The following is a 222,154-nucleotide window of genomic DNA, read 5'->3' on the forward strand; positions in this document are numbered from 1 at the left end:
CGAAGGGCGGGTTTTCGAAGCAACAAAAGTGAGTGCAAAGCAAATGGATATTGCGACTAATTGAATGTGGAAAGTCATAAAACAAATTTGTACACTTGTTACCCCTTTAAATAAACAATAACTCGTATTCGGTGGTAGATGGTAACTGGAGTTAAGGAAGCTCAGCTGTGCTCCTTATAATTCGATTTCCGCAAAGCATCCGCTTTATTAAAAGCTAGCAAAAATAAACAAAAATGTTAACAGACTTTGTTAGTGCTGGAAAAAAACCTCACTCCGCTCCAGTTGCTCCCCTCTGTTTAAAGGGACTTGCAAATGGGTAACCATAAAAAATCAGGACATGCCCAAACTAAACAAATAGAATTACGTTTGCGCCATAAGGACACACTTACGGGTTATCCTGCGTTTGACTCGGCGCACGCGTCCTGCCGGCAATCCAGTAATGAACCCCCACGGATGGCAGCTGCCAAAAAAACGGCATTTCAAAGGGCGGCGGGAGATCCTGTCCTGCTTCGCTGACTGGGTTAACCCATCCTCCTGGTCTGCAGTCGGCGGTCTTGTTAAGTCGTCGTTTATCCACAGCAAAGCCCCTCGAAGTGAGTCCAAAACAAACAATGCGGAGTCAACCCTCGGATTCTTTTCAAATTTATTAACCAACTGATGGGTTCGAGGTGCGCGGCGAATAAACTTTCATGAGCTCATGTCTTGAGTTATGATTTGTGTTTGCATCCAATATTTATTTCGCTGAAAACCGAGAATATCCCCCTGGGAAGTGTTTATTTTTCTCGGGCTTTTTATCAAATTAAAAATTCCGTTATACAAAAAAAAAAGATATATGTTGTGCTGCCATAAGCGAAAGTCAGCAAAACGCTGGCCGGCCAACAATAAACATTAACCCGGATTAATTGCGATAATAAACTATCATTTTCACCCAAAACACGAAGCCACCGACAAAAGAATCAGCAACCGGAACTGAACTTGGTAGATCTGTTGGAGCCCCAAAAAAAAAAAAAAGAAAGTTCGTGTTTGTTTATGGAATGAGTGATATAATCGTGGAAACTCAGTATGACAGCACTTCAACTTTAAACCATTTAACTTTAAACCCATTTACCTAACTTGCAGCTCAATTTTTTCATATTCTTCGTATTATAGAATGTATCTGAAGCAGCGAAAGATTGATTAGTGTATCCATGGAATTTTCGAACTGTGAAGATTGCAATCTTGGGTCTTAAGCTACTCCTCTGCTGACTGAATTTTGTGGCCTCATATACCATCTTATGTATCTTATGTCGATTTTCACAGAGTGAGTTATGTAAACAAACTCCGCTGCGAGGTGACTGAAATCGTCTTGGTTTTCGTTCGGAGATCTGGGTGTTAAAACTTTTGCGAAATGCTGTCACAAGAAATCCACATGTCACACGGCAGCACTCCATTCCACTCCCCCCATCATCTGGTTACATTCGAGCGCGCTTGCTGAGCTCAGCATGAATTACAAAAGATAAATACATATGTAGTAGACAAACAAATACCCTCTCCTTAGCATACGAACTCTGTTTTATTGAAGCAAATATCCGTCCGATCGATATGAAACTTGGTATGTGGGGAGTGAAAACACAAAGAAGTTGTCTGTATTAAAGACTTGGCTATTAGAAGTGTGCTATACACAATATACCCTTTTAAAAAATTCAAGTGGGTATGAAATCTAGAAAAATGGAAGCTTATTTGGACGAAATCGAAAGACTTTTGCGTGACTGCGACACACGCACCCACGAGCATAAACTTTTAAACACGCGATTGCAAAGAAGTTTCGCGGGAATTTTTTTTGTATTTCAATTTATACATAGCTGTAGTTATACTTCTATTTCTACCGTTAAAAGTGCCTTATCATCTACAGAAATTACTGACAATTTAGGTTTTACCATTTTACATCATTTTAAGCAATGACGAAGGAACTTGATCTTCCACACCAACTGAACTAACATAAAATAAATTAAATTACATTTATATTATAACTCTGCCTACGCAATGAAATTCCGAGTGATGTTTTTGCATTTAACACGCAATTCCTTCCTTCCTTGCATTTCCCAATTGCATTGTTCAGATACGTATAAAACTGCATGTTCAGATACTTTTGCATCTACATATATGTATCTTTATGCATTTGGGGTCGCGGTCGCGTGTCGCCTTGTGAGTTGTGCCACTTAAGTACACATACATGCATACTTGCTTTTTGTTTTGTTTTCGTTTTTATTGCATTATGACATTTATTTATGACCATTCTCCCACCCACTCGCTTTTTGCGGCCCAGAAGGAGTGCACGTGCAGACCAAAAGTGAGGACATGATACGGGGATAGTTGAGTTTGTGGGTGTTAATGGCCTGCAAATGCTTCATACATACATATGTATATGTGGATATCACTATCATTCCATCAGCGCCCTTACCACACTTTTTTCGCCCAGTGTGTTTGCTTCGTGTTCCGTGCTGTTCACTTCCGTTTCCCGTTCCCCCGAATTTTTCCGGCTCAAACCACAGAGCTTTCCGGGCAAATGTCACGTTTGTTTGCCTGCCAACGGGAGCGGGTTATGTGCTCCATCATCTGCGACTCCATCGTGATCGAGGTCTACCATGGTGTTGCATTCAGAAAAAATATTACCCAAATTGGTCAACTGAAATGTACTTTTGGGAATTATTGTTTACTATTTAGTTAGAAAGGTCAACGGGGAGGAAAAACTTAAATGTCAAGCGCCTAAAAGTGACAATAAATCTAAATCAATAAATATAAGTTTTTTTATGTTTTCTTAATTCCGTATCATAAGATGCTTATATATTATAAACTATTAATGAAAAGAAGAAAAATTCTATGCGCAGTTGAACATGAAAATCTTATGCTTAGGTGATTTTAATCAAGAATAACACAACAAAATGAAAATTAAAATACTTAAGTATCTTAATATTTAAATGTTATACATTTTTGCTTATTACAAGTAAGTTTTAACACTTTTTCTCAAAGTGAGTGCTTTGGAGTTGCCAACGAGCCAGGTGTGATTCATAATTTGCGGGTGTGATAAATTGCATGTTACAAATCAAAAGGAGAAAATGGAAATGGAATGCGTCAGACTCTGATTCTCGTTATCCTCCGTAAAAAAGTTTTTCCCCCCTCATTTCCATTGTTTTATGGAGAACGTGAAAATTGCGTAATGCAATTAAAATGCTTGTAAGCAAAACTGAGCGCTGCCCTTGACACAGTCGACTGGCGATCAGCCATTCACAATAAAACTGGACGGTGGGTGGGTGGAATCGGAATCGAGGGGGGTGTTTCGGTACTTGGCAAAATGATGAGAGAAGCTCGTAATTGCCGCTCAACTGCAAAACAATTTCAATTCATTCAGACCCAGCTCACAAACCTAATTAGTGATCACGACCAGCCGCAGTAAAAAAATAAAAATAAAAAATGAAGACGCGACGAGAGATGCAAAGTGCGAATTATGAACGAAAATTATGCCATCAATTATAATTCAGTGTCAATGGAAGAAAATTGCCAGAGAGTGTCTCATATAATTTGTCGGAAAATAGGCGTTATAAAAACGGAAGTGGAATGCAATAACTAGAACTATATTCTAACTATCTATTAGAACCAAAGCTTAGTACCAAAGAGCAACTTGTATATATATCTTTTCTCTTGGTCATTAAACTTAAAATCTTATAGATACATTGATACATAGATACATAGATTATAGATATATTTATAGATATAGATAGATGTAATTATAGATACATTTATACTATATATCTGGCTTAGCTTCAAGTTCAAATCAATGGCTTAGATAAAACGAAGTATAAAAGACATAGAAAACATCTATCTTGTGAAATATCCTAGTGATTCTTAACTTTGAGAATATATATCCCAGAATATATCTTCCTGGTTCCGCACATTCCTTAGAGCATATCGTTCGCTGACATCTCAGCCTGGAGCTTTTTATGAGTCCATTAAGCCTTCGAGATCCAGATTGTGACAGGCAGGAGACTGGCACTTTAAGGCCAAGTTATTTTTATTGAAGCGCATATATGAACACCACATGAAATTATAGTCAAGTTTAAAGTATGCAAACCTGAGACGAGAAAAACAAAGATAGACAGAAACTGCAAGCTTGGAAATATTTTTTTTTTCATAAACAAGGTGCAAGATAAAAAATCAGCAGTCTTGGCAGTCAGTTAGCCAGTTAGTCAGCAGTTGGCCTGGCTCGCATGTGGCAGCAGCTTTCTTAACTTGTGTAAACTTGAAAACTGGTAAGCGAGCGCTGGAAAACTGGTTTTCAGACGCGCACTCGCCAAATGCCCGAAATGAAATGGAAAAAGAAGTAAGGGGGAAATGTAAAAGAAAAGAAAGAAAAGGAAAAGAGGGGCCATAAGCATAAACGTTGGCAATCAAATGCGGCCCGGGCACTCGGACAAAGGAGGTCAAAGTTGAACTGGAAATTACTTGGCCACAAGCGACCAAACAATCCGGGCTAAGCTACACAAATAGACGACATGCTGGACCAGCTGGTGCCGGCTAATCCCATCGAGACACTCATAAATAGCCCGACTTGACACTAATCAGACTCCGGAGTCCGGACTTTTGTTTTGCTTGTTTACCCGTCGAGCACTTATGTGTGATCACTGATCACCATACCCCATACCCCGATGTCGAAGTGGAGGATCACCCAGTCGCAGTTCCCAGTTCCCGTCGAGATATATAAATAGCTATCCGCAGGCGGCGCTAAATGCAAACTCCAGCACGTCGCATCTCCACCAGATATGGATGCAAAAACATTTGGTTTATTTATGGATTGGCCGCACACTCCGCTTTATGATTTGGCCAGACTTGGATACACTTGGATACTCCCATCGTCATCAAAGCAGCGATCTTGTTAATGCGGGGGAATTCGGCCAGTGAAGCTCATTATAGATATATATTGTTAATCATATTCATTTAAATAATCCAAATCTAATAATGATCTGGATTAGTTAACATAGTATAAGACCATCACCCCAAATTCCATTCCAAGAATCATTATGAGTTCACTTACTACTTGTTTGTTGGCAATGAAAGTTGTAGCTAATTTATGTGGCATGAGGGGAATGAGGCGGTCTCTTCTCCATTTTCGTACTAATGTCACTGGCCGGAAAATGTCAATGGGCCGTTGTCTGTCATCATTCAAATGGCCATGAACATTGAGCCAATTCAAATTGCCCAAAATAGACATACCAACCAAAGGCACGAAGCGCATTTGGGGCGTGATAACTTGGGTCGTTCGGGTATTTCGGTAGCTCCACGTTTCCGAAACGAAACTTAATTGGATTCAAGGGAATCCGGAGGCGAGCCTGGCCATCACCGTCCACTAAATTAGCGCCAAAGTAGGCATTAACATTTTATGACGACGAAGTAAACAAAACTGGCGGATGCACTCGTGGAGTCTGGTACGGGAGTGAAAGCACTTGGCCCGATGCCACCCCTCCTATTCCATCGAATCTCCCCTCCCCTGAAGCTCCGATTCCTGGTGTCGTTTAATGGGCAACTGCATCCGAAGGCGGAAAGCGCCGCCGGAAGATTTATGACCGAATGTAAATCTCCAAACGTGTGCAACTTTGTTGGGGGAGGAGCAGCCGATGGTTCCCAGGAAGCAGGCATATATATATTTTTTTGGGCAACTTTTATTATTGAATTTTCTCGGCTTTCGTTGTTGCACAAATAAATAGTGGCTGTAAACAGAGACTCCCCTCGCAAGGCCATAAATTATTTGAACTCTTCTAATTAAAACGAATCCTCGCCTGAGCCCAAAAGACTCGGATTATGAGTGGGCTCTGGTTACTTGTAAACATAAATAATTCCCCCTTCTAATTGATGGGCATATTGGCTGGGCAAGGGGCTCTAATAAAATTTTGATTTGAATTGGCTTTGAATTGGATTTGAATTGTATTCCCGGCAAATCTTTCGGCTGCCAAACAATAAGCCGCCATCTTTGGGTCTGTTAATAGACTTCGGTTCCCCGAATGCAAACTCCTACTCCCCAGAATGCTGATGCAGAGCAACTGCCTCGGATCGGGCAGCAGCTGTCAATCATAGGAGTGCCGCGACGGAGGGAGCAGTTTTAATTGAATTTAGAAAATATACGGAATGACAGCTCAATGACGATCCGACTGGCTTAGCTAGACGGTTCCGAACAACCCGTTTTTGAAGTGTGAAGATCTCGCTTCCAAAAAATCTCTTAAGATTGGTGATGTTTGATTGAGGAGCCCGCATGAAACTGAATCGAAGGATCGGAACCCTTGTAAAACATTTTAACAGCTTTTGGTGTTTTCCCATTTTTTGTTTGACACTTTGAGGAGAAAAGTTTGCCGAATAATGTTTTTCAATATCCAGATAGCGCAACAATTTTGTATCTGCAACATTCCATTACCTGAGGGCCTACATTCTGTGGCCAGTGGAAGTGCAGCTGCTACACGTGATTGGGGTGGGAAATCGGGAAAGCGAGGGGTGATTCGAGTGCAACAAATAAATAATACATGGAAATAAAAATCTGCACGGCAACAAATGAGAGCCAGCCGAAGTAAACATAATGCACGAGGGGAATTGCAAAATGTGGACAAGCAGCTGTGCCAACTAGGAATCGGCAAAACTGTCAAATAAGCAATGGCGAGTGGTGTTATTGTTGTTAATTATGCGCCACAAAAGCAACATGAACAATCGAGAACAACTGGGTAACTGATACGCTATTGCATACCCTCGAAAATGTAAGGCAGCTCGTTCATATATCTTTTTAAATTCTAAAGTTATAGTAAGGTAATAAAACTAGTTTAAATGGGTACCTATATCATTATTTTTAGGGGTTTTCGTATTTTCTTTTATATAATATAATTTTATGTAATATACCCCTCGCTGCCATTAGTGCAGGGTATGAAAAGTGGAGGACTGGCGAAGCCAAGCCGCCGGCAAAGTCCAGACGGAAATCGGAGTAAGAAAACGAGGTCGCGCCTGCGTCGAGTGACTTTGGAGGAGGGACAAAAACGGAACTTTGGGCTTAACTCGACTATACTTCACTTCACTTAACTTTACTTTTCTTTTTTTTTTTTGCTTTTGGCCAGGCACGTGATCGCCCCAGTGGCAGCTAATTGCTCTGTCTCAATTTTCAACTCTCGGCCCGAATTGCATTTGGGCTTGGTCGTCGTGACTCATTTGCGAAATGAAACGGACCTGGCATATGCTGCATGTCCACCTCGTTTGACCCTTGTGCAGTTCCACTGTGCCGACGGCTGCAGAGGATCAGGGGTTCAAGGGTTCAGAAGAGGTCCGAGGTTCGCTTACGGTCAGAGTCGGAGTCCAAGCGTTTGAGCACTCCGTTCGCTGCACTATGACGGCGGATATTTAAAAAAGCTTAGATATATTCATTAAATTTAACTACATTTTTATACCAGTTGGGAAGTAACAAATGACTAAGTTCGACTCATCGCACCTGATATCCAGTCTTTATGAGTATGAGTCAATTTATTGTGCTAATTTCTGTGTTTCCAAGTAATCATTGTGCTGTCACAAAGCATGCTTGCTAGCAAGAATTGCAATTTAGATTAATTTTGAAATTGCTGCAACTATTTGCTAAAAGCTGGCCTAAACTGAAAGAGTGTTAAAGACTTCGGCTTGAGGGTAAGTTCTCCCTCTAATATTTGAATTTAACCGTCAAGTCTTTATCGTTTTGGTGCTTTTATGTTTTCTAGCTGGCCTCGCGTTCTATTGTCGCTTTGTTCGGTTCGATGGTGTTTATGTGCCCAGTACTTGGAGTCGCAGTTTGCTAGCGATGGAGGTTGGGCCGAAGTTGAACGAACCGTGGACAACGAGCGGTTGCCGTGGGTGCAGTGCCTCCGATGTGGACACCATGCTGTAGGTACCTATGCAGCTCTGGATGTTGCCACTCTTATCGTCGCTCTGTGTGTTCAGATAAAAAAAGAGCTGCAGATAAGATATGATTTGGTTTCATAAGTGGGATGTGACACTCTCTGACCTGGAAAAGTTAAATATTATTTTAGTTTTATTTTTAGAAATGATGTCATTGCGTAGAGAGCAAAATGGGCGATAACTCTCGGCTATCGATAACAAAAATCAGTGGGCTACAGATAAATATGGATCATTCGCTGGTCGTGTGAATGTGGACAATGAAACCCACTTGTTCGGTGGGAAGAATCCACGTCCAAATAAACTCTGGCCTTATACGCAGAGCCAACTCTCAACTTTGGTCGAGACATCTTCATTTGCATTTCATTTAAATTTTTTCTCCGCTTTGCTCTCAGGCAACATAATGGACTAATTTCTTAATTATTCACGGGAAGTTTCGACAGGCAACGCGGAGCGATAATCATGCGATGGTAGAAAAGAAGAAAAGTTGGCCAAGCAATTTTTGCAAGCTTCTGTTTTGTGTTGTGTAATTTACTCGAAAATGATTCAGCAAAACGCTTTCATCGCGAAATAGATCAAATTACCCAAATGGCGTTAACAATTAACGATGTTCAAGGGGCAAAAATAAGAAATTCGAGCGAAATGCAGCCGTACAATATGGTCTAAACAGATACAAAAAATGGCAGTATCAGTTATTTTGAATTTCGTAGTACTTTCAGAAGAGAAAATAAGAACGATATGGATAGGATTTTTATATACATTTTTAAAAATATGAAGATCATCATATTTTTCTATCTGTGTGCCAAAACTTGGTTCTAATACCCCTTTTCAGTTAGAAGTTCGCCCAAAGTGCGATTCCATGGCAACATGGCAACAGCACAGGTGTATCTACAGCTAAACAGCAAAGCGGATGACACCTGTTCCCCTGTCTGAACTCCTGGGTCTCCCCAGGTTGATTCAACGAGTTGTTTATCGCGATAATGACAGAGCTGCTCGCAGTAACCCCGCGTTGACTTTGGCCCGAAAAGTGTATTGTAAAAATATAATTTGTTAGCGAGTTGCAAGTGCATTCGACTGTGTAAAACGGAGTCGCGTGAGGATGAGGCTACCAGGGTTCGCTTCGCTCTGATGGGTTTCCCCATTCTCTATGCCCGGGGCCTGGGAAAGTGGAGGAAGTCGCGTAATTGACCTTTTTCGGCTACATTTTTCCATGCCACAAAAATAGTTTCTTTTCGGTTTTTCCTATATGCCTGTCAATGCCGCTGTGCCACACCCACCAAGTGCACGTAGAGTACAGTTTAACAGCAATATTATGGTAATTTCCCACCGGTGGGCATACATACCTACTCGATTTGCATAACAAAAAGTTGGTTAAACAAGTAGCCAGCGAGTATCTAATAAAATGTGATATTATTCAGCATGTGGCCCCTGACCAAATATGATACATTCCCAGCTAATCACAACCATATGGGGGCACCTTACGTACTTGTAGTGTAAACAATTGGAAAATCTATTTAGTTTTTCTCACCGAGGCATACGCTTCATTTCTGTTCGTTTTATGGGAGATTTTGCAAGGCAGCTCGGGGAAATCGAATCGACCGGCATTTTTGTTTACCTCAGCATATTTAGAACGCTCATTATGCCTAAATAATTACTCAACAACTCAAAAGATACATAGATACATATAGAAATTTGTATAAATATGCCTTAATCTTTGCATCTTAAAAACAATTACCAAATAAATACCTTATAACCCTTTTTGAAATCAGCTTATTTTTACCCATTTCGAAAGTAATAGTTAGGCAATGTCTACTGTAGAACTTTTACGCTTGAATTTCGAGTGTTTCTGTTTTCCGTCAAATTCCTCCACATCCATTTGTTTTGTTTGAATTTCGCGCTTCATTTGTTTTAACAAAACGCACTCCCATGAACAACGATCTCTCTATTTTGTTTGCTTCGAATTTGAAGCGTTGTTTGGGCATCAGTTCGCTGTTTCCGGTTCAATGGCAATGGTTCGATCCCTGACAAAGTGATCTGCGGTCACAGAGGTTTCTAATTTGCCTAAAAGCCGTTTGAGGTAATTGAAATTAGTCCAACAATGCGTCTGCGTCACGAAAGCCATGAAATGCGTGCAGAGGGAAGCGGAGTGGGGCAGTCCATTGGTCACTGGCCACCGGAAATGCAGTGTCAGCGATTCCAAGTTTGGCGGCCATCGCTTTGAAGCCGCCGCTCGGCAACTTTGGATGGTTTTTTGTGACGGCACGTTCTCCTCCAAATTACCAGTGGCTATCATCACACCAACGGCGGACTTCAAAAGCACGAACAGCTACCGTCGAGCATATTTTCCATAGACAATTGCACTTTCAGGTAATCCCAGAACGGCCAAATGACCTCGTTCTGAGCATTAGTGCTGCGTAGAATGCAATTTACGCAGAAATGCCCAGCAGCGCAAAAAAAAGAGGTGCGAATGCTAAGCGGTCTATTGGCATAATGAAAAGCGGTAACAATGCAGCAGCAGCACCTTGAAGTTTTCCCAACTGCAGCAAAGCACAGCATTTTGGCCAGGTGCACTCTAAGAATCTTTGCTCTTTGGAAACTAAGCTAATAAATATGTATCTATAAGTTTGCAATTTTATTTAGTATCATGGTTCTGAGTTCTGTTCTGTATAGGTTCTTACCAATTTAGCATGTCAACTTTGTAGGCTTTTCACCGCACCCATACGCACTGCACCCGTTGCCTAAGTTGCGTTAAATCCAATTAATAATATTCAGCCTTTCTGTTCAACGTCATCATGTTGCCAAGTTGCAACAGCAACATCAGCTGAAACAATTGAGGGGCTTACGAAAGCGAGCTGTGAGGGCAATTTGTGCAGTTGGGTAGCTTAAGGTTTGGAATGATGTACCTCAGATACATAGATACATGGCGATGCACATCCAAGGTGAATGGGGGAATCGACAGCACGCATGTGCCCATGTATGTACGTACGTATGTATGTATGTGCATGTGCCCCATGCATTTAGCCCTGTTGCACTTAAAATTCCCCACTGACCGACTAATTTGTCAAATGCCCTGCTCTCGTCGAATCCCATGGGTGTTTACGAGCGTTACCATTACCCGGCAATGACAAAGATTCCGGCTTTCATCTTACGGAGCTGCTAAGCCATCCATCCATATGCCACTGCCTCTTTTGTTCGCTTGTGTTTGCCTCGAAGTGGTTTTTTATGATCTGCATTAGGACAGGCACTTTGGTGATAATTCTCACGCTGTGTGGTCCGAGTTTTGGACAATTGAAATATCCGCTCGCCGGAGCTGAAAAATGAAAAAGTTATGGGCCGCAATATTTAGCTCCAACGATTTCTTTATTAAGCCGCATTGCTGGCGATCCCATTTCCCTATCGCGTTACCCAAATTGCCCCACAAATGGTGGGGGTGGTTTTCCACCAAAGTGCATCGCTAGCTGCACTTCCTACGGGCTGCACTTTTGGGCCTGCACCCGTCGTCACCTTTTTGCCCGTAAAACGAAACTTTTGTGTCAATGCCTTCTTCGCCGTTGCTTTTTCGGTCGATTTATTGGTAAAGTCGACTGCCTGCTGCCGTTTTTGTAGTTTTTTCTCTTTTTTATTTGGCTTTAAGTTGGCTTGGCCTGACCCGTCGCCGCCGACAGCAGCTTGTTGCTCCATTTCCACGCTGCTAGTCGAATTGTACATTTAAGGCAGTACTACAAAGCTAAAAGGTAGAAAAAATGGCAAGAAAAATGCATTTCTCCTTTTTACAAAATAGTTTTTACAACCCTCTTATATTAGAAGCAACTTTGTCAGTCAATATTCAATAACTGCTGTTACATTCTTACAATTTCGTTGCGTAAGATACTTGTGTATCTATAAGACACGTTTTTGCTTTCATACATCAAAATCATTCTCCAAACATCCGAGTTTTGCTGAATATTAGAAGTAAAGATACATTTCTCATTCACAAGTCTCAAAACTAAGTCGTATATTTACCATGAAATCTTTTTGCAGATTTAAGCTGCATCCGATTTCGTTTGTCTGCGCTGAACGTGTTTTTTTTTGCTGATCATCGGCGACATTTCTGCATAAGTGAGCAAAATTCTTTGTGAATAAGTATCTTAGAGATTTGAGGAAGCTCAAGAGCCGGGTGCGCCATATATCAAACGATTGTCGGGAACAAACAAAAGATATCCACTATCTGGCGCACACAGCAATCTGGTGCAATCTGCAAACAAGAATAGATAGCTTGCCACAACCCGCTCGTCGCTGGAATGTCGAAGTGAACCAACTGAATGCATTCCCGTTGGGTAGACCCCATATTTCATGTGCTGCTCAAGGGGCTTATCAATTTGGGATCGGAAACCGAGCAATCCGAACTCGAGCATGCAGTTGTCATTGGACAATTCACCTTTGTTGTCACTGCACTGGGGGTTGTTCCTGTCGCCTCTGTCCCCTCTTCGATCGGAGTTCCATTTGGAGACCCAGTTTGTGGTATTCCTGCTCTGGATTTTGGCGGAGGAGAGGGCTGTTTCCCCGCCCCCGCCAACGTGCAGTTGTATTAGGGTCATATTTCACTTGTAGGGTTTCCAGCGAAGTTTCATTTTAATTTTATTGTGTTCGCCGTGTTCCCCCATTCGAGTTTTGCCCTTTGTTTTGTTTGGTAGTTTTTGCTTTACTTTTCCGGCAGTACATTATTCCAACCACCACCGCCAAACCCAAAATGCCACCCTCCTCCTGTGGTAAAATATGTATTTCAGTCACAACTCTTCTTAAGTCCAGTAGCATTTTGTGTTTCTGGTGATTTGGTGTATTTCGTTGTGTTTTGGTAGTTAAATGCAATATGTTTCACCCCGAGATCCGCCTTTGTTTTCACCAAATATTATGTCACTCCAAATGACTGTGTGTACTATGAAGAATATGTTCGATTTGGTGGGCTGGCAGCTAAAATCCAATCGATTAGATTGGAAGCAATTGATAGTTGGCCTTGGTTATGAGGTTGATGAAAGTATAGGGTGTGTATCACTGCACTAAGATCTTTGCGAATTTAAATTAAGTTTATTAAATGGGTTTATCCTTGAACAAACATATTCTGCTGAATTTCGCTGATATATCAGTTTAAAGTTGTTTTGCTCACTTCAGTTGGTTTCTTTTTATTGTTTAGACTGTTGTTTGGCCAGCATTTGTGCCGGTCTCAATTTCAGCGAAAACGTGGCGAAACTAGTTTAAGACCATATTTTCTGCTTTGATTGCAATATTTTTCCAAAGTGTTTCAGCTTTCAACCATTGGGGGTAATGGAGACAAGGCACCTGCATTTGTATGTACATATATGTAGAAAGAACCAGACATGCAAAAAGAATCGCTAGAGTGCGAATTTGCACACCTTGTTTGTTATTTTTTCAGCATTCCGCGAGAGTCGCTTTTCGGTGGTTATGTCTTCCTCTAATCCCGGCCCTGTTATTTCTGCCACGAGTGTTGCCGATCCCTGCTGATCGCCACAAATCAGGCTGCAAGTACGTGCCGGGCATCGATGATCGCAAAGTATCGTCTGCAAACGGGCACGTCCCGTCCGATGATGGTCAGCATTTTATCGTCTTCTTTTCGAAAATTTCCCTTTATGAGCGGCCAGTCTCATTGCTATGCATTCCAATACTGAGAGTGGAGCGAAGGAATCGCTGGCCAACTAATAAGCGTTTTAGCACAGAAGCCACGTACCACCGACTTCATAGAGTTATTAGTGCCGTACAAGGCGTCATGGTGATAAGATGGCCAAGGGGAAACCGCTTGCGGTCGCCATATATCATGTAGGTGCATAAGTGCATATTCCGCCCAGATCCATTTTCCCATGGGTTTCCATGCTGCTCCTCCTGCTCATTGGAGGAGAACCGCCAGGGAAACAGCTTCAACTGGCGATGGTCAAATAGCTAAACCACCGGGGTCACGGAAAAATAATTGCCAGCGGATGAGGGAGGAATTCATTTGCAAATAATTACAGATCATCTGGTAACCATTCCAATTCGCAAACAGAAAGTGTCAGAATGGAAATGTGAAGAAGTTGCATATGCTATAGTTATCTTGGGCTTAAAGAAATTGCATTTTCATTAAGGAATTAATTGGATAATAACAGGCCCTAGGGAAACGTTGGAGTCTTTTTTCAAACCCTATAAGTATGGAGTTGGACATGTTTGTCATAACAAACTAAGAGACCATGTGAAAAGTGAAACACGATCCCACTCAGGATAAAGGACTAAGAACTTCTTGCACTTACTTTCAAGTGTGAAATGACGAGTATCTTTTCTTAAAAATGAATATATGGTTTGCCAAATGGTACATGTATATATATATACTAACATACATTCACTTCCAGAGAGTAATGAACTGGGCATAATACCAGTGTTTATAGCGATGCCCCCATCAATAATTCAAATCAATGTAGACCGTCTGTCTGGGCAGTCTGGTAATTGAAACTGTGATGAATAGTCAGCTAGTGTTAATAGGCATCTTGGCAGTCTTGCATTCGACTGTTCATCCGTGGACATTCGCTCGTCGCAACTCCACCTCGCCTCCACTCCGTCTCCGTTCCACCATAATTAATCAACGCGAGACCTTGGCAGCAGCATCTACCCCATCAACAGGTAGTAAAACGCCAAGACGTGCCCCATCAATACGTATCCAACTGTAGCTGTGGAAGTATCTGTATCTTTTTCTGTCTCTGCTTCTGCAGAACGACGAGGGAGTTGTTCGATTCGTGCGTGACAGAAAGAGTTGTGCTGAGTTGAGTAGATTTCGAGTTGAGTGGTTTGAATATGATAATCTCTAGGCAGAGCGATCCATGATCTGCTAAGAAAATAAATACTTGACTTTATAGATGTTAAAGATATAAGATATTCCCATAAATCCTACATTGTAATAGGTTTTTGCCAACAGCAACAAAATAAAAGCCTTTGGGTCAGTGGATATTTCTGTACCTGAAGAACAGTCTTAAGTTCGAGTTGGGTTGCAAAGAAGTTTGAAGACTGGGGAATGGAACTTGAACTCAAAGAGAGACTTCGCGACCCGGGCAGCCAAAGAGAAGCCCTGGGAGAGACTTGAATCCAACAGATACACACCTCGATCGGAGCCGTTTCAGAAATACTGGTTTTTCCTCAAGCCGCGTTCGTAACGAAGATTTGCTTTCATTTTTCCGTTAAAATCTGCCCAGGTATGGGTGAGTATCTATGTATCTTTGTGCGGCGGCGTTGGCGTCAAGGTGAGTTATCTCAGTACCTGTATCCGAACGCGGGAATATTTGTATCTGCGTGTGCGTGTGGTGAGGTGAGCCCAGGTAGTCAAGTCTTTGCTCTCTCATCTTGCCTTGGCTTGGGTTCTTCCGACCACCTCACCTTCCCGGGATTTCGTTGATGCCCTCTCCCCGCTATGTTAATCCACTGGCCAAACATCCCAGGGGCCATACCATAACCCATACCATGCCATGACAAAGAAGGCAGGCCCATACACACCTGAGGAGTGCGTTGGCAGCTGCAGCTGCGCAGGTAGCCAGAAGAGGTTATTTGATTACTCAACCATTTTACTTGCCGATTTTCGCCTGTTCTCAGCGCTTCCTCTGGATCTTCGGTCTTCGTCCCAGAGCCACATGTTGCCGGTGAAACCTCACGTCGGCATGTCCGGCACAAATTTTTGCTGCTCATTTCTTTTTTTCAGCTGGAACTTAAGACGAAAATTGAAAAGACATCTGTCGTCGTCAGATCGATTTTTTTGTCAGTTGGGCATTTCCGCAATGGGAACAATTTGATACCACGAAATGTTTGGTTTTTGTTTCACCAAAGTGCTTCATGGTTGAGGTTGCATTTAATTGATTCAAAATTTGAGTATTTGATGGACCCTCGACATCTATACATGTCGATGCCTTCGCATCTCTTAAAGCGAAAAGCACTTCAAGTTTCTTTGGCTTTCAAAATGTTGATATGTTTGAAGAGTCAATTGAAATTGAATATTCCTGGAATACAAAAAACAGTTTTGTGCTCAAAAAACAAGCACAAGCAGCAGAAGTTGATTTATTTTGGTTGCACCTCGGATAAGATCAACCAGCTAGACATACACACCATTAATCTCCAGCTTGAAAGGACATCCAGACAGCAGCTGCAACACATTCATCTGGCCCAAAGTCGTATCTAACAGATACCCTCGGCTGCCTTGACATATCAGCCATGCAAATCTTAATGAAGTTCTCTGCCGCAGCGATCCAATTGCAGCTGTGGGGGAATCCAAATGCACCTGCTGCAACGAATACACATTTTCTTTACCATTCGCCGGCCATTTACGAATTGAACCGCTCCAATTTTGTTCATTGACTTGTGCCGCAATCGATTTTGTTGAAACCGAACGAATCCAACGGCAAGCGTAACCTACTTTCCGCTGATAAGATAATGACGCTTTTCCTCCGCTTACATTTTACAGTAGCGCTCGCCGACGCCTCTCAGTCAATGACTTACCATTTATGTATACATAGGTGCCTATATACCCACAGTACATATGTATGTGACTTAGTCTGGCGATGAGCAAACATAGCTAACTCGAGCACTTGTGTACATTTTCATTACTTCTAATAAAATCCAGGGAACGGGGCTTGCTGGCTTTGAGATACGTCTGGTTCTATGTGGCACCTCCTCCAATCGAACAAAGCGCATTCCAGATCACTGGACGCACTTCCTCAAACGGTTATCTCGATCGTTAAATGATCAACACAGAAATGTATTCGATTTTATTATATTTTTTATTTTAACACAATTGTTGTGTGTTTGTGTGGCTCTTTCGTTTGTTGTAAATTATACAATTAATTAATATGCACTATATATAAATAAAGTATCTCAACTTTTCTATGATTGGTTCGCCTTGGCATGTAAAAAATGTCCCCTTACGGCTTAATTGAGTCTTAGTGTCTACGGGAAAAGACTTACAAAAATACATATCGCATTGATTTATTGAACATTTTCACTTACACATATGTCTCTATATTTATATTTATATATATTATATCCGCTCTAATATAACATGGATATAGATGCACGCGTGTTTCGTTCGCAATTACAGGAAGAGTTTGCGTCTCCCTCGATTCGATAAGTTTAAATTAGGTTAAACTAGTTTATACATGTACTAGAAGACAACCCTAAGAACTTATACAAATATTGATAGGGTTTGCAGCTCTATATAAATTAAGATCGAAGAGTTAGATTAGAAATACCGACTTGTCTTATCAAATGTAGTGCCCCTTTGATTTTGTGTTAATTTCTTTTAGGTCGGAAGTTTTAACGAACGCTAATTGAAGATCTGTCTTGTTGGGGCCCTAATGCGATGTGATTGCTCATACTATGTTTTGTAGTGCATTTTCAACTAACATATGTAGGTTATAAAATAAGCTAATAACTAGTGTTGGTATTATGAAGTCTTATGCAACGAAAAATGCATACTGATTTCGGGATTCGCTTCTAGGAATATTTCGTTTTCTGGACATTTTAATTTATATTTCGATTTTATTTCTACCCCATTTGTGTTCCCCTAAATGTGTGGAATCGAAGCATTAACAGTTCTGCACAAATTAGCGTTTTGTTCGCAGTTGCTTGGCTACATTAGTGTTGGCTTTAGTTTAAATAGTTCGTTTACGTAAGATCAAGATCACTTTTTGCATTTACACAACAAACAACAAAAACGTCTTCCCCAGGGCCCTTGCAATATTCCTCCATAAAAATATATATTTATATATATAATATATAGTTTACCCATATGTATGGGTATATATCTCTGAAACGACTTTGGAGCCGGCTAGGCCGGCGCCTTGTCCCGACACTATCAACATCCGTACAACTCTTAGTATATAAAAAGTCTTTTCAATTTCTACGTCATCATACCGCGGCTGGCGAAGATTCCTAGATGCGCCAGCCCTGGTCGTCGTCCACGTTGGAGTCTGTGTCTGAGGGCTCCTCGCCGTACATGTCGGCCAGTTTGCGGAAGCGCGGTCCAAAGTTGGACAGGTAGTCGAAGTTGAGATCGCCGTCGTCGGTGCAGGACGCCAGACTGGAGAGGCTGCCATCGGAGTTGCCGTCACCCTCGTACGCGTAGTGCCGCACATCGTCCACGGTTGTGGCGCCCACATCCCGGTCGCAGTTCTCCTTCTTGTCGCCCAGGAAGTCGGCGATATCGGGTATATCGTTGGGGTCGCGCATGTTCCCCTGTAACGCATGAGGATCTTTGTACAGCTTCTCCTCGTAGAAGGGCTGGGTGCGCAGGACATTCAGATCATAGTCCGTGTCCCGCTCGCCGCCACCCTCGTCCTCGTAGTTGATGATCGTTTCGCGAATGTCGTCGATGTCCTTTTCGTGCCAGCCGTTCTTCTGCTTCTTCTGCACCACCACTGCCAACAGGATGATCAGCAGTAGCGCGAGGCATACAATGATCGCGATGATGAAGTTTCTATCAATTCCAAAACTGAACGCCACGGCCACGGACTGCTGGCAACCGCTGTCGATGTTCCGGAACACGGAGGGCATTCCCAAGTTGTAAGTCTGTTCGTTAATCGTCAGATTGCGAATGCAACCGAAGAAACCCTTCTGGTTGGGAACATGTGTCCAGTTGAGCTGTCGTCCAAGTTGCTCCAGATCCACCGGAGTGCCGCCCAACTGCAGCGGTGCGTTCACATTGAGGAACTCATTGGGGCCAATTGGGGCGCCCAGTGTCTGGCAGGTGGACAGCCGGCAATTGTCCACAGTCATCTCAATGCTGGTACGCTGCAGAATAATGTCCAGTTGGTAGCTGCGGTCGGCCACCATCTTGATGTGCTGATGGCGTATGCGAATGGCGCCTGATCCGTAGTCCACAGTCAGCACCGGGTAGCCATTGTCCAATTCCAGAGCAAGGAAATCAGAAATGGCCAGCAGCGGATTGAAGTTAAGTGGTCCCAGGTACATGATCAGGCCCTGGTCGATCTGGGGCGTGATCTCTAAGCTAATCTTGGTGTTGTTGCAAGCGGCAATGGGCTCGTAGAAGGCATACCCAGAACCATAGAATGCCACGGAGACGAGTTCGCAGTGGGGACCGGTGAATCCGTCTATGCAGTCGCACACGTCGTTCTCTCCGTACCGCGGAGATCCTCCGTTTAGACAGCGCCTCATTAAAGGAGCCTCGCATACGCATTGCGCTTGAACGAAGGCATTCACGCCCACGAACGATGTTGTATTCGAGTAGATCATGTATGGCACCGAGCTCTTGTGCAGCTCATTGGTGCACGATTCCTCGCACTTGAACTTCTCGATCAGACACTCGTCGATGTTCACCATAAGCATCTGCAGGTCTAGTTCGTTCTCCAAGCGCTGTTGGTTCTGGGCCACTATTCCATTTAGTTTCTCCGGAGCGTAGTAGGGTGAGCCGTGGGCAGAAAAGCGCACATCGAGCGTATGATTCTCGTTTTGGAGCACAGTGAACACGTCCACGTTGGATACCGACGTATTGAAAAGCTTGGACAGCGAGAGCTGCAGGCGATCCTTCAGGGAAAGGGCATCCGGTGACTGGAAGTCGCGCGGCACACTGATAAACTCCTCCTTGGTTACGTTGATGAATCGGATGCTGCCGCTCTTGTCCACTGCCTCCTCGGGGAGCTCCCGGACCACCACGGTGACATAAGCATCTACGGAGTGACGGGGCACGAACATGGAGTCCTCGGTCACTACGAACGACAGGTCGTACTCTCCCTCGGCGGTGTGAACCAGCATGGTGATCATACCCGTGCTGGGATTAAGCCTGAACTGATCGTGCGGAAGGTCCTTCCATTCAAAGTACTTGTCATCCAAGTCCCAGTCATCGAGATCATCTACGAACACGCGACCAATATCGGTTTCCGGCGCTTCTCCCTTGTAATTATAAATGAAGATGCGCGACGATCCTTCGCTCATGGCATTGTCGTTGACATCGCCGATCACCAGGTGCAGGATGCTCACGGCACTCTGTCGCGGAACGCCAGAATCACTGATGCGGATGGGGATGAAGTACTCCTTTTGAGCCTCCCGATCAAACTGGACGTTGGCGTGCAAATAGTCTCCATCCATGCTGAACTTGGTCTTGATGTCCGGTGTGGCTTCGCTGTCGATGCCGAAGGTGAAGTTACCTGCCCCCGGAGTGTCGTCGTAGTCGTTGGCCTGCAGTTGCACAACATGGCCCGGATTGCGGTTCTCTTGCCAGTAGACAGGCATTTCGTTGATCAGGAACGGAGCGTTGTCGTTGATGTCCTTCAACGTGACAGTGACCTCTTTCACTGTGCTGACCGTGGTTCCTACTCCATCCTCATCATTGGCCTTGATCAAAACCTGCCAGTTCTTGTGACCGTTGGGCGGATCGCGGTCCAGCGTCTTGACCAAACGCAGGCAGCCACTGTTGTCAATGGTCCATCGGTTTCCATCGTTCTGGTGAATAGAATATACGATATGCTGATCAGCGTTGCGATCCTTGATGTCCGGATCGTAGGCTTCGACAGTGAGGATGCAATCGTCATATGTGGTCTCCTCCAGAATGGTGACGCTGTAATCCTGCTTGAACACCGGTGGGTTGTCGTTTACGTCTTCAATTTTGATAACCACCGTGGTGTAGTCGTCGTAGATTCCATCGAAGGCCCGCACCTTCAGCTCGTACTCTGTGATCGTTTCGTAGTCCAACTTCTGGTTGACCGTGATTTTGCCGGTCTTGAGGCCAATCTTGAAGGCATCGCCCACGTTACCGCTCTCAATGCTGTACAGGATCTGGGATGCGTTATCCTCGTCCTCCGCCTTTACCTCAATTACCTCGGTATTCGTATTGGCATCCTCAAGCAGTCTTTCTGCCAGATATTTGTCCTGCTGGAAGTGCGGCTTGTGGTCGTTCTTGTCTCCAATGGAGATGCGGAACACTTGGTGGCCACGGTTCGGCTCGCCGTTATCAAACAGACTCGATGGCGAATTGTCGCTGGCAATAACCTTTACGTTGTAGAAATCGCGTTCCTCGCGATCGAATGTCGTCAGTGCGGTAATGTTACCGGTATTGGGGTCGATTGTGAAGTACTCCCGATTGTCGGCCAGCTCGAATGACACAATATTATTGGCCGAGGTGCCGTCCATGTCGAAGGCACGCACCTGCATAACAGGCGTGCCGGGTGGTTCGTTCTCCAGGATAGTTCCCGATTTGACCTCAGTGTAGTAGGGGATGTTATCGTTGACATCCTCCACCTGAATCTTGATCTGATGTTCTGTGCCCAGTTCGTGTGTATTGCGCACAATCATGGTGAGGGTGTAGTCCGTGATGGCCTCGTAGTCCAGAGTCTTGCCAAGGCTAATAGTCACCTCGTTGCCGATCTGATTGAACACGAATGTGTTCTTGCTGTTTGTCTGCTCCGTGCGGCCGGTGTTCAGTTCGAAGATTACCTCCGGCTTGTCCGGCATATTGGAAACGGCTCGTAACGTGGCGATCGGATGTGTAAAGTTCTTGAGATTCTCCTTCAGGTAAATGGGCGTATCGATCGGATTCACGAATGATGGCGGCTTAATTGAGGACTCCACCACCCGGATGCGCACTTCGATTTGCGCATCCTGCGGCGGATCCGGAACTACGTTATATGCCCGCACGATTATCGCATACGATTGGCCGGGTCGCTTGTCAATCGGTCGTTTCAGGTAGATAATACCCGACTCCTTGTCAATCTTGAAGTACTGAAAGTCGCGCTCCCGCAGAATCTCGTACTCGACCAAACTGTTGTTGCCATCGTCGAAGTCACTGGCGCTGATAGTCATCACCACCGCGTCGGGCTGCAAGTAGAAGGTAGAGATAAAGCCACGGATATTTGGGGGTTTCTGGTTTCCTTCCGTCCACACAACTTTCCTGCAAGTTTGCCCAAACCAGGAGCAAGCACATGACCCCGCTCTAGTTTCCTCAACCTCCTTTTTCTCAATGCTACCTGGGCGAAGACCTAATTCGAACTGAAACCTTTTCGCAGAAAAGCTTCTCTGCTGACAAAGCTTTGCTAAAAATAACTGCGTTTGTTGTGGATATGAAGAGGAAATCGAGGAAAATAACAAATATACGATAACTATCTGCTGTACTATCCCTTAACTACAAAGTAAAAAGGCTTTCCGAGATTGATTACAATTAAGAGATTCTCCTGGAGATCCTCAAAATATCAGAATTTGTTTTTCTAATCTAGTAAGCCCTAATAAAATTATAATAATCTAACTAATAGTAGTAATTACCTAAAATGGATCTCTATTGCGGTACTAAGATATTGTTTTGGTAAAACTAATGCACGCCATTACAAGTACTTAGCTAAATTTAGTTTTCCACCACTGTTTTGTGGTACGACAAGTTTTTCTGGTCGCAAAAATGGAAATGGCGTAAAAGAAAAGGCGTTGGAAAGGGTTTCAAGGTTTTCTGTATCGAACCGGGCGAGCAATGAACCCAAAACCCGTCTCCAAGTGGTCGCCCTCCTACGCCAAGCGAAAACTAGTTCCGCCCAAGAAGATGTGCGCGCCCATGAACTAGCCAAGTGTTTAATTAACACCGTAGGACGTGGGACAGTGGGAGCCTCAGTCTATTGGAATGACCAGGTGGGCGGAGGGAAAATCTTATGATGCCAGTGATCCATAAATTCCAGTAGTCAAAAAACATGATAATCTGAGTATTTCTGAGTAATCAATCTAATAAACCAATATAAGAAGCTGTGCTACAGAAACTTATCTCCCTCAGCTAACAAAGAATTTCTTTGCATCTTGCTTAACAAGATAACTTTATTTTAATGTGTTTTTGGGTAAAAGAAATTTCTACTACACCACAGCGAAAAGAGAAACTATATAGCGAGCTTAGGTGACATTTGAGTTAGGTACATGACATCAGAAGGGGGGCAAGACAGAAAGAATGACATCACTCTAGTACCAATTCACCAACTTGGCCAAACCGCAGTAATCCGGGGTCCGCGAGTTTGGCCAGAGGTGGTGGATAGAGTGGGCCAACTTGAACTCAACTCAGTGGGCAAGGAAACTCACCTGGGCATTTTCCGACATGGATTCGTCGTAGCGCGCCTTGTTGAAGGCGGGTGCATTGTCGTTGATGTCCTCGATGGTAACGTTGAAGGTGCAGACGTCGTCCAGTGGGGGCAGACCATTATCCGTGGCCTGGACGGTGACGAAGACGAACTTCTCGTGGATCGGCTCGTCACGATCGAATGTGTGGGTGGTGAAGATTACTCCCGTGCTGGGATTGATAAAGAACTTGGGTCGCTCGAACGGCGACTGGACGATGCTGTATCGAATGACCTGGTCGGGATCAGGGTCGACGGCCTCTACGGTGAGCACGTAGGTGTTTTCGGGCTGCTCCTCCTTGACCTTAGGAGCGTATCCGGCGCAGTTTTTGAAGGCGGGCTTACGATTGTCGCCGGAAAAGTTTTTGTCCGGCGGCGAGTGAAGTGCGAGGGCGGGTGACAGAAGGCTGATGGCCACGAGGACGCCCAGGAGGAGTCTCGCGGGGATTAGTCGCCTGCCAAGGTCGCGGCATTTTCGCTTGTGCTGCTGGTGCGTCTGTTGCTGGGCGGGATTTAGGTGGCCGGCCTGCGGGGTCGCCGACATATTGATGCAGTGGTGGCTTCTGGACATTCGCTGGACACTGGTGGACATACTCTCTAGCGGCGATCCGCCATCGCAGACTCTCTTTTTTCAACCGCAACACTTTTGAGCACTTCTTCGTGAATCACCCAGTATTATTTCACTCACACACCTTTTACTTTTGTTTGTGTTGCCCACTTCTATTCTATTCTTTTCTATTCTATTCTATTTGCACTCTTCTTCTTGTCTTGTTTCTCTCAGTGTACCGTTTGTTTGGACTGCATTTTCATGGCAACCGCTCAATAATTATCAATCGAATCGAACTCGTACAGTGCGCGCCCAGATTGTAAACTGACTTATTCCGATTTCGGTGCAGCTGCTCTGGCTGATATTTCGTTCACTTTTATCTTTCACTCGTCCGCTTGGGCACTCTCTTTCTCCGTTTCTGTTGCCTCCTCTCTTTCGCTCCGCAAACAGGTAAGACCAGGTAAAAAAGTGGTTACACGCACACCGCCAAGCGCGCGCATTTGTGTGCGTGTGGTTCGGTTCGTTGCGTTGGTATGTGTGTTACCAACAACTTTTGGTAAAAAGGCACTTTTCGATGGTATTTCGATGTGAACTTGTACACTCTGGCGAATTATTTTAAATAAAAAGATCGCAAAACGAATTTTTCTTCACTTCGATCGCTTTTATTGTCGGCTTGCAACGAAGCTGCGGAGCCACACCGATTTTGAAACTGCGATCGACGCGCGACACAACCGCTCAATTCAAAAGCAAAAACACAATGCAACAAAAACAACGGGCGGCATTGGAGATGTGAGACACCTTCGATTCCTCAGTCATCGATAAATAACGGTTAATATTCTCGATGTTTTCGTCTTATCGATACTATACCCTGTATACACTTCTCGATAAATATTTTGATGGGAATCAATTTAAAATGGAAGCAGGAAGTTAAAAAGGGACCAGCTTAGCCTATCAAATTTAATTATTAACAACTATTCTTCACAAATTTCGGCTAATTTTAAATAGCCTGATCACAAATTTTCTTGAATATAACTGAAAAACATTTAATAACCAAGATTAGCTACCAACATAACATAATTTGTTTAAAAAAAAGGTCTGATTGAGTTTGGTTTTGAACAGCCTATGTTATTTATTGGTCTCGAAATGCCATTTCTATAATTTATTACAATCTACATCGTTAAAAATTCTTAAACATGCAATTCAAGTAACGCGCCAAAAGTTTTGCCATTCACCCGTCGGATTATGGAGCAGTGTAGACCGACCATAAATACGGTGAATCGCATACGGTACAGGTACACAAATATTTCCCATCCCTAGCAAAGAGTGAGAAAAAAAGTGAATCGAATCGTCATCGTCTTGGCCCATTAATTGCGGAGAAAAAAGATTGCAGCGCCGAAAAAACGGTCAAGGAAGAGTTCCAGCGACACCGCAACGTACAACCACTCCACAAGAAGATCCCGTCGAGAGGTAGAACCCTAGGAACCGGAGGGGAAACCAGACCAAACCAAACAACCGCCCAGCCCCGATTTCGTGAATCACCAGTGGAACTATGGAGCAGACCCCGATCACCGATGCGGAGAAGGTGCGCATCGTATCGGACTTCATCCTACATGCGCCTCCCGGCGAGTTCAACGAAGTATTCAACGATGTGCGGGAGCTCCTCAAGAATGACACTCTGCTAAAGGATGGGGCTAGCCACGCCTTCGCCCAATACAACAAGGACCAGCTGACTCCGGTTCGCATCGAGGGCACCGATCATAACGCCATCATATCGGAACACAACGATCTGGGTGAGTTGAGTTCCATCAATGCCCTTAAGTGGACAAAGCCTACCATATGAGTCACCTACACACATTGTTTGGCTTTCGGTCGATATCTTGAGCCCCCACTGATAAGCAATTGCATTCCAGGAAACGGTCGCTTCTACGACCCGCGCACAAAGCAAGCCTTCAAATACGACCACCTCCGGAAAGAGGCTTCCGACTACCAGGACGTGGAGGCAGATGCCACTGCGGAGCCCTGGAGGGCGGCCCTCGACCTGGAGACGCTCGCCTACACTGCCAGTCATTATAGACACGGGGTAAGTTGAATGAATGAATGAGAAACGCTCTTTTGCTTACAATAACCTGGACATTTATCTTTACAGGTCAGCTCTGTGTTTGGGAAGGCGCAGGGCAACCAGATCACCCTGACCATTTGCATCGAAGACCATCAGTTCCAGCCGAAGAACTACTGGAATGGCCGATGGCGCTCCCAGTGGCACGTCACCTTCCAGGCGGGCAGCGGAACCGCCGAGCTGAAGGGTGTGCTCAAGGTGCAGGTGCACTACTACGAGGACGGCAACGTGCAGCTGGTGTCCTCGAAGGAGTGCCGCGAAAGCGTGGTGGTCAGCAACGAGCAGCAGGTGGCCAAGGAGGTGATCCGTCTGATCGAGGACGCCGAGAACGAGTACCAGCTGGCCATTTCGGAGAACTATCAGACGATGTCGGACACGACATTCAAGGCAATGCGTCGCCAGTTGCCCATCACCAGGACCAAGATCGACTGGAGCAAAATCGTCTCGTACAGCATTGGCAAGGAACTGAAGACGCAATAAGACCAGGAGGTGCAAGCGGAAGAGGAGCGGACACAGTCGACAAAGCGGCCCAACAGTCTTCCACTTGCCATGGCCAAGCGAGCATAGGAACCGATCACCAGCATTAACACCACAGCATCCGAAACGAAGTAGCAGGAATACGAGATACGAGGGCGGGCAGGTGCAGGTGCCTGCGGAAAAAGGAAATGTCTGTAATTGGCTATATACATACGAACATATACCTACTTATATATATATACGGCCTGTATTTATACTGTGTTATACAACGACGAAAGTGCGTATACATAACTACATATATCGAGTACGATCGGAAACGATTTGATTGCAAGGATTTGGATGACTTTAGCCTGACGGTGAACGATGCACTGCCGCCTCGTCTGCGTCACGATCGCCACCAATTGTCGCCTTTATCGTTTAAGAAGAGCATTAAACGCGGATTTTATCATGTCCTCTGACCTATGTATTATTCTAATTTTAAACGAATCAAGCTCGAGATCTGCGCTCTCGATGAGCCAGTCAATTCTTCGTTTCTCTGAAGATCAACCAGCCGACTCTCGACTATTTTAAGTGGTATCATTAGGAGCACTCATTCAAGTTTTCCGCTTTCCCGATTGTTCACCAACCAACCACCACCTAGTATGAGCATGAATATTAACTATGCTAATCCACTGATCATTTTTGCCAGCTCTCCATTGACAAACAATAACTAAAGACTTTGATTTTATAAAAACAATAAATTTGTAATTAAAATAACATAACTATAAAACATTTAAGATTGCTTGAATTAGTCAAATTTAAAGAGAATAAACTAATTGAATCGGACATTCGGATTGTCGTCACTTTGAATGTGTTTCTGGTTGCTGATCGGATTCGGATAGAATAACATTGGAGTCAACTTGCTTGGCAGGTAGTTTGGTTATACTCTCGGGCAGATCGAAGGTTAGTTCCTCGGATTTTTTGAGCAAAAATCGTTTCTCTGGGTTGAGTTTTGTTTCCAGTTCCAGTCGGTCGATCAGCCAGCCTCTATCCGGCTGATTGGACGCCCAAAAGTATAAAGTTCCTGCAAATAGAAGGTTGGTAAACGCCAAAGATCTGCTTTTAAAATCGATGGGTCTACCTTTATCCTTGCTGCCCCGCACAGCCACCTCACAACGCGCCTCCTCCGCATTGCAATTGTTGTTGGCGTTGGACAGATCAATGCCTGAGTCCTTGATGGGTTCGCCCAGGAGACCAACTGCTCCTCGATGGCTCCGCAGTGCCTTCAAGGCCAGCTTATAGTACTCTGCGGATTTCACCCGATCCTCCATCTTCCATTTCATGTACATCACAGCAGATATGGAGGCCACCGCACCGTAGACACACATGTTGCCCAGGGTTCGGTTTGATGGAAATGTCAGTCCAACCATCTTTCTTTTTTATTTACAATCTAGCTGCTGTTACTTGTGTAACATACGTTATAGCCGGCGTCGAATTAGAGATGACAGTTGGTCGATGTTATTATGTGAAAAGTCCAAAGTCCACCTCTAAATGTATTTCTATGCAAATTATTGACAGAAAATATAACAACATCATCTATTATAATGTGGTTTTAATGACAATAAAGTCATATCATAAAAAGGCTCATTAAAAGCGGCCTTTTAATTTAAAAACAATTTCGATAGGTTTTTGTTTTGAAAAATCAGCTGACTGGTCGTATACTTACTAACCAGGGCTGCAATGCCACATTTCCAGTTAGATTATACAACAAAACGGACAGTTTTGTAAATATCTATCTGTAATTTATCATTTGTTTTTCAATAAAAGTTACGAAAACGGATTAAATAAAGCACATAGCAGACATGACCAGCCTAACCGCAGTTTTCCAGATGGCAAGGCAGCGATTGATAGCCCCAGCGATAGGAAACTGGGCACGTTTTTATGCCGCCAAACCGGTGGCGGCAGGTGAGCCTCCACGTCCAGGTTAAATAGTTAACAACTAATGGTAAATGCATTCCACAGCGGGCAAGAAGAAAAAGCTTGGCAAGCTGGGGCCCATCATGGAGAAGAAAGTCATACCCGTGGAGACGGATGCCAACAAGCTGGTGAACTATGTGTGCGGCAGTAACTACCTGAAAACAGGAGAAGATGTCAAGGTTAGTTTCACTTTTCAATTCCTTTTGTATACTCTTCTGTATGAGTGTCCTTGCTGAATAGATAAAACCGGATGCGGAGTACCCCGACTGGCTGTGGACGCTGAATACGGAACGCATCATTCCGCTGGATGAACTGGAACCCGACTCCAAGCAGTACTGGCGCCGCCTGCGGAAACTGGCCTTGCGGCGCAACAATCAGCTGTCCAAGCTAAAGAAGTTCTAGAACCCATAGCCCTAGGCGTTATCGTTGATTTTGGAGACACAGCCGACCCTCACAGCGGCCCATGTTGTTTGCGATGCTCTCCTGAGCAACAAGTGTGCAAACACCATGTTATTTTGCTAAAAGCGAACTGCAAATACATTTATTACACCGTCTTATCATAAAATTGAGGCGCTATAAAAGTCATGGAGTTGCGAGGAGTGTTCATTTAGTGGTGGTCAAGCAATGTGGAGCGGATCTGGTTTAGTTAAGCTGCTCCTCGGGGTAATCCTGATGGCAGCATCATCTTCTGCACAAGGCAACTTATCAAGTATGTAACAGTATAACAGATGGCCATTTCTCCCGGACTATCAGTGAAATCACATTGCAGAGAACGTTGTCTGCTACCAGGGCACTTGGTCCGTTTATCGACCTGGTCTGGGCAAGTTCGGTGTGGAGGATATTGATCCCTTTTTGTGCACTCACCTTATCTACGCCTTCCTGGGCATCGAGGAGACGGGCCAGCTTCGGGTGATCGACGCCTATCTGGATCTTGAGGAGAATAGTGGACGCGGAAATATCAAGAGTTTTAATGCCCTCAAGCTAAAGAATCCCGTGTTGAAGACGCTCGTGGCCGTGGGTGGTTGGAACGAGGGCTCCAAGCGATTCTCATTGGTGGCCCGTGATCCCTCGAAGCGTGAAAAGTTCGTGGATGATGTGGTCAGGTTTCTGCAGCGCCATGGTTTCGATGGCCTAGATCTGGATTGGGAGTATCCTGGCCAGCGTCACAGTCTGGATAACGAAGATCGCTCGAACTATGTTACCTTTTTGAAGGAGTTGAAGGAGGGGTAAGATATAAAGGAGTTGTATGTGCTGCCCATTTTCTGACCCTTAACGCCTTCTCAGCTTGGAACCCTTTGGTTTCCTACTCAGCGCTGCCGTGGGCTCTGCACAATTCTCCGCCGAAATATCGTACGACATTCCGGCTGTTGTTCCGTATCTGGACCTCATTAATGTGATGGCCTACGATCTTCACGGACCGTGGGACCAGGTGGTGGGCATCAATGCTCCACTGTACGCTGCTGAAAGGGATGCTAGTGACTCTACCGGACGGCAACAGCAGCTGAATGTGGACGCCGTGGTTAAGTATTGGCTGAAAGCAGGTGCTCCGGCTGAAAAACTGATTCTAGGAGTTCCTTTCTACGGGCGCTCGTTCACGTTAGCGACCGCCGATGGCAATCAGCCAGGAGCGCCTCATATCGGCAAGGGAATTGCCGGAAACTACTCCCGCGAGCCGGGGGTCCTGGGTTACAACGAACTCTGTGAGATGATGGAGCAGGAGGAGTGGACACAGAAATGGGAGGCCACACAGCAGGTGCCTTACGCCTACAGACAACGCCAGTGGGTGGGCTACGAGGACCCACGTAGCTTGGCCCTCAAGGCGCAGTATGTGATGGACAACTACCTGGGTGGCATAATGATCTGGTCGCTGGAATCGGATGACTTCCGCGGTACCTGTGGTCAGCAGCCCTATCCCCTGCTGCACGAAATCAACCGTGTGCTCTTCGGCGGCAATACACCATCTGGTCTGACCACCGAATCGAACAAGGAAACGTCCAGTGAAGGATTCAATTGTCCAGCTGACACGCCTGCAGGATATGTTCGTGATCCGGAAAACTGCTCCAAGTTCTACTACTGCAGTGGCGGCAAGACCCACAACTTTGATTGTCCCAGTGGACTTAACTTTGACCTTAGCACCAACAGTTGTAACTACTCAGGATCAGTAAAGTGTTAGATTTTATTTGGCCAGACAAAAGTCACGGGGTTTGTCTATTTTTATGGACCTACTCCACGATCTTTAGGTTTAGTGGCATGTTGTCGGAGTTGTAAACGGGCATTCCCGGTCTCCAAATGACAAAGTTCTCATCACACTTGACCTCAGCGGCTGGGCGGCACATGACCTGGCTCTCGTCGAAGTACTGACCCTCGAGGCACTCGTAATAGATCCTCTCTCCATCGCGGCACTCATGGTACAATCGGCAATCCCAACCATCGCGGCTAAAGCCATCATGTGGGCACAGTCCGGAGGCTTCTGTGGTCGGCTTCTCGGTTGTGAGGGCGTTCTTGTCGCCCAGGGCGGAGAAGATCACACGGAGCAATCCATGCTGCTCGCCACACCTGCCCCGGAAATCGTCTACGTCAATGGTCCAGGCCATGGCACCACCCAGCTTGTGCTTCTGCAACAGATGCATCTTGGCCCAGATGCTCCGCGGGTTCTCGTAGCTTACCCACTGATCACCCCTTATGGCATAGGGCACCTTGGCCAGCTGGTCAAACTTCCTGCTCCATTTGGACTGCTGCACGCACCACTCGTTGTAGGTCATGAAGCCGGGACGGTGGGATAGCTTAGTCGGTCTGCCGGCTCCTTTGCAGGCGGATCCCACTGTCGATTGATTTCTATCCATGGTGAAGGAGCGCACGAATAGCGGAATGCCCAAGATAAGCTTCTCTGGCGCTCCTCCATTTCGTTTCCAATGCATAATGGAATCGGTCACGCTGTCTTCGTATCCCACAAGAGGAGCATTGTAAGTCAAGCGCAGGCGGTACGGATCCTGTTCGTCGTGCAGCATCAGGTGGATAAAGTCCGAGTTCTTTACTATATCGGGGATATTGTAGCTTTCCAGGATGCGCTTGTTTGTTCGTCCCAGCACAGCCACCATTAAAATTAGCTGGTTCTTTCGAAAGCTATCGCAAAAGGGGAAGCACTTAGTAGATGTCTTAGTGAACCCCTGGAAGGACTTACATTAATCCCAGCTCCTCCAGCAGAATCACAAAGTTCTGACGATCCTCTGGGTGACCGCCCAGCAGTGTGGGATAGCGCCAATCGATCTGGACGCCATCGAATCCCCACTTGAACATGAACTCCAACATAGAGCTATAGAAATTGTCCCGCTTCTTCGGAGAGGCCACCATGCGGGAAAACGCGCTGGAATCCTCCTCCCAACCACCGATGGTAAACATTACCTTCCTAATGCTATCCCACTTCATGGTCTTAACGCTGCTCAGCTTGTCTATTAAATAGGAGTTATTGATATGAAATCACGTATTTATTTAAATAAAATGCTTACCCTTCTCCAGTAGCAGAATCTTGTCAGTGATCCTCAGTTCACCACTATCCTCATCCACACCTACTCCAGAACCAAGGACCAAGTGGGTGCACAGTCTGGAGTCCAAGTGCCACTCAAAGAATTGACTGCGTCCTTTGTAGTAGTAGGAGCCCAAATCATATTGACAAAACACATTATCTGCAGATATTTTTGTAAAATATTCGAAGTAATAGTTTTAGAATCTACTTACACTCTTTTGCTATACAACCGCATATGAGAAATATCATTATGATAAAGACATAATGAAAAGAAATCATGGCGTAAGTTAACCTAACGCTTTAAACTGAAAATTTATATAATTTTTTTCTAATTGTAGATTAATTAATATGGTCAAGTAAGTTAAAATAATGTTTAAATTTGTTTTCGGACCAGTAAAAGTGTTTTGAGTTGCGTGTTTTTTCACACGGAGTGTTATTTATAAAACATATATCTAGACTAAAAACGCATAGCTAACTGAATATTTATAATCCTGTCGTATACTTAATGAACTTTCGCTTTAAAAAGATAATAAATATATGGCGTTCTTTTAGTTCCTTTGTCATGGCCATAAGTGCACATTGTGATAAACAAAACACGTTAACTCGCCTGTGTTTTCATTAATATGGTTTCTTGTTACCAATGCTTTATCATTATTTCAATATTGAATTTGAATCATATGCACTTGCTTCACGGCGTGTATTTCATGATTTTCCCCGAGTGACTAACTTCTTTAATGTAAATGTTAGTATTTCAGGAATCTAAATCTAATCGCCATACTGGTAGCCATAAATATGCATTAATAATATACAATTCGCTGTGAGGACCACTTGAAAAATAAATGATTTCTTGTTTAATTGCCATGTTTGTTTATTTTCATATGCTATTCATTTAATCGACATTTTATGGCCAGTCGCAATTGTTGGTACTGGTATTGAAGCACAGCCCTGCTCCGCATTGGAAGTCGAAACGGACGCCACCGATGCACTGGTAGAACTTATTGCAGTTGCCTTCCACAACAAAGAAACCATCTAGGCCACACCCGTTGCCACCGCTTCCACCACCGGGAGTGGAAGCCGTAGTGGGTGCCGGAGTGGGAGCAGAAGTTGGAGAGGGAGTAACACTTCCTCCTCCGCCGCCTCCACCTCCTCCATTCACTTCCCTGCCCAGAGCACGGTTCATGGTCTTCAGCAGGGGATAGGACTCGCCGCACAGACCACGGAAATCATCCGTCTCAATGGACCACATCATAGCACCACCCAGATTGCGGGACTCGACCAGCTGCATCTTCAGCTGGATGCTTTCGGGATTGTCATAGCCGATCCACTGATCACCCTGGAAGGCATATGGAGCACCGTTCTCCTGATCGAACACGGTTTGCCAGTTGTTCAGGCAGATCTCGTGGTAGCCCAGGAATCCGTTCTCCCGCGTGTAGACGCCAGCAGATCCGGGACCAATGCACGCAGCTCCGGGCCAGTTCTGTGAGCTATCGGACATCTGGTAGCTGTGTCCGTAGAAGCCAATGCCCAGAATAAGCTTCTCAGCGGGCGCACCTAGGTAGGCATGATTCATTAGTTTAATAACTAGATTCCGAGAGTGGTTAACTCACCATGAGAAAGCCAATAGTCAATGGATTCGGCGACCTCGGGCAGAGGAGCGTTCAATCCCAGATAGCCATCCAGAGCCATGTGGAAGTCGTAAGTCATGACGTTAATGAAAGTCAAGTGCTGCGAAATGGCCGGAATGTCGTATGAGATGCTGGCTGATTTCTCGGAGGCACCGACAGCAATACCCAGCTCCAAACCATATTGATCGTAGCTGTCGAGGATTAATACATGTCATTAAGTTGCAAGAAATTATGGAATCCACCTACGTCTCCTTAATCTCGCGCAGCAGAGTAACGAAGTTCTCGCGATCCGCTTCACTGCCTCCGCGCTGTCCAGGGTACTCCCAATCCAAATCCAAGCCATCAAAGCCGTACTGCTGAATGAAAGCCAGGGAAGTGAAGACGAAGGTGGCACGCTTGGCAGGATCGGCGGCCATGGCCGAGTATTTGGTGGAACCTTCATTCCAGCCGCCAACCACCGCCAAAAACTTGAGGTTCGGGTTGCGCTGCTTCAGAGCAATCGTCTGGCTTATAAAGCCTGTGTGGAAATACCACTTCATTAACCTTTCCTCCCTTCAAAGACATAGCTTACCCAGTCCATCGTCCATGTCCAGCCAGGTGTCCAGGGACTTGAATTCGCCGGCATCGCTGATTCCGAAGAAGGTGTAGCTGATGTGGGTGCACAGGGAGGGATCGATATCCGAGGGTGTGAACTTTCCATCTCAATTTCAATTTATTGCCTCAATTTTAAGTGCATCTTGAGATTTGCAAAATGCCAATCGTTTCGTACCACACTCGAAGAAACATTTTATCATCGTCCTGGAATGTGACTCAAACTGTTGCTAGCTACTCATTCAGGCACTTCGTGTAGAGTAAATTAAATAAATACACTTGTATTCAACAAAAAAAGCATGATTTATACATTTAACTAGAAATTTAGAACTACTGACATCACAGGAAAATATAACGAACTGTGTAGAATACAATATTTGAGAACTTTTACATCCATATGATGCTAAATGAAACATATTGTTGTAAAGTTGTATATATCAGGCCAAATCATAACTAAATAAGATATAATCTACGACTAAACATAAATAATTAGCTTACACATGTAATCAATAAATACATTTTTTATTCTCATTCCAGGGGATAAAGATTTCTAGGGATTCTGGAACAGAATACTAAATCCCGAGAAATGATTTTCATTATTTTGAATTTTTTCGAGATCATTTATAGTTTTTCATAGATATGTCTAATACCAGTTTTAAAGGTTTCCAAACAGATAGATCTCTATTTCCTTAAGACTTCTTGTGAAATAACTCTTAAAACATATCCCAAAGTCACAAAAAGCAGTGTGTTTTTTTTTTTAAATTTTCAAAAATGTATTCTTAACAATTGGATTTCCCTTTTACCAACGCAGCTTCCTGTTGATGGTCTTGAGCAGAGGATAGGTCTCACCGCACAGACCGCGGTAGTCGTCCGTCTCCAGGGACCAGATCATGGCACCGGCCAGACCCTTGGACAGAGCAAAGTCCATCTTGTACTGGACACTGAGCACGTTGTCGAAGCTCACCCACTGGTCGCCGGAGTAGGCGTAGGGAGCAGCATTGCCGTAGTCGAAGATGGTGTGCCAATTGTTCTGGCAGATCTCGTTGTAGCCCAAGTAGCCGGTAGAGCCGGTGTAGGATCCAGCGGCGCCCTCACCGCGGCACGGTGCACCCGGCCAGTTCTGGGAGGAGTCCGACAGCTGGAAGGAGCGTCCGTAAGTGCCCACGCCGAGCACCAGCTTGTTGGCCGGAGCACCCTGGCTCAGCCAGAAGTTGATGGCGTTCTCCACGGCCCACTGGGGGGCATTGAAACCGGTCTGGCCATCGGAGGCCATGGCAAAGTCGTAGGTCATCACGTTGATGAAGTCGACCTGCTGAGCAATGTTGGCGATCTCGTAGGATGCACTGGCCAATGACTCACCGGCGCCCACGGCAATACCCAACTCATAGCCATAGGGAGCGAACCTACAGGACATAAATCACATAAATCTAAAGTACGTTTTAGGAGTGACTCCTCCTCTACTCACGCTTCCTTAATCTCGCGCAGCAGAGTCACAAAGTTGGCACGATCGTTCCAGTTGCCACCACGCTGGTTGGGGTACTCCCAGTCCAGATCGAGACCATCAAAGCCATGGTTGCGCAGCAGGTTCAGGGCGGAGTTGATGAAGTTCTGGCGCTTGTACCAATCGCCGGACATCGAGGAGTACTTGGTGGAGCCCTCGTTCCAGCCGCCGACCACGGCCAGGACCTTCAGGTTGGAGTTCTGGTTCTTCAGGCTGATCGCCTGGTTGATGAAGCCCAGATCGTAATCCAGCCAGGTGTCCAGGGATTGGATCTCACCATTGTCGTTGATTCCGAAAAAGGAGTAACTCAGATGGGTGCACAGACCGGCATCGATGTTGGACACATCGAACTTGCCGTTGCCGCTGCGGTAGTTGGCCCAGGTGCCCCAGTAGCAGTTGACGATGCCTGGATTTTGCCAGGAATACAGATCGATTAACATTTAGGCCAACATCATATTCACCCAGATAATACTTACGTTCAGCACCGATAACCTGGCTAAGGCAGAGGACTGCGAGTAGTGCCAATAACTTTCCCATTGCACGAAATGCTCATTGGTTCTTGTTCCATCGAGGTATTTATACCCTTCCGCACCGATCTTATCAATACCCTTATCTTTAGCAGGTGTGTCGGTTACTCCACTCCACTTGTCGGACAAATTTATTGGGTCTTCGTCTCGTGCTTTGAATTTTAATATTTATACTAGCGACCGGTATCTGTATCTCAAGTACAGATTCATTTTTTGTTTACTATCCCTTAAGTTGTAAATTCTCTCAAGAGGTGCTTCAACATTTACAATTTTGGTAATATTTGGGAAACTTAGGTCATAGAGGTATATTAGGTTTTAATAGAAACATGAATACTTTGTTCTTTAATATTTTTGATCAGATTTTAAGTTGATAAGTATCTTAAGCTTGTGTCCAAACTTTATTTCAAATCAACGAGACCAAAAGTAAAAACTATTATTTTTTTTTGAAGCTGCCAATTGGCAAAAGGGTATTTATGGGTCTGTAAATATGATACTTTTATTATTTTAAAGACATTTCAAAACCAGGTGTTCAAAGAAACATAAAAAGGTTAGTTACTGACCTAAAAACTTCGCATGCTGGTTACTTTAATATAGTTGATAGACCAAACCGACTAAGTTATACCCTTAATTGAAATTTAAATAGGCCAATAAAACAAATAGCTATATAGCAATACGTTCCTTGTACCGCCAACATTTCAACTGACTTTGTTTGTTTAACTATTTTTAGTCGTATGAGTGGTTTATGGGTTCACTGATATTGAGATAAGGAATAGATTTTCATTGAGTGGGAGTAAATTATTTTGAATGGGCTGCTTAAACTAATCTATAGATTTCAGCCATTGCACTCGTCTTAAGATAGTACCACGAGTGATTTCCTTAAAAATAAAGAATGTTTGATACTAATCTCATTGAGTACAAATGGATTAAAAGGTGATTAATGAATGCGATAAAATTGTTAGATTCACTAAAACCAAAATGCAACTAATATTAACAACACTATCTACTACAACTTTTTTGAAAAAATTAAAGCGTCTATTTAGCTTATTTAAGATTTATTTCCAAGCTTAACAAATGCAAATAAGTGCCTATTTCAGATATGTTATTTTCTTAAACATATTTAATGTTTATTAACCAATTTCGGTGAACAATGTAATAAACTTTTCGACATAATATAGAGATTCTCCAACTTTTGAGTAGAAATGCACATATAAATAAAATAAAATTTCTGCGACCAGTTTAACTGTAAAGCGCTCAGATTAACTGATTTAAAACGTGTGGTTTCAGTGCGTTGGACATTCGATCCGTGGCTTAGTTGGCCACATAGATCTCGAACTCCTTGTAGGCCAGCTCCTCGCCGCCGTACGGAATGTAGCAGCATCCGTGGGAGGGCTGCACCTTGCCCACAGTGATGGTTCCGTCGTGGGTGGCACGGCCGATGAAGAGCGGCTCGCCCTCGGCGGTCTCTCCGGCGGGCAGGGCGTTGGGCGGGATGTTTCCAACATCCACGGGCACCCACTGGCCGCCGCCGGCGCACAGCACCTCGTATTCAGCGTGGCCGTGCTCACCGCCTCCCCAGGCCACGTAGGTCACTCCGTGGGAGGGATGCAGCTTGCCGGGAATAAGGTCACCCTCATGGCGGGCACGGGCGATGTACAACTGCTCGCTGCTGTCGAATCCTCCCTCGAGGGCGTTTGGTGGCACCTCGCCGTTGGCGGCGGGCACCCAGCATCCTGGTCCGCTTCCAGTGGGAGCGGCGAAGCCCATGACGGGAGCCGATGGAGAGGACTCTGCGGAGAAAAACAGGAATTTGTCAGAAATTCATGAAATTAGGAGCACATCCTATACATATATAATAGACCAATAGATATTTATAGCAAAGATATAGTCTTGGAGAGCAATTAAGTGTTATTGATCAGAAGTACCCATTAGTACCAACTCTACGAGTAGCGGGTACAGTATTACTCGGTATTCAAACTAAAGCATCTGAATTTGCAACAATAGACAATAGATTCCATTGATCAGCTGTAGGACAATAGCTCACTACGATGGGTAAACTAATCAGAGAGGGTAAACACCTGTGCTAGCCGTTTAATAGAAAGGCGTGGAACCGAGTGCAAACTCACCATCAATCAGCCAGGTGCCGCTGGCACCCCATCCCGTGCAGATGCCGACGAAGTTGACCGGAAACAGGCTACCAGCATCGTAGGAAAGGAAGGCGGCGGCGTCTCCTTCGCGGCCGACAGTGATAACGTTGTCGTACCAGCGCACCCAGAAGCCACGGAACTCTCCGGCATCCAGGATGCCCGGAGTGGGCACCTCAGCGACCTCGGGCTTTTGGCGGTCCTTGCGGATCACCGACTTGGTGTTCTCCCATCCTCCCAGGAAGATCTCGAAAATGGGGCCGTTCTCCTCGGGCGCGGGTGTGAGGGCCAAATGAGCATCCTTGGGAGAACGCACCTTGAAGGTAAACACTCCTCCACTGGCGGGGAAGAACTGGTACTCCAACTTATCGGGTGTATTGATTTCTGCAAAAGAGATGGCATATTAGTACAAATTCTCAGAGGCAACTGTACCACTCGGCTACGTTTTTCTGAGGCAACTGTACCCACTACTACTTTGAGAGGTGGGAAGGTTTTGAGGTTTGAATTAACAACCTCAAACATGAGAATGTTGTCATAAAAAATACTTGAACTGGAAAGAATTCGTAGCTATTTTTATGTTTGTTAGGTTTCCACGAAGATATACATATATCAGCATGTTTAGCGTCTGTTTTTGTTTTCTCCTGCTTATTAACGCCATTCGCATGATGTCATTTAGATCGCCATCGGTTCTTCGCAACAAATTGTTCTAGCTAATTCCACTCAAGCTTAATTTCGAGTTCTGAGCTCCGAGCTCTGAGCCGGCTTCACTGCCACTCGAGCGACAAACATTTGCCCAGATATATGCGAGGTTGTGCTATTCGCTTTGAATAGATTACACGAATTGTTTCTCAAGCAGCATTATTTCGCATGACATCATTTTAGGTGCATCTTTCGTCTGACCCCCCGAGGGTCACCCTTGCTGAATTCCTATTGATTATTGGCGGAGTTCAAGGCGAAGACCGGTGACTCATCGCAGATGGTGAACATTTTCGGACACCTTGGGTCGAGAATCAATTCGATGGGTCATAAATTAGGCTAAATAAAGGCAGTCCGAAATGTATAGCATATTGCCGTTAATTGAATCTGGACGATCACAAGGTGAAAGTTGCTTGTATTTTCCACTGGTAAAAAAACAGCATAGATAAAGAATGGGATGTTTCGATTCTAGGAATTGGACGACACAATTTTATTTTGGTCGTGGGCCAAAACTTCGGACGCACATTTCCCTATCTTTAAATTCACCCAATTATCCATTCCATTATCCAACTGCTCAGGGCACTCCACCCACACCAACACCCTCTGGGAAACTCACCGATTGGCATGATTGCTGTTTCAATCAACGATGTTCGCTTACTGAGATTCTGATTCAAACTGCCCCAATGGAGCCCAAATGCCGGCGAGGTAAGCACCGCTAAAAAACCGAGACGGTGAGAGAGTAAAAGCTCCAAGAGCTTTGGCGCTCTCACTTGCAAAGTGGGAGATCGTTGGCCATATAGAAAGTATTTGAACTGTACCATTTCGATAGGTAACTTATTCACATAGCGGTATACTGCACACGCTAAGGCGCTTATCTTTAATTATTTTAAAAACAATTATATTTCTTAAATGTAAATATTTTTGGGAACAAATATAAACTTAATTAGAGGCTGTTAATTTCTAGCTAGTTACAATTATTTTGTACATGGGCACAGTATTACATAATTGTAATTCCTTTTTTAACTTTTTGTTTCTTGGTTCGCCTCGTGGTAAGAGCATTTAAGTTTCGTTATAACTGAAATAGTTTTGTCACCTAGTTTTGCTTAAGAGGTCTATGACTCAGGTTGCCCAAAAGCTGCTGCTTAGTCATCAGAACCATAAGCAAGCTTTTATTGCTAAAATGTTTTTTCTATGGGCATGATAATTTTCGTATCGCTGTGCGAATAAATATTTACTATTTACTATTTACTACTGTATATATACAATTAGTATGCAGGGCACTTAATGATGTGGCCTATTCCAAAAAAGGGAAGGGCCTAGTAAAATCTATTAAATAATGAGCTATAAATTTGTTAAAAGTATTGCTTGATTGGAAAATAATGAATTTTTTGACAACGAAAGATGTGTAAGGTTTACTTGATGTTTCATGTATCTATAAAAATTGATTAACTTTAATTTCAGTTAGGGTACATTCTATTCGATCAACTTGTGATTCGCCTTCGTTTGCCGTTAGTGTCGTCACTTATTTTGTGCCGTCATGTGCCGGTTTTATATTGTGCGGTCACATGGGTATCCAAACCAGGGCATCAAAAGCTACTGCCAATGATTTCACCGCAAGGGTCCAAAATGGTTGGTGCTGACATAATGTGCTAAGGTTATCCATTTGATCATCATTTATTTATTGCGCTGCCGAAATAGATTTAAAAAATGTGCAGTGCAGCATATGGTAGCATACTTTTGGGGTCACCCTCTAATTGAGTGCCAAATGGTAAGACCAATTTTTTTGGCACCACACTTCTTTATCCGTCCTGTGACGGAAGCGGGATTATCTTTCTTTACGTCACCAATGCTTATTTTTTGGCCTCTCAATGTCAGTCGGTTTTCTTTCGTCTCGCCGGTTGGTCGCACTTTTTTTTACATTTATATCGAAACAACGTGCATGCGCAGAAAATCCCCACGAAGTAATATTATCTAAAATAAACAAATTGTTATTTGTGTTCCCAGCTGCCGGTGGCCGTGCCAAATTGTCTTGTGATAAGAGTAGATCAATTGCTCACGCCGTGCAACTTGGTGTATTTATATCGGAGACAGCTGAACACACACAGCCAAAAATATATAAACATACATACATACATACTTTGCACGACGACAGACGAGTAAACAAACAATGCACTTCTTATGAAAGGACGCCATTTGTTATCAACATTGGCGTAGTACTAGATCATTTTACAAAGAGGGAGTGAGGTAACACTCGGGTTGTTCGGATCAGTTAAGTGAAAGCAAGAAGAATGGGTGGGTTATTAAAGATTTAAAGGATCTAGAGAAAACATTTTTGTAGCCTTCGTTTGTAATGAGTCAGACGTCTGAAGTTCAACCTTAAAAATGTGATGTACAAAAAGTAGCGCATGACGTGAAAATATTTCATCATTTATATCTAATCTTTCAGATAACTTTTCAGCAGAATGCACTTTTCCCATTGACGAGCCCCCAAATATATACATATTCTGCTCAGATAAGCTGGCGAAACAAGTTAAATCTGTTTACACTTTCCCATTTAGTTTTATTGCTCAGTTTGCATAACACAGTGACCTCTGGAATGCTGGACCATTCAATTAAGAGATATTTTCATTGGTGAAATACATTAACTCGATTCAATTAACATTTCCGCTGGCGGCTTTTGCGACATTTCCAGAGGCAAGTGTAAATCTGGTTGAGTTCACTCAATTGAATCCAATTGGGTCTTAGTACCAGCCCCCCGGATTTTCTCGAAAGTGTCAACAGCCAATTGAGACTTAAGTGGCCTAGGGCAATCAACTTCGCAGTAGCCCGTGTCGAAAAGGACTCATTCTAAGCAGTTTTATGGTGTTATATAATATTTAAAATTTTCAAAGTGGGTTATTTCATTCCTAGACAGACGCCTAACTGTTTATTATGGGTTAAGTATAAAGATCTCATCGTAAACGAAAGGAAAAGTGCATAAATGCGAGCAGAGATAACGTCAGATTGACTTATCGCGTATACGCCCCGTTGAGCCACGTGAAAAATGTCTAGTTCTTATGAAATCTTTCAAGAGGCCCAAAACAAATCAGCTGAAAACATAAAAATAAACCAATATAAACATGCCTATGTGTGTGTGCCTGACGAGCCCCCATACTTATGTACTTTGCTCCCGCGCTAGTGTGCGTGTTAAACTTTTGTTTGTCTGCGAAATGTTATAAACTGTTTTTCATGTTACTCTCTTGATCTAAAAACAGGCAAAGGGATAAGATATAAACGTAATTGAGTGTTTTTTCCGTTTAATCCGACTTCGGAACCCTTTGATATTTAAATTTAACTTGTGATTAATGCAACTGCCGCTCGATCGACAATGGAGTTGTTCTTCTTTCGATAAGTAATGCTTATCTTTTGTCTGGCTCTTGCTGTTTATATGCAGGTGAACGTGTGTGTGTTCACGAGTGGTTGCCCAAAGGTCACCGACGAAGGTCGTTGGTATTTCGAGATGAAAACGTGCTGTTGTTTGGGCGAAACTTGGCAGTCTCTGTGAGTAGAGTCTGTAGACTGGCATAATTTTCGGAACCGGTTTGTCTGGCAGAAAAAGGGAGGCAGAAAGTTGTACCACTCACATATCCGATAATTGGCAAGGGCACCTTGGAATTGACACAAAAAATATGAGAAAAACATATCCATTAAACGAATCTATGCTAGGTTCCTAAACATTTTGTTTTGCTCTGCCGCCGTTTTTACTGTCAACACGTCACATTTCGAATGCAACTGCAAATTGCATTAGGTGAAAGAAAGAGAGGGGTGTGTTAAATAGGGGGCGGCGGGTGTAGATGTCGTGGACAAAGTTCGCAAAACGAGGAAGTGTGCGTGAGCGCAAAGAGCAAGAGAGAGACGAGAAGGATAGAGAAAATGTACCGGTTGACGCACGTAGCACTCACACACACTCTAAAAACGATCTCCCCCAAAAACTAATGCCACTGTGTGCGTGTCTTTTATCACAAGAAGAGAAACACGCGGTTCGCTCTCAAAAAGCACGTTCGCCACAAGCTCTCACTGTACACTGACAAAAATGATGGAATGTTCACGATGTAAATTTCAAATTGGAATTGGAATTTTGCTAAAAAACAGAATACAATACAATATTTGAATGGTCATTTTATGAAAGAGCAAATCAATTTTCTTGGAGTGATTACGCTCAAGCGACAAATTTGAAACAAATCATCTATAATTGATCTTGAAATTTCTAACTTAAAAACTAAGTACTTTTGTAGTATATCATTAAAGAGACGACTCATCTGTCTTGGCAAATTCTATCAAAATATGTTTCGTTTATCAAAATTAAATTTGTAAGAAGGTGAATCAACTGCGTTTGGGAAATTGATTAAAGTATGTTTCACTTGTTTTGAAACCATAGCATTTTTTGTATAAAAGCACTCTCAAAAATATTTGACATAAATCATTCGTTCTTTTATCTGAAATTTTCGGTCTGAATGTTTCTGCGTCTTATTAAAGGATTTGATTTGGAGGACCTTGATGCGCCCCTTATCCTGCCAGTGTATATCTCGCGATAAAAGTGTATCCGGTCGCTCTTTGCGCTGCTGTTATCCAAGTTTCTTATGTGAGCGCGAAATTCGCTGAGCGAAAACTATTTAACAACCGTAAGTTGCACGGTCGTGATTAGTCTCGTGGCGCTACTCGAAGGCAAAAGAAGCAACCAGGTGTGACGGTGGATCGAAATTCCAAGTGATAAATGAAAACAACGCAAATTGACGTGATAAACAAGTGGCAAGAATAAACAAAACATTTTGGTCAAATTGAAATCTCCGCTTCGCATCCGCAACCTTGCGAGAATCTCAAGATATTTTGCGACATCACGAAACAACAGTCTTTGTCGCAATATGGCCGCTCCAGCGAATGCAACGAGCAATCACAAAATGAACGGAAATAGGTGAGTTTGCCTAAATACAAATATGCACATAGTTCTGATCGATTGTGTTGCATAATTCTGCAAATTGTGCACCATGCACTTGCCAACTTCAGACATCTGTTGTCTAGCTACCCGCTTTCACTTTTCTGCCCGCCGCAAATCTGGCAAATGTCTCGCAAAAGTGCCAAAAGCCCCGTATATATGCACATATAGCCGCATATAGTGAATAGTTTTATTTTAGACCAACGCTATTTTGCCATTCGGTGCCAATGCCACTCGGTTTTTTTTTCTTTTCTCTTCTCTCGCACGCTTACGTTTGCAAATCTGCCGGCGAGCCAAAATATCATTTGTTTTTTATCGTCAGTGTTCTTTTGCAATTAGCATTAGCACTTTTATTTTTGAGTTTTCCTGCAAAAGATCACATAGAAATATGTTCTGTCGTTTATCATATTTCGCTAGATAAGAGTCCGCCCATTAAATTGATCGAAAATGATTCATCTTTGCCAATATTAAAGTACTCCTTTCAAAATGTTGTTTATAAATTACACACAGCATATTTTATCTCAACGAAATATATCGTTTGGAATTTAAGTTTCAAAAAAATACGCTTATCACAAGTGAATAAAATCGCTTACTCTTGCCTTAACTTTGACACGACTATAAAACAATAAAAATACAAAATAGTTGTTTTAATGATAAAATTTTATACCTAATATTCAAGACTTTAAATTAATGGTTTTTGCATAAATAAAATGTGGGCGTATATAGGGTGTAATTCAATTTAAGCTGTTTAATCTAATATATCTCAATGTGTGGAAAATTTTCCATAAGTATATACATATAATATAAGGGTATACGAACTCCGTCATTAGCACCTTCGTTAATTTTGCTTTTGTTTTGCTTTTCCTCTGTGTTCACAAGTGTCACCGTTCGATAAGAGCGTAAATGTTATCCCATCGTTACTATCAAGTTTCCACAATCCAAACTATTCGCAAAACTCGGAAATATGCAGAAAAACACTAAATAGGGGTAATATTGAATATGTTTCGTGTCACAATTGAAATAGCCATAGGTGCAGAGCAATTACAAGCAAAATACATTAATAAGTAGACCCAGTTAGTTGTTAAGCACGTGTCGCCACATAGTCACATACGACCTTGTTTCGGAGCACCTTTGGAATTTCAGTGCGGAGAACTGCAACAGGTGAATACACTTGGAGAAACGCGACTAAAGTACAAGTTGTGCGATCTCAAGGACACCACACATAACCGTCGCGACGGTAAAAGAATACACAATACCCAATACCGTTACAATGTGTTATCAGCTACCCACGCTGGCTTATCAATCATAACAACGAGCCCCTCCTTCGATTGCCGTTATCGCATATTCAAATTCGTAGCTTACTTTTGGGGGAGTCACAAAATGTAGTCTACTTTTAAGTTCGCGTTGCTCAACACAGAACTTTTCGTGTAAATATCGTATACGTGATTTTTAATGTAGAATGTGTGTATAGTTGGCAAATATTACTAACGGCAATTCAAATATAGAGAATCTAAATTCATATGAATGTTATGAAAGTTATTCCTTTGCTGTTCTTAGATCTCAATATGTTATAAGGTTTTGCTAGTTAATAATGTAATGTATAATAATTTATTAACTATTAAATATCACAACCCATAATCATATTTGTTGTTTTGAAAAATAAATTCCAGTTAAATGGGAAAAAACTAAGACCTGATTTTCTTGCACTCAATAGCAATTAGTTCAGACTCAGTGTGATGGCTTGTCTATTATAGAGACTCCTATAAATAATAATCAGTTCTAGAAATTATTATAATTTATGTTCGTAAAAAACCACAACGATATGGATTATTTAAATGTAAAAGCCATTAATATTAACAGCTTGCGTTCTCCTGACCAGACATAAGCGAAGCAAATCTAACTGACATTTGTTACCGTTTGTAGTTTGTCACGAACTCGGTTAGATTCACTTCTCTGTTTGGAGCTGATTTGCGATTGGTCATTACTTGGCGGTGTGTCCATGTCGTATACGTAATGTGAAACGGATTAGCTCGTTAAGATCAGATTGGAGCCAGCTGTTGAGCAATAACGACAGTCACGTTTATAGCTCTCTAGCCCAGCTAGATCGCAAATTAATCCATTATCAGTCTCTTTCTTATCAGTCCAGACAACAACAGACAGACTCGCATCAATTGTGACAGATCCTCCCCCTGTGGAACGATTTCATTATTTCTGAACTTAGTATACACTCAGCTTGTCATGCATATCATCAAGTGTCTGTCCAGATTTTCCCACTTCCAGGCGCTCCATTGGGCTTCGCAGAAACTAAATCAGTATGCGATTAGGAGGAGGTGCATCAGTCACCAAAGGCTCAGGTGAGGCGAGATAGTCTGACATTGATAAAGGGCCCGTCCTGCTATGGCACGTTCGATTTAACCAGATAGAGTGATAAGCGGCGAGCCTTCTGAATCACCTTATGCTGTCTCATCCACACTGAAGCTACTCACACTCCACAAAAGTCAGACTTTTCAGGAAAAATTTAGATTTTACAGGCATTACTCTCATTCATTTGCATTGATTTCAAATAATACGTCATGACGTATTATTACGTCATAATACGTCGTTTTGAATAAGTCGACTCATTTGACCGGAAATGGGATATACTTTCAATATTCATGCGTTCTTTTCAAGTGGTAACCGACGCCAAATTCTAATTACGAGAACATATCTTCTTTCAAACTCATACGATGTATGTAAATAAATAAATTAGTAATGACTACTCGAAATTACAAATTCATTCATTATAAATGATTTAATTTACAATTCCTTAAATTTGAATAAATTTTCTAGGCAAAACTACTTTCAGATAATAGTATTATAATAGTATAGTATTTATTTATTTATTATTAGCTCCAAATTTCCAAATCAAAAGTGATTTATAATCGATTTTGGCAACGATCATAAGTTAGTGGTGGGTCTTAAATACCACGTCAATTCATTTCATGGTGATTCTATCTTATCGCCCTATTCGAGGCTTTAGAAAATCAGGCTAAAGTATTTACGGTTTCCTTGTCACGCCGAAATGATCAAAATTTTCCACATTGAGCAAATTGCATAATTCTTCTTACTGCCTAATAATTTTCTCAATCAATCAATGAAAGTGTGACAGAGTTTACGCATCAATAAATCTTATTTATCTGCGTTCTCAACTAAAAAGGCAAACAGAAAACGCGATTTTAGCCAATTTTCAGCTGTGCTTCAGCTTCTTTCCCCTAAAGGGAACACTTGGTAACTCTGTTCCGGACGGATCTTTGCGAAAATCTTATTTAAATTTAAATCTCCGGCACTTGTGGATCGTGGCAGTCGGATCGTTGCCTTCAAACGATCAACATCGCAGGGGTTTTATGGCGATAAAGCAGCGCTTTTGATTAGGAACGAGAGTGTATATAGTCCGCGTTCATATATATGATACATATAGTAATCTGGTGCACAAAACAATACAGATAGTGAGCGAGTTATAAAAACTCGTAGTAAGCTCAGCAATTTGCCAATAATAAAAGTGTGTGAAGTGCGAAGACAAACTGCAAATTAATTTGAAACTGAAAAAATACCTTTAAAAGTAATTGTAATTTGGTTTGTAACTCTCGGCTGAAAATAATACAATACACGAAAACCGCGAGTTGAATAAACAAAAGCAATTAAATTATAATTTTCAATACAAATTGCTGTGGTCGCTGTCGTTTTCCCTCATATCTGATTTAAATGGACTTGCGGACAGAAATCCCACACCGAATAGAATATAAACTGCTGTCTAGTGTCACCGCTTCAAGTCTCGTTTTTGCACTGCCAAAACCACTTTTTTTATTCCAAAATGAATTGCAGCTTATTTGAACTGTGAATTTCATTAGGAATCGAGTGAATAACTGAAATTAGCTGATCCAGCCAGACTGGAAGATGTACTTTCTGCTGCTAAACCTGTTTAATCTTATCAATATCAATATCAAATTCATTCTAAGTAGAATAATATATGTGCACTTCAAAGCTGCTGACTCCAGCAAAGCAATCAGTTTTTTTTATCAGTATCCCTGAACTTGTCCAAAAACAAGTTAACTGCACTTAACTATATAGAGTTGAAATGATTCTTAAAACTGAAGAGCCTTGAACGCCGCTGTATTTCAAGTGAAATTCCATCAGAAGATTACTTCAAGATCTATTTTCAATATCAATGCAATAAACAATGCCCATGATAACGAATATTTAAGTTATCATCGAGATTAAGTTCAATGCTTCCCATTCGATAAACCTTTATTGCCCACTCAAGATTGAAGATTTAGGCTCCCGTGGTTTATAATGTTACTAGGTCAAATTTCCCCCCTTATTTGATTAAGATTAAATCGCAGTACTTGTGCCACTCAATATGAATTCTTCTATTGAAAATCATTCTATTTAATTTGATTAAGTTAATAACTAAGCGTGAGCGGAATACGCATGAACACTTTTTTGCAAACCTTTTTACGATTCAATAACCTTTCGAAGGCCTTTCGATCGGCATTTGAACGGCTAATCAAAGCAAAACGCACAGTATCTAAAACAAGTTAATTCAACCTGATGCAAGTTAATTCTTAATGACATTACCTGTTTCTTCGTTTTCCTCGCGGATTTCAACGCGTCATTCTGAACCCATCAGGTATTTGTTAGAATTTTCGACTAAGCCAGCAAACCGTGCTTTATAATGTCTAGTTGAGTGATTAACTTAATCGGCAATTATTCGAACGCGTTGAATGTCCCACAAAGCGATTAAAATCGTCCTTGAATGATTTTGGCAAACTTTTGTTTTTCAAGCCCAGTTCAAAGATCTGAACTGACTTTTGGCCATTGTATTTAAACAAAAATTTATCACTTATCACTGCTATCAATGACGGCAATGAAGTTTTATAATACAGAAATATACAAACAAATTATAAAGTCACTGGCAAACATAATAGCCCAGCTAAATGGTGAGAGTGCGAAATAAGCATTCATGAAGTTAATTATTTCGTTCACGCACTTTAAATTGTTGTTTAAGCAATAGTTCGGGCTGCATTTTTATGATTTATATGGAATTTAAGACGGAATTGTGTGATTTCGAGTAATGCGGAATCGGAAGTCCCCGTGGGGGGGAATTCAAAATTCAAAAAACTTGTTGATACATTAATGTTTTCAAATGCCCGACACGTAGGGCCAGCTGTAGCGCCTGCTATTTGTCATCCATGGTTTTCTGAAATGTTTCCATAAATCCATAAAGCCATAAATCAAATATTGGTTGAGTACGCCGAGCGGAACAAGAAAGTAAATACTAAAACTCAATGGAGTTACAAGTTGGGATCATAGACTTATAATGTATGCTGTCTGGAAGTATGATCCCAACTTGTAAATGCCGAATATGAGTTCGCTAATGGAATCATAAATGCTAACCACTTGTGACGTATTAGATCAATGATTTAGTCGCACCGCTAGTTGCTGTCGTCACAGAAAGATTTAAACAATGGACTTCTCTCTTTCGGTTTCTCATTCCCGTGCGGCTCAATTTAAATTGCACAATTGTTTCGCCTATTTGAGTTCCCTTTGTTTTCCGAGCCCCATAGGGTTATATCATCGCACTGCGATAATCCATCATACACTTAATGTTCCACAAAATACATTTGTACATTTCGTGTGCAATATGGTGGTGGCCTTAGCCGTTCGAGTTTGAGTTCTACTGGCAACCGATAATGGCTCTCCAAGCTGCGCTTAAGTTTTCCAATTCCATCACATAATCCCCTTTTTGCGCCTCAAATTTCCATGTATGATGTATATGTATATATCCATACATTCGTTAATCTCTCGAAAGCAATCCTTATTCAGCGAATCAGTTCAATTAAGACTCGTTATGTCCACAGTGTGGCATTCGTGCAAAACGGCGCAATTCCGGTCCAGAATTTGGGGCCAGACGACACACGTGTCACTAACACACAACCCACTCTAATTTTAGACTTGAAAATGTATCAGCTTGATTAGTTTGGATATAAATAAAACGTCACACGAATGTCACCATTCTTCGGTGACCTCAAATCAGGTACAACGCGATTAAACCGCACTGCAATGCAAATCGGCCAGATATACTCATTAAATTTCTGGATAACTGGTTAGTTTCCAATTCCAAGAAAAGTTTCCACACTTGCAATCGTAAGTGGAGCATTACCTATTAGCATTTAAACTAGGCCTAAAATCCCCAAAAATGCGTGTTATCAGTAAGTACAGTGGGACCTTGCTTAGGCAAATTTCCATATGGCAACTATAGATGATCAAAAGTTGCGGGTGCCGCTTTAAATAGGTGTTATAGTTATGAATATGAATACTCGAAGGTCCTAAACCATGAATATTCAAACATCAGTTAACGATATGCAAATGATGTGTGTGCCAAAAAGCCAGTCGAATGCCCCTTGCCACCGGGCAACTCTATGAGTGTAATTACCAAGGCACTTAGAACCGATACCGATACCAATATGCCGATTGAGCAGGTAATGAATGGCTGACTTATAAATATATATGTATATGTATTCACGAGACTTGGAGCAGGTGAACCCGACAATTACGTTTGGGGCCACTTTGACGTTTTTAAAAATAGACCGAACGCGCCCCCAAACCGCAACCGTCGATCGATCGAGCGACCCGAGCAAGCAACCCCACTCAACCCCAAACCCCACCCATCGCCAGAGCGGCGGATCCGATGACTTGGATCCGATCCAAGAAATCATCGCCTTGTCCCCCGCCCGAAGATCGCTCGTTTGCCGATCGCTGGTCGTCGTAGTCGCACTCTCCGTCGCATTCGTAGATTAAATTAGTTTTATAAAAATGGAATCGAGCGGAACAGTTAGAAGTATTCTTGCGCTGACTGGCGCTGGTCGTGCTTGTGTTGTTCAGTTTGAGTTCTGGGATCGCGAGCCTATCCTGTGCGCCAAAGGACAAACATAGCAACGTATTTCGTATTTCCATTCACGCAGATTGCAAGTTCGTCGTTTCATTAGCCGCGTGAATTGTCCAGTGAAAGGATGTTCAAGCTACCGACCACCAGCCTGCTCCTCGTGAGCTGCAGTTGCCTGGTGGCCTTGTCCCAGGCCAAGACCTACAGCCTGCCCGATCTCACCACCGACTATAACAATGCCATTCCCGTCGAGGAGGAGGAGGCACAGGATCCATTCGCCAGCTGGTAAGTTCACCGCAAGACTTCCGGACTCTGGTGGCCACCGATCGTCGCATCGTCGAGGCAGTGAGGCAGCACCAGGTTTTCAGCTTGAGTGCTTTCCTTTCACACGGCGCCATAAACGTGACGTGTTGGTTGTTCGTCGTGCATTAGCTTTAGTCGTATCTGATCGGCAGATACGATTCATCGATGCTTTGGACAGGTGTTCAGCTAAGCAGCACCACCTGGATACGGATACTCGTGCTGGAGCGGTTTTATATCCATTTAACTCGAGAATTATTTGCACTAATTAGTGCCGTCGTTGTGTGTGTGTGTTTACTGTATGGGAATGGGAATAAGCCGCTTTTATGCTCTGGCTTACGTAAGCCTCATCCGGGATTTTTTCGGCACAGGCTGGGCAAACAAAATTTAAATTCACTTATAATGAAATTAATTTTCAAAAGACATGAACGTGCTATAGATTCATACTTCCTGTTGGCCTTTAGTTTTTATATATAATTTTTCTATTTTCCAGTAAAATCTACTGCGAGGGCAATCTGCTGCACACCATCCAAACGGCAGTGCCCAAACTATTTGCGGATTCGAAGACCTTTGTGGACATGAAGCTGAACTATTCGCCCGACAAGACCCTCGAGGACTTTAATGCCATGATGGAGACCAAGAATCAGACGCCAAGCAGTGAGGATCTCAAGCAGTTTGTCGATGTGAGTACAAAGGGATAGCCAAAGGGCAGCCAATATCGGGCAGAAACTTAACAGTGGCCAACAATTTGCAGAAGTACTTCAGTGCACCGGGCACCGAGCTTGAGAAGTGGACGCCCACCGACTGGAAGGAGAATCCCAGCTTCCTCGACTTGATCTCCGACCCAGATCTTAAGCAATGGGGCGTCGAGCTGAATAGCATTTGGAGGGACTTGGGACGCAAAATGAAGGACGACGTGTCAAAGAATCCCGAATACTACTCGATCATTCCCGTGCCAAATCCAGTGATCGTGCCCGGCGGTCGTTTCATTGAGTTCTACTACTGGGACTCCTACTGGATCATCCGCGGACTCCTCTACAGCCAGATGTTTGACACCGCGCGCGGCATGATTGAGAACTTCTTTTCCATTGTCAATCGGTTCGGGTTTATTCCAAACGGCGGTCGAGTTTACTACCATGGTCGCTCCCAGCCGCCACTTCTAACCGGTATGGTCAAGTCGTACGTGGACTTCACCAACAATGACAAGTTCGCCATTGATGCCCTGGACACGCTGGAGCACGAGTTCGAGTTCTTTGTGAACAACCACAATGTCACGGTGAAGAATCACAGCCTGTGTGTATACCGCGATTCGTCGTCCGGGCCGCGACCAGAGTCCTACCGTGAGGATGTGGAGACTGGCGAGGAATTCCCCACGGATGAGGCCAAGGAACTGCATTACAGTGAACTCAAGGCAGGCGCCGAATCGGGCATGGACTTCAGCTCACGCTGGTTCATCTCCCCGAGTGGAACCAATGAAGGCAACCGGAGCGCTCTGAGCACCACCTCAATTGTGCCCGTCGACCTGAATGCCTATCTCTACTGGAACGCCAAGTTGATTGCCGAGTTCCATTCCAAAGCGGGCAACACCAAGAAAGTCACCGAGTACGAGACCAAGGCCGAGAAACTTCGTCTGGTAAGCGACAAAGTGGTAGAAATGGTCTTAGATGAAGATACTTATTGGACTTCATCACATTACAGGGTATCCAAGAAGTTTTGTGGAACGAGGAGGCCGGTGTCTGGTTGGACTACGATATGATTAACCAGAAGCCGCGCGATTACTACACGCCCACCAATCTATCTCCACTGTGGGTGAAGGCCTTCAACATTTCGGAGTCCGAGAAGATATCGGCTTCGGTTATGGCCTACATTGAGAGGAACAAGCTGGACAGCTTCCCTGGCGGAGTTCCCAACACGTTGAGCTACTCCGGAGAACAGTGGGATGCCCCCAATGCGTGGGCACCGATGCAGTACATTCTGGTTGAGGGCCTGAATAACCTGAACACTCCCGAGGCCAAGAATATGTCACTGAAGTGGGCCACCAAGTGGGTGAAGACAAACTTTGCGGCGTTTAGCAAGGACAGACACATGTACGAGAAGGTAAGTTTGGAGTTTACCTATTTGAATAAGATCAGAATAATAATGATTGAGTGAATCCCAACAGTACAAAGCCGATGAGTTCGGAGTTGGAGGCGGCGGTGGGGAGTACGAGGTACAGACTGGATTCGGTTGGTCCAACGGTGTGATCATCGAGTGGCTGAGCAAGCACGGGCGCGACATTTCCATTGGATCCGGTTGTGGCTGCCTAGCAGGTGAAAAGCGGCAGTAGAAAGAATCTGTAGCCAGGCCAAAACGCAATCCATCAGACATCATTGTCAGCATCATCACAGGCTCGAAGCCAAAGCTTATTCGAAAAATTGTATTTAGATATTTGTACATTATTAAGCCGCCATCCAGAAGCGCTCATCAACTGCTCATCCTTAGACTAAGAAAATGCTGTCTCTCTCGCTCTGCGCAACATCTAAATCTTTAAAAGCCGCTGTCTATAACCAATATCTGTACCGTGAACCATCGACATCTCGAGCCAAGCACCACGAACTACAGCACCACAGTTACAGCACCGCCAGGAATCAAGATCTGAAGTCCGCCATCCGTCGAGCATCTGTGTACTGTCTGTTGTCCATGTAGTAAACCACGTCCAGTCCACGTTTGCACACTCGTGTGACTTGTCCAAAATCAAGAAATAAGAACGCAAAGAACGCTATCTATCAAGTTGAGGATTCACGAGTAAGTGTCCAATTGGGTCATTCTATGTGGTTAATTTGTGTTTGTGAATGTCAAGGCAATGTTTAGAGTAACCACCACCAAGCACCAGATCCAGAGCACACTACCTATAACACCTAGAACAGACTGACTCATGGTATTTGTACATTTATAGACTAAATGGCGGCTGTAGAAAGCTAACCACATATTCAATCCTGGCTTGACTTGCATGCATATATACGAGCTTCAAGGAAACTGCTCAAATGCCTAACTAACCCTTCTAAAGATGTACATAAAATATGAAATTTGGGGCAGCAGTTTCCTACGCCTTTGATTAACCCACTGCCATATATTCTTACTAATCTGTGTATTCTGCTCTTCCAATCCAGGTAATCGTATGATGGGCATCGTGGGCGTGGCAGCTGTGACTATAGTTGCTCTGATAGCAGGTCGTGTTCTATGGTGAGGTAAGCGAGATCGGATTGAAAACTAGCTATCTCCGGCGACAGGCTAATTGGCGAATCACTTTTCTATCTCTTCCGCAGACAGAGTGCCAAAACAAGCCGTAATTGCTTCCCAAGTAGTGTGATTCCCCCATCCGTGTTTGTGCGTGTGTTGTGAAGCCTGTAGTTGCTAACGTTTTTCGTTGAGTGCGGAGATTGCAGTATTAGTTTATCATTATTTGGTAGTTGAAGTGAGAGTTGTATATACTGAATTTATATGGGCATGCCCGACATTGTTATTACGTTTTAATTTCTAGCAAATACCTATACCAATCCTAGCTCCTCGCAACCAAATGAAGACACAAATACAATTGTTAACAATAATTTACAAAATCTTCTTAGCATTTTTAAATAAACAAGAACACAAACTTTATGTTGCTTGGCTCGCCTTTGAATTGAACAACTCCAATTCATTAGTTTGATATCAACTCTATTGCAGGCAAAGTTGGTTCAAGTAGAGATGTGCGGCGACAAACAACAAAAATTATTTGTTTTTAATTTGTATATTTGCTTTGAGTTAAATTCAGTTACGAAAACTTACCTACGACAAAAGCTAACATAGACAACTCATCGCTTACGTTATGTATAGGGCCAAATAATGGAACAGCAAAATCGGAAACAGACATTGGCAATTGGAAAGTGGAAATGACACGCGCGACGCAGTGCGGCATTGGAAAGGTTTGACCTCGGATCGTAATCGTAGAATCGGAGCACAGAAACAGAGCAATAGAGTTCAAGGAGATACCAACTAATCGTAATCGTACTTCACACATAATACACAATCACTTGGGCTTGGAGCCCAAACGCCTAGTTGGACTGCTGCTGCTGCTGCTGCCCTTGCTGCTGCTGCGGCGGCTGTCCCTGACTGAAGTAGGGTGCGGTGTTTGGCGTGAGCAGCGTGTGACAGATATCACAGACTCGGGCCACTCGCTTCCGTGGTCCAGATGGCACCGTTTTCGTTAGACACTTATCGCAGTAGATGTGGCCGCAGTGCCGGCAATGGATCTTGCGCACCATGACCGTGAAGTAGGAATTGCACGTGGGACAGTTGTTCACATCGTCGTCGTCCTGCCAGCGCACCTCCGTGTCGGCATGCCGCAGCTCCTCCAACGACATCTGTGGCACAACACAATGTAATTAATTAAGTGAATAAACCATATATTTTTATATCGCACTCACCTGAAGCGTTTGAGATAGTTTGACAAAGTCCTTTTGTACAGTCTCCATGGTGGACAGTTCCTCCTGTAGCGTTTTTATCTTCGTCTTGTAGTCCGCATTTGTTTTGGCGTACTTTTCCTGTAATGTGATCCGGTTAGCGAGGAATCAAGTGTGACAACAAAATATGATAGCTTACATTGGCCTCTTGCAGCTCAATGATCTCCACGCGACACTCGGAGAGCTGCTTGTTCAGCTCAGCCTCTTTGCGCTCCAGTTGGGTTTTGGTAGTCTCGTACGCTTGTACCGTGACCAAGTGTTCCGTCACCCGATCCCTGGAAATTCGTTTAAAACGTGAGCCAAAGTGAACACCACCATCGACGAGAGGTTGTAACTTACTGCAGTGACTTAATATCTAGTTGCATTTTGCGCTTGTAGGCCCGCCGTTCGTTGTTGCTCTCCTCCAGCTGGGCCCGCAAGATCTGAATCTCATCTTCAGTGCTGGTGCACTTCTGTCGCTCGTATTCGCTGCTGACGCGTGCTTGGATCAGCTCGCTTTGCTGTCGCAGTATCAGCTCCTGGAGCTCGACGACCGTGTTGGGCAGATTGATATATTGGTTGTCGATCTCCTCGGACGTTGCCAAATAGCGACCGGACAGAAAGTCGTTGTCCGCCTGCAACGTCTCCAGTTGCTTGTTGACCCGCTCTCGGTCGTCGGAGACGCGCTGAATCTGCTTCATGACCTCGTCCTTGGTCTCGAGAAACTTCTGCTGCATGTCCAGCAGTCGCTGCTCGTTGGTTTTGGCCTGGTCACGCAGGCTTTGTACTTCGCTTTTGTGGGCCTCCCGCTTTTCTTGCCACTGGTCCTCCAGATCCTTACGCAATGCCGCCTCCTTAACCAGAGTCTCCCGGGACTCCACCAGCTGCTTTTGCAGCAGATCCACCTGTTTCTGCTGTTTGTTTATATGGGCACCCAGCTCTTCGGTCTTCTTTTCTGCCAAGCTGCACGACTCGCAGGCGCTCTCGGCGACATCCATGGACGTGGACTTGTGCAGGGCCGATTCATCGGACGCCGACTTAGCCTGCAATTGCTCGTCCTGTTCGCGCAGCTTTACTTTCAGTGCCTTCATTTCCTCCTGAAGCTGCTCGACGATTGAGTGCATCATCTCCGCCTCCTCAGGGGCCTGTAAATAGGTTCAGTTAATTTGATTATTGAAAGATTGGGGTCCCAGAAACATACGTATTGCTTGTTATTGCCCTTGCTCGATGCCCGGGTGTCCTCGTCCTGCTGAAAGCTGCTGTTCAGGGAGTCGGTGCCCAGTTTACGCACAGAACCTAGTGTCTTCTTGACCTGATTAAGCACCTGCGGCGCTATTCCACCGGATGACTCGGCCTGTGGTTGTTGAGCCATCGTCTGCTGATGAATCTGCTGGTACTTGCCCATCTCCAGCCTGAGTCGTTCCACCTCGCCTTTGTAGTGCGCTGACTCCTCGATGGTGTCCTGCACCAGCTGCTGCAGCGAGGAGATCTCCTCCTGCGCCTTGAGGTCCCTCAGCTGCAGCTCGTTTTGCGACTTAAGGTCCGCTACCATTAGGTGTGTCTTCAGCTCGTCCAGCTCCGCCTGCAGCTGCCGTCGCTCCTGCTGGCTCTGGCTGACCTCCGCTTCCTTCTGGATGTACAGCTCCCGCATCTTCGCCCGCTGCGTGTTGAACTCGTTCTGCATTTTGCGCATCTCATTCTGCAGGTGACTGAGTTTGTGCTGGCTGGTCGCGTCATCCTCACCTGACGTTGGAGTTATGAGTTAGTTATCGGCTGTTCACGCTTCCTGTGCTGCTGCCTTACCATTGGCCAGGTCCGAGGGTTCCCTGGCCTCCGACCGGGTCTCGTTTTCTTCCATTTTCTATATTGTGTGATGGTCAATTTATTAGTTTATATGTACATATGTAAGCGCACCAATTAGAACATATACATTTAAGCGATTTCCAACACTACTATGGGTGTTACCATATTTGACTTATACCGATAGTTAATACTTAAGTATTGCTTGAAAAGAGGTTTATTTTTAAATCGAATTTTATAGTTCTAAAGAAAGTTACTTACAGATGTTGGTAAAATAGTTATAATTTTCTTTCGCTAATTTACCAACGTAGTCTAGATCTATGTCCTTTTAATATGTCCTTGAATCCTTTCAAATAACTTCTTTGAATTGTCCTTTTAAGTCTAAATACCTAGAATTTTTGTTATCATCGGCCACCATGAACTATAAATAGAAAAAGAAATCAAATGGTTAAAGAATATAAATAAACAATACAATATTATTTAAATTTGTATAATGTGTATAAATATAATAATTGCATTTTAATCGTTCTTAATTATTTAATATCTTCTAAAGCATTTCCCAGAAAGTGCTTCAACATTTGTGTGTAAGCAAAATGACAACGGCAGAAAAGATTAGACACAATTCTATGAAAAGGTAAATGACTGCCAAAAATTAATGACTAACACCGTCTATTCCTTTAATTTTATGCAAATTATTAAGCGCCAGAAAGCGAGAAAACGCTAAGACCCAACAAATTATGAGAGGACAATGCCTACAATGCCTTCAATAATGCCTACAAAGCTAATGAGAAAACATATTTAAATATAACAATATAGTAAACTATTTGAGATAACAAAACTACGCGTTAACCAGAACAAAACTCGATTTCAGAATTTAGGCATCGACTGAGGAAGCCGAAAACATGAGTAATTATAAAATTATCATGGTGGTACACTACCAAAAATTGGAAAACATTTTAGTCGACAGGTAAAAAATAGTTGATACGCCGTAACTTATGTTAGCTACAAACATTCGTTAACTTCTTTATGGCCAATAATATTATTTTAATCATAGCATTAAGTGCATAGACCATTTTTTTCGTCAGTGTACGCTGAGATCCGTTGGGTCTTCTAGGTATTGGACTTGTTGGAAGGCTTGTGAGCTCATGACTTTCGATGTCGTCATAGTCGGCAGCCGGAGATTCGTGGCCGATACAAATACTTCAGCATTATGCCCAGCGACAACAGCAGCGATGTTGGCCAAAATATTTGGCGTCTGTTCAGTTCGCATTGGATTTAGGAACGAGGCGGTCGGAAGCGGGAAAAAAAGTACGCGAAGAAATAAATACGCGGCGCCTTGGAATCGCGACGGCATTTCTACTTATAAACTTAAAAATAATACAAATATATAAGTACTACCGCCAAGATATATGTATGTGAACGGAACTTGAATAATGACCACAAAGTGCCCAATGTTTTGAGTTCCTGTGAATATCAATTACAGATAAAAATTGCAAAGCGAATCCCTATAGATACCTGGATACACCAAACAACCGACCATGTCGCAAACCCAGAGCATAACACCCATTCCCAGCACTCCGCCGCCCTCACGGCGGGCCAATCGACCGCCCAGGATCAATATCCACAACCTGACCAGCGGATCGGCCATGAGCCAGGCATCGATGCCACCCAGTGCCCAGCCACCCTACACGGCGCAAACGAACTTCACGGGCAATGGAACACAGGGACCCTACTGGCCACCAATGGCCAATCCCTTCGGATACGGCAACTTCATGACCAAGGGCTACGAGGGCTTCCTGGATATCACAAAGTCGGGCCTGAGCTTCGGCGAGAAGATGACCTTTGGCATGTACAAGTGGTCGCGCCGGTGGTTCACCCACATCTTCCTCATCCTCATCCTGGCACTATACAACATCGGCGGTGCCGTTGTATTCCGCACAATCGAAGGTGAGATCCATGACCCAGAACATCCAGCTTCTATGGATTAATTTGCTTATCACTTGTCTGAAGATAAAGTGCTTCCATTAGCTAGAGACAATTTCATTAGGTTACAGCCGAAAAAGTTAAGATATCCAAGATATCCTGAATGAAGAAGTGCACTGATTGAGTTTGTTTGCTTATCAAGCTCTTCAGAAAATTGTTTGGAAAATAGTAAACAGTTCAGTTGCCAGCCATTCAAATAAATACACCTGCGCTGTATTGTAATCGTAAAAACATCCCCATCAATTTGGCAGACGACTGATTTCGGTATCCGAGTTCATAGAACACTCGAAAAAACAAGCACTTATTTCAGTATTTAAATTGAATTTTATTGAGTTTAAAAAACAAAGTTAAGCAGCTGGGTCTTTTGAACTATGTCTTCAATTTGATTTGAAGTAAAGATGTTTTATATATCTTGGCTTAAATTTTTTCGATATCATTTGTAATATTTAAGCTACAACTTTGTTTTAAGTGTAGGCACACAGATACACCTATTTTTTGAATGAATCACATCTGCGAGGGGAACAATCTGTCGTGTAAACAACCAAGACGTCCAGTTGCAGATGATTAACGGGCGGATGGAGGATGGAGGAGTCACGGATCAGGGGCTGCTCCATGGGCAAGGTGCTCAAATGGAAAACTTCTGAATCCAAAGCACCAAATTCCTTTTATTCAAGTTCCAATTCTTTCCTTTCAGTTCGTCATGCAAATCAGGAAAAGCTGGTGGTGCAGGATCAGCAAAGGAGTTTCTTCAACGAAATGCGTCAGGTTTCCGGCGATTTGAGCGGGGTAAGACCTAATAGGGATATATAGTCATGCCAAGATAATTAATCATTTTGTGTTAATCAATCATTTTCAGTTGAGCAAACTTGAATTCGAGGGTCAGGTGCTGCGCATCATGAACTCGTATCCCACGGTGGTGCAATCACTGTTGCGATCCGGAATGGTCGACAATACGGATCCGTGGTCCTTCTGGGATGCCATGGTCTACTCCGCCACGATTTACACGACCATAGGTGAGTAGAGCTAGAAGATTCCAAATTTCGGTGGCATCCAAGTGTATTGCCAGTGCAAAGACTCCCACGCAGATAAGATATATTATATATATGTACACATATCAGTTCTTAGGACGCAAGATGGTCTATTTATGTATGTTGTGTTTTCTTCATTATTAAGCCAACGAAATTTTTGTGACACAAAAGATGGAAATAGTTTTAGATATTTTTGCGTTCGTCGGCATTTGTGAGATAAAAAATTCGTGTCTCTTCGCGTGCAGACAGTTATGAGATTTCTCAAGAGGATTCCAAATTCCTTAGAATTCCTGTCACTTTTCGCAATTGAGACTTGTAAACTCACAAAAGAATTTCCCCGAATTATCACTCTACACATTCTCGATTAAATTGGGTTTTCATTTCACATTTAATTGCAAAAGACTTTTCACGACCATAAACATGCCAAGAAAATGGAAATCATTTCGACCGAACAAATCGTTTGAGGTGCATCATTTAATCATAATTTAAGTGATTGTTATTTTTTAAGAATTTATGTTTCACATTCGTGATGCGGTTAGTTAATTGCTTGATAGCCCTCTTTTTATTCTATTGTCTAGCTTTTTGGATTTGTTCTAAAATTAATGTTTGGCACGCCGACTTGTTAAGACAAATGGAAATATGGCGAGCGTATTTCAGGCAAATAAATTCTGGCCATTCGTCGCCACTTTTGAAAAGTTTTTCCCAGCGGCCAAAAAGTGCGAAATTCGAATAAATCCGCAAGTGTGGAAAACTTTGCACCCACATCAACGCAAAAGCAATTAACACAAATTGCCAAATTATTGCCACAATGCGACGACACAATTTGCTGCCTTGTAAACAGGATGGCGAATTGTGCTGAGTGCTCAGTGCATTCAGTATAATCAACTTGTCAAAATTGGCACAGATATGTATAAACAAAACGTAGGACCTCAATGGGTTTTTTTTTTATGATCTAGCACTTAATTTGAAAGCGAGAGTCTGCGGTGACTCACCTGAGTATTTAAATTTAAGCTCACTATATTTAGTGCGCAGCTAATTTGAGCACAAGATGACACAAAAATATTACACAATTCACCATAAAATACTTACTTGAGTGACTTGTAGGATATACAGATAATGTATCTTGTTAATTACTGGTTTCTATTGATTTATCAGATCGATAAACCGGAAAACACTTCATGATCCCCATGCGAAATCATAAAACTGTTGCTGCCGCGATTAAAATAACGCTTACTAAAATCATTCTATGGCCTACAATTTTATAAAATGGTGCATGCCCAAATGGAAAACAAATCACGAAGGCAATTCGGAAATGTTGAATGAAATTGCCGGGAATAAACAAATACGAAAAATCGCAGCGAATACGATCCGTCATCAACGTTTCAGGGGTGTGGGGATCACAAAGGGGCTACGGAAAGTATCTTATGAAAATTATACAAAACATTCAATTTATTCGTATTTTGAGAGTGCAGAAATGCTCTAAGCCCATAATGACGTCAGTGGGGCATAAAGATAAAATATGAGAAGCCAAAATGAAATTATTTTCGATTTTTGGCACATATAATTACACAAAAGTTTCTTCGTTTCGAGTAGAGAACAGCTGCAAACTTAACAAATTATATGCATGAATCGAACGGCGATTGGAAAGCGGAAGGAAACCCCCATACCAAACAGTATTGGGCATTTTAAACAAACCTCGAAGAATTCATAAAATTTCAAGGGAATTCGGATGAGCGCGATTCTCTCATAAAGTGGATACATTATTGATACCCAAATCCAAGACGATCAACCATTTCATAGCTTCTACTCTGCTCTATAAATCAATAATTTGGTCTTATCAAAAGTATTATTTTCACACAAAACCATTTTTCGTGATAAACCACTATCTTCTTAATAAGTGAGCAAATGTTTGACATCCTATTGTTAATTAACTGACTTAACAAATGATAAAATATCACTTAAACTCCAATTAATTTTTTCTACGCCAAAAATAACTCCTACAAATCAGTACCAGATGTTATGCCCTGCTATATGTTTTCAGTTAAACATGATGTAAATTTGTAGGAAATTTATTTTAGTATCATTTATGGTACAATATTCGATTGGTTGGTCAGCGAACAATACCCAAATGATAAGGTTTTGCTTAAGAACTATTTGGACATGTACAACAATTGAATTGTACACTTCTTTAAATGTTTTGATTAGGATCTGATACTGAAAACTACCACCGACCCCGACCACCGCCGCCGCCTCCTCGTCCTCTGTTGAAACCGCCGCCGCCGCCGCCGCCACCTCCTCCTCGACCAGCTCCTCCTCGGAATCCGCCTCCGCCTCGTCCGCCGCCACCACCGCGACCACCTGTTGATAAACGCATGTTAGGACTTTGGGTCGTACTCATGAAATTCACTGTCTTACCTCCTCCGCGGCCACCACCTCGGCCTCCAAATCCACCGCCACCGCCGCCTCCGCCTCGGTTATTTGTGAAGGCTTTCTTGGCGCCTTTTGGTTGTGGGGGTTTCGGCAGGAACCTGGCGATGGGTAACAGTTTTCCAGGGTCGATATACAGTTTCTGATTTGGTTTGAAGCTGTTGGCGTAGACGTTGTCCGACAGCTTGATGGACACGCTGTAGTCCCGAACTGTTCCAAAGATCTCGTCAATTTTGCCTACTTGCTCCTTGTTTTCAAGGAAAATGGGCGCGTTGAAGTAGGGAACATCCTGAATATCAACTTTGCACACAAGGTCGTTTTGGCAGGAGTAAACGAAGTCGCCCAAGGGGATGACTCTCTCCGGTGGACCTACAATTAAGAAAATAAGATATATTATTAAAGTGGAAATGGAAATGAATATTTGGCAATTTGCCTGAACATAGAAAGCATTTAAGACAGCGTATACCTAGAGGAGACTTCCAAAAGTGTTTTTGGCAAATATATTTATATATATAGCCAATGATTATAGCCTACAACGGCTTGGCTATTCAACATTTAAGTGAACAACGTGGTTTTTGTAGTTCAATTCGTACAGGCTGTATTAACTGACGAAGTTAGCCTTAGTTCACAGGCTAGATTAGTTCAGTTAGCTAGTCATATGGATATTTGGTGAATTCCATTCACTTACCAGAGTCGAAGGCTCCACGGCCGCCACCACGTCCACCGCCTCCACGGCCGAATCCGCCACCACCTCCGCGTCCGCCGCCACCACCGCGTCCGCCGCCACCTCCTCCAAATCCTCGTCCGCCGCCGCCTCCTCCGAAGCCTCTTCCGCCGCCGCCACCGCCGCCACGAGGTTTACCAAATCCCATTTTCAAATATTATTAAAATTGAACGCGAAAACACGTGCGCGTTCCGATCAACCAAAATATTTAGAGACGGGCGAAATTCAAATTTCGTTATCGACCTATCGATAGCCATGGCCATGTGATTCAGTATATACTTTTCGATAGTATACGGTCACACCAGGCCTAATGGGCGCACTTTTTGAAAGTTTTTTTTTCAATAAAATTATTTAAACTATTTTGAACAATCGAATTTTAAATAATCATTTTTTCTTAATTTTGTAAATGTTAATTTCGTATGATATCTTTTTAAAAACAAAGTTATTTTATATGCTGAAGAATAATATTAGTGAAGATATATATTTTAACATCGTTTAACTAACAGAAATTCATGGAGCTCTTTTAATAAGCAATTAATATTTACTAAGAGAACATAAAACAATTAGTAAGAGAGAATCATCAAAAACACATCGGATGCATTATACATATATATATATGTATATATAGATGTCCACAGCCGAACAGCTGTTGAGACATCTACCAAAAATATAGACAACCAAAGTGAAAATGAAAATTTGAATTTTCTCCAACTGCTGAGAGCAGTTGGATGCCAGCCGTGGTCGAGGAAGCGAGAAATAGAAGCTAAATCTATTGGATCGTGTCGCGACGTCGCAAGAAGCAGATACATAAATTTCTATATGCAAATAGATAATATAGCGAAAAAATTTAGAAAATTCTCGGACAAGTGCAGACTTTTAAAGTTTCAGAAAGTGCAGAATACATACATATAATACGAAATTGCAATCGAAAGTGATATAATTACCCGAGGCATATTTTCATATGTGGAATATGAACGCCTCGTTGGGCAGTTAAAAATAGATTAATAGATGGCTAAATGATGAGCACGAGCACAAAGATAGATCGCGAAAGTAGCACACGACTGCGGCTGGACAAGATGGAGCAGCCGATGGACGCCAGGCAGCAGCAGCGCCATCGGAGGCGACTGGGTCGAAGCCACCGGGAGCCGACGCCCGTCACTGGAGATGCCCTGCCCCAGGACGATGCCAGTCCGGATGCCCTGCCGGATCCGTCACCTCAGATGGTGCGCATGCAGATCAGGCCACCCGGCTCCATGTCCGCCCACGAGAGCAAGATCCTGCGAAAGCGGGACAAGTCCTTTGCCAGCTCCTCGGCGCGCAGTCAATCGCAGCCACGGGAGGCGGAAAAGCTGAGTAGTCCGGATGCCAATCATCTGATCAAGCATCGCAGCCTCTCCTCGCCGCGGCACAAGGAGGAGTCCAGCGAGAGTGAGCTGACCACCGGCAGCAGCAGTCAGCAGCAGAGGCCCATTCCCAATCTTGGCCAGACACAGGATACGCTAAGCAGACTGGAGCAGAATCTGCAGCGCTTCGAGGACGAACGACGGCGTTTCGAGGCCGAGAAGCGGCTCTTTGAGCGCGAGAAGCGGGAGCACAAGATGCGTCATCGGCAACAGTTGGACAACGAGGAGCGCAAGCGCCTCCTGCAGAGCTACCGCAAGCTCAGCGATCGCATCCAACTGCCGCAGGACGAGGAGGAACGGCGCCGCCTCATCCACAGCCTGCGTCTGCAGCGACACGAGGCGCCCAAGACTCGGGGTCGCAATCGAAGTAGCGGCTACGATGAGTCCTCCACCCAGTTCAGCTCCTCCGATGCCGATGCGGCGGAGGAGACTCACCCGCGGCCCCGAGCACCTAAGATTCCCCAGGGCTTTGTGGCAGCCCCAATCCGCGGTGCACCTCCACCGCCGCCATCGGCGTCGCCAGCTCCAAAACCACCGGAAAGGCTCTCCGTGAGTCGCAACAACTCCCTGTCGCCCGTGAGACCCCAGCGACGATCCAAGACTCCGGAGCAACGGGAGGAGATCCTCCGGAAGCACGAGTACCTGGAGGTGGGCGAGTCCAGAGACGAGGTTATAAAGTCCCGCATCTCGGAGGCGGAACAACAGTCGGAGCTGATGCAAAAGTACATGGAGGCAGCTGAGCGGGCGGCAAAAGCGGAGGCCGCCCTGGCGGAGCAAATCCTGACGGCGGAGGGAGTGCGTCGCAGCCACAGCTTGAGATTAGCCGATAAGGAAGAGAAGCCTCAAAAGCGCAGCTCCAGTTTGGAGCGTCCGCTTAGACCCAAGAGATCGGGTAGTTTGGAAAGGAAGGAACAGGTAGCTCAAGACCTCCTTGAAGGTACTACTCCAAATGAACCTGACACGGAACCGAAATCCCTCGGGGATCCAGCCATGTTGCCAGAGGAACCCATCTTAGAAGCAAAACCCAAAGTTACCTTATGGCAGCGGCTGAAAAATCTGTTTAGGCGAAATAAGAAGATCCAGGCAAAGGGTGAAGATGTCACAGATCTGTCCACAGAATTGCATCCGGAGAAGTTGGCATCGAGGGGTCTACTCTTCAGCCTCAGCCTAGAAGCACGGCATGAATGGAGACGCCTCAAGCTGGACTATCCCCAAAAGGTGGAGGAACTGCGTCAGCTGCGCAACAGGTGCATTGCCTATCTCATCTGCATGGCTATGCTCTTAGGATTCGGAGGACTCCTGTTCCGGTACACGGAAGGAGCCGCGGAGAATATATACAAGTGCGAGGTGCGCAAGGTGAAGCGGGATTTCATAGACAGACTGTGGGACGTCAGCCACAACATGAGGTAGTACCAATGGTGCCAAGCGGTAGCCCAGTTCAGTGAGTGATTCATTTGTATCTTTGCCAGAGAGGAGGACTGGAAGTCTCTTGCCCGCCAGAAGCTGCGCAGCTTCGAGGATGAACTGAATAATTTAGCCGAGCTGGGACTACGCCGCTATCCAGGTCAAAAGTCCTGGAACTTTGTCAATTGCTTCATCTTCTGTTGGACCGTAATCACAACCATAGGTAATGGGTTACAATGGGCCCATAACCATACAAAACTCCTAAATCCTTTGTTCTTATGTTAAGATATAGTGAGATAGAGGCATATTTCAATGTTAGGTAGTTCCTTAGTTAGTTAGTCATACTTAACTTATTAACCCCCTTGCCTTCTTCTCTTCCTTTCCAGGTTACGGCCACATCACTCCAAAGACGGGCATGGGTCGCTCCCTGACCATCGTCTACGCCATCATCGGCATCCCCATGTTCCTGATCGTGCTGGCTGATCTGGGCAAGCTATTCACGCGTTGCGTGAAATTCCTGTGGGTATATGTGCGACGGATGTACTATACGCGCTCCTGCCGCCGGATACGGAAGCAGCAGCAGATCCGGAGCGCCATGACAGGCTTCAACACCATGTACGACATGGCCATCCGCAGGCAGAGCATGTTCTTCGGCAACTCTGGCCCAGATAACGACGAGGAGTCGCAGGCGGATGCCGAGGCCGCAAGATCGGTGGGCACCTCGCACCCGGAGACACCCACATCGCCGTATCCAGAGACCTTCGAGGTGGACGACGAGTTCAATTTGCCAGTGTCGGTGGCCTCGCTGCTGCTCATTACGTACATCCTTCTAGGATCCTTCGGCTTTCTAATGATGGAGCCCAGCTGGACTCCACTGGACGCCTTCTACTACGTGTTCATCTCGATGTCTACGATTGGCTTCGGCGACCTGGTGCCCAGTAATCCCTTCTACGTGATGGTCAGCATGATCTACCTGATGTTCGGCCTGGCCCTGACCTCCATGTTCATCAATGTGGTGCAGATCAAGCTGAGCGATCACTTCAAAATGGCCAGCGCCAAGGTGGGCGCCACCATTGGCATGAACATGGCCAGCGAGCTTGGGGATGAAGGCGGCTCCCAGGTGAAGACTCCCTCCGAGCTGGCCTCGGTGCACGGTTCGCGACTGGACAGGATCGAGGAGGATGGCCAGGAGGCGAATGGCAACGGCCACTCACCGGTGCCACCGCTCACCTCGATCCTGCGCGCACCGCGTCCTGTATCGCCAGCGTCCAATGGCGTGGATGCTAATGGAGTTGGAGCCGATGCTGTTGGAGCTGGAGATGTTACTCCGCCACCTCTGCTGCCCAGGCGTCAGGTTGCCGTGGATCCCCAGCCGCCGGCGGAGGGGGAGAACAAGAAGAAGAAAAAGCACAGGTTTTTCTAGAATCCCTGGGATCTTCCGCCTCCAAGATGCCCAAAAAAACAAACAAAAAAACACCGACAAAGTTAACGTGTAAGAAAACTCAAAAATGACAAGACAATTTCAATCGAATTTACCGGAACGCTCTTCTGCGCAAAACTCTATATATTCATTTATTTGTTATTTAATTTTACTCACCATCATCGTAGCATAAGTCTAATGTTAATGAAATAAAGCGCGCGAGTTGACAACGCAAATGATTGTTTTAAATTTGGGAATCCTTAGCTTAAGGATATTTTGAATTATACAAATCATAAAGTGACATGATTTTTCAACACTCCATTATCCTGTCGTCATGTTATCCGCGTGGATTGTTGCTCAATCCGGAATGAAATTGCCAGATGCGTATGCCTTGTAAGGGAATGCATCCCAAAATCCCAGTCACAAGGAGTCGGGGGGCTCGTATCCAAATGCAGTCGCAGTCGGCAGCTGCACATCTGTCGGTCACAGGACGCAGGAAGAGGAAGCAGCCACAGGAGGCGTCGTGCGGAGAGCGAGAGAGAGAGTGAAAGACCCATTCCCATTGAGAGCGAGTTGTGGTTCTCTGCCTCTCTTTCGCTGACACACGACAGGATGGCATGCTTCGTGCTCTTGCTTCGGCTGGCATTCGTGTGCATGTTCCGTTTCCATGCCGTTCCGCTCCTTCGCCTGAATTGACGGCTTCTGATGGACGCCAGTTGTTGTTTTGGCAGCGTGCGGTTCGGTCGACGGGTTACATCGCCTTCTCTCCTCTACCAAAATAAAGAGGCGCCAAATTCACTCAATTGGTCAATATCACACACGCGACTCAACGGACACAACATAGATTGTATAATATTATAAATATATGCATATTCAGGCGGAACTCGCTCAGTGGCTAAAACAAACATTCAGTGCCCGCGATCCGGAGAATTCCGATCGATCGCGTCGGTAGGAAAAAAATTGAGCGAGAACAGGAAGAGCCGGCTGTCGGCTTCAGTCTTCAAATCCTCACCCTCGAGAACACCCCTTGATTTTTTGTTGTCGCGTGTGCTGCCGTACTACACTACCACAAACTACAAAATATATAACATACCATACCATATACCATACAAACTGACGCCAGGTGTGCTAAATTCATAGTTTCTTCTTCAGATATTTTGGTGCCCCATCGGTTTTTGTTTTGCTGCATTCATTCGCATTCGAAAAGTCGCTTTTCAACGCAAATCACAAAACAGCTGTCACTCCCGAATATTTGCCAAATGCCTCTTCATCGGATCATCTGAATCGCGTAGTGAAGTGAAAATCGGAATACAGTTGAGATTACTTTCTGAAATCTACAGCCACAGTTCCAAAAATGTCCGCAATCAACAGTCGTAATCAGAAAATGGAACAGCAGGTAAACCCAACACTTCAATTTCGCAGCTTCATCTTTTCTAGATTTTAGCAAATCATACATATAATCTTTGATAATGTAATCTCTAATGTACCTTTCAATATTCCTTTCGGTTTTTGAAAATTGTTTAAAAGTATCATTCATATCCATTGTGTTTGATAATCTTCATAAAGTGGATAAATTAAACCAACGATCCTATATCCTAGATCCTTGTGTACACTTTAATAGCTGCTTGTATTAAACTTTTGCTTTAAGAACTTTTTTTCATTTGACCATGAATAAAGGCAAGTTAGCACTGGCCTTTTAACTCTTCCAGCCCAACGGTTTGTGAATGTGGTCTAGAAACAAGAAAATCCTCTCCTTTCTTGGAAAATTCGGGCAGCCCGGAGCAATCAGCACCAGCCGAAAGGGGCCATCAGCAGGCATTACACGGAATTGTTCACTTTTTGGCCTCAAAGCTGACCGCTCTAAATGTGCCACCCCTTAAAGGCAAAAAAAAAAAAAAGAAGGAAAATGGAAACAGCCAAGTGGCTTAACGCCTTCTCCAAGTGGTTTTGTTGTGCCCGTTTGCTCGTGGCCAGGTGTTCGTCTGTTGTCCTGGCAACGGCGTCCAAATAAATCGAAACGAAGCTCCTGCTCCTGGTGGTGCAGTTGCTGCAGTCCGATTCGATTGTCATTGGCCCTAATTATGTTGGGTGGCACGGAGGAACTGCCAAACAAACCCAAAAGCCACCCTCCTCCACCCACTGCATCATAAATCGAATCACTTCGATGTGGTTGGGTTGGCCTGCCAAGTGTGGGAGGTCCTGGGTCCTTCGAGTTGCTTCCATTTCGTGCTTATAAAACATTGAGCAGCTATTGACAGCTTCTTCGAATGGAAGGACATTATGAAAACATTATGCCAAGTCATTTCAGCTACAAATGAAATAGCTTGCAAGAAATCGAAAATAAGTGGAAGCATTTCATTTTGATTGAATTTGAATTTGAATTATAAATTCACATTGAATCATCTCACAAATTCCCATGAATTAGCACATTTCGTGCTTGCCATTTTAAAGCAGCTTGCTTGAATAATGTTTGCTTTATCACTTTCATTTTCAAATGCGAGTATAAATATGATAAATAGATCATTTTCTTTGAACGTGTTAGCATAGAACTTTAATGCTTCGTGTTGGGTCATTTTCTCGAGCTTAAGCCAACACAAAGTTATTTCCGCCATAAAAAAGAGAATGTGGCACAAAAAAAGGAGCCAATTTACACTTGGCATAAATCAACAGGAAGATATATGGCAGTCAACTCATAAAGTGGTCGCTAAATATACACAAAGGATTAATAAAGTCTTCGGCCTGGACGCCCGCTGACCCACAATGTGGTATCCTTTCTTTGCTTGGTGTCCTGCGTCACTATGGGCAACTACACAGACAGGATACCATGGTATCCCTATAGGAACACAGACAGACAGACAGCCAACTAGAAATATACACAATACCAGTGTTTGGCATTGTTTTCGTGTTGCCATCACCCATGGAATACCATTAAGCGAGGCCACAAAATCGATTCCCGCCTGGTGACGAGTCCTTCAGCTCGGCGAGGAACTGAGCCGCAGGATAATGGCCAATAAGCCACACAATTGTTCACTACTTCCACATATGAATATAATATTTGCCTTCCGCAAATCGCTCAAGCTTTTGCTCACGCAAGCCGTAAAAAGAAACATTTCGGCCAAAAAAAGGATGTGACGCACCGCCTTTTTCTAATAAGTTTATTGCGTAGATTAGGGTGAACCTCTAAAGCTTTAGAAGTGATTATTACAAGGAGAACAATATGATTTGACTAGAGCATAACTAAAGCAGGAAAGAGACCCTATTTGCTGTACTTCAAACTAAAACACACATTTAGGTATACATGTTACGCTGATGTTTTTAGCATTTATAAAAAAGATCCACCCTAATATGTATATTAGCCTAGCTACACTTAGCTTTACGGCTTTTGCCCTTTGTTTCGAGCCTGTAATTTGCGTTCTGTTGCTTCAAGTCCGAGGTTCTTGACCCAACAAGAGGAAAAGCCGGCTAAAACGAAATCGAATTTACCAAACTTTTCGTCTGGCAGCCAAAGTCGAGGTTTAATATTTAATAAGAATACGGATACCTTATTAAATGTGCATTTGGAGCTGTCATTATGAACTGATTGATTGATTCGCTAAGAGCTATATTATTTGACTTGTGTCTCAAATTACCACAACTATTTGATTAAGAATTTTTTGGAAATTTTCCATAGCTGACCACGGGTAATTAAGATAAAGGCAAGCCCAATTTAACTCACTTCCATCAAGGTCAAAATTATATGAAAAGCGGAAAAGCTCCTGTACATGAGACCTAAAAAACTAAAAGAAAATTCAAAGATGAAAAAACCATCCATTGAAGCCAAGGAAAAAGGAGAACCACTCAGGTTATCCAAAGAGCGATTCATTTTCAATTAAAGCCAACAAATTTTGACACATATACTAATAGCTGGCAATAAATTGCAGGATGAAAGCGTTCATAGCTCCGTGCTGGCATTTCTTTTCAACAGCTCGTATTTCGGTTTATGTTCCTGCCATTTTCATTTGGCTAAAACTGTAGTTGGCAGTTGCCAGTTGCCGGCTTAGTGGACAAGCTGCAAACTCCAATTTCGTTTCCCATTTGGGACTTTAAACTTTTCGTTGCCAAAAGGAAGGACATCAGTCAAATGCTGGAAAATATTACGCAGAGAAATTTGGGGGTAGATTTTTGCATTCACCCACAGAAACATTAGGTTACACCAAAAATCCTTTTAGCCATAAGAATTCATGGCTCATAAAAAAGTGTAATCAAATTTCATTTTAGTGTAAAAGTGTCAGATAAGGAGAGCCAGATACTGTGACATTAAATTAGCAGCTTGGGAATGCTTCGTCGTCCTTGCAGGACCTCATTTCAATTGCAGATTCCATTAGCTGCAATTTGCTGTTGCATCGCACCCGGAGCAACTGCATCCGTAGGCGGCAAACTTGATTCAATTTATCAAACAGAAAGTTTCGGCATCACAGTTGCCCATATGCAGGATTCGAGGAGCAGCAGAGCATCCTGCCTGATGCAAATTAATTACATTCCCGGGAAAACGGAAAACGGAAAACTTTCGGCACACGGCTTTTGCCACCTAAGTGCAGCGGTTTTTGCCGATTTCCCAGGAAAAACAAATTTATTTCATGCCGTATATGAAATATATCTGTTTTAATTGGCAAACTTGTGGCGGCAACAGACACGTACTATTTAAGCAAATATTTTGCAAATATCTAGCCGCAATCAGTAAACTGGCAATGGCAGATATATTGAATAAATAAAACTACAAGCGAGGGAAATAATTGTAATAAATTGAAGTCACTGACAAACATTTAAAGCTGAGTTAAGTCAAACGTAGCATGTTTTATTAAATCAAATTACTTGCTTTAATAGCCAACTACTTTAACTGCAATTTAATTTATACATGGCTATTTTTGCTGTGTATCGAAAAATGACCAATTAAATTTAAATGACTTTAATCGCCTTTTGCCCAGTGGTTGTGTATTTGCGGTCCGCTGTCACACGTGTGGTTTGCTGCGGTTTGCTGCGGCTTGCAGCGGAAACTGCAGCTGACAGTTTGCAGAGCTCACGTCACTGATTAAGTGGTCGGGTGGTCTGTGGTTTCTTCTTTACCTCGTCAAAAATCCGAAACCTTCAACTCCCATCAGGAGGCCATTAGTACTTATACCGGGATTAGTTTTTATCCCGAAAGGATGTGTGCTACTAATTCTGTGCTCAACGCTCGCCAAATTGTTTATGTTGCTGCCTGATTTAATATTAATGCAAATTCTGTTTGCCAACAGATTATTTGCACTTGTCTTTTTCAATTGTAAACTAATTAGGCCGTTTATCTGGTCGGCTAATTAAAATGCATAAAGGTGTGGAAATAATGCGGCCTTAAACGAAATTTCCATTGGCCATGCATTTCAATGGGAAAATTATGAAAAGCGCCACAGCGATTGGTAAAATCCAGCAATGGCATTTTGCGAAATGAAAACGGCACTTGAAATTAATGCCAACTGAAGTTGACGTTAATACAAATGGCTTATTTAATATCATTCACTGGGCGAGCGGAAATGGTTGACTTTACTTTGCTTTATTACGAAATCTTGCCTTTCCAACTTGCAATGTCCTTGCTGGAGTGTCCTTTACATTCAGGTGGGTGCGGGGAGGTAGGAATGCTGGCCTTTCCATTCCTTTCCACTCACTCAACTGAGATTTTTCTTTGCCGCTTTTCTTCGCGTCGCACAAAACGAAAATGTCGGAATGGACCTTAATAGTCAGATTATTCCATGTTGCCATCTTGCACAAGTCGCCAGATTTATGACACTTGCTTTTTGCCAGTTTTTGCCACTTTTTGCCAGAGATTTGAGCATTTTCAACTGCTGCAAGCCCAATTGAGTCAGCCACTTCAATTTGAATTTAAATCAGATATTTAAAGCAATGGAAAATTCAATTTCCCTGGTACTTTTGCCGTTTGCTCATGTTGTGATGACTTTTGTAATATTTATGGCAATTTCGAATTTTCACATCGCCCGCTTGGCAAATATTGTTTTGCAGCTGTCATCAGCAAAAAATACCAGTATTTGTTCAATTTGAAATGCGTTTATTTTGCAAATTAATTTGCTGGCTTGAGGGGCTGTAACTGTTTGAGCTGCCCTCGTTGTGTTGAGTGTCCTCAGACTCAATTCGACTAACAAGTGGACAGCCAACGGAGTTGTAAGCTAATTAAATGTTCATCATACGCCCCGTTGGCCGGCGGCAAAATTAAACACCGGCACTCAGAGCTCCACGGCTGTCCCTCATTAGAAATTTAATTAAAAGCAGCGCGGAAAAATCATATAAAAATTCTGTTTTCATTTGGGTAATGAATTTCCACTTTCCGTGTAGTTTCCAGCTTAGTTGGCCAAATGCAATAAATTAAATCCGTTTATGAAACTGTTTATTGATTTAAAAATAAACAGCGTTTATGTAGATTGCTTTCGCGCGAGCAAAAAAAGGTACTAACAATTTCATTTGCAATTAACAAATAATTTAATTGCATGTATTTAAATGTTATTCAAATGATTTCACACTTGTTTACAATTAGAAAAGAAAATTTCCACTGAAAGTTTGCATATCAAACTAAATGAAGACATAGAATTCCAGTTTATTATTCTGCGACATCGGAATCCCCAATAAACGTTTAGTTCTTAAATCGAGACATTTTGTGCTAGAATCGTGGGTGGTAGCTATAAAGTCGAGGAACCCATGAAACATTTATTGCTCTCGACTTTTGGGCGCTAGTAGCGAGCATTTGAAACTAAAATGCCGGACGGCTGGCGTTTTCCCTTCGGGCCATTTCGAGCCTTGTAAACGGCAGTAAACCCCACATAAAAGTGGAAAATCATCGAACCACTGCGTATCCGGGACTTTTCCGTCCGTTTGAATCTCCTGTGGCTTACTGTCTTTTTTCCAATCGCTGGCCATGATTGCTTATCCGACACATTTGGCTTAAAGCTCCGCTTAATTACAATTTCAGCGCCATTTTTTAGCGCCAGCTCTCCGGAGATTTTTGCCTTCCGATTTCGTGGCAAAAAGCAAAAGCTGTCGACATCCGTAATGGGTCTCCCCTGAGTTGTTGCTGCAAAACTCTGTATTTATTTTATAATAATTTCAGACAAAAGGAAATAAACAATCGTGTAATTGTGAAGTGTTGCCTTTCCGGTCAGTAACTTTGGATTGCCCCACGAAGTGTGCAACAATTAACTCGCCCAAAGTGCTACATCTTTGCCCCGCTGGGCAGAATTCTGTGGCAAATGCCCGGCTGTTTTGCGGCATGCTTCCCTCATTTTGATTTTGATTGTTTGCCGGGCCTAACCGCGTGGGCGCCACCACATCAGCACCACCAACACCCCACCTATTGGCTGCTAATTGAGGTTAACCTTAAAGCGGCTGAAAGCGAGAACTTTGCGTCGCCTTGACCAACTCTACGCCAAATTGCCACAAACTGTGGAGTGTTTCCCGTGGAACAATTAGTGGTAATGCGGTTAAATGAATTGGTGTACTGAATTAGGTTCAATTTGTTCATTGGTAAGCCTAATCACAGTCCAAAGTATCTGGTTAGGATTCATTCATCCATACATTCATATTCATTTTCATAAAGTTATTTATTCAAGTCGATGAGAAATCAATTCCTTGAAAGCAATTATCCCATGACTCAAGTCTGTCATAAAATAGGAATGAATGTATGAAGGTTTTCCCGGAAAAGTGGAGAACTGTGGTCAAGGCTCGTCCTCAACTTTCACCTTAATTACACGAACCGCGAGTGGAAGGCCAAAACTCAAACAAAGGCACTATCATTGAAATTGGAACGCGGTCGGTCGGTCTGTCAAGTCGGAAAAATCGAAGCTACCCCATACGTGATTGGTGTGTGTGCGTGTGTGGGTTAGGAAGTTACTTAGTTAGTCCCACAGAAGGAACCCAAACCAATGGGCACTCGTCCTGCTGCCTTTTCCAGTTGGCAGCGACAAGGCAACGTCCTCGTCACTCACTCGCCCATTCATTCATCCATTCGCTCGCTGGGCCATTGAGGCATGTCAGCGTTCAGGTTGGATTAGCTCGATTATAGGTGCGTTCCTCATGTTGGGTGACCACCCACACCCATCCACCCACCTCCATTACTCCCAGTGGCTTAGTTCTTTGACGAGCTTTGGCGCTTTGATTGCATGGATGTGCCCTTTTGCTTTCACCGGGGAAAGCAATCGTTTGATTGCGAAAGTATTGAGTTTGTACTTGAAAAAATCTTATTTAACTAACACTTTAAATTGATTCAATTCGTTATTATATTTGATTATTCATTCCCAACTATTTTTTAAATCAAAGTCACGTATTGCTGCTTTCTTTTTATTGATTTTGCGTTGCTGCAACTTCTGTCACTTTTCTCTGAATTGATTCACGCGTAATCCCCTTTAGCCCCCTTTCAACTGCTCCACTGGCTGGGCTTGTTTTTTATCGATTGAGTGGAGGGGGGGTGTGCATTTGCTCCCTTTTTGCGCCGCTTTTTATTTGTTTGTTTTGACACTGAACCACAAACGCAACGGGAGCCGTTGGCAACAGAACGCCCCATGTCATGTTGCAACGTACCACGTGTCGTATGCGCGATTGCATTTCAATCAATCCCACTTTGCCCTTTGTTTTTGCCTCAGAAAAGAGGTCTAATCTCTTTTTTATGCACTTGCCGCTGACAACAACTCACGTATTTCTGCCTATGACAGGTGCACACAAAAGAAGCAGCAGATTTCCAATGAACATTAATGATTGCCAGTGACATATGACAACTCTATTGTGTTATTGACCCAGCTATTAATCAGCTTCAAGGTGACCTGATTGGTTCTGATAAGACATAATAAATGGATAAAGCAATTTGTAAGACAGCAAAGCTGGAGAATTAATTGGGGTGTATATAATTAAAGTGCGGCATTTGATATACGCAAATAGAAAGAATCCCTTAATGACATTTGCATATTTTAATCGAATTGCGACATTCCTCAGAAGATGGAATTACATTGAACGCGAGGGTCTGCAGCTCATCGCTCATCCATCAAGGACGATGTGGAACTATTCAAAAATGAGATATTGATTGCACACACAAAAAGCGGATTGTGGCGCATTGTTATCGCCCCCTCGTCACTCATATCATCATCATATCGCGTCTTTATAAGGTGGAAAAAATGCTCCAAAGAAATTGCATATCGAATTTCGCTTTGAAGGCAAACGGAAGGCATTCGGCTGCACACAAATGACATGAAAGTCGAGGAAAAGCCGTGCAACTTGGCATTGCAGCAGCAATAGTTGCATGTTGCAGCAGCAACTTTTTCGACCCGTTTTTATTGATAAAACTTTGTCGGAGTGACGTTCAGTGTGCCAAGGCAACGCAATCCTTGTGTGAGTTTGTTATCCTGCGTCCATATGCTTACATACCAACTATAGGGAAGCTAAACTGTTCGTGCGTGCGGACAACTAATTCTGAGCAACGTTCATCCTTGAGCCCATCAATCACATTTTATTTAAAATCGTTGTTTATTTATGACCTTTGCTGCATGATTTATGCGCCAGTTGAGTTGCTGCAGCATGTCATGAAGATAACTGAAGGTATATTTAAGTTATTCACTTTAAATTGCCGCCTAATAAGTTGAAATGCAACTAATTAGCAATCTGTCTGTAGCCTGATGCAATTAAAATAATTACTGTCTGCTTAAAAGTGTCCCCTCACTTGATGAATGCCATAGCCACTTTCAAGGATGCGCAATCAGGACTCTGGCTTGCAGATGAAAGGGAAACTTTTCATACTCAAGGCAGCGGGCGCCGCTAAGTAGGCTACAATTTTGCGCTCGTGTTTCGCCCGCCGAAAAGGAAAAGCGGAAATGCACCAGCTGAATGTGCTCATTCCTTGATTTTGCCATGTTTACTCAAATGCAGAGATTCAACTCTTATCAAATAACAATTAACCAAAGCCAGTTAAATCTCTACGGCCAGTTGCTGTGCCGACAGCCCAATGACTTATCATAATTGCAAGTGAATTAGCAAATCCCTCCGGCGGGCCATGTGGTCGAGTCCATTCTCACTCCCCCTGCCCATGAATATTCAATGCGACGACAGACCTTATTCATTGCCATTCAATGTGTTCAATATGTGCTGAAAGTGGCGCAGAATCCTCCGCCTCATCTCCTCCTGCCGCGGGCAGCAGCAACTTCCTCCATCCCTTGTGGCTCGTTGATGGCCCCATCCGTCCGCTTCCGCCGGACTTGGTAAGTTTCCCCCCGCATTCGCATTCGGATTGCCATTTTCCAGTTACCGCAATCAGAGGCGCACAGAGAGCATTTATATTTAAAGTTGCCAATTGGCTAGAAAATGCCAAAGAAGATTTTCAACAGGACCCCCATTACCTTGGTTTGCTGTCCACAAAAAAGGCGAATTTCTTTGGCTAAATTACAAAAGGAAGCGATATATATAAATTCAGAGCAAAGCCGATTAAGTTGGGAAGGTTGGTCAACAGTTTTTTGGTTGCCTTGCGACAATATTTTTCATTGGTATGGGTTATTCCCTAATGTTCTAAAATGCAAGCTTACTCCTTTTTTCAAAAAGATATAACAGAAGAAGAGAACTATTGGCATACTTAAATTGCCAACGAGATTTATATGTTTATAATATTCCGCCCCTTTTGGCCACAGTTATGAACACCACATCTGAGGAATGCTTATTCCCCACATCGTATTTATCTTGAGCTCCTCCACCGCAAAGTCTCCTGCCATTTGTCACACACTTTTCGCAGCAACTTTGTTTATATTCCGCACAGTTTTGTCACCTTCAGGAACTCAGCTCCTAAATCCAAAGGATCTTAGCCAGGACCTCGCACCGCACACAAAAACTTTAGCCCGAAAAACAAGTTCCAAAAAAAAAGACACAGATATTTCGTATGCAACAGGAATATCTTAAGCCCAGATTTTGCAGTCATTTTTGTGAAAGCAAATTTATCTAGCCAAGGAGGCAAAACAGAGGAAAAGTAATATCTCGTAAGTAGCAAATAAATATGTGCGAAGGATGTCAGGAGCAAAAAAGGAAGAGAGATTCATGTGTGGCCAGAGGATTACCATATTGAACCAGGCAAATACAAACGGCAAGCGAAGAACGACTGCGCCAATATACCACGAACTTAACTGGGGAATCGAGCAGGATGTGCTCGTCCTGCGTATGTATTATTCCCCACAGGACATGTACAGATGCAAGGCACGTCTATGTGTGCATGTGGGCCATTCATTTAATGTGCACACATTACGATAGTCCTTAAAACACCTCACTTTTTGGGTTGCGTTTAACTTTAAACTTTAAACTCTCGCCATTCAGCCATTTGAAATACGTGGAAGGCCGTTAAAGGTGGTTGGTTGGTTGGTTGAGCGATGAAACAAAGGACCTGGCAAAAATTTCGGCTGAATGCCTTCGAGATTTTCTGCACTTTTTAAAGGTTCTTTCAGCTGCTTTGGTTGGTGGTCAACATTTTTGCACGGACAATGGCTTGCGACACACTATCATTAATTAAAATTTCTACTTTTTGCAACTTAAGCTCATTTCAATTCAGCTTCAAACTTGGCGCACTGCGTCGAATAGAGCGGAAAAAACTATTGAATCGCTGAAAAGTTGCCATGGGATATATATTTTTGAGCAATAAAAACATTTTTCTAGCCAGTTGCAACTGTGTACAATGGCTGAACCAAAACTTTTGCAATTTATGCATTTTTATGCAGGCATCACTTGAGTACACACATTCGGTGTGGAAATATGATTTTAGATATTTTATTTCTATCCCTAGAGAAAATTGAAATTCATTTTTTATTCCTGCTCGTTAGCTGAATGTTCAACGTCGTAACTTTAAATATTGGAAAAAATTAAGGGGGGAAAAGTGGGAAGTGGGGGGAAAAGTGGGTTCGTTGGGAGTTAACAACGCGTGTCGTAATTGGAAAATGCGTTTTTTAGTAAATTGGTAATTTTCAGGGAAATTTTACTTGCTTTCTGCTTTAAAATGGTTATGGTTTTGTTGTTTTATTCAAGACTTGTGGCCTCTTTAAGTGAATTATTCGTAGTATTCATTATCAATGCCATGTGGGTCAGTAAAGGTAAAGACCAGGTTCATTAATATTTGGCTTGCCAGCACCTTTGGCTTGCTACTTTTGCCGCATTCCTCCCTCAAACGTTGTGGAAACAGCCTTTGGGAATCTACAAATGCACTGAGAACAATTAAGGGATCTTCTTAAAAAGTTAATTCTAGAGTATAGTGAATATATAGCTCACATTGATATATTTTACATATAAATACTTAAGAGCATCTTGTTGTCTATCAACATCTTAATGTGATAAATAGGCATTTTCTAGTGTACACCATTCGTATTCATATTCCCGTGGCAACAATAGCCATGCAACCAATTCACTCTTCGCCACCTGCCAACTCATTGTGTTTGCCCCGTGCCAACAATTCTCGTCGAGGAGTCCGCCGGGGAATGTGCTACACACATGTAGCACATGTAGATCCTGGGAATCGGGAGCCAGTGGGACAGCGACGGAGGAGGCTCCTGGCGGGCGAGCACATGCCACAGTGGCAACTGATTTGACCCTTCTACGGGGAGAGCGGCCTGTCGGCTGTTTGCTCAATGTCCCGATGCAGGTGCAGGAGCGTGAACAGGAGCTGCCCACGGGGACAGCAGAGGCGGAGGCGGAGGATGAGGCATCTGGCATGGTACCTTGGCACTAACGAGTGAAGTCACGGTCTTTCCGCCTGCCAGCCTGCTCCTGGCCATGGGCACATACAGGCCGACAGTACGACACCCACAAATATGTAGGACAAAGGATGAGAGGCGCCGCGGGATGTGTTACTTTGACTTCACGGCACAGTGACTTGGACACCGTTTACCCTGGGCGGAAGACTTAACAAATGTATGAATTTACAGACTTAGTAGAGTAAAGTTCATAAAGTGAATGGTTTAAAAGAACACAGATTAAACAGTTCATATGACTTAAAAGTGACCATTGATTATAGCTAATAGCTAGCTTAAGTAAGGTTATATATCACATCCTATATATTATATATTGTAATATTTATAATATTTGTTGGATGTGTATATCTTATAGATGTGGTATACAACTGTGGCAGCGATTGTTTTCTATTCCTTTTCACTTGTTCACTCACTTGCCCCACGTCACATTTCATTGCATACTACTAGGCGCCCACCCACACACACACAGGACACACACACATGCAGCAGTCAATGTCGTTTGGTGTTTGTTTTTGGCTTTTGTTGATATTCTTGTTATTGTTCGGAATTTCCCAACAAAAGTGGCAGGCAAGGGGGGATTGGACTAAAAATGTAACTAATTTGCGCCCGAGGAGCTCATGCGTCTCGAATGGTCCTTGGGTGGATTGTCGAGACTTAATAACTTTGTCAGCGGGCATGTAGCCAAGGAATTTACACTTGTCAGTTCCCCAAAGACGGAAATCAAAGTGCTTGCCAACAACATCCAGCCAAAGAGGAGCTGAAATATACGCCTTGGGGGCCAAAAGGACGAAGGCAAGCCAGGCCGCAGCAATTTTCTTGTTTCCATTTGTTGCTTTTCCTGTGGCTTTCCAGCATGCAGATGCAAAGGATACAGCTCGTAAGCCCTCGGATGCCAATTGGTTACGTGCAAACAACCAAGAGATAGGAGCTTGGTTTGATTTTAAGCCAAGAAAACTACATTCAATCCTATCCAAATAGAATGTAATTGAAAGAAGTTTCTTACAAAAATAGTGAATATAGATAGATATAGTTTTTCTCTGAGTGTATAGCTATCCCCAAAAACCCCTTTGCAAATTGAACCAAGAATTTTTCCCTGCTCTCCTTTCAAATCCGATGACTCAATGGAATTAATTTGCTTTTCATCCCAGCCGGATATTGAGTTCACCTGACCTTAAACGCATGGCTTCAAAGCTAAATTGCAAAAGTAAAAAGAGTAGAGGAAAAAGGACTCATTAAATTTGTATTACAACCTTCTATTGAGCAGCGTGTTCAGCGATGTGTTAACCTATTTGCGAAGCCACACACAAAGTGAAACATTCATGAGTGTGCCACATGAATGTCGAATACCGATCCAAAGTTGAACAGTTTGCCGAACTTTTACCGGCGGAAGTTGGCCATCGCATAATTTTAGATGCAATTTTATTAGCAGCCACAACTTTGTTTCAATTTCATCGTATGTTGCCATAGATATATGCTGGTCAAATTTATTTATTAAACTTCACACACTGCATTTTAAAGTTTCCGTTGGGTAACCGCAAAGTCTGACTCTTAGTTTGACTTTTTGGAATCAACTTTTATGGCCAAATCCATAAACCAATGTCCGCTGGAGCTCTTTATCCCAGTTTTGGCAACACATTTAAGTAAAGACACCCCGAGCCACCTCCACAACCACATCCAAGTCATCCACTTTCGGCTGGTGTCTCCTTTGTGAGGGAACAATGCGAACATGATTCGCCCGGCATGCTGGTCATCGCTTATGGCTTAATGAAGCGAGGACGTAAATGAATGTCAATATGGCCAAAACCAACAAGGGCAGCTGGAGCAACAAATAACCGGATGTGAGCTGAAGGACATGGAGCAGGCTGGAGGAACTGATGTTCATGCCCCTCGTAATAGTTGCCACGCAGCTTTGACACCATGCCTTACACTTCGGGGGTAATGGCCGGATCGTGGACATTGCCAGTCTATATCTATTCCCTGTGGGGCCAGCGTGAAAATTGATGAACATTTTTCCTGCCCATCGGTAATTCGATTTGGTGTGCGTGCGTGCATTTAGTTGGGCGATAGAGTCGTCTAGTGGAGCAACCCTTGCTAAAATCTATTAGATCCTATTAAAGTTTTTGATATATTAGAGCGATTTACATAAGCATTCTACACTGGAAATGAAAACTTTGGAAAGAAACTTCTATAAATGAACTTAGTATTACAAATGAGTGATTACTTGGAGATAGATAAAGTTAGTAAAATAAACAAGATGCTTATAAATAAACATTGATTTTAAGTTTTCATTTTGTATAGGTTGTTCTGCAGCCCAAGTTCCAAGTTTTCGTTTGTATTTTTGTTGGCTGTCGGCTTTTTGGCATGCGGAAGCTGACTTGAGCCGCTGTAATACGTGCATATAATCCTTTATGCCAAAACACATCAGCAGCGAGTCCTTGCCAACTTGAGAGCTGTATAATGCGGATGAGATGGGCGGGGCGAAGGATTAAGGGGCTGATTTGCTTGTTCTGGTATTTGCAAACAACAAACAAACAACAGAAAAAAGCCACAATGTTCGTTCGGCTTGCTGACGCTCTCAATTTCCTTTCGCTGCGCACGGGGCGTATGAGTAATCATTTTATTACGCGACCCCCAAAAGTATGCTACACACCGAATATCAGCTGCCAACACAGATGTTGACCTTTTGTAATGCATAAGTGTGTGTTGTTGTAAGTGTGTGTGTGTGTGTGTGGGTGCTCTTTGTGCTCGTGTCGATTTGTGGCGAATATTAATCAAAGAAAATAATTAATATTAAATTTTAGTTAGTTCATGCATCTTCAAGATAGCTATGTAAATGTATTTAGCCAAGTTTAAATCTAATGCCTAGCCTTATTCATTGACTGTCTTATTAGCCAGAAGCGAAACTTTATGCATTCGCCGTTTTATAGTTCTTATTTATGTCAAATCGTTAACGAACCCCTGCAACTTGTGCTTGTGTTCTACGCTGCTCCACTTCGCGTTTCCAAGTTTTATGCCCCACCAGCCCACCGGATTCGCCCAAGGCGACGTCACTCGCTTTTTTACCAGCTCCCCATGGTTTTCCGTATTCTGTTTAGTACGTGCTCACGGCTTCAGTTCTGTTTTTTTCCTGCCAGCCAACTGATTTCAAATTTTCACACAATCGCGTTTTTTTTCGCATAAAAAAAGAGTAAACATGTCACGGAGGATAGTTAGCTTTGAGGTTGGAACTTGGTGCATTCCGAATATTGTTATTATTTTTCAGCTGAAATGGAAAATAGAAATCAAAACAATGCAATACTCTTAATTGAGCGCAGCGGATGAATTACACGGACGTTGACAAACTTTCACCATGTGAATTGCACGACTGGGGGTCAGCCACCACATAAGGGGAGATCAGTAGTTTAGTTTCTGGTCTGTGGTCTCTATATGTATGTAGCTATTCCACTACATGCCATGCCACCCCATCCAGCAAACCCATTTCCAATCCCACCCACTGAAGGTGAAGCTTTTGCGCAACACTCGAAATCAAATTCATTTAAACTGGCACCGCTGATGATGATGACGTGGACGCCACCCCAAAGCTTTCGCATCTAAGTCCGTAGCTGTATCTGTGAATGAATCCGTATCTGTATCCGCATATGTATATGTATCTGTATCGGCAAGTGCACGAGTTTTAGGCACACGTGCATGAACAGAACGGGTTTGACCGCCGGCCCGACGAGACGGATTTCCCTATCGCGCCGTGACTTCGATAGCACGGAACCTTATCATCTCGGCTACTCGAAGATGTGGCCACTGCCATAAATCTCGTCACAGTGATTCCAGTGCCAGGAGAGCTGGTGGTCAGACGCCTAAGCACCAGAAACCAGAACACAGTTCCACTTCGTGCGCCGTCGAGGGCAGACATGTCGGTGTCCTGGTCGAAGACTTTCGCGGCATTCACCGTCGCCTGGCTCAGTGCCCTGTGCCTGCTGCCCGTGGAGACGTTCTGCGACACCTCCTACTACGAGAAGTACTACGCCGCGCGACGCTATGTGCCCCTCAAGAGGAATGCTCCGCTGGTCTTCAACTTCACCCTAACGCTGCCGGATACGGATCAACTGGCGTCCTTCGAGCGGCCTGCCCTGGTGGGCAACCTGCCAGTGCTGGGCGCCTGGCAAGCGGGACGTGCCGTGCTCCTCAACCGCACTGCAATCCTCAATGTTTGGAGCGCCTCCGTGGAGATACCGCAGAACAGCAGCGTGGAGTATCGCTACTTTGCCGCCGCCGTTGGCCAGAGTGGAGCCGTACAGATTCGCCGCTGGGAGTCGCACGTCCACGCCAGGACCTTTAATACCACCAAGTTCAGTGGCAATCGCAGCGATGAGTTCGGACTCATTGGCAATGAGCGTCAGTTGTCGCGCGGCTGGCTTCAGGACTCGGGCAACATCCTGCAGCTGAAGCTGTTCCGCGACGCTCTGAGCTTGGAGGAGCAACCGGAGGTGGGACAGGAGAAGCTGCGCTTGCGTTTGCAGCCAGTGGATCCAAAGATCCTAGCTCCCATCCTCAGTTCGGCACGCGCCAATGTGGAGTACGTGCGAATGGCGTACGGCGACAGTACGTTGCGAGTGCAGCCGGAGTACGGAGTGCCCTACGCCACCGGTGACATCCTCATGTTCCATGTGAATCTAGAACAGCTGGATCGAGTGGCCTACCTGGTGGAAGTCTATGCCGAACAGCCGGAGGAGGACCTGGTCCGTCTCCTAGGTTACTCGCACCTGCTGCACACCTCGTTCTCCGGCACTGAAGGCGAAGTGTCTATTGACCTCATCTCGCCGCTCTGGCAGCGCGTGGTGGGTCAACTGCGAATTGAGTACCTGCACATCCGGCCCATGGAGAAGGATGGCTTCGATCTGCGCACCAGCTTCGCCAACTACTGGCGCTCCAACTGGACAGCCCTGGAGATTGGCCATCGGGGATTGGGAAAATCTCTTACGGTCACCACGAATGCGGCTCCGCTTATCGAGAACACGGTGGCCACCATGCTGGCCTCCTCTGAATTGGGCGCTGATCTTGTGGAGTTCGATGTGCAGCTGACCAGTGACCTGGTGCCCATCATCCACCATGATTTTTCCATTCGCGTCTGTATTGACTCCAAGACCCCAACGAGCAAGGATGACCTGACCGAGGTGCTGCTGAAGGACATATCCTATGAGCAGCTCAAGGATCTGAAGACCTACCAGATAGTGGGCAACAAGATTGTCGAGTATCCGGCTCATAACAATGTGGAGCCGCCGGAGCAGCGACTTTTCCCCACCTTGCAGGACTTCTTTGAGCGAGTGAACCTGTCCACCGGATTTGATATAGAGATCAAGTGGCCACAGCAAAGGGCCGATGGACAGTTTGAGAGCGAACAGACGCTGGACAAGAACCTGTTCGTGGATCGCATCCTGGCTGTGGTGCGAAGATATGGCTGCGGTCGACTCAATGTGATCAAGAGCTTCGACGCGGACTTGTGCTCCCTGCTGCGCTTCAAGCAGCACATGTACCCGGTGCTCTTCCTCTCCAGCAGCAAGGAGAACGTCTTCACCGATCCCCGCACCAGCACCGTGGAGCAGAGCGTCAACTTTGCCCAGGCCTTCGATCTGGGTGGCGTGTCACCGAACGCCGTGTTTGTCAAAGCGGATCCGGGTGTGGTGCAACGGGCGAAGGCACAGGTGCCCATTGTCCTGCTCTGGGGCTCGGACCTCAAGGATCGGGAGTCCATCGACTGGTTCCTGCAGCAGGGACCCACTGGAGTCATCTACGATCGACTCGACCTCTGGCTGGGCGCCAACAGGACGAGTGCGTTCGAGGCGGAGCAGGATCTACCCGGCTTCTTCCAGCTGCAGTGCGTTCCGGCGACCAAGGAGCGCGAGGTGAACTCCACCATCGAAAGCATACTGAGTAACGTTAACTTCCTGTAGTCCCCGAAATTTGTATTCCAAGAGATATATACACCATGCAATAAACTAACTAAAAAGGATATCTATAGAAAGTTTACATTTAATATGGATTTATTTAATATGGATTGTTTTCTGGCTATAGAAATTGGAAAATACTATATTTTATTTTTGATAACTCTTTTAATCATAGACAAGCTTATGAGCATATACAAAATGCATATGTCGATTGGGTTTTTTTGGCAAGCCAGCTCACATTTCTTTATTAAATATTAAAAACATGATTTAAATATAAATGATTCTGGGTATTACATCCTTTTCTTCGTCCTGAGAAGCAGAAAAAAAATGAAAAGCTTGATTTATATGCGCAATTTCATCGCAACTTTTGACAGATACGGATTTTGTTTTCCCTGCTGATAAACATGAACGTGAACTTGAAATTTAAATCTTTAATGAAATCATTGCCATCAACATCAACCGCTGTCCCACATGTCGTTTCGCTTCCACCTCCATTTGCATTCGGATTCCCACACTCCCACACCCACCCGGATTCCACGCAGTGGGATGGATAGTACATACTGCGGTGGTGCTGATGGAACTGCTTGATGCTCTCTGTTTTTGTTACCCCTTCGGGATGCTGGGCCAATTACCTGCTGAGCGATTTGCATTTTTCCGTTGGGGATTAGGGGTATCCATGCATATGCAAATATTGTGGCATTTACTGCGGTTATTTATCCGCTGCGTGGGTGTAAATTCAGTTCCAGCAATTTGTTGCAACTTGAAACTGGGCCGCCTAATTGGGTTTACGGAAAATCAAAACTAATTGCCACCATGCCACCAAACATTCCACTGGCTCCTATCAGCCAGTGCACTTGAAATCGCAATTATTTGATTTATTATCTTATTACCCTAGGTGGTTCGTAATCTTAGTAATCCGTGAGCGACTTGCGATTAGAGCTTGAAGTAAACAATATTTGCTTGCAGCGCCAGCTGATGGAGGCCTACATCCGGCAGAAGAGAGCCTCGCCGGGAATGGTCCAGGCCAGCGATTTGCAGATCAACCGACCCATGTCCGGAATGCGCAGCAACAGCCGGGAGCTGCACGCCTACGACGGACCGATGCAGTTCATCAGCTCGCCCCAAAATCCGGACCAGATACTCACCAACGGCAGTCCCGGGGGCATCAATTCGGTTGCCATGAACACGAGTCGCAACCACTCCAACAACATGCGCAGCCTGAGCACCATCAACCAGGAGGGTAAGTGGCCGTACACTCGAAGAAAAGGTAGTTACTGTGCTTAAAATGAGTATAGGATGAAACTTAGCAGTAGTGATCTCTAATAACCATAGAACTATTTTGCTTTTCAGCTGATCTCATAGAGGAGATCTCATCGCACGAGTTGGAGGACGAGGAGAGCAGTCCGGTGACGGTGATTGAGCAGCAACAGCAGTCAGCCTCGCACAGCGCCAACTCGACGCAATCGCAGAAACCACGTGCCCGCCAGCATTCCTTCAGCGACAATCTGGACGAGGATGACTATACCAATCGCAATGTGGCTGGTGCTGCTCCAGTGCGTCCCGCCGGCATGGCCTCATCGCCGTACAAGGACGCAACGCTGGACGGCAGCAGCAACGGAACGGGGAACGGAACTGGCGGCGAGTCAGAGGGAGATGTCATCGGCAATATCGACCAGTTCGTGATGCAACCAGCGCCACAGGGAGTGCTCTACAAGTGCCGCATCACGCGGGACAGGAAGGGCATGGACCGCGGCCTGTTTCCCATCTACTACTTGCATCTGGAACGTGACTACGGCAAGAAGATATTTCTGCTGGGAGGTGGGTTATTGATAGTGATCCTCTAAAGAGCTGTATTCAAATTTGATGCCCTTATCAGGTCGCAAGCGCAAGAAGAGCAAGACATCCAACTACATTGTCAGCTGCGATCCCACGGATTTGTCCCGCAATGCGGATGGCTTCTGTGGCAAACTGCGCTCCAACGTCTTTGGCACATCCTTCACGGTCTTTGACAACGGCAACAAGGAGAGCACAGAGAGTCCTCGACTCGACTTGGCCGTTATCATTTATGTAGGTATTCAAGACACCATGAAAGGATAACCATCTCAATATCCAACTTATTCACAGGACACCAACATCTTGGGATTCAAGGGTCCACGCAACATGACTGTTATACTGCCCGGCATGACTGAGGACGATCAGCGTGTCAAGATCAGTTCTGCGGATCCCAAGCAGCAGGGCATCCTCGATCTGTGGAAAATGAAGGTAGGAAGCATAGGACATTCCAAAAATAACTCGTACTAATTTTCGAATATTTACTAGAACATGGATAACATCGTGGAGCTGCACAATAAGACGCCAGTGTGGAACGACGAAACCCAATCATATGTGCTCAACTTTCATGGGCGCGTCACCCAGGCGTCGGTGAAGAACTTTCAGTTGGTCCACGACTCCGATCCGGAGTACATAGTGATGCAGTTCGGCCGCACCTCGGAGGACGTCTTCACCATGGACTATCGCTATCCCCTGTGCGCCATGCAGGCCTTCGCCATTGCCCTCAGCAGTTTCGATGGCAAAATAGCCTGCGAGTGAGCTGGCTGGGATCCTCGGGTTGGCCCGTTGCCTTATGTACAGCTGATTATCTGGAGTGCGGATCAAGTCGCTCCGGGCGGATCATTGTTGAAAATATTATCGGAAATCTAGTCACTCGAAGTCGGGTTTTGGTAGAACATCGTTTGAAATGAGTAATGTGGTAGCTACTCGTATCGTATCATTATATATTCAGAATGTGCTCACCGATTTTATAAGAAATTATTTAGGACAGGTCCTACAAGTTTGTAAATCTTAATGTGCCCCACTAGCGATAAGTTCCACTTGTAAGCGAATCGGAGTCAAGGTCATTTAAAGTAATATCAGTTTTATAATCAGCATATAGCAACAATCAACAAACAAGGACTAATGTAAACTATTTAAAATGCCACTACTATAGTCGGTAAGAGAGCACTACTAACTTGTACTAAGCTCTAAATAAATACAAACAGCTATTGATCAAAAAATGAAACTTCTTTGAAAATTCGTTTCTTGTTTTATACGTATCATTTATTTTAATACACGTTCTAACGTTATTTAAATAAATGCAAGACCGCCAGGCCTTCATACATAAATTACGTAATCTATTTACAAAAAGAATATCAGATCTCACAATGCGAATGGCATGGTACATTAATCCATACACACAAAAATTGTATAAATATCTTCAAAACGAGTATATGATCAAAGAATAACGTTAATAACTAATAAGTACAACGGAATTGTGTGGAATGGACCACATCTTCACTTTGTGTTATTTTTATCAGACTCCGTATGTCTCACAGAATGTGGGAACCTTGCGTTCCACCAACTCAAATCTTGTCTTTTTACATGCTCATAACTGCTATTTGATTTACGCTAGCTTTTGCTACGATCTTTTACGCGACTTATGCGATGGTCGATCCTGGGGCAGTTTAAACTCAAGGGGATCGTAATCCTCATACGCGAGCTTTCGCTCTGGCGCCGACTCAGGTAACTTGTTGATTTTCTGCAGTCGTGCAAGAACAATCTGCAAATGCCTACCGATATAGTCCTCGGCGGGTGCCAAGCGTTGGGCGTACTGCAGGCATGCAGCTGCCTTGGCCAGCCGCTTACGTTCCACGAACACCACGCAGAGGTTGTGCAAGCCCTGAGTGTTGTGGGGATCGTAGTGAAGTATGCTGCGGTAGCACTTCTCCGCCTCGTCCAGATCCTTCATGTGATTAATGTAGATGTCGCCCAGCAGGATCAGGCCTTTAACATGCGACGGATGATGTCGAATCAGTTGATTCAGAAATGGCACCGCATCCAGGGGCCGTTTTGTATCGGCCAACAGCAGAGCCAGATTAAAAAGTGCACTACGAAAGTCTGCCTTTAGGTGTATGGCTCTCTTGAAAAACTGCTCAGCCTCGTCAAAGCTAGACTCGTCCATGGCCAGCATACCGAGGTTGAAGTACACCTTCTCGTTCTGATCATCGTTCTCCAAAACTTTGTACAGCCGAGAACGGGACACCCGGCGGGCCTCCTCGCCGCCCAGTTCCTGGAGCAGAATAGCCGAATTCAACAATGCCTGTTCGTGCTCCGGATACAGTTCGATTGCCTTGTTAAAGTACACCTGCGCCTGCTGGCTCTTGCCCTGTTCTAGGAAAACTACTCCCAGATTGTAGTAGATGTCTGCATTCTCGTTATCATAGAGTAGTGCCTGCTCGTAGACCTCCTGTGCCTGAGCTGTGCGATTTAACTTCATAAGAATGTCGCCACGGTTGATGTATGCCTGCAAAATAGAGCTTTGTAAATATAAGTAGAACTAGAGAAGTACAACTATAAGCCCTACCTGAACATAGTCACTCCTCATGCTAATAGCCTGGCGATAGAGATGATCAGCCTCCTCCAGACGCGTTTGATTTTTAGCTATGAGATTCGCCAGGTTGATGAACACATTCAGGTGATTGGGTGCTATGCGCGCATGATAGCTGACTCCCGGCTTAGCTTGTGGGAACAGAGCCTTAGCCTGAACATAGGCTTGTTCCGCCTCCGCATACCGCTTGAGATTATTGAACGTGCGACCCACATTGATGTGGGCTCCGATGTCATCGGTCTGAATGCGCACGGCCTGCTGGAAGTAGAGCAATGCCTCTTCGAACTTTCCTTCGTTCTCCAAAGCGTGTCCCACGTTGTTGTACAGCTTGGCGTTGCGCTGATTTACATGCACGCCAGACATGAACAGGGAGTATTCTGTATGCCAATCTAAATTGCGTTGATGCGTTTTCAGCGCGTGCGTGAGGAGCAGGATAGCGAGAGAAGCTTGTGTAAATCGTTGCCAGCTTAGGCTTCCACGGCGCTGAAGCTGCTCAAAGCCATAGGCCACCAGTAAGCAGTACCCCATGGATGGCATGTACAAAATGCGTTCTGCCACCACAAATCCCACGGGGAAGAACAGATTAGAGGCTGGTAGAAAGGGCAGCACCATCCAGCCCAGACACATTATAAGAGTCCGCGACAGGCCCAGATTGCGGGTGAAGCAGGCCTTGGCGACCATAGCCCCCAATGCCAGGAAGGTTAGCAAGGTGGTTATGTTGCGGGAATCCGTGAATCCTTGCAGCAACGGAACAGTGCCTGAAATGGAGTTTAGTTAATTATTACTGAGCTTCTTTTATACTTTATGGATATTACTCACCCATTGTCCAGTCGCAGCAGAGCAGCGATGGGCATAACAGCAGCCAGCAGTTCAGGTAAATGAGGTAGCCGTAGGTAAGTTGTCTCTCAGGACTATCCGCTGCAGAGGCTGGATTATCAAACCGCGTAAAGATGGGTAACTGTGAACCCATCACATATACACGACCCACGAGGAGGGCCAACGTGATGCCAACCAGGAAGCTCAAACGTTTCCACAGCGTCGACGATGACCAGCGTCGAATTCCCGAAGGATTCGCCAGCTTTGGCGACTGCTGCTCGGCCCGTTCCTCAAACAGGCGCAGCACAAAATGGCACAGATGCAGTGGCCGTAGTTGATGGACCACGAACAACTCATAGACAACGCAGATGCCGGCAATGGTGATGCCTTGCTCCTTGCACAGCATGGAGGCCAACAGGCAACTGCCAAAGCAGCCAAAAAGCGTCAGCCAATTGGTGCGTCGCGGACAACCCGAGTCGCCGACGGACTTCGCGTAGCTAAGAAAGGCGGCCAGGAAGCAAATGGAAGAGAGCAATTCAGCACGCCCGACGACGCCAGTAACGGCCTCCGTGTGAACTGGATGCACGGCAAAGAGCAGCGAGGCCACGAAAGCGCATGTGTTGAGCTGGGAGACGGATGACGAGGATGAGGCCGAGATGGCATTACTGCCCGACGCGGCACACTGACGCAGCAGCAACCGGCAGACCCGACGCCACAAGAGGCAGACCGACAAGTGCAGCAGCAGGTTGACGAGGTGGTATCCAAACGGCTCAAGTGCATGCAGCAAGTAGTTGAAGCGGAACGTCAGCACGGTGAGCGGGCGATAAGACTTGTGGGACTGCTCCTTGCGCATCGGTGTCCCCCAGAAGTCGTTCAGGAAGACATTGATCAGCGGTGTGTGCGGCCTCAGATCCTTGTTGTCCCTAATTGCGCTGATGTCATCGAAGACCAGCCCGCACTGAGTACTGTTGTAATAGCAGACGATGCAGGCTACGCATATACACAGGAACTCGAGCAGGTTGCGCTGCGGCGAGCTTGTGGCACGTTCCCGCTCCCGTTCCCTCGGCAAAGTGGAGGGTGCATACTGATGGATTCCGGGGTTGGGGTTCGTTGACATGTTGATTTCGCGTTACTTCGTGAAAGGCTTCATGTATCCACAATTGTTCGTTCAGGCGGCGAAATGTTGCATGTAGGGCTTTACCCAGCCACGGTCGGCAGGTCCCTAGATGGCCTGGAAAAAAATGAGAAATTGGGAACACCATTAGTTTAAGTTAACTGTAAGCTAATTGAGTATACAAGCCCCTAAATGCAGGCAACATATTTATATTTTTTGAAAGGGGATTCCCCTAACAACAAACTTGTACAGTAATGTATATGTAAGCCCTTGCATCTTTTCTGGATACACACCCAAATCCTCTTACTTTCCGTAGTCCTTCCTCCGCAACTTACCGATTTTCACCCTAGACTAATTCCTTTTTAAGACAAACTTTCTACCGCTTTTTATGAGCACTTGAAGTTATACAAAGAAGCAAAAACTGATTGCGGAAAAAATCAATTAATACGCAACAAAGTAACTCCTTCCCGGTTACTGTCCTGGTTACCGACTGCACACACAAAAGCCCGAAGTTAACAAAGTTGTAACCCGGGCGGACCGACAGAGCTCCGGATCCGGACTTTGGGTACGCACAAGTACAAGTATGCGGACGGAGAGCGCTTCAGAGAGGCGAAGAGCGCGTAAGAGATTTGTTTGCATAAACTGTTGTAAATGTTGCGGGACCTGGAGCATTACTAGGCGGGGCACATCGGTGGGCAGATGGGCGGATGCCACAATGTTGCACTCAATGCCATCGATTTTCCGGGTGTTCAGTCAAAACAAACCACCACAAGCGAAGTAATCTCTCGTAAAGAGCGAAAAAAGGGGCACAGCTCTAGCGGGAGCTGGAGAGGATTGCATCTCAGCTGAGCGCAACTTTGTTGCACGACCGACATTTCCCGAAGGACGACCGGGCGGGCACGTGCTCCGTTTACCCTTATTCCATTTTCCCGCCAAGAGCGGCACATGCGCGCTCCCGCATCCTTGCACTTTCACTTGCCAGGACGTGCGCTCTCCGTGCTCATGGCTCTCCCGTTTGCCGAGCGCAAATTAATGGCCGTGTGTGTTTTTGTAAAATTACTTTGACCGAGATACGGGGCACTGGAGAAGGATAAGGACGATGGCTATGGGCGCTGGAGCCGGAGAGCCAGCCGCATGTCCTCTCCCATTTTAGTGACATGGACATGGACGCCATTACAACGGCGATGGCCTCGCACACGCACACAATCACACGGCCGCAAACAAACCCGATTTGCCAACTTTGTTTCAATTCGCCAATAATTACAATGTTGCCCTGCTAGTTTCGAGCACCATTTAGCAGAAGGTTTCTCACACACCGCCCTGTCGTTCACATACTTGTTGAGGTAGTTCCATGGCATCCAAAACTGAATTACATTTTAATAAAAATCAGTGCCAAATGCGCGACTTGTACGTGGATTATTGTTGTGTTATCGATACGCCGATAGGCTACCTGCTCTTCCTCTTCCTAGTGAGCCATTCGCAGCGAACACTTATCGATACGCGGCGTTAGATATTTCGTGTGTCTTCCCATCTCTAACGCGTTGTAGTAAAGAAAAAAAAGTGAGAAAGCTAAATTTGATATTTCTCTGATAGTTTTGTAAAGTTACGCTTTAAACTAGAAGCAATCATGTCCACGGAGGACTTTTACCTACGCTACTACGTCGGACACAAGGGCAAGTTCGGGCACGAGTTCTTGGAGTTCGAGTTCCGGCCGGATGGCAAGCTGCGGTACGCCAACAACTCCAACTACAAGAACGACACCATGATCCGCAAGGAGGCCTTCGTCCACCAGTCCGTGATGGAGGAGCTGAAGCGGATCATCATCGACTCGGAGATCATGCAGGAGGACGATCTGCCCTGGCCGCCACCAGATCGCGTGGGTCGACAGGTGGGTTTGCCGCACTTAGCAGCTAGAGCTCAACTAAACAACCATGTGTCTTTTTTAGGAACTGGAGATCGTCATCGGTGACGAGCACATCTCGTTCACCACCTCGAAAACGGGATCATTGGTGGACGTGAACCGATCAAAAGATCCCGAGGGCCTGCGATGCTTCTACTACCTGGTGCAGGATCTCAAGTGCCTGGTCTTCTCACTCATCGGCCTGCATTTCAAGATCAAGCCCATATAAGCCTTCGCCTACACCTCATGCATAGCCTATTTATCGGACACATCGTATTTTATAATGGAACTTCTTGTAATACTTGTAATTGTAGCTATACCGTTGTACTTTTTGGTACAGTTTGCAGAGAATAAAAAAGGAGTTTGCCGTGAATAAAAAAGGATTGGAAAATACATTCTTTTCAAAGTCTGGTGTACAGTCTAGACTGTGCTTTAGAACCAAATAGCAGATCTACGATGTAGTAGCTGACAACAAGTTTAACAATAATACCCAAAACAATAGTAAACCATTTAATTTTTGATGTTATAATGTGTAGGTATATTTGAATAATATAATTTAATATCTATTGTTTTTGAATAATATACATACTCGAGATAAAAATTTAAAGTCCTTTACATTTGTACAATTCGTATATGTCTAAAACAGCTTAATCTAAGTGATTAATATCTCACAAACTGGCAAATTGTCTTTACGTTTAAGTACAAGCAGTAACTTAGCCTAAGATAATAATCGGTATCTTAAGAAACTGGAAAAAATACGCACTCACAAACGGTTTTGAGACTTGCAAAGGTTTTGGCTTACATATGCTACTAAATTCAGTCTTTGGGGTGAGTACTTTGCTAGCGAAAGTACAAACTAAGGGCCTGCAGGCGATGCAACACTATAGAAAGCTCTTATAGAGCCGAATGCGTAGGTCTCAGAGTCATAACTGTGGCTGCTGGTGCAGAGCCAAAGTGGCTGAGATATTGTTACTGGGTCGCTCCAAATAGGTGCCATGTCCTGGCATGGGCATTGACATTGGCATCTCCAGATGCTGGTGGTGATGATTCAGCTGCGCCTGCTGTAAATGCTGCGGAAGTTGCTGCTGGTGGGAGAGTTGTGCCTTCAGGAGACTGGGAGATGCCTGCAGCGGAGTGTTGCTGGACACACCGACGCTACTGCCGCCAGGACTGGGACCACCCTCCTTCAGCGGAACGCCGATAGTCAGGCGCACATGAAGACCAGACTCCTTGATGAGATTCACTACATCGCCGTGCGACATGCCAGCTATCTCGATGCGGTTTACTGCCACAATGCGATCGCCCACTTTGAGCTCCCCACAACGATCCGCCGGACTGCCAGGTATAAGTTTCCCTTAAAACGTTGATATGTTAGATAAATTGAAACAAAGTCCAAAGTTAGTGGCATACCTATTGTCGAGCCGTAATAGTGGTTCGATGATGAAATGATTACAAATCCGAAGCCCTCGTTTTCATGCCGGCTGACAATCACATCATAGGGATAACGACGCAGTTGTGTGCTGACTGGCGCCTGCTGCAAAAGCGGAGTTCGACGCCGGCGAAGGATCATGGTAACCTGCCCGCGTAGCGCCGATTCTCCCACCAAAGAAACCACTTTGTGGTGCGACGAATTAAGCTGAATTAAACACGTGAATTAGCCATAATTTAACTAATGTGTGCATAGGTTAACGTACCACGTTGATGCCGTCAATGCTCAGGATTTCATCACCCGTATTAATGCGCTGATCCTGATCAGCGGCGCCACCAGGCACTATGTGGCCCACAGTAACCTGAGAGCCCTCCTCGGTGCCGCCGACTATGCGAAAGCCGAAACCCAAAGCCTGGCGCTCCAGTGTAACCTCAGTCAACTCGCACTGGTCCGCGTCCTCGGAGACGTCCAGCAAGGCTCCGTTTCGCCAGCTTGGCGAATGCTGCATCTGCTGCTGCTGCTGCGGAGGATCCAGGTTGGCAAAGCCCACACGCCTACGATCGCTGAGTAGTTCGTTGACGCGTCGTTGGATTCGTTCGTTTTGAAGATGCGCCGTCTGCAGCGGCGAGTACTGACCAGTGGTTCCCGACATGGCAGCCTGCTGAGCCTGGACAAAGTATCCAGGGCGGTAGCGCTGCGCCTGGCAGTCGTAGCAATAGCAAGATTCGTGATGAGCCAGCGGTAGGGGAAGGGGCTGCATACTGGGCGGCATGCCGTAAATGCCACCATTAGGATCTCCCTGAAGCGTCACTTCCGCCAGACGCTCGGTCAGACGGCTAATCTTGGGATATGGATCCATATAGGGAATATCGTCCAGCTCCTGCAAACTGCTGTTCGACTTTCCTTGGGTCTGCAGCTGAAGCGGTTTCCTCTCCGCGGCAGCTGCACCGTCACCCTCGTCGTCCACCTCGTTGTTCGGCGATTGAATTTGAACCCGTGACCGTCGCGTGTCCACTAGTGGTGTCTTTGGGCGCATGGGTAGCACCTCCTTCACCTGGGTGCTGTAGAGGTCTGCCGTGGGCGTCTTGCTGCGGAACAGGCCGCTGCCCACAAAGTTCTTTCGCAGCTTGGCCACATTACCCACCTGGTTAAGTTGGGCGAGCGTGTTGTTGGCCGGCGGATCCGGTGGCGTTCGCTGAATCTTCACGGCAGTGGGCGTTGTCTGGCTGCACTCTTTGAGAAGCTCTACCACGTAGAAGTGCGGCTTGTTGCGCACGTTCAAGCCATTGATTTCCAACAGAACGTCACCCTCCATCAGCTGGGTGCAGCAGTTGCGATCGAGAATCTTCTTTACAATCTGACCACAGGCGGAATCGGCAATGGTGAAGCCGAAACCCATTGAACCCTTCATGATCGAAAAGGTATAAATCTCGGGTTTCTTCATTAGAATGAAACCACTGCCGGAACCGCTGGCTTTCTTCGCTCCGTCGCCGGACAAATCCAAGAAGTTGTAATTGCCGTCCATGTTGAGGCGTCGCTGCTTGTCCGACTCCCGTCCGTCCACCGCCATGGTGGTCACCACCTCGGTGTTGGGATCATTCGGGTCAAAGGGCAGCGGATATCCACGACACACTTCAAGGGCTGCCCTCTCGCCAGGCAGAATCGACTGAAAGATATTGACCATGTCGTGGTGCGTGTAGCCCAACACACATGTCTCATTCACATAGACCAGAACATCTCCCGTCTGCAGCTGGCCATCCAGCCAAGCAGGTCCGTTTGGCACCACTGTCTTGATCTGCAGAAACTCTTCCACATCCCCACCAGCGCTCCCGTCACTTCCCACAATCGTAAAACCCAGACCGCGGGATGACTTCAGCAGGGTAGTGTTGATACGCTGGCCCTGCAGCTCGGCGGGATTCCGGGTGAACTTGTACGGCAGCTTCATTGGACTTTCATCCTCCTCCTGATCGTGCGCTTCTGCCGCCTCTGGGGGCATTGTTTCTGACAGCGCAGTGGGTGTCTTGGAGCGCTGTTCCTGATGCTGTTGTTGCTGTTGCATCTGCTGTTGGCTCTGCTCGGCCGCCCGTCGCTTGGCCTCCAGCACTGGGTTCTCGTACTGCGTCCGCCGATTTACATGGTCAATAAAGTACATTCCATACATGGAGTCCTCGATCTTCTCCCATCCGTAGGGAAGCTCGTCCTCGCAGCAATCCTCCAGGGACTTTTTCTGGTACTTGGAGAGCCGCGGATCCAGCCAGTGAGAGGTGCCAGTGTTGTGACTGTACGGTACAGTATAAGGTCAATATATATCTTTCTAGATTCTTAGGATGTATTATACTCACTCGATGAAGTAGAGCTCGCCGCGTTCAGTGTATGCTGTTTCCCATTTGGGCGGAAGTGGTCCCAATCCATCGCCCGGATCATCGTGGCTCTCGTGGTTCTGGTGCTGGACATCTCCAACTCCGCACTCGCTGCCAAGGCTGCTGTCCCCCGTCTCCCCGTTGTAGTAGGTGTTCTGCAGCAGGTTCTCTGTGGAATATATGTAACATATTACTGGATTATTCAGTTAATCAGTACACAAACCAATCACCAAACCCAAATCGTTCAATGAACCCCTCCTTTTACAGGTGGCATTTTGAGCTGGTGAAGTTGATGCTCAGCCAGCCGAAAATAGTTGGTGTGGTCTTTTGAAATTGAAGCACATAGACAATGAACCCCAATCCCTAGTCCGCATCCCCCAGCCCATCGTCCAGCCCAATCCCCGCCAGCTCTATTGGGAGTCCGGTGAAGCGTGAAGCGTTTTCGATTGGGGCAAGCCAGAATAATAATTATTATTAGCAGTTGCCAGTTGGTGGCAGACAGGCTCTGGTTAGACTGTGACCTACTTTGCTGGCCCACGAGATGGCCAGTGGCCACAACGAGTAGGCACTCACTCACTCACAGTCCCCAATCAAGTCGGATGAGTAATGGGGAAATGTTAATTATGGCCAAGCGAAAGAAGTAAATGAGTGGCCTATGCTTTTAGCCAAGTTGGCCTTGGTAATTTCGCTTGGCAAGCCGCTAAGAGATGATTAGAAGATAAGCTCCAGCTATGAGTCAGGTTTCCTCGAAATCGTTTCCGAACTAACCATTCAAGAACTGAAAATTATCAGAGTTGGATTAACATATGCTGATAATGCATCGTTGCTCATTAAAAGAGTGGATGTAAAGTTGACGTTAGACGTTTTTTTAGACCATGCGTCGTTAACCCCTTTAGAGGTGCATGCTCCAACCCAGATATACATATGTACATATATAAACACATCCAGAGATAAAGCCATGCGAATAGGGCTAATCGAATGTCGGGAGTGCCGGAGAGCCAACGGAGCCAGCGGAGCATCATTCAAAACGTATTGCGAATGATTTGCATAGGAAGATGAATATTTATGCCAGACACTTTCAACTGGAACATGGAAGTGGAGTATGGAGATGGGGCTGGGCAGGTGACACGTCTTTAAACGGTAAAAGCGCCATCGCTCCCTGTTTGCATTGGCTCCAAAAGAGTGGGACACAAATGGAGAGAAGCTCGTTTGAATAGCTACACTGAGCAAAAAGAAGTTTGAACTTCAATTGATAACTGCATTACAGTGAATACTATTAAGTGTCATTAAGATTTATGCTAAAAAATTAGTTTTTGTTATTATTATTATATTTGTCTCTTTAATATATAGAGTTAATAAAAATGATTGAATATTTTCCGAGTGCATTTCATAAGTTTATGTTGGTCTAGTCTGCAGAATTCATAGAGTGTTGCCGAGCAGATTTCTGATGGGGAAAACGCTGCTGGCTGAACGAAATCGAGTCTCCCACCCACCCATCATCCCATGATCCGGCACCCACCACCCACTTCGTTTTCCTTCGCCGCTTCGTTCGCAACTTCATTCGACTGCATTGTGTAAATATTTGTAGAATGCGAGGCGAGAACGAGAGGGTATTTGATCAGCAGATGTGGCACAGAAATAATGCTCACAGCTGTATATGTGGAATGTACCAGGGGGCTTCTCTAGAATCTGAACTAAATGCTGTTTACCTTTCCATACCTTTCCCAGTCTGGACAACCCGTGTATCTCCTGCTCTTGGACAAATGCATATATGAAGGCAAATATGTGCCACACGCTGCTCCAAATTTGCTCAACATGATTTCTTATCTGCACCTAGCAGATAAGCTAAGCAAATGTGTGTTCTTTTCTAATGAAACAGAACGTAAGATCGCCAAATGTAAGGATTGCAAAGCTTTTTCTAGGTTCCAAAATCGGAATGGCACTAAAAGACCTTCCTTTGTAGCAACGCCGCTACTTAATCTATAAAAAGTGCTCACTCGCCCCAAAAAGATCGCATATCATGCAGTCCAAGCAGGCAATCCAAGTGACTCATCTGCTGGGAATGTTGGCTCGCATGGATCTTGAAATTGAAAAGATTGGATCGAAGAAGAGAAGCAAGACTTTGCGCTACACAAAGCGTGTCCATTACTCATAACAACAGGGATTGCCGTAGTCCGTGTGTCGTTGATGATAATGATTGACGTGCGATTATTTTCCAAGATTGTGGCTAATTGCACGCGCGGTTTTCGGTAGAATCGTTTAGCCCAGATCCTATCAAGACAGCTCAATCTGAACGCCGAACGACGATGCATTAATGCTTCGGTAGATGTCTAAAAATAATTAAAACAAAACACAAAGCACGAGCCGCAGCGCATGGAACTCTTGGCCAACATGTGGTACACCAATTGTAGCAGACACAAACAAAAAATCACTGAGTTACGTGGAGTTGTACACAAAATACGCGCCGTCAGTTCATTGACTTTGACCCAAATGGAAAACAAAAGTCGAAACGGAAAGCTACGCACGCGTCTTCTGTGGGGCTACCAGGGTCACGGGGGCGTGGCAGGTCATGGGTGGAGCCCTAGGGGGCGTGACGGCAACAGCGCGAGCAGCCCAAGTACCAACAGTTATTATTTCGCCTGCCCAAAAAGCGTTTGTAGTTAACATTACAATTAGCTAATTGCCAATTTTACCCTTAGTGATTTTAACTAATTTAGCTAGTAGTATTAGCATTCACTTTTAACTACTTATTTCTAACTGTCTCAAGTAATCCATCACTGATCTAATAAAAGTTAATTTATGTGCATTTGAAACACACACCTTTGTAAGTTGTCTTCTCAGATCGTGTCACTTGGCACGATTTTTTTCGACAAGTTCAGATTTCAAGGAAATCGTTTTCTTAACTGAAAAAACAGAGAAAGTCGGTGCCTTCTACCTTCTGTATTCTTTTTTTTACCTATTTTACTTAGCACTGAGTTATATAAATCTGCTATATTTACCCTGCACAGTTTATAACCGCAGCTTTCTCGATTTCTTTGTGATACAAAGAACTTTTAATTGGCAAGTTGAGTGAGTGCCTCATGTCGCTGCAAACTTTAATTTGTGTAATTCCGGTGTAACGTCAACATAAATTAGCCAGTAATGAGATGCTTGTTCCGCCGCTTTCTGACCCGCTAGATTCATTCTGCTGTCCAGTGCAATTTCCCGAGTTACGCAATGTGCATGCCATGGTATGCCCCTCAATTAGTTGTCCAACTTCTCATGTAGCGCGTCCATTGAATGCACGAATCCATGGCAATTACTTCGCCCGCATTGGAATGCTGAATGACTCCTGGCCGAAGCACTGCGGTCAAAGACCAGGCCACTCAATTGATGTCATCGCGTCTACCCGACCCACTTGAAATGGGCAAGTTAAGTCAACGTCTTTGTTCTGGGGTTTCCCCCTGTGTCATCTGTGACGACTCCTTCACGGACTCCCTGCCTGCTCCACCTGATGATAGCATCTAATTGGCATTGCTGCTTCGTTAGCTTGGCTCACATGGCACGCCATAAACTAGAGTTACCCTGCCGCTGTCGCAATCAAGAAATTAATAATCGCAACACATGATGTGCAGGGGGTGACAGTGGGACAGTGGAGCAACCTGAGGCTCCAAGGCGACCGAAGGTTCTCGCCACATCTCCTAATTGCCACTGACGTGAGGCGTGAATGATAAGCAAGATACAATGTGCGGCTGCTCCAGGTGGGTGAGTCCAAAGTCGACGACGAGTGCGAGTTCGTTGCCACCACTTGAGGCCATTGAAACTCCTGGGATTCCGGGCTCCAAATAGCAACCCTTTGGCATTCATCTGATAAAATCACACCCTCTCCACTAATTGAGTTGCTCAACGCAGACGGCCTCCCCAAAAAGTGAAGCTTACCACTTAACAATGGGCCAGAATGGCAAGGGGAACAGATGATTCAGTTTGAGATACATACTAACCAGCTAGCTTGCCCAACTTCCGAAAGCGATTTCCCATCTACACCTAGATGGTGTTGTCCAAAATATAAATACGTATACTTGCTGAGTGGGTTGGGTGTTTCTTAAATGGAAGATGATGTGAAAAACTTGATGAGTGCTTAGAAACACTAACAAGTTAATATTCGGACTGAGACTTTTGCACTTATAAGGTTATGAAATTCTTAAAATTCATTTATACTCGCATGTTTTAGGCGCTAGTTAGTCAAATTCAAGTATGGATATCTTGTGCTTAAAACGTTCAACTAATGATTTGGTCGAACATTTAGACTCATTTAGCCCCAATCACACCTACAAGCGTAACGACGATCGAATATACATACTATTAAATTCCCACATCATCTAGACCGCCAATTATTAAACCCCCCCGCACACACATGCTCCAAAATCGAGGTCGCTGCGAAAATAAACCAGCTTTCTGGGTTTCATTCATGAATGTCGTCTCTTACGATAATTCACTCGCGAGACAATGCAGCTAGTCTGGGTTAGATGCCAAGTGGATCGACCAGGTTCATGGGGCTTCAACCGCGCTGGGAAAATGATGACAGGTGTGGATTAAATGAAACGGGAGTAGAATAGCCGACAGTTGAATGGACAAGACAAGAAGGTGAAACCGAGTGTATTATTGAAAGTGCGGCACTTAGTCCTTAGTCCAAGAACTGGCGAAGAACGAAGACCCACAACCAACTCTCGGGTTAACAAGAAAGTGGGTTTTGTTTTACCAATGTTAGCCCAATGATATCACTTCTTCCCAGGCACGTGGCCATCCAAACTTCCACCCTGCTGTTTGCTTACTTTTGGTTTATTTTGCTCCCAACTCCCCGCCGTGAGTAGACTAATTTTGTGGCACTACAAGTGCATTTCGAGTTGAAACCGAAACCGAATCCCAAAATGTGTAATTGAAACTGAAACGAAAGTGGGAGTGGAAGTGGAATCATAGCCATTGGCCATGTGTGGGCGGAAATGAGTCACTTGAGACGAACGCCCTAAATTAGGTTCAAGAGCTGCTCCGTTGCAAATTAATTTTAATATTTTATTGGGCGAAACGAAAATGGAAATTCGATTTGGAACACCGGCGCGGCAAACCATCTACATAATTGATAGCATCATGCGACGTTGAATTAGTTGAGTGAAAAAACACAGAAATTTCATGTATATTACTTATTTAGAACGCATTAATTAAGTGAAAACACTTTATTGCATTCATTTTTAATGAATACAATTCACTTTTCATAACTTATTCTTAATCAGAAATTCTTGCTCAAGGTAAAGTTTATGATTTAAGTAGAATTTCTTGAGGAATTTGCCTTACCCTTGCTACCCTTGAGAATGCTGCTGGGTGGACCGCCTCGTCCGGTGGCTGCTCCTCCGTTGACTCCGTTGCTGCCAATGCCATTGCTTGGCAATCCGGAGATGAACTGATTATGCACCGACATCTGGCTGTTCAGCGAGGAGGTGCCACTCAAGGAGGCGACATCCTCGCGCGAGGCTGAATTCCCAATCGCTGCTGAGGCGGATACGGCGGATTTCTTGAGTGCCGGCGGCGGTGGCGGACGAAGATGATGGCCACCTGGTGGCGCTAAACCGCCAGACTTCTCCCCGTTCCCAGTTCCAGTTCCATTGCCATGGCCATGCCCAATCCCATGCCCGCTCCCCTTTCCGTTACCAACCACATCTGTGCCAACCGAGGACAGTGTCTGGGAAGCGGCTGCCATTTCGCCGGCATCGCCGGCATCGTCCACATTGTCGCGGCTGCAATTGAATTTTCTGCTGCTTCCGTTGGCAAGGCTAGAATTTAGATTCGAGTTTCCGTTAAATGTTGCAAAACTGGTCGCAGCGGCAACAGGATGAGGATGTGGATGTGGATGGGAGTGCTGGTGTTGGTGGGAAGCATTCAGAGGCGCCAACTGTTGCGGCTGTTGCTGCTGATAGAAGTGATTGCTGTTGAAATGCTGCTGCTGCTGCTGCTGTTGTTGCTGCTGCTGCAGCATTAGGTAATCGGTGGGAGACTTGGCGGTGGCCACGCCCCTGGCCGCCACACCTGCTCCTCCGCCGGCTGTGGACGTTGTCGTGGCCGTGATTATTGGCATTTTAAGCCGGCTGGCTGCCTGGTTTTGTCTTTAGCTGCGATCACGCTCTCTCACACAGTTGAATTGTTTTCAGGCACTGGCGCTATTTGGCTCCATTGCATTTGAGTTTCGTTTATTTAATACTTATATTGATTGTCTCGGTTGCGCTTTGTTTCGCTTGTCTGCGGGAATGTTTTAGATAAACTTTGAACGCTTCTTCATTTTGCCGTTTAAATAATTGTTATGTCATTGAGCTGTCATTCCGGTTCGGGCAGCTGCAAAACAGAACAATCAAGAGGGAAACCATTAATTAGTAGTATGCAAAGTAATATAAACAATTACCATGTCTATGGGCAATAGTAAACATCACAATAAACATAAGCAATAAAGAACGCTTCAGTTCGATTTGCAAGATACAAAAATGTGCGACTTATATCAATATTTGCTAAAATGTATTTAAAATTGTGATTTTAAAGCCAAATATTTAGCAACCCAATAGTAACAGCTGAGTTCCTTAAACTGAAATCTTAAGAGACTGGGAACTAAAATCGCTAGAAGATCTGCGACACTTTATTATTATGAAATTCCTTAATCCCCGCAACTTAAACTGCATGGCATGAAAATCAGCGCCACATACTTTGAATATCCAACATTGCTGGGAGGGAGCAGCTCGCTCTCCACCTCCAAACCGCCAAACCAAGTCCCAGAGCCAACTATCCAGTTAGACAGCTCCGGGCCAAACAAGCGCATTGTTCGGTTGCTTGGTCCAGACTGCAGTTGCAAGTGGGGCCAATCAGCAGATTGTTCAGTTAGGCTAGTCAGTATCCATGGCATCCATAGCACCACAAAAAACCCCTCCATTGTTGACATTGCAATTTAACGGCGAGCTGCTTCGACTTTCCCATGCCAGACGCGTAGTTATAATTATTTTTGTGTGCATTTCATGGCGAGGTTTATCTTCAATTTTCGCCACTTAAAGCCATTTTTTGCAGTCTTCAAGTGCGTTTAAGAAAACAGGCTCGGGTTTATTTGGATCCATATAAAAAATAAACAAACTTTCTTTGTTTAATTTGGTGCAGTTAAACTTTTGTGCCAACTAGTTTTAATACAAATTATATTTTCAGAGCAGATTGAAGCAATTTCGCCACTCTCGCTACTTTTGAATATGCATTTATAAGTATTTCAAAATAAAAGAGCTGGTTTCCCCGCTGGAAATTTTAAAACGTTGACTCACGACACACAAACAATTATGAGCGCGGGGAAAAGAACAAGAAAATTAACTGTGCGAAAAAAGGGGCATCAAACACGGCAGCAACATAAAGTTCCTCAAGCGAAAAATTTACTCCAATGAGAAAGAAGGCACAACGACGATCGTCGAGTGGATGGACGCGGCATGGAGGTGGCCACAGGGCAGGGGGAGTACTTGGTGAGGCACACAGCGAGCTGCGGGCACCGCCAAGCCAAGAATTCCAGAAACCAAAAACAAAACAACGACGGAGAGAAACAAGTTTTTCAGAGCATGCCAGCAGATCGCCAGAAAACCGAAAACTGAACTAAGAACTGAAAACCGAAAACCGAAAGGCAACCCCCACAACTGCACAAAGGAAATAGTATGTTGTCCCTTTTATGGATTACGATTTGATAAGGATTTGGGGAGTATATGTCTGTTTTCTATGTCCCATAAATATAGGGATATTCCTCTAAAAGTACAACTTCCACTGCTTGTTTCTTTCAGTGCAGGGACACGTAACAGGAACGATCTGCGATGATGGTAGCGATGGTGGTTGCTCCACTTGCCACACAGAGACCCTTCGCAGACCGCAAATGTATGTGCCCAGCCACCACCTGTCGTTTGGTGGACAGCGAAACAAAAAAATGAGCATTTCCCATTAGAGAAAAGCCGCGAAAGGAGCGGCAAGCAAAGTTGTTTGAAGGCAAGGAAGGAAAGGAAAGGAAAAGATCGGGCCACTTTCGACAAACAGGCGGCGCACGACCAGAAAAAATGCCTAGTAACAAATGGCAATCAACAAGGGGGCGGCTATGGAAAAGCAAGTGAAAAGCGAATAGTTAAGGCCACAATTTCACTGCACGGGGAAAATTCATCATCGGCGTTTATGGGCGCCTGAGGTTTTCTGCGAAGTGAGTTGCATTCATATCCCAATGTGGTTATCATGGTTTTTTTCATATTTTAGTAGGGATTTGATTGCATGTGGATATTACCTGTTAGCAAAAGAAAGTCTTAGCTGATAATAATCAGTTAATACTTTATAACCAATGTTATACTTGTAAGCATAGATAAAAGCATGAAGCATTCCTAAGAAACTAGCAAGTAAACAAAATCATATTTTTTCATGCAAATTGATCGGCAATCATGGAAACTAGCTTTCAACAGTCGAGTGCCAGATACATTAGCAAATATTTATCTTTTCACGCACGCCTCGCTAATTGCCATCGATCAGAGATAAACTTTCTATCGGGTGAAATGAAGCAAAGTGGTCAATGCCATGGGCAGAAATTGGAAAAATGTCAATGAGGGGATAAATAACATTTTTTGTCACTTTCAAAATTCGCACCTTGTTTATTTCTGCTTTGCTTATTTATTTGGCTCGAACACGAGTCGAAAACGAGGTATCGATGATCAGTTTTGAGCATCCAAGTGTCGAACACTTTCCATTTTTATGGTGATTTTCGTTGTTTTTCTTTTTCGAAAACGCGTAGTTTCGAACACACATGCACATACACTTGTCAACACAACAGAGATATGCGGTGGCACTTGTTAACTGTGGTATTATGGCCAAGTTTTTGAACTTGTTGTGGGCCAAAAACCTGCGACGATATGTGAAACGAGTTGCTCGTTTTCCATTTAACGCTGCATTCAATTGCAATTCGATTTTCCCGCAACGCGAACCGCACTCCACGGAATATCGAAAACAAATGAAAACTGAGGTGGCGCGTTGAGTTGAGTTGGAAAACCTGTTGCTGCCAAACGACGCACACAGATGCAAATGCTTAGCGACAACAAGCGAATGCAGTCTATTTCGTCCTTTAAAGGGCACTGGAAAGTCTTCACTATTAAAGTAACACGAAATCTTTAGTTTAACGTTTGTCTCAACATTAATTGTAAATTAATGGGAAACTAATTAAAAACACGAAACGAAAAACAAAACAGAAAACAAAATAAGGCGACGCTCAACACGACTGCTTCGCAGGCAGTTATCGACTGGTGCTTATCGGTGGCTATTCACCACACCTAGTATGACCACACGAGCGATAAACTTTGCTTGGCGCCATTATCGATTCCCGATCGTTATTTTCAAATTCAAAATATAAACAGCAATCCTTTAGTAATAATTCAATCAGAAAACATATAAATCAGGAAAAAAGAAATCGTATTTTAAAATTATCAGTTAATATAGTAAAAAAAATATTATTAAATTCTAAAGTATACACCCACAATGGAAGTTGGTGGTAAGCATTAAATAAAATGAGCATCGCACCTCCGCTTGAAATCACTAACCTTTTATAGTTACCCTCAACAACGAACTCGAGGAAAAGATTTCGGAAGCATTTTGCATATTTGATACTCATGGCGATAAGTATATTGATTCCCGCAATGTCGGCAACGTTCTCCGATTTTTAGGTTGCGCGCCCACCGAAAAAGAGGTCGAAGATGTCATCAAAGCCACCGATTCCGTCGACTATCCAGGCGAAGCCCATTTGGTCAAGTTCATGGAACATGTTTCCAAACTGCTGATGGATCGACAGTTATTCAATATACTTCACATTAGGTTTGTTTAGCACCTCTAACGATATTTGTCCATAGAATGGAACCAGCCTCGTCGGAAAAGCTACTCGAGGCCTTTGAGACCCTGGATCCAGAAAACAAGAAATATCTGACCAAGGAGTACTTCGGCAAATTGATGGCGGAGGAAGGAGAACCCTTCACCGCTGAAGAACTGGATGCTATGTGGCCTGTGGCCATTGATCCCATAACTGGACACGTTCCCTACACCTTCTACATAAATCAACTTAAGGTAAGATCGCACTTCACACCTACTTTCGATTGACTTTATTTAAAATTTCCAGCACAAACCTGATATCTATGAAATTGCGGAGGTTATCAAGGAGGAACTGGCCCAAGCCGAAAAAGAAAAGGGCAAGAAACCACAACAGCCAATGTTTTAGATGCCCCTTTAATCAATCAATTACAACTAACGCGGAAAATAAATTTATACATTTTATAACAAATAATTTCTTATCTCGTTTTTACTGTTTCTCAGTGCGATATAGACGGTCACACTGGCATGCGCAGTTTGAGATGGAATAATCGTTGTTCTTAGTTCTAATATTTAAATAAATTGTGGGAAAATTTTAAAGAAATATTTGTTATTATAAGATATTGCCTCAGATGTTACAATGAATTTATTAAAGTCATATAAGCAAATATCTACAATACATTTATGCATTTTTACAAAACATCCTTGCTTTAAATTAACAGAATGTGCAATCGATAGCCCGAAATGTGTTGTTCCATCCCTCGTTACCCCAACTCTTCTAGAAAAACACGTCAGCTTTTCACAGCCATTCGGAAAAGAACACGTCAGCAGAAAGGAAAACTGGTCGTTCGATATTGCAAAGGTGGATGAGAAAATTGCGTGAGACGGAGCCAGAAAAGCCCGAGTCGGCGGCGATGAAGAGATTCAAACCAGCAGAGCGTCCGAGAAGCGCAGTCGAAGTTCATGAGACGACCTAAAACAAGCAAAAGTTAAAATACGCTTTTACGATGCAAATCTGAGTGGAAAGTCGCTTTTCACAATTGCACACAGCACACAGCAGTTTATCATTTAGCCCCGAACCAGTTAAATATGGCACCCACAGCAAATACAGTGCTAATTACCGTGCCGCGGACAGCAATCACATCGAATAATTTGCCCAAACTGCGTCCCGCCCCCCTTACAACAGCTCTGCTGAAGGCGGCGGCCACGCCCTCCGCCTCGCCCACGCCCTCGAGTTCGGGATACGCATCCTCGTCGAACATGGACGAGGATAACATGGGTGCATCCCAGCCCAAGGCCAAGAAGCGTCGCCTGGACCATCTAACCTGGGAGGAGAAAGTGCAAAGAAAGTAAGTCCGCCCAGCTTTTAACTAAATTTGAGCCCCTTACTCACTGTTATTATCGAACAACAGGAAGCTAAAGAACCGTGTGGCCGCACAGACATCGCGTGACCGAAAGAAGGCACGCATGGAGGAGATGGACTACGAGATCAAGGAGCTGACAGACAGAACGGAAATACTACAGAACAAGTGCGATAGCCTGCAGGCCATCAACGAGTCACTGCTGGCCAAGAACCACAAGCTGGACTCTGAGCTGGATCTGCTCCGCCAAGAACTCGACGAACTAAAGAAGCAACAGCAGCACAACACCAGATGCATCAGCCAATCCAACGCCAGCGCAGGCGCTGAGGGCTGTGCGTCCACCAACCTTGGATCTGCAGCATCCAAAGCTGACCCTCTGCCGCAGGGTATACAACAGGTGGACACACAGTCGTCAGTGCGTCTACTGGCGGAGCAGCTGAAGAGCAGCAAGAGCCTGGCCTCACTCTGGAAAGTTGTGGCCCTCTGCCTACTCTACAAGACATGCTTGGGGTCGACGAAGAGTTCGACGTCAAGCGCCTCGAAGAGCTGGCCGAAAGTTTGCTCGCAGATATCACAGCAGACCTGGAAACAGGCGCTGGAGCGAGCAGCCCAGCTGCTGCCCAAGATGCAGGCAACGCAGAGCGATTGCTTGGACCAATGGTGGGGTCCGCAGCAGAGCGCCTGGAATCCGACGGGCATAGAGCTAATGGCCTGAAGATTAAGCAGGAACAGCAAACCGAGCATAGCCTAAATGTGCAGGTGTTGGAGATAAATGGAAACCCACAGAATACAATAGCAGCGCCAGCCTCGAGAACAGCCACAACCACAGCGACAGCGGCCGCCTCTCAACTACAAGCCACTCCGGACACAGTGTACGGCACTTACGATGCCAAGACGAACTCGATCACCATCGTGATGGACGGGGATGCGGTGCCGGTGAACGAGGCCGTCGAGGAGATCTACTGTGACGGCGTCAGCGCTGGCGACGACTCAACGGACGTGATCATGAAGTGTCCGCCGCCAGCGACGTCTCCGTCACAGGTCTACCTCAACGTGATGAACGCCACCGCCGATTCGGACGACGAGGAATGTTATGATCCCATCGACCGATTCCTACGTCCGCGCGTCAAGGCGATCTGCCCGTTGGCCAAATCCCCCTCACTGTCCCTACACTCGGCCACCTCGGACCATGGATACGAGTCCATACTGGGCTCCCCCACGTCCGTGGCTCTCACTCTGCCCGCAGATGAGGATGATTTCCCCTGGGAGAGCAACTTCGATGAGCTGTTCCCCAGTTTAATCTGAGTTTTCCAAGCTGAAAACTTCGTTCTGTCTCTCTTATATTGTTAAGTTTGCCCGGCAGCCGTTTGTTTAAGTGTTTTAGTTGATAGGCTGTATATACATTTTTAATCGAAGGCTTTATATATGATACTGTAGTTAGAGCGCTAAGTTTAGCTGTAGGTTTCCATTTATATTTAACAATCTCTAACCACTTAGGCTTTTGATTACTTATATGTATTGTGCTCAAAGAATTTGCAAAAACATTTGAAAAAAAAAATATTCAAAATATAAACCAAACCAGACAACAAGCTCTTTGTTTTTGTTTACTCTAGGCGAAACAGAACTTTGAACTGCGTATGATAAGTAGTTAATCACGCCACTTCTCTAGCATCACGCCACTTTTTTATGACGCAATTTCTGCGTAGATGATGGGACAGTTTTGGGTGTAAACATATTAGTCATTTTGTTTTTATTAAATATGTATACATTGCAAAAAGTGCGTTGAAACGACTGCAGATAATGCTAATAGGTGAAATAAAACCTATTCTCTGAAATATATGCACCTTATTTATTATTCTATTATTTATTTAAACTCCTAAAAAAAAGTGTTAATGGAACAACAACTATGTTTCTCACCAAACTCAACTGGGATTTTATCAAGATTTTGTTAAAATATATTTTTCAAAAAATATAATTAGAGCCACCCTAATGCGCCAGCGAAAGCGAACTCGTTTCGGAACTAGTTCGAAAAAGTTGTTTATAGACTTGAACCAGTTTTTTGAACCACATACCTGCAATTTTGCAGAGAAATAAAGAATTTTTAAATGCAATAGAGTGTACGGTTAAACAGTAATGACGGAGCCAACGAGTAAGACACCGGATGCGGTTCCAGAATCACCCGTATCACTGCCCATCGCCTCCCAATCCATGGATTCGGCGACCATTGAAGAGTTCGACGAGGACAAACCGGCCAAGGGAAAAAAGAAAGCCAAGAATCCAAAAGGTCGCCACTCGGACTCCGACATGGGCTCCGAGCTGAAGAAGCTGGCCCAGCGTCGGATCAACGTAGCCGGTGCTCCGAAAATGCCACTTAATGGCTACGTCCGCTTCATGAACGATCGACGCGAGGAGCTGCGACGGGAGCAGCCACAGCGTACTGCCCTGGAGCACACAAGGATCATCGGCGAGGAGTGGCACCAGCTGCCCGAGGAGCGCAAGTTGCCCTACATGGAGGCAGCCGCCAAGGACAAGGCCATGTAAGCTCACACTCCGTTTCCAACCCACAAAATCTAAACATATCTACCCATTTTCGTAGATATCAGGAGCAGTTGCAAATTTTTCTCAAGGAACACCCCGAAATTGTGGCCAACGAATTGGCCAAAGCCAAGAAAGCCACAAAACTGGATGGTTCGCCCAAGGAAAAGACTCCCAAGGGTGAATCGTCCTTGGGCAAGGCGAAGAAGACCAAGGCAAAGACGGTTAAGCGGCAGAGCGAGGATCCGGATGACGTGCCTCTGGCCAAGGTGAAGCGGGCCCAGACACCACCGCCTCCCACACCGCCAGCACCTCCAGTACAGCCCGCTCCGAGCAGCGTGCCACCTGCACAACCTGCACCACGACCGTTGCAGCCCGGCGAGATACCCATCTACACCAACGAGTTCATCGAACACAATCGCAGCACGGAGAATGAGTTGAGGACGCTGCGCAAGGCCAAGACCGATCTGGAGCAGCAGAACGCTGTGCTGGAACAGCACGTGGACAATACGAAAGCCGGGTACGCCAAGGTGATGGGCGAGGTAACTGAGCTCATGGAGGAGAACCAACGCCTGGAGACGTATGTGCGCGCCTTGCGCCAGAAACTGGTCGCAGCCCTCGGGGGAATCTCGATGCCCCCACTGGAGCCAAGTGGTCCCAGCGTTGGCAACATTGACAAGTACATCCGGCACTTAGCCGCACTCGTCACTCAGCCAAGCAACGTCACTTTGATCAAGGCACGAGAGGCGCTGCGTAAAGTGGACACCAGTAGCTTGCTAAAACCGTGATTCATAGTACAGTATTTATAGGCGCTATTAACTTCACCATGAACAATAGTCATCTAGTTTAAGAAAATATACGTAAGAGCAATAGTTATCAATGCCAAGGATACCAAAAAAAAACCGAATTACAATAAAATATCCGCAGCATTTGCATGTAGCCCACTTTTGTATTTGTTAACGTGTGTAAGTGAGGATTACTCGTATGTACCCAAGGAAATCAAGTGTTCGGCTGTCCCACGATATACTGATTGTTAGTTGTCATTGGGAGCGTCAATGCCAACAGCGAAGCTGCGATAAGAGGGAATACGTGGCTCTTTACGTGCTCCTGCCGTGATCAATCCAGCATCGCCATCTATGGAACTCTGCAGCCCTGGGGTCTTGGTCCGACGATTCCAAAAGTTGCGTAGTATATAGTAGCCCCCTAGCATCATGGGAATCACCATTACCGGGTGACATGCTATTCCAAGCACAAACAAAAATGTGGACATCATCAGGTTGATTAGGGCCTCTGTGGATCGGGTCGTGCGGATTGAGGAAGGCGAACATGGTCGGGAGCGATACACTTACGTTCAATGCTCGAAATGGTGGCCACTGTTGTGTAAATCCCATTCGCAATGGCTTCAAGCACACTATAAATAAAGTAGATCAGCATTTTGGATTTGTTGAGTTTCCCAGTGGAGGTATATCTTTTTATGCTAAACTGCCAAAGCAAATCGGGCAACTGGGAAAAGTCAAAATGTACAACTAAAGCAAAGGTTCCTACGAAACTATTAAACAATAAAACAAACCAAAGGTCAACTAAATTAGTCAAAATAGAATTCATACTTGCTTCTCGCAGCGAAAGGTTTCTTTATTATTAAACAAAATAGTCGACGTTTCACTTCGCGTAAATAAACTAAAGCGTTTCTCTTAGTTGTTTTCGATTTTTTGTTTCTTAGGAACAGCAGAACTAAACAAAAATAAATTAAAACTTAAAAGAAAATCGTTTTTCGTTTGATGTTTGTTTTCAAAAAGTATAGTTTCTAAATCATAGCATACATTTAAGGTTTTATAACAAAAATAATTTAATGAGATAATAAATCAAGGGCGCAGACTTCAAAAATATTCCATTGAATCGTTGGGCAAGAGGCAGAGGTCGTGCACAACTTCTGGCGTCTCCCCAAGATCAAGGCCATCACTTCGGTTGTTCCAACTCTGTCACAGCGTTTGGTAAAAAAAGAAAACATTTTACATAGGATATCGGGGGTACTTCCTTGGCTTTCTTCATGAATTAAAAAATATACGAATCGCCATTTTCATTTTGTTATTATTTTTAGAAATTTGTGTTCTGTTCTTATCGTTCTCGAATCATCTTGTTAAAGTAATCATGTACTTTTCGTGTTAGAGGGAATTCACTGAATGTGTATGTGGTGTGTGGTGTGTTGGCGGGCAGCAGATTTGAAACAGTGCTTTAAATGATCTGAGAATATTGAAACGGCGGTCAGTTATGTAAGGAAATTTCTGTTTGGAATGCCGAATTAATTGAGGAAATTTTGGATTGGATTGAACAATTCGAATCTGTAGAAGGGGAAATGTTTAGCAGTTTTGAGCTGCATTCATCAGTGCTGCCTGCGCTTCTGTGGCGGTGATTAAATTTTAAAGGAAACTGCTTATTTATATTACGGACATTCAGATATTGTATGCAAACATCTTCTTGGAACCAGCACCGGGTTACGGCCTGCTCATCGTTTGCTGTGGCGACGGTTGTTTGTTCTTTTCCCTAATTCATATAAAGTATAATAATCTCAAACTTGTCGTCGCAGATGCATGTGCGAGGACGACGACGACGATGACGTCAAGGACTGCTGCTGCTGCTGCTGTTGGCGTCAGGCATCCGCACCGTTGGGGTTCATGCCCACCGGCGACACCACCATCATGTTGCCATTCTTCGGCGTGTAAACGCTAGCATTGGGATCTAGCGTTGAGCCTCCGTTTCCGTTGGCAGCAGCGGCGTTGGCTGCAGCCACCTGGAAGGCAGCCGCCACACTGACCGGCACCATTTGCTGCTGGGAGACAGGCCCACCGCCACCCTGCTGCTGATGCTGCTGGTGTTGTTGGTGCTGCTGATGTTGCTGGTGCTGCTGCTGATGCTGCTGCTGCTGATGTTGCTGATGCTGTTGGTGCTGCTGTTGCTGATGCTGCTGGTGCTGCTGATGTTGCTGATGCTGCTGGTGCTGTTGCTGGTGCTGCTGATGCTGTTGGTACTCCTGCGCAGCGCTCAGGCTGAGCATGGGCGAGGACGGTCCGGGACCCGACTGCAGCGGCGGCGTGTCGTTCATGCGCAGAATGCTGCTCGCCGGCCCATGTGGGCCAGTGTTCATGCACAAGTTGTCTGGCATCACGGCCAGAAGTTGGGCAATCTTTGCCTTGAGATCGATGACCTCATCCTCCTTGGAGCGACGATGGTCTGCGTGAGTGGATATTGCATTAGAAATCAACTAGCTATCAACATTTAAATGAAAACCAATACTCACTGTCAGATATTTCAATCTGGCGCTTGGCAGCGCCCAGAGCCGAGAACAAGTCCAGCTTGACTCTCGTCTCTGCGGATAGATTCTTCTCCAGCGTTGCGTTCTTGTCCTGCATGGCAGCCAGCGCATTCAATAGAATCTCGGGATCAGGCTGGGATGATTCCCGATTGCGCAGTTTCGCCTCCATCATGCGGTACTAATTACACAAAATAACACACTGAAAACTTTGAAAAAGGAAACAGAACCTAACCACTCACCTCTTGTTCCACTTTTCGTCCATGTTCGACGGCAAGTTGCTTCGCCTCCTCCGCCTGCTTAAGATCACCGCGCAGTCGTTTTTGCTCCTCATCCATCTGCTGGCGCCGCTGTTTGCACTGGGAACTGCACTCCGGACGGGCCGCCTTCTCCTCGGCCACCTTGCGAGCTTTCTTCTCGTTGGACAGCTGCGAGTCCAGGGATTGCTTCTGGCGGCGCTCCTCGTTTAGTCTTCGCTCCACTGTCTGCAAATTGAGCATATCAGTGTGCCGGGCGTTGTTCAGCTCTTGGATGCGCTTCTCCAGGTCGTCGCACTCCTTCTGCTTGGCCTGCAGCGTTGACTTGCTGGTGAGATTGGCGTCCAGCTTTTGCCGCAATTCGTTTTCGATTTGCTTCATATGGCTGATTTCAGCTCGATACTTTTTCACATCGGCCTCCAGTTTGAGACACGTTTCACAGATCTTGGAGACCACCTTGCTGGCCAGGTTCGCGATGGCATTGCTGGAGGTGGAGCTCGCTGAAGATGATACTGAGCTAGCGTCGTTATTGTTGTTGTTGGCCGTGTTCTCCTTGTCCTTTTCCTTTTGTTGCTGAGCCAGCTGCTGCTGATGGCTGTGATTGTCCTTTGCTGCATTATCCTTCTTGCCGCGATTACGTCGACCTAGAAAATCGAATTATTATGAGGCGTTTAAACCCATTATATTAACTACATGCACTAACCCTTAGGCACCTTTTCAACAGGTGGTGTTGGCTCCACAATGACCGTTTCATCTTCCAGGTGATTGGCATTGCCGTTGGGAACAGCGTTACTAGCCTTTTTCTCTGCAAATATAAAACGATATGGGGTTAATCTAAAATTCAGATCAATGCTAATGATATATCTTCTTTTTTGTAACTGGTACAAATTAAATAGCGTCTATATCATTAAATAAGAGGACTGAATGTTCGGCTTTGAGTAAATGAATTAAATGAAAACCAGTTAATAACGTTAATTAAGAACCACTCACCGTGCTTCTCCTTTCCCCCCTGCTGCTGTTGTTGTGGATAGCTTGTGCCACTATCCCAGTCTGACTTCTCCTTATCCTTATCCTTACTATTACTTGATGTAGCTGTTACTGTTGCGGTTGCTGTGGCAGCGCTATCGACTTGGTGATAGTTGTTGCCGCTATTTTTACCACCGTGCCGCGTTCCATTGTTGTGCTCATTATCAGCAGCGTCACCCTTGTTGCGATGCTTATCCTTGTCCATGCTGCGTCGATGGTTCCTTGAACCACCAGCGTGACCATTGGAGGTTGCTAAATGAGTATAATAATAGATTGTTAAATGCATGCTATTTATACACGTCGATATACAACATAATTGTGTTTTTTATTGATTCGTGAGGGAATCGGTTCTGGGGGCGTAGTTATTCATTGGGGCCTGCTATTAGCAATCGAAATTAGATTGGCATTGCAAAGGGAGCATATTGATATGAAGAGGTTTCAATTTGTAAGGGCTGACAACTGCCGACTGTGGTTGCTGTGGGTTAGATACCGCGAGGAAGCCTCGCTGGAGGTTACTATATGGATGGGTTCATGGGTTACATGCGCATACACAAACAAACAAATGTGTCTGGTACAAATTAGTGGGTTCTGATCTGCTGTTGTGAGGGACAGCAGGAAGCAGTTGAATTCATTATTACCACCACAACAACCGTCAGCATCGACACCTTCGGAAGTAGAGGAGGAAGAACGGGCGGAAGAAGTAGCCGGGTATGCTGTCGCCACCGACTGATGTTGCTGCTGCTGTGTCGCCAGACTTGCAGCCAAAGCAGAGAAATCTGAGACGGGAGTGGAAGAAGTGGTTGCTGCACCTGTTGTGGCCGCGGATGCCGCTGACGACGACGACTGCTTGCCCGTCGACGCCGAAGACGACGATGAGCCGGATGTCGTGGACGCTGATGACGCAGCTGCAGCTGCTGCTGCTGCTGCTCCTGTTGCTGAAGACGCTGCAATGGACGACGCGGCGGCGCCCGATGCACTCTCGCTCGTACTGTTGTCCTTGGCGCCGCCACTGCTACTGTTGCTATTGTGGTTGCTGCCGCTGTTGCCACTGCTGTTGTTATGATGGTGGTGATGGTGATGATTACTATTGCTCGAGCTGCTGCTGCTGGCGCCGGCGCCGCCGCTGTGATGATGCTCATGATGGTTTTGTGCTTGCGTGGCAGTGGCCAAAACACCGTTCGCCGCAGTTGCTCCTGATGACGCGACCAGGGCCGGCGTAGTTGCAGACCCGTTGGCCACGACAACGGTGCTGGATGTGGCTGTCGCCCCCGCAGCCGCTTCCTCGGCCGCCTCCTCCGCGGGCAGAGCCTGCTGCAGGAGCTGCATGTAGAACTCGTTGTCCTTGGCCACCTCGCGCTGCTTGCGCTGGCGCATGCGGTAGCCCACGTAGCTTTTGAAGCCAAACCCAAGCGTGACAACCGGATAGCCAATGCTGAAAGCGAACATGATTGGTTACAAGCAGGTTCAGCTTTTGTCTAGTCCACCCTTCGATTCTTACCAGTGCGCTGCGAACGGCCGGCAGAGATCCAAGTGCGGCATGTGGCGACTGTCCTTCCATCTTATGCCCACCTCCAGGTAGACAAATAACATCCAGAGTATTATGGTCGGCAAACAGATACCCTTATCTGTAAGAAAACGGGCAATAAAGTTAGGAGAGGATGTCCATCGAATCTCCCCACTGCCACTACGGAAGACGCACCTGTATGCCAGACGTACTGCACCCACACATAAGTGCTCGCTGCGAAGAGCAGCCAGTGAACGGGTATGAAGAATAAACAGACCAGATCCGACGTTATCGCTATGCACACGAACAGTACGGAGAATGCCTGCAAATGAAATTGGACCGTATAGAGTTACAATCACTTTGGCCATCCTCATGCCCATCGCCCTTCAACTTACCAGTCCCTTGTACTTGAAGGAATCGTGCACGGAGCGAAGGAGCAGCCAGAATGGCCACAAGAACTCAAAGCGGAACATGAACATGAAGTCGGCAACCATGACGATGGCCCAAAGGATTAGAAACTTCATGTACAGAACTGTTGTGCTGCAAGAAAGGAAAAACGAAACGATTAAATATAAAACTCACTAATATTCACTAAGTATTACAGTTTTTGCTAACTTAATTAGTTGTGTGCCAAAACAGCAATCTCCATTAATAATCGACATTCCCAGTTTGTCACGCGTACTGGTTTCTCCACTTGTCTTCTGTCCCATTAGCAAATATAAACAATGAAGGGTCAGCTTTAATAACATGCTTTCGGAACCCAAATGGAAATCAGCATCCATCAATCAGGCAGCCAAAATGTTTAATGAGAATGGGAATGAATGGACAGAATGAAGAAATCCGGCGAAACAGAAGCATTTCGCCAAAAAAAAAAACAAGTAGCGTCCAAATAATACATGCTTAACATTATAAAACAACACTCGCGCGCAATCAAATCAAAAAGTAAACAAACGTATAAATAATAAAAAGCGAGACAAGAGGAGCGCACACATGGGCACACTCTCGGAATTTTTGTTGGTGGTTTGTTGCTCTTTTGCTACTCAAAAATCTGATAATCATCAAGTTGACTTGGGGGGGCAGTTCGCATGCCAATAAATCGGAAAGTATCTTTACTGCCTCAATTGAGAAATGCGAGCAATTTAATTGCTGGCCTGTCATAAAATGGTATCGTTTTTGGAAGTTAACAACTATTTAAGGAACTCGATCTCACATATGAACAATTGCAGTTCTTTTATGTGTCATTTTATGCTAAGTAATTGTTTTCAAAAACAAGATAATCTGTTGTTTATCCTAAAAATACTATCTTGTTGCTTTCAGAAATGACTTTTCAATTATTTCGTACTTGCTTTGGTTTATTTTGATATGTACTATGATGAATTTACTTAAATAATTGTTTATATAACATTTAGCACTCACCTTCCGTACATTCCCTCTGTGATTTTGTTGCGCTTGATCGGCCGACGAAGTTTTCCACAATCCGCGTTGCGTCGCTTCATCCTGAATGCGCGCCGTGAGTCCTCCGCCCGAAATGCTCGATGATTTCCTTGCCTGTCGTCTGCTGCCCAAGATCAGTTGTCCCGCTGCGCCCTGAATATCCTGACTATAATGTATCCTATATCCTGCTATGTGCTATTTATCGTTTCGAACGGAGTGCTTGGCTCTTCACTTGATAATCAGATGCTGCTGCGGCTCCTGGTATTTCCGGAGGCGATGTCGGCGTGGTTTTGCTTGCTGGTGCTGGTGGTGCCTCTGCTGCCGGCGCGACGGCATCTCATTTACATGTGATGCGTTTGGAAAACGTTGTTCGCCTCCTGCTGAGCCGGCTTTTCTTCGCTTTTCACACTGCAAACAGATGGCAGAGGAGGAAAAAAGAAAGAAGGGGAAGCGGTGGATGAGTAAGGGCAAACATCGAGAGCAAAGAGCAGAGAAAACGTGAGAAATCGCAAACGACCCACCCGATACCGATCTCGTCTCAGCATTGAATTGTCTGCCGAAATTGAAAAAATGTCCACTACACTACTCCCATTTGAAATCATCGAGCATCGTATAATAAGTAAAAGCAAAAATGTTATTTTTAGGCCTGCTATTCCGTCGATTGCACTTTCGCTTTGTTTGCGAAAAACAAAAGGCACCGAGGCGGCAGTTTAGTATTTAAAAGATATCCGAATTTAAACGCCCAAATTATCTATTGGCAAAAAAACGGGGATAATGGCAAAGTAGCTGAAAATTCAGCAAAGTGCTAATTGACTCATCCGTTTGTTAAATAAGCCATTTGAAAATAAAGGATTTATGCTAATTTCGATAGCACAAAATAAATGAGCTCGCATTTCGCATTGGAATTTGCATTCTTCCGCCATTAAGTTTTTGTAAATGTCTGAAATATTGTGAAATTAAATGGATTTAGTGTGTGTAGCTTCTCAATAATAAATTGCACATATATGGAGATATGCATGAGCTTCTGACGGATTCGAAAAGCGTTAAAAAGTTAAAAGCACACCTGTATGATTATGTAGCAGTGTGTGCATCAGATACGTGCCAAATAAGGCAATTGCTGGAATCCAAATAGTATAGACAACACTACACTCTAGTAAGAAATATGCACTCAATCTTTAACTAAAATTCAGCATTGTTTACTTATAAATCACTATTAAAATCTTCGCTTCAAGTTATTATATATAAACTTGTCGAATCATAACTATAGTATATCTAAGTCATCATTAACTGATGAAAACACCAAAATAATTTTGGAAAAGGACTCGAAAATCAGAAGTGCAGACGGAAAACACGCACACTCACTGGCCAACACAAACAAATCAATGCAACGTCGAGTTCCCCGAGTGCGGGATAAGTGTTTTTCGGGGTGCACAGGGAGTCCGGGAAGCGATGACGATGTGGCGACTACATCTCAACATGTGGATGTGGATGCTGCCCGGTAAATTTTGGTGGAACGCGATACACACCCTCTGTTGCGCCAATAAAGGATAGATGGATTTGATGGATGGAGCTAGTTGTATGTGACGATATGGATTTGGAACGGACATGGCAGTGCGACTGCGCCAACTCAATCGGAAGCGGAACTATGCAGATTTCAAGGAAGCAGAGCAGAATCAGTGGCCTGGCATCCTTGTGTGTATGTATACGGGCGAAAAGGTTTATAAATAGCATCCAAAAGTGGAGCGCATCCATCGCAGTGGCCACATGGCAGCAAAAGCAACAGAAGCAGCAGCACGAGAGGCACAGGACGAGGAAGCTTCTCATCTGCTGATGACGTATGTGTGGTGCTGTTGCTCGATTGTCCTGTTCCTGTTTCCGTTTGTGTTTCGCTTTCCACCGCTCGTCCTGCGATGGACCACAAATGGACACCTGAATCCTTAGCCTGCTCACTTTTCGCTCCACTCCTGTCCGGCCTATGCTCGTATCCGCCATTTTGTAACGACTGTCTGCATCGCTGGCAGTCAAAATGTAGATAATTACCAATTGAGCCTAATTTGAATGCCAATTTAGCATGAAGTATGAGTACTTGTTAGGAATAAAGGGTTATGCTTAAGAACTTCGTTTATATGAAACTAGTTTGGAGCATTTTGAACGAGTATTTATTAAAAGTATACAAATAAACTTCGCACATAACTTGGCATTAACTTTTAAACAGTCATGAATTAGCAAGACTTCGGTTTTGAGAAACCAAAAGAACTAAAGTAAAGATAGCATTCCGTTGCCACCAGATGATTTGGCCTTTATCGATGTGATCGTGAATATAACATTTAAATGACCCACAGTTTTCAACGGCTCATAAAGTGCACTGATTTCGCTCTCGCCAGTTTTCTTTCTCTCCCCTATTGCCCCATCCTCAAAGGCAGTGTTCTCTCTCTTTTGTTTAACACTTTCCCAATTGCATTTCGTTGGCCAAAACGAGATCGCACACTGACACACTCCCACGCACGCTGCACACATACACAGAAACGAACACATTGCGCTCGTCGCATTTAGAAAAGCCACAAAAACAAAACGAAAAGCGAAAAAGGAAGCAACGAAAACAACAACGTCAGGGCGACAAGATTCGACGCGCAACAAAAGGCTAAAGAACTTTGATAAAATGCGGTTATTTCGTCGCTGCTTTTTGCATAACTCGAGGGAATTTGGCGATAATGGGCGCTCCAGTTTTATCGTGGCTTGTTTTTATCGTGCCAGATGGTCTTATCAGATGGGCGTAGCGACTGGATGATAAATAAGGTGAATAAATAACGACACCCATTGATGCCGGTTAGCCTGATCACCTTGGTTTTTTTTTCCGAAAATAGCTAGAATAAAACAAAACATCTGTGTGTGTGGGGGGAGGGGGGGATGCATGTTTGTGCAGGCAGAGAGCAGCAAAAACAAAAACAACGAAAGTGGGGGAAAAGTGAAAAGTTGCCTCCGTTTGAGCTTTCGAACAGCATCCACATGTTAGCCCAGGAAGCATCCTTCTGTCTCCCTCTCTTTCTCTCTTCGAACTTATTTCTTTGCCAGGAAGCATCCTTTTTGGCCTCTCTGGCTGCTCTGCCAACGTCGACTGCGGTTACGTATGCGTATGTGTGTGTGTGGTTTGTTGGCGGCTGGCACACGACAGGGACACCTATGTATACACCTATATATTTCTTTTTCACACTCCTCACCTACACGAACACACCGATATACCCAGCCAAAAAGCACTGCAAAATTGCACACGTTTCTTTCAGTACTTTGGGCATGCTTTTGGCATTTTCATTCGCACACAATTTGCCACCGATTATTTCACTCGATTTTCCACTGGCTCTGCGGCTCAACTTATTTACTTTCGAGCGGATTTTTGATACAATTTGCACATTTCCAACAACTGCGCTGTGTCTGTGAGAATGTGTATGTTCCTCGGCCTGCGTGTTGCTCTATGTGTGTGCGTGTGCATGGATGGATTCTTGAGCACCCGAAAATTTCCCCTCTTCACTTAGACAACTCCGGTGATGCTTACACTGAATTAGCACTGCATTTTTTTACGCGTTTTCGTAACCGTTGTGCACACAATTCCCGGTGATCAGTATCGATTAACTTGCGTTTTGTATATTTTAACACGAAATCGAAACTCGAACGCTTCGAAATTAGAGCTGGAACAAAGTCGATTGGTATGAAATGCTATCGATGCTAGCCGTAATTTGCTGATATCGATATTTTCACGCAATCATCGAGTGCTTTGCAGTTTTCGCTAAGCTACTTTCATCGACAAAATTATCGGACTACGCGCCAAGATTTAGAAATATGAATAATAATTGATCACTCACAAAATGCAAAACAACAAACAATCTAATCTAAAAATATATGTTTCAGTAAATACTTTACTCGTATTTAATTTATTGTGCGAGCAAATCTGATTGGATTTACCAGTCTGATTGGATTTAATAGTCAGCTACACTATTTCTTTGCAAAATTTGCTAAAACATTTAAAATTTCTAAATTTTTGATCTCCTATCGGATCCTTTAAAAATTTAATTTTGAATAAATTTGAACAATAATTTTGATAGCAAAGGCTGAAAACACAAAAAAAGACACTTTCAAGAATAAGATCTTCGATGACCCCGACGTGATTTGAACACGCAACCTTCCGATCTGGAGTCGGACGCGCTACCGTTGCGCCACGGAGTCAAATGGAGGGAGGAATATTAGGTACCGTCAGTCCCCAAATGATCATAAGAATAAAACTAATGTAGAATCTTCAGCAGAATGCATTCAGATCAACCAAAAGCATCGGTGGTTCAGTGGTAGAATGCTCGCCTGCCACGCGGGCGGCCCGGGTTCGATTCCCGGCCGATGCAACTTATCCATTTTTTATTGCAATTGCCATATTTATATTTTTAAAATGGAAAATGATTCTTAGTCAATTTTTAGAGCCCCAAATGGAGATCCTGACCACGAAAGCACAAAAGTTCGGAAGCCCCGGAATATTCCTTTTAATCTCTAAATTCACCAATTGGTGTTTTGAGCTTAACAAATACTAAAAAATAAATTTTGCATCGGCCGGGAATCGAACCCGGGCCGCCCGCGTGGCAGGCGAGCATTCTACCACTGAACCACCGATGCGTGTTATTCTTTCGAAACCATTCTGCTGAAAATTCTACAGAAGTCTTGTTCTTATGATCGTTTGGGAGCTAACAGTATCTAATAACCCTCCCCTCATCTGACTCCGTGGCGCAACGGTAGCGCGTCCGACTCCAGATCGGAAGGTTGCGTGTTCAAATCACGTCGGGGTCAATGGATTCATTTTTTGTCCACAGTCCCTATGGGAATGGTTTGACCTTTACCCCAAGTTAGGTCTACAAAAAATAAATGTGATATGCATGCAATAGATGTTTTTCATTTTTTATTTTATAGTATCCGATAATATAGATATATTTGAATTGTACATTAATATGCGTGTACCTAGAATCTGCGCATTAGAACAATTTGAGTGTTAAATATACTCTTAAAACTAAATACATAACAAAATAATAAACATTTCAAGTTTTACGATTGCTGATTTGTTTATGATTGGGCTTCTACTCCCCCACAAGCTCCCCTGTCAATTTCCTGTCCATACAATCCGTTTCCTTTGCTAATTATTTGCTATAACTGTGTGTATCGGTTGCTCCACGTTTTCCTTGGTAGTTGTGGTTCCTATTGTACGACAAATTAAATTAAGTGAATTTAACTGAATCTGGTTTTAAAAGCGTCCGGTTCAACCCCCACCCCCCTCGTCAAAAATGCTACGTAATCTCAAGTTAAAAACGGTAAAATGTTCGCATGTTACACTTAAGTTGATAAGGAAAATCATAAATTACAATTTATCTTGAATTTGCTCAATAATAAGTTTGTTGCTCATTTGATCTGTCTGTCGCCTAGGGATCAGCTTCGGCTTCGACATCGGCGGAAGCAGCTGGGGCTTGGGGTTCCTCCGCGGATGGAGCCTCCGTTTGGAGTTCAGCAGCCGGCGCTGGAACCGATTCCTCATGGGGCGCAGCCTCGGTTTCAATGACTTGCGGCGCCGGCCGGGGCGGAGAACCTTGAGGTTCTTTCGGGGGCTGAGTTGGTGTCTGTGGAACTGCTGGCGGTGGCAGCTCGTCATAAAGGGGCGTGCAGGCGGCTGAAGTTTCTGTTTGTGATTTCGCAACCAAAGGATCGCCGGTGACGTCGGCTGGCTTTGCGAAGTTTTGATTCTCCTCCGGCTGCTTTTCCTGCTGCGGACTGTTGGCAGACTGAGATGCTCGTTCGCCTGGCTTTTGGGCCTCCATTCTCGCCTCATAGTCTTGAAGCTCCTGATCCCAATCCTCCTCGGTGTCCACTCTAGTTCCCGCAGCTGGCGCACCGGTGTTGGTGCTACCTAATTCGGTTTCAACGTTTTTGGGCTTGGGTTCCGTCTCCGAAGCCGTCTTGTTGCCTTCATCCGTCGAACTTATTGAATGGCGGTTGCTGTCATCTCGCGAGCCCCGTCTGTTTCCGAAGCCCGGACGTTCGCGATCCTCTCGCGGCCCTCCGCGTCCACCCCGTGAATTGTTGCCGCGACGGTCGTCCATCATTTCGCCTCCACGCTCGCCACGGAATCTATTACCGCCTGGTCCACCGGGACCGCCACGCCGCTTGAAGTTGTTTCCGCCCTCGTCCTCATCGTCGCTCCAACGTCCGCGACCTCCAGGACCGCCACCTCCTCCTCCTCCGCCCACGCCGCGACCTCCGCCTCCACCTTGACCTCCACGTCCTCGTTGGTTGTCATTGAAGGGGTTCCGAGGATTAAAGAAACCTGAAATGAACGTTAGCATAAATTGTACAAATTAGTTTACATCAAATTGTCCTTATAGAGTTGCAATAAAAAACAAATAGGTTAAAGTTAAATTAATTATTATTTATATACATCTGTTAAACATAATATTTACACGCATAAAAAAAGATTAAATCCAATTCTATTTTCGTTTTTTCTTTTTTGATCTACGAGATCGCTCCAATTTCCCACGATTCTCACCTGGTCCCTGCTGACGTCCGCCCGGGCCACCGCCGCCGGGTCCACCACCGCCGGGTCCACCACCGCTGGGTCCACCACCACCTGGTCCACCTCCTTGGTTGCGCATAAACATGGGCCCAACGCCGTTGCCACCGTTACCAGCTGGACCACCCATGCGCTGGTTGAAAGAGGCCGGCGGCGGGATGCGCATCTGCATCAAGCTAGTGGGCTGATTGAACCGATTGTGATTCATGTTGGGCGGGAAAAAGTCGCCTCCGGGGCCACCGTTGTGGTTTCCACGCGGTCCCATTCCTCGTGGTCCACCCGGTCCACCGCGATTATCAAAATCTGCGATGCGTTTTAGTTTAGTGAGCTGCGAAGATTCGTATCTTTTATTCGACTTACCCATGAAGTCCGGTCTCGGCATCCCGTGCTCAATGGGATTTAGGTTCAGGCGCGCACGTGCCTCGTTAAAGGCTGCGTTCGGTCCGAGTCCAGATCCCGGACCACCACCATTTTCGGCGCGCCAGCGTTCTGCCGCTTCAACGACATCATCTCGACCGCCCCAGCGCGAGTTGCCCGGTCCCCGGGAGCGATCCCTATTATCTCGATCGCGCTCCCTGTCCCGCTGCTGGAACATCTCGTTGGCCATGGCCGCCGGCGATAGGTCCACATTGCTGGGGGACGGATTAAAGTTGGCTTGCTGCGGCGGCAGAGGTGGGGCGTCCTCCACGTCCATTTCAATGTCCATTTGATCATCGCTCACGTTGCCACTATTGCTCATCTGCCCACCGGTGGGAATGGGTGGCGGCACAGCTCCAGGCGGAGGAAACGGAGCTCCTGGTGGCAAGCCCATAGGATGTGGTGGTCCCCCAATGCCTGCAGGAAAATTAAAATTAAAGTTTGAAATTCAATTTTACGAGATTATTATTTACCTGGAAAGCCAGGAGGAATCATTGTCGGCATCATCATTGGAGGAGGCATGTTGGTCGTTGGCATCATCATCGGTGGCGGCATGTTTGTTGGCGGCATCATTATGGGCGGTGGCATATTAATGCCCATGGGTGGGGCCATCGGAAATTGTCCCCTAACCATACCCATGAGCCCAGGCGGTGGGGCTCCCGGACCAGGTGGAGGACCCACTGGGCCGACTGGACCAACCGGTGGTGGTTGGGTTGTATCGATGCCAAATATCAGATTTGGCGGTGGAACACCCACACTTGGCGCACCAGCTGCCTCCGCAATGGATGCACCCTTATGCTCCTTGGCAGCATTCTTGGCCTGGTTGATCTTCTGCTTCATTTGGATGGGCATAGTGTCTTCGTCGAACATACCACCCTCCTCCAGGGCGTCGAAGTCCGTATCCGAACTGAGTTTGGACCAAGGAATGTAAGTTACACCCAGTTCGAGGTCCCAGTAGTCCTTCCACTCCTTGCTTTTCACACCCTTGCCGGCGGCCCATGAAATCGTGATGGCGCGTCCCTGCAGCTTGTGGTTCTTTAGAGCTTGCATCGCCTTGTGGGCGTCCTGGCGTCGGTTCATTACAATAAAAGCGCATCCACGCGGCACAATCTGATCGATGCTCACTATGTCGCCATACTCGCCAAAGGTATCGGACAGCTCCTCCTGGTAAACAAGCTTAGACAGGTGGCCCACCCACAGCGTAGTGCTGCATACTGAAAGCAAAAGCATTGGAATGCAGCATAAGTTCCTGGTGTCTGAACATGTTCAATATGCCCATTTGCCTTGTTGAGGTGTGAGTGCCACTGGTAAGATAGTGTTTAGAATTCCCTACCCTTAAGTATATTTACCAAGATTTAAACTATGATCTACGTACTTCATTAAGAAGCCAGTTCTTGGTAATTAAGCTTAAGTATATATCGGGGTAGAACAACGTTTGTTTGCATCTGGATGATAAGAGGATATCCTTATGTATATGTATGTAAATCGGGTCTCAAAAATATTGCTCGAAAACGCATATTATATAGGGGGATATTCTAAGATCAAGAACCACTAAAGCTAAACACACACACGTCAACCGAGCCAAAGGAGCTGCAGAGAAAAGGAAGTGAATCTTTAGGATTATCAAAAACAAAAAAAAAAAACAGGAATAACAGAAAACCGCTTAATTCAAATGAATCTTAAGAAGTTCCATCTTGTGACCCTTAAGATCCATTTATTAATCCCGTCATAGTTACCACTGAGATGTTCCTTTTTGATGTCCGGCAATCCCTTCTTGCGCCGCTCACGCTCGTGCTCGCGATCGCGCTCCTTGTCCCGGTTGCTACGATCCATGCGATCTCGGTCCCTTGATCCGCGTCGCCGGCTAGAGCGTGGAGATCGGCTGCGCGATCGGGAACGAGAGCCACGCCGACGTCGATCATTGCCCGTGCCTCCACCGGCGCCACGTCCTCGCGGAGATCTCGTGCGGCTGCGACTGTTCCGGCGACTGCGCTTGTAGCGATCACGGTCGGGCGTCGGGCTGCGGGAATCGCCACCATCCAGATTGATCACCTATCGGAGATGGGAGTGTTTGCAAGAAATTTGAGAGTGATACGTGATAAAAATGTTAACATTTTGTTAAGAATAAAAAAGGTTCAGTGGGATAGAGAGGATTCGGAATTCGGATAGGATTAGTGACTGGCCACAGGGGGAATACGTTATAATCGACTCAATAAACTGCATTCTTTGGCGTGTGTTGACGTGTGGTTCTGTTTCGCTTTCGACATTCATTCATATAGTTATTTCGGACTAATTGGCAATTTGCGTTTTCGAGCAACATTTTTATTTACATATTAGGAACTTACCAAACGTTGTTCTAGCATCGGGTAACGAGTTGTTCCGCCGGATATTACGTGGATTTTAAAACCTTACCTTTGGCTTCATTTGCATATTTAAATTATTTTACTATTGGTTCGACTTATTCAAATATTGGCAATTGTTTTATAGTTCAAATATATGTTGGGGACACATAGATCGACTTATGAAACTGATTTAGGGATTGCCCAATAGCATCATCTTTTGATTTTAAACGTTTTTCACAAAATAATAAATTTAACTTTAAGTGGATTGGGAATTGAATTGATTGCACATTTAAGATATATAGTATTAAAGTTATTGATTAATTAGTGAAAGACCACCCCGTTACAACTAGTTGAATCTATTTGGATTCGAACACGCTAATACCTCATCAGCTATAACAACATTTTGAGCACATTTCCAGGTTCAACTGCACGTCAGCACAAGGCAAATAGCATCACCCGATTTACATCTAATATGTTTATGCTTTAGACCAACATTGATGGCCGAGTCTTGGTCAAAAGCATACACAAGTCGGACCCCAGGAACTAAGATAGTTTGGTAAAGTAGTGAAGGGTATACCTCTATGGTCTGTTGCTCCGATATGAACTCGACATCCTTGTTGAGGTCCATGCTGTCGTTCATGTTCATGCCCATGCCCATGCCCATTCCCATGCCCGGCGGCATACCAGCATTTCCCTGAAAGCAAATCATTATGAAAATATGGATACCGAGATGAAATCATAAGATGTACCTTCATTACGTTCTGGAAATGCTGCTGCAGTGCCTCGTCCTGATAGCGATGCTTCTGGTTCTCCTCCTGCGGCTTCAAGTTTTGGAAGTTCTGCAGCGTATGGAGCTGCCGCAGCACATTGGGATTGTTTAGCAGCTGCTTGATCTTCTTCTCCTGCAAGAGTTATTTAAAAGGTTATTTAAAACGGGATCAATCTAATGTGAGCAACAAAAGCAACAAATAGAAACTTAAGATAAACCAAACTATCTAAATGAAGGGTTGTGTTAATGGGGTTCGCCATACGTCTAACAGGTTTGAAGAAGTGGGCGGTGAGTCGTCGCCCATGCAGTGGTGATCATCTGCCATCAGCATCTGCAGGCCGTCATCTTCTTCCTCGATGATCTCCCGCACCTGGTATTCAATGTCGTGCGAGCTCTTGACATATTCCCGTTTGTGATGATGTGACTTGCTGGTCTTGGACGAGCACGAGACCACCGACTGGCGTTTGGAGTAGTGTTGCTCCGAGTAGTGACGCTTGGAGCTGCTGCTGCCACCACCGAACTTCTCATGGCCCAGCTAGCGGATGGGCGAAGGGCAAAATGGGCGGTTAGTGGGCAAGACATGAGAGACAGAGAAATGTAAATGCACCAGAATTGTAGACGATGTTAGTTAAGCCATAATACAATACTAGACATTTGTAGAAGCCTCAACCGAAAGCATCACTTACCGACAAGTCGGGCATGGCACCGCCCATTTTATCGTCGCCCACGGAGCTGTTCATGCTTATTTCCATTCCGGAGCTGTTCAGACCGTTCGGACCGCTCGATATGTCCGCCAGGCTAAGAGCTCCGCTGCTGCTGGGTCCTGGACCCACGCCGACGCCCTGTCCTCCACTGCCACCCACCGGAGGCATCTGATGGTAGATGGGGTGGTTCGGGTCGGCTAGGTCAAAGATCGGCTGGATGACCTCGGACTTGAAGACGTTGTTTTTTTGCCACAGGTTCAGCACGCGGATAATGCGGCTCTTGTCCTCCGGAGCGCACCGGAACAGGTTGGCAAAGGTCTCCGTGAGATTGCGCTGGAATCGGGGCGCGAACAGATCCTTGTCCATGCCGTACTGGTGGCGCGATTGGCGCACTATCGAGTCGATTACATACAGCCCGGGTACTTTGTACTCCGGCTTGCACTTCAAGATGAACTTCTCCACACTCTGGACGACGTGCTTATACAGCTTGATGGCCCGCATCGCCGACTTGGTGATGGCGGCCATCTTCGCCTTGGAAATGGGCGGTCGGCTGTCATAGAGTCCGGAGAGCTAAGGAAACATAGATGTTAAAGTACGGATATAATTTACGGATATCTGGGACATGGAGTTATCGTTATCGGGTGCTGGCCAAAAAGCAACCCTGGGCGGCGCTGTTCGGTGAAAATTCGGTGCTCTGCCTGCGCCTCGAGGAGGATCTCTATAACTCCTGCACATTGGGCAATTCGAATCCCGACTTCAAGCGGACATTGTGCAACCACGCCGGCTGCTCCATAACGAACCCCGTTTCAAATGCATCTATAGCTTACCTCATTGTTGAAGGCAACAACGGTTTCCATGTTCAATTGCTTGGTTCACTCACGTCGCGCACACACAATGTTTAGTTTTGCATACTTTGGTTGGTCCACACAATTGTTTAAAACTGGCGAAAAGCAATTTTCTCGACTTTTCTGCGGTTTCCACGGCTTTTAAAAAAACTTTTTACAAAGCGTGAAAAAAATGGCTGCCCTATAGCCTGAAGCGTTGCCACACCTGTAAAGTTGACATTTTCAAGGCATTTTAACAAATTGTGTTGTTAAGGGCAGTGTGACCGTATGTGGATATTCGGTATTAAAAAATATCCCAAATATTTATAATAAAAAAAACGAAACAGAATTTTTCTCTTGAAATCCGACAGTTTCGTATAAATTTAACATCAATTTCTCTCTCTTTACATTATTAAACTGAAATTTGAAAGAAGTAACAAATCGGATTTACATTATTTTATATAGAAATACTGAGAACAAAATAAAGATGACCTTAATAAATTGAAATCATATGTTTTGAAATGTACTACCTTTCAAAAATAATCGCTATCGGTGGTGTCGATCTTTTTAGCATTGTGTCGATGACAAGCCATCTGGCAACACTGGTCAATATTAAACATATATTAAACAAATTAAAATGAGCTCAAACCACCGTCCTCTGGACGATTCGGATATCCTCCTAATACAAACCATCCGCGAGACGCCGTCGCTGTACGATCCCCAGCTGCCCTCCTTCCGGCTGTCTCAGCGCAAAGAGGAGGACTGGGCAAAAGTGGCAGATTTGCTAAACATCTCCATCTCAGACGCTCGGCGACGGTGGACGTGTCTGCGGGATCGCTACTCGCGGGAGCTCAAGCAGAAGCGCATGCATCCGTCCGGCGAGTTTGGTCACAATGACTTCTTTCGGAAGATGGACTTCCTGCGGGACTTTGTGCGCAAGAGACGCGAGCGCCGAGGACGCGAACGGGAACAAAAGCCAACCGGGTGGATGAAGGTTGATTTACAGCGACGGCGTCGTACCCGCCTGCCTATGGACACAGACACCTTGATCGAGGAGCAAGGATCGCACGCCTACGATGAGGGCGAGGAGCAACACGACTACGACGCGAAGCTGGAGTCTCATACCACACAATCGGAGACGTATTCGGTGGTCGTGGAGGCGGACGATGGGCAGGAGCCCGAACAGGAGAGCTTCGATGAGTTCCTGGGCGATACGGAGTGCGAGCAAAAGGTCAAGGTGGTCACAATTCATCCGGAAATGGCTGCTCCGAAGGCGACGTCCGCAGCTGAGCCTATGGAGTCTAACCACGCGGATCTGAACTACTTGGTCTGCATGCCGCCCAATGCGAATCAGGAGCGAGAGAATTCCGCCCCAGAATTATCCAATCCGCCGGCCGTCATCCCTCAAAAGACTTGCGAAACAGAGGACGACTTCTTTTGCAAGTCGATTGCCGCGTATTTGCGCCAACTGTCGCGCGTGCACAAGATCAAGGCCAAGGTGGAGATGTACCAGATTCTGGAGAAGTACATACTGCTCGAGGAGAGCGGAACGGGGTCAGGAGCGGGCGGATCGGGCTAAGCAGGTTGCATGCAATATTTACATAGGTTTTAACATAGTTTTTTAATGCAGTACAAATATACAAAGAGACGAAAATCTTTTGAGCTTAATCTAAAAATGTGCTTAGGAAGAAATTGAGTCTTAGCAGAAGTCCTCGTTGATTATGTTGGCATCTACGGCCAGGCCTCGTTCCTTCAGTGCCTTGGATACCAGGCGGTGCTTCTCCTGCCGCTGCTCCTGTTCCCTACGCTGGGCGTCCAGGATTTCATCGACGGATATCTCTTTGAGTGGCAGTTTCTGCTCCTTCTCACGGTCCTTTTACGCATATTTAAAGGGTGTCAATCAGTCATGTTAAAAAATATCGAGTAAAGCTTACTATTTCGCCCAGTAGCACCACATTCTCGCCGCGAATGATAAAGACTCCGCGGGGAATGTCGCCATACTCGTTGCCCACATGTATTCGCTCGATGGTGCGTTGCAGCACCAGGTTGGCGAACTGGTCCACGGATCGCAGGTACCCAATCAGAGTCCGTCCGTCTCTCAAGAGAACCATCAGTTTCTCTGAAAAGTGCCGGTTTTCAGCGACCGACCTTATTTTCATTCGGAATTACTCACTATCAACCTCTTCCAGGAGGTGAGCCGTGCCCGCCAGCGGATTTAAGTCATCCATGGTACGAAAATATGTTGGGTGTAGATAAATAAATAAACTGAAGCAACTAAACTTTGGTCCAAATTGTGATATTTAATATTAATGTAACCCTCACGGAAGAGTTTAAAAAAATACCACAGTGATCTAGAAAAAATACTACAAATACTACACTGTTCAACGAAACATATAAAATATTGCTTACTGAAATTTATGTTTTTAGTTTTAAAATGAATTATATTATATTAAAGAGCCCTTAATTAATTATACCCGTTATTCGTAGAGTAACAGAGTGTGTTTCGGAATTCCGTGCAATCGGCTTCCGACAATTGCCGCTTTCTCTAGTACCAGTAGCACATCGGAGTCATGTCATGAACCCCTTTATTAACAATAAGATTTCTGCGAAACTTCGAATACTAATTACGCCGTTCACAGACTAACAAAACAGGAAGTTGACCAAGAAAATATCAAAAATTATATTCCATCCATTCACAGGCCTATCGATAAGGAAGGTAAAAATTCGATACCTCGATAGTACCATCGATAGTTTGCCGGCACAGGGAATTGTGAATTATCCCGGAATAGGCGAATAATGAAGTAAGTTGCAGGACGGCATGAATGAAAGTACTCCACTAACAACCCAGTCCACAGGCTCAGCGTGGACGGCCTGCTGGTGTACTTTCCGTACGAGTACATCTACCCGGAACAATATGCCTACATGCTGGAACTTAAGCGCAGCCTGGACGCCAAGGGCCACTGCCTGTTGGAAATGCCCTCGGGAACGGGCAAGACGGCCACGCTGCTCTCCCTGATCGTGGCCTACATGGTGGAGCATCCGGAGACGGTGCGCAAGCTCATCTACTGCTCGCGTACTGTTCCGGAGATCGAGAAGGTGATCGCGGAGCTGCAGAACCTAATGGTTTACTACGAGCGCCACTGCCCTAATCCACCACCCTTCACCGGTCTGGTGCTCAGCTCAAGGAAGAACATGTGCATCCATCCGGAGGTCAGCAAGGAGCGCGAGGGCAAGGCCGTGGACGGCAAATGTTACGGACTCACCGCCAGCTACATTCGCGAACGGCACGATATGGACGCCGAGACGCCCATCTGTAAGACTATTGATGTCCATATGTAACCATCACTTAAACTGCAAACTTGTAGGCCAGTACTTTGAGGGATTTAGCCTGGAGGGTAAGGAGTCCACATTGCCGGTCGGCGTCTACAGCATCGATGACCTCAAGGAATACGGTCGATCGCGCAACTGGTGTCCCTACTTCTTAGCTCGCTATGCTGTGAGATTTTTTGTTTAAAAATTTCAAGACTAGATTTGACTATATCTTAAATTCTTTACCAGATTGCCCATGCTCACATTGTGGTATACAGTTACCACTACCTATTGGATCCGAAGATTGCCCAGGTGGTATCGAAGGAGATGAGCCGCGAGTCCTGTGTGGTTTTTGATGAGGCGCACAACATCGACAACGTTTGCATCGATTCGATGAGTGTGAAGATCAACAGACGCACCGTGGAGCGAAGCACGAATGCTTTGAACCATCTAACTAAACTGGTTCAGGAGTAAGTTGTTCAGGATATGCGACTGGTTCTGACCTAACAACATTCTTAAACTACAGCATTCGCGAAGAGGACACAAATCGCCTGAACGAGGAGTATCAGCGCATGGTTCAGGGCCTGAAGGATGCCAGTGTGCAGCGCGACACGGACATGATCCTGGCCAATCCGGTCCTGCCAAACGATGTCCTAACCGAGGTGGTGCCCGGAAACATTAGAAACGCCGACCATTTCCTTAGCTTTCTGCGTCGATTCATCGAGTATATCAAGACGAGATTGCGCGTTCATCATGTCGTTCAGGAGTCGCCTGCGGGCTTCCTTAAAGATATTTCCTCCAAGATTTGTATAGAGCGAAAGCCTCTGCGTTTTTGCGCTGAGCGCCTGTCCAGTCTTCTGCGCACGCTTGAGATCAATGATTTGACGGAATTTGGAGCCCTTACTCTGGTGGGTTTTGAAACTCCATTAAAGATAAAAGCGATATTAATGTTCTTTCCATTTTCAGATTACACACTTCGCCACCCTGGTGTCCACCTACACAAAGGGCTTCACAATCATTATAGAACCCTTCGACGATAAAACGCCGACTGTTTCGAATCCCATTTTGCACTTTAGTTGCCTAGACTCTTCCATTGCCATGGCTCCGGTATTTTCGAGATTTCAAACCGTGGTCATTACTTCGGGAACGTTGTCACCCATGGACATGTACCCGAAGATACTCGATTTCGATCCAGTGGTCATGAGCAGCTTTACCATGACGCTGACCCGTCCATGTCTCCTTCCTATGGTAGTTATTTTATATTCCAACAATCAGCCAAAACCATTATCTAAATGTTTATTCCAAACAGATTGTATCGAAGGGCAACGACCAGGTCACCATTTCGTCCAAGTTCGAGACGCGAGAAGACACCGCTGTCATCCGAAACTATGGCCAGCTGTTGGTGGAGGTGGCAAAGACAGTGCCCGACGGTATTGTATGCTTCTTCACCTCCTATTTGTACTTGGAGTCTGTGGTGGCCTCCTGGTATGATCAGGGAATCGTCGACACCCTGCTTCGCTACAAGCTTCTATTCATTGAGACTCAGGACAATGCCGAGACCAGCTACGCCCTGATGAACTATGTTAAGGTGAGATGCATATATGTTTTCAATTCTTTGAAAACCACGATTGGATTGCTATGGCTTCTAACCAAATGTTCTTGACACAGCAGCCTCGCTCTCATTATGATCCGCGCCCTTGGTGGTTGGATCATGTTGATTCCACTAGTTCGCAGGGTTATCTAGTATTACTTAGTCTATTTGACATTTTTTCGACAAAAATCCAATGGGCATTTGGATAAGCATGCATGTGCAACAAGTCTTACCGCAATGATGTTCCCATTTTGTGGTTTTTAAATGTTATGTTTGCTTACAGAGCGGATATTTATCCCATTCTCTTGTTTGTAAAGTTGACTAACCCCGATCAAACGTCCCATTTCAACTTGCAGGCCTGCGATTGTGGTCGTGGAGCAGTGCTGTTGGCTGTGGCGCGTGGCAAGGTCTCCGAGGGTGTGGATTTCGACCATCATTATGGTCGCGCGGTGCTCATGTTCGGCATCCCCTACGTGTACACGCAGTCGCGGATTCTCAAGGCCCGATTGGACTACCTGCGGGATCAGTTTCAGATACGTGAGAACGACTTCCTGACCTTCGACGCCATGCGTCATGCGGCCCAGTGCGTGGGCCGTGCGCTGCGCGGCAAGACGGACTACGGCATCATGATCTTCGCGGACAAGCGCTTCTCGCGCCACGACAAGAGGTCGCGTCTGCCCAAGTGGATCCAAGAGCACCTGGTGGACAGTTTCTGCAACCTGAGCACGGAGGAGGCCGTGCAGCTGGCCCGTCGTTGGCTGCGGCGCATGGCGCAACCGTTCACACGGGAGGACCAGCTGGGCATCTCACTGCTGACCCTCGCCCAGCTGGAGAACATGGAGCAGGAGAAGCTTGAGCGGCAGGCCCAGGGCAAGCAGGGCGTTGGCGGCGAGGTGCAGGAGCTGTGAGATGTGGAAGGTGCCGGGTGCCAACCGGCTCTTTGTCGACTGCCTTCCGGGAATAACTCAACGCAGCACAAGCCGTCAGCTAATGACATTGAATGCCATTAAATGCGGATCACAACGGCGATGCTGGAAAATTTAAAAGTAAAATTTTTTTCGGCTGCCAAGCAAATCGGACGTAAATGTCCAATTAATGGCTAATTAATATTATTTATAATTTCGCGGGCATGACTAACTTAACTGGCCGCTCAAGGCGGCGAAAGGGCGCAAGCGCAGCGCGAGTTTTGCTCTTGCAGTTGAATTCGTATCTATACCTGTGATTGTATCCGGATTAGTTGAGCTGCAAATTTAGAACTAAGCGATCGTGAAGTACACTACTAGCACACAAAGTCGGCTAACACAATGTAAAATAAAGTAAATATCTTTTTAAATGTACTAGGTCTTTTAGTTATGAATCCCCAAATCTAGAAAACCTAGCTTACCATATTGTGCTTAAGGATTGTAAACAAAAATCATGATTTTATAGAGTAACTTTGATGATGGCATATAAAATATGGTGAGACTGTGGAAAAATAGGGTTCGTTGCATGCAATCGAACTGCATTTTAGTCATAATAACTCATGATGCGCCTTCCTGGCTGGCTGACCGCCGTAATTTAATTTCAGGGGCTCGCAATCGGGCTCCAAATGAACCGCGATGACCGAACAAATTTCTGGCATGCACGATTTCGCCTGGAAATGGGCATTGTTGTTGCAAATCGAACGCTATCGCCTCATAATTGCCAACGACCCGTTTACGATGCCGTCCAGTCGCAGCGGGCTTATCAAATCGAAATTATTGCCAAGCCGGGGTCCCAAGCCAGGCGCCAACGTTTGCTTAATGGCCGTGTTTTCTTGTTATCACTTTGTTCCTCCTTAATTGTTATATTTTGGAAATATGTTTACTCTGCCAGATGTAATGCCAATAAAGTATCCAAAATGCTTGACCGCCAAACAAGTAACCAAATTCTGTTCCGATTTCCTGGAGTCCTCGGACCAATCAGCTGTCGAGCTTAAACCGGAGCCGAGAGCCAAAAGCTCCAAAGCCAAAAGTGAGAGCAATTACAGTTAACGCGAAATGATAAAACTGCCGAGCATTGCTCGCTCTCTCTCTCCGTCTCTCTCTCGCGGCAGAACTTTCGATTTTTCATAATAAAAAGGTTACAACTAAATCTCAGGCGGTTTAGTCGGCAGATAAATTCGGAGCGAGCGCGCCAAATACAAAAGTCCGCAACGCGTTCAGAGCCTCAATCTCAAGTCCCATCAATCAGTTCAATCAGTTCCGAGCCCGTGTCCTCGCAGAGTCCACCAATCCCAGCCAAACACCAACTACAATCAACCAAACATGAAGCCCCAGACCAGCGAGCAAAACGGCAGTGGCCAAAATGGCGAGGGTGCCGCGGATGCCGTGGCCGTTGCCACGATCCCCACGGGCGAAGCCTCCGCCGCCTCCGCCACGTCCGGCACCGATCTAACGGTCTCCAAAAGCAGCCAGCAGCTGAAACTGGACATGCTCAACTTGGAGCTGGCCAGCAATGGAAGCGGTGAGTTCTCCGGAAGAATGCCACAAACGGGAACTCTTCCTGGTGGAATATATTCATAGTGGAATTGTTTTGATAAAGTCAAAATGAATTAGTTGTTAATTTGTTGATGAAGATGAACAAATGAATCCCCACTTAAGGGACTTTTTGCTTTGTGATTTGAATTTCAAATATTATCTAAAGCTGTCTACGAGAAAGTCCCATTAGATGATTAATATTCCTCAAGTGCATTGGCTAGCATCTTTCCATTTTGAAGTTCTTGGAAAATAGTTAGTAACATTTAGGTGATCTTCGCTGAGAAGGGGTTTATCCAAAAGCCTACTAAAGTTGATTAATACTACGAACATGATTCATCCTTGTATTGCTGTTACCTTTTCATTTCTTCTGAATGCCCGCACAATTGGGTTGAAGAATTCAAAGCTAACCCTTGGTAGCCAGTAAACCCGATCTGGTTTCCGGGTAATACAACCCCTTGAACTGGCTAACACTGCCGCAATGCAATCTGGCTGCCATATTGCATCAGTCCATAGGTTAGTTGGGCCGCGATTGAAATTCAATCAGATGCGCATAATGCGAAGATTCCGATTTCCGGCGATGCTGGGCCGCATAAATCCGAGAACATAAGCCGCAGAGATCCGAGAGCCACGATTTCTGCCCCATATGCAAACCACACGCAGTGCCGGATATCGAGAGTAACTCTTGTTGTGTCCACACCAAACAAAAAAAAAAAAAAAAAAAAAAAAGAGAGCTACTAGCTCTGGCACTGAATGGGCATATTGACATTGACATTGAAAGATTTGCTTGGTACATGGCACTTGGCTGAACGGATCAGATCGGATCGGATTGGATTGGATCGGCAGATTCGACGAGAGCTGAGTGGAGCTTGGGAACAAAGACAAAGACATAAACTCCTTTGGCTTGTGATCCGGTATTTGATTTGGTTTGATTTGATTTGGCCAAAACGTAGGGTGGTTGGTTGGAATGGGGGGAGGGTACACAGACCTGAACTACTTTTGTGAAGGTTAAAAAAGTGTTTAATTGCGAGTACGGCGCTCCAAACGGTTTCGATTCGTGGGCCTTAGCCACTAGCCACCGTTTCAGTTCAGTTTGAGTTTCAGTTTCTTCGATTGCCCCTCAGTTTTGAGCTGGTGACTAATAGGCCTGGCCGCAGTACTTCACATTTGAGCGATTGCGGTCAATAAAAAAAAAAAAACAAAGACCGAACAAAGCTGGCTGGCTGAGAGCCGAGGCGATCCAAGCTAATTGAGGCACTTAAAAAATTCTCCGAGCGAATTCTCCGAGTCGTGGTGGCAACCCTGCCAGCACAGAATCCCCGATCCCGATCCACAGGCCAACGAATGGGGGGAATGCATTCCTGATTCAGATCACATGCCGTAATGGGTAATTGTGCGGCCCAGAGAGCCGGAGACAACACCTGCCCTATGGAAAATGTTAATGATGCTTTAATTGCACCGCATGAGCATACGGGTCGACCAATCCGGAAGAAACCCATTGGATCTCAACGATTTGCATTACATTTTCACAAGCGTTTTCCATTCAAGTCATCTTCTTTGAGAGTTGCAGGTACTTATGTAAGTACTAGCGAGGTATCACTGTAGCTACGTCACATGTAACGATCATCTGCAGCTGTCTTGTACTTATGTAAACTAAGCCAGCCTGTGCTATTCCCAACTGATTTATTCGACCCTAAACAGCGGTGGGAGGTTTTAATGTGCTTCCATCAGTAAGATAACTTAAGTTATTGCCTTGTGGTTTGTACTTTTCAAGAGCCTTCAATAACCTTCAACTCCATGCCATAAGCAATCTGCGATAAACCCCGAATAATTTGCATGCAAATGAGATTCCGAATATATGCAGAGAATAACCAAATTTGGCCAGCTGGAGCCCAGCTACTTCCAATGGAAGCCCCACAAGCTGGATGCAGGGTTTCCCGCACAAAATGAGGACACTTCTAAATGGGTTTAATGCTTTATTGATCGGCGGTATATGCCAAAAAGCTGCACACATCCAACCATTCCCTCACATGATGGTCTCCTCCTCCAGCATGTACTCCGTGAGATCGCCTTCACCCGACAGCATGGTCACCGGCACTCGGTTCATCTGGGCCACCCGCTGACTGGGCCAGACCATCAGGTCGCAGCAGTTGGTCAGCACGACCACATTGGTGCTCGGCGTGTTGGTGCACATCAGGTTGCCGGCCCTCTCCTGGCCGCACTTGTTGAACTTGCGCCGGAAACGGAACTTCACGGGCAACGAGTTGCCCATCACGCTCTCTTCATCGAAGTACGGCGGCAGGGATTTGTTGAAAGCCGGATTTGTGATGGCCGGCTTGGTTAGCTGATAGGTGGGTGGAGTAACACATAAATTATTGAAGTACATTGAAGGAAAAGATTACTAACCTCTTCGAGAACCACGGAGGTCTTGAGTCGGCGACACGGATCACAGTAGTCGGAGGCCAATGTGTTCTCCGGTGTCTTGCTAGCACAGGGATCCGGCTTGGGCTCGGGCACATTGGATCCTAAGCCACTACCATGTGGCCCAGTGTCGCTGTCACGTTTACCCTTCGGATTCATGGGATCCTGACCGCGCAATACGCACTCCTGCAGGAACTCCTCCTCGATGTCGATCAGTTTCTTGATGGCACAGTCCCGCTTCAGGAAGTTCTTGATCACGGAAAGATTGCGGGGAACGGCGCCGATAACGTCGAAGTCATCGCTACGGAGCTGGAGGCGGTGCGCCATGACTTTGGTTCTCCAAGATGGATGGAGGAGCGGATAGGTGGAAGGGGTTTCGAATTTGGGGGAGTAGCTCGTTTCGATTGGAATGTTTAAATGAACTACAAACTGACGTCTGGCCCCAAGTGGGGTTGAGTGGGGTTCAAGGATATGCAAACAATAGTTGTGATTAAGTTGGCGCCAAGGATAAAGTGCACGTTTGAGGGTAAAAGCTTGATACACTCTTTTTATTTGTGCTCTATATATATAGAGGGTAAACGCTACACTTATCCCAATAAGGTAGCTTAACTTTCTATAAACATTTTAAAAGTGAAATTAACCTACCAGCCAAAGTGGTTCTTTAACATTTGATGGCACTATTTTCGTGGCTAGTGCTGTAGTTTTAGCGCCTCCTGGCCGAGCAACAAGTTCGTGCGCAGTTTTAGAGCCACTGGATGCCAAACCGCGGGCCTGCGCTCAGCTCGGTTTAGTTCCGCTCACTTAATCTCCGGCAAGCGCCACTCGGAGCAGAGCTTGCTTGTCGGTGGGCGGTGGTTGTGTGGGCTGAGCTTTCCGTCGCTCAAAGCTCCGCTCGAGAGGTTCTTATTGCCACCACTGGCCACAGCAGCCACCAGAAGAGCAGAGCCACCCGAAGCGTCAACACGCGAAGACAAAGTCCGGCTGACAAAAGCGCAAAAGAGACAGACAGCAGTGAGAAAATCGTCGAGGAAAAAAGATTGTGTGCTAGCCGTCAATTTGAGTTCCGTTCGAGTGGCAAACAAACCTGAGTAGCCGCGCCGCCATGAGCTTCACCCGCCAACTGTCCGAGATGAGTGCCAGCGAACTGAACGATGCCATCGACGACACCAACTTCCCGCAGGCCCACATCCTCTCGCGCGGACGCAACAACAGCGTCTGCTCAACAAGTAGCATCTCGGGCACCTCCTCGCTGGCGGACAGGCAGCAGAACCAGACGGAGGAGGCCACTGCCATTGCGGGCACACCCGTCGAGGAGGTGGCGCCAGCTCCTGCTCTCGTCCCGGTGGCCGGCAACCAGAGACCCCGCCTCATCCTGAAGACCAACGGCAGCAGTCCGGATAGCGATGGTACACAACCGAAAACACCAATGACACCGCGTACATCGACAACGCCAGGTAGTGGTGGGTAGCGGTCCAGGACCAGGTCAGGGGCTCCAGAGCTATGTATGCTGCGACCGATTAAGTTAGTCAATGAACTAGGAGAAGGAGGAGCGCTTGACAAACTCTTTTTGATCATAAACCGTTCGCCTATCAGTGTTAGTTAGTGTTTCGGTTCAGAGGTCAGAGATGCGCCTCGGAATGGGGGATAGTACTTAGACAGCCACACACAGCCAACGAAGGGGGGCAATGCCTTCCTATCTCGCATGATAACGATTCTCATCATGTTTCAATCCGTATTTCCACTTACAGGCCACGAGAAGTGCACGTTCCATCATGACCTGGAGCTGGACCACAAGCCGCCGACGCGGGAGGCCCTTCTCCCGGACATGGCACGCTCGTATCGCCTACTCTTGGGCGGCCTGGGCGAGAATCCCGATCGCCAGGGACTGATCAAGACGCCGGAGCGGGCGGCCAAGGCCATGCTGTACTTCACCAAGGGCTACGACCAGAGTCTCGAGGGTAAGCACACCACACATTTCAAGCAATTAGCACCGGGTCAGTGATCGAAGTTGCTCATCCTGGTTTTCCCGGCGAGTGGGAACTAGTTTCTTGTCGGTGAATCACTCGAGTACTCCACCATTTACGGGGGTTCCTCGGTCCGCTATGGTGCATTAGTCTAATTACCTGACCACTCGAGAGATAAAGCACATGAGCATAGGAGCCATCCATTAGACAATTTGGGGCATGTACAATCAAGTGGACACGCATCCAAAATCCATTCAGTATCCTATGAAATATGAGATTTAACTAGTGAAGTTGTGGGTCTCATGTTTGGCGTGCATTTCCACCTGCAGTCGCTTTTGAACTTGTCATGTAATCAATGCGAGTCGTTTGAAAAACAAAACAGAATTGCGAATTATATGGCCGCTGCTACCAAGCAGCATACCTAACCGGTTGGTTGCCCGAGAAATCAGGTTCTACGGTTTGTCAAATAAAATCGCATGTAAATTTAAGATCAACAGCAACAGCAGCAGGCCATTTGAAAGCTAAATTCGTTGAACGAAAGTGAATAGCCTTCGGCATCGGCAATAGAATGGGTTGGATTGTGTTTAACCCGAATTCAAAGAACCCAAGAAGCACGAGTCAACGTGACTCGCCAATCTGGCATTGCGGGAGCTCCCCGCCCCCCTCACAAGATGCTTATTGGATTGTTTGTTGGATGGCTCGCTGGCTACTTGGCTTCTTGGCTGGGTTGGTCAGGAAACGCACTGAAGCTTTCCGGTCTGTATATTAAGAGCGGGAAAGTGGGTGGGTGTGCGGTGCGGCGGCGGCTTCTATTCAAGGAATGGGGGAATCTCAAGAGCACATCGCTTAAAACGAGTGTGGCGAAAGCTCACACTCCACAAGAACCATAAGCCATCCATCCAGTCAAGTCAAGTCAAGTCAACCTCCCCCCAAGACCCACAACCCCACACACACACACGCACACACACTCGCTAAGCAACCACTTTAGCACTCACAGTCGCTTGAACTTAACATTCAGTATATTCAGTTATGCAGCAAATAAATCTAACACGAATTACGCGCGCCATAAATCACGGATAGCAAAGGAACGGCATTTGAGTAGCTTCGTGGTTGTGGGACATTGAGCTGACTTTTCAATAACGACTCCGTGGCGCAACGGTAGCGCGTCCGACTCCAGATCGGAAGGTTGCGTGTTCAAATCACGTCGGGGTCAGGCGTAGATGACTTTCTTTTTTTTTACACCATTTTAATTTTATTTTTAAGATGTTCTCAATGGCGCCGTGTTCGACGAGGATCATGACGAAATGGTGGTGGTCAAGGATATTGAAATGTTCTCCATGTGCGAGCATCATCTGGTGCCCTTCTACGGCAAAGTTTCCATCGGTTACTTGCCGTGCAACAAGATTCTCGGACTCAGTAAATTGGCACGGTAAGATAAACCTAGTGATGCGCATATGAGATGATCACTCATATAATTTGCAATCCCATCCCATAGCATTGTCGAAATATTTTCGCGTCGCCTGCAAGTCCAGGAGCGCTTGACTAAGCAGATCGCTGTGGCCGTGACTCAGGCCGTGCAACCCGCTGGAGTGGCAGTGGTCGTAGAGGGAGTGTAAGTATTAAATATATAGATATTTTTTAAGAATATAGTTTAACGAATGTCTTTCCTCCTATACAGCCACATGTGCATGGTGATGCGTGGCGTGCAGAAGATCAACAGCAAAACTGTTACCTCAACTATGCTGGGCGTGTTCCGAGACGATCCCAAGACCCGTGAGGAATTCCTGAACTTAGTCAATAGCAAATAGAGTGGACACTAGAGGACGTTACTGAAATCCGAGACCAACTAAACCCCTACAATATTTTTGGAGGCGCTTATATACAAACAAACAAAAATGAAACGAAACACAGGGTCCATTAGTTTATGTTTTTAGGATTGATTTCATTTAGTTAGTGCAATGATTGCGCAGCCATTTTCCTTGTTGATTTGTGTAAAAATTGTTGAAAAATTTTGTTAGCAAAATACGTTTTTTAGATAGATGAATGTGATGAGAAGCGAGATTCGAAGAGGACGAGATTTGAATACCGGTGTTGGGTAGTTTTATGTTCAATTTTATATGCAGTTTTATGGCACTCGAACGATAATTTTTACAACGTATACATACGAGTAATGCATTGCGCAATAAGGGAACAACTGATAATAAATCATGGCAAATTGTTTAGGGAATTTACAATTTATAAACAATTCACATAAAATTAATCAGATCTATAGTTATGTATGTTAAACTATATAAAGAGTTCATGATGTTCCTCGACAGGGACCAAAGTATATTGGATGATTTTAAATGTTAAAATTATATGCTCATTATGTAAATGACGTTGCTTGTAGTGAGTCAAAGCTGCTTATTAATTATACAATAAATTATGTATTTAAATAACGTTAAAATATGGATTTTTTATAAAATTTATACATAAAAAAGAGCTAAATATTCCAACAACTTGGGTTTTCGCATATGACCCCGACGTGATTTGAACACGCAACCTTCCGATCTGGAGTCGGACGCGCTACCGTTGCGCCACGGAGTCTATTTAAGAGGAGGCTTCTAAGTGACAGGAATCCCCCAACGCCAACAGGTTGTTGGTTCCAGTCGTGGAGTATCAATGACAGTGCTTTGTTAGAAATCCAGCAAGAGCATCGGTGGTTCAGTGGTAGAATGCTCGCCTGCCACGCGGGCGGCCCGGGTTCGATTCCCGGCCGATGCATGCTTTTTTGTTCAAATTCGTAGTTTTAGAAATTTAACAAATCCAAAAATATTCACAGCGTAGACGAAAAATAAAATATCCCAGCGAGGTATCTTTAATGGTTCAAATAAATAAATATAAGTATTTGTTATTTAACTACTTAGTTTGATAAATACACGGTCTATTACTTGCAATCATACTGCGTTTGGACCCTAAATTATTGGATACAAATTTCATAATAATTTACAGCGTGAAGTCATGAGAAAATATTTCACGGCTCCGTACCTAAAATAATGGTTAAAATAGTAAATAAACATTCTAAAAGTTTCTCGACAATAACATACCCCTTACTAATACTAATTCATTTTTACCAAGAATCGATTCACCAAGATTGTTTGAACAGGCCGATGTTTTAATGCACCAATGAACATCGATAACAACAAAAATCGTCAATAAATATCCCCAAAACTCCCACCACTAGTCGTCGTTTCGTTGTCTTGTGGAAAAGTTGGGTTGGCAGTGATACTTTTTGATTCAATTCTTTTCGCGCTAATTAATTGCTTTTCTTGATCTAACACAACCTATACGAATCACCGTTAGCACGGGTGGCACTTGCTGAGCAGGTCCCCGAGAAATTTAAAAGACTGAAAGCCCCCAAACAGAAATAAAATCGCTGCACCTGCACAGACGTGTCTGTGTGCATCGCGATTTCTAATCACTCGCAAGACTTTCTTCCACAAAAAAGTGAGCAGAAAAGAGCCCACAAGAGCCCAGCCATTAAGAAGTGCGCCACTATTTCGCCCCAAAAACACGCCGTCCACTTAAATTCCGTAAGCCAGGCAGCAAAATAGAATTAAATAACAGGGGCAAGCGGGAAAGAGACAGAGCACCTGGCGAAGGGTAGGGCGTTTTTTCAGAGTTTCGCTTTTAATCTGGACAACGACGACGACAAGACGTAAGTGGCTTCCCATATTAATTACTTTACGTTTAATTTCTTTAGTTTTGCAATGCCACACACATACGCACAGTGCATTCCAAGCGAGTGTGTGGCTAGTTCAGTTAGTATTCTGGGCTGCCACCTTTTCGCCGGCCCAAACTAACGGGATCCCTACTGCTGCAACTGTGTGTGTGGGGTCGTGTGCCTGCGTTTTCAATAGGAATTGGACACAATATTAAGAGAATCTTCTGCATTGCTTCCAGCGAATAACAACACACAAATATGAATGGACAGCCGCGCAATGCTGTTCCCTTAAAAGTGGACCTGTACATCACTCATGTGGATCACGTGGGTCCGTATCTGAAGGTCTACGGCCAAATTAACCGAGATGCCGCCTCCCTGATCAGCACACGAATCAGGAATCTGTTGCCCACATGCTTTGCCATTGAGCCCAGTTGGTCAGTGGAGCGCCAGCAGGCTCTCCTCATGCCCGGCACGTTTTGCATATTCAAGAATATCAATGGCCCGGCTCCTGGAGATGTGGAGTACAGGCGAATACGTGTGGTCAGTGCGGACCTGGAGGGTCAATCGATGCGGGCGGAGATCGAGTTCGTGGACTTTGGCTATAAGCGTACTGTAGATATTCACGATGTGTGTGAATGAACCTCCTGTACATTTTAAACAATGCCTTTCTAAACAATATATCCCTTTTAGTTAATGTTCCCCAAGCAGCCCAAGCTGCTGCAGAGTATTCCCCTGCACTGCTTCCAGTACATTGTGCTGGGAATCTGCTCCGAGTGGGATCAGACCGATCTGGCTGTCGTTCAGCAGCTGGTTGTCAACCAGATCGTTCAAATCACTGTTGAACCTACACAAATCTGTGACCAAAAGTTCGCAAGTCTGCGCTGGAAGGATTTTGAGCTCAACGAGTTCTTAGTGCAACAAAGACAAATCGGAGTTTCGGTCGACAAGCAACTCATGATGGACCACTGCAAGAAGCTGTGGAAGGATACTCCGCAGTCGTTGGTCACCGAGTACAACAACAATAGTATACACAACTCAAAGACGCCCATGGAGATGGCCCGTGAGCAACTAGCGGTGCGACAATCCTTAGCTGCTCGCTTGGATGCACAGCGCTCGGTCCAAGTGACACCGTCAAGGCCGCTAAACGCCGATGCCCCTGAATATGCGCCTAAACATCTGCCGCTGGTCAATGTGGTATGAATGTTTAAAATTTCTATAAAAGTAATTTATTAATGTATTAATTTACAGACAAATGTACAGGTGCCAATGCAAGGTCCAAACAATACTCAGAAACCGGTATTTGTATCGACAAATCCTTATAATCGTGCCAACTATCAGCCCGCTGTGCCGGCTGCTCAACCATATGTGCCCAAGGCGAACCCCCGATCGCAATACACCTATTACAATGTTCGCATGAACAAACCGTTTAACGCCATGCCGCCGCCGGGCGGTCCACATGTGCCCATTCTGCACTATAATCAACAGCCTAGCTACGTGTCAGTGAATTATGTTCCTGCACGGTTCACTCCACCTCGAACGCCATCGATTGCGCAACATCAAATCCCCATTCCTGCCTTCAGAACCACCAGCTTAACGGTGGGCCTCACCTACGACGTGGACATAAGCTATGTGGAGAACGGTCCGTACCTATTTTGGGTGCACTTGAAAAGCAGCGATCATGATCTGAGCACCATGATGGGTCAAATTGAACGGACGAAGCTCAAGGCGCTCACTCAGGCTCCTGAGCTTGGAACTGCCTGCGTGGCCCGCTTCTCAGAAGATGGTCATCTGTATCGCGCTATGGTGTGCGCTGTTTACGCCCAACGTTACCGCGTTGTCTACGTGGACTACGGAAACTCTGAGTTGTTGTCCACAAGTGATCTGTTCCAAATACCCCCAGAACTGTTGGAAATCAAACCATTTGCTTTCCGCTTTGCTTTGGCCGGAACCAAGGAAATTGAGCCCATTGACGAAAGCATGAAGCGGATTTTCAAGAAATCGGCCATTTATCGTAACTTTGAACTGACTGTCCAGGCGCCGGAGAGTGTGGGCTCCATGCAAACCTGCCATCTTAACCAGAATGTAAGTGTAAATATAATTAAGACATCAGAATATAAGTAATTTGACATAAATTATTTGCAGGGCACCAATATGCTGGAGCTTCTTAGACAGTTAAAGAACTCGCGTCAGTCCTACAAAAAGGCGGAGCAACTTGAAAACGACGACGCCGTGGAGATCCGTTTTATTGATTCGCCCAGCAACTTCTATGTGCAGAAAGTGGCCAACATAGGAAAGTTCGAGCAGCTCATGGACGAGATGTTCTCCTACTACAATGCAAACCAGAGAGTTCCCGATCAGTTGATCCTTGGCGCACCCTGCATTGTTAAATGCGATCAGGAATGGTACCGTGCAGAGATTCTACGAGTTGATGACTCTGTGATTGTTCGGCACGTAGATTTTGGTTATGAACAGAATGTGAAGCGACACCTGATTGGTCATATTGCTGAGAAGCATCTGGAAATGCCTCGGCAGGCAATTAAGTGCTGCTTGAAAGGATTCGAGAACAGCGAACTCAGCGAGGACAAGGTTACCGATCAGTTTGAAATGTTGGCTGAGGAATCCAATATCCGAAGGCGAACATTTAGTGTGCGTATCTTTCGCATAGAACCCGATGGTCTGAACGTAGTAAACCTACTGGCCAAGAACCTGAATGTGATGAAGAAGCTCTACAAGCTTTCTATGCCTTTTGAACAGTATCTGTCCCTGGAAAAGGGTCAGTTTAATACAAACAACTCGCGTGGCGAGTCTGTGATCTCTTCTGAGTTGAATAAGAGCCATATTTTGAACTCTACAAGCATTGTCGAGACCGAAAATCGTTTGCAAGTACAGGAAAAACAGCAGCAACAGAAAAAGGACGATGTTAAGCAGCAGCAACTAGCGGTTGAAATTCCACAAGCAGCAAAGTCAGTTAGCGGAAACAAAAACTCGACTGACTGGGACAAACGTAGCTCCACCTCGGCAGGCTCAAAGGACGGTAAGCGTCAGCAGCAGGAACAAATTCAGCGAGTCGATCGCCATTTAGACTTCAGCTGTGAGACACAGAGCACCGGTAGTTACAACAGTGGCATGAGTTCGCCGCGCAAGGGTAACCGACAACAGAACGGTCGCACACCGATCCAATCACCACGCCATCATGAAAAGCAGGAAGCGAAAAAAAATGCGTAAGTAGCTATATTAAGCTATCCGAGCAGATGCATTTAAAATATGAATATTCTAAAACTTGTGATTACTATTTCATTTTCAGGCGCTTTAGCAACAGCGAGTCACCGCGCAGGAGTAAAGATGGCCAGCAGGGGAACCAACGCTCCCAAAATGCGCCACAGGGCTATGCTCAAAAACCGCAGCGTCAAAAATCCACGTTGGACGGAACTATCAACTCAAAGCGTTCCAGCGGAGTGGTGAGTGATATTACCTCATCCAGCACCGAATCGGTGGCTGCCCCCAAGCCGGAGAAATACGTTTCCTTGGATAAACCGTATGCGCTGCAGGAGATGAGAACACCTAGTAAGGAGGCAGTCAGTCTGTCTTGGTGGGTCTCGCCATTCCAGTTCTACATCGTGCCCAAGTCTGTCTCTGCTAAGTACGATAATGTCTTGCGTGATATGCAAGATTTCTACCGCCAGAAGCAACTCCAGCCACTTCAATTAAAGGTTGGATCCACCGTGGTTGTGCGCCAGCGAAAGAACAATGCCATTCTGCGTGCTACTGTGACCGCATGCAATCACATGATGCGCAAGTATCGCGTTTTTTGCGTGGATACAGGCAGCTTGATAACAGTGACCTCTGAGGATATTTGGCAGTTGGAGCAGCGCTTTGCAGATCTGCCCTGCATGGCACATCGCTGCAGCTTTCACAGCGTCGTTACCAACTATGATCCATTGTACATTGTGGATCGCATGGAAAAGTTCGTGCCAGTTAATGCCAAAGTCGATTGCGAGTTCGTGTCCAAAGAGAAGAGCAACCAAGGCCCGAATACCAGCAGCACTTGCTCCTACACAGTTAATATGTTTGTAAACGGAGCATCACTACGAGATATGCTCGTCAAAGCGGAATTCCTTACCGAAGTGGCACCTGGTAAGAGAAGCAACTTCTTCCTTGAAAATTGAAGAATTATACTGTTTTGTACCCAATCAAGTGTTTTTGTCGATAGTAATGTAATTTATTCTTATTTTTCACCAGAGATTCGCGTTAACCTTTTAGCTGGTCAGCAGATTAGAGGAAAATTCACTTCTATTCGTGACATGACAAGCTTTAAGGTTCAGTTTGATTACGGTAACAATGTGAACTTCCTTTGCACCTATGACGATGCTAAATTTGTAAAGTCTAATCCGAATTTGGCCAGGCGATTCAAGGAATTTTACGAGGGTAAATCGTTTGCCTTGAATGTCAAGAATGTCTGCGAAAACAATATGTAAGTTAATATGCACATTACTGTGGGTTACATGATTCATTCGGTACTTTTATTAACAAAATCTGATAAAATGTATGATTTATTTTCAAGCGTTCATCTGAGACCTGTAATGCCGTTGTTCTTAGAGGATCGCAGGGCATTCATCTGCCCCTATCCCGTGGTGTTGAGCTCATTCCAAGCTCTCGTTGTGTACACCGCTAAACCTTACCGCGTGTATGTCCAACCGCAGACCATAGTACCAATTATGCAGACCCTATTGGATAATATGTATGAACACTACAAGGCCAAGGGTAAATACTTTAGTTGATATTTAGACCGTCAAATTAACCTCCTTTTTTATTTTAGGCGACTCTTTGAAAAAATTTGATGTGGGACAGATCTGTGCTGTACGAAGATCCGATGGCAATTGGTACCGAGCCAGAATCTCAGGAAAGGATTCGAATGAAGCGTGTTTAGAGGTATTTTACATCGATTACGGCTACACAGAGGAAATAAAGCGTGACGATATCAAGGCATTGGATGCAAAGTTTTATGAGCACGCAAGCGGCTTTGCAGTGGAGATTAATTTGCCGATTGGCCGCCCCAGCAACGATACAAAGCTAAAGGCGCGTATAGCCGAGATTCTTGAGAAGAAGGTTGTCACTATCAAATCGATTGAGGTGCGGCGCAGTCATCTAATTGCTGATGTCATTTTGGAAAACAATCAGAGTGTGATAGACCTGCTAAAATCTGAGAAGCTAGTACCCGGCAAAGATTTGGATTACATGCGCAAGCAAATGGAGAAAGGAAAGTCTCGCACTTACGAGTACATTGAAACAGTAGACCTTACCTTGGACGAAGAGGAGGATAAGGGTCGCAAGGAAACTGCCAGCAAGTCGGGTTCGGCAAATGCCTCCCCAAAGAAGAAACAAAATAATGACAAGGATCGCGAGCCCAAAAAGAGTAAACCAGCAGAGCCTGCTCGTACTATTGCTCCACAACCTATTGCATTAAAAACTCCTTCACCAGTTCCGGCGGAGCCAGCACCAGTGCCAAAGCCAGCCACTCCAGTTCCAGAGGTAGTTGAAGTACCAGAAATTAATCCAACTGTGGAAGAAGCTGCTGCCGAGTCAAAGCAAGCTCCTCCACAAGAGGATCCTTACAAAGACTTGGACTGCGTTGTCCTGAGCCATTGCGACAACCCTGCACAGTTCTATGTCCACCCGATCGATCAGCTATCGAAACTAAATCAGCTGCATGAGAACCTTCAGATTGTGTCTCCCTCTTTGCCCCAGTTGATGAACGTGGTAAACGGTGCGGACTGTGTGTCGATGTATTCGGTGGACAAGTGCTGGTATCGCGCTAAAATCATTGATGCCGAGCTAATGGTACTACTTTTCATAGACTATGGCAACACAGATTGCGTATCGGATGCCACTGAGATCAAAGAAAGCATGTGGTCGCACATCGAACCGTTCTGCTTGCCATGCGCACTCCCGATTCGCCCCAAGTGTACTTCGGATTGGGTGGATGCAGCGAATGGCATCTTTAACGAATCGTACTCGAAGATCCCGCGTCTGGAGTATCTTACCCAAGGAGATCACTACACGACCAGCTATGTTAACATGTATATTGATGGCGAGGATGTGGCTAAGAAATTAATTGCCGATGGGTTTGCTAGGCCGTTAGAGTATTTGGCCAGCGGATGCAGCTGCTACATTTCGCACGTGAATGGAATTTGTGATTTCTTTATTCAACTTGAACGTGATTCAAAGGCGCTAGAACTAATTGAATTGTATTTGCGCAAGAAGGACACATTAAAGCCCCTCGAAGGATTTGAAAAGGGTTTGATTGTGGCCGCTCTATTTGAGGACGATGAGCTGTGGTACCGAGCCCAGTTGCAAAAGGAGTTGCCAGATTCGCGATACGAAGTACTCTTTATCGACTACGGTAACACCTCCACCACATCGAAGTGTCTAATGCTGTCCGAGGAGATCGCTAGCCTGCCCAGCTTATCCAAGAAATGTTCGCTGCAGTTGCCTGATGCCTACATCTCATGGACACCAGAAGCGGAGGCCAAATTCGTCGAACTGACAGGCGAGGGTGAACTGGTGTTTACCACACAGCTTCTGAAGCCAGGCCAGGATCATGTCACCATTGATCTCCTCCTGGATGGAGAGAACATCGTCGAGCGCCTTTTGCCGTTGTGCCAGCGAAAGGAATCCAAGGAAGCCAGTAAGGAGTGCCTAGCTGTTACCACTAAAGCTATCATTACACACGTGGAGAATACATCCCGTATATATCTACAATTTAGCGAGAAGGATTCATTAATGGACATTATATGCGAGAAGCTAAATGGAAGCCAGCTGCAGCCTATGACGGAAAAGGCTTCAGTGGATGATATGTGCGTAGTTCAATTCGCCGACGACTTGGAGTTCTATCGCTCACGCATTCTGGAAGTGCTCGAAGATGACCAATACAAAGTCATTATGATTGATTACGGCAATACGACTGTGGTGGATAAGCTTTACGAGTTACCTCAAGACTTCACGCTCATTAAACCTGTGGCCGAAGTATGCAGCATGGAACCCAGCGCCATATTTGAGAAAAATAAGGCTCTAACCCTGACAACACTTGACGCACTGCTGGACAGCTGCAAATGTGTTGTGGCGGTGGAATTTGTAAACAAGTCTGCCAATCCTCCTGTGGTCAGATTGACTACTAAAGATAAGAGGAGCCTGAATATCTATGAACACCTTCAGAAGCTGGTTCAAGCCGAGCTAAAACTAATCCAAAAGCGAAACGAGAACTCTGAATGCGTTATCTCATATGGCAGCTCCCCCAAGAGTTTTTATGTGCAAATGAAGCACAATTCAGCGGATTTGGACTTGATTGTAAAGACACTGCAGTCCTTAAAGAAGGAGAAACTGAAAAAATTAATCGATCCTACAACAAATTCAAACGGTGTTTGCTACTCTCAAGAGGATGCCTGTTACTATCGCTGTAGTATCAAGTCGGTATTGGAACCTAACCAGGGTTTTGAAGTCTTTTGGCTAGATTATGGAAACACCCTGGTCGTTCCTGAGGTCTGGCAGCTACCCGAAGAGATAGAGCCGATTCCATCGTTGGCTCTACACTGCCAGCTGAGTAATATTCCGATGGATGTGTCTGACGAAAAGCTAGAAGAAGCCTTTGCTGCTTTGCTAGAGCAGCACTTCGGAGAACTATACGAAATAACCACTCAGCCGAACGAGGATGAGACGAAACCCCTGATTGCTCAACTCCGTATAAACTACAAGGATTTCGTCCAGGAGCTGGTCAGTACGGTGACCGGCGTACAGAAACCGCTCGAAGCGGAGCTGCACAACTGTGTTGTGGTGCAGTTCGATGGCCCCATGTCCTTCTACGTCCAGATGGAGAGCGATGTGCCAGCACTAGAGCAAATGACTGATAAACTGCTCGATGCAGAACAGGACCTACCCGCCTTTAGCGACCTCAAAGAAGGAGCTTTGTGTGTGGCTCAGTTCCCGGAGGACGAGGTCTTCTATCGCGCCCAGATTCTCAAGGTTTTGGACGACGGAAAGTGCGAGGTGCATTTTATTGACTTTGGCAACAATGCCGTGACCCAGCAGTTCCGCCAGCTGCCTGAGGAGTTGGCCAAGCCGGCGCGATACAGCAGGCATTGCGAGCTGGATGCGTCTACCATATCCAAGTGCGACGCAGCCCTGCTCCAGTCGTTCATCGACACTCGCTTCTCTGAAACATTCCAGGTAGAGATTCTGGCCACCAAGGAAGCTGGCACCCATGTCGTGCGACTCTTCTACCAGAGCAAGAACATCAGCGAGAAGCTTCAGGAAAGTCAGTGATCACCCCGTTGTATTGTCGGATCGGATTCATATGTGCTCCATGCAGGAGATTGTGATTGGGTTGGCTAAAACATGCGTTGTATTATCCATTTAGTTGAACGAGTTAAACTTATTCAAAGGGAAGAAGAGGACACCTCACGATTAGCCAAGATGCTTCATTGATTTTTCATGGAAAACCAAAATGAAAGCAGGTTTTAATATTAATTAAAGAATCAATACGGAATGCAAAACATTATCACCAAAAACACAACAAAACGAAAAAAAATCGAACAAAAAAAAAAAACGAAAAATCACTGAAAAAATGTATAAAAACAAACGAAAAATATTGAAAAAAACTTAAAAAAATGTAATCTAGATAAAATTGGCACTAACCTATATATGTTAGTAGCTATTAAGGCGGATGACGATTTATTTAATTGCTCAACCTTGTTTAAAACAATTTTACATCATCAACGAACGTTGGCGAATTGAAGAGAAGTGGAGTGAAGCTCCAGAAGAATTATTTATTTTCCCCTTTATAACTGTATTTGTACTTTCTTTTCTCGATTAACCAAATGAAGAATCACATATGTTTTTCGTACTTTTTTTACTTTTCATTACCTAAACAAACAAGAAACATTGCAAATCGAAGACTAAAGGAAACGTAAGGAAACTAATGGAATATGGGTTTATGTATTAAAACCTTTAATCACAATGTCATATTTTTCTACTATTTCTTTTTCATGTTGTGAACAAAATATTAAAAGAAAACAATAAATACGATGAAAAGTAATGCCATATAGAGCGTATATTATTACCTGGTCGTTGTACCTGGAGTTCCAGACCTGGTGCCAGGTAGCAATTAGCGGTCGTCACTCGGGGATTTATTGGATTACGGTTGCTTTAAGACTTCAACTCGATGTGGAAAGGTGCCGAACGGACGGACAGGGCTCATGTCCGTGCATGAGGAGATCTCTGGGTGCCTGGGAATCGGACCTGCTGATAAGAAGGGTATTAAGTCGTCTGCCCACATTTATGATGCGGATCAAGCTCTCATTGCTGCGTATCGCCGTATCATTCAACGCTTAGTTGGTCGCGATATCATTCATACGCGTTTACAACTGTATTGTCAGCTGGCGTGGATGCTTCATTAGATTCCTCTGTATCAATTTCGATTATCAATCGCTTGCTAATTGAATGAGTAGCCGGCCAAATCAGAAATATCCACATTTGAGCTGTCAAAGTCCCGAAAACAATTCAATTTCCAGTCGCAGAGTGTATCAGTTTCCATTGCTGTTATCAACGAGAGCGCTCTCTCTCCACTCCGAATTTTCCATCCGAATTTTCCCAGTGCATTGTCATCTGTGAGAGTGCTTCCGCTTTATCAGCATTTTTCGGTGTGAGTGCTCGGGCGATCGGATCGTCGGAGTCCGAAAGGCCAAAAACTGAACCGATCGTTTCAATTCTGTGTCTGCGGTTGAATTGAACGGTTCCGGCCAACGTGCGCGCTCCGTAACGTTCGCTATAACATTCTACGGCGTAATCATAACTCTTTTAGTTACAATAATTCAAAAATATTAGGAAAAAATATATAAAAGGTGTTTAAAAATATATCGAATATATCGAAGAATCATAGAAGAGCATAGAGTGATGTGTGTGTAGTGAACTAACAAGAATCCTGCCAACTTACAAGGATTATCTTCGCCGACTTTAAATGGGATTATACCTGAACACTTGAATTTCCACAGCGGTAAGCGGGCAGAAAAATCTGTTTGGGTTGGGTTTGGGTTTTTTTTTTTTGCTTTCTTGATGGTAGTATTATATAGTTTGGGGTCTGGTGGGTTATCGTGAATGGTGCAAGCACATAGTACTACGACTAGATTGCACAACAGCTGTGTGTAGGCTATATTGAATTTTCTAATCAGGAAAGTTAGCATTGAAATGTGCGCCAGTCTCTGGATTTCGTCGAGTTCCATATGCATTCAAAAGAGTCTCCACGACAGCATAATGCGATAGAATCCAAGTTAAATTGATTTCAATTAGGGGAGGCAGCACAACGGCAATTGGAGGCCTTTCTGTGTGCACCATACGTATCTTGCAGATAAAATAAAAGTTTCACTATATACAACTTGCTTTGTGTATCTACTAAAACTAACGCTTCAGCAGGGCTGTTTATTTAGTAATTAACTTTCGTAAAAACACGTAGGGAACACCTGCTTATCAAGACGGAGACTAATCTTTACAGCCAGTGTTCTGGAAAAAGTAACCAAAGCCTCGAGAAGGAAACGTTCTCAACAAAGAAAACCTATACAAAATGTTGTATTCTTAAATAATAAACATTTCAGCATGACCGAAATATGATCTTTTCGACTGGCATTCCGATAAAGTAGAGTAGTCACTGTATTGGATTCTTTTGTTTCTCGCTCTTTTCAGTCCCTGGGCAAATGTTTTCTTGATTGTGTTTAATTGAAATAAATGAACAACGCTTTTTTATGCTACACCAATCTTTACGGGTCCGTTTCAATTAATTTTTTTGTTGTTCTTGGCATCGCCGTTATAATTTTGAAAGAAGCTATCAGCAGAATGGGAACTCAGGCGATAAGAGCACTTGACGTACTCTGATAAGCTTCGGTTTTCAGGAAAATATGATTGTTACCCAATGGCATTTGTGGGAGGAGGGAGGTAGCCCAGATCGGAAGGTGGTTGGTTGTCTCAAAGCGATGTTTCATCAGTGCATCAGAGAGATGAGTCCAAACAAATAAATCTTTATCGTAGCAACGAGAAATGTGAATAAATCTCGGGGCCCTCCAGTGCACACACACACCTGTTGGGGGTCGGGAGCAGCAGGGAGGGGGTGGAGCTGAAAGATATATGTATATGCCGATCGGACGGGGTATAGCCGATAATATATGCCCACTTCTGCGACGCCCACAATGTGTGACAGGAACTATCACAAGAGCACATAAATCCATTCACAAATGTTTAGAATGTTATTAAAATATTTGATACTAATTTCGTGTTTTTTCTTTTCTAATTTTTTTTTTTTGGTGGATTTTCGATTTCATGTTGCGTTTTGTTAGCCCAATAATCGCTTGGCCCGGCGAACAGATAAATAATCCCTCCTCATCATATTTATCATATCGGGCAGGCTGCAATCCGTTGGTCGACAGTCGGATACGGGGAGCTGGGTGAATCGCTAGCGCCTTGGACCATTCCGATCCGTAACCCATTTCTGCCACCCCATTCGCATTTCCATGGCATTGTTTGTCTGGTCTGCCGCCTGATTGGGCCTAATATATAAATAAATATTGAAGCTGAACAAATGCGGCGAAAGTGGAAAACATAAATTGTGACCCCAACCAATCCACCTCGCAAAGAACAATGTCTAAGGCTAATTCGGATTCTCCATATGATTTGCGGTACGGGATCGGAGTGGATATACCATTTGGTGCCTGGCATTAGCCCTTTTTATGGCCAATTTCCTTGAATTCCCAGCCGAAAGTCAGTCTGGGATGGGATGCAATCCCCTCAAATCCAAAAGTTTGCATTTGGTCGCCACTGTTTATGCTGCCATCTCACTATGGCCGCTGGTTTTGGGCTTTTCTGGTTAATTTTAATTTAAATATATGCAATATATTTATAGCCATTGTTGCGGTTGCTGTCAGTCCAAAAAAAATGTGTGTGGAAATAGCTTCAATATTTCTTTTGATATTTTCTGCTTCGTTTTTTCGCTGATTCGACAGGCGGCTCTAATGACAGAGGTAGGCGCGCCACACTGGGTGGCAAAAGTGTGCACCAGGTTTGCGCTAATGGAGCAAACATATTGCCAGAACTGTTTTCTTTCAATTTCTATGTTTTCTTTTCGAAAGCACATGCCTCTCAAGTGGAGCGCAACATATTTTGGTCAAAGGCCAAGACACTTCAGCTAGCTGGAAAATAACAAAAATTATTAAATGGGCGAATCATGATGGTTAAATGGGGACCATGAATCACTTTAATTTTTTTTCAGGCCAACGCAGCCTAGTATGACCAACGAATGGTTACTAACTTTATAATTGATTAGCACTCTTTTGTTGCTTTTGTCAGAGGCCAAGATCTTATCGGCCAACTGGGCGCTCCATACGTCTTAATTCCGCCACTTGGACGGGCTCAAAGTGATTTGCCAATATGGATGGATAGCGACACCGTCGTTCATCATTCATTGGCATTGGCGTTTGAGCTTCGTGTAAATAGAACTATCCGTTTTTGCTGACCCACAATTGATTTCACGAGAATTTCAGCTTCGTTGGGCGAAATGATGAAAACTTCAGCTGCGACAGCAATTAGCCCGAATGTCACAAAATGGAAAATTACAATACTCAAGACATTACTCATGAGGTTCGGTTTACATTTTCACATTTTTCACAATGCAAAATCACGCAAAGCCAGCTGATACAAAGTTGGGAAACGTGCAATTTTCTAATTGCCCTTCAATGGGGCGTAACAGAGAGATTAACAAAGGATTCTGGCCATTTCCAATTCCCAAATGTGCATTCCGAGTGGGCTTACATGACCAGATCATGTCTAGATATATGTACTTATCCTGAGGTATAAATCACGTTGAAGCATTCCTATTTCTGGCCCATAATCGATTATTGGCTTTCATTTTCCACAAAAACACTTTGTTTTGTTTTTGGCAAATTTCGGGAAATGCTTTTGTGAAACTGACATATTGAAAAGAGCCATAAAAGCATTTTAATGGAATATTTGTTTGATTTATGGCTACCCCTTTTGCTGTTTGATGTAGAATCAAAAGATACACCCGCCGAACGATAAGATATTGTATTTGGCAAGTGATTCCCAAAATGGATCCATATCTAGACGGCAGTGAGTCAGTTATTTTCGGGCTAGTTGCTTTTATTACTAGTATAGGGCCGCAACTGTTTCCGCCGCCGCAATGCGGAATCATCTTTTGTTGATGTGCATGAATGCAGCGGGAATGACACTGATTGTGTGTTACGTATACGTAATATGAACATCGCGCATACGCAGGCCAACAGCTGACCTAGGCTACGAGTTTGAGCTTTGTTTGTATCTGTATCTATATCTGTATCTGTATCTGTATCTGTATCTGTATCTGAGCTGCCATGGCTTAATTCCATCTGCCAGGTGCGGTAGATCCGCTTGATTGCATGCATTCAGCTTCGGATGCGGATTCGCATTCACCCCCAAAAAGCAAACCAAACCCAGACCCAGACCCCCAGCGATCGGCAATGATCTTGTAAATTGTTAATTCGAAAATAAACGCTTTGACGCGCCCATGGGCGATTGTTTGCTTAAATTTATTGTTTTAGTATTAATCAAGAATATAAACAAGTTAGCGCCGAAATGAAGTCCCATCGTTTGGCTTTACATTTTCATCTATTTACGTATATATGTGCATTTATTTTGGCAGAGCATGGAACTGCATTGGCAGCTGCTGACGTTCATCGTGGGCCTCCAGTTGTTGCATTCCGCCGGATTCATCATTCAGTCGGAAGTGCGCAAGTGCACGTACGGCCACATCGATAAGCTGCTGCGGATTCGTTGCTACGACTTGGACCTCAAGGAGGTGCCCCAGAACCTCAAGAGCTCGGTGGAGGTGAGTAACGATCGAGGGGTCAGGCGATCAGACTGGGCCCCTCGTCACAGTTAGCCTCAATTGAGCTTAATTAAAGAATAAAGAAGTTGCCCACAAACATCAATTTATCCATTACACCGACATGGTCGATGTGTATGGGAACCCTACCCATGCCATTCACAACTCTCTACTGAAATTAAATGGATCTGACAATTCGCTGACTGTTTTTGCAGGTTCTGGATCTATCGCACAATCGCATCAGGAAGCTGAAAACTAGCTCGTTTCAGCGATACACGGACATTAAGTTTCTGATGCTCTATGATAACATGATCCTATCGGTGGAGGTGGGAACCTTCGAGCCACTTACCTCGCTCCAGGTAACAACGACATCCAATTAATCAGCGAGTGTGTCATTATCAATTTCTTAATCGAAATTCCCAGGAAATTGATCTTTCGAATAATGGACTGACAACGATACCGCTGGAGTTGTTCCAGCTGCCGCGACTGAGAAACCTCTATATCGACAGCAACGAGCTGACATCGCTCAATCTCCAGGCACTGGAGAAGCCCATCCGTGCTCCACTGGAGTACCTGAATGTGGCAGGTTGCGAGCTGCAGGAGTTACCCGATCTGGGAATACTACCAAGTAAGCAGAGTTATGTTGAGATATGAATCTATCTAATACTCAACAATCCTCTTTAGAACTCTGGCAACTGAATGCCTCGATGAATCCGCTGCAGGATTTCAGGATCGACAGCCTGGCGAATATGTGCCACCTGCAGGTCATCGATCTGACCAAGTCGCAGTTGAGCCAGTGCGGCTGCCAGCAGGTCACCAACCATCTCATGATGCTCGGCGCCAGTCCGAAGTTCGTGCCAGTTTGCTTGGGTAAGTAGTGATGGCGATGGAGGCGATGCCGTCGGAGCAGCTGCTTATTTTTGGCACACGACCAATTTGCAATTCCATTTTCAGAGGCGCTCGACATCCGCGAGTGTCCACTGCCCTACAATCGAACGATTCATTCGCCAACATTCGCTAGTTGCCAGACGACACTGCAGTTTGCCGAAACGCGCAGCTTCTGGCTCTTTGGAGCTGGCTGCTTTGGCGGAGTTTGTTTTGTGCTTTTAAGTGAGTTACTGATTAGTTATATTCGACATAAGTAAATACATTTCCCACCTCCCACAGTTGTCATCTTCTGCGTGATACACTGTAGGAGAAAACGAGCCCAGCGACGAAAGAAGAATGCCCAGAAGCGAAAGCCGTTTGTGATCTCGCCCAGAAACGCCATCAACAACCGTCAGCCGGAGGACGAGCCTCTGCACTGTGATACTGCCCGAAAATAGCACATTAGTTAGTTAATTAGTTGCTTAGTTAGCTTAGTTAGTCTTAGGGGCCAGTTATTTATTACCTACCATTTATGCCTTAGTTTAGCCTTAGGACAACCGTCTACCTAGCAAACTGCCTTGAATCCTTTACCAAAAATCACACAAAATCACCAAAAACTAAAAACTAAAAACAGCGCCATCAAAGAATATTGCCTTGCTCAACAGCCATCGCTTATTTATTTGGTTTTATACGTGACAAAGATTTAATTTTGCAATGGAGTGGATTTTTTATAACGAATGACAATAAAACATTGATTTGAAGAAGAAATCTGTATTGAGCTTGTATCTAGACTTGGATTATTTAGTTTCTTAACAACACTACAATATCTATCAAATAGGAAAACAATTTAAAGAGATACATTATTTAAATAAATTTAAAATTTTTTATTTCACTTAAGTTCAAAATAGACCTAACTCAATTTAAAGTGCATCAGCCTGAAAGTAGGCAAGCTATTTTGCAACCTATTTTGATGGGAAGGTTTTTCATCACGGACTACAAGTATGCAATGGTTATACCGGCTAAGAGCATTCAGTTCCATGTTCAATCCACAATTTGTTTTAATTGAATTACCAAATTGCTAATGAAAAAATCGTATTAATTCGATTTTAATTTATTTCCTTTTTTATTTGGCTTTTTCTTGACATTTTGTTCGGTCTGCGTTCTCTTAAAATGCTTTCGCAAATTGTCGCCGCTCTTCGGCTCTTTCCTTCGCACCTTTTTTATCGCACTCTCTCTGCGCCTCTCTCTTTTACGTTTATAGCCGGCGAGTAAAGAAGAAGCATAAATAGAAATGAAATATAAGTAAGCGGAATGCAAAATACTTTTTCTTTGGCGCCTTCCTCCACACACACACACTCGCATTCGAATGTGAAACCAGAAAGAACAATATAGTATTCACCTGCACCGGTATATCGACTATGAAATACCCCGTACCTATGTTTCTCTTGTGTTACCATATGTATGGCTTTCCTTTTTAAGGGTTTCAAAATCATATTTGGCTTGGAAACTTAAATTTTATTTTCCTTTATTTTTATTTATTTAGTTTATTTTTTTCACTCATATATTACCCAACTTGCTTTCGTTACTATATACCCTGCATCGTTCACATATACAGGGTATAATAAATCTCCCACCGGCTTTTCTTGTGGTGGCCATCGACGTCGACTGCGCTGCCGGTGGCTCTGCATTGGCATTTAGGCATTTATGCCCACGGCAGTCGAACAGCCGCTTCAGATTCTCGTCATCGCTCGTGGAAGGCACATCGCAAACGCCGCTCTCGTTCTCGAATTTAGTGTGAAAGCTCAGCCGCCCACCGCCCGCCGGAAAAGTCTCGCGAGTGTCCCGAAAAATCGAGTTAACCCCCAAAAAAATCTGTCAAATAAAATCCTAACAAAATGAGCAGTAAGTTGGGTCACAATCAAATCTCTGGAAGCAAAAAGAAAAGCAAGAAAATAAAAGTAAAAGAGAGTGTGTGTGTGTATGCATGGCTAAAGCTGGAAACTGAGAAACTGAAAAGTCAGTAGAAAATAGCCTGCCCTAAGTTAAAGCTCCTTTGGCGTTTCCTGCTAATCAATCAACCAACAAATCGCCATTCCTTCCATTTCGTAACACTCGCTTCAGGTTGGAGTTATGCAAAATCCGAATTCGATTTGAATGCAAAATCAGGAGCTGAATCGAAATCATAGCGATAATCGCACTACTATAATATATATAATTATAAATCGAGCATAGAGCGCGCGCGATGTTGGTGTGGCTACGACCTTTACTGACCTTCACTAGCGTACGGCTCTGCCCACGGCCCCCCGCCTCATCACCATCACCACCCCCGTTTCGCCGCTCTCTCCCTTCGCTCTCAGTTTCTCTCTATTTTGAAACACTAACGTGCCGGAAAACATTTCAAAAATGCGAACATTGCACTGGAAAGCAAACCGCTGCCAGTCAGTCGTCTGGCATATTTGTTTGTTTATGAAAAGTTTGTGCACAAAATCGCTGATAACGTGAAGCTCACATAACCTTCAAGAAGAGAGAGCGAGAGAGATAGTTGGGGAGAGAGAGAGCTTACAGTTATGTTAATTCCGTTTTGTTGTGATTCCATTACATCGATTTCTGCGCTTTGTACCTGTCGCAATGCTGGGTGGTGACCCAGTAATCCCACGTAGCGCCATTAGCCGCCTTATCATCCATCCGCCTTATCAGCAATGCGATTATTTCCGCATCTGCAGCCCATTGAGATTAGCGGCCCATTAAGGGATGCACTTCGCCTTGGCATTTTTCACACGCATTCGCTGACGTCCGGCGATCTTGTTTGAAGCAATAGCCATAATCATATATACATAGCTACAGAATAATATTCACAATCTATATGTGTACACCCCATAGATGTGTGATTCTATTTATAAGTTCGGAATTATGGCTGGCGACAGGCGCTAACAAGTTTTCGAAAATAATATTATGTATACTTGCCTTTCGAAAAGTTTTCCACGCCCGAGAACATTCTTTTGTGTCGCATCGCCATCGCCCACTAGTAAAATGTGTGATCTCTCACATTTTCTCTTTCCTTGGAAATTCCATTAAATCTGCACGGATTTATGCCCGCATTAATCATCAACCTACGACCGGCCACAGCAGCTGCTTTCAGTTTTCTAGCCCGCAGGGATCTCCAGCATCTCGCGTTTCGGTCACCCATCCACAGACACATCCATGAATCCATGGTGATTCAATTTTCTAAAATTGCTGCGTCGCCTGTACCGAAGCTATCCAATGCATCGCCTACCAACCAGCAGATACAATCTCATTTCATTTTACTTCGCCGGCGCTATTTTTAGTGGCCTGCTCTTTCGGATACAGCATCGGCATCCACAAGATACACACGCCGCCTGCTGAGGTTTCCCGCAGAACTCGTTCCGCGCCTTGCACTCGCCAATTTGTGTGTTGTTGTCGCCGGCGATCTTCGACTCGACTTCCTCCCAAGACCACTCCCTTCATCATGCACTTCCAGCGTACAGGCCAAAATGGATAACTCGAACTCTATGCTAGACATTAACATATAGATGGTGATATTTGGTATATTATAAGCTACTTAAGCACTCAGGATAACCTACTAACTATATAGAATTAGCAATAGAGTTATTTGTCTGAGCTAGCCGGGCTTGACTGTACTTCATTTCTTGTGCGCCGGCTGCAAATTATGCGATGCTTTAATGGGGACCCTGACAAACGGGTTTCTGCGAGGGAAGGGATGGCTCCCTCAAGGTCTTGGCTGCCCATTCATCTAATTGGTGACCCCATTCATGCTGGTGTCTGGCGTTAATCTGATCTGGGCCTCATCACGCCTGAACGGGAATTTGTTCAGTCACTTGACCCAGACCCAAAAGCTCAACCCGCAACCCACGACCCCCGACCTTTTTTCACCAATTGCTTTGGCAGGGCGCTTTATCGGCTTTATTGTGCTACGGCCATACGCAATTGATAAAAGCGGGTAGTTGAAAACAGAGCGCAAACTCTGCTCAGCGAAGAGAGCGCTTAAGAGAGTGTTAAAGGGAGAGCATTTCTCTAAAGAGAGTTCTCTCTCCCTACACTGTCAAAAAGTTAAAGAATTTTCCCACAATTTGCTGTCACATAAATTGCTAATTTACCTATTTTTAAGTTTACGTGCTAAGCATATGTTTAAGTGAAATGTCGCGACGCATTCATTTTGACAATTTCAACAGTTGTTGAAATTTTGTATATTTAGACCGAGTGTTGTTTATTTAATTTTGTTTAAATCGCCAAATTTATGACGATTGCCGAAAAATTCCTTTTCACCGTTCTGCCACATAAGTTTTATTGTTTTGTGAAATTTTTTGTCATTTTTCGCACACACATCCGGTAAGTCAGAAGTTATTAAGATTCATTTTAGTTTTGCCGAAAGTAAATGATTTCATTTTTATTTTAGGCCCAACGAATCATTTCACAAGCACACAGACACGCAAATAGAAAAGAAAGCATCTGTGTATCTTTCACCCGCACACACACACACCAATGCAAATACAAGAACCAGTCACACTCACACACACACACACACACACACATTAATGAATCCGGCGGAGGATAAAGATCGTCCTGATCTCAGTCCAAATCAAGATTAGGATCAAGTTCAGCCTAGCGAATGCATTTGAATGCCGCTGATTAGCTCGCTGTGCAGTTACCATCAGAATGCGCATCCGCATCCGCAAATGTGTCCACATCCGTATCCGCATCCGTATCTGACTGCGAGAAGGTAGTTGTTGTTATCCACCTACTTGTTGTATCCTACGCTTAACAGTTCCTTTTCAGTTCGCTTCTCTAAAACCAAACAACCAACAAAACCAAGCCCATGTAAACAGAACTCTAATCTGACACTTAACCCGACTAAAGTTAGCACAACGAAATGTATTAAGAATATAACATATATATACACACTTGTATATATATCCATCTATCTATCTTTATCGATTTGTAGCATTAATACCCGAATAGTAATGTTCTAAATTCCATTTACTTGTCAATAATCAAAATTGGTAATAAAAAATAATTCGTACGTCTTCTCTATCTTTAACTCTGATGAATTCTTAATTATCTAAACAGCAAGTCTGCATGGTTTAATAATTTATAAATACGAGAATTTCTTCGAAATTCACTTGTAAATTGTGTACCATACGGATTCTAGAACTAATTCCCCATCTCGAGTGAGAAATCTGCACCGAAACAAAAAAAACTATCATAATCGCCTCATAAACGTGTATATAGATACATTCATATATTCGTATATCCTAGCCAGCGCCATGAATAATTATCTACAGCTTTTGCCCAACTAAATGCCAACTACGCAAAATTCTAATTGCCCGTTCGGACGCGCCTGAAATATGCTCAGCTCGATTTTGCCAATTCTTTATGGATCTATATTTTATTTTTTTTTGCAATTTTATCCGCGCTAACAAAGCAAATGAATTTTGGTTGCATGTGGGCGATGCTGACGCAGTTGGAGATCTGCACACACCACTTGAACATATATACAAACATATCTATATCTGTTCTATTTTGAATGGGGAACCCGAACAATCGCTTGTTTATTTATAATCCGTAACGTTTTTTGCTGAATCCGAAACTAATAAATACGGCCAACTGCTGCAGTGAAACGTGCAGTGCAACAGTATCTTTTTGTGTTGTAACCCAATTTGTATCTCTGACTTTAGCTGTATATCTCATATCTCGCAGCTACATATCGATAGCGTTTAATTTGCAATCGTATCTCCATCTCTCGTTTCGAATAGAGTTCGCTTGGGTGACGCTGACGACAAATGACACGTACTCACTGGGTGCCTTGGTCTTGGCACACTCACTGAAACGGGCCAAGACCGCCCACCAGCTGGCCGTCCTGGTCACGCCCAATGTCTCGCAGGCGATGCGCGACCGACTGAATGAGGTCTACAACGTGGTGCAGGAGGTCAATGTGCTCGACTCACAGGATGCCGCCAATCTGGCGCTCCTCTCCCGCCCCGAACTGGGCGTGACCTTCACAAAGCTCCACAGCTGGCGCCTCGTTCAGTTCGAGAAGTGCGTCTTCCTGGATGCGGACACACTGGTAAGTTATGGCATATTCCAAGGGCACAACTTGTACTAGAGGCTAACAAAGACTTAACTAACTTGATTCCGTAGGTCTTGCAAAACTGCGACGAGCTGTTCGAGCGCGAGGAACTGTCGGCTGCTCCGGATGTCAGCTGGCCGGATTGCTTCAACTCCGGCGTGTTTGTGTTCAAACCTAGCGTGGACACCTTCGCCCAGATCACAGAGTTCGCCGTGAAGAATGGCAGTTTCGATGGCGGTGACCAGGGTCTGCTTAACCAGTTCTTTGCCGACTGGTCGACGGCGGACATCAAGAAGCATTTGCCATTCGTGTACAATGTGACGGCCTATGCCTCGTACTGTTATCTGCCCGCCTTCAAACAGTAAGTTCGCTATCTCTGTGGAATGGAGGAGCAGTTTGTAATGGCATTTGGTTGCTTGCAGGTTCAGAGACAAGATTAAGATTTTGCATTTCGCCGGCAAGCTGAAGCCCTGGCTGATTCAGTTCAATTCGGAGACAAAGGTGGCCAGCGTTTCGTCGGAGTATGCCCATGCCCAGGATCTGATTCAGCTGTGGTGGAACATCTTCTGCGAGAATGTCATCCAGTCGCTGTCCACCGAAATGGTAAGTGCTATTTATGCAATGGATAACGCACATCTTGGAGATTTCCAGCGTTACTTGGTGCCCCAAAATGATCTTATGTCTTCCCTTGTTTTTGAACGCCAGAATGAAGCTAACCCAAGATTTTTACTGTCTAACCCAATGTATTTGCTCCGAAACTCAAAAACAAACCCCTGCTTCGTTTTCTAACACGCTAATCGCAAGCAAACGCCAGGAAATGTGGCTAGTGATCGACCCGCGGGAGAATTGGCCCAAGGGTCCATTTCAGAGGTAAGCAGATCTTCAATTGCCGAATCGCACATATCGCACCAGATCTGTAGATACCTTGAGCACACCCCTGTGTAAATATCTTAATTATAACTCAAATATTTATCTATTTATTTATCTATCGATTCACCCATCTTTCTGTGCGCCAAGTAAATAACCCAAGCAAACAAACTCAGAGTTTCGATCTATTTGCCATTTGTTTCTTGCCGATAGCTGACCTCGATATCGTTTCATTTCCCGCCTCTTTTCTATCAACTCGGTTTGAATACTTTGTTTTCGTTTTTTTTTTTCTGTTGATTTTTCCCCGATTAGCAGCCACGCCCCAGAGTAACCCATTTTCTTTTTTGTATATTTTCTTTCACTTTTTTGGCCCCATAGGCAGACCAATTCTCAATTTATTTCTTCTGTATTTTTTCTGTAATATTTGTCCAACTGTGTGTGTCTCTCGTGTGTGTGGGTGTGTGTGGGTGTGTGTGGGTGTGTGTGAGTGCTCGTCTTAGTGTTCACTTTCTTTCTGTTTTCTTTTCCTTTCTAATTTGCATCGATTTGGCAAAGAGCCAGGAAAATGTTTCGGTTTACGCCATCGATAGATGGAAATGATTCAAATCAAGATGGTCGGTTGCGGGTGATGCCAAAAAAACTGAACTGAATCATTAGATATATACCATAACACAAACAAACCCACACACACCAGCACACACACAAAGAAATTATGATTTAGAATTGATCTATAAATGTGATCTTATTCCAAATTCAGTCAATTGAAGAGTAATAAGTCCTTTATTTTTGATATTTTCAAATTAATTGAATTTTTCTGTGTGTACTTTTCACTTTCTCCCTTGTTATGTTCGTGCCGTTGGTTTCCTTATTTTTGCAAATTGATTTACTTTTCATTTACTCTCTATTTTCCAAACTCTGCTCTCCTGTGTTGCGCATTCTGTAAATTATACTTTGCCATAAATAATACGTGGACTGCCGTATCGCATATAACTCGTGAATATAACTCTGTATATCTAACATTGTCTCAGTGCCTTTGCCTAAATATAATACGCACGCAAAGCGAGTTCGCGGCGGACGAGCTGCATCAGCGGCAGCAGCATGAGTTCTACCAGCAGCAGCAGCTGCACCACCACCTGTTGCATGTGCGCCAGTTCCGCGATCCTTGGGCAGATTACTATGAGAATCTGGAGAAGGAGCTGCAGGAGCAGGAGCAACAGCGCCACCAGCAACAGCAGCAGCACCACAATCCCAGCCAGAATCACAGCCAGGACAATGGGAACGCGGATGCAGCTGCGAATGAGACCGATTGCACGATTGCAAATGCAAATGCAAACGCAAATGCCACTGACTGGCATCATGACGATGCATGCCACCCAACTCCGCCGACGAGTCCTCCGCCTCAAGCCCAAAACCAAGTCCACAATGCCAATGCCACTGCCAATGCCGAAGACTTTGCATCCGTAGATGTGAATAGCAATGAGCTAAACATTTCACAGCCACCTGAACACGCCTCCTACTCCTCCGACACAGCCACGCCCACTGCCACAGCCACGCCCACTGCCACGCCCACTGCCACGCCCACTGCCACGCCCACTGCCACGCCCACGCCTCATCATTCCGTGCATAGTCAGACAGTAGAAAAAGCGACAAGCCACCAACAAGAACATGAAGTTGCAGCCACAACGCCGCCTGAGGTAAAGGCAATCAATCCGAACCCGGCCTGAGAACTACACAGAAAAAAAAGTCCCCAACTGTTGGATGGGTTTTTCAAATCCAACATAGCCATAGAAGCAAATGTTAGATCTTATTATAATTATATGATTTTCCTCGCACCTCGTGCCAAATGGACTTTATACATTGAAATATCTGCATTTTTAAAACCAAAGTGGCATTTCTTTCTGTGTAGGAATCCCGATTCCCAACCAAATGCATTGGATAACGGTGTGCAAGTGTAAAAGTGCTAGTGCAAGTGATAGTGATAATGTAATGTCCTGGTTTTCGTCTAGTCACTGTTTTGCATACGAATTGTCATATTGTCGTCTTCATTGTCCTACGGTCATCGGTCATCGTTCATTGTTCATGGTCCTTGGTCCTCTGTCCTCGGTCCATGGTTCTTGGTTCATGGTTCAGCGTTGTGTTTGTGGCCTGGATAAGGGGCATTTGCTGATTTATTATTAGTTGGCCTGGCACCTGGTCAAGCATTAATGTAGATGGAACATGGGGGGCCTCGCTCCCAAACAACATAATCAACATCATCATCATCTTGAAGCACAAGCGCAGCAAAAGCAGGCACTTCATCCTCGTGTTGCATGCGCATTTTATAGCCACCTGCATCTCCATTCAGCCCACTTGCACATAGTAATCTGCCCGAGAGTTGCAGGGACACGCATTGCAAACGCAAGCAGACGGAGCTCAACGCGTCGTATACTTGATTTATGCCTCGAGTAGCACTCTGTTGTCACATTAATCATACGCCCTGTGCACCGTAACTAACATCTCAATGTTGTCAACCGTTCGTCTGCGTACTAGTGCTAGTAAATGTTTAACCCGTAGTGCATGAAATGTACTAATACAACTACATATGTATATTTCCCCCCCTCGCTCGACCATTATGCAACCAAGCTCTTAATCAATTTAATTAACATACTTTCAGGCGGGTCTGGCTGGTGCTCTGTCACAGCTCCGCATCGGTCAGCAGCGCACTCCCGAACAGGAGGCCTACGAGAACCAGATGCGCCGCCAGTGCTGGGAGTCTGGACAGATTGACTACTCCGGCGCCGATTCGTTCGAGAACATCTGGAAGAAAATATCGCAGACGCTGGAGAGGAAGACCGAGAAGGAGTCGGAAGAAACTGGTAGCTCATAGATACAAAACCGAAACTAAACAGAACAAACAAATGCAAATCGTTCGTTATTCGTCGTTTTGTTGCCATTTTTTCTTGTACACGCGCACACACGTACACACCCACCCCCTTCTTCTCCACCCAATTGAAACCCCCACACACACACACAGACCACACAATCGTATTTTATCCCCCCGCCCCTTTGGGCGGCAGACGCACTGTTGCCAATGTCAAGGAGCCCACGGTGTAATTGAAATTTAAGGTTTGGCCAAAAAATGTTGTCGAAACGAATTCTTCGGAATGTCATAAATGCAATTTTTATTTGCCTCCCCTGTGACAGCACACACACACACACTCGCATCTTGTTAAAAAGAATGAGCGAGAAAGCACAGAAATTTTAATTAAGTTTTCAAATTAAACTTTTTGCACTGCTGCTACTGCTGCTGCTGCTGCTCTCAACATACGTGATGTGATGCGATGTGTATGTGGGCGACACACTTGGCACAGTTGCCCCAAAGAACCCTACCCCTCCCCCTGCCCCTCCCAGCCCTTGGACAAAATCGAGAAAAAATGAGCACACTTGGCCCGGCCACAAAGTTTTACACTTCATTGTGTTTTAATTGAAATTTTTGTACTTTCACCCACTCGTGTGCTTACCGATTTATGGCGATGACTTTCCAGCTCATCTGCATCAAAACTCATTGTGGCATAAAGGCCATTTCCTGTCCTTGCCCCCCTCCTACCCTTTTCCCCTCCGCCGCCCAACACATATGTACATATGTTTTTCCTATGAATAAAACGCAAACAATGAGTGTATACAATAACTCTAGAAAAGATAAACGAAAACCATTTAAAATAAAGTAAAAATCAAAAATGAAATTGTAGCCCACATGTTGTGGCTATTGTGTATATGTATCTGTGTGTGTGTTTATGTGTGAATTAGAGTGTGTGTGCGAAGTGCCCCGCCCCCTTTTCGCCCACTTTTCGGATCGAATTCGAGCTGAGCGTTAAATGTTTGTTTCAAGTGTTTTGGCAGCCTAACTTTTCTATCTATATACGTATATATACCATTTATCTTATAATTTACATTTTGCAAATATTGTCGTAATATTTATTCGAGAACAACAACAACAACAACAAAGAAACCCCAAACAACACAAACAATAATTTTCAATTTAAGAAACTATGTTTTCGAATTTGCATTTTTATTTTAGCAATTAAGTTACGTTACGTTCTTCTTTCCCACGTTGTCACCTTTTCAGTTGTGTACTTTTAAGACATCTTACCCATGGCAAGCATTGGGTCTAAGTCTTGGGTCTTAGAACCATCACATAGCCATAAGAGCCAGCACCATTCACCCATCGCATCCTAGCCATCAGCCATCACCAGCATCACCAGCAACACAGCATCGCAGACGATGTAGCTGAATCGAATTAAAACTACTGTCTCGTTACACCTAACCACATTTGCAGATAATGATAACGATAGTGACCCCGCTAACCCACTAAGCCCAGCTCGATTGCTAAACGAAGCCGCCAGCATCCTGCTGCATCCGCCCGCGAAATCCCCAACTTCAAAGGCGATGAAAGCGAATGGGGCGACTGGGAATGGATCCCAGCTCGACCAGTCGCATCCCACCTCCCCGGCAACTAACAAACAGCCTGCGAATGCTTCAGCTTCCCCCACCGACTCCTTGAAACAGAATCCACAGAAGCGACAGGAGAGACCGCAGCCCCAAGCGGAACCGGAACTGGAACCGAGACCACAACCACAACCGCAGCCAACACAGCAGCACATCAGGATGCTGCCAGGCGGCGGAAATGGCAGCGTCTCCAAGAGCGGCAAACAGAGGTCCGCCCGCAAGTTCAAATAGCAATTACTGCAGCTGCTGATGCACTACAGCTGCCTGCCACACCTGGCGTGCCGCTGCAAGTCGCAGTACCGGCGGCTGGAACCCAATCTGGATACCGAACCCCAACCCGTCCACGTCTAACCCGACGATTGATAGACAGATCCGAGGAAGTACAAAGCGTATGCCACGATAAATGCTGTACAAATTGCTTGCTAAGTGGCTCTTAGACGAAGTCTTTAAAGTAATCAAAGTGAGATTAACTAAATTTATATAAATATTACATTCTTAATGCAACAATTATCAGAGCACATAGAGATTCATAGGTATATAAAAATGCATAGTAGATTATATTTCTTGGAGCCATGTAGCTCCAAGACTTTTTTGATAACGTCTAAGGGTCTCTTGGTTTACCCAAATACCACGCTGCCTTACAAAGGAAACACATGCAATATCTTAGACTTAGTGTAAGAGATGAGCTAATACTAGATGTAAGCCGCAAGTGCTTTGGATAACCCTAGATGCAAACACACACTCAGGAGCTTGGGATGATATCGCCTTATATGCCATATACTATACACACATGCATCCACACACCACAGAGCTACTGACCTCCGCGGACATCGAAGACGGTAAGGTGGAGTTCGACAAGGCCACGGGAGCCACCACCTCGTACAAGGTGATCGAGGGTGGCTACGAGGTGATAACCACCTCCCCTCAGCCCAATGGAACCATCAAGACCCAGGTGCGAACCTTCTGGGATCCCAAGCCCGTTAGCGAGGAGGATCTGAAGAAGGAGCAGGAGAACAAGAAGCTGGTCCAGAAGCGTCTGGGTAAGGAGATCCGCATCGATGAGCGCACCACCATGCTGACCCGCGCCATCGAGGGCGGCTACGAGGAGGTGTACACCACCATCAACGAGGATGGAACTCGCAGCTCTCGCACCAAAACCTTCTACGACTCCGTTCCTACCGAGGTGGATGAGAAGACCGCCGCCAAGTTGAACAAGAACAAGAAGAACGTGACCAGGAAGTCATCGGTGGACTCTACCGATTCCACAGAATCCTCCCGTCGCATCGTCCAGAAGCAGCAGAAGAACCTGGTGCAGAACTATGATCAGCAGACCAACTCCACCACGACATCGGAGCGCAGGGTGTCGGTGACCCAGAACATCGAGATCACCGAGAACAATCGCACCGTGCGCAAGAACTCGCTGCAGGAGCAGAACGTCAAGGCCATCACTTCCACCTCGAACACCGCGACCAGCGACAAGAAGCAGAAGAAGAAGCCCAAGTCATCGGCCCCACCACCACCCGCTGACTTCTTCCAGAACGATACCACCTCTGTGGCCTCGAAGCGTGTGCCCGGCGGTGTGGAGTACACCTACTCCACGCAGCTGGATTCCGGCAAGACCATCACCACCTCGAAGACTGTCTACGAGGAGGAGGAGGTGGAGCTCACCGAGGAGGAGATCCGCCAGTACAAGAAGACCCTGAAGGACGCCGAGAAGCACAAGAACGTGTCCACCACCAAGAAGCTCAAGTCCGAGTCGGGCACCAAGAAGATCGTCCCGTCCGAAAACCCCGGAGATGTGACCACCGTGGAGACCATCAAGATCGAAGGTGGTACCGAGTACCACTACACCACCGTGACATCCGAGGGCATCGTGAAGAAGGCCGTGAAGACCGTCTACGATCCCGTGCCCAGCCAGAAGTCCAATCCCGATGACACCGACGAGGAGGAGATAATCGAGGAGTACGAGGAGGAGATCATCGAGCCCGGCGAGAAGAACGTCAAGACTATCGAGACCATCAAGCAGCTGCCAAGCAAGTTCGAGGGTGAGGATATGGCAACCCACCTGATCCGCAACTATGTTATATAAACCCTTTTTCTTTCTTTTGCAGAGGAAGTGACCATCACTCATGAGAGGAAGGAGAAGAAGGTAAAGAAGTCCATGGTCATAAGCCAGTAGAGATCGCCGCTTGCCCACACCGAAACACACTCAAACACACACGACACTCACACAACACAAGGCACAACAATACACACAAAACAACAAGCTTATGAAATGGCCGGAAAATAGAGAAGAAAGGCCCTACGAAGATCCAGATCCCAAGCTAATTCTCCTGACCTATTTCAGCATCCAGTTCAGTTAGTTGCGGGCGGTCTTTGCACGCTACTCGTTAGCTTTGTTATCAATTACCAGCTGTCTAGTGCCCTAGAAATGTATTACGAAATTATCCAAAATTTATTACAAGAAACTATCTAACATAATTGTAGCCTCTTTTGTTAACAACAAATAAAACTCAAGTTTTGGTTCTAATTCTTCTTGGTCTTCTTCTTCGTCGGAGTGCTCTTTGGCTTGGAGCTCCTGCGGCAGATCAGGATTAGAGCTACGATTGGCAGCAGGATCACAGCGAGAGCTAGACCCACAATGTCCAGTAGGTAGAACTGGTACCAGGGTAGATGCACACCAGCGGCCACCAGATGAGGTGCACCTCGGTGCTCGATCACATAGTTGATCCAGTACATGGCCGTATCCATGGCCCCGAGTGGTCGATCACGGAATATCCGGGAGGCCTTCTTAATGTTATTCCTGTACTTTGGATTCTCAATCAGCTCCAGCAGCAGACCGCGCAACTCCTCCACCGTGACTTTCCGGTAATCCAGTCCAAGAGCATATTCAGCCTTCTTACCCTGGTTAATGTTCTGGTGCTGATCGCAGTAGACGGGCATGCCCAATATGGGAACACTGTTGTACACCGCCTCCTGGGTGCCGAAGAGGCCTCCATGGGCAATGAAAACCTTGACATTCGGGTGCGCCAGAATATCGCCCTGAGGTAACCAACTTTGCACCTTCACGTTAGCCGGCAGATTGGGCAGAGATTCATCCTCGAACTTCCAGAGAACGCGTTGCTTCAGACTGCCAAAGACTTCCAGGAATACCTTTAGCTTCTCAGGCGGCAAGTCGGCACTTCTCACCTGGGAACCTGTGCGGAAAATAGATGGAGTCGTTAGTTTTTAGATTTAAACTCGGAGGGATAAGGACACTCACCCAAGCTGAAGTAAATGGCTCCATGTGTGGCTCCGTCCAGGAATTTTTGAAGATGCTCCGGCAGCGCCTTCGGTGGTTGAATGTGCAAACCGCCCACTGGGATCATATTATATGCCATTGGTCTCGAGTATGCCAGTGGCATGTAGCTGTTCAACAGAATGGCTGAGATATTACGCTCAAGTTCTTTGATAGTGGGTACTCTGTTGAGGAGCTTGGAGAAGTGCTTCTTTAAGACCGCATCCTGACCGGGGTAGTAGGAGAACTCTCTGACGAGATCCTCGACGGCACTGATGGCCACATTGCCGATGCGTTCCCACAAAGACATGCGATCCGTATAGGGCATAAAGGCATGTGGTACATATGACCAAGGAGACACTACCCCAAATAGCTGACTTAGGTAGTTGGCATTACCGAAAGTCGAAACGGTTATGGTTGGGATCTGGTACAAGTGTCCCAGGATGAGGGCACCCTCGTTGAAGAACTGCTCCGCCAGCAGCAGATCGTATTTGCCAATCTTGTTCCTCTCATTGATTACGGCCTGAATCTCCGGTTGCTCCAGTGCGAAATCCGTACTGTGGATACCCATCACATTGACCATTCGCAGGAATGAGAAATTGGGCAAATCGGTCATTTCCAAAACGGTGTTTTTATTCGTCATCTCCTTAACTGTGAAGCAGTATTAATATATGATTTATTTATTTAGCAACTATACTTACTTTCTGGCCAAAAATCGTATTGAGGAATCACTATTTCCTTATAGTTTGGTCCAAGTTTTTCCTTCGCCAAGGAAAACGGAGTAATGAAGGTAACCTCATGACCTTGCTTCACCAGCTCCCGTATGATGGCATTGGTCATCATGAAGTGACTCTTGCCAGGAAAAAAAAATGCTGCCAGGATGCGGGAACCAGTACCCAAATCTAGTTGCTGTAGAGCAACCAGACTTAGGAGAAAAATGTGCAGAGCACTTTTCAAAAACTGTAAAATACAAAGTAATTATAATCATTAATTAAATTGAAGCTTAAACGCTGCATAAAAAAGTCCTTCATTCGACTGTGAAATCAAATAGTATTAGGCGATAACAGGTAACTTTAGTTTAATTTTCGGAACTTTCGTCTATCAAGATTTCAAAGCTTTTCGGTCGGTTTATTAACCTTTAATTTAATTTCTACAGAAACGAGAGCTTCAAAAGCTTTCTGCTGTGCGTTCATTTTATTTACAAAATATCAACAAACCATTTTGATTTCACGATAGTAGCAACCGACTCAGTGGACCGCTTTCAAACGACTGCGAATGGGTTCAGCTAGATCGTTTCGTTCGAGTCTCTCTGTAGATCGGCATTATATATGTATATATATATATATACCTATATGTTTATAGAACCCTAGAGAATAGCAAACGTATTCTTCTGCCCGAGGTTCGTGCGAAAAAACGAGAGAGCTCTTTATCACCAAGAAGAGGCAGCGTGTTCTACAAAAAATGCATTATCATCGTGAAATAGTTAGATTGCTTGCAGATAGTAGAAAGTTATTCTTTTCAAAGATCATAGACGTTGTTTTGGGTAATCTATGTTTTGGTTGTCTAGATATAGTTGGTAGTCTTTATCCATATCATAAGCTAGATCGACAGTCTAGTTTGAGTTCCACGACTATTAGATACCTATTACTCAGCAGGTAGAAGCGCGGGAGAAAATTTTCAAAGAATGACAATAAAAAAACAAACTAGGCAACAGTTTTATCTATCTTTTAGATACTATTCACTGAACCTATTATAACTTATGACTTTTCGATCAAAGGGTATAATGATAATTGTAAGAATGAATAAGAGGGCAGAAACGTGTACTAATATATTACGTTTTTATTGAAGATATGTTATTTCTCAAACATCTTAAAAGTCATTTGGTCCACCCTGTTTACCAGCTTAAGGTTTAAATAAACCCATGAAATACTTTAATTTAGCTTAGCTTTCCTGTGTTTCTTATTACTGCCCATCAGTAATCGAATGGCCAATGAGAGAGCCATGACTCCAGCTAAAGCAATAATAGCCACAAAAGCTATGACATCCAGCAAGTAGAATTGGAACCAGTTGAGATCCAGGCCTGCAGATCTCATATGTGGAGCACCTCGATGCCGGATAACATATTCGATCCAGTAGACGGCACTTTTTCGCGGCTCCAGCGGACGATCCCGGAAAATATCCGATACCCTCTGAACGTTCTCTTTGTAGGTTGCATTGTGGATAAGTTGGTCCAAGGAGTGCCGCAGGATTTCATCGGTAATCGACTGGAAGTGCAGACTAATGGCATATCCACCCAAAACAGCTTTGTTCATATTAAGGTGCTGCAACATAATATATTGCCATATGAGCAGTTATTTATATAATTAGTAAAATATATGTACATATACCTGATCACAGTAGAAGGGAATACCCAGCATGGGCACAGCATAATGCACTCCCTCCTGAGTGCCAAACAAGCCACCGTGGGTAATGAATACCTTCACATGACGATGGGCCAGAATGTCCGCCTGTGGCAGCCACTTCCTGACCATCACGTTATCTGGCAATTGGCTAATGCTCTCGTCCTCGAATTTCCACAATACCCGCTGCTTGAGCGAACCGAATACCTGCAGGAACAGTCGCAGCATTTCCACGGGCATGTCCTTGCTCTGGACATTGCTGCCCAGGCTGAAGAAGATGGCCCCCTCGGTGGCGCCATCCAGAAAGGCTTGCATGTCAGCCGGCAGCGCTTTGGGTGGATAGATGTGCATCCCGCCCACTGGCACCATGGCGTCCACTGTGGGACGTGTCGTGGTCAGCGGTGCGTGACTGTTTAGTAGCATCACTGAGATTTCCCGCTCCATGTGCCTGACCTTGGGCACCTCGGCTGGAAAGCACTGTACTCAGGTGTATGTTCTCAGGTAAACCATCACCGTAACTCACCCAGTACGGGTCCAAAGAACTCCCTGGCCACCGCATCCATTTTCGGAAAATAGTTCAGCAGCCTGTCCATGTCTTCGTAGAAGGATGCATAGGAGTTCTTCACTCTCTCCAGGAAACTCATGCGATCGGTGAAGGGCATAAAACCGTGCGGTACAAAGGACCAAGGTGTAATCAGACCCATCATCTGACTCATGTGGTTCTCATAGCCCAAAGTGCTCGTGGTCACCACGGGTACTTTGTACAGATGAGCCAGTGCCAAGAAGGCCTCCTGATAGAACTGCTCGGCCAGGAGAAGATCGAAGACCCCCTCCTTCTGCTCGGCATGAATGAGAGCCCGAACCTTGGGCTGCCGCAGGGCATGTTCGGTGGTCTTGAGGCCGATGATCTCCAGCATCTTGAGGAAATCATAGTTGGTCATGCGGGTCAGCTCGAATAGGTGCTGGGCTCCAAAATTCAGCTTAACTGGTTCCAAACGTAAATATGATGATGATGATTTGGCAGATTCACCATTAAAGCAAACTCCACTCACCATCGTGCCAGAAATCGTAGACCGGTTCTATCAAGATCTCCGTGTAGTTGCTGCCCAGTTGCTCTTTCGCCAGAGTAAAAGCTGTTACCATGGTCACCTGATGACCACTTTCGACAAGTTCCCTTATCAGAGCAGTGTGCATCATAAAATGGGATTTTCCTAAACATATGTGGGTTTTATAGATATTTTGTATGGGCTTTAAATACTTTACCCGGAAAGGCATACACAGCCAGGATTTTCGATCCTTCGCCTAATTCCAACTGGGAATATAATGTTCCCGCCAAAAGGAGACCAAATAATAATGGAAACTGCATACTGAGCACCTATACTATATTTCTTATGTTGGCCAAATATTTAATTTGTATTTGTTTAATACTGGCTTGACTTCTTTTGTCCGTAATAACCTGTTAATAGATTTAGTAAGTTTAAGGTTTCTAGATTCTAAAGTTTGTAGCTTAGTTTCAAAAGATAGATTAAAGGTTCAATAAGTTCTTGTTTTTGACTTTAATAGAGCATCAAAATTATCAACTAAATTTCTAGAAATTAAAACTGCTGGTTATCAGCAGCTAATCTCCGTTCCACAAAGATTTCAAGCATTCGTGAAATACAAATTGTTTACTTTTAATAGGATTGCGTAATCAGTTGCTGATATAAAGAGTCAATTTAATTGATGATCGCGTGCTCGAAAAGCTTTTCAACTTGCCAACCGATGAGATGGCGAAGGCGAAGCCAACTATTGAACCTCCGAATGAATACTGAACTCGAGCTCGATCCGAGAAAACCCAATATATTTCCGAGTAGTAATAAAAGTCAAAAGCACGTAGCAAATTAAGCTTTCTTAATCGTTTTATTTTCATCTTTCAAACGTATTTGCATTTCAATGTGTGTTTGTTTGGTCCTTAAATGCTAGTTATTAAGCAATCGGTATATTAGGTGTAATTAGATTAAGTTAAATTATAAGGTTTAGCCTATAATGCGATTACTTGTCAACGAATCTTTCCCCGCGCAATGTAATTTACATTTTCATATTCGATACAAATTGTTTAAATTATTCTCGTCTTTATACAAAAATCACATTCGATTCGTTAAGTATTCTGCTTCTGTGTGTGTGTGTGCGAGTTTTGTTATAAGTGTTAAAATGTTGCCTTTCGATTAGCGTGAACTTTGTTCGAGTTCAATTAAAGTTTAAGTACTAACTTGATATATGCAATTAACAAACTCCCAGCTCCTTCAGCTATCCGTTGATGAAAGACACGTGTGTGTGTGTGTGTGTGTGCGGCCTTTGAGGAATTTTAAATTTCTAATTTTCCATTTTCCATTTTCCATGCCGCAAATTGCAATCAGAACTTTTTTTCTGAAGGTGAAGTTTTTGTGGCGAGCGGTCGGCTGATATGAGTTATTAGTCTAGGCCTTAAAGCTAAGGAGCTTAAGTGAAATTCAATTTGCTGTTGTACGTATGCAGGGGGTGGTGGGTGGATACGATATGCTCGTGGGTGGTGGTAGTTTTATGTGGTGGCATGCGGCTGATATGTGGCTGATATGTGTGTTGGTGTGCTGAAATTTGTGCGAAAGCCTGGCTAATTGAGGGCAGTCGTCGGGATAAATGACTCAGGCGGAAGCTGCTGCTACTGCTCCTGCTTTGCTGCAGTCGGTTCCATTCCATATGGATGAGCATATGGTGAGCCTCGTTTTGCTCCTCCCTCCTGCCGCCTCCTCGTCCTTTTGTGTTGCTTTTCCCAAACAAAAAGTAAACATAAAGAAACATGGGGCCGTGATAAATAATTCCCCGATGACTCCTGCGGTGGTGGCACGTGCCCAGAATCGTCTAGCTGCGTCGGACGGTCCCTAGATGTACTTGGATATATAGCGCTTCTGGATGAGTCGACCGGCCTTGCGCTTCAGTATGGTGAAGCGTATTAACTGCTAATCGCTGAAGTGCGGCGAATGCGGCGGCACACGCGGATACAGCTGCGAAGTATAGAAAGAACGAAAGGAGTTGGCACTTATTTCGCATCCGGCGTACGTGGAGAAATTTCATTAGCTCCATCATCGTCAGCCCCGAGTACTCACCCCCAGGAGATTGCGGGGCACGTAGCCCTCCTCGCCGGCGGCATTCCGTGCCCACCACCACTCGTTCTCGGCATCGTCGCCCTTGCGCAGCACGATCAGTGGCTCATTGACGTGGAAGGAGAGCTCGTCTCCGTTTTGGGCCTCGTAGGAGAACACGGCGTACACGTCGCCATTGTGCAGAATGCCCAGCTTCTCCTGGATGCCTGCAATGACATGGTTAAGTTATTAATCTATTCCCAATATTCCCCCTAGGTTCCTAGTCCCACTTACTGTATAAATACTCGGAGCAGCCATCGAATCCCTCCTCATCCTCCTCGCACTTTTCCGCCGGCGTCTCGTGATCCGACAGCGTGGAGGCAAACAGACAGGCGCCGCTCTCCACCAGGAACTTGACCATGGACAGATTATTGCAGCTGGCTGCGCAATGCAATGGCGTCCAGCCATCCGAGTCCTGGGCATTCACATCGCAGCCAAACTCAACGAGGAATCTGAAGCAACAAAAAAAAAGAGCGAAAGATTAATTAGCTGGAATAAGGAGAGCAAAAGGCCAATGTCACTTACTTGACAATGTCAAAGTGTCCGGCACAGATGGCATTGTGTAGCGCTGTAATCCCCTCATCGTTGGCGGCACTGGGATTGGCCACTTGCATGGCCGTCTTCTTGACCAGTTCCAGTTCTCCTTCCAAACTGGCGTCCAGCAGCAGGGCCAGCGGATCAAAGCTCACCCTTCGCCCCAGCTTGGGTTTTCCGTTTCCCGTTCGCTCCTTGATGTTGCTGGTGGTCGCGGTTGTCGTCGTGGATGATGCGGATGTTGATGTCTCCTGTTGACTGGTCGTGATGCTGGGGGCCACCATTCGATCCGTTTCATCCGCGCTGGATTCACTGCTCGGCGAATGTTGGGGGGATGTGTCCGGCAAGTTCTCCGTTGGCTGTCTAGCCGACGGTTCGGATTTCCGCTGGTTTTGCAACTGCAGCAGTGGCGGCTTCTGTTGGCCATTGGAACTGGATTGGCTGGACTTGAGGCGTGGCTGCTCGAACAGCGGCTGCTTGCGGATGGTCAGTGGCTTCGCTTTGATGGGCAAATTGTCGTTGATGTTCAGGGATTGCAGTCCAAAGGTGGCCGTTTGCGTCTTATTAGCAGTCGATGCCGATGCTCCTCCAGTTCCTGCTCCGCCAGCGGATCCGGATGTATTGGCCTCCACTGGTGATGGCTGCTCTGTGGGCGACATCTTGCTGGGCTTGGGCGGCAGCGCTGGTCGGGGATCCGTCATCACCACATTGGGCGCCACGCGATTCACCTTGGGGCTGTAGGTGATCATTTTGGGTATGGAGCTGCCGCTGGACACCGAGTTGGGCGCCACACTGCTGATGGGTTTGCGTGGCGGCACGGCCAAGTTGCTCACCTGCACCTGGAGCGGCTTGGAGGCATTGGAAACGGCAAGGGCTACTGATTTGCTAATAGCTCCCAGGGGCATGCTGTGCACGGTAAGTTGTTGCTGCGTGTTGCGCTCCGAAAGCGTTTCGCTGGTCACCGAAATCTCGTTCTTCTTGGCTTGGGATTGCTGCTGATCCTGGCTCTCCTTCGCCGTCGCCTGCTGGTTGAGTTTGCTTATCAGTGCCGAGGCCGAACTGCTGCTCGAGGTGGTGCTCTTGGGGATTTTGCTGGCATTTGCGGTGGCGGGTGGAGATGTTGCGGATGCTGCTGTTGCAGTTGCGGCCTGGTTTGCTGCCTCTGCTGCTGCCTGAGCTGCTGCTGCTGCTGCTGCTGCTGCCGCCGCCGCCGCTGCTTCCCGATCTCGTTTCTTGGGTCCCACTTCCGCGTAGATATGTGTGGTACTGTCCATGGCCTCCGTTTGCGCCTGCTTGTGCAGCTCCGCCTCCGTTTTGGCCGGAGCCGCCAGCAGCTTCTTGGCCAACTTGGATTCATCGCTTTCGCAGCTGGAGCTGGCCACGGGCACGGGCACGGAGCCGGCAAAAAAGCCACTGTTTTGTCCCAGCTTGACGTGCGTCAAGTCCTGGATGAGCTGGTTCTGCTGGTTGGTATTGGCCGTGGCCGCTGCATGCTTCATCGCACCGCTCAGATAGCTGGCCGTGCTCGTGATGGTGGACTTCTGGGGCGTGTGGATGAAGGGCTCCACGGCTGCCACATTGCCGCGGGCTCGTCCAGCGGCTGCGGCGGCAGCAGCAGCTGCCAGCTGATTGACCTGCTTCTGCAGCAGTTGCTGCTTCAGGGCGGCCACCCCACCATGTTTGCCCAGATTGCTGGCATTTTGCTGCTGTTGCTGTTGCTGCTGTTGCTGCTGGGCAGTTGCTGCTGCTGCTGCCGCCAGCAATTGTGCAGACTGCACATGCAGTTGCTGCTGCTGCTGCTGCTGTTGTTGCACTGCGGTCTGTTGTTGCTGCTGCTGCTGATGTTGCTGTTGTTGGTGCTGCTGCTGCTGCTGCTGCTGGTGATGGGTGTTGACCTGCTTTTTGCGCTGCAGGCGCGTCTGCAGCTCGTAAATGCGCTGGTCCACCGACCGCAGCTCCGCCTGCCTTTGCTGCAGTGCCTCACGTTGCATGTGCAAGCGTGCATCCTGCTGAAGCGACAACTGATTGCGGTACTGCAATGATAAACAATAAACACTTAAGAACACAATGTTCCCAATTAGCCGCTGATGTGCTGACCACTCACCATCAGTTCGCGACGCAGCTTCTCCAGTTCGCGGGATGCCTGCGGTGGAAGCGGCTGACCACCAACTCCGTTGCCAGCTGCTGCCAGTATATTCACAGGACATCGTCGGTCACGTCGCAGCTCCTCCAGTTGCCGGGTCAAAGCCTCCACCTTGGCCACGGCCAAGCTGAGCTCCTTCTCCTTCTCGCTGAACAGTGCTCGAATTGAGTCCAAGTCATTGCCTGCAAATGGGCGATGGTACTTTGTGCTAGAAACGGCTTTATATAATAATGTCCCGACCCTATCCTAAATATCTTATGTCATACAACTGGCCAGGGTGGTTATTACCCTGGAGATAATGTCTAATCTCATGCGATTATCAAGGCACACCAGCATATCTTAATTATACCTAATAAGGAAAGGAGCTAAAGCTAAATCTGTAGCTGTGCACTTGATTTTTGATTAGGGAATGGGTGCTTCATTCTCGAGTGTTCAGCTTAATCAACATTGCCATCCCAATAACGATTGGCGTGCCCACTAACTATTTTATAATCGCCAGCCGCCTGCTGGTCGCCGGTGTTTCCCTTTTCCAGGATTTCGGATTTGGGTTGCCTGTTCAAACTAATTACGGCCACAACACAGGGCGCCAGCTCATTAACATAATACCCCTGTATGGAAATGTGTGCGGGCCAACATCATCTTAGCCATGTTCGGAGGAGGCGCTGTTCCCGCCCACAGGCAATCATAAAGGACAACAAAGTGGCACACATACATAAATTAAATTCGCACGATGCGGACGCGGATGGGGATGGGATGGGATGAAGGCAGGCTACCACCACTCAATAGGGTTTTAACACATGTTAATTCACCCAAAGAACCCCCTCAGCCAGCGGTGGGTGCTTAACTCAATTGGAGGAGGAAGCTTAGGACCGGATAGGATATCCCAAGCAGATGCACTTGGTGGCACTTCGCCGCTGCCCTCCACCCACCCAACACTTTCCTGACCGCACTGCACAAAAGTTGCATAAAACATCTTGGGATTTTCTTGCAAAACTATTCATTTCATACAAAAGAGGCAGTAAATATTTAATTAATAATAAATGAGCAAGTATTGCCTGCATTCAGTAAGGCTTTTGAAATGTAGATGCAATTAAAGCCAAAGTTTGATTAAGGGTGGTTTTAAATTACCAGCAAATTACCAACCCCTTAATTATACTCACATATAATCTTATTGTTACGTTGCAGTTAAGCGACTAAAATTTTCTGCCAGTGTACTCACTCAGTGTGACATTGTAGGTCTTCTGCAGATCCACTTGACCCCGCAGCGCTCGCAGGCGTCGCAGCTTGGACTCCTGCGCCTCCACCCGCTCCCGCAGCCGGCGGAGCCGCTCGCCCTCCGCGCTGGCCACTGCGCTGCGCACCTCCTGCGACTTGAGGAAGCGCAGGCGCTGCTCCTTGGTGGCCAGCAGCTGGTGCTGGCTGTCGATTTGCTGCTGCTGTCTCAAAGCCATCGCCCTCAGTTCGGCTGACGTCAGCCTGCTGGGCACCTGCAACAAGAGATTCGGATTGAGATTTGGGATGTTGGATCGTTAGCGGGATAAGCGGCTGAGTTGGATGGGAGTGTATGTATAGCCACCCACCCACAAGTAAGAAATGAAATTTCACAATTTATAATCCGAGGCGTTACCGTGAAAGCAACCCACCCATGGGCAGCGGAAAACTCAAAAGTCAAACTGAAAGTTGTCAACGTTCGTGGTCAGCCATAAATCAAGTTATGCTTAAGCTAATTTCGGCCTTTTGTTGTGTCGCAGATTGGATTTGCTCCTTGGATGCGGCCGAGACAGCGGTATACTTACGTTCAGCTTGGGCTCCGAGGTTACCACCACTCCACGCGTGGGGCTGACAAAGGCCAGGGAGGCTGTCGAAGATGATGAGGACGACGCGGAGGACGCGGATGCCCGGTGGGTGGGCATCAGCGAGGAGGGCGGCATCTTGGGCAGATTGCCGGAGACGGGTCGACACACGCAGGTCAACATTTTCGACGCGCTCTTTTGATTTTTCGCTTCGATTTATCTTTGATTTATTTGAATTTATGATTCCTTTCGGTTCTTATTCAATGCACTTGGAGAAACCAACGAGCTATAGTTTCAGTTCGAAGAATTCTCAGTAATTCCAAGTGAATTTTTATATGGGTTTACTATAATAATAATAAACAGTAAAAGATTTTACTAAGAAATAGTTATACTTGGGCTGGATTTCATTCTTTAACTAGGCACTTTCAAACTTAATCAAGAATTGCTATGCATTTGAGTCCAAGTTTCCTCTAAGTGCACCCTTTTGTGAGTTGCAATTCCATTCACTGGCCTGCGATGGCATCCTTGACTGCAGCACCAAAGCAGGAACAGAGAGGCACCAAATTTGTGTGTTATTTTTTTATTGTTCAAGAAATTATATAGTGCAAAAGAGTTTGGCGGACCATGCCCTGGCCCCCATCCCACCAACCATCCAAACATTTCCCCCCTACCCGCTCTACAGCGTGGAACAGTGGGTGCCAGTGGCAGTGCCAGCTGGCGCCAGTGCCTCCGCCTTGTACTCGTTAATGGATTTTCAATTCAGTGCCTGATTGAAAGCACACTTTGTGTGGATGTGGATGTAGAAGTGGGTGTGGATGTGGGTGTGGGGGCTACTGCACACGTAGTGTATGCAGCCATGTGGTTCTTGGGGTGGTAGTGGGGGCGTGGGTGGATTTGGTTATGGGGTGTTTACCGAACGCCTACGGGGTTGTCAATGGCAACGGGGCAGCGCCCCAAACAGCCGTGACAATATCTGCGCTCGATGGACTCAAAGTGCCTGCCTGCCTGCCGATTGCTGAAACAACAAGCGGCAGTTAAAGTCATAGTTGCGTGTACATAATCGCTGGTACTTACAATTACATAAAGGATACGGCCAATGCCGAGGACAGGAAAAAATATGGAAAACCGGATAGCAGCAGATCTAGACCCAAGCAGAATAGACTCGTGTAGTAGTTAAACTCGAGCGGAGAAACGCATATATAAGCCCGCTATATATATATCCACTCGACGGGCTAAAGACCGACAGCAAACAATAAAATGCCGTCATGAGGATTGGCCAGGGACACGTCCCAGTCTGTTATCGAGTATCGTGTCTACTTCACGCCCACACTGAGGATAAACATGGCGGGCACAATCAAGGATCTAGTTGCTGGTTCAAAGTGAATAAGCTTTTGAGCTTTTTTTCAATTCAATCCATATCAATTCTGACTATCTGCTTCTCAACTTAATTTAAAGTTCAATTAAAGTTCATGTTGCACATAAGTTGAACCAAATCCTCACTTGATTGCTTTCTACCTAATAGATATTGAAGCTTGGCACTTTGAAGTGAACATATTTTCTCTCAGTGCAGGCAACTCAACTCAACCCGTCGTTCCACTAGCACTCGTTCCCATGGAGCTCTTTGCTTTTTGGCCTCGCCGGGTACAATTGGCTTCGGTCACCATCATCAAGTCCAGGGACGAATTGATGACGGCGATGAGGATGATGATGGTGCTGCAATGGATTGCGCTGGCGAGTGCTGCTTCAATTTGGAGTCCCCACAAGATGATCGGGCAGAGCAGAAGACTGCAATGGATACTTCAATACACCCCATCCTCCCCCTACTCAATTTATTGCCCCTTTTTCTGGGTCGCATTATACTCGAGAGAATGTTGCAAATAAAAAGAAGATACATTACGGCGAAATTGTACCAAAAAAAAGATACATATGTCCCCAGACAGTGCGTTTCGCAGCTATAAATCACATGTAAAACACCAGCGGTAAAGAGAGAGTCATTAAACATGTCCGGCAGTCGACTTGCCCCTCTCCATCGCTGACTTTTGTGAACCGATCCTTAAGGATAACCATTTGCAGCTGTCATAAAGTTGGCCATAAGCGTTTTGTCAAAACTCCAGCAACTTGGGCAACTATTTAAAGCTGAAGTCGGCGTAATGAATTAATCTACTTTCCACCGATGCCATCTGCGCAAATATTTACTCAAAAAAGCAAACTTTGCGGCCGCAAGGGGAGAGTAAAAAGCGAAGCTTCAAACTTGTCGAATGCATTGAGACCGCAGAAACCAAAACCCGAAGCCAAAAGCATAGGACAGGCGATGAATGTATCCTGTAAATTCAATGTGGCAGCAGCCAACCAGCCAGCCAGCCAGCATTTTCGAGGAATATTTTCCAATTAACAAAGTTTGTCATAATAACTCGCTCGCAGCCAGGAATCTCCAGCATGTAACGAGCAATGTGCTCGGCGTTATACCCCCAATACCCCTATTCGGCTCCTCTCTATTTACATTTTTGCAGCCATTTATGGAGCTGACGAAGCTAAGCACGCGGGCCCGGAAAAGTGGGAGTAGTTGTGGCAGGAACGGGAGCTGTCGAGGAATCGGCTGCCAAGGACTCTCTACCCGGGCCCCCAGTACCAGGAATTTCCGGCATTTTCGCTGACGCAGCTCAAAACGTGCAGCACTGAGAATAATAATGAGCAAAATCAGTTTTAAACGGACGGAATAATAATAGTTATCTGATTAAAAGCATAAATATTAACTTTATATTCAAGGAATTTATTGTGCATACTAGAGCTTAGATTCATTTCTTTCAGTGCATCTAGAGGGGAGGCAAAAACGCAACTATTTATGTTGCACAGCGACGAAGTACCCCTTTCCATTTCAAATGGTCTTCGCTGGGCGGTAGGCGTCCCGGGTGGGAGGGGGGCGTGGCAAAAGCAAACCAATATAATTGTACATTGAAAGATGTCGGGGAAAAAGTCGCGACGTCGTTTGCCATTGTACAAATGTTGTTGCCTCTGGGTGTTGCCACTTCTTGTGTTGCAAGTTGTAGTAGCTGCTTTTGGTGTCGGAGCAACAAGCATTTTATTGATTTTAGCCCCTTTTCTTTTTTTTTTGTTTCAAAGTGGAGTGCGAGTTGGCGTTCGGCTTCCTGGGGGGCAGGACATCGCGTGCGCTTACGTTTATTGCTAATTTTTTCCTCTTTGTTCTGCTCTACTTTCGCCTCCTTTGGCGTCCTAACTCGTAGCTCGCCTTCCGCCGCTGCTCCTGCCCCTCGCCGGACACTTGGCCTGGACAGTGTCCTTGCTGCACATTTCCAAATCGATTACAAACAGGATATGCACTGCGGAAGCGTGTTTGATGGAAGTGCCAACCGCCGCAAAACGATTAGAGGGGTGGCAACTACTACGTATTGCCCCGTGCTCCTCAGAGCACACACATCCGGCTGTGATCCCGTCACGGATTTGAATTGGATTGGCCGCCATCGCCTTTGTGGCCATTTTGTATTTTAATTAATTCCAGCAAACTGGCGAAGGGCAAAAGTTTTGCCTATGCGACCAAATGTCCGCAACTTTTGCAATTTGTGTGCACCGATGGAAGAGGAATGAGCGGCGCTGACAAGGACACCTGCAATACACGTATTCTTATAGGTAAATGTGCTCTCGCTTACAAGCCAGGGATACAAGCTAGCTATAAAGGAGTCTTTAGATCGATTCATTTAAAAATCTATAGGCTATGCACTTCATTTTGTCAGTGAACCGCGGCAACCGAGCCAATTTGCAAATTTGACAGATTGCCAAACCCAATAGATGCATACATATATACTATATACCCAGTGGATTCGTCCACAAAAATAATCATTTGAGCCGCACAACCAAAGCAAACCCGCAATTTGATTGTCAACCAAATTGTCGGTGGCAATTGTGACATCTCTGCAGCCCTGATAAAAACATATTCCTCGTAGTTCAACCACACACATATGGTGAATGCGACAAGGATCCTTTGCCTTTGGTTGGCCAAAATCAAGCTTCACTTTCGTGTTAGTTGCTGGAGCAGACATTAGTGGCACTCTTGAGCGCTTTCCAGCTCCTCCTGCTCCGCCAGCTCCTCCGTGCATCCTTCGGCCATGGCAAACGGTTTGTTCCAAGTGGTTTCAGTTGCGAGTGGCTTTTGCCTCGGCAAAAAGTTTTCCACACTCATGTCAGGGAATGCTGGCGCAGGGAGCAGGGTAAGCGGTCAGGAGGAGGAGGAGGAGGAGGTGGGGAACCGCTGGGCACAAGGGTCTTCTGCGGACCAACAAAAACTCTGCTAAGGGGCTTAAGTCGTCGCTCACGCGAATCTCTCGTCGCACTTTCCCACTCCGGAGGAAGTGTTTTGACGTACTGCTGATGTCCGGCGGACTGCTGCGGTTGCGGTTCAGTACGGTACGGTTTGCTACGTTTTGGTTCGGTTTTGGGCCTTTTTTCCATGGCCGGACCCACAACTTGGTAAACGACCATCATACACCGTTTGCAGAAACACACGCGTTGTAATTCCACTGACCCTCATTGGGCGAATCGGGTGGTTCGAGTTGGAGTCCAAGTCCGTGTCGGCTTTTTCACGTTGTGTTTTTTTTTTTGGTTTCGTGCCAAATGCTTAACACTCAACAAAGTTGAGAGTTGAAGCAATTTTCCGCAAGAGTAATTAAAGCAACGGACTGTCGGCCGGCCAGGGGGGTTGTTTTTCCGGGGAGGGGGGGAGGTACCAAGTGGGGTATGTGGGTGGTGTTGGCGGGCGCCATTGGGTCAAATTTCACGTGAGCAGCTTCTGTGACCTGAACGGGAAAATTCTCAAAATGAAATGTGAGCGAGTTCAAGGTCACCGAAATGTGCGCGAAATGTGAGCGAGTCGAATGTAAATTATCCGAAAAGAACTGAATAATTACATGCTATGAAACTGCAGCATATGCAATTAATGTTTTGAAAGAGATTTAAACGCTTTAAAATCAGTTAAAAGCTGAAAAGTGACATGCGAATCTCACATAACTCGAACGTTTTCAGAACACACACAATATGCAAAAATATCAACTGTGATCAAATGTAAGTAACCGTAACCCACAAAATATTGTCAAAAGTAGTTAGGTCATTGGATAGCTGGGAAATTGAATAATTTCAGCTTTGCTGCTCTTGTCCAAAAACCACTGCAGTCATTTCTCCCAAGGGAATCCTTTTTCGAGAGCTCCTGCCCGGAAATCCAATAAAGTGTTTTGCAATGAAGCAATATTCAATCCTGCACGATGCCCTCCTCGCCTGTCGAAAAGTGTTGCATACTTTCGAGGGCCCACAAATTGAGAACTTCCATGGTGGAAGGAATTACTTTTTGGCGTCAATCGAGAGAAGAGTTTGGCCCATTGAACGCAATAAAATATTCAATCCCATTCAATCGGCATCGGCACTTAAACTAGCTGGAAAAACGGGCCTGGCAATGAAACCTCAAAACCTAATATACACTGACAGCTTATTGGCATTGCAAATAATTTGCGTTAATTAAGTGACTGTCAGTGGAACAAAAATGAAAGGACCAAAGGACGAGGGCGGTTCAATGTCGATGCACTCGTTATCGACTGTTTGGCAACTTAATTGCGTTTGCTTTTGTAAATTTAATTTTAATTTAATGCTTTATTGAAATGCGCAGCTACTGGCCATTCAATCACCCGCTGCTCATTCCATTCATCCCATTATTGATTACAGCGAAAAAAATCATAAAAAAAAAATAAATAAGAATAATAAAGCAAAATAAATAAAAGGCCAAATTGAAGCATAAAATTTACAGGGCTCTGCCGCGCAGCAATTGATTTAACACAATCATAAATATAAACAAACAGTGTTAAATAAAGGAATGAATTAAAAATAAAACTGAGATGGCGCGAGTGCGAGTGCCACTTGGGCAAAAAAGCATTAAACATTACGCCCATTTTTAAGCGCAGATTATGCAAGCCAACTGGTCAGCTGGCATGGGAGGAATGCTTCCGTGTCCTGGTAAATTGTGGCCATAATTCAGGGAATTAAATTTAAATTTGCCGGGCAACAAAGTGTGGCGCCACTCCACACCGCTGCGATTCTCGACCCCAATTGCCCCACGGCAAATAATAGTTCAATTTCTCACGGTATTCATTATTCAGGACTGGACATAGTTGGTCCTGCCGCTTCCTTCGTCCTTATTTACCATTCTATGCAGACCTATTAGCCCGCATACTTGAGCTGGAGACCCTGGCACCGACTGCCATTGAAATGACTTTTAAAACTTTTTATAGTTGTAATTATTATAAATAAATGAAGCGCAATTTGGTGGGTTCCCAGGAACACCCGCCTCCTCTGTCTCTTCTTTGTTTATTTCTGTTCCGTTCCGTTCCGTTCTCTTCTCTTCAAATGTCCTTGCTTGCACGTGTGTGTGTGTGTGTGGTTCTGCTTGTGTCTGTTTATTATTAACTCGAATGACGACCCAAAAATTTGCTCATTTTCAGAGCTGTCAGACGGAGGAGACTAGCAACGGAGCGACCGAAAGACCGAGACAGCCAAGGAAGAAAGGAGTGGCCAAATCCTGGCCGACACTCAACTACAAATTGGCCAGCAGGGCAGACATGTGCAGATGTCCTGCGACAGATTCGCAGGCAATTATTCAGATGGGCTTCGTAGCCAATTTGCTTGCGGCTCGATGATGACATTAATTTTTGCCAGCCCGTAATAATATATATGGTTATAATATATTTTTATGCTCCATATTTATGGGCAAACGGGCGCGCCGGTGAAGCGTTATGAGCAAAACAGATTTTCCACTTAGCATAAATTAAGCAGAATTTAATGGCTGACTTATTTAAATGGCTTCCTGCGGCCGAACGCACTGTTTGTTGAATGAAATCGAAAAGTTTGAAATCGCAATCTCTCTGGTGCATTGCTTTGATGACTTTTCATTAAATTATGCTTTCCGCATTCCATTTCCCTGACTTAGAGAGCCAGTGAGTGCGCGCTAACAGAGTTATGAAAGCAGAATTTTCCATTTTCCATTTCCCGTTTGCTCTGTCTCACTGCTCCTCTATCTTTCGGGTTCACTGCAATTCCAGTGACAACAAGACAACAAGTATAGAGCAACCCATCGAGGGAATCTGCCAGCCAGAACCGAAAAGCCCAATAACGAAAATGGCCCAAATTGCATTCGCTGACCTTGGCTTTCACTTAGCGCCATGGGAATGTTAATTACTTGGCCTTAGAACAAGATGGTAATCTCGATCCGTGTCCCAATCAAACTATTTATGCAATGTGCGTGCCGCATGAGGAATCCACAGCAATAATGTTGTTCTAACAGATTTCATTCGAACAACAATCGAGCCACATTCTATCGCAAAAGCAAACAGCTGGCGGGCAAAATTGTGGGATTGTGGATTGCAGATTGAGGATTTACTGGATTCGAAGATATCTACCCTGTTTTGTATAAGCAAGGATACAAATTCAATTGCTCAAACGCAAGTTCAGCGATTTAAATGCTATTATAAACTTCTTTGCTATTCACTTAGTGATAGTAATGAGTTCCTAAAGTTCCATACACACTGCGGAGCGAACTCTGAACTCTTTTTTGTGCCCGGAGCAAAACAACTGGTAGCAGTGGGAGCAAAGCATTTATTGTAATTCGAAATCAATCAATAGAACCCATAAAAAAGTGAGTGGCAAGTCGTGGAGATGAGCCAAATACCCGCATACCCGCATCTGTGCGCAAACAGTTTGCTCCTCCCTTGACTGTTTAATACTTATTTAATCAAGTTAATGTAGTTAAATCAGCTTAGGCAAATATTCCCAGCAGCAGCGGCTGTCGAACAAAATAGGCCAAGATAAACCGTTCGTTTTGGCCATGGCCAAGAGGAGGGATTCTCCCACACACACAGAAACTAATACAGATAAAAGGGCATTCATTACAAAAGACCAAAGCGGCAAAGTTTTTCATCGGCGGCAATGTTAGATTTGCGACATCAGCGCAAGGATCTCAGTACTCAAGATACTGCACTGAAAACAAAAATTTGAATTCCGCCGTCTTTATTTCAAAATTTTTATTGAGAAAGGCTATAAACATACCCTGATTTTTTTTAACGATTTATGTCAATTGCAAATCATTAGACTTTGTCATTCTTCATACTTTTTGACATTCAAAAATTGATTTGAAATACAATATCCTATTAAATAAAATGCTCGATATTATTTGCTGTGCAAAAAACAAGCGACAAGGGAGAAAGTGAAGATGGTTGGTGGGGGAATAGACCTGGGACCACGACCAAGGGCCACCGAGTGACCACACAGCCTGGCGTCATTAATATTAAGTAATCGTGAAGGATGCTCTCTGGTGTATAATACGTCCTTGCACCACCACCCCCCGCACTCCATGCCAACCTGTCCCTTGGCTTTTTGCCGCCCTCTCAAGCAACCTGTGCTCGGAAGTTCGTAAACCCGCTCATTGACCATGAGTTAACCATGAGTGTTGACTGTGGTCGTAAATTCGCCGCCTCCCACACACACACACATCCGCATCCACATCCACCCAAGCAGTTATGAAGAACCGTGGGGACAGAGGGGCGTGGCTAGGCCTGCTAGGCCGCCCACTTTCAATGTCTCACAATGGACAGATTAGTGAAGTGCCAAGAGCAAATGGACTTGGGCAACGGGAACTGGCGCAGGAATCGCCCAGGAACTGCACAAGGGGGAAATGGGCCGAACGGAAGCCAAATGGGGGCTAAATCGAAATCTTGTGGTCAGCAAAGTGATTTCGTGAGTGGTTAGTTCAGAAATACATTCAACAATTGGTACAGTGATTTAATTATAGAGCACATAAATTAATAACTGCAGGGAAAATTATTAAGAACATATTCAAATTTTGAAAGGAAACCCGTATTATGATCCTGTGAGTCATTAAGTTAATATCATCCTGCTGATGCTTAATTGCTGCAAAAGGAGAAGCAACCAAATGACTCCAACTTTGCACCTTTGATTAGGTCCATTTTGGCTTCTGTCTTTCTTTTTTTTTTGTGTGCCAGCCAGGTAATCTAAAAGTTTTCCATCTCGGAGCCTTACGACCCTTCTGGGAAATTTAGCCCAACCTGATGGGCTTTTCTTATAAGTGTATGTACGTACAAAAAATGGGTTAAATTTATGAGCTTAAGATAATGCGGTGTCCAGAAAAAAAGAGCATTCACAGCCGCATGTGCAGGACATTAGACGTAATTTGTGCCGCCTAACCCTCGAATTCGGACTAAACCGAAATTCAAATTAAATCAGCTTGGACCTGAGACCCAAGTTGGGTTCGCATTCCTTGAAGCTTTAATTGCACATTAAGCTTAATTAACAAATTAATGGAGGAGACGTGGTCTCCAGTGGCCCCGCCCATCCCATCCCATCCATCCAATGGCCCTCATGATGATGTGATGTCTGCCATTTGCAGATGGAGACGTAGGTGGAATGCTAGTGCTGCAAATAGTTTTTACACATTTGATTAAAATGTTGCAAGCCCAAGTTGTGCTGTTCGTTTCTCACTTTCAACGCCCGGCAATTGTGGCCATGCAAATTGAGTTTGTGGCAGCTTTGTGTAAATTTAACCGGACACTTGGACACGCTTAGCAAATTAAAATGCCACAAAACCGTCCAGAGAGCAGGGGAGCTGGGAACTGGGAACTGGGCCGTTTTTGGGCTGCAGCGGCATCAGCATCAGCATCTTCATTAAAATTTTGCCCAGAGCGTCTTTTCAATGCCGCCTTTAAATAAGATTAAGCAAAAAACGGCATAAATCCCGGGCTGCAGTCCTTGCGATCCTGGGCAACAAAAGCCGCCTGCCCTTGGCCCCTTGGCGAATCAAAGCCGAAAAAGTGGGCGGCCAACGGGGCGTATGAGCGTTAAATAAGTGTGTGCAAAGTATCTGCGGCCAAGCTGCGCTCATTAAGCGAATTCAGGCCAGTGGCTGTGAGTGCGGGTGTGGATGTGTAGATGTAGATGGGTGTAGTTCGTTGGCTCATATTTCCGAGTCACCTTTTTCTAATACAGCGCCACGTAGTCGGGTGCACTTCAGCCAGATGGAGGCAACAAATCCGCACAAATTGCACTCGCAGCGGGAGTGGAAAATGGGAAAGCGGTCGAAAGGAGTGGTGGAGTGTGGAGTGAGACGCTGTCATGCGACATTATTGATTTAAATGCCATAAACACCCAAAAGTAGAGCACACATCCGAAAGATACTTTGAATGTTTTCCAAGATAGCCCAACAGCGGAAGCTAAAAAGCCAGGCAAAAACAAACACGGCGTAAAGGTGTATGTGCTGCCGGTTGGGCTAACACACACACATCAATATGTCTGTGTGTGGGTAATATGCCGCACACGTAGACAACTATTAACTAAAGGAGACACAGACAGACGGACGCACTAAAGCATACATTTAGGCGCTGATGGCCGGATGTGTGGTGTGATGTGGCACGGTGACATTTGCCTGGAGTGGGGGCTCCAACTCCCACTCCAAATGACTATCCGGCCTTCTAGGAAATTTGTAACAGATGCGGGCCAGCAGCTCACAATTGACTTCACACAGGCACAGCGCAAGTAATTGGAAAAAAAAGCAGCCGGCTGCTGCTGATATTTTCTCTGGAATTTTTAGCTTTGTCGCCAGCACAGAAAGCGAAAAAGCGCGCGATCCGCCCGCGCCCCTTTATTTTTTTTTGGGTAATTGCGGGCCCAGATAAGCGCTTTATTACCGATTCACTGGCTTTTATCGCATTTTAATAACTCACGGAAAATGCGCCAAACGAGCCGCCCCCCAAAACAAAGTGTTTACGTTACGTTACGTTATTTGGCGAAACGAATCGTATCGAACCGAACCGTATTCACGTTACTCGAAGTTTTCTTAAAGTGGCCAAAATGGCAATATGGCGCTAGCTTCGAACATTCGCGACCGCCAGCCAAAGCACAACTGACTAGAATGCCGCTGGAAAAGCAGAACTGAACGCAACGACGCTTGCCGCTGCTTTGAATTCGAAAACGAAGTTGGTCGGAAAAGCCGAAAGTTGGAAAAGCCCGAGGAAAATGCCGAACGATGCGTCACACGAACCACTGCAACTGGGTGGGTGGTTGACTGCCGGGTGGTGGCTCAGTGGGTCGAGTGGTGTGGGGTTTGGGCCGAAATGTGGGTGGCCTTGCTCACTTGCATTGCCAAATTGCCGAAGACGCCGCACGGAAGTGCGTGCGTTGCTGCAGTTCAGCTCGGGTATTATCCCAATGAAAGACTGCATATGAGCATTAAGCATGCATGGATGCGAGTGGAGAGGCGCTGCATGTCCCTGCCTCATAATTATGCTTATAGTATGGATTAATAATGCCAAAACGCTATGCGAATATGTGGGAATTCAAAGGGAATTAGATTCAATAAATAGCTGTCTTTTGGAACAAAAAATTCGATTAAGATGCGTTTCTTTGCGAGCTTAAGTGATATTCTGCAGATTATTTAAGCATAGACAACTGAATCTAAATATCATCTTGTTTGCTATGCACTTTTATACAATATAAAAACTTCTAAAGCAACAGATATTGTTTGCAAACACATATAAAACAACAAAATGATTATAGCTACATATATCTATGAACACATGAAGTTTCATTCTATAGCAAATCGAAACATCTGCTAATCCTTGATTTGTGGCATAACTTCCTTGACTTTGGCCTATCTCCTTGATATGCTGGCGGCATTCTAGAACCCACTGTATCTGACCTCGTCTGTCATTCTGTTGCGCAAATTAGCCGCCACCCACTCCACCCATCAGCGGGTTAAGCTGCCTGCCTTGTTTTTTTTTTTTTTGCGAAATGAAACTGCGTGGGCTGCTTAGCTAGTTTCAGCTTAGCCAGCTGCCTGTGTGCGTGTGCATCAAATCATTGCCGACTTTTGTGCGCAAATATTTACGACAACTGGCATCTGCTCATCCCCACACAGCACCTGCTTGTGCACGGAGAAAATTAAGCTAAAGGTAATATTCATAACATATTTTCTCTATACCCTCCCCAACTACATCCCATTGTGTGCTTTCAAAACAAAAACTTTGTTTTAACAGCTTTTGAAACGTGGAATATGCACTGCAGCTACGACTAAAAACGCCATTCGAGAGCTTAAAATATACCTCTAGTAGTTTATCATAATAAGTATAAACCTATACAGTTATTCATATTTATTTAATACGACTAGCAAGTCTATAAGTAGTATCTGGCATACGTGTCGTATAGGTGATTTGGTTGGAATGTAACTCGATTACGTGTGGAATGATGTTCTCTGCATCTAAGTTAAAGCATTTTCATAGAATTTGAGGTCTTAATGCATTTATGAACGATAGTACAATTTCTTTCAGTATGGTGACCCATTCCCGGGGTAAAATGACACCGAAAAGAAACAAAAGCATGCGTCTAACATCTAACGACGACAACAACCTGTCACGCCAGCTGAGGTACGACTGGTGGGATTCGTTGGGTTCACGGTTCGGTTTGGCCATGGGTGCGGAAATGGGCATGGGCCATAGACCGAAGGTATGGCAATGGATCCCCTAACAAGGCATCCTGCAGAGCAAGAAAGACAGATGAAGAGAGTGAGAGGAAGGAGGGAGTAGGAGCGACAACAATGCGTCGGGGGGTCAGCAACAGAAGCCAGTAACCTGTGGAGATTCAGAAGCCGGAGCAGGAGCAGCAGCAGCAGCAGCAGCAGCAGCAGCAGCCGGAGGTGCTCCACATGAGCTGACACTGGCAGTCAAACAGAGGCCAGGGAACCCAGCTCGTACTCGTAATGGCCTCTAAACAAAGGGCGTGCTTGTTTGGCAACAGCCAAACTGCCGAACAGCCCGTTCGCCATTGCCTGTGTGTTCCAATGCCATGTGTACATTTGTCTTTTTGCAAATTAATTTATAAACACAATTGACATTGAGCCGGAATGTAAATATGCCGCTGAGAATGGTTGTTGCCTTGCATTAAAAATTCAAGTCCCACTCTGTCACATCTGCAAGCTCACCACATGTGTGCGTGAGCCCATCGCTGTGTGAGTGGAGTGTCAGTGTGTGTGTGAGCGTGACTCTCCCCCGTATGTGTGTGTGTGTCTAGCTAAAGAGTATGTGTGTGTGTGTGTGCTCCTCGTTGTTTGTCTTTTGCCATGGCCTGGCATTTATATTTCCCTCCAGGAAGCAGCAACAAAAGTTGCGAAATGCCAAGCTGACGTTGCACTTAAGGAAATAAGCTAACACAAATATGGCTGAAATAGAGGACAGTCGGTCGGTTGTGGGTGGGCTGGCGTCGCCCTGGGAAATTCCAATATTAGTTATGACCTTCAAGTGGGCCGCTTTCTAAATAAATAATTTAATCAATTGCTAATTGAGCACTGGCGCCCATCATGATGCATATTTGCTTGATCAAAATTCCTCGGCAAAATTGGAACTCCTCGCAGCGAAGACTATTTGATGCTCAAGTACGCAAACCCCAAAGGTCACAACTCTTTGGCAAGAGTTTGCACTGGAAAAAATTGGTCAAGAGTCGATTAAGGAAATATATACATTTTTTTGAGGGGAGGAAGTCAAAATTCCATAGCTTGCCATTTATTAGAAAATGGACTTACTACAAAATCAGTACCTTAGAAAAAAGAGAACCCTGCAGAAACCTACCCCCATTTTTCTCTGTGCACTTGGGAAAGAAAAAGGACAAAATTGAAATTCCTTTCTCCTTAACTTTGCTAAACGGCTATTAACTTTCCGTACGTATCTGCTCGACCATAATTCCTCGAAAAATTCAGTCATAGTCATTCGTATGTTTGCAGCAGCCAACAAAAAACTGTTGAAAATGTTTGAGAAGGAGACAAGCGAAGCAATTTTAGCTGAAGACCAACAACAACAACAAGTTGTCGTTGACTTAAAAACTGATTTGCAATTTTATAAAGACCTTGGCTTTCCACACAAAGGTCTGGCTCATAAAAAGGTGGGGTAGTTCGGTTCTACGGTGTATATGCAACGGGTGGCGAAAGCGAAAGCAGCAGCAGCAGAAACAAAAGCTAAACAAAACTTTTGTTTGTCCTCATCGGCCGGCTGAAAACTGCTGACTGACTTGGCCGAAATTTGTCGACCGACCGACCAGGCCTAAGCCGCAGTGTCTCCCTTCATCTGGTGACCTTTTTTGGCTGGCAAAAATTGTAAAACTCATTTACATAACAATTACCGCTTGACACGGCGATGTTGCCCCCCCTTTTCACCACCCATTTGGGCCAAACCAAACTTCACATTGGGTAATACTTTGAAGTCCGTGGCGAACTATACACATACACATACATATCTATTGTTTGTTGTTGGTCTAATGTTGTCGCTCACATGCTGTCCCTTTCCGTTTGTCTCTCCGTCGCACTCCCCCGCTGGTGGCGCCACCTGCCGGCACTTGCGGGACTGACATTTTATTTAGATTGCTTTGCATTTTCAACTTTTCTCCGTTTTCCAACCGCCAACTGCGTGCAATTGTCGTTACAGAGAAAGAAATGATGACATATTCCCATAAGTTAATACAAACGATTCTATTTAATTGGATCATACTTAAGCTAACATACCAACTTGAAAGGTTAAAACCATTTTACTGAATTAATTTTCGTTTTCCTTGAGGCTATTACGTAAATTAATCTATTTATTTTGATTGCAGTTTTCCCTTCGCATTTCGACCGCCGAAGTGTGAAGACGTTTTTACCGAGCTCCGCACAAAATCGGTTGTTTTGAGTGAAGTGAACGCCAAAAAAAGTAAACTAAATAAAAAATCCGAAAGCGAAAGAGACGCTCTATGCGATGCAAGATCGCTTAATTATTTAGTGATTTGTTATCTTAAATTATAAAACTATGAGTCAGAACGACACTCGCGCTCAGCGACAGCGCGAGCAAGACGAACGTCGGCTCTCAATTCAACGCAACAACGCGTACTTCTCCTACGTCTCACCGACAATCCCAAACGCAGACATCGAGCGGTCAATAACCCATAGCCCAAAAAACCTTATTCTACCAACAAATCAAGAAAGAGCGCGCTCCTGCTCCCCCGCTCTCCTAGCTCCGACAGAAGCCCCGCTACCTCCGCTACCTCCAACAACAACAGCTGGAGACAGACCGACAGCCCGCTCTACCTCGTTATCGGCTGCACCCGCTCACGCTCTGACTGAGTCAGCGAAAGCAAAAACGCAAGCAATAAACGGTACTGCTGCACTACCAACAAAACTAAACGAAAACGTAAACAAAAAAGCTGGGTCGACCTGGCAAACTGGAATGGACCGCTACATTACAATAAAGCGAAAGCTCAGCCCGGAAAAATCAGATCTGGAAAACAAGCCGAAAAATACACGCGACAATTCTACCTTGATCAAAAATGTAGCCCCTGCAAATACCAACAGATTTGCCTTGCTGGTAGATACCGCTGAGGACGTGCCGCTGGGATCCGTTGATATCGAACCGAAGAAAACAAAACCTCCGCCAATATACATCCGCGAGAAGAGCACAAGCGGTTTTGTAAATACTTTGATTGGCCTTATTGGAAAAGATAGCTTTCATATAATTCCCCTCGTAAGAGGTACTATCAATGAAATCAAACTTCAGACGAAAACGGAGGACAACTACAGAAAAGTCACAAACTATTTTACCGCACAAAAAATAGGCTTCTACACCTACCAGCTTAAAAGCAGCAAGGGTCTGCAAGTAGTCCTGAAGGGCATTGAGTCTGATGTTACGCCCGAAGAGATAACTGAGGCGCTAAAGGAAAAGGGATTTTACGCCAAAAGCGTGTTCAATATCAAAAACAGAAACAGGCAACCCCAACCACTCTTCAAGATTGAGCTTGAACCAGAAAACAAGCCTCTTAGAAAAAACGAGGTTCACCCAATTTACAAACTCCAGCTCCTTCTGCACCGTAGGATCACGGTAGAAGAGCCGCACAAACGTATCGCTCCTGTACAATGTACAAACTGCCAAGAGTACGGCCACACAAGGTCGTATTGTACACTTCGCCCGGTGTGCGTAGTCTGTGGAGATCTCCACGACTCCAAACAGTGTCAAACTAACAAAAAAAATGCATGTGAGAAAAAATGCAATAACTGTGGGGGCAATCACACAGCAAACTACAGAGGCTGTCCAATCTACAAAGAGCTGAAAACCCGTCTTCACAAAAGAATGAACACGGCGCGGGCACACCAAGGAACAGCTACGCTGATACCATCAGAGACAAATCCTGAAGTAATTTTCTCGAAAGCAGCAAGTTTCGCTCCCTGGCCTACATCCAACACTAACAAGACAACATTTGCAAACGTTTTAAAATCAGGTATGACGCCTCCAACCCAAAATTCCCGAACTCCACATGAAGTGTACACAAAATTAGACACACAACAAAACTATAGCCCAGCTGCGCAGCAGGAAACAAAAACTGAAGCTATGATCCAAGCCTTACAACAGAGCATGATGGAATTTATGACATTCATGAAGACCACCATCCAAGACATGATGCGTAATCAAAACCTTTTGATACAAATGCTTGTAGCCCAACAAAACAAATAAACAATGGCTACCTTACGCATAGCTACGTGGAACGCCAATGGCGTCTCACAGCGCAAACTTGAGCTAGCTCAATTCCTACATGAGAAGCATATCGACGTTATGCTTCTTTCGGAAACTCATCTCACAAGCAAATACAATTTCCAAATAAGAGACTACCATTTCTACGGTACAAATCATCCCGACGGAAAAGCACACGGTGGCACCGCCATACTCATAAGGAACCGCATGAAGCACCACTTTTACAAAGAATTTGCGGAAAATCATCTTCAGGCCACATCCATCAACATTCAGCTGGAAGACAACACTCTCCTTACACTAGCGGCCGTATACTGCCCCCCCCGTTTCACAGTATTAGAAGATCAATTCCTGGATTTCTTCCAAGCACTAGGGCCACACTTCATTGCAGCAGGCGACTACAACGCTAAACACACTCACTGGGGATCGCGACTTGTGAACCCAAAAGGAAAACAGCTTTATAAGACTATAATTAAAGCCACTAATAAACTCGACCATGTTTCCCCCGGGAGTCCTACATACTGGCCATCAGACCTCAATAAGCTGCCTGACCTGATCGACTTCGCAGTTACGAAAAATATTTCCCGCAGTTTGGTTAAAGCTGAATGTCTGCCGGATCTGTCATCTGACCACTCGCCTGTACTAATTCACCTCCGCCGGCACGCAGAAAACGTTAAACCACCATCCAGACTGACTTCCCACAAAACAAACTGGCTCAGGTATAAAAAATATATAAGTTCACATATTGAGCTAAACCCAAAACTCAATACTGAATCTGATATAGAGAGCTGCACGTGTGCATTGCAATCCATCCTTACTGCAGCAGCTCTTACTGCAACGCCCAAAATAACAAATAATACAATTAATTCAAAAAAGACCAACGTACAAATCGAGCAACTCGTCCACGTAAAACGACGCTTACGCAGAGAATGGCAATCCTCCAGATCCCCAACTGCAAAACAAAAGCTAAAAGTAGCCACACGGAAACTGGCCAACGCTCTGAAACAAGAAGAGGACGACGATCAGCGCCGATACATAGAGCAACTCACACCAACAGGCACAAAACAAAAGTCACTGTGGCGAGCCCTCTCAACTCTTCGCCCACCGACTGAAACCGTTTTGCCGATAAGGAATTCCTCAGGTGGCTGGGCCCGTAGTGATGAAGACAGAGCCACCACATTTGCCGCTCACCTACAAAATGTGTTCACGCCAAACCAGGCTACTAGCACATTCGCGCTACCGTCCTATCCCGTAAACTGCCACCAGCAACACACCCCAATTGTGTTTCGCCCTAAAGAAGTAACTAAAATAATCAAAGACAATCTCAGCCCGAAAAAATCCCCCGGCTGCGACCTTATAACACCGGAAATGATCATCCAGCTGCCACATTCTGCAGTTCGCTACATAACCAAGCTCTTTAATGCCATCACCAAACTTGGTTACTTTCCACAACGATGGAAGAGGTCGATTATCATAATGATTCCAAAGCCTGGTAAGAACCACACAGTCGCTTCATCTTACAGACCAATAAGTCTACTCTCATGTATTTCGAAACTATTTGAAAAATGCCTGCTGATCCGACTTAATCAACATCTGATATACCACAATATAATCCCAGCCCACCAATTTGGATTTCGCGAAAGCCATGGAACCATTGAACAGGTGAATCGTATTACAACGGAAATAAGAACTGCATTTGAATATCGCGAATACTGTACAGCAGTATTTTTAGACGTATCCCAAGCATTCGACAGAGTCTGGCTCGACGGCCTAATGTTTAAAATTAAAACATCCCTACCCGAAAGCACACACAAACTTCTAAAGTCTTACCTCTATAACAGAAAGTTTGCAGTGCGGTGCAACACTGCCACTTCCACTGATCATACAATTGAGGCTGGAGTCCCCCAAGGCAGCGTTCTTGGGCCAACATTATACCTCATATATACAGCCGACATCCCTACAAATAGTCGCTTAACGGTATCCACATTTGCCGACGACACAGCTATCCTTAGCCGTTCAAGGTCCCCTATCCAAGCCACAGCACAGTTGGCACTGTACCTCATCGACATTGAGAAGTGGCTCTCTGACTGGCGAATAAAAGTAAACGAGCAAAAATGCAAGCACGTGACGTTTACGCTAAACAGACAAGACTGTCCTCCGCTCTTGTTGAACAACATACCACTCCCGAAAGCAGATGAGGTAGCATACCTAGGAGTACACCTTGACAGAAGACTCACATGGCGCAGGCACATTGAAGCCAAAAAAACCCAACTTAAACTCAAAGCCAACAACTTACACTGGCTCATCAACTCTGGTTCTCCGCTCAGCCTAGACCACAAGGTCTTGCTCTACAATTCTGTATTGAAACCTATCTGGACCTATGGCTCACAGTTATGGGGCAATGCCAGCAACAGCAATATTGACATCATACAGCGAGCACAATCAAAGATCCTGAGAACCATCACTGGGGCACCGTGGTACGTTCGGAGTGAAAACATCCAAAGAGACTTAAATATCCCATCAGTTACCAACGCAATCACGGAACTTAAGGAAAAATACCATAGCAAGCTTTACACGCACCCCAACCACCTAGCGCGAGGTCTAATCCAGCTCAGCAGCCGTTCCCGACTCCGGCGAAAGGACCTACCAACCCAGCGAATAAATTATTAGGGCCGCTTAATCATAGAACAGTTGGAAAAATAATACAACTGTTCAAAAAATACTTGTTATAGTTAAGATTTTTAAACTTATTGTTAGTTCTTATACAAGAAGATTCAATAAATAAAAGAAAAGCAAAAAAAAAAAAAAAAAAAAAAAGTTTTCCCTGTACTGTACTACGAACTTCCACCAACTGGAAAACTCGCTGGCTTTAAGTTGCCCCGCACTTCACTTTCATTATGTGTCAGTTGCATTGTCTTGACTTTTCGCATACATTTTCCCCGAGTTTTCCGGCCCCAGTGGATTTTTATGTTCGTGCTGCGGTTCCGCCCGGTTATGTGACACAGGGAGCTGATCTGTTTGGCTTTAGACACTGATTAGCCGTAGCACTTACAATTTCATCCAAAGTGTTCGTCGGCTCCTTCATACCATGACGTTAGAGATTCATCCAATCTGCCGGCGAGAGAAAGCAAACAAAAGAGAAGTCAGAATCAGCAAACAGACAAACAAATAATCATTAAATATCAGATGTACAAAGGGGGGCGGGGGTGTTGGGGTGGCTCCGTTTTCAGGTGCGTCAATATACAAATGTCTGCCCCAAGAGGGCGCCACAACTTGCATGCGTATGTGTGAGTTTGGCAAACATATTTAAGCAGAACCAGATAAGCACAAAATTTAAATTCGTATTCTTTAAAATTAATACAAACATTAGAAAGCAACACTGTATGCAACTGCTACTTTAACTCATGGGTCCACTTTATTTATTTCGTTTGGTTTCCATTCCAAAATGGGCATTTTGCTTTATTGATTTCACCAGATCACCTTTTAACTGTTACATGCCTTTCAACGAATATAGCATACCCTTTACCACTACAAGTAACGAGTAACGAGTATAATAATTTGCCTTTTCATCATGCAACATATACATGTGTATGAAGGCAGTGATTCAGATAGGGAGAAGCAAGATGAAACCTGGCATTGAGTTCGTCCTTTCAACGCACCCAACTCTCAGCCAAAGAAAATTCACTCTTTTTATGCGACTTATTTAGTTCAACAATGGAGTAAAAAGCGAAGGGCACGAGCTCAGTGGGAAAAACGTTCATTCTTATTAAAATCATGATATACACAGCGGGAAGAACTCGCAGTCATTTGCATTTTCCAACCACTCGCCATGGTTCGGAATAGAATTTTCTCGGTGCTTCTGTTTTGTAAGTTGATTGCCACATAAATTTCATGTAATCTAATAAAATTTGAATTGTCGTCGGCTCCTGTTTTTGGGCCAATGTGAAAAGTGAACTGCCAGCCGCAAAATAACCAGTATCCACAATCCACTGACAAACTAGAGGTGGTTCGATTTCAAAACAAAAACTTATGTGAACCCATTTAAATATTCGCAGTTAAGCAAACAAATTATCCAATCGTGACTCAATTTAGTATGGTTATTAAACAATTTAAGGCACGACTAATTTTGTCACGCGCACATCTCTAGCTAGAAATCGCAAAATCCTGTTTGAAATGCTGATGGAGTTTCAACTTTGAACGGGCGATAAGCTAATCAAATTAATTCAACTTAAAAAACTTGGCAAGCGAATTTGCAACAAATTAATGTTATTTCATGGCTTCTTAAACTTGACACTGCGGTAACTACCACCCACCCCCCTTTTTGGCAGCTCACTTCAAAGTAATTCATTTCTGATTGGAAGTTTCCTGTCAGCAATTTTACTTTTTTCTCGCTTTTCACTTTTCACTTTTTGTGTGAGCGAAAACTTTTCTGCATGGCTTAAAGTGGGAGCGTTTATGGACGGATGTACGCTGCACGATGTACGATGTACGTTGAATTGAGCCAGTTCGAGTTGCCACACATTTTAGCCCTCGAACAATAAACTTGGAAAACATACTCCATCGCCGACGGGGAGAGAACATTTTCCAGTTTGTTGATCGAATCCTCTGGGGGGCTACCCCCCTTCCCCGCAGATCGAAGGTTTCTGAAATCGCATATCCTGGGTATTTGTAGGCAAATTGCCCGCATTTTGTTGCCCCCTCGAGTGCGAGTATCTGCTGGGTTATTTGTAAACTTTTTCGGTTGATACTTTGCGAGGGGGGAGGGGGCGCCAAAGTTAATCTCGCTTAGACAAAGTTCTCCGTTTGCGTTAAAGGCATTTGATTGATTTTCCCTCCCCCGCGCAGCTTCGATTGAGTGCAAGTGGCAAGTACTTCAGTCACTTGCCAATTCGCTCGAATGCAGTTTGCATGTTTGATGACAGCTCCAAACGCTTCTGGGTTCCAATACCCTTCTCCCCCCGCCCCCCTTCGGAATTCGATAGCTGAAAGTTTTTTGCATACGCTCGCACACCTTTTCCAGCACCACAAACAAAACGTGTCAAATGCACAAAAATCCAAATTCTCACATTGCCAGCCGAATGAAATTGCTATATGGAAATCTAAACAACTGCATTCATATATATTTTTGCATCTATTTTTGCATATAGACCAGTAAAAACGAAGCATAGCAAATTGGCTTTAAACAACAAATTTCTTAAAGAATTCAAGAACAATTTGCGAGGAAGTCGATCAAATAAATAGGCTTAAGAACTCAGCAAAGAAATGGGTATAAAATATTCATAAAAAATATTGTTACAAAGATAGAAAATAATAATTCTTGCATTGAAATATCTGTCTATAACTTAATTATAAATTGTTAAGTGTTTTTAAACAACATTATTTATACATTTGAGCACATTAATGAATCAAAAGATACTCAAATCCTAATGTTTTATAAATAAATGCAAAAATAATCATTATTAGCTTCGTAAATGACTTTCTTAAATAAAGTCAGTCAGCAGCAAGCGTATAATTTGGAAACGCAAACCGCTTTTAATTGGATCAATACCCCACAGCATTTAATGCAATTATCAATTTGACAGTGAATACATTTGGAGCAAGAGTAAACACACATTTGAATACAAATCCCGGGTGAATATTTACCCTAAAACAACAGGAGTGATCGCAAACGCATTCAAAACGCTGACTAAAATATCAACGGCCGAGCAATTTTAATAAATGTGTAAATTACAAATGTTTTAATTATTCGCCAATGCTGTGGGAATTGTCGGCACTAAACAATAAACAATTGCGCATCCTGATTGAAAAAGCGTGAAACCATTCGGAATTTGGACAAGGCCATGTTGTTGTTTTCTGTCTGCGGGTCGAGAGTTTCATTTGGTTGTTGGATATCGTGAATTCGGGTTTCGAATTCATTTGCGACCTTTTCATTTAGTTGGTTTCTGGTCTCTGTGGTATCATATCAAGTTCCACTTCCGCTCATCGGAGGTTTTACATAAATTAGGGCCAAACTGGACAATGCAATTTTAATGAGAATTAATCTTTCGGCCATAAGTGGGGCAAATTGAATTGGCAATGTTGGGGAAATGTGAAATTTGGAAAGTGGCAAGTGGAAAGCGTTAGATTGCATGTTCTAGTTGTTGTTCTCCAGTGGCAGTTGCACATTTGCCAGGCGCCACAGGGGCAAATGCTCCATCACACACACACACACACACACACACACACAGTAAACAAGTGCACATGTGTGCGAATTTGGCAAATGTACAGCAAAAGCGCGAAAATAACACCTGCAGGCTGCAAACTAATTAAAATCATTGCGGCCATTTCGATGAGCCGCGTCCATTAAATCATTCAGTGCGGATAAAATAAACACATTGCATTTTACATTCAAGTTGATTTTACAAAATATTTTACAACATTATACAGAAATTAATAAGATTATATCTCAACTAAGGAAAATTAAGAAAATTAATCACCAAGTTCCTAGTTAAGAACTTCTTGATTTAAACGGAAAATAGCTATAGTGATTGAAGAAAAATCTCTTTGGATCTCGACGTATATTAATTGAATGCAGCAGCTAATTAGTGAAATTGTCAAGAATTTGCAACTTCGGCTTGGCCCGAAATAATTACTTAACCAGCTAAAACGGTATAATTGCGACATTAGAGACTTTGCCAACTAATTATCTATAGTGCAGGCCATATACCATAATCAGTTTATGTGGCAGCAGCACGTCAGCACGTTTTGTTCGATAATGCCTATTGTCATGTATCTATATCTGTATCTGTATCTTCGTCTGCTACTGCATCTGTATCCATAGCTGCATTTGTATTTGGGGCTGATATCCGTATTTTAAGCGGCTTTATATTGGCCACAAAGAGACTTACGCTTGGCCAAACAAGAATTGGATTATACATATTCATTCGGAGAGGCAGAAATCCGGGGAATATCTCAATTATTTGCGTGTTAAGCGTGCGGCTAAGGCAACAAAGTGGCAGAACTTGACATTGGGAAAGGTAATTAGCAGGGCACCTCAATGTGGCAACCATTTGTGCTAAGCACTTCGCAGCGATGTCATTAAGACAGCACTCAAGCCTGGTCAAAAGGACCACAAATTATGGCAGTCTGTGGCGTTGTGGCCAATGAGCAGGAGGAGAGGTAGCAGCTCGAATGGGGATCATAAATCAATAGCCATTGACAGCTTTGTCAATGAATCGGCGGATGATTGAATGAGCATACGCCACGTCCATCACGGCGTATAAGCAACGCTCCGCTTGCCGCGAAGGTCATCAGCAGTAAGTGGCTGACGACCGGAAAGAACTCGGTTCACAGCGCTTTTCTGTTTCAACGCGCCTCGCATTCAAGAGCATTTTCCTTTTAGAAAATCATTTTCTCTGCCGAAATTCCAGAACCCCCACCTCCCGGCACATTTTGTGGCAATTTGTTCAATTACTCGAGCTCAGACATCGATTTGGTTTATTAAAAAGAAGCCCAGAGTCCAGACGAAAACTACAGACTTTCGGTGCTAGGCATTTTCGCTTGGCCAGCAAATTCGGCGGAAAACATTTTCAATTTAATTAAACAAAAACAAAGCAGAAAAATGTTGTGTCGAGCAAAGTTTTTATGTACTTTTCAAGGGGGGATTTGGGGCATTGAAAAGGGATGATGGCATGATGATGACAGCCCAAAAGTGTACGCATCTTCAAATAATTATGCAGAAATGAAATTAGTTTGACCCACAACTTTTGTGAAATAAAGAACAGAAAATAGTTGAATACGATAAAGCAACTTTTTACGGAACAACAATGGTCGTCAGCATGCAAACATTTTTGTGTTATTTAATTGCCCAGCTAATTTGGTTTGGTTGGGGCATACAAATAAAATTCAAATTTAATTTCTGGAAAGTTTCGTGAAGCGATGAAAACTATTACAATGGCAATTAATTGCAATATAATGGCATAATGGTGGCTTAATTGTTTAGGTTCATTATTAATGAGAATAATACACGTTTTAACATATTAATGCAACTTTTTTGCTGATAACTTTTGAACGTACATTTAACAGACTCCACCCAAATCATTAGGCAGTAAATTGCTCTCGAATAACGAGACTTCCACTTCTAATCCGATAGTAAATTATCCCGAAATGTGCCTGTGTAGATGGCACACTAGAAATAGACAGCCATACCGCACATTTGTCCCTCGCACCTACCTACATACACCACCGTCGACATTAGCTGACAATAAAATATGTAAATGGCTGCCGAATAAATCGCAGCCAACTTCTGACATGCCAAAAAAGTGGAAAAGGGGCATTTGCCGGGGAGTGGCGCAAGTGGCAAGTGGCAAGTGGAGATCGGGGCGGCAGACAAGAGTCAAACAAGCAGAAACCGAGCGACATTTTCGTAATGCGAAAAGGTAACAGACGAAATCCATCAGTCCATAACGAAAGCCCCGTTGTGTCGCATGTGTGTGCGTGTGTGTGTGTAGAGTCCCGCCCACCACAAGCTGCCGCCCCAAATGATGAGTTGCGATTACACACATAAATACGCAATTCGCTTAAGTAAGATGGCATGGGAGGTGAGGGTAGGTGGTCTGGGGATTGGGTGTGCATCTGGTGGGGATCAGGAGGTGGAGCGGCAGAGTTGCGGTTCCATTCCGCCATGTGCGTCATGGCCCGGCTTCTGTTACCACTTACCCACATGGAAGCTCTCACAGTTGCGGTTAAATCGAAAGTCATACCATAACTATAATATTACAAGCCATAAACCCGCAACGAAATTGGTAACATTTACTACTATATATTCTACTATAGAAATGATTTTCCAGCCTTTAAAAGTTTATTAAATTTCCGTTGCATATGTATAAATACAAGGTCAAGCAAGTAATATTTCATCCCAAAATGGTGCATGTAATTGTAAAAATCATTTCTGGGAAATCGATTTTCCATGTTCATAAGCTCCTCGGGTCTTGCAGCACTATTCTTTCGCCGGCAGCTGTATTTATTAGCAATTCAATGTGGAAAAGCACCGACACACACACACTGACAGACTGACAAACACGCCCCACACACACACTCACACAGCAATGGCAACAATAATGCGAATTGATGAAGCGTGAAGGATTTCGGAGGCAATTTTCAGGAGAGGATTGCGCCTGCATATCATCACTCTGCACACGCACAGATTAGGCTGGGTAAAGATGGCTGAAGCTGCGGTCCGAAAAGTATGGATTGCAGACGACGTATCTATCAGATGTGAACATCAGTGAACGCAGCCTGTCGGCGGATTAAGTATCCGCCCCGTTGCCGCTGCCTTTGTTTGCCGGCTTTTCCATCCTGCAGGGGCTATTTTCATTTTAATTTTAAATTACAATTACGTTGTAATGATATTTAAACGGGCATTGAAGTAAATCACGCCCCAATGGGCAAGCAAATTAATATTGCGATAATAAACGAAGCGAAGTGAACAATCTATCAGCGAATTTTATTGCCGCATTACGTGCCAATTAATTTGCGGAATGTTTTCCTTTGCGAAAGGTATTTGAATGGAATTAATCGCGAAATGTGTGCCATAGACTTAAATGCGTCAAAACCACCACTAAATTGAATTTGAATGCAAACTAGTATTTATTTATTTTATTATCCAGCCAGCAAACGAATGAAACAAATGAAAAGGTCAAACCAAAATACCTAAAATAATAAAAAAGCGTAAAACGAACCGCATCGCACAAAACTCAATTGCGGCAAAATAACTAAAATTGCTTTGTCAGGTTAAAAGAGAATTTCCCATCAGGAGCCTCCCCGCCTCCAAATACAAAAGGGGGCGTGCCAGAAAGCTTGTGTGTGTGTCTGTATCGCTGGATAATTCAGACACAAAAAACTTTGATTCTATATGCAAACGATAAGGGAAGCCGGCAAAGGGAAAGATTTGCATGTGGAGCGAAGCTGGCTGACTGCGATGTGTGTCAAATAAACATATTTACCCCCCCCCCAGCATCTCCACCCCCTCCCCCGAAAAGGGGGGATGTGGATATTTCCACCTCCTCCGAAGGCAGTTGGCAGGCATAAAATATCTGCAAAGCGCATTTAAGCCGCGCCACACAATAAAAATAAATAAAGAAAGGCGGCGAACAAAAAAGCGCACCGAGAACCAGCGATTTTCACGGAATAAGGTCCACACCACTGGCGGGGTGGACCGTAAGCTGTGGGCGGGCGGGCCAGGTAGCAGCACATGCAAGCCAAAAACATAATAATAATAAATATTCAGTTCAGTTCAGTGTGTTCAGTTTCCGTTTTATTCAACCTCAAAGATAGGGCAAGTGAGGGTATGAGCTGGAGTTGCCACACATTTCAAATATTTTTGCTCAATAAAGTGCAAAATGTTCAAATTTTTAGCATATCGAAAATTGATATTTTCATCAATTTGTTATTGAAAAAATTTACACAAGTACATTTATTTACGCTTGAAGTAAGAAATATAAAATTAAAAAGAAAATAATAATGCTGGGTATTTTTGTTTGAATCCTCTCGCTTCATTTCGTAAATTTTTTGCACCGAATTCGCATGAATGAAAATGCGATATGAATGAATAAAAAACCAAACTACGGCGAATGAAAAAAGTGATTCGCCCACATGTGTACATGAAAATGCAGCATGAACGCATTTGTATGTGTGTGTGTGTGTGTGGCATATAGGGGAGGGGGGCAAAAGTGAAAGAGAAAGTAAGGATGCAGGGAGAAAGGGAAGCGGAAACCGCCCGCAAGTAAGTAAACCAAATCCGAATGAACAGGGATTTGCATTCATAAAAAATATCGCATGTGAGCAGAGCGGAGACATCCTTGCTTATCCTCCCGTTTTGGTGTCTTCGCTCCGTCTCTTTCTTGCGCCCTATACCCGTCCCTTTCGGCAGCAGACCCTGCAGGTATTGCTAGTCACAAATGGAGGTCATGACTGTGTTTGTGTGTGTGTGCGACTTTGTGTGTGTTTTTGCGCAAATTATGCAAATCGCAAGCATGAAAAACAAATATAAAACTTTCCACGAGAAAAAAAAAGAATCAAAAATTAAATAAAATTTTACAAAAGACATAAAAACCAAACGGTTGCTCCAACACGCACACAGTGACACACATAAGTGGGTTGCCTGCATGACAAAAGTGGCAAAGGGGTGGTGGGTGCTTACCCCACCAAAGGAAGGGCCACGAAAGGCATCCCAGCCTTATAGTCAAGCTACCCTAAGGTGATTTCTGCTGGCAATGGAATCAAATTGACTGGAAATGGCCTTTAAAAACTTAAGATAATGTCACAGGTCTGGAAGTTTCTAACTTTTTTTGATGGCAAAATAAATTAAAAGGTTCCAAAAAGCTTAGGGTTCTATAGAAATGGCACAAGCATATATTTTACTTTTCAATTTGTCTGTCAGATTGGATTATCATTACAGGGAGTCCTTTTTTGTGCGACCTTATCGTTCATAGGTAATTTGGATAGCAGCGGCAAGTTGGACTGTAGATTTGAAAGGGACCCGCGTAATGATTGTACTTACAGATGTATGCATGACCTAGCTCGCCATCTGTGAATCCTGTTAAAACCCCCCTGCCCCCTTTTAGCCCGCTTGACGAAAGTTGGTAGCTCACCCGAACAAAAAACTAAGGCAAACAAACAAACGCAAATTTTTTTTCTCTCTCATTTTTGTTTGTTTTTTTATTTCAAAAAGCGCGCGTGGACAATGGCAAACATAGGTGGAGTGTTATGTGGTAAAAAGGGGGGCTTTGGGGAAGGGGTGCGGCTTTGGGCGCGGCTGTCTGCACGTGTGCGTTTGAGCTGCGGAGCAACTAGTTGTGGGCCAGGCCCATTTCATTTCAGGCCGGCCAAAAGCGTCGCAAAAATATCTGTAAAACACGCAGCTGGCTTTGAGCAGAGCACCCCCACGAAAAACCTGAAAACCCCCCACTCGAGAGCCAGAAGCGTTAAATAAAATCTCGCACACTTCGTTTGGACGTGAAAAAAAAAACACGTTTGTATTCCCCTGCCAACACTACCACCCACCCACTCTCCTTCTCTCTCTCGTTGCTGCCTCGGTGAAATGCAAAACAAATTAGAAAATAGGTTTGTCAACATCAGGCAGCCGGTTTCAAAACTCAACATGTGGGCGTACCTGCCACGCCTGGCTAAAAATTGGATTTCACTCGTAGTTGCTAGGAACCAAGTGCAGTGTTTGTAAGTGGCCAGCGTAAAAATGGTTGAGAGAATTGCTTTGCATTTTTTGGTTTCAAAACCCATGTTAGTCAACTTAAAAGGTCACAGCGAAAAGTGTAGAGCATGTGCAGCCAAAAATAGTGAAGTCTTTAAGTCCATTGACTAAAACGTTGACCTCAAAATTAGTCACTCAAAAAGTATCAGACTAAATAATCAGTTTATCTATCAAAAAAAAAAATATTTTAAATGGCTTGTCAATCAAGCCGAGTTCATTAAACGGTTGGCAAGGTTTTTGACGTCACAAGCGTTACTACACGCACTCGGCCAAAACGGAGCGTGATAAATGTTTGAAACAAAAGTGTTACTGACCTCACATTACACGTAAAAAACGTGCAGGTTCACCAAAACTCAAACTCTTTATTTTTCGGGGGTGCTAAGCGCGAGAGAGAAAGGCATATGTCGCAGGAGAAGAGCGAGAGAAAGGAACAGCGAATCGCTGGGGAGAAAGAGACGGGCAGCCAAGGGAAAGGAGACAGAGATAGCAGAAGTTTGGGGCCTCGAAGTTCGACGATTGCCCCAGCCTCGCTTCACTTTTCACACTTTTCGTTTTCGTTGCGTTGGAATTTCTAAAAAACCCAAACTACCAGATAGAACGTGCGACAGAGAGGGCAGCACCCGGAGCGAGAGAGAGACGGGGATAGAGGCTGGCATTCCTGGTTTCCAAGGCAACAAAACGCAACCCAACAGCGATCGCTGGAATGCAGCAGCTACAACAACCACAAAAACAGGGCTTGAAACTAAAAAAAAAAACTGGCTTTGTTGCCTTTTTACAACGTTTTGTTGTTGCTGCACAGAGAAAAATGTGAGAAGTACAAATGTAATCATTAAATTATGTTAGCAAAAAAATAAAATGTTAACAGATATGTTGGATATTAAAAAAGTTCTTCATAAAGAATCAAGCCTGTAATTGTTACAAGCTTAAATGCCACGAAGTTAAGATTAGTCCAATAAAGTTCTTCAAATACCACTGTGGAGTTCTTATATCACCAACTTTGTTTAATTCTTTTGCAACAGATACATAGAATAGCTTTATAATCTTACTCAGAGGTAAATGTTACTTAGATCTTCATCTATAAGAAAGCTAAATACAGTTAGTAGATAGAAAGATAGTTCTTATAAATACGAAAGACTTTGCTTTTTCGCTGCGTGTTTTTAGTCGTGGGGAACACGTTTAAAAGCGATCGAAAGAGGTGAGGTGAAGGGGAACCCTGTTGACTTGGCTTTTCAATTGGAAATGGACTTGGGGCCCGGGAATGTGAGAATGGGCCTGGCTTCGAATCGCTGTGCACATTTGTGTGGGTTTTTTGGGGGATGCTTTTGTGGACGGACTGGCGGATTGTGCGGATTGGCTTGCCTGGTCTGAAAAATGCTAAACTAAACCGGAATGTGGCTCATTCAGTGAAAAGAGCATAATAATAGCCGCAACATGATCATGATCGTGATGACGATGGCGATGACGACGACGACGACGACGACGCTGGCGATCGAAAGCCAAGCGCTGCTGGCTTGGAATATCGTCGTAACTTGAGGCCGGCAATCTAAGCGCTCGACTTGCTTGTTTTTCTGGTTTGCCAATTGCGCCAGATTTGCGTTTTTTTTTTTTGTTATTTGTGTTGTTCGTTCGGTTCTCGGTTTTATTTTTGTAGTTTCAAAAGAGGAAAAAATGTCGCCAATGGATCAGAGGAAAACAGAGCGTGTACAGTTGCAGCATCATTGGATCGAACGAAATTGGAGGCCAACTCCTCCCCCTTTCGGGAAAATTCCCACCAGCCAATGTTGTTGGCTGGAAAAAAGAATCACGTTTATACCGTTTTGTACTGATTTTTCCGTTCCCTCTTCTTCATTGTCATTATCTGGTCTTTCTCTTTCCACCTCGCCGTTTTCAAGTGCAATTTTGAAATGCCACACACACACACACACACTTGTGCCTCCGTCCATACATACACACGTGCACACACAGTTACCATGCTCATTAAACATTTTTGCTGTTGAATAATTTTTCTTTTTTTCCACGAAGAGAGGGGGGTTGAAGTCAAAAGAAAAGAAAACTTCAAGTTCACCTCACCTTGTCTGCACCTTGCGCTGCTTTTGCTGCTGTTGTTGCTGCTTCTTCTGTTGTTGTTGCTGCTGCTTTGTTGTTGCTTATTTCGCTGCTGTTTAATTGCACCTTAAAGTGAATTAATCACCATTTACACTGCCGCTTCTGCAGCTGCTGCTTCTTCTTGCTCTTTCTTCACCCTGCCTTTTATATCAGGCAACTTTTTTGCATACTTTTTAACTGGCTTTCTTTCATTCAATTCACATAGCTGCTTCTTCCCTGACTTTGTAATTAATTGAATATACACACTCACACTAACTTACATGCTCGTAAAGAGCAGACACTCACAATAACACACACACGCGCAGAATGAGCGAGAGAGCGAGACGGAGCACGCGGCTTTTCCTTTTTGGGGGAAAACACGTCTATCGACAGGTAAGCGCGTTGAGCAACTGATCGCCTCGCGTTTGGGCCACGCTCAGCGCAATAAACTGCCAGTCTACCACCACGCCAGCTAGCCGTCTCTTTCTGGTCGCTCCATCTGACGTCCCGCTCGCACCTGCGAACTTGTTGCGGCGTTGGCGATCGGAACGAAATACGTTACGAAGCACCGTTTGAATTTTACCTGTGACGCGCAGAAAAACAGGGAGAGAGCGCCCACCTGGCGAGCAAGAAACTCTACAAAGCGGAGAGAATCGAAGAGAGCGGTTTACCTGTGTTCACATGCACATGAAAAAATGTGTCTCATATCCCTGAAGTAATATATAATAAAAAATCTTAAGACAATGAAATCAGAATAATCTGAAATCAATTTAAGATAAATGACTATACCAAAAACGCATATACTATAAGTATAAAACAATTAAGATAACTGCGCTTATCGATCAATAACAGTTTTTTTCAGTGTGTCGTTATCGCCGTAGCCGTCTCGACGCTGTTTGAGTGAGTTTATCTGATTTTCCAAGTATTTCTGTTGTCATGGTGCAAATATTATGGCGAAAACAATTGGTCTAGCCATGATATTTTGTATAGGTGCCTTAATTTTACAACATAAGATGATTTTCGACAACTGTGGGTGGATCTGTCTGGCAAATTATCCTGCCGTTTTTTTATATCAGAAGGCGCCAAAATTTGTATTTCAATTTGTTGGTGTGAGTCCTCGCTTTAGCCTCAGCAATGCTTGTGTCTTCGCTATGATGGGTTTCCCCTTTTTTAGACCTCTGCTAATAACAGAATGAGGTAGCACTGTTATGAACAGAATAAATTCATAATTAACAACTAGATGGCGCTATTCTACATCTAAGTGTAAATTAACACAACAAGCTGTCAAAATTTAAATCTATCAGATCAAAAATCTGAAAGAATTAAAGGATTTATTAATGGTAAGCAATATTCTTGTTAGCAAAATCCCAAGTCATATTATGAAAAAATCCCCGTATAATAACTAAATCGACATGTACTTACCAAAGAGTAAATAACAATAAACCAGAATTCAGCACTGAATTTTAGAATAACTATAACTATAAACTTCTTTCGCCAGCTAATTGGCAGCCAAAGCCATCACTCTTTCCTTCCCTTTCCACGCTTTTTTTGCCCGCCGAAAAGTTGCATAAATCTGTGAAATTACCCAAACACTCGAAAGCTTTACACAGAAGGTTGAGTAATGCCCGAGATTCACACGGAGTGAGGCGAAAGGGGAAAATGGTAAATGAGGGCGGGAAATGCCAAGGGGAAAATTAACCGCAGAGCGTAAATTTTCGGCGGCGGAGAATACGTCATAAAAACGATTTAACAACCGAATAAGCAACCGCAAAAGCGGAATGACAATGACTACGCTTACCCCAACTCCTTAAATTTTTCCAACGCCACTTGGATTCCTTCTACTCCCACTTTTCCGGAAATGAAGCCGACGAGGCTTAAAACAAAGGAAGCGCAAAGGAAAACCCATCTGATACCTGTATAGTTATATGTACACAATCATTCATGAGGTTTCTGGGCAGCAAACATCAAAGAGAGTATCTATCGGCTTGCAAATAATTCTCCAGAGATAAATCTTCCATTTCGCCTTTGACGGCTGCCAACTGCTTTTTTATGGCCTATCAACGAGCGTCTAATGCCGGCAATTAAAATAAACGACAGACAAGGGAAAGCTGCCTACGGCCCAACTCATCTGGAGCGCCTCCTGCAAAGGATTTTCAGATGGATCGGAGGGTAAACGCCTTCCAGCTGCTAGAAAATGTGCGTTTAATGAAATTTTTATTCAATCAGCGCAGCAACTTTTATGGCAAGACGACACACATACACACGCACAAAACGGCGGAGGAACAGGAGGAACCTGTTGAGTTTACGATAAAGTGGCTGCCCTTCCTTTTACCCCGATACCGATCCCTATCCCAATCCTGCAGAGCTGCCGAGCGAAGTGCTCCACTTTTACAGCCTCCATTTATCTTACACTTTACGCCACGCAACGCGTCGAGTGGAAGATGGAAGGGATTTCGCCGAGCGCGATGATGTTTGCTTAGTGCGGGATATGGAAATGGGAAATGGATAGATGGAAGGTCCTAGTCGCAGGGTCTGACAGCTATTAGCTTAGCCCCTTTGACCAAATATATCAGGCTTGAAATACGAATACTATAAAATTGAATACATTTATGCATGCTCTATAAATCAAACTAAATTTCTTTCCTTGAAATGAATTCAAAGGTCTCTCCAAATTTGCCGCCATTTGCAATGGAAATGGCTAAAGCAGAGACAAACTCATGAATATCATTAGCAACAGCTTCATTTTGTGGCACCAGTCCACATGATTTTTCCCTTCCTCCGGCTGAGCTCCTTATTATACACTTACCCACAGCCCTCGAGCTGCAATTAAGCGTTTGCGGCGTGGCAAGTTTTGGGCAAGTTGTTGCCAAAAAACAAGCTCAAAGCGACCGACAAAGCCACAGCAGACAGCTGGCAAAGGTTCCCTTTCCCTTCGGTTTCTGCCCCCTCCCCCCCTCACACCTTTTTTGGCCGACAGGTGTGCGCATTTCATTTGCATAGATTAGCTAGATTAAAGCCAAAGACGAGCGATACAGATCCTGAGTGCTGTATTTGGTGGCAAGTCGCCACTTGGCGGCGGCACCCAAAGTTGGTATGCGCGGTCTCAATTCACCGTTTGTGGGTTAATTAAAAAGTTTTTCGAAATAAATTAACATAAATTCTCGTTAGCCGGCAAATCCGCGAAAATGAATTTTCTTCTAATTGACCAACACCTGAGGCTGTGCCGGCTTTTACCCTCGCATCGGCAGCAGCAACAATTGGCCTTTAAGCGCGAGCTTTAAACCCCCTTTTTTTCTTCCCTGTGAGCCACCAACTTTGCTCTGCCAAATATTGATCGCATTAGTGAAAAGGCGGTGGGTCGATGGGCTGGTTGGGTTGGGTGGGTGTGGCCCCGTCGCTTCGAGTTGAGCTTTTGCCCATGTGGGTCAAGTAAATCAATTGACAGCTCTTTCCGAACTTGAGCGAGGACAAAGGCAATCCATTGGTGTGTTGGTGTGCGTTTCGCAGTATGGGTGTGTGCCACCTGGCTGCCTCTATAAATAAATCATGGCTTATGATAATGTGCCGCACAAGCACACACCCCGTGTTGATAAGATATAGGCCATCGTTTTCAACCACGTGGCAGGAGTCGCAACAACAACACAAACAGCCATACAGTAATCACTACAATAGTTCGTATTTTGTTTATAAATATATTATTATTTTTTTTAATTTTCCTGTCACTTAGAAGTTTTACAATTAATTTCCAACATAAAGTTTTTATGTTGGAGTTTTAGAAAGTAACTGAATCACTTAGTTAAAGTTTGAGTACTCATACTACTCATATTTCCATACTCACAGGTAATAATTAAGCTAATGATACTTTCTACTGTATCCATAGCATGAACCTTTGCCACAATAAACAAAAACAATCAACATTTGACTTCAGTCCATTTGGTTGAGTTTTCCTTAAGCTTTAAGGACTTTTCCTTTTCCCGCCCGCCCTTTTCACTGTGTTTGTGGCGACTCCTCAGTTCACTCAATCATCATAAAACTTGACATATTGTGACGTGCCGACAAAAAAAAAAAAATTGTACTAAATTTTGGCCATATGCGATATGCGACGCTGATGGGATTTGTTTGCTTCGAGCGAGATTGTTTGCGGTCTGTGCGACAGTTTTGGCTGAAGATTAATTGCATTTCGTGTTGCAGCAGGTGCGTTTATTGTTGCTATCGGTATTTTTGGCACTTGCATTCGCTGCATTTGGAAAATGTGTTTGGTCATTTGGGTAATTGCAAATCGAGTCTAAAGTGCTCCATGGCACAAGTATTCGAAAGAGAAATGGTTGGAGTTTATTGACAGAAATAAACCAGAACAATTCATTTAAATATTTAAACAGTTTTTATAAGATAATAACATGAGTCATATAATATCTTCCTTGGTTTATGTAGTTTTTATTCAGCATTTAACGGCTATTTTCCCGTTTTTTTGTTTCACAGTCCATAAAAATATATGCATTTACATATAACGTTTATAGCATCGTGTGCTAATTACTTTTTTAATTTTCTCCCAGCCAAAATGTAAATATATATTGGCAAATAAGCCGCGAGCATGAGCAATGGGTAAAACCCCGTGTGCTCAACCAAAATCGAAACATTAATAAAACGCCAAATAATGCTCGTCACAAATTCTAAATATTGCTTGGCTGTCAGCGATTCGTATCATAAAAGAAGCTACGGAAAACACGAGCTATAAACATGGGAAAAACAAAACCGAAGCAGAATCGAAATCAAAATCAGAACCAAAACCAAAACAAAGGAACCAGCAGCAGAGAAAGGGTCAGAAAAAAAAAGAATAGATTTAAACGTTGCAATCCCCAAAGCGCCTTGGCTGCCCCACATTGCCACCCAATTGCCACCCGCTGGCCACCCACTTTTCACTACCTTTTCCCACCGCTTTTCCACCATCCTTACGCTCC

General features: G+C 44.9%; 36 protein-coding genes, 2 long non-coding RNA genes and 7 other non-coding genes across 71 annotated transcripts; 22 read left to right on the forward strand and 23 right to left on the reverse strand.

Annotated features, from left to right (window-relative positions):
• Window positions 1-11,299: 11,299 nt before the first annotated feature.
• On the reverse strand, window positions 11,300-16,239 carry LOC116800613. The gene is made up of 3 exons (XR_004361507.1): window positions 16,036-16,239; window positions 11,929-15,929; window positions 11,300-11,864 (listed from the first exon to the last, which is right to left on the reverse strand). It is a non-coding gene; the product is annotated as an uncharacterized LOC116800613 (long non-coding RNA).
• A 656-nt stretch (window positions 16,240-16,895) lies between these two features.
• LOC6615289 (DE-cadherin) lies at window positions 16,896-24,313 on the reverse strand. Its single transcript, XM_002039657.2, has 2 exons — window positions 22,984-24,313; window positions 16,896-21,753 (listed from the first exon to the last, which is right to left on the reverse strand). Exons 1-2 carry the CDS (start codon window positions 23,608-23,610, stop codon window positions 17,857-17,859), a joined length of 4,524 nt encoding a protein of 1,507 aa, XP_002039693.1. The 5' UTR covers window positions 23,611-24,313; the 3' UTR covers window positions 16,896-17,856.
• Window positions 24,314-24,873: 560 nt separating this feature from the next.
• LOC6615290 (F-actin-capping protein subunit alpha) lies at window positions 24,874-26,610 on the forward strand. Its single transcript, XM_002039658.2, has 3 exons — window positions 24,874-25,355; window positions 25,476-25,645; window positions 25,712-26,610. The coding sequence occupies exons 1-3, from the start codon at window positions 25,115-25,117 to the stop codon at window positions 26,159-26,161; spliced, it is 861 nt and encodes a 286-aa protein (XP_002039694.1). The 5' UTR covers window positions 24,874-25,114; the 3' UTR covers window positions 26,162-26,610.
• LOC6615291 lies at window positions 26,292-27,636 on the reverse strand. The gene is made up of 2 exons (XM_002039659.2): window positions 27,279-27,636; window positions 26,292-27,221 (listed from the first exon to the last, which is right to left on the reverse strand). The coding sequence occupies exons 1-2, from the start codon at window positions 27,565-27,567 to the stop codon at window positions 26,998-27,000; spliced, it is 513 nt and encodes a 170-aa protein (XP_002039695.1). The 5' UTR covers window positions 27,568-27,636; the 3' UTR covers window positions 26,292-26,997.
• Window positions 27,637-27,886: 250 nt separating this feature from the next.
• LOC6615292 (39S ribosomal protein L54, mitochondrial) lies at window positions 27,887-28,695 on the forward strand. Its single transcript, XM_002039660.2, has 3 exons — window positions 27,887-28,102; window positions 28,160-28,293; window positions 28,355-28,695. Exons 1-3 carry the CDS (start codon window positions 28,000-28,002, stop codon window positions 28,514-28,516), a joined length of 399 nt encoding a protein of 132 aa, XP_002039696.1. The 5' UTR covers window positions 27,887-27,999; the 3' UTR covers window positions 28,517-28,695.
• A 30-nt stretch (window positions 28,696-28,725) lies between these two features.
• Window positions 28,726-30,308, forward strand: LOC6615293 (chitinase-3-like protein 1). Its single transcript, XM_032715841.1, has 3 exons — window positions 28,726-28,823; window positions 28,884-29,340; window positions 29,399-30,308. Exons 1-3 carry the CDS (start codon window positions 28,739-28,741, stop codon window positions 30,285-30,287), a joined length of 1,431 nt encoding a protein of 476 aa, XP_032571732.1. The 5' UTR covers window positions 28,726-28,738; the 3' UTR covers window positions 30,288-30,308.
• On the reverse strand, window positions 30,272-32,344 carry LOC6615294 (endochitinase). Of its 4 annotated transcripts, none has more exons than XM_032715842.1 (5): window positions 32,276-32,344; window positions 31,850-31,942; window positions 31,621-31,797; window positions 31,296-31,563; window positions 30,272-31,237 (listed from the first exon to the last, which is right to left on the reverse strand). In XM_032715842.1, exons 2-5 carry the CDS (start codon window positions 31,914-31,916, stop codon window positions 30,337-30,339), a joined length of 1,413 nt encoding a protein of 470 aa, XP_032571733.1. In that variant the 5' UTR covers window positions 31,917-31,942; window positions 32,276-32,344; the 3' UTR covers window positions 30,272-30,336. The 4 variants fall into 4 exon arrangements, with proteins under 4 accessions (XP_032571733.1, XP_032571734.1, XP_002039698.1 ...); XM_032715843.1 differs by having other exon boundaries at window positions 32,245-32,340; XM_002039662.2 differs by lacking the exon at window positions 32,276-32,344 and having other exon boundaries at window positions 31,850-32,108.
• Window positions 32,345-32,488: 144 nt separating this feature from the next.
• Window positions 32,489-34,515, reverse strand: LOC6615295 (acidic mammalian chitinase). The gene is made up of 4 exons (XM_032715845.1): window positions 33,834-34,515; window positions 33,509-33,779; window positions 33,245-33,453; window positions 32,489-33,188 (listed from the first exon to the last, which is right to left on the reverse strand). The coding sequence occupies exons 1-4, from the start codon at window positions 33,847-33,849 to the stop codon at window positions 32,539-32,541; spliced, it is 1,146 nt and encodes a 381-aa protein (XP_032571736.1). The 5' UTR covers window positions 33,850-34,515; the 3' UTR covers window positions 32,489-32,538.
• Window positions 34,516-34,613: 98 nt separating this feature from the next.
• LOC6615296 (acidic mammalian chitinase) lies at window positions 34,614-35,939 on the reverse strand. The gene is made up of 3 exons (XM_002039664.2): window positions 35,831-35,939; window positions 35,319-35,760; window positions 34,614-35,256 (listed from the first exon to the last, which is right to left on the reverse strand). The coding sequence occupies exons 1-3, from the start codon at window positions 35,889-35,891 to the stop codon at window positions 34,653-34,655; spliced, it is 1,107 nt and encodes a 368-aa protein (XP_002039700.1). The 5' UTR covers window positions 35,892-35,939; the 3' UTR covers window positions 34,614-34,652.
• Window positions 35,940-36,969: 1,030 nt separating this feature from the next.
• On the reverse strand, window positions 36,970-39,423 carry LOC6615297 (C3 and PZP-like alpha-2-macroglobulin domain-containing protein 8). Its single transcript, XM_002039665.2, has 3 exons — window positions 39,335-39,423; window positions 38,005-38,406; window positions 36,970-37,668 (listed from the first exon to the last, which is right to left on the reverse strand). Exons 1-3 carry the CDS (start codon window positions 39,342-39,344, stop codon window positions 37,190-37,192), a joined length of 891 nt encoding a protein of 296 aa, XP_002039701.1. The 5' UTR covers window positions 39,345-39,423; the 3' UTR covers window positions 36,970-37,189.
• Window positions 39,424-43,158: 3,735 nt separating this feature from the next.
• On the forward strand, window positions 43,159-54,548 carry LOC6615298 (trehalase). Of its 4 annotated transcripts, XM_032715847.1 has the most exons (8): window positions 47,209-47,288; window positions 50,692-50,897; window positions 51,406-51,595; window positions 51,667-52,545; window positions 52,611-53,009; window positions 53,074-53,221; window positions 54,062-54,139; window positions 54,218-54,548. In XM_032715847.1, exons 2-7 carry the CDS (start codon window positions 50,740-50,742, stop codon window positions 54,136-54,138), a joined length of 1,851 nt encoding a protein of 616 aa, XP_032571738.1. In that variant the 5' UTR covers window positions 47,209-47,288; window positions 50,692-50,739; the 3' UTR covers window position 54,139; window positions 54,218-54,548. The 4 variants fall into 4 exon arrangements, 2 of the variants coding, with proteins under 2 accessions (XP_032571739.1, XP_032571738.1); XM_032715848.1 differs by lacking the exons at window positions 47,209-47,288; window positions 50,692-50,897 and adding an exon at window positions 43,159-43,669; XR_004361433.1 differs by lacking the exons at window positions 47,209-47,288; window positions 50,692-50,897 and adding an exon at window positions 43,345-43,669 and having other exon boundaries at window positions 53,074-53,696.
• A 111-nt stretch (window positions 54,549-54,659) lies between these two features.
• LOC6615299 (rab GTPase-binding effector protein 1) lies at window positions 54,660-57,295 on the reverse strand. Its single transcript, XM_002039667.2, has 6 exons — window positions 57,173-57,295; window positions 56,571-57,112; window positions 55,730-56,514; window positions 55,530-55,665; window positions 55,355-55,471; window positions 54,660-55,291 (listed from the first exon to the last, which is right to left on the reverse strand). Exons 1-6 carry the CDS (start codon window positions 57,225-57,227, stop codon window positions 54,983-54,985), a joined length of 1,944 nt encoding a protein of 647 aa, XP_002039703.1. The 5' UTR covers window positions 57,228-57,295; the 3' UTR covers window positions 54,660-54,982.
• A 1,140-nt stretch (window positions 57,296-58,435) lies between these two features.
• On the forward strand, window positions 58,436-67,794 carry LOC6615300 (TWiK family of potassium channels protein 7). 2 transcript variants are annotated; one of them, XM_002039668.2, is made up of 5 exons: window positions 58,436-58,580; window positions 58,653-59,116; window positions 59,847-59,938; window positions 60,009-60,165; window positions 66,525-67,794. In XM_002039668.2, exons 2-5 carry the CDS (start codon window positions 58,708-58,710, stop codon window positions 67,559-67,561), a joined length of 1,695 nt encoding a protein of 564 aa, XP_002039704.2. In that variant the 5' UTR covers window positions 58,436-58,580; window positions 58,653-58,707; the 3' UTR covers window positions 67,562-67,794. The 2 variants fall into 2 exon arrangements, with proteins under 2 accessions (XP_002039704.2, XP_002039707.2); XM_002039671.2 differs by lacking the exons at window positions 58,436-58,580; window positions 58,653-59,116; window positions 59,847-59,938; window positions 60,009-60,165 and adding exons at window positions 64,031-66,140; window positions 66,204-66,361.
• LOC6615301 (probable H/ACA ribonucleoprotein complex subunit 1) lies at window positions 62,303-63,525 on the reverse strand. Its single transcript, XM_002039669.2, has 3 exons — window positions 63,296-63,525; window positions 62,596-62,976; window positions 62,303-62,538 (listed from the first exon to the last, which is right to left on the reverse strand). Exons 1-3 carry the CDS (start codon window positions 63,477-63,479, stop codon window positions 62,402-62,404), a joined length of 702 nt encoding a protein of 233 aa, XP_002039705.1. The 5' UTR covers window positions 63,480-63,525; the 3' UTR covers window positions 62,303-62,401.
• A 491-nt stretch (window positions 67,795-68,285) lies between the features above and the next one.
• On the forward strand, window positions 68,286-89,331 carry LOC6615305 (protein king tubby). Of its 2 annotated transcripts, XM_032715216.1 has the most exons (7): window positions 68,294-68,364; window positions 68,711-68,954; window positions 87,240-87,513; window positions 87,624-88,091; window positions 88,150-88,340; window positions 88,398-88,535; window positions 88,593-89,331. In XM_032715216.1, exons 2-7 carry the CDS (start codon window positions 68,913-68,915, stop codon window positions 88,860-88,862), a joined length of 1,383 nt encoding a protein of 460 aa, XP_032571107.1. In that variant the 5' UTR covers window positions 68,294-68,364; window positions 68,711-68,912; the 3' UTR covers window positions 88,863-89,331. The 2 variants fall into 2 exon arrangements, with proteins under 2 accessions (XP_002039709.2, XP_032571107.1); XM_002039673.2 differs by having other exon boundaries at window positions 68,286-68,954.
• LOC6615304 (glycerophosphocholine phosphodiesterase GPCPD1) lies at window positions 84,025-86,338 on the forward strand. Its single transcript, XM_002039672.2, has one exon. The coding sequence runs from the start codon at window positions 84,240-84,242 to the stop codon at window positions 86,277-86,279; it is 2,040 nt and encodes a 679-aa protein (XP_002039708.1). The 5' UTR covers window positions 84,025-84,239; the 3' UTR covers window positions 86,280-86,338.
• A 12-nt stretch (window positions 89,332-89,343) lies between the features above and the next one.
• Window positions 89,344-94,065, reverse strand: LOC6615306 (protein O-mannosyl-transferase Tmtc3). Its single transcript, XM_002039674.2, has 4 exons — window positions 93,962-94,065; window positions 91,516-92,743; window positions 90,673-91,454; window positions 89,344-90,612 (listed from the first exon to the last, which is right to left on the reverse strand). The coding sequence occupies exons 2-4, from the start codon at window positions 92,627-92,629 to the stop codon at window positions 89,728-89,730; spliced, it is 2,781 nt and encodes a 926-aa protein (XP_002039710.1). The 5' UTR covers window positions 92,630-92,743; window positions 93,962-94,065; the 3' UTR covers window positions 89,344-89,727.
• A 103-nt stretch (window positions 94,066-94,168) lies between these two features.
• LOC6615307 (protein mago nashi) lies at window positions 94,169-94,919 on the forward strand. Its single transcript, XM_002039675.2, has 3 exons — window positions 94,169-94,186; window positions 94,246-94,514; window positions 94,573-94,919. The coding sequence occupies exons 2-3, from the start codon at window positions 94,254-94,256 to the stop codon at window positions 94,753-94,755; spliced, it is 444 nt and encodes a 147-aa protein (XP_002039711.1). The 5' UTR covers window positions 94,169-94,186; window positions 94,246-94,253; the 3' UTR covers window positions 94,756-94,919.
• A 133-nt stretch (window positions 94,920-95,052) lies between these two features.
• On the reverse strand, window positions 95,053-107,609 carry LOC6615308 (membrane-associated guanylate kinase, WW and PDZ domain-containing protein 1). Of its 2 annotated transcripts, none has more exons than XM_002039676.2 (6): window positions 106,974-107,609; window positions 103,644-104,675; window positions 98,298-98,484; window positions 96,221-98,234; window positions 95,937-96,162; window positions 95,053-95,880 (listed from the first exon to the last, which is right to left on the reverse strand). In XM_002039676.2, exons 2-6 carry the CDS (start codon window positions 104,419-104,421, stop codon window positions 95,450-95,452), a joined length of 3,636 nt encoding a protein of 1,211 aa, XP_002039712.1. In that variant the 5' UTR covers window positions 104,422-104,675; window positions 106,974-107,609; the 3' UTR covers window positions 95,053-95,449. The 2 variants fall into 2 exon arrangements, with proteins under 2 accessions (XP_002039712.1, XP_032571104.1); XM_032715213.1 differs by lacking the exon at window positions 106,974-107,609 and adding an exon at window positions 105,038-105,133.
• Window positions 107,610-107,758: 149 nt separating this feature from the next.
• LOC6615309 (dynein regulatory complex protein 8) lies at window positions 107,759-109,219 on the forward strand. 2 transcript variants are annotated; one of them, XM_002039677.2, is made up of 4 exons: window positions 107,759-107,868; window positions 107,927-108,164; window positions 108,224-108,434; window positions 108,487-109,219. In XM_002039677.2, the coding sequence occupies exons 1-4, from the start codon at window positions 107,856-107,858 to the stop codon at window positions 108,583-108,585; spliced, it is 561 nt and encodes a 186-aa protein (XP_002039713.1). In that variant the 5' UTR covers window positions 107,759-107,855; the 3' UTR covers window positions 108,586-109,219. The 2 variants fall into 2 exon arrangements, with proteins under 2 accessions (XP_002039713.1, XP_032571108.1); XM_032715217.1 differs by having other exon boundaries at window positions 107,769-107,868; window positions 108,041-108,164.
• Window positions 108,938-111,126, forward strand: LOC6615310. Its single transcript, XM_002039678.2, is given in 3 exon segments — window positions 108,938-109,525; window positions 109,589-109,889; window positions 109,892-111,126. Coding segments are annotated over 3 exon segments (1,512 nt in total). The 5' UTR covers window positions 108,938-109,265; the 3' UTR covers window positions 110,843-111,126.
• A 451-nt stretch (window positions 111,127-111,577) lies between these two features.
• On the forward strand, window positions 111,578-113,011 carry LOC6615312 (SWI/SNF-related matrix-associated actin-dependent regulator of chromatin subfamily E member 1-related). Its single transcript, XM_002039680.2, has 2 exons — window positions 111,578-112,074; window positions 112,134-113,011. Exons 1-2 carry the CDS (start codon window positions 111,671-111,673, stop codon window positions 112,858-112,860), a joined length of 1,131 nt encoding a protein of 376 aa, XP_002039716.1. The 5' UTR covers window positions 111,578-111,670; the 3' UTR covers window positions 112,861-113,011.
• Window positions 113,002-113,625, reverse strand: LOC6615313. The gene is made up of 2 exons (XM_002039681.2): window positions 113,422-113,625; window positions 113,002-113,362 (listed from the first exon to the last, which is right to left on the reverse strand). The coding sequence occupies exons 1-2, from the start codon at window positions 113,504-113,506 to the stop codon at window positions 113,106-113,108; spliced, it is 342 nt and encodes a 113-aa protein (XP_002039717.1). The 5' UTR covers window positions 113,507-113,625; the 3' UTR covers window positions 113,002-113,105.
• Window positions 113,626-113,672: 47 nt separating this feature from the next.
• Window positions 113,673-123,290, reverse strand: LOC6615314 (macoilin). Of its 2 annotated transcripts, none has more exons than XM_032715215.1 (11): window positions 123,151-123,290; window positions 119,583-120,008; window positions 118,562-118,706; window positions 118,362-118,488; window positions 118,161-118,287; window positions 117,472-118,094; window positions 116,627-116,914; window positions 116,340-116,441; window positions 115,622-116,280; window positions 115,368-115,560; window positions 113,673-115,300 (listed from the first exon to the last, which is right to left on the reverse strand). In XM_032715215.1, exons 2-11 carry the CDS (start codon window positions 119,660-119,662, stop codon window positions 114,720-114,722), a joined length of 2,925 nt encoding a protein of 974 aa, XP_032571106.1. In that variant the 5' UTR covers window positions 119,663-120,008; window positions 123,151-123,290; the 3' UTR covers window positions 113,673-114,719. The 2 variants fall into 2 exon arrangements, with proteins under 2 accessions (XP_032571106.1, XP_032571105.1); XM_032715214.1 differs by having other exon boundaries at window positions 117,301-118,094.
• A 456-nt stretch (window positions 123,291-123,746) lies between these two features.
• Window positions 123,747-123,818, reverse strand: Trnaw-cca. The gene has a single exon. It is a non-coding gene; the product is annotated as a tRNA-Trp (tRNA).
• Window positions 123,819-123,917: 99 nt separating this feature from the next.
• Trnag-gcc lies at window positions 123,918-123,988 on the forward strand. Its single transcript has one exon. It is a non-coding gene; the product is annotated as a tRNA-Gly (tRNA).
• Window positions 123,989-124,182: 194 nt separating this feature from the next.
• On the reverse strand, window positions 124,183-124,253 carry Trnag-gcc. The gene has a single exon. It is a non-coding gene; the product is annotated as a tRNA-Gly (tRNA).
• A 99-nt stretch (window positions 124,254-124,352) lies between these two features.
• Trnaw-cca lies at window positions 124,353-124,424 on the forward strand. Its single transcript has one exon. It is a non-coding gene; the product is annotated as a tRNA-Trp (tRNA).
• A 94-nt stretch (window positions 124,425-124,518) lies between these two features.
• LOC6615318 (SR-related and CTD-associated factor 4) lies at window positions 124,519-131,479 on the reverse strand. 3 transcript variants are annotated; one of them, XM_002039683.2, is made up of 10 exons: window positions 131,249-131,479; window positions 130,404-130,991; window positions 129,980-130,252; window positions 129,698-129,850; window positions 129,526-129,642; window positions 128,343-128,658; window positions 127,080-127,820; window positions 126,550-127,023; window positions 126,166-126,492; window positions 124,519-125,946 (listed from the first exon to the last, which is right to left on the reverse strand). In XM_002039683.2, exons 1-10 carry the CDS (start codon window positions 131,276-131,278, stop codon window positions 125,048-125,050), a joined length of 3,918 nt encoding a protein of 1,305 aa, XP_002039719.2. In that variant the 5' UTR covers window positions 131,279-131,479; the 3' UTR covers window positions 124,519-125,047. The 3 variants fall into 3 exon arrangements, with proteins under 3 accessions (XP_002039719.2, XP_032570667.1, XP_032570668.1); XM_032714776.1 differs by lacking the exon at window positions 129,980-130,252 and having other exon boundaries at window positions 125,048-125,946; XM_032714777.1 differs by lacking the exons at window positions 124,519-125,946; window positions 126,166-126,492; window positions 126,550-127,023; window positions 128,343-128,658 and having other exon boundaries at window positions 127,639-127,820.
• Window positions 131,480-131,818: 339 nt separating this feature from the next.
• Window positions 131,819-132,899, forward strand: LOC6615320. Its single transcript, XM_002039685.2, has one exon. The coding sequence runs from the start codon at window positions 131,883-131,885 to the stop codon at window positions 132,822-132,824; it is 942 nt and encodes a 313-aa protein (XP_002039721.1). The 5' UTR covers window positions 131,819-131,882; the 3' UTR covers window positions 132,825-132,899.
• Window positions 132,848-133,561, reverse strand: LOC6615321 (U6 snRNA-associated Sm-like protein LSm1). Its single transcript, XM_002039686.2, has 3 exons — window positions 133,419-133,561; window positions 133,180-133,364; window positions 132,848-133,118 (listed from the first exon to the last, which is right to left on the reverse strand). Exons 1-3 carry the CDS (start codon window positions 133,471-133,473, stop codon window positions 132,945-132,947), a joined length of 414 nt encoding a protein of 137 aa, XP_002039722.1. The 5' UTR covers window positions 133,474-133,561; the 3' UTR covers window positions 132,848-132,944.
• Window positions 133,562-133,950: 389 nt separating this feature from the next.
• Window positions 133,951-137,482, forward strand: LOC6615322 (general transcription and DNA repair factor IIH helicase subunit XPD). The gene is made up of 8 exons (XM_002039687.2): window positions 133,951-134,046; window positions 134,101-134,558; window positions 134,611-134,741; window positions 134,804-135,024; window positions 135,081-135,462; window positions 135,521-135,802; window positions 135,864-136,142; window positions 136,502-137,482. The coding sequence occupies exons 1-8, from the start codon at window positions 134,042-134,044 to the stop codon at window positions 137,051-137,053; spliced, it is 2,310 nt and encodes a 769-aa protein (XP_002039723.1). The 5' UTR covers window positions 133,951-134,041; the 3' UTR covers window positions 137,054-137,482.
• Window positions 137,483-138,264: 782 nt separating this feature from the next.
• LOC6615323 (GTP cyclohydrolase 1) lies at window positions 138,265-145,463 on the forward strand. 4 transcript variants are annotated; one of them, XM_002039688.2, is made up of 5 exons: window positions 138,265-138,629; window positions 142,810-143,019; window positions 144,289-144,454; window positions 144,521-144,637; window positions 144,704-145,463. In XM_002039688.2, the coding sequence occupies exons 1-5, from the start codon at window positions 138,431-138,433 to the stop codon at window positions 144,831-144,833; spliced, it is 822 nt and encodes a 273-aa protein (XP_002039724.1). In that variant the 5' UTR covers window positions 138,265-138,430; the 3' UTR covers window positions 144,834-145,463. The 4 variants fall into 4 exon arrangements, with proteins under 4 accessions (XP_002039724.1, XP_032570670.1, XP_032570671.1 ...); XM_032714779.1 differs by lacking the exon at window positions 138,265-138,629 and adding an exon at window positions 142,001-142,521; XM_032714780.1 differs by lacking the exon at window positions 138,265-138,629 and adding an exon at window positions 142,002-142,515.
• On the reverse strand, window positions 140,604-141,540 carry LOC6615324. The gene is made up of 2 exons (XM_002039689.2): window positions 141,047-141,540; window positions 140,604-140,984 (listed from the first exon to the last, which is right to left on the reverse strand). The coding sequence occupies exons 1-2, from the start codon at window positions 141,386-141,388 to the stop codon at window positions 140,667-140,669; spliced, it is 660 nt and encodes a 219-aa protein (XP_002039725.1). The 5' UTR covers window positions 141,389-141,540; the 3' UTR covers window positions 140,604-140,666.
• Trnaw-cca lies at window positions 144,167-144,238 on the forward strand. The gene has a single exon. It is a non-coding gene; the product is annotated as a tRNA-Trp (tRNA).
• A 76-nt stretch (window positions 145,464-145,539) lies between the features above and the next one.
• On the reverse strand, window positions 145,540-145,611 carry Trnaw-cca. Its single transcript has one exon. It is a non-coding gene; the product is annotated as a tRNA-Trp (tRNA).
• A 106-nt stretch (window positions 145,612-145,717) lies between these two features.
• Window positions 145,718-145,788, forward strand: Trnag-gcc. The gene has a single exon. It is a non-coding gene; the product is annotated as a tRNA-Gly (tRNA).
• A 462-nt stretch (window positions 145,789-146,250) lies between these two features.
• LOC6615328 (maternal protein tudor) lies at window positions 146,251-155,821 on the forward strand. Its single transcript, XM_032714774.1, has 9 exons — window positions 146,251-146,722; window positions 146,968-147,355; window positions 147,419-147,922; window positions 147,977-148,810; window positions 148,871-149,949; window positions 150,033-150,862; window positions 150,968-151,199; window positions 151,290-151,489; window positions 151,545-155,821. Exons 2-9 carry the CDS (start codon window positions 146,987-146,989, stop codon window positions 155,042-155,044), a joined length of 7,548 nt encoding a protein of 2,515 aa, XP_032570665.1. The 5' UTR covers window positions 146,251-146,722; window positions 146,968-146,986; the 3' UTR covers window positions 155,045-155,821.
• A 661-nt stretch (window positions 155,822-156,482) lies between these two features.
• Window positions 156,483-162,275, forward strand: LOC6615329 (leucine-rich repeat-containing protein 4B). 2 transcript variants are annotated; one of them, XM_032714778.1, is made up of 7 exons: window positions 156,483-156,773; window positions 160,458-160,643; window positions 160,856-160,999; window positions 161,064-161,268; window positions 161,325-161,510; window positions 161,595-161,750; window positions 161,808-161,965. In XM_032714778.1, the coding sequence occupies exons 2-7, from the start codon at window positions 160,461-160,463 to the stop codon at window positions 161,963-161,965; spliced, it is 1,032 nt and encodes a 343-aa protein (XP_032570669.1). In that variant the 5' UTR covers window positions 156,483-156,773; window positions 160,458-160,460. The 2 variants fall into 2 exon arrangements, with proteins under 2 accessions (XP_032570669.1, XP_002039727.1); XM_002039691.2 differs by lacking the exon at window positions 156,483-156,773 and having other exon boundaries at window positions 160,461-160,643; window positions 161,808-162,275.
• Window positions 162,276-163,239: 964 nt separating this feature from the next.
• On the forward strand, window positions 163,240-172,232 carry LOC6615330 (glycogenin-1). 5 transcript variants are annotated; one of them, XM_032715946.1, is made up of 7 exons: window positions 163,240-163,409; window positions 167,300-167,610; window positions 167,685-167,974; window positions 168,036-168,216; window positions 168,418-168,483; window positions 169,509-170,174; window positions 171,134-172,232. In XM_032715946.1, the coding sequence occupies exons 1-7, from the start codon at window positions 163,403-163,405 to the stop codon at window positions 171,344-171,346; spliced, it is 1,734 nt and encodes a 577-aa protein (XP_032571837.1). In that variant the 5' UTR covers window positions 163,240-163,402; the 3' UTR covers window positions 171,347-172,232. The 5 variants fall into 5 exon arrangements, with proteins under 5 accessions (XP_032571837.1, XP_032571840.1, XP_032571838.1 ...); XM_032715948.1 differs by lacking the exon at window positions 163,240-163,409 and adding an exon at window positions 166,101-166,266; XM_032715949.1 differs by lacking the exon at window positions 169,509-170,174.
• LOC6615331 (FK506-binding protein 5) lies at window positions 163,321-175,446 on the forward strand. Of its 2 annotated transcripts, XM_032715953.1 has the most exons (3): window positions 163,321-163,409; window positions 173,775-175,010; window positions 175,077-175,446. In XM_032715953.1, exons 1-3 carry the CDS (start codon window positions 163,403-163,405, stop codon window positions 175,142-175,144), a joined length of 1,311 nt encoding a protein of 436 aa, XP_032571844.1. In that variant the 5' UTR covers window positions 163,321-163,402; the 3' UTR covers window positions 175,145-175,446. The 2 variants fall into 2 exon arrangements, with proteins under 2 accessions (XP_032571844.1, XP_002039729.1); XM_002039693.2 differs by lacking the exon at window positions 163,321-163,409 and having other exon boundaries at window positions 173,215-175,010.
• On the reverse strand, window positions 175,402-177,553 carry LOC6615332 (UDP-glucuronosyltransferase 2C1). The gene is made up of 4 exons (XM_002039694.2): window positions 177,460-177,553; window positions 176,944-177,202; window positions 176,228-176,893; window positions 175,402-176,162 (listed from the first exon to the last, which is right to left on the reverse strand). The coding sequence occupies exons 1-4, from the start codon at window positions 177,460-177,462 to the stop codon at window positions 175,492-175,494; spliced, it is 1,599 nt and encodes a 532-aa protein (XP_002039730.1). The 5' UTR covers window positions 177,463-177,553; the 3' UTR covers window positions 175,402-175,491.
• A 508-nt stretch (window positions 177,554-178,061) lies between these two features.
• On the reverse strand, window positions 178,062-180,443 carry LOC6615333 (UDP-glucuronosyltransferase 2B13). Of its 3 annotated transcripts, none has more exons than XM_032715951.1 (6): window positions 180,397-180,443; window positions 179,905-180,097; window positions 179,694-179,852; window positions 179,165-179,626; window positions 178,630-179,108; window positions 178,062-178,563 (listed from the first exon to the last, which is right to left on the reverse strand). In XM_032715951.1, the coding sequence occupies exons 2-6, from the start codon at window positions 180,005-180,007 to the stop codon at window positions 178,174-178,176; spliced, it is 1,593 nt and encodes a 530-aa protein (XP_032571842.1). In that variant the 5' UTR covers window positions 180,008-180,097; window positions 180,397-180,443; the 3' UTR covers window positions 178,062-178,173. The 3 variants fall into 3 exon arrangements, with proteins under 3 accessions (XP_032571842.1, XP_002039731.1, XP_032571841.1); XM_002039695.2 differs by having other exon boundaries at window positions 180,313-180,443; XM_032715950.1 differs by having other exon boundaries at window positions 180,401-180,421.
• A 78-nt stretch (window positions 180,444-180,521) lies between these two features.
• LOC6615334 (apoptosis-stimulating of p53 protein 1) lies at window positions 180,522-217,595 on the reverse strand. Of its 2 annotated transcripts, none has more exons than XM_002039696.2 (8): window positions 217,182-217,595; window positions 205,917-205,975; window positions 185,696-185,963; window positions 184,438-184,658; window positions 182,325-184,366; window positions 182,034-182,251; window positions 181,764-181,966; window positions 180,522-181,661 (listed from the first exon to the last, which is right to left on the reverse strand). In XM_002039696.2, exons 2-8 carry the CDS (start codon window positions 205,947-205,949, stop codon window positions 181,617-181,619), a joined length of 3,030 nt encoding a protein of 1,009 aa, XP_002039732.1. In that variant the 5' UTR covers window positions 205,950-205,975; window positions 217,182-217,595; the 3' UTR covers window positions 180,522-181,616. The 2 variants fall into 2 exon arrangements, with proteins under 2 accessions (XP_002039732.1, XP_032571836.1); XM_032715945.1 differs by lacking the exons at window positions 205,917-205,975; window positions 217,182-217,595 and adding exons at window positions 186,273-186,613; window positions 197,054-197,255.
• LOC116800523 lies at window positions 190,849-197,103 on the reverse strand. Of its 2 annotated transcripts, XR_004361453.1 has the most exons (4): window positions 197,018-197,103; window positions 196,305-196,543; window positions 195,816-196,033; window positions 190,849-195,749 (listed from the first exon to the last, which is right to left on the reverse strand). It is a non-coding gene; the product is annotated as an uncharacterized LOC116800523 (long non-coding RNA). The 2 variants fall into 2 exon arrangements; XR_004361452.1 differs by having other exon boundaries at window positions 190,849-196,033.
• Window positions 217,596-222,154: the final 4,559 nt, after the last annotated feature.

The sequence above is a fragment of the Drosophila sechellia genome, chromosome 2R (assembly GCF_004382195.2).
Source record: "Drosophila sechellia strain sech25 chromosome 2R, ASM438219v1, whole genome shotgun sequence".
Classification (NCBI taxonomy): Eukaryota; Metazoa; Arthropoda; class Insecta; order Diptera; family Drosophilidae; genus Drosophila; species Drosophila sechellia.

Coding starts and splice junctions, on each gene's coding strand:
- LOC6615318 (XM_002039683.2), bottom strand. CDS start 131,278: ATGGAAACCGTTGTTGCCTTCAACAATGAG. Junction 130,253..130,403: donor GTGCCATGCCCGACTTGTCG/GTAAGTGATGCT, acceptor CCCATCCGCTAG/CTGGGCCATGAGAAGTTCGG. Junction 129,643..129,697: donor ATTTCCAGAACGTAATGAAG/GTACATCTTATG, acceptor ATTTGCTTTCAG/GGAAATGCTGGTATGCCGCC.
- LOC6615313 (XM_002039681.2), bottom strand. CDS start 113,506: ATGCTGATCTACTTTATTTATAGTGTGCTTGAAGCCATTGCGAATGGG. Junction 113,363..113,421: donor CACCATTTCGAGCATTGAAC/GTAAGTGTATCG, acceptor CCCGATCCACAG/AGGCCCTAATCAACCTGATG.
- LOC6615334 (XM_032715945.1), bottom strand. CDS start 186,452: ATGTTGACCTGCGTGTGTCGACCCGTCTCCGGCAATCTGCCCAAGATG. Junction 184,659..185,695: donor GACCTACAATGTCACACTGA/GTGAGTACACTG, acceptor GCCCATTTGCAG/GCAATGACTTGGACTCAATT. Junction 181,662..181,763: donor TGCCCCGCAATCTCCTGGGG/GTGAGTACTCGG, acceptor TATACTTCGCAG/CTGTATCCGCGTGTGCCGCC.
- LOC6615294 (XM_032715842.1), bottom strand. CDS start 31,916: ATGATTTCTTTTCATTATGTCTTTATCATAATGATATTTCTCATATGC. Junction 31,564..31,620: donor GATTCTGCTACTGGAGAAGG/GTAAGCATTTTA, acceptor CCTATTTAATAG/ACAAGCTGAGCAGCGTTAAG. Junction 31,238..31,295: donor CTGGAGGAGCTGGGATTAAT/GTAAGTCCTTCC, acceptor CTTTTGCGATAG/CTTTCGAAAGAACCAGCTAA.
- LOC6615305 (XM_002039673.2), top strand. CDS start 68,913: ATGTCCGCAATCAACAGTCGTAATCAGAAAATGGAACAGCAG. Junction 88,092..88,149: donor GAAGATATTTCTGCTGGGAG/GTGGGTTATTGA, acceptor TGCCCTTATCAG/GTCGCAAGCGCAAGAAGAGC. Junction 88,536..88,592: donor TCGATCTGTGGAAAATGAAG/GTAGGAAGCATA, acceptor AATATTTACTAG/AACATGGATAACATCGTGGA.
- LOC6615306 (XM_002039674.2), bottom strand. CDS start 92,629: ATGTCAACGAACCCCAACCCCGGAATCCATCAGTATGCACCCTCCACT. Junction 91,455..91,515: donor CTGCTGCGACTGGACAATGG/GTGAGTAATATC, acceptor ACTCCATTTCAG/GCACTGTTCCGTTGCTGCAA. Junction 90,613..90,672: donor TGAGGAGTGACTATGTTCAG/GTAGGGCTTATA, acceptor TCTATTTTGCAG/GCATACATCAACCGTGGCGA.
- LOC6615299 (XM_002039667.2), bottom strand. CDS start 57,227: ATGGAAGAAAACGAGACCCGGTCGGAGGCCAGGGAACCCTCGGACCTG. Junction 55,666..55,729: donor CTAGATATTAAGTCACTGCA/GTAAGTTACAAC, acceptor ACGAATTTCCAG/GGATCGGGTGACGGAACACT. Junction 55,292..55,354: donor AACTATCTCAAACGCTTCAG/GTGAGTGCGATA, acceptor GTTGTGCCACAG/ATGTCGTTGGAGGAGCTGCG.
- LOC6615300 (XM_002039671.2), top strand. CDS start 64,348: ATGATGAGCACGAGCACAAAGATAGATCGCGAAAGTAGCACACGACTG. Junction 66,141..66,203: donor GACGTCAGCCACAACATGAG/GTAGTACCAATG, acceptor TATCTTTGCCAG/AGAGGAGGACTGGAAGTCTC. Junction 66,362..66,524: donor GACCGTAATCACAACCATAG/GTAATGGGTTAC, acceptor CTTCCTTTCCAG/GTTACGGCCACATCACTCCA.
- LOC6615293 (XM_032715841.1), top strand. CDS start 28,739: ATGTGGAGCGGATCTGGTTTAGTTAAGCTGCTCCTCGGGGTAATCCTG. Junction 28,824..28,883: donor TGCACAAGGCAACTTATCAA/GTATGTAACAGT, acceptor ATCACATTGCAG/AGAACGTTGTCTGCTACCAG. Junction 29,341..29,398: donor TTGAAGGAGTTGAAGGAGGG/GTAAGATATAAA, acceptor ACGCCTTCTCAG/CTTGGAACCCTTTGGTTTCC.
- LOC6615304 (XM_002039672.2), top strand. CDS start 84,240: ATGTCGGTGTCCTGGTCGAAGACTTTCGCGGCATTCACCGTCGCCTGG.
- LOC6615333 (XM_032715951.1), bottom strand. CDS start 180,007: ATGCAGTTTCCATTATTATTTGGTCTCCTTTTGGCGGGAACATTATAT. Junction 179,853..179,904: donor GGCTGTGTATGCCTTTCCGG/GTAAAGTATTTA, acceptor ACATATGTTTAG/GAAAATCCCATTTTATGATG. Junction 179,627..179,693: donor CTACGATTTCTGGCACGATG/GTGAGTGGAGTT, acceptor GTTTGGAACCAG/TTAAGCTGAATTTTGGAGCC.
- LOC6615322 (XM_002039687.2), top strand. Junction 134,742..134,803: donor ACTTCTTAGCTCGCTATGCT/GTGAGATTTTTT, acceptor ATTCTTTACCAG/ATTGCCCATGCTCACATTGT. Junction 135,025..135,080: donor CTAACTAAACTGGTTCAGGA/GTAAGTTGTTCA, acceptor CTTAAACTACAG/CATTCGCGAAGAGGACACAA.
- LOC6615297 (XM_002039665.2), bottom strand. Junction 37,669..38,004: donor CGGCACCTGGCTGATTGATG/GTGAGTTTGCAC, acceptor TTTTCTCCGCAG/AGTCCTCTCCATCGGCTCCC.
- LOC6615309 (XM_002039677.2), top strand. Junction 108,165..108,223: donor AAACTGCTGATGGATCGACA/GTTATTCAATAT, acceptor ATTTGTCCATAG/AATGGAACCAGCCTCGTCGG. Junction 108,435..108,486: donor TCTACATAAATCAACTTAAG/GTAAGATCGCAC, acceptor TAAAATTTCCAG/CACAAACCTGATATCTATGA.
- LOC6615332 (XM_002039694.2), bottom strand. Junction 176,894..176,943: donor ATACGATTTTTGGCCAGAAA/GTAAGTATAGTT, acceptor ACTGCTTCACAG/TTAAGGAGATGACGAATAAA. Junction 176,163..176,227: donor AGCCATTTACTTCAGCTTGG/GTGAGTGTCCTT, acceptor TTTTCCGCACAG/GTTCCCAGGTGAGAAGTGCC.
- LOC6615289 (XM_002039657.2), bottom strand. CDS start 23,610: ATGTCCACCAGTGTCCAGCGAATGTCCAGAAGCCACCACTGCATCAAT. Junction 21,754..22,983: donor CCATGTCGGAAAATGCCCAG/GTGAGTTTCCTT, acceptor TTCTACTTGCAG/CCCGACGCGGTGGTGATGAC.
- LOC6615328 (XM_032714774.1), top strand. CDS start 146,987: ATGAATGGACAGCCGCGCAATGCTGTTCCCTTAAAAGTGGACCTGTAC. Junction 150,863..150,967: donor CCTTACCGAAGTGGCACCTG/GTAAGAGAAGCA, acceptor ATTTTTCACCAG/AGATTCGCGTTAACCTTTTA. Junction 151,490..151,544: donor TGAACACTACAAGGCCAAGG/GTAAATACTTTA, acceptor TTTTTATTTTAG/GCGACTCTTTGAAAAAATTT.
- LOC6615314 (XM_032715214.1), bottom strand. CDS start 119,662: ATGAAGCGACGCAACGCGGATTGTGGAAAACTTCGTCGGCCGATCAAG. Junction 118,095..118,160: donor CGGCCGTTCGCAGCGCACTG/GTAAGAATCGAA, acceptor GTTCGCTTTCAG/CATTGGCTATCCGGTTGTCA. Junction 116,281..116,339: donor TGTTGAAAAGGTGCCTAAGG/GTTAGTGCATGT, acceptor TCGATTTTCTAG/GTCGACGTAATCGCGGCAAG.
- LOC6615323 (XM_032714779.1), top strand. CDS start 142,164: ATGAGCTTCACCCGCCAACTGTCCGAGATGAGTGCCAGCGAACTGAAC. Junction 143,020..144,288: donor CTACGACCAGAGTCTCGAGG/GTAAGCACACCA, acceptor TTTATTTTTAAG/ATGTTCTCAATGGCGCCGTG. Junction 144,455..144,520: donor GGACTCAGTAAATTGGCACG/GTAAGATAAACC, acceptor CCCATCCCATAG/CATTGTCGAAATATTTTCGC.
- LOC6615292 (XM_002039660.2), top strand. CDS start 28,000: ATGACCAGCCTAACCGCAGTTTTCCAGATGGCAAGGCAGCGATTGATA. Junction 28,103..28,159: donor CGCCAAACCGGTGGCGGCAG/GTGAGCCTCCAC, acceptor TGCATTCCACAG/CGGGCAAGAAGAAAAAGCTT. Junction 28,294..28,354: donor AAACAGGAGAAGATGTCAAG/GTTAGTTTCACT, acceptor CTTGCTGAATAG/ATAAAACCGGATGCGGAGTA.
- LOC6615312 (XM_002039680.2), top strand. CDS start 111,671: ATGACGGAGCCAACGAGTAAGACACCGGATGCGGTTCCAGAATCACCC. Junction 112,075..112,133: donor GCCGCCAAGGACAAGGCCAT/GTAAGCTCACAC, acceptor CCATTTTCGTAG/ATATCAGGAGCAGTTGCAAA.
- LOC6615295 (XM_032715845.1), bottom strand. Junction 33,454..33,508: donor CTGCGCGAGATTAAGGAGAC/GTAGGTGGATTC, acceptor AATCCTCGACAG/CTACGATCAATATGGTTTGG. Junction 33,189..33,244: donor TGACTATTGGCTTTCTCATG/GTGAGTTAACCA, acceptor ATGCCTACCTAG/GTGCGCCCGCTGAGAAGCTT.
- LOC6615321 (XM_002039686.2), bottom strand. CDS start 133,473: ATGGATGACTTAAATCCGCTGGCGGGCACGGCTCACCTCCTGGAAGAG. Junction 133,365..133,418: donor CCTCCTGGAAGAGGTTGATA/GTGAGTAATTCC, acceptor GGCACTTTTCAG/AGAAACTGATGGTTCTCTTG. Junction 133,119..133,179: donor TGGTGCTACTGGGCGAAATA/GTAAGCTTTACT, acceptor TATGCGTAAAAG/GACCGTGAGAAGGAGCAGAA.
- LOC6615324 (XM_002039689.2), bottom strand. CDS start 141,388: ATGGCGCACCGCCTCCAGCTCCGTAGCGATGACTTCGACGTTATCGGC. Junction 140,985..141,046: donor CCTCCGTGGTTCTCGAAGAG/GTTAGTAATCTT, acceptor CCCACCTATCAG/CTAACCAAGCCGGCCATCAC.
- LOC6615290 (XM_002039658.2), top strand. CDS start 25,115: ATGGAGCAGACCCCGATCACCGATGCGGAGAAGGTGCGCATCGTATCG. Junction 25,356..25,475: donor ATCGGAACACAACGATCTGG/GTGAGTTGAGTT, acceptor ATTGCATTCCAG/GAAACGGTCGCTTCTACGAC. Junction 25,646..25,711: donor CCAGTCATTATAGACACGGG/GTAAGTTGAATG, acceptor TTATCTTTACAG/GTCAGCTCTGTGTTTGGGAA.
- LOC6615330 (XM_032715946.1), top strand. Junction 168,484..169,508: donor CCCAAGGGTCCATTTCAGAG/GTAAGCAGATCT, acceptor ACATTGTCTCAG/TGCCTTTGCCTAAATATAAT. Junction 170,175..171,133: donor CAGCCACAACGCCGCCTGAG/GTAAAGGCAATC, acceptor ACATACTTTCAG/GCGGGTCTGGCTGGTGCTCT.
- LOC6615296 (XM_002039664.2), bottom strand. CDS start 35,891: ATGGGAAAGTTATTGGCACTACTCGCAGTCCTCTGCCTTAGCCAGGTT. Junction 35,761..35,830: donor CCAGGTTATCGGTGCTGAAC/GTAAGTATTATC, acceptor GGCAAAATCCAG/GCATCGTCAACTGCTACTGG. Junction 35,257..35,318: donor CTGCGCGAGATTAAGGAAGC/GTGAGTAGAGGA, acceptor TATGTCCTGTAG/GTTCGCTCCCTATGGCTATG.
- LOC6615329 (XM_032714778.1), top strand. CDS start 160,461: ATGGAACTGCATTGGCAGCTGCTGACGTTCATCGTGGGCCTCCAGTTG. Junction 161,511..161,594: donor GTTCGTGCCAGTTTGCTTGG/GTAAGTAGTGAT, acceptor TTCCATTTTCAG/AGGCGCTCGACATCCGCGAG. Junction 161,751..161,807: donor AGTTTGTTTTGTGCTTTTAA/GTGAGTTACTGA, acceptor CACCTCCCACAG/TTGTCATCTTCTGCGTGATA.
- LOC6615307 (XM_002039675.2), top strand. CDS start 94,254: ATGTCCACGGAGGACTTTTACCTACGCTACTACGTCGGACACAAGGGC. Junction 94,515..94,572: donor CAGATCGCGTGGGTCGACAG/GTGGGTTTGCCG, acceptor TGTCTTTTTTAG/GAACTGGAGATCGTCATCGG.
- LOC6615298 (XM_032715847.1), top strand. CDS start 50,740: ATGTTCAAGCTACCGACCACCAGCCTGCTCCTCGTGAGCTGCAGTTGC. Junction 51,596..51,666: donor ATCTCAAGCAGTTTGTCGAT/GTGAGTACAAAG, acceptor AACAATTTGCAG/AAGTACTTCAGTGCACCGGG. Junction 53,222..54,061: donor CGGTTGTGGCTGCCTAGCAG/GTGAAAAGCGGC, acceptor CTTCCAATCCAG/GTAATCGTATGATGGGCATC.
- LOC6615320 (XM_002039685.2), top strand. CDS start 131,883: ATGAGCTCAAACCACCGTCCTCTGGACGATTCGGATATCCTCCTAATA.
- LOC6615301 (XM_002039669.2), bottom strand. CDS start 63,479: ATGGGATTTGGTAAACCTCGTGGCGGCGGTGGCGGCGGCGGAAGAGGC. Junction 62,977..63,295: donor CCGTGGAGCCTTCGACTCTG/GTAAGTGAATGG, acceptor TCTTAATTGTAG/GTCCACCGGAGAGAGTCATC. Junction 62,539..62,595: donor AGGTGGTGGCCGCGGAGGAG/GTAAGACAGTGA, acceptor GTTTATCAACAG/GTGGTCGCGGTGGTGGCGGC.
- LOC6615331 (XM_002039693.2), top strand. CDS start 173,756: ATGCATCCACACACCACAGAGCTACTGACCTCCGCGGACATCGAAGAC. Junction 175,011..175,076: donor GCTGCCAAGCAAGTTCGAGG/GTGAGGATATGG, acceptor TTTCTTTTGCAG/AGGAAGTGACCATCACTCAT.
- LOC6615308 (XM_002039676.2), bottom strand. CDS start 104,421: ATGCCAATAATCACGGCCACGACAACGTCCACAGCCGGCGGAGGAGCA. Junction 98,485..103,643: donor CATTCTCAAGGGTAGCAAGG/GTAAGGCAAATT, acceptor TATATTCCACAG/AGAACCTGCTGCAGAACACC. Junction 96,163..96,220: donor GCATTGACGGCATCAACGTG/GTACGTTAACCT, acceptor TGTTTAATTCAG/CTTAATTCGTCGCACCACAA.
- LOC6615291 (XM_002039659.2), bottom strand. CDS start 27,567: ATGGTTGGACTGACATTTCCATCAAACCGAACCCTGGGCAACATGTGT. Junction 27,222..27,278: donor GCGGGGCAGCAAGGATAAAG/GTAGACCCATCG, acceptor TTCTATTTGCAG/GAACTTTATACTTTTGGGCG.